General features: G+C 45.3%; 4 protein-coding genes, 1 long non-coding RNA gene and 2 pseudogenes across 12 annotated transcripts; 4 read left to right on the top strand and 3 right to left on the bottom strand.

Annotated features, from left to right (window-relative positions):
• Nucleotides 1-61184: 61184 nt before the first annotated feature.
• On the bottom strand, nt 61185-62129 carry LOC148123376 (vomeronasal type-1 receptor 4-like; annotated as a pseudogene).
• A 67826-nt stretch (nt 62130-129955) lies between these two features.
• LOC146896006 (uncharacterized) lies at nt 129956-135774 on the bottom strand. Of its 3 annotated transcripts, none has more exons than XR_015738218.1 (3): nt 134208-135774; nt 133545-133666; nt 129956-132432 (listed from the first exon to the last, which is right to left on the bottom strand). It is a non-coding gene; the product is annotated as an uncharacterized LOC146896006 (long non-coding RNA). The 3 variants fall into 3 exon arrangements; XR_015738220.1 differs by having other exon boundaries at nt 129956-131627; nt 132312-133666; XR_015003323.2 differs by having other exon boundaries at nt 129956-133666.
• Nucleotides 135775-135899: 125 nt separating this feature from the next.
• Cyp2s1 (cytochrome P450 family 2 subfamily S member 1) lies at nt 135900-149922 on the top strand. Its single transcript, XM_048440824.3, has 9 exons — nt 135900-136258; nt 137420-137585; nt 140605-140754; nt 142451-142611; nt 142690-142869; nt 143778-143919; nt 145535-145722; nt 147856-147997; nt 148165-149922. Exons 1-9 carry the CDS (start codon nt 136082-136084, stop codon nt 148359-148361), a joined length of 1503 nt encoding a protein of 500 aa, XP_048296781.1. The 5' UTR covers nt 135900-136081; the 3' UTR covers nt 148362-149922.
• On the bottom strand, nt 141853-142284 carry LOC125404714 (cytochrome c, somatic pseudogene; annotated as a pseudogene).
• A 10335-nt stretch (nt 149923-160257) lies between the features above and the next one.
• Nucleotides 160258-191004, top strand: Axl (AXL receptor tyrosine kinase). Of its 2 annotated transcripts, XM_048440840.3 has the most exons (20): nt 160258-160533; nt 161466-161691; nt 161974-162074; nt 163014-163190; nt 169084-169164; nt 169305-169420; nt 172554-172764; nt 173050-173189; nt 173766-173916; nt 174121-174156; nt 176287-176419; nt 176720-176811; nt 181364-181459; nt 181592-181669; nt 182633-182725; nt 183101-183222; nt 183770-183879; nt 186883-187042; nt 187538-187674; nt 189251-191004. In XM_048440840.3, exons 1-20 carry the CDS (start codon nt 160470-160472, stop codon nt 189600-189602), a joined length of 2676 nt encoding a protein of 891 aa, XP_048296797.3. In that variant the 5' UTR covers nt 160258-160469; the 3' UTR covers nt 189603-191004. The 2 variants fall into 2 exon arrangements, with proteins under 2 accessions (XP_048296797.3, XP_048296804.1); XM_048440847.3 differs by lacking the exon at nt 161466-161691 and having other exon boundaries at nt 160259-160533.
• A 2133-nt stretch (nt 191005-193137) lies between these two features.
• Hnrnpul1 (heterogeneous nuclear ribonucleoprotein U like 1) lies at nt 193138-227657 on the top strand. Of its 4 annotated transcripts, none has more exons than XM_048440858.3 (15): nt 193138-193933; nt 197119-197244; nt 199651-199807; nt 202022-202095; nt 203137-203276; nt 205260-205359; nt 207442-207554; nt 213827-214093; nt 215603-215725; nt 215821-215949; nt 221343-221511; nt 222055-222342; nt 223543-223832; nt 225873-226064; nt 226514-227657. In XM_048440858.3, exons 1-15 carry the CDS (start codon nt 193639-193641, stop codon nt 226628-226630), a joined length of 2580 nt encoding a protein of 859 aa, XP_048296815.1. In that variant the 5' UTR covers nt 193138-193638; the 3' UTR covers nt 226631-227657. The 4 variants fall into 4 exon arrangements, with proteins under 4 accessions (XP_048296815.1, XP_048296817.1, XP_048296823.1 ...); XM_048440860.3 differs by having other exon boundaries at nt 199654-199807; XM_048440866.3 differs by having other exon boundaries at nt 193687-193827.
• A 1927-nt stretch (nt 227658-229584) lies between these two features.
• Nucleotides 229585-241230, top strand: Ccdc97 (coiled-coil domain containing 97). Of its 2 annotated transcripts, XM_048440875.3 has the most exons (5): nt 229588-229758; nt 235827-236279; nt 237045-237314; nt 237567-237696; nt 239162-241230. In XM_048440875.3, the coding sequence occupies exons 1-5, from the start codon at nt 229695-229697 to the stop codon at nt 239280-239282; spliced, it is 1038 nt and encodes a 345-aa protein (XP_048296832.1). In that variant the 5' UTR covers nt 229588-229694; the 3' UTR covers nt 239283-241230. The 2 variants fall into 2 exon arrangements, with proteins under 2 accessions (XP_048296840.3, XP_048296832.1); XM_048440883.3 differs by lacking the exon at nt 237567-237696 and having other exon boundaries at nt 229585-229758.
• Nucleotides 241231-243793: the final 2563 nt, after the last annotated feature.

The following is a 243793-nucleotide window of genomic DNA, read 5'->3' on the forward strand; positions in this document are numbered from 1 at the left end:
GTAAGTACAATATACTAAATCATATTTCTAAATTTATAGAGCTGGTTTTGGAGTTGGACTCTGGCTCAGTCCCTCTCTAATTCCAAGCCTGTTGTTAAGAGAAAAACCCAGAGTTTCTGGAGTTTCATGTCAAGAGCCATGATATGGGACAGAAAGAAATATGAGTTTAGAAAACATCTTTGCTTTTCTTCATATCTATCATACCTTTCATTAAATATATTTATCATGCCTTTCATTGAATATATGTATGTCTGTATATGTCTATATGATTAATGTTTAAGTTTTCCACAATGAGCAATGAGTTTTTCCTGCAGTGACACTTGAAGTTTCCAGGAAGAAGATGGGGCCCCATAACAACAACTCCACCTGGTTGATATGATGTCATGATACTGATAGCGCTACTACAAGACCTGTTTTGGGTACCAGCTGCACAAGATGGTTCCAACTTGGTTAGCTGAAATGGTGCACATCTTGTACAACATTCTGGCCAGACCACCACAAAACACTCATAGACTATTTGCAATTTTAAAAGACATTGATCTTGAAATTTAACCATCATTTTACTTTCACAGGATCCCCCAGAAAGAACGTCGCCCCCATGACAGATGGAAGTAATTCTAGAGAACGATGTCCCCTCTCCCAGTAAAGTTTGTCCTTGGGTTTAGGGACATCATTTAGGGGTTGGTTATAATTAGTATAAGGTTGAGGGCTGGGGGAGGAATTTTATAAGTGCAGGAATCTTTTAAAAAAAAAGAAGGATAATTGGATGATGGGATAATAGATTTGTACTTGTGAGTTATTGTTTTTAGACAAATATATTGGTATCAATTCTTGTATATTGATACAAAGTTAAATTATATTGGCTATTGTATGCATGCATGCTTCTACCTCTGTTTAAAACATTTTTATGTAGTGATATATATAGTATTGATATATGTATATTTACCATATTGCATTGTACATTTCTACCTCTGATTAAGATACTTATATATTGTTTATGTATTGATATATATTTATATTTACCATATTACAATGTATACTTGTACATTGTTACATTTGGAGGTCATATTTTCTTCATTTATTGCACAGTTGTTTATTGTCTTAATCTTTAAGTTAGATAGGTATTGAGAATTATATAGATCAATAGTCACCTAAGTTTGTCATTTATAATTAGACTAATCAGGTTCTTTAGATACATAGAGATTATATTCAGTATAGATAGATAATCTTCAACATTTTCAAAGAGCTGTAGAAAATGGCCTTTAATCTAACTCAGAGTTCTGTGGTAGTGAGACAAAATCGCTCCTGGCAACACCAATCTATTCCTGAGAGAATGTTGAACACCAAAGACACTCCACCTGGAGCCTTTCTTCTTGGCAAAACTGACCTTTGGGTAAAGAAATGCCCATACCTCAACTACTGACAGAGTTACAGAGTATCTGTAAATGGATAAAACAGGACTGTCATATGCTGCCAAGACAGGATAAGATAGTTTTGAAAAGTATCTTGCCTTTGAAAATGGCAAGTCAGTCAGTTATGTTAGGTCTTAGCCAAAGTTGGTTGCTCCAACGCTGCAAACGTGACTTTGGGTGTTTGCCCAGGTAGCCAGTTGTCTCTGTGATTTGTTACATGTTCTGGAAGTTGTTTGATTGCACTTTCTAATTACTCAGGTAACATTATTTCCCTTCTTAGATCTTCGATGGGGTTGAAGATTATATAAATGTAGTTACTTTCCTCTCATGACTTGGCCAAGTTATTTATTATACAAGACTTAAGCTAGTTAGAATAGGATATTTGTGCTTATTGTATATAATTTCGAAGGTTTGTACTTATTGTATATAATTTCATAGTAGGCTTAGAACTCTCTTACTTAAATAAAAGGGGGAGATGCTGCGGGAACTCCTTCTGCTCCTTCAGCCAATAGCCGCTGAGATACCAGCCCATTGGGGCATGGTCTCTCTCTCTTTAAAAAAGCAGTGACTGTCCTCCATTCTTTCTCTGGATTCCGGCTCTGCTTCTGGCTCCTAGACTCCTTTCCTGATCACGCAGAGGGGCTGTTGTCTGGGACGGTAATCTGTAAGTTTTTTCCCCTTTGAATAAATAACCATTCTATTAATCATAATTCCAAACTGGTGTGGGATTGTTTATGAATTACGCCTTCATACCTGCATTCATGTGAGCAAGCATACATGCACACACATACACACACACACACACACACACACACACACAAATAATTTTAAAAGCGGATTGATTGCGTAACAATAATTAAAGACGAGGTAATAATTTCAAGATGGAGTGGGGAGATGGGAGGAATTGGAGCAGGAGAGAGGCAGGGTGATGCAGAGGCAGTGCTCATGTTTTAAGTGCTAAAGCTTTTTTGAGGCATAGATAGAGGCATGCCTATATGATCTATATGAGTTCAAGGCCAAACTGATCTACATAACAAGTTCCAAGCAAGCCAAGGCTACAAAGCAAGATCTTGTCCCAAAAGCCAACAGTGGGGGGGGCTGGTGAGATGGCTCAGTGGTTAAGAACACTGACTGCTCCTCCAGAGGACCCGGGTTCAATTCCCAGCACCCACATGGCAGCTCACAACAGTCTGTAGCTCCAGTTCAAGAGAATCTGACATCATTATACCAATGCGCATAAAATCAAGTTAAATAAAATTTTTAAAAAAGCCAACAATGAAAGAACAACAATAAAAAATTAATAGGTGCTGTATAGATAGTTCAGTGGTTAGTACACTTTGTATTATTATTCATGCAAAGGAACCAGGATTGGTCCCTAATATCAACATCAGCTCACTCAAACAACCTTCAACTCTGGTTTCAGGGGATCTGATGCCCTCTTCTGGCCTCTATGAGTACTGCATGCATGTGGTATGCATAAGCACACATGTACATAAATAAAAATAAATATAACAATGATGACTTTTTATGATAGGCCTTCATTATGTAGCTAAAGCTGGCTCTGAACTCAGTTGTCCTATCTTAGGCTCCTGAATACTGAAACTAAAGCCATGTGTCACCACAACCTGCCCTGTGGTGTTTGTGGTTGTCAGTCAGGCTTCAGGAACAAAGGATCACAAACTGAGTACCTTCAACAACTGAAATCACTGTCTCATGATTATGGAGAACAGAGGGCCCAAGATTAAAATATTGACAGGGAGGCTGAGGACCTAGCTCAGTCAGCAACGTGCTTGGTATATATACATGGAGACCTGAGTTTGATCCCCAGCACTCATGCAACCAACCAAGTGTGGTGGGGCCCACTTGTGATTTTGGCACAGGGAGGACAGAGATGGGCAGATCCTTTGGACTTACTACCCAGCCAGGTTAGCGTAATTAGTCTCAAGTGCCAGGGAGAGGCCCTGTCTCAAAAGCAAAGTGGGTAGCTCCTAGGAAGCAATGCCAAGGTGGTTCTCTGGCTTTCTCAAGCATGCATATGGGCACATATGTGCACGCACACACACACACATACACATACACACATATACACATGCACACACCCACACACATACCATATGCACATACATGTGCATGCACACACACCACAAACTCCAGAAGGCTGATTGGCAAGTGCTATGCTCTTTCCAGGTGTGGCTGGAGAACATGCTAAACTCCAGAGTGTCCTCATTTGTGGAGATGCCAGCAAGACCCATTGTTGCACCTGGCAAGATGGAAGCTGCAGGAGGCACCTCCGTTGCAGATGGAGCCTTGCAAGCTCCCAAAGGATTGCTTCATGTTATGGTATTTGGTGTTTCCAAGACAAGGTGTCACTCTGTAGCCCAGGCTAACCTCGAACTCACTGCTTAACCCAGGACATTCTCCTGCCTCAGCATCCTGAATGTAGAGATTACAGGTGTGCACCACCATTTTAATTTTAAAACTGTGATCTTGACTGTCAACTTGGCAGAATCTAGAATCACATAGGAGACATGCCTCTGGTGTAGAGGACCGCAACCACATACTCCATTACAAGATGGTGCTGGCATCCGGTTCACCGCCAGGTGAACTAGGTAATGCACATGTGTTTGGTAACTTTCCACTACTGCGTCCCCGCCTACTCCCGAGGCATCATCTGGGATTTTGGGCAGCGGACCAATCCAAGAGTGACACATCCGAAGCGAGGACTGTTTCCTTTATAAGGGCTGTGTTCACCTCGTCCTGGGTCTCCGCCATGTTAGCTTATGCTCTCTCTCTCAAGATGCATTAAAGCTTCTCTGCAGAAGGATCCTAGTGTCCCGCGTGGTTCTTGCTGGCGAGACGGTAGCGTGGGACATCTGGTGCTGAAGCCCGGGATGCCGGGAGACCCTGACCACCACTCACACCGCCGGAGACCCCTTGGATACAGGGAGGATTCAGAACTGCAGGTCTGCATGCTCAGAGAGGTATGACTATTCCTGGATTTTTCGGTTTTAGGCCTGACTTGTTTCCGCATTGGGAAGGTTTCGTAGAGGCCTTGGTACTTATTTTAGCAGTTCTCTTATTTTTCGCCAGAAATTGCTTAAAAGATGAATCCTGCCAGGCGGTTGTTGCAAAAGCGGAGGAAGTCCAGGATAGCATATCAGAAACTGGGTGCAGTGAGAGGTTAGGCGCGCATAAGAAAAGGACAGTCCCAAATAAGGAAAAAAGACCCCCCGGTGATTCTAAGAAAATACAAATGGGGGAGAAGATGAAGATTGACCTACAAGGTCAAAAGCTTTCTGATACCAACAGTAAGAAAAAAGGAAAGAACAGTAGTTTATATCCTCTGCAGGGGCTCAAAGCTCTGCAAATTGAAAGTGACCATGAAAGCGAACACGAAAGTTCTGGCTCAGGAGAAGAGATAGAAGAACTAGATACAGAGGAGGAGGCAAAACTAGCCAGTGGTAGGGCCATGAGGTCATCCCAAACGGCCCATCCGCCTCCTTATGAGCTGCGCCCTCCCCCAACTGCCCCTTCGGCGCCTCCTTATGAGGAACGCCTTGGGCCAAAGACCTTTTCATTTATCCCTGACAAGGTCAAGAGAAAGTTGCACTTGGCCTTCCCCGTTTACAAAGGGGAAAACGGGCGGGTGCATGTTAGAAGATGCAAATAAAAGAGTTAGCAGAGTCAGTCAGAAAATATGGAGTGACTGCTAATTTTACCTTAGCCCAGTTCGACAGATTGGCCTCGATTGCCATGACTCCGGCGGACTGGGAGACAGTTGCAAAAGCGTCGCTCATCAGCATGGGTCAATATTTGGAGTAGAAAGCCCTGTGGCACGAGGCAGCCCAGGAACAGGCCAGAGCTAACGCTCAGGCCTTAACTCCAGAACAATAGCAATGGACCTTTGACCTCCTGACCGGGCGAGGGCACTTCGCCACTGCCCAGACTAACTATCCTTATGGCGCCTTCCGCCAGGTAGCCGATACATCTATAAGAGCATGGAAAGCCTTGTCAAAAAAGGGAGAAGGGAGCACTCCGCTCACCAAGATTATACAAGGGACTCAGGAGCCTTTTTCAGATTTCGTGGCAAGAATGACTGAGGCAGCAGAACGCATTTTTGGCAATACTGATATGGCCACGCCATTCATTGAGCAGCTCATTTTTGAGCAAGCCATGCAAGAGTGCCGTGCCGCCATAGCCCCTAGGATAAATAAAGGGCTACAGGACTGGCTCAGGGTCTGTAGAGAACTAGGAGGACCCCTGACGAATGCAGGTTTGGCTGCAGCCATCATGCAGTCACAAAAATGCCCTTTTAAAGGACCAGACAAAAGAGTTTGCTTTAAATGTGGGAAGCCAGGACACTTAAAAAAGGATTGTAAGTCATCAGAAAAGGAGAGAGCACCTCCCAGCCTTTGCTCACGCTGTGGCAAAGGTTATCATAGGGCTGAGCTCTGTCGCTCCGTTAGGGATGTCCATGGCAAAATCCTCCCACCATTAGGAAACCCACAGACTGATGATCCAAAAAATGGGATGACGGGCCCTCAGTCCCAGGGCCCCCAAAAATATGGGAACAAGTTCGTCAGGGCAACGACCGAGGGACCCTCGGAGGCAGAACAAGAATGGACTTGTGTGCCTCCACCGACTTCCTATTGATGCCCCAAATGGGGGTACAGCTCATCCCCATGCAGCTGCCTGAGCCCCTGACCCCTGGAAGCGTGGGCCTGCTTTTAGGGCATGGCTCGCTTACCCTATAGGGACTGATTGTCCACCCAGGCCTTGTTGATAATCAGCACAATGCTGAAATACAAGCCCTATGCTCTTACCCTAGTGGAGTTTTTTCCATCAGTAAAGGAGACAGGATAGCTCAATTACTGCTTCACCTGGCAGACATCCACCAGAGGCCGGAGAATAAATTAATGGGGTCAACAGGACAGGATTCGGCCTACTTGGTTGTTAGCCTTCAGGATCGACCCAAACTGCCCCTTTGGGTCAATGGTAAATGCTTCAAAGGCATTTTGGACACTGGCGCAGACAAAAGTATTATCTCATCGCGCTGGTGGCCACAGTCCTGGACCGTTACCGAGTCGTCTCATGCCCTACAGGGCTTGGGCTACAGTGCAAACCCCACCATTAGCTCTGCCAGATTAACCTGGGAAACAGATGAAGGGCAGTCAGGATATTTTACACCATATGTCCTCCCCCTGCCAGTCAACTTATGGGGAAGAGACATGATGCAGGGTATGGGATTGACCTTATCTAATGCATATTCATCTCAGCCCCAAGATATAATGATAAGAATGGGTCATAGGCCAGGAAACGGCTTGGGTCGCTCCAAGCAAGGAATACGGGAGCCAATAAATCCTAAACCTAATATCAACAAACAGGGCCTGGGTTTTTCCTAGGTGCCACTGGGGTAGCACGGCCCATACCATGGAAAACAGAGACCCCAGTATGGGTTCCTCAGTGGCCACTTACCTCTGAAAAACTGGAAGCAGTGAATCAGCTAGTTAATGAGCAATTGGTTCTAGGACACATAGAACCATCCACCTCTCCGTGGAATACACCCATTTTTGTCATTAGAAAGAAATCAGGAAGATGGCGCTTGCTGCATGACTTGAGAGCCATTAATGAACAAATGCACCTCTTTGGGCCTGTGCAGCAAGGACTCCCAGTGCTTTCAGCTTTGCCCAAAAGTTGGAGTCTGGTAATAATAGATATTAAGGATTTTTTTTCTATTCCATTGCATCCTGCTGATAGGCCTCGCTTTGCTTTTACTGTTCCTTCAATTAATCATATAGAGCCTGATAAACACTTTCAATGGAAAACTTTGCCTCAGGGTATGGCAAATAGTCCAACAATCTGTCAGATGTTTGTGCAGGAGGCTCTTAAACCGCTTTGTGAATGTTTTCCACGTTTGCTTGTGGTTCATTACATGGATGATGTACTTATGTGTCATGAGGACTTACAGGTCCTAAAGGAAGCCTACCCATTGCTTGTTAAAAGTTTACAGCTATGGGGTCTTCAAATAGCCGCTGAAAAGGTCCAGATTGCAGATACTGGCCAATTTTTAGGTTCTGTTATTCTTCCTGAAAAGATCCTACCTCAAAAAATAAAAATTTATAGGGACGATTTGCGAACGTTAAATGATTTCCAAAAGTTGTTAGGACATATTAATTGGCTGCGACCATTTTTAAAAATCCCCTCTGCTGATTTGAAGCCATTGTTTGATATCTTGGAAGGGGATACTCATATTACCTCCCCTCGGGACTTGACACCGGCAGCAGAAGCAGCCTTATTACTAGTGGAAGAGTCCATTAAGGAGGCACAGCTGTGCCATATTGATGAAACTCAATCATTTGTTCTATGTGTGTTTAAAACAAGAAAGCTACCCACTGCTGTGTAATGGCAGGATGGACCGTTACTGTGGATCCATCCGCATGCTTCTCCTAACAAAAGTATTGATTGGTATCCAGCCGCTATAGCTCAAATTGCCCTTAATAAAGGCCTTAAAATGTCTGTTAGTCATTTTGGTAAGCATCCAGCGGTTATGATAGTTCCCTATACCTCCTTTCAGATACAAACTTTGGCCGCCGCCTCTGACGATTGGGCCATTTTGGTTACCACCTTTTCAAGAAAAATTGATAATCATTATCCCAAACACCCTCTGCTGCAGTTTGCTGCATGTCATCCCATTGTGTTTCCCTGAGTTACGTCTTCTGCCACGCTAAAAGACGGGATGACGGTATATACAGATGGCTCCAAAAATGGTGTGGGAGCCTATGTTGTGGGTTCTAAAATATATACAAAGAACTTTTCTGCCACCTCACCCCAGGTGGTGGAATGTATGGTGGTTTTAGAGGTTTTTCAAAGATTTCATTGTCCCCTTAATATTGTTTCTGATTCTGCCTATGTGGTTAACGCTGTTAAATTATTAGAGGCCGCTGGAATTATAAAACCTACTAGTACAGTGGCAGCTCTTTTCCAGAGGATACAGGACTGTTTACTAAATAGGAGAGCTACATTTTTTATCACACACATAAGAGCACATTCAGGGCTCCCAGGCCCCATGGGCTTGGGTAATGACCTGGCTGATCGCGCTACGCAGCTTGCTGCGGTAGCTCTTGCCTCCCCATTGCAGACCGCTAAAACCTTTCATGATAATTTTCATGTTACAGCTGAAACCCTGCGCAAACGTTTTTCACTTACCAGAAAAGAGGCTCGCAATATTGTAACCCAATGTCACAATTGTTGCCAGTTTCTTCCTATCAGACACACTGGCGTGAACCCTAGAGGGATTACGCCTTTGCAAATATGGCAGATGGACATGACTCATATCACTGCCTTTGGAAAACTTCAGTATGTGCATGTGTCAATTGACACATGCTCTGGCATTATTCATGCCACACCACTTACAGGAGCAAAAACCTCTTATGTCATTCAACATTGCCTTGAGGCATGGAGTGCTTGGGGCAAGCCCACATCTTTAAAAACGGATAATGGGCCTGCCTATACTTCTCAAAAGTTTAAACAATTTTGTGTACAGATGCAGGTCACCCACATTACAGGCCTGCCTTATAACCCCCAGGGGCAAGGTATCGTAGAACGAGCACATCGCACACTCAAATCTTATCTACTTAAACAGAAAGGGGGAATATTGAAAGAGTTGTCCCCGACGCCAAGAGTGGCCATTGTCATGGCTCTGTTCACTATAAATTTTTTAAATCTGGATGATAATGGCCAAAATGCTACAACACGACATTGTTTGGATCCGCAGCGGCCCAAGGATTTGGTTAAATGGAAAGATGTGCTTTCTAATGAATGGAAAGGCCCAGATCCCATTCTATTGAGATCCAGGGGAGCTGTTTGTGTGTACCCACAGGATCAAGAAAGCCCATTCTGGGTGCCAGAGAGACTGACCCGAACAGTGAAGAGTGACCCACAACACACGGACTCGCCTGAGGATTTGGCTGCTGTTCCTCCTGCCATTTTGCAGATGGATGACAGCAGTTGTGATGGAGCACCGATGGGGGATACTCTCAGCCTTCCCGAAGCCGATACCAGTCAGCCATAGAGTGGCAGTGTTTCCTCGGTTTTTTACAACCAATAAGACTCTGGGGCTCCCCTACCTTCCTAGAGATGATTTATAAGCTTGGCCGAAGGATTCCAGTCCTGGGTCGTGTCCTTCATCTCCTACTTCAAAGAATGGGTGGGGGTGGGAATGTTTGGAGCAGCCCTATGCTGTGGAATAGTGTTTCTCCTCTGGATGATCTGCTGACTCAAATCCCAAAGTCGTAGGGACAAAGTGGTTATTTGCACAAGCGCTGGCTGCCCTGGAACAGGGAACCTCTACTGATGTGTGGCTATCTATGTTGAAGCAGTAAGGTTTATGCCAACCAGCTCCTGCACCCCTAGGACAGTGGTCCATCACACAGGGTGGAGTGCTTGACTTAGCTAGCCCTGAAGGTTGTCGAGCTGAAGAGCATCGCACAGAGAATGGCCCTCTCTGAGAGATATGTCGCCTTGCATAAGGGTTTCCTGCCACATATTCCCTTTCCCAGAAAAATGGCAGAGGGCAGGCCGGATAAGTTCCAGGTGTCATGAACCTAGGGGCAGATTCCATGCAAGCCCATTATAATGTTTCCACTTTGGGAAGTGCGACTTCTGTCTTTGCCTTCTGAGGGAGTTGCCTTTCTGCAAAGAAGTAAAGAAAGGGGGAGATGTAGAGGACCGCAACCACATACTCCATTACAAGATGGTGCTGGCATCCGGTTCCACCGCCAGGTGAACCAGGTAACGCACACGTGTTTGGTAACTTTCCACTACTGCGTCCCCGCCTACTCCCGAGGCATCATCTGGGATTTTGGACAGCGGACCAATCCAAGAGTGACACATCCGAAGCAAGGACTGTCTCCTTTATAAGGGCTGGGTTCACCTCATCCTGGGTCTCCGCCATGTTAGTTTATGCTCTCTCTCTCAAGATGCATTAAAGCTTCTCTGCAGAAGGATCCTAGTGTCCCGTGTGGTTCTTGCTGGCGAGACGGTAGCGTGGGACACTCTGGGTGTGCCTGTGAGGGGTTGCACAGATTATGTTGGTTAACTTAGAAGGACCCACCTTGAATATGGGCATCAGCATTTCAGGAGCTGAAGTTCCATGTCAAATTAAAAAGAGGAAAATTGAGGCTTGAGAGATGGCTAGCAGCAAGACATTGGTCAGGTGTGGTGATCTGAGTAAGAAATGTGCCCCACAGGCTCACGTATTTGAACACTTGGTCTCCAGATGGTCCTGTTTGGAGAGGTGAGGGAACCTTTAGCAGGTGGAGCCTTCCTGGAGGAAGTACATCTCTAGGGTGGGCTTGGAGAGTGTGTGTGCTTCCCCATACTTCCAGTTCTCTCTGCTTTCTGCGTGTTATTGAAGATATGGTCTCAGCTTAGCTGCTCCAGCCACCTGCTGTCACTCTCCACTTCCACCATGAAGTCTCCCTCTGGAAACATGACAGAATAAACTCTCTTTTTTCTGCATCACTACTGGTTGTGGTGTTTTATCACAGCCACAGAAAATCAGCTACTTCCTTTAGCAAGTGTTTACACCACAATTCAAATCCCCAGTAGCTACATAAAATGCCGGGGGGAGGTGGGGGGCACTGGATTACAATCTGGTCTCAGAAAGCAAAGATAGAGGATCCCAGAGCAAGCAGATTAAAGAGATATCAGTCATATCATCAAGTTCTGGGTTTGATTGAGAGACTTGCCTCAGTGAATAAGATGGGAAGATGATGGAGGATGACTCCTGACATCAACCTCACAGTTGCATGCACACGTGCCCACACAAGGCAGACATACACACGTGCAAACATGCATGTACATACATGTACAACACACACACACACACTGGAAAATGGAACAAAACTTGTTTTTTTAAGAGGGAGAGGGAGACCAGCTGAGCACCAGCATCCAGCACCCTCTGCTTCCTGACTTTGAAGGACACATGCCCTCAAGCTCCAGCTGCCATCCCTACCCTGACTTCATAGTGGACTGCACCTGTGAACTGTGAGCCAAGATAAACCAACCTTCCTTCCTTCCTTACTTCCTTTTTTCCTTCCTTCCTTCCTTCAGTGGCTCTGATCAAGAATTTTTGTTATAGCAACAAGACAAGTACTAATACATCGCCAATTCTAAAGTGTCAAGTTTTGTTTTGGTTTGGTTTGGTTTCTTTGGTGTTATGTTCTCACATGTGTTATGATATAGCACAAGACGGACCTTGGCAGATTGTAGCCAAGGGGCCCCACGGCAGGTGAGAGACAGCTGGTGAGACAGACACGCCAGGTAGACTGCACTCACAGAGAGGGTCCTTATTTGGAGAGAAGGAATGGAAAAGGGGGCTAGCCTGGTCTCTGGGGACAGAAGTGGCAGAAGAGAAGAAAGAGGCAAAGAGAAAGAAAGACAGGGAGACAGGCAAAGAGAAAGAGAGAGACAGAGAGAGGTAGAGAGAGAAGGGGCACAAAAATCTACCTGCCTTTTCAGAGGAGCAGCAGGAAAGAGAGAGCAGGAATAGGCAGAGTTTGTCTCTTAAAGGAGTCTTTTGTGCCTGCATACAGACAACAGTAGTGGCATAGCAGCCATAGGACCCTGGGCTGGCCAAGCTACTGACTGAGTGCATCCTGCCAGATGACAGGGGGCAGGCCAGCACAACGCCTGAATCCTAACATTCTCATCTGTTGCTTATAAAAATGAGGGGCAATTAAAGGGAATAACATGTGGGACAGAGATGGGGAGCTGGATTCTCAAGACTGCTTCCTGATGATCTGTGGGCATCGAAATCTGAGACCTGAGAAATCTGGGGTGCTGGCCATGTCCTGGGATATCTGGTTGGCTCACTTCTGACCAGGCTCTGTGGAACTGTTTGTTGCCTCTTGGACCTGGTATGGTACTAGCAGAGCAGAGGACAAGGTTAAGTTTAAGAAAAAAATTTTTCTTTGGTCCTGGTAATTGTGGGAGGGGAGGTTCACAAGACAAAGGAAAGGTGGGGAGGCTTGGACTGTCGATTGGCAGTATTTATCTGGTGTGCATCTACCTGTTTGAGGTAAATCCAAATTGACTTCCTGGAACTTACAAGAATTCTTTGAGTGTGTGAAAAGATAACCTTTAGACACATTCGCATCCCCACTCTATATGATCTCTACTGAAATTTACATTGTAGAAATGGCAGTATACTCATGTCAGAAGTGATTTTGGTTGAAAGCATTACCCCTCTTTCTTCTATCCAAAAAAACTGTGACAGATTGTTTTCGGTTTTGGTTTTCATCTGCCTCTGCCTCTGCCTCTGCCTCTGCCTCTGCCTCTGCCTCTGCCTCTGCCTCTGCCTCTGCCTCTGCCTCTGCTTCCTGACTGCTGGGTTTAAAGGTGTGCACCACCACCATCCAGACAGATATTTTTAGGACAATGAAAAGCAGCCTTAAAGTCTATAGTTAGGAAACAACCAAAGACAATCTTGAGCTTGTGGCTATGATGACAGTGACAGTACTCTGCCAGAGGTAGATTAATGGCTTATCAGAATTTTATTAATTAATATTAAGACTATGAACTTTTGGAGCTTAGTATAACAGTAGCATAATGAGAGAAATCTGGATCATGTTTTATTCTTTTAAAGGTCTCAAATTACTTGCCTTTGTCATCACTTAAGCTTTTTCATCCTTAGACCTTTATAACTTGCATTTGCATACCTTCATAATTTGCATTTGCACACCTTCATAATGTGCATTTGCACATCTTCATAACGTGTGTTTGCACACCTTCATAACGTGTGCTTGCACATCTTCATAATGTGCATTTGAACACCTTTAAACACCTTCTTAGACCCTAAAATGTTCTTAGATGCTCATATCTTAAGCTTTTCTATCTTTACATACATGACCCTCAAAGCACCTGTTCCTTCCCATCATCATGGGAGTCACCTTAACACTCAGGCGATACAAGTGGTTGATTGCTGAGGGTAGTCACTGCAAAGTCAGTTCCTTTAAATGAAGGAATAGTAAGAGCTGCACTGAAATTTGTGAGCTTATCTCTCTTTGCTGATCTGGTAATGAGGTAGATGTGTCTGGACTCAGTATTAGCTCTAGGAGATTTAAGTCTGTGATCTTAATTTTACACAAAGATCTGAGAAGGCCGCTGAGGCCCTGGTTGCAGCTGCCAAATTGTCAAAGCTACCACTAGCCAAGTTCATCAAACACCATCAGAGTTCTGAGATGGATAAATTTTACCTGACTTAGCAACTGAAAGACTTGCTTGGCAACCTAGATATTGAGGTTTATGGTGGGGTTAATGTAGTGGTTTAAATAAAGTGGCAGAGGTCCCCAAGGGGTGGCAGTGCACCACAAGGGATGACAGATCATAGTGGGCCACTGTGGGTGACCCGAGGTCCTAGCGGTGGCCCTCGGTGGGTGAGAGACAGATAGACATGCCATGCAGAGAAAGTGGGTATAGTTTATTTAGTGGGTTATGGAAGGGAAGGGGAAGGGAGGGAGAGAGAGAGAGAGAGAGAGAGAGAGAGAGAGAGAGAGAGAGAGAGAGAGAGAGAAACAGAGAGAAACAGAGAGAAAGGGAGAGAGAAACAGAGAGAGAGGGGGAAAGAAGAGGAGGGGGAGGAAAAGAGGCAGCAGTCACCTCTTCCAAAGAGAGATGGAGAGAGAGAGAAAGCCCACTCAGATGGAAGATCTGCTTGTCTCTTAAAGGAACAGGACAGACCATGTAGTCCCACTGGCCCTCGGGGAACTGTACTGTTTTATCTAAACCATTACATTGGTGTTCAGCCAGATTCTCTCCACGTTCCCTCCCTCCCATGGGTGGGCTGACTGAGGACATGTGGAACCCTGGGCTCGGAACCAGATTTCTCCACAACAGGACCACATTCCATCTGCCGGACCACTGACCCACACACACACCAGCTGCTTCAACTGGTGAGTTTTCACCTTCTAACTATTTCTCCAAACCCAAAGTCTTGACCGTTGAGCTCCTGGCAACAGTCTGGTGTTCCTAGAAACAAGGTAAAGGCCCAACCACAGCCATCACGACTACAGTTGAGCCCTTTGCTGACATTCATCTCTGGTTGTTTCCCATAGCTAAAATTGTGACAGGACCACCTGGGGGGTTATCCCGCACTAGCACTGCATACACAGAGTGGTACCTTTGCTTTGGGACTCAGGGTCCCTCAGATGTTTTGTTTGTTTGTTTTTGTTTTTCTTTTGGACCGCTCATAAGTGGTCCCTGCTGTGAGAGACCACTTGGGGTGGCCTCTAACCTCTGACTTCCGAGTTGCCCAGATCCGAGCCAGCCAGGCTTCATTAACACCCTGCATATAGAGAGATATTCTTCTACAGGCCTTGAGGTGTTTGCTGTTTTCACGGGTTTCCATGTTTTCAGCTATGGAAAATAAACCCTCAAACTATAAGCCACCCACCTGTAAATGCTCTGCCAGTGTCCTGCTGACTCCGCTTTTCCTTATTCAGGGCAGCCCCTTCCCCATCCATCTAAAGATGTTCTTTTTCTCTCACTCCCATTCCTTCTATTCTATCCCTGCCACCACTACTGCTGGTCCTGCAGAAAACAACAAGATTAGTCGGATGCATGAGGCAACTGATTTTAGGTCTAGTCTTTGTTCCCCACTGCGGCTTGTGGTGTGGCGGCTTGTGGTGTGGCGGCTTGTGGCGTGGCGGCTTGTGGCGTGGCGGCTTGTGACCAGGCGGCTTGTAGTGTGGCAGCTCGGTGACAGGGCAGATCACAGTACTGAGTAATTTTCTTCTCTATTTCATGTATAAAAGAATGTGTGAATGGTGTGGTCACACGGGTGTAATTCTGTTTTAAATATGTGGTCTACACAGCCTCTATGTCTCTCTTGTCATTATATAAAATGCCCACAGCTCAAAAAAACATATCTTCTCCATACAACACGTGATCACCACCATTTTAACTGAGGCCAGTTGACCTCATCGCCATCTTAACTGAGAGCCAGGTCAGGTGACCAAGCCCCACCATCTTTACTGAGGTATTTCCTGCCTGGTCCCCCAGTGCTGACTCTGTTACATGCATGTTTTGTACAGTGGCATGCCTTTGGTAGGGCCCACCAAGAACATCCACGTCACCCAATTCCTGTTTAATGTGTTTGTGTGTATATGTGTGTGTGTGTGCATACATGTGACTTAAATGCATGTGTGTTTACTGTTAGATGTTATAATTGTCTGCCAATTCTATCTCATTCCACACTACAAAGCAATAAGTCTCATGTTTTAAATTGATATGTACTTTTAAGTCTCTTACAAAAATACTATATATTTAATCTAACCCTGATTTAAAATATATTAAGCTGTTCTCTACTATTGTCAGACCTACTGTTAAACTTCTATCACAGTCCTTCTAATATAAATATGCTGCTGTTTAAAGCTTATATTTTCACAAACCCAAAACATTCTTGTGAGTTCAGGGAGCCGAATTAAAGGATCCACCTTAAACAGGTCAGATACAGATATATCCCTCTCAATTCCCTGGTCCTAAAATTTTTTTTTTCTTCCTGAACTTAACTTTGTCCTCTGTTCTGCCAATAACTTAAACAGGTGTAAGAGACACCAGACATTTCCATAACACAAACACCAGAGTAAAGAGACCAGGTACCCCAGGATGTGACCAGCACCCAGCTTTCTCAGGTTCCCCCCAAGACACAAATAAGCAGGAAGCAGCCTTGAGAATCTGCCGTCCTTTAGCCTGTTGTGCCTAACTTCCTGTCTTCTTATTATATATAAAAAAAAAAGATGGGAAAGTAATGGTCTGTCCTGTCCCTTTAAGAGACAAGCCCTGTTCACTCCTCCCTTCTTCTGCTTGAGTGGGTTTTCTACCTCTCTCTTCAGAAGAGGTGGCTTCTGCCTCTTCTCCTCTCCCCCTCCTCTCGTTCTCCTCTCTCTCTGTGTCTTTCTCCTTCTATCTCTCTGTTTCTCTCTCCCCCACCCTTCCCCTTCCCTTCCATAACCCACTAAATAAACTATACCCGCTTTCTCTGCACGGGGTGTCTATCCATCTCTCACCTGCTGAGGGCCACTGCCTTGACCTCAGCTCCCTGACAGTGGCCTGTTGTGTGCTGCGGCTCCTGCCTGGGACCCGTTACCCGTGGGGAACTGTGCCACTTTATCTAAATCATTACAGTTAAGCCCACTAAACCTCTCAGGGTTCAGAAAGAGCACTATAGCAGGTGAAAACTGGCTAAGATATCTGAGGGTAAATAAAATAAATTTGCTCATATAAGTCTTTTTATCGTGGCTCATTTATTCTTCCTATGCTTTCTCTAATTCACTCTTCCGCTTCACTATTCTTTCTCTGTTCTATTGCCGGTTCCTCTTCATTATTGTCTGTTCTGTCCATCACACATGGTTTCCCGTTTATAGACCCACACAGATCGTTAACAAGCATGCTTTTCACAGGATCACACAACACGGGTGAATCTGGCAAGGAGGGGCCTTGCATCTCAGAGCGGGCAGGACTAGTTAAGAATCAGTACAATATTCTAAGAAGTTTCCGTGCACTAACTACATGTCTTAAGTGTAACTAGTTAGGCTAGAAGTTTGTGATTAATAATTGTAGAAAAATGCAGCAGTGGTAACCATGGTAACCCTCGGACCTAGGAGGAAGCTAAAAGTGTTTGATTTGCATCAGGTCTAGCTAGCAGCTGAGTTAAGGGGAATTTCTTTGGAGACTTTGCTTGCAGCTCCATCATTGCCAAGGCTCGCTCTGTACCCTTGACTCAAGCAATCCTCATACTTCAGTCTCCCAAACAGCTGGGCATACAAGCATGATCCACCATTCACACAGCCTAATATGGATGCCCAAACCCCCTTCTTGGGGTTTGAAATGTGGTCTCATTATGAAGTTCTGACTTTCCTAGAACTCATTATGTAGAGCAGGCTGACTTCAAATCTGTGGTGATACTCCAGCCTCTGCCTCCCGAGTGTTGGAATTTCAAGGATGAATTACCATATCTGACCCAATATTGACATCTTTAATAACAGTCATACCAAAAATGGCCTTACTGTGGCACTGTGAGTCACTGCTGCCTAGATGGTTGCCAAGGCATAGTGTAAACCGGATCCCATTCCAAAGACAAAGACTCTGTTAGCAAGAGAAGCTAAGCCTTTGTACAAGGCCACCAGCAAGCAGGTAGCAGAAGCAAAGCTGTCTTCCTGCTTCACAGAGGAATGGTAGATAGGACTCTTCCTTCACTCTGGCACTTGTCGGGACTGTAGGAAGAGAAGGACCTTGTGCACTGCCCCTGTACAGGCTATGGGTGATGGAACATGGAAGAGGGAGCAGTCTTGGCTTGCAGCCACAACTGTTCGCATTCTTTTATGCATTGCTTTCATGCCTGCCTTTGGAGACACAAACACTGGACAAAGCAGGTGTGAACCTGAAAGCGCCTAAGGAATTTTAAAACTATGATTAACATCTACTCCCTCCTCCAGGCAGTCTGCTTCAGGGTCAGGAGGCTGTAACTGTCAGGCCAGATTACCACCTCCACCCACTCTCTCACTCTCTGCCTTTCAGTATTTTGCCCCTGTGCCCAATCCACTGCCCCATGCATCCTCAAACAGTAGCCCTTATTAAAAGCAGGAGGACACTCACAAAGCAAAAAGATAAGGTCAGAGATGTGAGAAGAAGAAGGGACTCCGTGGGATAGGAATAAGGTGAAGAGAGAAGATTATACTGAGTATGAAAAAATTTCATATGTAGACCAGGAGATTTCACATAGCAGGGATAATGTATAACCCAGAAGTCATATATCTATTTCCTAAAAGTTGACTCAGCTTGTATCCGTAGGCTAGCTCTCATCTTGCAGAGAGATGCTTTGGCCTTGTGAATAGAGGTGTGGGTTATAAAGCGGAGTAACCCACTGTTAATAGTTAATCCTTAAGCTACTGAGAAAGCTGCTGACAGTCTGTTCTCATTTTCCTAGGCTAATATCGTTATATTTATTTCTACATTCCTATTTCTGAAATCTACATTTTTATATTCTTATTCTTGGAAACTTCACTGAAAACCAAACCTGGATCCTCTGGAAAATCAGCAAGTGGCTTTAACCACTGTGATACTCTCCAGCACCATAAAATGAAATATTTCAAAATAACAAACAAACAAGCCCCAGCAGGTCAGCACTCCTCTGCTGACTGGAGTGTCTTTGAGTGCAAGTCACTTCAGACCCCAGGAAGTCTCTCCTTTATGTAGTCATATGTCTTGAGGTTTCTCAAACCACGTTTCATAAACCACTGAATATTCAAAAGAACTGAATTGGAAATCTGTACAAAAGTTAGTCTATAACATGTGCCATGACATGCAATCTTCTGCTTGCCAGTCCTTGACATCTACCTCTCAGAATTTCCATATTCTGTTTCACAAGAATTAAGTATTTTGTTTTATGGCTGGTTGTGTCATGCAGTAAAGAGCATACACAAGAAAAGACATGGTTCAGCAATCCCACTCCTGGTACATATCCAAAGAAAATCAAATCTATCCACTGAAGGTGCCTCTACCCTCCTGTGTTCAGTACAGCACCATGTACAATAAATAAGAAATTGAAATAATCTTCATGACCACCAGCCAATGAACTCATAAGGAAACGTGATTGCTATGCACTATAGAGTACTATTCAGCCACCACCACCAAGAACGAAACCCTGCCAATTGTGGTAGTGATGAAGGCCAGGGCACTCTCTGTCTAAATCATAACAAGCAATTACTACAGATCTGCTCACCCTGACACCTCTGCCTGACACCTACTTTACAGCTGACAAACTGAGACATGGGATATGGTAAGACTTGCTGAGGACCGCGCCGCGTAGGCACAGTGAGGGTCCAAACACAGTGTTCCACAAGCTCACAGTCACATTGACATTTTGTTTGTTTGTTTTTGTTTGTTTGCAAGACAGGGTCTCCCTATGTAGCCCTGGCTGTTTTGGAACTCACTATGTAGAGCAGGCTTGACTCAAACTCACAGAGATCTGCCTACCTCTGCCTCCCTAGTGCTGGGATTAAAGGTGTGTGCCACTATGACTTGGCTAAGCATTTATATGTTTAATTAGATTTAACTATCTATCTATTTATATATTTATTTATTTATTTATTATTTATTTATTTGTGTGTGCGCGTACATGTTAGGATTTACATGGAAAATGCCCTTACCTCACAAAAGAAGTGTGTGATGGTGGCGGGGGAGGACAAAGCTTGCTAGTAGGGGAGCTTGGCTTCCAGCTAGTGGCACTATTTTGGAAGGTCCTAGAAACTTAAGCAAACATAGTGCACAGATGCAGATTCAGGCAAATACACAGTTTCATACACATGCAATAGAAACATATAGATATTTAAAGAGCAAGATAAGGTGCAGGGGCTCCTGGGTGAGATGCTGCCCACAGAAGGCACTAGATACAACTCGAGTCTCAAGATGTCTTCTTGGCACAGCTAAAGAGGATATGCCTGGGGAACTATCCAAAGGGCTACAGGCTGCTAGAACATTCAAGGCTGTTTCAACCAACATGGACATGTGTGCTCCATAGCTAAAGTCGCTTAAAAGGAGCTCCCCTCTCTTGCTCTTCCTTCTTACAAATCAAGTGTATTCATGGTACAAGGCAGCCTGAGATAGAGCCTCATTGTAGTGGTTTAGATAAAAGCTGTGGTACAGTTCCTGGGGGGTGCAGCAGGCAGCCGGCCACAAGGGACAGCCGGCAAGCGATGGGTGAGAGACAGACCTGGATAGGCACACCATGCAGAGTGAGGTTGGATATAGTTTATTCAGTAAAAAGTAAGGGGGAGAGAGGGGGAGGGATGGGGATAGAAGAAATCATGGCCACCTTTTCCGAAGAGAGACTGGGCAAAGAGAGTGCAGGCTGTAAATGGGAAGAAGATTCACAGCTGGGCTTGTCTCTTAAAGGGATGGGACACTCATGACCTACTGTGATGTCAAGTCCTCCCCTGGATTTGCTCATGTTTTGATTGTTCTGATCTTATGGAGTTTTTTTTGGGGGGGGGGTTGGTTTTTTTTTTTTTAGATTATTCATTTATTTTCATTTAAGGTGTACCTGAATATATACATGTATTCTACTTGCATCACTGCCCTTGGAGGCCAGCAGAGGGCATTGGATCCCCTGGGACTAGGATTATAGATGATTTTGAGCCACCACATGGATGCTGGAAATTGAACCTAGGTGTGGTCTCATGGCCCGCTGCCCGCTGTAGCCACTCGGGGACCTGCAGCATTTTACTTAATCCATTACAGCCTTTATTCAAGTTTAAGCTTGGACTCTCTGTCTCTCCGTCTCTCCAAGAGCAGAGAGTGTCTGGAATATTTGGGATAGGGTTTCTTTTTAATCGTAGTAGAAATTGGGGTGAGAGGATTTCCAGGGTTCAGGACTTGCATTGGCTTACATTTGTCTAGGAATTTTGGCAAAAGGGGAAGAGGTAAGTCCTGGGCTCAGGGATATCTGGTGATCTTATCTAATGGTTGGAATGTCAGGTACTTCCCTTTAGATGCTGGCCCTCCCTGGGTGGGCTATTTTGAAGAATATGAAGCCATTAGGCATAGGATTTTGGCCCTAGTTGTTATGCCTAGAATGCAGAGTCCCCCAAAAATCAAAAAGGAGACCAAATCCCGTATGTAAAGCAAAGAGTCTTTATTCAAGTTCAAACTAGGATTCACCATGTGTCCAATGCATTGTGGCACAATCAGAGAGCTTTGAGCTCAATTTGGATAGAGTTTTTGATCATAGCAGAGGTTGGAATAGGGATTTCTAGGGTTCAGGACACCTGATTAACTAATATTTGTCTGGGGTGTCCTGATGAAAGAGATGGATGTGTGCTGGGCTAAGAGACATCAGGTGATCATATCTACAATGGTTGAAATGTTAGGAATTTACTTTGGAATATTAGGTACATCTTCTTGGATGGTCCATTCCTGGGTGATGCCTGGGTGGTCTTAGTTTGTGGTCCTTCCTGAACCCAAGTATTACCTTAGGGTAATCTGAAACTCAAGCCTCTATTGAGTTTGTCATGGCTGGTCCCTATACTAGCATACTATCTTTGCTCCTTGATTTGCCAGCATGTGAACAGTTCTACCACACAACCCCACCACCACAAACAAAGTCATTCCTCCCATCATACCTTTCTACTGGATCGACCAAAATCAAGATCTAAAACTTTCTTCCCATAAGCTGTTTCTGGAAGGTCAGAGTCATACCAAAGTAACTCACAACTGAAAAAAAAAAAAAAGAATTAAAAAAGGAAAAGACAAGACGGGTGCCCGGATTTTGGCACCAGAGGAATGAGAGAAATACAAACAGGAAGGACATGCCTGCTTCTAGGCATGGTGGAGGAGAAAGTTTATTGTAGATAAAAGGGAGAGCACAGCCAGAGGCAGGGACATCCAGGAGAGTCCTGACTGAGCCGGGTCATGTGAGGAGAAGGGGGAGGGGAAAGGGGAAGAGCCAGACAAAGAGACCAGGAGGATAAAGGGTAAAGGGTTGACAAAAGGGGGCAGGTAACCAAAATGGCTGGATTATCTAGGGAAGGGCAGCCCAGCCCTGGGCTAGAGAACTTTAGGGGAGGGGGAAGAGTATGCCAGTCATATCGATGACAGGTGTAGGGCCTAGGGCAGCCTAGCCACACATGGGGCCCAGGCCACACAGCCGCCATGGCAGGTAGCACTGGGTTCCAGGAAAAACCATAAATTGACACCATCCAGGGAGGGCTGGCATCTAAAGGGAAGTACCTGATATTCCAACCATTAGACAAGATTAGATAAGATCACCAGATATCCCTGAGCCCAGGACTCACCTATTCCCCTTTTGCCAACATCCCTAGACAAATGTAAGCCAATCAGGGTCCTAAACCCTGGAAATCCCCTCACTCCAACCTCTACTATGATTAAAAAAAAAAACCCATCCCAAATATTCCAGACACTCTCTGCTTTCGGAGAGACGGAGAGACAGAGAGTACAAGCTTAAACTTGAATAAAGGCTGTAATGGACTAAGTAAAATGCTGAAGGTCCCCAAGGGGCTGGAGCGGCCAACCGGCCATGAGACCACACCGCAAGTCCCTGAAGTGCAGACAGCGGGAAGTGGGTCCTGAGACCACAGCAGGCCATGAAGGCAGCTGGGTCCCAGGCAGGAAGGCACATGGTGGGTGAGAGACCGAGACAGATAGGCACATCATGCAGAGTGAAGTTGGATATTTATTTAGTGGGTTATGGAAGGGAAGGCAAGAAGGGGGGAAGAGCAGAAGCAGAGAGAGAGAGAGAGAGAGAAACGGGGGAAAGGAAGAAGTGGGGAGAAGGGAGAAACAGAAGCTGCCTCTTCTGTTGGAAAGGAAGGGAAAGCCGGAAAGGAAAGGAAGCTTGCCTCAGTAGATGGGGATGTGGGGGAGTGGGCATGGCTTTTCTCTTAAAGGGAGGACAGATCATTACAAAGGCTCTTTGCTTTTACATACAAGAGCAGACTCCATGGTGGACTGAGGGATATTGGAAGAACCTGGTAGCCAGGTCCACTCTGATATGTTACATGGGCACCTCAGCTGTTGTCCCAGATTTGAGACCCAGCAATAGCCATTTAGTACTAAAGCGAGCCAAGCAACTGGTATCTCAGTAGCAACTGGCAACAATGTAGGAAATATCCTGAGAAAATGAGCAGTTGTTATTTAGAAATGAAGCCTTCCTTTGGCCAGAGCAATGACCATAGGTCATGGTTGTTTGCCCAGATCAGGAGTTCTCCCCAAAACCAACTAGGAGACCGAGTCCTGTACATAAAAGCAAAGAGCCTTGGTTCTTACACAAGTCTGCAAAGTTGGTCTCTCTGTGCACCCAACATATTGGAATGATCAGAGAGCCCCAAGCTCAGCTAGGGTTGGGTTTTTATAGTAATAAAAGTGGGGGTGAGGGATTTCTAAGGTTCAGGACCCCTGATTGGCTGACATTTGTCTAGGGGTGTCCTGGTGAAAAGTAATGGGTGTGTGCTGGCAGGTGATCATATCTACAATGGTTAGGAATGTTAGGAATTTTCTTTGAATGGTTGGTTCCTGGGAGGTGCCTGGGTAGTCTCAGTTTGTGGTCTTTATCAGAACCACAGGGTAAAGTACAGAGACTCGGGCCTCTGTTGAGCTTGTCAGGGCTGGGTCCTACAATGCTCACATGCTAGGACCAGGTCCTGGTCACTCAATGGACACTGAGCCTAGTCAAAAAAACTAGACCGAGAGCCACACAGGTCATTTATAGCACAATGATGCCAGATACATCATAAACTACAAAAGGGTCATGGACTTGGCATGGTGGCACATACCATTAACACCATCACTTAGAAGGCAAAAGCAAACAAGCAGATCTCTGTGAGTTCAAGGCCATCCTGGTCTACTTACCAAGTTCCAGGCTAGCCAAGGCTCTATATCAAGAACTGTCTCAACATTGTTTGTCATAGGCAGAACCTGGAAACAACCTAAATGCCCCTCAACCCAAGAATGGATAAGGAAAAGGTGGCACATTTACACAATGGAGTACTACACAGCAGAAAAAATAACTACAGCCTGAATTTTGGAGGAAAATGGATGGAACTAGAAAACAGCATTTTGAGTGAGGTAACCCAGGCACAGAAAGACAATTATCATATATACTCACTCAAAAGTGGTTTTTAAACATAAAACAAAGAAAACCAGCCTACAAATCACAATCCCAGAGAACCTAGACAACAATGCGGACTCTAAGAGAGACATACATGGATCTAATCTACATGGGAAGTAGAAAAAGGCAAGATCTCCTGAGTAAATTGGGAGCATGGGAACCTTGGGAGAGGGTTGAAGGGGAGGGGAGAAACAGGGAGGGAGCAGGAAAAAATGTAGAGCTCAATAAATATCAATAAAAAATGGGAAACACCATTCTATCAAAGGGATTTGGGTCTCTGTATGATAATACTCTGCACAGTTTGAAAATGGAACAATTAAATGAGAGGGTAACTAATTTAGATGGGATTTATGTAATGTCAATTGTAAACATTATCAGCATTACCATTATCATTTTTGTTTTATCACTAAAAATGTTGCTTAATCTGAGTATTAAGATACAAGTTTTAGAAAAACTTTAAAAAAAAAAAAGAACCTGTCTCAAAAAAAAATTTTAAAGGAAGAGGGAAAGGACCAGCAAAAACAAAGAATAGACTAGGTATGAAAGCACGCATTTTTAATCCCAGCACTCAGGAGAGAAGCCAACAGAGTATCAAGAGATCAGAGTATCAAGAATATCAGAGAGGTCAAGGCCAGCCTGCTCTACCTAAAAGTTCCAGGACAGCTAGAGCTACATAGAGACCCTGTCAAAAAAAAAAAATACCATGAGATGAGAACTGTGTTGTGTAATTGGTTAAAAATGAAAGAGAAAATCATTTGTTTTGTTTTGATTTGAGTTAATTTTTACCAGAGTGCACATCAGGAAAATATTGGAAATTTAACCCAAAGAGCTTCCTTAGAAAAATCTTTTGGACTGGAGGGATAGCTCAGCAGTTAAGAGCACCTCCTGTTCTTCCAGAGGTCGTGAGTTCAATTCCCCATCACTATATGATGGCTCATAACTATCTGTACTGAGATCTGGTGCCCTCTTCTGGCCTGCAGGCATACGTGCAGAGAGAACACTGTATACATAATAATAAGTAAAATAAATCTGAGGGGTTATCTAAGGCCTTAAGGAATCAGGAAGAACTTTAAGCAAAGCAGCATCACAGTCAGGTTTTGCTTAGGGAAAATCACTCCAGTTTGGAGAATTAGAGAAGACAAGGTAGATTGTGGTGGTGTGGGAGAGGAAGGAGGCTCTCAGAGCTCCTGGAGTAACTGTCATGATTCCAGCCACACAGCAAGGCTGGCACTTCCCGGTTCCAGGGCCACGCATGTGTGGACAAGCCCTCAGGCAAAATACCTAGCCACCCCGGGGACCTTAAAAGGCCATGCGTGACCTACATGCTGCACAGTTGCATCACCTACGTATGACGCAGCTAGGTAAGCCCTTGCGCACATGCATGAGCTCCCTCATCTGTGTATGACGTAGCTATGTCAACCCCCTGTGTGCATGCACTAGGCAGCCTTTAAAAGCTGGACACGCCATCTTCAGCCCTCTCTGCACACCAACTTCACCAGGCCTGTACACATCTCCTCTAATAAACTCCTAAGTGGGCTTGTTGTGTGTTTTGTGCTTCCTTCTCACTCGTGCCAAGTAATTTCAGTAACATTTAAGACAAGCTAACTTTTTTAACAAAGAACCCCAAAGCTCCACAGCTTAAAGCAACTGAAGCTTAATTCTTATTTGAATTTCATCTGAATGAGAATCTGGTGGGTCACCTCTGGTAGTGACCTCCCACTACAAAGATACAGGTGGACAATTTCACCACGGATATAAAATCACTTTGTCACAGGAGTAATATATACCACTCCTTTTGCTGAGGGTTAATCACCCAGTCCGATTCCATCCACATGCAGGAGGACTTGAGAGTGTCATATCACTGTGTAAACACTGCCCCATAACAGCTCTAAATTAAGGAAGGCAGAGTTCAGGTTTTGGTTGTCATAGAGCTTCACTAACCATCACTTCCTAACTCATCAAATACTTGTGGAGCCTCTAATATGTACTAAGAATTATCCTTGGGGCTGGAGAGATGGCTCAGTGGTTAAGAGCAATGGCTGTTCTTCCAGAGGTCCTGAGTTCAAATCCCAGCAACCACATGGTAGCTCACAACTATCTGAATGAGATCTGGTACCATTTTCTAGTCAGTGAAATTATCTGGACGCAAGTGAGAAGGAAACACAGAACACACAATAAACCCACTTTGGAGTTTATTAGAGGGGGTGCATATAGGCCTAGAAATTGGTGTGCAGAGTGAGAGAGAAAGATGGCGCTTCCAGCTTTGTAAAAGCTGCCTAGCGCATGTGCACAGGGGGCTGGCGTGACTATGTCATAAGCAGATGATGCAGATGACGAGCTCACACATGTGTGCAAGGACTTAGCTAAATCATACATGGATGAAACCACGTATGCAGGCACGTGGGTCACACAGGGGCCCTTTAACATTCAGACATCTCCGTCTGCACATGCATTGCTCTAGAACCTTGAAGTGCAGTCTTAGTGTGGCTGAATAATTACATTCTACCCTTTTGTTTATTATAAAAATTTGGGGGTTTGGGGGTCTTAATGGATGGGAATGGGGCATTGTAAGGTCTCTCATGACTGCTTCACGCTTACTTTGTGGGCGTTGTTGCTGATTTTGTGGGCATTGGGGAGTTGAGATACTTGACCACGTCCTGGGATGGCTGATTACTGTTGTTTTTCCAGGCTCTATGGAACTGGCTAGCTGGCAGCTTGGAACTCGCAAGATGCTGGAAAGGCAGAAAATTATGTCAGGAAAAAATTTAGATCCCGGTGATTGAGAGAGGAGAGTCGCAAGATGGAAGATAGAGAGGGGTTCTTTTGGAGGATGAAGGAAGGAATTTCCCAGGGCTTCCTAAGACCAGGAATGGTAAGAGAAGTATTAAATGATACTTATTCTGGGTGAGTCTGGTCTGTTTAGGTAGGTCCAATTGACTCCCTGGAGCTTATGAAAAAAATGTTTGAAAAGAAATAAATTTTAGGGCTGGAGAGATGGCTCAGAGGTTAAGAGCACTGACTGTTCTTTCAAAGGTCCTGAGTTCAATTCCCAGCAACCACATGATGGTTCACACCCATCTGTAATGAGATCTGGTGCCCTCTTCTGGCCTGCAGGGACACATGCAAGTAGAATGCTGTATACATAATTAATAAATAAATCTTTAAAAACAAAAAAATAAATTTTAGACATGTTAAAAGTTTATGATTACAATGATATATTGTTGGAATGGGAGATGGTGGGGGGAAGAAGGGAGAAATTATTGAAAAGGACAATTATTAGACCATTTAATGCTTTACCTGAAGTAAATCTTAAGGCACTTGTTTTCCTTTAGCATCGTGGTATTATCTTAACACCCAGGAAACATTGCTGCAGTCAGTGATAAACCTGTTATGTAAAAGCCTGTTTTGTGAGTTTTTTGAAATTTGGGACTGCAAACTCATTATTGTTTCTTACCACCTGAGCTTTTGACAGTCTTTGTACCTCTGGCTCTATGTTTAATCATGGTCCCTGTAATAATAGCTGAGTGGTTAACTAGAAATTTAAGCATGACATTAGAGATATAGAGAAGTTGGTAAAGCATATAGGAGAAAGAGGAAGAGGGAGAGTATATGGAGTTGTTGGCACAGGAGAGTTGAGTAATGATGAGACTTTTATTTTTCTGGAATTGGAGAAAAAGTGGCTGATCTTGGTGTCCTCTAGAACTTAAGGGAACAGGACCCTGTTTGAATCACCATATACAAGGGAGTATCTTAAGCTGGGAGAGTAAAAAGTTTAAGATGGGACAGGTGAATCCAATGAGGAAGTTCCTCAAGCTTGGCTGCTGTGAGAGTTACAAGAATTACTTTAAAGGGGCCCTGCAATTTAGGGAAAAGGGGTGAGGGGCATTGGTCTGGGGGAGAGAATAGTACCTGATCCCCTATTTTAATCAGCAGTGGGCATAAATTAGCACATGATTGAGGTAATTAGTAATTGATAAAATCCCATAATAGGGAGCATAAATGGGATAACAGTGGAGTAAGCAGATGAGCAGGAAGTGGAGAGGTGAGAGGCTGGGGGTTAAAACTGGCTGCCTATACTTGAGTTCAAAGGGTGAGATTAAAAGGGGGCTTTGGGGGAGAGTTCTAAGCCTTAGAAGGGCCAGAGGCAAAGTTTTACACAGTCAAGCTCCTGTGACATTTTAACAAGAACATTTTTAAAAGAACGGTTAGTTTGTTCTACTTTCCCCGAAGACTGAGGGTAGTATGGGATATGGAAATGCCAGGGAATGTTAAAAGCCTTAGACAATTTTTGAGAAATCTGGGAAGTAAACTCTGGGCCATTATCTGATTGAAGAGAGGTTGGGATTCCAAACCAGTGGGTGATTTCTCAGAGAAGACCATCAGAAACTGTCTGGGCCCTCTTATTAGTGGTGGGAAATGATTCAATCCACCCAGACATTGTATCCACCAAAACCAGGAGATATTTAACTCTTCTGACCATGGGCATATGAGTAAAATCCAGCTGCCAGTCAGTTCCTGGAAGGGAGCCCTTGGCCTGGTGGGTGGGAAAAAGAAAGTTACAATATTTGGTCTTGGGATCTGACTTGTGACAGATTTTACATGAAGCAGTGATAGCTTTTAAGAACTTTAAGTCCTCAGGGGTAAGTTGGAGGTGAGCCTTAACAAAATGAAATGGAGCTTTGCTATTAGGATGAAAGAGCTGATATAGGTAGGACAGAATTTGCTGGGTGTCAGGGGGTATATGCGAGAATGCGGGCTGTACTGTCTGAACCCCCTGAGGTGACTGAGGTAGATTTGGGCTCTGGAATGCTGCTGTTCTAGCTGCTTTGTCAGCCCATGTAGTGTGAACGGCAGGCTGCTTCCCACCGCCTGCCCAGCTAGCTTTACCTGAAATAATTACACGGAAACTGTATTCATTTAAACACTGCCTGGCCCATTATCTTCAGCCCCTTATTAGCTAACTCTCACATATTAATTAACCCATTTCTAATAATCTGTATATCACCATGAAGTCGTGGCTTACTGGGAAGATTCTAACCTGGGTCTGTCTCGGAGAGGAGAGTCATGGCGACTGCCTCACTGCCATCTTCCTCCCAGCATTCTGTTCTGTCTTCCCCACCTACCTATGTTCTAACCTATCAGGCCAAGCAGTCTCTTTATTAACCAATGAAAGTAACACATAGAAACACACACCTACATCAAGCCCGGTTATTTCCCTTGGAAATAATGGAACTGTCAGTTCAATGAGACCAACAGTGAGTAATTCCTATAGCTTGGGGTAGATGGGAGGCTTTTAACAGGTCCATAATGTAACCTGAGTTAGTTATGGATTCTCCTTTTGTCATAAGAAGCCCACACTCCCTCCAAATAGCTGCAGGGAACAGGATATGAAAGACATATTTGGAGTCTGTGTAAACATTTAAAGATTGTCCATTTGCTAACTGGAAGGCATGGGTAAGGTCTATTAACTCAGTCTGCTGATTAGTGGTATGGGCAGGGAGTGCCTGTGCCTCCACTACCCCAGTATATGGTACTATGGTATAGCGTGCTCTATAGGTCCCATCACATAAAAAGGAGCTGCCATTTATGTACCAGGTATAAGTGGCCTGGGACAGTTTGCCCTCCTGTATATGTGAGGAGTGGGGCAGTAGATCCTCTAAGGTCGCTATGCAGGAGTGAGATGGAGATTAATTAATGTTAGTTGAGGTAGGAGATTTGAGATATTAAGAGGTGAGCAGCATTGGAAAGTGAGTGTGGCATCTTCTACTTGTGCCATCTGGAGGCATCTGGAGTATTATAATACTCTGGGTGGGATTTTATCTAGGGACCGGTTTTTGACTTGCCTCCTGGCAGGTCTCCATAAGGCCCTCATCCAATTCTTTAAGAGAGTTATTCATATCCTGTTTAAGGAACTCTATTGCTTTCATAATGGCATTTTTTCCCACTTCTTCTGGATTAAGGTGTTCAAGTCCTTCTATTGTAGGGTCATTGGGATCTGGTGTTTTCATGTTGTTTTTCAGATTGTTGGAGGAGTTCTTGCCTTGGCGTCTGCCCATCTCTTCCTTCAAATGCTCTCTATTGGATCTTCTGATACCAGGTCAGGTTCTCTTGTTGGGAAGGGATTTCACTGACAGAAGGCCTACCTTTCCTCAGGCAGGCTATAGAAACACAAGCACTCCCTCCTGCAGCATGCTCACAGCCCAGGCCTAGTGCACAAGGCAGCTGAGCTGGGGAGATCTTATGGCCCCAGAGGGAATGGAGGAAGAGAGGAAGGTGTACCTGGATGAAAGCTGGGATGGGAGGCAGGAGAGCTCCGCAGGGTGGAGCCACCACTGCATGGTGACCAGGGAGTCAAGGGGTCCGATGGATGTCTGCTAGAAGATCATTGCCCCTTGCTGGCCAGGAATGTCACTGAGCTGATACAGGGCCCACCTCTCCTTGGACAGGCTATCAAAACACAGGAACTGCCTCCTGCAGCGTTGCACCCACAGCCCAGGCCCAGCGCACAAGGCAGCCAAGCTGGGCTGGAACTAGCTCTTAAAGACCAGGCTAGCCTCGAACTCATTGAGATCCGCCCACCTCTGAGTGCTGGGATTAAAGGCGTGCACCACCACAGCTAAAAATATTGTTCTTAAGAATGATTTTACAGCATTTTGTTGAGATTTAATTGATCATAAACATGGGAGTTTGTTTTGGGTCCTGCATGCCAGGACAAAATCACGTCGATTTCTCAGGTGAGAACTCTTTTCAGGAGTGAGTGGCTTATTGCCAGCTGTCTTCTGTAGCAAGTTGATGGGGTGGAAGCGATAACTTCATTCCAGTGTAGATCTTCTCCTTCTTTTTTTATTAATATTTTTTGAACTCTACAATTATCTCTGCTCCCCTCCCTGCCTCACCCCTCTCCTCTTCAACCCTCCCACAAAGTCCCCATGCTCCCAGTTTACTCAGGCGATCTTGTCTTTTTCTACTTTCTACTTCCCATGTAGATTAGATCTATGTAAGTCTCTCTTAGTGTCCTCATTGTTGTCTAAGTTCTCTGGGATTGTGGTTGTAGGCTGGCTTTCTCTGCTTTATGTTTAAAAACCACCTATGAGTGAGTACATGTGATAATTGTCTTTCTGTGTCTGGGTTACCTCACTCAAAATAATGTTTTCTAGTTCCATCCATTTTCCTCCAAAATTCAGGCTGTAGTTATTTTTTCTGCTGTGTAGTACTCCATTGTGTAAATGTACCACCTTTTCCTTATCCATTCTTTGGTTGAGGGGCATTTAGGTTGTTTCCAGGTTCTGGTTATGCCAAACAATGCTGCTATGAACAGAGTTCCGCACATGTCCTTGTGGCACGATTGAGCATCCTTTGTATATATACCCAAAAGTGGTATTACTGGGTCTTGAGGAAAGTTGTTTCCTACTTTTCTGAGAAATCACCACACTGACATCCAAAGGAGTTGTACCAGCTTGCATTTCCACCAGCAATGAAGAAGTGTTCCCTTTTCCCCACAACCTCTCCAGCACAGGTTGTCATCAGTGTTTTTGATCTTGGCAATTCTTACAGGTGTAAGATGGAATCTCAGAGTTATTTTGATTTGCATTTCTCCGATGACTAAGGATGTTGGATATTGGAATCTCAGAGTTGTTTTGATTTGCATTTCTCTGATGACTAAGGATGTTGGATGTTTAACATTTCTTTAAGTGTCTTTCAGCCATTTTAGATTCTTCTGTTGAGAGTTCTTTGTTTAGGTCTGTACTCCATTTTTTTTTATTGGATTATGTGATCTTTTAGAGTCCAATTTCTTGAGTTCTGTGTATATTTTGGAGATCAGACCTCTGTCTGATGTGGTGTTAGTGAAGATCTTTTCCCATTCTGTAGGCTGTTGTTTTGTCTTGTTGGCCGTGTCCTTTGCTTTACAGAAGCTTTTCAGTTTCTGGAGGTCCCATTTATTAACTGTTTCTCTCAGAGTCTTGGTGCTGGGGTTATATTTAGGAAGTGGTTCCCTGTGCCAATGCATTCAAGTGTACTTCCCACTTTCTCTTCTGTAAGGTTCACTGTGGTTAGCTTTATGTTGAGGTCCTTGATCCATTTGGACTTGAGTTCTGTGCATGGTGATATATATGGGTCTATTTTCATTCTTCTACATGTTGATATCCAGTTATGTCAGCACCACTTGTTAAATATGCTTTCTTTTTTCCATTTGATATTTTTTGCTTCTTTATCAAAAGATCAGGTGTTCGAAGATGTGTGGATTGATATCTGGGTCTTCTATTTAGTTCCATTAGTCCTCCTGTCTGCTCTTATGCCAGTACCAGGCTGTTTTCAGTACTGTAGCTCTGTAGTAGAGTTTTAAGTCAGGGATTATGATGCCTCCAGAAGTTCTTTTATTGTACAGGATTGTTTTGGCTATCCTGGGTTATTTTGCTTTTCCATGTGAAGTTGAGTACCATTCTTTTGAGGTCTTTGAAGAATTTTGCTGGGATTTTGATGGGCATTATGTTGAATCTGTAGATTGATTTTGGTAAGATTGCCATTTTTACTATGTTAATTCTGCCTACCCAAGATGTTGGAATATCTTTCCCCTTTCTGGTGTCTTCTTCAATTTCTTTCTTCAAATATTTAAAGTTCTTGTCATACAAGTCTTCCACTTGTTTGGTTAGAGTTACTCAGAAATATTTTATGCTATTTGTGGCTATTGTGAAGGGTGTTGATTCTCTGATTTCTTCTCCAGCCCTTTTATCATCTGTGTACAGCAGGGCTACTGATTTTTTTGAGTTAATCTTGTATACTGCTTCATTGCTGAAGTGTTTATGAGTTGTAGAAGTTCCTTGGTAGAATTTTTGGGATCACTTATGTAAACTATCATATCATCATCAAACAGTGAGAGTTTGACTTCTTCTTTTCCAATTTGTATTCCCTTGATCTCCCTTTGGTGTCTTATTGCTCTAGCTAGGATCTCAAGGACTATATTGAAGAGGTATGGAGAGAGTGGACAACCTTATCTTGTTTCTGATTTCAGTGGAATAGCTGGGAGTTTCTTTCCATTTAGTTTGATGCTGGCTGTTGGCTTGCTGTATATTGCCTTAATTATGTTTAGATATGTTCCTTGTATCTCTGCTCTCTCTAAGACCTTTATCATGAAGGGATGTTGTATTTTGTCAAATGCTTTTTTGGCATCTAATGAGATGATCATGTGGTTTTTATTTTTCAGCTTGTTTATATGGTGAATTACGTTGACAGATTTTTGTATGTTGAACCATTCCTGCATCTGTATAATGAAGCCAACTTGGTCCTGGTGGATGATGGTTCTGATGTGTTCTTGGATTCAATTTGCCAGTATTTTATTGAGTATTTTTTGCATTAATGTTCATGAATGAGATTGGTCTGCAATTGTCTTTCTTAGTAATGTCTTTCTGTGGTTTGGGTATTAGGGTGATCGTAGCCTCATAAAAAGAGTTTGGCAATGTACCCTCTGTTTCTATTGTGTGGAATAATTTGAGGAGTATTGGTTTTAGTTATTCTTTGAAAGTCTTGTAGAATTCTTAGTTGAAACCATGTGATCCTGGGATTTTTTTTTTTTTTGGTTGGGAGACTTTTGATGACATTTCTATTTCTTCAGCAGTTATAGGTCTGTTTAATTTGCTTATCTGGTCTTGATTTAATTTGGGGAAGTGATATTTATCAAGAAAGTTGTCCATTTCCTTTAAGTTTTCCAATTTTGTGGAGTACAGGTTTTCAAAATATGACCTGATGATCCTCTGTATTTCTTCCATATCTGTTGTTATGTCATTTCTGATTTTGTTAATTTGAATATTCTCTTTCTGCCTTTTGGTTAGTTTTGTTAAAGGTTTGTCTATTTTGTTGATTTTCTTGAAGAACCAACTCTTGTCTCATTGATTCTTTGTATTGTTTTCTTTGTTTCTATTTTGTTGATTTCAGCTCTCAATTTGATTGTTTCCTGCTGTCTAGTTCTCTTGTGTGAGTTTGATTCTTTTTGTTCTAAAGTTTTCAAATGTTCTGTTAATTCACTAGTGTGGGATTTTCCAGCTTCTTATGTAGGCATTTAGTGCTATGAACTTGCCTCTTAACACTGCTTTCATTGTGTCCCATAAATTTGGGTATGTTGTATGGTCATTTTCATTGAATTTTGGGAAGTCTTTAATTTCTTCCTTCACCCATTGATGATTCATATGAGCATTGTTCAATTTCCATTCTATAGAAGAATGGTTAAAGAAGGTGTGGAACATATATACATTAGAGTTTTACTCAGCGGTTAAAAACAATGACATCTTGAATTTTGCATGCAAATGGATGGAAATAGAAAACGCTTTACTGAGTGAGGTAACCCAGACCCAAAAAGAGGAATATGGTATGTACTCACTCATAAGTGGATTCTAGCCATAATTAAAGGTCTTTGCGCCTATTATTCATGATCCTAGAGAAGCTAAGTAAGAAGATGAACCTGAAGAAAATCATGTAGTTTTCCTCCTGGATATTGGAAGTAGACAAGAGTGCCAGGAAACATTGGGTGCACGGGGGCGGGAGTGGGTGGAAGGGGAGAGGGTTAGAGAGAAGGGAGTAGGGGAGGATTGGGGAAAGCTTGGGGAATTGGGATGGAGGGGAGGGAGGAAGGATGGATATGGGATCAGGGAAGTATATATCTCAACTAAGGGAGCCATTTTAGGGTTTACAAGAGACTTGATTCTAGAGGGATTCCCAGGTCCAAGGAGAGATCCCCAGATTGTTCCCTAGACAGCAGAGGAGAGGGTGCCTGAACTGGACTTGGCCCATAACCATACTGATGAATATTTTGCATATCACCATAGAACCTTCATCTGGCGATGGATGGAGACAGAGACAGAGACCCACATTGGAACACTGGACTTAACTCCCTAGGTCCAAAGGAGAAGCAGAAGAAGGGAGAATGTGAGCAAGGAAGGCAGGATCAGAGGAAACCTTCACCCAATGATGAATGGAGATCGAGACAGAGACCAACATTGGAGCACTGGACTGAGTCCCCCAATGTCTAAATGAGGAGCAGAAGGAGGGAGAACATGAACAAGAAAGGCAGGACCGTGAGGAGTGCGTTCACCCACTGATACAAGGGGACTAATCTAATGAGAGTTCACCAAGGCCAGCTGGACTGGGACTGAACGAGCATGTGATCAAACCGGATTCTCTGAATGTGGCCAGATTCTCTGAATGTGGCTGGCACGGGGACTGTCTGAGAAGCCATTGATAATGGCACTGGGACTTGTTTCCTTTGCATGTTCTGGATTTTTGGGATCCTAGTCAGTTTGGATGCTCACCTTCCTAGACCTGGAGGGAGGGGGGAGGAACTTGAACTTCCCACAGGGCAGGAAACACTGACTGCTCTTAGGGCTGGAGAGGGAGGAGGAGAGGGAGTGGGGAGAATGGGAGGGTATTGGGAGGAGGGGCGGAAGTGGAAACTTTTATAAATTAATTTTTAAAAAAAGAGCTAGTTCCAGGACAATTTTTTTCCAACAAGAAATGATTCTGGGGCAATTTGGTATCCACACGTGAAAAAAACAAGTGCTGGTGACTATGAAAAACCACCAATAAAATTTACTCAGAATGCAACACTAAAAGTATGAAATGAGATGCGCAAATTCTAAGAAAAGGACATGGGCACACGCCGTTGTGACTGGATCAGGCAAAACTTAGTGTTAGGACATTAAAGCCTAAACAGCTGAGCAGACTCCATCACCATGGGCAGCGTGCTTCAGACACCACCAAGGAGAGCAAGGCAAGATGGCTAGAAGAAGAAAATACTGGCGCGTTCATGTGCCTGATGAAAACTCACATCCAAGACATACAAGGGACTACAAACACCAGCAAAGGGTTAATCCAATTTAAATCCGGAGAAACAATCTATCTAGACCTCCTCTATGAGGTACACTAACGGCCAATAGGCCCATGGAGACCCCTGGGCTCCACCTGTTAGGGGAATGCAGATGTGCCCCACACACCACGTCGAGGAAACCTGGTTTAGTTAAAAAGGTGGAAAAAGGGCTAGAGAGATGGCTCAGTGGTTACGAGCATCGCCTGCTCTTCCAAAGGTCCTGAGTTCAATTACTGGCAACCACATACTGGCTCACAACCATCTGTAATGAGATCTGGTGCCCTCTTCTGGCAATAGAAAAAAAGGAGCTGGAGAGATGGCTCAGTTGTTAAGAGCATTGTCTGCTCTTCCAAAGGTCCCAAGTTAAAATCCAGGCAACCACATAATGGCTCACAACCATCTGTAATGGAGCCATGGGGCCATAGTGCACATTTGCTACTTTTGATCTCTGAACCTTTCTCTGTCCTCTTTTCTGCCCCTTCTCTCTCTTCTTCCAATAAACCTCCCAGTAGAGCCCTGTTGTGTGGTATTTTAAAACTTTTAACAGGTTCAGAAATACATGTAATTCTATACAGAATATTAAACATCAAAAATTACAAACGAAAAGCATATAATGAGATATTTCAAGAAGTCTTACAATAATCAACAAAACTAACACACATGAGAGAAAGAGCATTTAAGTGGTCTGAGTGAGACCATTTATATAGCACACACACACACACACACACACACACACACATATAGGACACACACATATAGGACAGCGTCTCCCCAAGTATCTCTGGCTGTCCAGACTATGTATATCAGACTGGCCTCGTACTGGCCTGCCTTTGCCTCCTGCGTGCTATGGTTAAAGGCATGTTCCACTATCCCTGGTCTTGAGACTATTTATATCTTTAAGATATGTAACTCTCATAGTACAATCACCACAAATATAGATCTGTCTCTATCAGACATACAGGGTGCAGATGATAAACAACACTGAAAGTCATAGCTCATTTTGTGGAAAATTATCCATTTTCTGCAGTAATTATGAATTTTAGAGAAATTACACAAGTATTTCTCAGTACAATGAAAACAGAAATCACATATTAGTAATTATGGAATGAATAACTCCATCATGAAAATTAATTACAGGGCTGGGGAAATGGCTCATCAGTTAAGAGCACTGGCTGATCTTCCAGAGAATCTGGGTTCAATTCCCAGCACCCACAGGGCAGCTCATAGCTGTCTGTGACTCCAGGTTCAGGGATATGACACCTTCACACAGATGTATGCACAGGCAAATCATGAATGCACATGAAATAAAAGTAAATTAATTATTTTAAAAGAATTTTTTAAAAGGAAAGGAATTATAGAGTCTTTGTGACAGGATTTTGTGTGGATAATGGATGAGAGGTTTGAAGATGCAATGACATTAAGAGGAAAATTTAAAACGGACCCTTAAATAGGGCATTGAATCCAAAGTCAAAAGCATAGTAATAGGAAACAACTGAGAATGAGACATGAATCTAAAGTCAACCAGTCCTTGTAGAGACAGCATCAGGATTCAAATGCTGTTGTTGTGTGTGGTGTGCCATACCTTTAATCACAGCACTCAGGAGGCTGTTGGTTCTCGGCAAGTTTGAAGTCAGCCTGGTCTACAAAGTCAGTTGTAGGACAGCTAGGGCTACACAGAGAAACTCTGTCTTGAAAAGCAAAAAGAGACTGACTTCTAGCAGACATCCATCGGAGAGGTGAGTTTGCTTCTGGCCCGTGGCAGAAGCCCGGCGAGGAAGAGTTCAGACTTTCCCCGACCCCCTTGACTCCCAGGTCACCCTGCAGTGGTGGCTCCACCCTGCTAAGCTCTCCCGCCTCCCATTCCAGCTTCCATCCAGGTACACCTTCCTATATTTTTCCCGTCCCCCTGGGGCCATAAAATTTCCCCAGCTCAGCTGCCTTGCATGCTGGGCCTGGACTGTAGGCACATCCCAGCAGGAGGCAGTTCCTGTGTTTTAAAAGCCTTCCTGAGGACAGGTGGGCCCTGTGTCAGCTCAGCGACATTCCTGACCACAAGGGGCACTGACTCCTAGCAGACATCCATCAGAGGGGTGAGTTTGCTTCTGGCCAGTGGCAAAAGCCCAGCGAGGAAGAGTTCAGACTTTCCCCGACCCCCTTGACTCCCAGGTCACCCTGCAGTGGTGGCTCTACCGTGCTAAGCTCTCCCGCCTCCCATCTCAGCTTCCATCCAGGTACACCTTCCTATATTTCTCCCTTCCCCCTGGGGCCGTAAAATTTCCCCAGCTCAGCTGCCTTGCACACTGGGCCGGGGCTGTAGGTGCAACCCGGAAGGAGGGAGTGCCTATATTTCAATAACCTGCCTGAGGAAAGGTAGGCCTTCTGTCAGTGAAGTCCCTGCCCAACAAAGGAACCTGGCTTGGTACCAGAAAATCCAATAGAGAGCATTTGAAGGAAGAGATGGGCAGATGCCAAGGCAAGAAATCCTCCAACAATCTGAAAAACAACAAGAAAACACCAGATCTCAATGACCCTACAATAGAAGGATTTGAACACCTTAATCCAGAAGAAGTGGGAAAAAGTGCCAATATGAAAGAATTGGATGAGAAGTATAACAAAAAGTTTGAAGAAATGAGTAAAGAAATGGATGGGAAGTGTAACAAAAAGTTTAAAGAAATGAGTGAATCCGTGAATGATACCCTGGGAAACCAAGAAAAAACAATCAAACAGTTAAAGGAAACAGTTCAAGAATTGAAAACTGAAATGGTGGCAATGAAGAAAACACAAACTGAGAACTGGCTGGATATGGAAAACCTAGGTAAACGAACGGATATTACAGAATCAAGCATAACCAATAGAATACAAGAGATAGAAGAACGAATCTCAGATGCTGAAGATACCATAGAGAAAATAAACGCACTGATCAAAGAAAACAGCAAATCCAATAAATTCTCATCACAAAACATTCAAGAAATCTGGAACACAATAAAAAAACCAAATCTAAGAATAATAGGGATTGAAGAAGGGGAAGAATTGCAAATCAAAGGCCCAGAAAATATATTCAACAAAATTATAGAAGAAAACTTTCCCAACCTAAAGAACGATATTCCTATGAAGGTTCAAGAAGCATACAGAACACCGAATAGACTGGATCAAAAAAATCCCCACACCATATAATAATCAAAACACAAAACATACAGATTAAAGAAAGAATATTAAGAGCTGCAAAGGAAAAAGGTCAAGTAACTTATAAATGTAAACCTATCAGGCTTACACCGGACTTCTCTATGGAAACCATGAAAGCCAGAAGGTCCTGGATAGAGGTACTGCAGAAACTAAGAGACCATGGATGCAAACCCAGACTACTATACCCAGCCAAGCTATCATTCACTATCAATGGAGAAAACAAAATATTTCAGGATAAAAGTAAATTTAAACAATTCGTAGCCACAAACCCAGCCTTACAGAAAGTAATAGAAGGAAAATCACAACCCAAGGAATCCAACATTGCCAACACTGCATACAATAACTCAGACATCTAGCGACACTTCACAACCACAACTCAAAGAAGAGAAACACACAAACTCTACTAAACAAAAAAAAATTAAAAAAATAGTAACCGGACTCAACAACCACTGGTCATTAATATCACTTAATATTAATGGACTCAACTCACCTATAAAAAGGCAAAGACTAAGAGATTGGATATGAGAGCAGGATCCAACATTCTGCTGTTTACAAGAAACACACCTCAACCACAAAGACAGACATCTACTCAGAGTAAAGGGTTGGGAAAAGGTTTTCCAAGCAAACGGACCTAAGAAACAAGCAGGTGTGGCCATTCTAATTTCCAACAAAATTGACTTCAAACTAAAATCAATCAGAAGAGATGGAGATGGACATTGCATACTCATAACAGGAACAATTCATCAGGAGGAAGTCTCAATCCTGAATATCTATGTCCCTAATATAAAAGCACCCACTTATGTAAAAGAAAGACTTTTAGAACTCAAGGCAGTCATCAAACCAAACACACTAATAGTAGGAGACTTCAACACACCTCTCTCACCAATGGACAGATCAATCAGACAGAAACTCAACAGAGAAATAAGAGAATTACTAGAGGTAATGAATCAAATGGACTTAACAGATATCTATAGAACATTCCACCCAAATAGGAAACAATATACCTTCTCTGCAGCTCATGGAACCTTCTCGAAAATTGACCACACGGTAACAAAACAAACTTCCACAGATACAAAAAAATATTAGTAACCACCTGTGTCTTGTTGGATCACCATGGAATAAAGTTAGAATTCAATAACAATTCAATTGAGGGGTACCTAGGTTGTTTCCAGGTTCTGGCTATTACAAATAGTGCTGCTATGAACATAGTAGAACAAATGTTTTTGTGGTATGATAGGGCATCTCTTGGGTATATTCCCAAGAGTGGAATTGCTGGGTCCTGAGGGAGGTTGACTCCCAGTTTCCTGAGAAGCCGCCACACTGATTTCCACAGTGGCTGCACAAGTTTGCATTCCCACCAACAATGGATGAGTGTTCCCCTCACTCCACATACTCTCCAGCATAGGCTATCATTGGTGTTTTTGAGTTTAGCTAATCTGACCGGTGTAAAATGGCATCTCATAGTTGTTTTGGTTTGCATTTCCCTGATCACTAAGGAGGTTGAGCATGACCTTAAGTGTCTTTTGGCCATTCGAAGTTCTTCTGTTGAGAATTCTCTGTTCAGATCAGTACCTCATTTTTTAATTGGGTTAATTAGAGTTTTAGTGTCTAGTTTCTTGAGTTCTTTGTATATTTTGGAGATCAGACCTTTGTCTGATGAGGGGTTAGTGAAGATCTTCTCCCAGTCAGAAGGTAGCCTTTTTGTCTTAGTGACAGTGTCATTTGCTTTACAGAAGCTTCTCAGTTTCAGGAGGTCCCATTTATTCATTGATTCTCTTATTGTCTGTGCTACTGGGGTTTTACCTAGGAAGTGGTCTCCTGTGCCCATGTCTTGTAGACTACTTCCCACTTTCTCTTCTATCAGGTTCAATGTGGTCAGATTAATATTGAGGTCTTTAATCCATTTGGACTTGATTTTGTGCATGGTGATAGATATGGATCTACTTTCATTTTTCTACAGGTTGACATCCAGTTATGCTAGCACCATTTGTTAAAGATGCTTTCCTTCTTCCATTGTATACCTTTAGCTCCCTTGTCGAAAATCAGGTGTTCATAGGTTTGTGGGTTAATATCCGGGTCTTCTATTCGATTCCATAGGTCGACTTCTCTGTTGTTATGCCAATACCAAGCTGTTTTCAATACTGTAGCTCTGTAATAGAGTTTGAAGTCAGGGATGGTTATACCTCCAGAAGTTCCTTTATTATAGAAGATTGTTTTGGCTATCCTGGTTTTTTTGTTTTGCCATATAAACTTGATTATCATTCTCTCAAGGTCTGTGAAGAATTTTGATGGGATTTTGATGGGGATTGCATTGAATCTATAGATTGCTTTTGGTAGAATTGCCATTTTTACTATGTTGATTCTCCCAATCCAAGAGCAAGGGAGGTCTTTCCATTTTCTGGTATCCTCTTCAATTTCTTTCTTCAAAGACTTAAAGTTCTTGTCAAATAGGTCTTTCACTTCCTTGGTTAGAGTTATCCCAAGATATTTTATGCTATTTGTGGCTATCGTGAAAGGTGAAGATTCTCTGATTTCCCTCCCTGCTTCTTTATCGAAAGGTGAACATTCTCTGATTTCCCTCCCTGCTTCTTTATCCTTTGTGTATAGGAGGGCCACTGATTTTTTGGAGTTGATCTTGTACCCTGCCACATTACTAAAGGTGTTTATCAGCTGTAGGAGTTCTTTGGTAGAGTTTTTGGGGTCGCTTATGTACACTATCATATCATCTGCAAATAACAAAAGTTAAACTTCTTCCTTTCCAAATTAAATCCCCATGATTCCCTTATGTTGTCTTATTGCTATTGCTAGAACTTCAAGCACTATATTGAAGAGGTATGAGGAGAGTGGACAGCCTTGTCGTGTTCCTGATTTCAATGGAATGGCTTTGAGTTTCTCTCCATTCAGTTTGATGTTAGCTGTCAGCTTGCTGTAAATAGCTTTTATTATATTTAGGTTTGATCCTTGTATCCCCAATCGCTCCAAAACCTTTATCATAAAGGGGTGTTGAATTTTGTCAAATGCTTTTTCAGCATCTAATGAAATGATCATATGGTTTTTTTCTTTCAGTTTATTTATATGATGGATTACATTGATAGATTTGTTTATGTTGAACCAGCCCTGCATCTCTGGGATGAAGCCTACTTGATCATAATGGATAATTTTTTTAATGTGTTCTTGGATTTGGTTTGCCAGGATTTTGTTGAGAATTTTTTGCGTCGATGTTCATGAATGAGATTGGCCTGTAATTATCTTTCTTGGTTGTGTCTTTATGTGGTTTTGGGATCAGGGTAACTGTAGCTTCACAAAAAAAAATTGGCAATGACTCTTCTGTTTCTATATTGTGAAATACATTAAGGAGTATAGGTATTAGCTCTTCCTGGAAGTTCTGGTAGAATTCTGCATTGAAACCATCTGGTCCTGGGCTTTTTTTGTCGGGAGATTTTTGATAACAGCTTCTAATTCTTCGTGGCTAACAGGTCTATTTAGATTATTCACCTGGTCTTGGTTCAACTTTGGTATATGGTACTTATCTTAAAAAATGTCCATTTCTTTTACATTTTCCGATTTTGTGGCATACAGGCTTTTGTTGTAAGATCTAATGATTCTCTGAATTTCCTCTGTGTCTGTGGTTATGTCCCCCTTTTCATTTCTTTTTTTTTAAAGATTTATTTATTTATTATGTATAGAGCATTCTGCCTGCATGTGCACCTGCACACCAGAAGAGGGCACCAGATTTCATCATAGATGGTTGTGAGCCACCATGTGGTTGCTGAGAATTGAACTCAGGACCTCTGGAAGAGCAGCCAGTGCTCTTAGCCTCTGAGCCATCTCTCCAGCCCCCTTCATTTCTGATCTTATTAATTTGCATGTTCTCTCTCTGCCGTTTGATTAGTGTAGATAGGGTTTTGTCGATCTTGTTGTTGATTTTCTCCAAGAACCAGCTTTTTGTTCCATTGATTCTTTGAATTGTTTTCTGTGTTTCTATTTTGTTGATTTCAGCCCTCAGTTTGATTATTTCCAATCTTCTACTCCTCCTGGGTGAATCTGCTTCTTTTTTTTCTAGAGCTTTCAGGGGTGCTGTTAAGTCTCTTTAGGTTGGGTAAGTTTTCTTCTATAATTTTGTTGAATATATTTTCTGGGCCTTTGATCTGCGATTCTTCTCCTTCTTCTACCCCTATTACTCTTAGATTTGGTTTTTTTATTGTGGCACAGATTTCCTGAATGTTTTGTGATGAGGATTTGTTGGATTTGCTGTTTTCTTTGGTCAGAGCGTTTATTTTCTCTATGGTGTCTTCAGAATCTGAGATTCGTTCTTCTATCTCTTGTATTCTATTGGTTATGCTTGTTTCTGAAGTCTCCGTTCCTTTACCTAGATTTTCCATAGCCAGCCGGCCCTCAGTTTGTGTTTTCTTCATTGCCTCCATTTCAGTTTTCAATTCTTGAACTGTTTCCATTACCTGTTTGATTGTTTTTTTCTTGGTTTCCCAGGGTTTCATTTGCGGATTTACTCATTTCTTCAAACTTTTGTTATACTTCTCTTCCATTTCTTTACTCATTTCTTCGATCTTTTTGTTATACTTCTCTTCCATTTCTTTATGACAGATTTTCACCTCCTGTTTAAGTTCCTCTATTATTTTCATATAGTTCCGCTTAGAGTCGATTTCTTCTATTTCTTCTGGAGTAGGGTGTTCAATTCTTCTAGTTTCGTGATCCCTGGATTCTGGTGATGTCATGTTGCCTTTTGGGGTGTTGGAGGAATTCTTGCATTGGCACCTGCCCATCTCTTCCTTCAAATGGAGCCAGGAGAGTCTTGGTGTCTTGGTTCAGTATTTGCTGTTACTGACTCTCTGGGTGGATCTCTTCAGTGCAGGAGCAGAAACTGTTCCTGTCCCTCTAGATGGTACTTCTCAGCACTCTCTGGATGGAACTCCTCAGCACATACAGAGAAATAGCCCTCTGGATGGAGTTCCTCAGCACCCTCTGGGTGGAACTCCTCAGCACTGAAATAGGGGTAGCTGGTATTCCAAGGACACAGGAGACAAAAGGGTGACAGTGGGGGCAGGGTAGAGTCCAGTGGAACACAGAAGACCCTGCCTCCGAAGCTGGGGGGGCTGTGCTCTCTTCTGGGACAGTCCACCCCAGCTAGCACACACTCACCTCTCTGGTTGGAACTCCTCAGCACTGAAATAGGGATAGTTGGTATTCCAAGGACACAGGAGACAAAAGGGCGGCAGTGGGGGCAGGGTAGGGTCGAGTGGAACACAGCAGACCCTGCAGCATAAGCTGGGGGGGTTGTGCTCTCTTCCGGGACAGTCCACCCCGGATAGCCCAGACTCACCCCTCTGGTTGGAACTCCTCAGCACTCTGATGGTCTTTTTTTTCTTGGTAGGATCTCTCTAGAGAGTCCTGACTGCCCTGAAACTTACTACGCAGACCAGGCTGACCTCGAACTAACTAACAGCTCTCTGTCTGTGTCTCCAAATGCTGGATTAAAGATGTATATCACCATGCTTGGCTGTATCATTAAATTTAACAAATCTCTCAAAATATTTTTGATCAAAAATGATGTCATTTATTGTAGAAACCATGTTGGAAAAAGCCCACTCAGGCAGGTATGCTGGAGTGGAGCTTGCAGGGTCCCCGTCCCCAGTTTCCCTTGTGTCATCATCTGGGCCAGCTTTTCACACCCTATATTGGAGTCTTCTTTAAGAAATCACACCCCATCAAGGACAACAGCCCTTTGATTTAAGACAAGGGCCATTATTACTCTCAGCAGCATCCCAACACTCATCCTGATCCATGCAGATCTCTGCTGAGGTCAGGGACCACAGAAATGCCTTGCTGGGTGAGGCAGAGGTTGCAGGACACTGGGAGATTAGGTGAAGGCGTCTTGTGCCTGATATCTATAGGCCCACATTTCTGTATGGTGTGGCAGCCAAGTTCTAAAGCTATAGTCAATATCTGAGGATGGTCACGTAGCCTACCAGACAGGCCTTCACTATCTAAGAAAAGGTAGGATGTTGTTGCTCCTTTCTTTGTAATTTAGAGGATGCCTGATAGGGATGCTAATTCAGCCTACTGACAGGTAGCATACGGAGCCTACAGGTAGTTGTGGATGTGACAAAAGCCATTCACCTGGTTACATAGGAGACAGAATGCTGGTGCATTTCCAACTCAGTTTATGCTTTGATATAAAAGCTGATTGGAGAATAAAGCAAGAGAAATTCTTCAGGATGTGAACTCAGGACTTCATGATGGACCACTGAAAATCTCCCTTCTGATAAAGCCATGTGAGTTGTGTCTTTATTTCCACATCTCCATGCTGGTCCAGAGAGAGAGATAGTTTATGTTGGGGTCTGGTCAAGAGAAATAATGGAGGGTCCGAGCTAGCACCGGACTCCAACTGGTGTCCCACAGCTTCATACAGTGCTCCATCCCCTTGATCTGCTGCAAAGTCAGTGCTGAAAGCTGCACTCAGGTCATAAGAACCTGTTGACAATTGAGGCAGACTGAGGGGCCAATGACAATAGCACTGGGATTTGTCTCTACTTCATGACTTCATGTATTGGCTTTTTGGGATCCTATTCTCTTTGGATGCATACCTTGCTCAGCCTGGATGTAGGGGGGTGGGCCTTGGACTTCCCACAGGGCAGAGTACCTTGCCCTCTCTTAGGACTGGAGGATGGTGGGGAGGAGGGTGTGTAGGGGAGTGGGAGGGAAGTGGGAGGAGGGAAGGAAGTGGAACTTAGGATTGGTATTATTTATAAAATAATAATAATAATAATAAAAAGAACCTGCTTCTCCACTTCATCTGTCTTTTCTCTCTCCAGAGCCACTGAGAGCACCTTCCCTAGCAACTTGACTTTGTTCACAGCGATGTTAACACTTTCAGAAATTTCTTCAAAAGAGTTGTCCCTGTTCATCCATTCACCAGCAGGTTTCTTAAGTTTCTTTTTCTTTTCATTTTCACTTCTCTTCTCTTCTTTCCTCCCTCCTTTCTTCCCTCCCTTTCTCCCTCCCTCCCTTCCTCCTTCCTTCCCAGTTAGGTCATATTATACTGTGTAAATGTACTACATTGTCTTTTATCCATTTATCAGTGGATGGAGATCTGGTTTGATTCTATTTCACAACTTCTGTGAGTGTCATTAAATTGGTACTAATCTCTCCAATCTTGGACTTTTCTCAGGTGTGTAAAATCAATAAATAGTGACAAAGTTGTTCAATCATTAAAAGAACATAGCAACAAGGTGCTGGGCACGACTAGTGTGCAGGAGACTGCGGGGAGGAAAGGCTTGAGGTGTGGAGATGCTGGTTCTCTTGTGTAAATACAGGAGAGTCATCATGCAGAGGCTGGTTCACATCATGACAGTCACAAAGAGACCTCTAATCAGCATATTAAGAGATTCCTGGGCTGAGAAGTTCTATCCAGAGAGATCCTTCATCTGGCAATGGATGGAAATGGAGACGGAGACCCACATTGGAACACTGGACTTAACTCCCTAGGTCCAAACGAGAAGCAGAAGGAAAGAGAACGTGAGCAAGGAAGGCAAGATCAGCTTCTGCCTCTCCCCCACTTCTCCTCTTCCCCCTTCTCTCTCTCTCTCTCTCTCTCTCTCTCTCTCTCTCTCTCTCTCTCTCTCTTTCTCTCTCTCTCTGTCTCTCTCTCTCTCCCCGTTTCCATCCCCTCCATAACCCACCTAATAAATGTCTAACTTCACTCTGAAAAAAAGAAAATCAGTACACTTGCACTCAGGAGAAATAGGTAGGTGGATTTCTCGTGGCTACCCTGGTCTATAGAGCTAGTTCCAGGGCAGCTAGTGCTGTTATACAGAGACACCCTGTCTCAAAAAAACAAAACAAACAAAGAGAGATAATTCTGGGGCTCACAGGTTAAGAGCACTTGCTGCTCTCGCACCGGATCCTGGTTCAAAACCCAGCACCCACAGGGTGGCTCACAACCATCCACAGTTACAGGGGATCCCATGCCCCTTTTTGACCTGGGATGCACAGCACACATGTGGTGCAGGCAAAACTCCAAAACACATTAAATAAAATAAGTCTAAAAGAAGAGAGAGACCCTGGACTGCTGCGAACAAATCCTCCTGGTTTCCCTATAAGCAGGAGTATATCCATGACTAGCTTCAGTGCAATCAGTTCTGGGTCTGTGCGGAACATTCGTTTACGCTGTGTGAATGTATGTCACTATGATAGCTTTAATAGACAGGCTCCATAGCTGAACCGGGTAAAGTTAGGCGGGAGAGTCAAACAGGAAATGCTGGGAGGAAGTAGGGTGAAATCTGAGTTCTGAGGAGATGCACAGAAAAGCAAGATGGGCATGCTGTGCTGAGAAAAGGTACCAAGCCACATGGCAAAGCATAGATAAGAAATATGGGTTAATTTAAATGTAACAGTTAGCTAGTAACAAACCTAGCCATTGGCTGAGTATTTACAGTTAATATTAAGTTTCTGACTGATGATTTGGGAGCAGCTGCTGGGCAGGAAACCCCCACCTACAGGTCTTCCTGTCATGTGCACACTTGTACATGTCATGTGGGAGCCAGGTACCAGCCTTGGTGTCTTTCCTCATTAGCCTGTTTTTGATATTCGCTGATTTTTGAAATAACATTTTGTTTATTTTTTTGAAAATTGTATACAACATATCTTGATCATTCTCTCTTAGCATTCTCCAAACACCTCTCTCCTAACTTCATATGCTTTTAAAAAAACTTAAGTCATTTCATCCACTCAGTGCTGCCCCTATACTCACAGGTCTGAGGCCATTCACTGGGGCCTGGGCAGTCTGCTAATGGCCACTCTCCTATAGAGAACCCTCTCTCGTGATCCAGTAACCATCGGCAGTTCATAGTCCCACGTGTACACCTGGGGCTTTAGGAGCCTCTCTCTCATCCCTGCTGGGATTTTAAAAATTATTTTCCTCATACAATATAATTGGTTATGTTTTTTCCTCTCTGCCAACTTCTCCAAGATCCTCCTCACATCCCTACTCACCCAACTTCATGTTCTTTCTCTGCTGCCTCTTTCCAAAAACAAAAACAAAGAATCAAAACAAAACTTTTGGCAGTGTTCTGGAAACTACACCTGAATCCTCTGGAAGGACAGCAAGGGGTCTTAACTGATAAACCATCTATTGAGCCCTTCAAACATAATTTCTTTTTGTTAATTTTATATATTTGAATGTTTTGCCTGAATGAATGTATGTGTCCCACATGCCTGCCTGGTACTGGTGGAGGTCAGAAGAGAGGGTCAGACCCCTGGAACTGGAGTTACAGATAGTTGTGAGCCACCTCGTAGGTGCTGGAACTGAAAATGGATCCTCTGCAAGAGCAATAAGTGCCCTTAACCACTAAGCCATCTCTCAAGGGTCTCAGAATATTTTTATTAATTCTTTTTAATTTAATTTATTTCTGTTTTAAAATTTCATTTTATATTCCAACCACAATTCTCCCTCCCATCATTTCTCCTACCCCTCCTCACCTCTCTCCCCCAGCCGACTTCCCATCCACTGCTCCCAAAGGGTAAGGCCTCCCTTAGGAGAGTCAACAAGGCTTGGTACGTAACTTGAGGCTGGACCAAGCCTCCCTCCTGCCCCCCTTAGGGCTGAGCATGGCATCCCACCATAGGGAGTGGATTCTAAAAGGCCAGCTTGTATGCCAGGGATAGACCCTGGTCCCACTGTCTGGGGCCCCTCAGAACGACCAAGCTATACAACTGTCTCCTACATGCAGAGGATCTAGTTCCATCCCATGGAGGCTCCACAGCTGTCTGTATAGAGTTTGTGAGTTCCCATGAGTTTGGATCAGCTGTTTCTGTGGATTTCCCCATCATGATCTTGACCTTCCTTGCTCATGTATTCCATCATCCCTCTCTTTGATATGATTCATAGAGCTCGGCCTTATGTTTGGTTGTGGATCTCTGCATTTGGTCCCATCAGTTACTCAATGAAAGATCTGTGATGAAAAATTCATATATTGTGTTTTGATTATCTCCATTCTTCACTCTTTTTTTAAAAAAAAGTTATTTACTTGTATTTTATGCACATTGGTGTTTAGCCTGCATCTATGTCTGTGTGAGGGTGTGGGGTTTTCTGGAACAGGAGTTAGAGACAGTTGTGAGCGCCCATGTAGGTGCTGGGAATTGAACCTAGGTCCTCTGGAAGAATAGCCAGCACTCTTAACCACTGAGCCATGGCTCCAGCCCCTCATTCCTCAATCTTCCCCTAACTCCTCCCAGATCTTTCACTCACTCCTTACAAGTTCTCGTTCTCTTAAAATATTGAAGGGTTCCAATTTGTGTTGTTTATAAACTCCTGGGTGTGCGGTCATCCACTGGAGAATGGTCAACTCACTAGGGCCACAACCATAAAGAATAATGTTTGTCTATCTCTATTAGAAGCCACCAACTATCAATAGCTTATTATTAAAGGGTAGGACTCATGATTGACCCTATGCTAGATTTTTTCCCCAAGATTTCTTTATCACATATACAATATTCTGCCTGCATGTACGGCTGCAGGCCAGAAGAGGGCACCAGATCTCATTATAGATGGCAGTGAGCTACCATGGTGGCTGGGAATTGAAAGAGCAGGCAGCGCTCTTAACCCCTGGGTCATCTCTCCAGCCTCCCATGCTGGAATTTTTAATTATTTTGTTTTTGTGACGGTCATCACAGCTGCTGTGAGTTTATATTTTCAACAGCCATTTCACTTCTCGGGTCAGCACCACAGTGTTCTTCCTTATTATTCAGCTTTACATCCTTAATGAGCCTTCTTCACTCTTCCCTTTAGAGACAAGGTCTCCCATGGGACATGGGTATCATCAGTGAGGCTCTGCTGAGACTGCCTGGGAGGATCAGAAATCCTGATGTCTTCACATTCCTATTGCCGCAGCCACAAACACATGACCCTGTACCTTGGTCTTTACTTGGGAGCTATGGATCCCACTCAGGGCCTCATGCTTCTGCAGAAAGCACTATCTGTCTGTCTGTCTGTCTGTCTGTCTATCTATCTTTCTATCTATCTATCTATCTATCTATCTATCTATCTATCTATCTATCTATCTATCTATCTATCTATGCTTTTCTAGACAGGGTTTCACTGTGTACCTTTGGTTGTCCTGGAACTCATTCTCTAGACCAGGCGGCCTTGAACTCACAGAGATCTGTATGTCTCAGCCTCCAGAATTCCTGAATTAAAGGGGTGTGCCGCCATGCCCAGCTTCAGAAAGCATTTTATGATCTATATTTATGTGTAGCCCTTTGAATAAATATCAAATAATGTTACAGCTGGGTCACAAAGTAGGTAGTTTTTCTTTTTTTAGTTTTTAGTTTTTATTTAAAGGGTTGTTTATTATTTCTGTGTACGGTTTCAGAACTGACCATTCTTCATTGAACAACCCATTATGGGGGAGGGGCTTCATACCTGGGAGAAGCTAGCTATCCTTTTCCAAGCTGTCATTAGCTTCTGTAGTTTTTTTTTTTCTGGGGTTGGGCAGTCTGCATGTTGTGTGTGTGTGTGTATATTCCCATATACAAGTACTGATGTCACACACACTTGTGTATTTGTGCATACATACACACGTATTTATGTAATAATAATAAAGAAAAAGAAACTATAAAAGAAAACTTTTATAAACTATAAAAAGAAACTTGAGAGTTGGAGATCACGGGAGGGGTTTGAGGAAGAGCAGCTGGGTGGGTATGGGAGGAGGAAAGGGAGGAGGAAAGTGATGTCATTCTGACTGGGGTAAGATGGAATTTCACTGTAGCTTTGGTTTGCATTTATTTGATGGCTATGCATCTAAATACACATATACATGTAAAGAGTATACAATAAACAGGCCTTTTAATTCAGTTTATTCATCCACTATATTTTGATTATGTTTTCTCTTCCCTCAACTCATCTCAGATTCTCCCCTCGTCTCTGCCTAGAATTTCCTACTGAGTGTTGTATTTACATCATTTCTCCCCTTCCTCTTTCCCCTCCAACGCTTCTTATGTTCCTCTCCAGCTCCATCTCACATTCATGATCTTCTCTTCTTCAGTTATTATTGTTACATGTGCTCATTGACTCATTATTTTGATTTTTTTGAGACAGGCTTTCTTTGTGTACCACTGGATGCTCTGAAACTCACTCTGTAGACCAGGCTGGCCTCAAACTCACAGAACTCTGTGTTCATCTGCCTGTAGAGTACTGGGATTAAAGGTGTGCGCCACCACTGCCCTGCTGCTCATTGACCTTTCCTTTTCTGTGTTTTGAGATCTGTCTGTTCATTTCAGTAGCTCATTCCTTGGTCGGGTTGTTTGATTTCTTTAATTCTTAAGAGTTCTTCTAACTCGGTTTATTCTTTATACATCCTCTATCAGTTGTATAGCTGGCAAAGGTTATGTCCCATTCTGTGTGCTGCCTCTTCACTTCATTTGCTTTCCTTTGTTCTCAAGAAGGTTTTTAGTTATATGAGATCACGTTTGTCAATGGCTGACATTGGATCTCGAGGGACTGCAGTCTTATTCAGAAATCGTTTCCTGTGTCTACATCCTTCAGTGCTTTCCCTTATTTTTCCTATAATGGTTTCAGAATACGAGGTCCTGTATCAAGCTTTAAAATCTAATTTGGGGTGATTTTTGGATGCAACATTTTTTTCTCTACCCATGGATCATCAGTCTTTATTTAATCATTGGCAAAGAGGTTGTTTCTTTCTACACTGCATTTCTGACTTCTTGTGAGCCAAGTGGTTGTTTCTTTGTGGGTTTATATTCAGGATGTCTGTTCTGGTGACCTGTGTGCTTTTGTCCCTATGGTTCTGTAGTATGATTTGAAGTCAGGGATGGCCATACTTGATCATTATATTTTTAAAATCTGGAAATTTTGCTATTCAGGGGCTTTTGTGTTTCCATACGCTTTGAGATTTCAAAAGCACATACCATTTCTCAGTTAGCTCTTTCTGTTTCTGCTTCCTGAATCAGTTGTGAGCTTCATGTTCATGTCTCAGCTACTGCTCCAGCACCACATTTGCCTGCCTGCTGCCATGTTCTTCACCATGATGGTGATGACCTCTGATCCTCTGTAACTGTGAGCCCTGAATGAAATGCTCTCTTTTAAAAGTTGCCTTGGTCATGGAATCCATTCACAGCAATAGAAAAGCAACTAATGAGGGGAGGTACCACTGAGTGAGTGAGCCAGAGTCAGAGACTGTTGAGGGTCCAGACTTGAATCTGGGCCCTCCGAAGAACTAGGCCTGAGCCAGGTCTTCTGGGGGTCTGGGTGCACCCAAGCCTGAGAGCTCTTAGGGACTAGACCAGAGTCAGAGTCCTTTGCAGGACCAACCCCAAGCCAGGGACCTCTGCAGGAGCAGAATCAGACCAGAAACATTTACAGAAACAGGTTTGAGCCAACAACCTAGGCTAGAGCAGGCCTGAGACAGCAAACTCCAAGGGAGTGGAGCAAAGTGCGGGATTGTTGAGTGATCTCCAGGAACAAGGAGTGACCAACTGGGTAATTAGAACCATGGCATTGATTGTACCACAAGGAACAACCATCTGAGACTTGGATTCACTGGCACCTAGAAGATTAATCAACAGAATCTCAGACAGCCCCAACCATACCTATTAGAGGAAACAATGAGTAGAAAAGGTAAGAACACATGCAACACCACAAAGAGCAACACGACACCAGTACAACATAAGGATCCTACAACAGCAAGACTTGAACAACCAAATATAGATGAAGCAGAAGAAAATGACATAAAAGATAACTTCAGGAGAATGTTTGAAATTCTTAAAGAGAAAATGAGAATTCCCTCAAAGAAATGGAGGAAAAGACAAACAAAAAATTGGAAGACATCAGCAAATCCTTAAAAGAAATACAAATAAAAGCAATCAAACATATGAGAGAAACTATTCAAGACTTGAAAACTGAATTAGAGACAATAAAGAAAACACAAGCCGATGGAATTATAGAAACAGAAATCATGAGAAAACAATCAGAAACCAGAAACACAAACATGAACAGCAGAATACAAGAGATGGAAGAGAGAATCTCAAGCACTGAAGATACAAATAGAGGAAATAGACTCAGCAGTTAAAGAAAACATTAAATCTAACAAAAGATTAACTCAAAATATCCGGAAATAGGGGACACCATGAAAAAGTCAATCCTAAGAATAACAGGTATAGAAGAAGGAGAAGTTCAACTCAAAAGCACAGAAAATATATTTAACAAATTCATAGAAGAAAACTTTCCCAACCTAAAAAAAGATACGCCTATGAAGATATAAGAAACTTACAGAACACTAAATAGATTGGCTCCAAAAAAGAGTCCCCTCACTACATTAAAATTAAAACACTAAACATACAGAGTAAAGAAAGAATATTAAGAGCTGCAAAGGACAAAGTCAAGTAACATATAAAGGCAGACCTATCAGAATTACACCTGACTTCTCATTGGAGACAATGAAAGCCAGAAGGTTGTGGTCAAACATTATACAGACATTAAGAGACCATGGATGCCAGCCCAGACTACTATACCCAGCAAAACTTTCAATCACCATAAAAAGACAAAACAAGATATTCAATGACCAAACAATATTTAACCAATACCTAGCCACAAACCCAGCCCTACACAAAATACTAGAAGGAAAACTCCAACCCAACCCAAGGAAGTTGGATACACCAAGAAAAACACAGACAATTGATGGTCTTATAGCCACAAATCCCAAAGAAGGACAAAATATACAAATTAACATTACCAACAATGAAAAGTAAATTAACAAGAGATAGCAATCACTGGTCATTAATATCCCTTAATATAAATGGACTCAACTCACCTATAAAAGGGCATTGGCTAACAGATTGGTTATGAAAACAGAATTCATCCTTCTTCTGCATACAAGAAACACATCTCAACTTCAAATATAGTTATTGTCTCAGAGTAAAGGGTTGGGAAAATATTCCAATCAAATGGATCTCAGAAACAAGTAAAACTAAAAAATAACTAACAAAATAGACTTCAAACTAAGATCAATCAAAGAAGACAAAGAAGGACATTTCATATTAGTCACAGGAAAAATTCATTAAGAGGAAATCTCAATACTGAACATCTATGCCCCAAATGCAAGGGCAGCCTCATATGTCAAAGAAATACTTCTAAAGTTTAAATCATACATTAAACCCCACACACTAATAGTGGGAGACTTCAATACTCCCCTCTCACCACTGGACAGGTCAGTCACACAAAAAAATCAACAGAGAAATAAGGGAACTAACAGATGTCATGACTCAAATGGACTTAACAGACATCTGCAGAATATTCCATCCAAATAGAAAAGAATATACCTCCTTCTCAGCACCTCATGGAATCTTCTCAAAAATTGACCACCTACTCGGTAACAAAACAAACCTCAACAAATACAAAAAATTGGAATAACCCAATTTACCTTATCAGATCACCATGTTTTAAAACTAGAAGTCAACAGCAATACCAATTCCAGAAAACCAACAAGCACATGGAAATTAAACAATGCTCACCTGAATCATCAATGGGCCAAGGAAGAAATAAAAGGAGAAATGACAGACTTCCTAAAATTCAATGAAAATGACCACACAGCATACCCAAATTTATGGGATATTGTGAAAGAAGTATTAAGAGGAAAGTTTATAGCACAAAACAATGACATAAAGAAGTTGGAAAAATTCCACACTAGTGAATTAACAGAACATTTGAAAACTTTAGAACAAAAGAAGCAAACTCACCTAAGAGAACTAGATGGAGGAAAATAATTAAATTGAGAGCTGAAACCAACAAAATAGAAACAAACAGAGCAATACAAAGAATCAACGAGACAAAGAGTTGGATCTTCGAGAAAACCAACAGAATAGACAAACATTTATCCAAACTAACCAAAAGGCAGAGAGAGAATATCCAAATTAATAAAATCAGAAATGAAAGGGGGACATAACAACAGACATGGAGGAAATACAGAGAATCATCAGGTCATATTTCAAAAACCTGTACTCCACAAAATTTGAAAAACTTAAAGGAATTGGACAACGTTCTGGATAAATATCACTTACCAAAATTAAATCAAGACCAGATAAGCAAACTAAACAGACCTATAACTGCTGAAGAAATAGAAACAGTCATCAAAAGTCTCACAACCAAAAAAGCCCAGGACCAGATGGTTTCAGCTCAGAATTCTACAAGACATTCAAAGAAGAACTAATACCAATCCCCCTCAAATTATTTCACACAATAAAAAAAGAAAGAATATTGCCAAACTGCTTTTTCTTTTTTTTAATTAATTTTTATTGAGCTCTACATTTTTCTCAGCTCCCCTCCCTGCCTCTGGTATTGTGGTTTGTAGGCTGGATTTCTTCGCTTTATGTTTAAAACCACCTATGAGTGAGTACATGTGATAATTGTCTTTCTGTGTCTGGGTTACCTCACTCAAAATAATGTTTTCAGGCTCCATTCATTTTCCTCAAGATTCAAGATGTCGTTATTTTTTTTCTACTGTGTAGTACTCATTGTGTAAATGAACCATATTTTCCTTATCCATTCTTTGGTTGAGGGGCATTTAGGTTGTTTCCAGGTTCTGTCTATGACAAACAATGCTGCTATGACCATAGTTGAGCACATGTCCTTGTAGCACAATTGAGCATCCTTTGGATATATACCCAAAAGTGGTATTACTGGGTCTTGAGGAAGGTTGTTTCCTAATTTTCTGAGAAATTGCTACTCTGTCTTCCAAAGGGGTTGTACAAACTTGCCAAGATCATAAACGCTGATGACAACTTATGCTGGAGAAATTGTGGAGTAAAGGAAACACTACTGCATTGCTGGTGGGAATACAACCTGACTAGTCTAACTATAAGTATTACAAACATGAATTAATACTGATGTATAATTATATTAACTATATAACTTAAAGGCTAATACTTAATATTAAAAAATTAAAGTCTTTAAACAAATATGCAGCAAATGAGGACAATGACCTCAAAATGTAAACAATATATATGTGTGTGTATGTGTGTGTGTATGTATGTATGTATGTATCTTGATCAGAGGTAGAAACGTATAGTGAAATATGATAAATATATCCTAAATTTGTCTCAATATACAAGATATCTTAAGCAGAAGTAGAAACGTGCATGCATTCAATATGTCAAAAATAACTTCGCAAAGGTACACAAATATGGTAAACAGAAATAGGAATATATTCAATATAACATCTATAATTTGAATTTGTTTCTATATACAAGAATCTATACCAATGTAAATTGTCTCTAAATAATAGCTCACAAGTAACATACTAACCTACCTATTATCCCATCCAATCCTTTTTTTTAAATCAAAAAACATCCCTAATCTGCTTCATTTCCAACCTCAACCCTATACCACTTATAACCAACCCTTAGCAGATGTCCCTAATCCTGAAGATGAACTTTGTTGGGAGAGGGGAATGTCGTTTTCTGAAATTACTTCCAACTCTCATGGGGAATGATGTTATTTCTATGGGAACCTGTAAGAACCAAAATGATGGTTAAGTTTCAATTACTATTTGGTGTAATTGCAGATAGTCTCTGAGTAATCCATAGGGTTTTTCTGAAATTCTTATTTGAAGTTCTGACCAGAATGTTGTAAGAAGGTACACCATCTCAGCTAGCCATGTTGGATTCATTTTGAGTAGTTTGTAATATAATACATATTTTAATGTGGTGCCATCTTCATAATGACATCATATCAACCAGGTGGAATAGTTGTTATGGGGTCCCATCTTCTTCCTGGAGACTTCAAAGATTACAGCAGGAAAATTTATTGTTGATTGTGGAAAACTTAAGCATTATTCGTATCAAAACAGAAAGGTTGAATTTCTATAGACATATATTCACCAAAAGACTTCCCACACCAGAATGTTACCGTAGAGACAAAAACAGGTATGGGGAGAAGTTAAATTTTGAAAACAGAGTTTTGATAAGAGCAATCTCTGGATTTTTATCTTTCTTCTGTTTCATATCAGGTGACTCCTGATATGAGACAGAAACTTCGAAATTTTCTTTTAACAACAAGCTTGGATTTAGAGTATAGCCACATCCATCTCCAAAGCCAGTTTATTGTTTTAATAATTGGTGACTACCATTATATGTATGTAAATAAGATCTTACCCTGCAGAGGATCTTGGTCTTACAAGTCAGATTTCTCCTTGCTTGATGACTCTTTCTGGAAAGCTATCTTTTTTTCATTAAGTATCTAGATGTTCAAAGTTTCTTGACTTAGAAGATGGGTATTTTCCCGCAAAGACAAGAACAGAGAACCCTGTTCCAACTTATGAGGTTTCCTTATCACCTCTGGATTGTTGATTATGTTGATAACTGTCACTTCTCTTTATCAAGAGGTTTCTTTTTTTTTCCAAACTGAATCTTGATTAATATTGATGGTATCTATAGCTTTTCTTCTCCTGTGGAAACAAGAGGGAAACCCCTTCCCCAACACAGCACATCTCTTGGTTTTCATTCTGAGGTCAACACATGCATGAAATACACTGGCTGATTTAATTTAGAATTTTTTTCCCATTATCCAATGTCTCTCTGCAGCCACTGTTCCTTTCTCATTAGTGTTAAGAAAATTCAGGGTTTCCTGAGAGGGAGGAGGAGAGGGAGTGGGGGGAGTGGGAGGGTACTGGGAGGAGGGGCGGAAGTGGAAATTTTTATAAATTAATATTAAGTTTATAAAATAAAAAAATTTAAAAAAAAGAAAATTTGAGGTTAATAAAGCATTAAGCAATCTATTTCTGGGAGTATTTTTCATCCCTTTCTGTTTGTTTAAATTATCCTTTATCATTTGATTTGAGCTTTCTATAACTTCCTGACCTGAAGAATTGTGTGGTATACCTGTACTATGCTTTATATTATAATAAGCAAAATAGTTTCATTTCACTAAAAACATATGCCGGACCATTCTCTGTCTTTATTTGTGCAGGTATCCCCATGATGGCTATAACATCAGGTAAGTGTGTAATTACCAATTCATTCTTTTCTGAACACAAAGCAGTGGCCATTGCAAACCTGAATAAGTATAAATTATGTGGTGTACATATTTTAATTTTGCAAATTCTACAAATTGGAACATATCCATCTAACAGATTTCAATCATTTGAGTACCCTTTGGGATACTTTTTGCAGATAATGGTGTTTGGTTATATAAAGAACAAGTAAGATATCTCCTTTTATCTCCATGGCTTGTTGCCATTTAATAGAAGAGACCTTTTTAAACCTTTGCTATTGACTGGGGTTTTTATGAAATTCTGTGGCCTTCAGCACACTTCCAATCAGTAATTGACCAATTTCTACATCACCTTGAGGTAGAGGACCATATGGATCGCATGTGTGTTATGTATATGTGGCAAAGCCTATTCCTTATTATATCCTGATTATATATTATTCTTGACCTTGAATAAATAATGAAGTCAATTCTGCATCATCTGGTCTCAATTCAGTGGTTTTATATACAAAACAACTTTTCTGCATATTGCAAATCAGTAACTATGTTGAGAGGTTCTTTAAAATCCCTTAGCACCATGAGAATAGCATGCACTTTTCACTTGTGGACAGAATTATAAGGGCTTTGTTCCACTTTACCTAAGTTTTCTGATTTGTAACCTGCATGTCCTGATTTATTTGCATCAGTATAGAATGTAGGGGCTGCAGGTATTGGTGTGTCATGTACAAAGCCAGGAAAGAACCAATTTGTTCTCTTTATACGTCTAATTCTATCACTTTTAGAATAATTGCTCTTAATCTCTCCCCCCAAAAAAATTAGTACAAGCTCTTAGCCAGGATTTATTGTCTTTCCATAATTTTTCAGTCACAAGAGCATGAGACTCTTAATCTCAGGGTTGTGGGTTCAGGCCCCATGTTGGGTGCCAATTTTAATAGTTCCCAGAGTTTCACAATAGACCAGAATCATGATAACAAAGCATTAATTATTTGGGTATAAACTCACAGTGAGGGTAATGATTCACATTCCTCTGCATGCACTGGAAACTGAAACTGAATCCAGCAGAAAAGAGGACCATGTATGCTTTTGTTTGCACTTCTAGTAGATGAGATCATGACCAAAGTGGACCAGGATCTTGAAGGCCATTGGCTGACGGAGTTCTCACAACAGGATTCTGCTTTTGTTTGCACTTGTAGTAGGATGCATGTTCTCTTTCATCTTTGTTTCTTAGCTCCTAATCCTCAGATCAAATGGAGGTGATCACAGAAAACCACCACTGGTCACAATGCAGAAATCAGCAGATTGTGGGGAGCGCAGCTCCAAGGGTTACATCTACATCACAGATCCTGTATCTGTGGCTAAGGGGACATTTCAGAAGAGGAGTGGAAATGATTGTAAGAGCTAGGATATCAGCAAGTCTGTTTTAAAAGGGTTTATCCTAGAAATGACTGTATAATCAATGGCAGCATCAATGGGTATGTCAACATGGAAGGGAGAAAATTTCATGGAGTCTCACTCCTAGATAAAGAATTAGAGGCAATTAATGACTGTTGGGAGAAGGAGAATTAGTCTCACCTAGGGATGAACCCCCTTATTTGTTGTCCAATATAGATTGATCAACACTGAAATATTATAGAAACCACAAACAGCCCTATCAGATTGTATCTATATCTATTTGTGTGTGTATATATATGTGTGTGTGTGTGTGTGTATGTAACAATGATAAAAAGAGAAAAAGTGATTATCAATTTGAGAGTGTATGGGGAGATGTGAGAGGAAAGGGTTTGAGAGAACGTAGTTGGGAGGGGCTGGAGGGAGAAAAGGAAGTGAGAAGTGATGTAATTCTATTTCAATCAAATTTTTTAAAAAAAGAAAACAATAAAACAAATATTAAACAGCTAGGCTGGTGATACTCCATGGGTGCAACTTCTGATATTACCAGGTGCTACAATCCCACAACCGATTCCCTCATCCTTTTGCTCTCTAAACTTTCTGTCCTGCCTTCATCAATGTTCCCTGAGCCTTAGGTGCAGAAGCTGTTTTGCACATACAGCCACTGGGACTGAGCTTCACAATTCTGCATTTCGATTGGTTGTGGTTTTCTGTAATGATCTCCATTGTTACAAAGAGTAATTTCATCAATGCTGTGTGAGGACTACACTTAGAGGCCTGCATCCTACATAAAGAACTGTACACTACTAAGAAAAGTCGAGAGTGGGAGAAATAGTCATCCCCAGGAAAGAGCACACCAATTGATTATCCAATACCAAGTGGTCAGCCCCGACCACATACATACATACATGTAACATTATAGTGACTGAGCAGGTAGCATTTATGTATTTAGGTACACACACACACACACACACACACAAACATACACACACACGTATGTAACAATAATTAATGAAAAAAGAGGCCTTGAATTTGAGAGAGAAAAAGAAGAGGCATATACAGGAGGGTTTGAAGGACAGAAAAGAAGGGGAAGAAATGCTGTTGTTATATCATAATTTCAAAAATAAAAGAAATAATTAAAAACATATTGAAACAGTAAATTAAGACAGCTATGGTACTAGGACATCCATTGTATACCTGTCCGTTATAACACTAAAGAGTCCCACCCACAGCAGTATCTGAGGTAGGGAACAGTTAAGATAGGGAAATTTATTTGTTCAATGGTTAAAAGACGTTACTTAGGACAGAACACTCCACAAAAAACAACCCAAGCTCCAAAGGGCATTTTAAAATTTTGATTAGAAGTATTTTAATAGAGAAAAAATAGAGTAGACTATTGTTCAAAATACTTAAAATGAATTCATTTTTCCCAAAGTGTCATAACTTGAGTCAGTAGTAAATGTTGAAATTATTAAAATTATGAATGCAGAGTTGTATTCAAGAAAATGTTAGCTCCTTGAATTTTAATAGCATATAGAATGCCTGAGTTATAACTAGGTCATACCAGGTATTTGAGGTTCACATTCAAATTCTTCATCTCATGGGAATCATTAAGAAGTGTTCAGGCTATGAGAAAGTGTGAGTTTCAGTTCAGCCACGAAGTGCACGTTGAAAACAGGTCATTCTCGGCACTGAAAAGGAAGTGAAGTGCAAAATAAGTTTATTATTCTTCATTATTAAAAAAGGGCAGATGGTTGGATAGCATGTTGCTCAAATTGCATTAATTCCCTCCAATCTTGGAATTTTTGTTTGTGCATAAAACCCATAAAGGGTGGTGAAATTGTTCAACCAATACAAGCTCACAAAACAGCTCACCAGCAGGAAGATGCTGTGAGTGGCTCTGAGCTCGGGAGATTGCTGGCTGGAGAGGCTTGGGCTGCGGAGATACTGGGCTCTCTTGCAGTGTCTGTAGAGGAGAATTACCATGTACAGGCTGGTCCACATCATGATGCCCACATAAAAGAGATCGTGCATGAATATGATACTCAAAAATGATCCTGAATTTTGGTTCCCAAAATTCCTGTTTTGATAGTAAGCGTGTAAATATGCACATCCAACTTGAGTAGAATCGGTTTTGGCTATTACTATTTCAACCATATATGCATAGATGGCCAGGTTAATGAGCCAGGAGCAGAGTAAGGAAGAAAACGTCCACGTTGAGAGTTTGTGCTTAAGCCAAGCCCACTGGGAATTACTGGGAGTCACGGTGATGGCTTGAAATGTGCTTAGAATACAGGTGGTACTGATGGACAGACCCCGGGAAATTCTGTATATACATGAAACAACCTTACAACCGACATCATCCAGAAAACTGGGTACTCCAAAGGATGAGACGATATCCGGTATCAACTTGAATATGATCGTCACCATATTAGCTATTGTCAGGTGCATGAAAAACGTATCTATCAACTTCTTAAAATGAGGTTTAAAGAAGAAAGTGTAAATGTATAAAATGAACAGCGATGTGTTCCCTATGACACCAACACATAGCTGAGATATGAGAAAGACCCCCAAGATGGCATTACTTGTAAGCATGATGTTAGCCAGATTTGTTAGGCCTGGAGTGATAGATAAATGGACTGTATCATAAATCTATTTTTGAAACGGCAATTGTGGGAAAATATAAAGATTGTCAGCTCAGGAGCAGGGCTAATAAGTGATGAAATGTCCAACTCCTTTCTTTTCTTTTTTTCTTTTTTCTTTGTTTTCTCTCTCTCTCTCTCTCTCTCTCTCTCTCTCTCTCTCTCTCTCTTTATTTATTTTTTTTTTTTTTGGACAGGGTTTTTACAAGTATCACTGGCTGTTCTGGAACTTGCTCTTTATCCCAGATTGGTCTTGACCTCACAGATTCACCTACCTCTGGCTTTTCAGTACTGGAATTAGAAGCATGTGCCCCCACCACGTGGAGAAATGTCCAAAGCCTTTCAAGATTAGGTCCACAGATGACCTCTTAGCAACTGCATTCCAGGTATTCTTGACCATCTTAGAGGACAGAATAAAATGTTGGAAAGTAGGCAGTTGAATCCACCGATACCCTGAACACTGGTATGTCAGACAGAAGGATGTGTTGACCTAGGTGAAAGCCAAATTTGCATGTTATAAAAATTTTTTAAAGTTATGTATTTTTGTGTATGGGCACTTTGCCTGCTTGTCTGTGCACTATATGCCTGCCTGGGAATCGAACCCTGGCACTCTGGAAGAGCAACCAATGGTCTTTAACTGTGACACCATCCCTCCAGCCCCCAGGAATTTTCATTCATCAATTGATATTGTTTCCATGTTTATAACAATATTAGTATCTAACGCATAAATAGTAACATGTGTACTTGAAGGTCAGTGTTTTGGCCGCAGATCCGTTTCTGTAGCTTAGTGAGAAGTAAATACTCAGACTTTCCATGTGGGACTTGGCCTCTCTTTCACCTAACAGGGTAACCAGCACATCCTGAAGCATCTCATTTCATTTTGTCTGTTTTGCTGACAGCTTAGAGCCGAGCTGCTGATGTGAGACAGCGACGGCAAGGGTGAGACTGCGTACCCCACAGTGCTGAGCATCGGCACAGAAGTGTGTTTCCTGTGACGCTTGGTCATTAAAACAATCAGGCTGATCCTGGCTGACAACCCCACGGTAACAAAGAGTTATATATTTTGCAACACCTGAATTACATTTCCATTAGAAGATTCTTCTGTTTTGCTGTTGCAGAAGCAGAGATCTCAGGTCCACAGTTACACAGAGAATGGCAAAGACATGATACGCATGAAGTTCGACCTTGAATTTTATAGCATTGTAATATCACCCATGTTCAATGGATTTGGGGAAGTTTTACTGGATATTAATTTTAGACCCATTCCTCCACTGATCTAATTTTTTCTGTCACCTGAAATACAAACCTTTTTTCTTTGCAGATATCTATGAATTCCTCAGCGGTCTCTTTTATTCTGATAAGGTCTATTAGACTTTTTTCAATGTGCCTGTCTGAATTTCTCCATGCTCCACAAATCTCTGCCTTGACACGAGTCCCTAGCATAGTCAAGGTATTCTATTATGAGTGATCAACATTTAAATTACTTAGTGAATTCCACTACACTGAGATGTTGTTCTTCCACAATCCCAGTTATGCCTTATATCAGTGTACAACTTGTTTCATGACTTGTCATTGTTTGCCACCGTCACAGATTATATAGCTAGACCGCACCCACCCTCCTCTAAGCTTTGAAAACACATCTCCTCCCTACTGTGCCACATGGCTTCTGCTGACCCACATTTGTTTCTTATCATTCACATCTTCCCAAGTGTTATCCTGGATTGATTGTCCTCCTCCTCGCTGTTCACCAGAAATTTGTTTTCTGCTCATCTTTTCTCCTTGCTCTGTATATCTACCCTTTAAATGCCCTAACTTTTTATAATTTTGTTACTCAGCACGGTCCTGAAAATTCCCTCCAGCGGCTATGTTATTACTATTTCTTTCTGCAAAGAATAAGAGGTCTGGGATAAAATGCCAGGCTGTCATCTGAACCCAGATGAAACAGACTCACATTATGACTTGCACAGGAAGATGTTGTCAATGGGAAATGGAATCTAAAAAGATTATCATGCACTATTTTTGACATTCAAAAAAAAAGAAACTTGCCAGATTGTGGTGGCACACTCATTTATTCCTAGTCTTGGGAGGCAGACACAGGTGGGTGTCATTGAGGTTGAGGTCAGCTTGGTCTACAAAGCGAGTTTCAGGACAGTTAGTGATACACAGAGAAACCCTGTCTCAAAAAACAAGGAAAAAAAACAAAAAAGAAAAGAAAATTTGAATACTGAGGAATAGACATATCCCTAAACAGCAGAGCAACTGCTATGTGTATGTAAAAAGATGTGACGAATTTAAAACAAGTGTTATCATACTTAATTGTATACATGCATCACATCTTCAAAAATAAAAGTATAATAAAAATGAACCTTAGCAAAGATGTAGATGTATTAAAAACAGAGAAATAAACTATCCAGTTGTATAAAAATTTTTGTAAGTGATCAAACATAACAGCGATAATCTTAATGCAATCACATCCACAGTCCACAAATTATAGACGACACATAGTATTTGGAATAGGCTATCTGAATTTTACTGAGAGCCAAACTGGAAGTGTTCTCTTTTCCCTTTCTGTGAATGAAACCATCAGGATGTTGGCACATTGAGGGAGAATGAAAAAAATCCACATTCTGTCTGAGTGTAAAAGATTCACCATTTTACATCAATTCAAATATATCAAGCACAATGGACAGGAGAAAGGTGCCTTGTGCAAGTGATGATCAGCCCACAGCTAGAGTATCACAATGAAAATGGGAAACATTAGTTTTCACAGCATTGCATACATTGTATGTGGATTCGATTCTAATTAAGAAAGATGCAAAATTTTAAAAAATGGAAGAACATTTTCAAACTAGAAAAAATTTTTCACCTTAAGTATATTTTATTTCACAAAAGAAATGCTAAGGGGGCACAATTATACATGCAATCAACCAACTTTTGCAGCAACATTAAACTTAAATTTGAGGATAAAAATACACAAATCTCATCTGTACATATTCAAGCTTAGCACATGAAATGAGGCATAACGATCAGAAGCAATATGATGGAATTTTTTTTCAAGACAGGGTTTCTCTGTGTAGCCCTGACTGTCGTGGAGCTCACTCTGTAGACAGGACTGGTTTTGAACTCACTGAGATTGCTTGCCTCTCTCTGCCTTCCAGTGCTGGAAGTCAAAGTGTTTGTCACCATCCCCACATAGCAACTCATAACTGACTGTACCTGCATTTCCAGGGGATCTGACAATATCATCCAGACATGAACGCATGCAAAGCCCCAATGGACATAACAGAAAAATTAAATAAATTATATAAAAAGGAAAATCTTAAAAAGTTAAGCTGGAGAACTGATAGCTTCATTGTAACAAAACTGCACAGTTACGGGAAAGCAGCAATTGTTTGCCATGTGGCACATAGGAATTGGGAAGCAAATGTGACTATATAACCAATATCAAAGAAAGGATCATCAATGGTCTAGTTTGCTGTTAGACTAAATTTTATGTCTATAATGCTGTATTATGGAGAAACTTAGTAGGGCTAGAGAGATGACTCTGAGATCAGTGTTTGTCATGCGAGCACTGGAAAGTGAGCTCAAACACCCAGCCGATGCAAAGGCTGAGTGTGGTGGGTTAGACAGGCTGGTGACAGGTGGATCCCCGGAGTCCATCGAGCAGCTGATTGAGCCAACTGATGTGCTCCAGGCTGAATGAGAGATCCTGTCTCAAAAACTTGGGAGGAGGTAGAGGAAGGTACATGACGTCAGTGCCTGTCCTGTACACACACGAACAAGAGATCACACAGTCACATAAGGGCATATACCTAACACAAAAGAAAGTGTAAAACTCCCAATTCCCATCATGCTAAAAACAAATGAATATCTTGGCAATGACAGAATGAAAAAAGTCCATTATGAAAATGAACTGTAGAGTGTCTCTTGTGGAAATGTGTGTGTGAAATAGATAAAAGATGTTAGGAAACAATGGAGTTATATTGAAGAGGATTTCAAATGAAATCTAAAATAAAGGAGCTGAATAAATAAAAGCAGAACAATAGCAAGCAACAGAAATATACAGGAAAAATAAAGCCAAGGCCACCACCTTGAAGGGAATACTGCAACACTCCTCTGTGAGACTGCACTGTTGTCTGGGAGGAAAGACAGAGACTAGGACAGAATGCTGCATACAGCGTCTGGAAAGCGGCAAATGCATCTTCAAAGATTATGTTATGACTACCTAGGCCGATATGGGGCTTAAGGGGAATGTGCAAAATCCTCTAAGATGTAACACCCCTCCAAAGATTTTTAGATTCTAAAATGTCATAGATGGGCAATATTCTCATGAGATTGAATCATTGGCTAGATCAGATGAAAAAGTCTTAATGAAGAAGGAAAATGGGGGCTTGAGATGTCTCAGTGGTTAAGAGTTCTGGCTGGTCTATCTGAGAGCGTGGCTTTAATTACCAACACCACACAGATGCCCTTAATTGTCTGTCATACCAGTTCTAGGGCATCTGACATCTCTGACTGTTTTCCTGGGGCATTGTACTCATGTGGGGCACTGACATACATACAGGAAAACCATCACACAATAATATACATGAATAAAAATTAAAAACAAAAAATGGCAAAAGTATATGAAGATGAAGAGAAGTATTGTACAGAAAAATAATAAAGGAGATAGACTAAACTGACAGAAAAGTAGGGGAAATATAAATCTAAAACCAAACCAAAACACCCAAAGTGTAGGGATGATAGACGGGGAGGGAGGCGAAGAGACCAACGGTGGAAAGGTTGCTATACCTCCCTCCCACTCTGAGTCCTGAGGGCTGGGAAGTCTTATTCAGGGCAGTGTGAACCCCACAGGCACGAAGCATCATAGGCAAGAAGCGTCTTGGAAAGACTGCCTAGCAGGAGCCATGACTAAATAAGGGGTAAGATAAGATGACTCTTCTTCCCAGTGGACACAGACCAGCTTGTCACCATTGGCGCCAGTGTCCTTGTTAACTGTGCATCATTCTGATGCACTCCAAGGAAAATTTCACTCTCCCAATACAATGTGAATCCCATGGTAATTGGCTAAGCCAACTAAATAAGAATGCAGTCTCTGTCTGAAGATGTGTGTGCATTTTCCCAAGTTGAACTACATCAGAAAGGAAACTTTACAATCTAGGAAATCATTAAAAGTTTTCACGCATCTGTGGAAATTATCGCAACCATTATTATCTGATGCCAGGAATATCTACACTTCCCTGTTGGTTTCTCCAAAGGCCCTTGTTCATTCAAAACTGTATTGTTCAAACTTCACATCTTTGTTCAATTTCTCTTGCTACTGATTTCTGGTTTTATTGTACTATTATCTGAGAAGGTACAAGTAATTACACTGGTTCTATTGTCTTCCTTAATATTTTATTTCATTTCATTTTGTTTTGTTTTGTTTTTAGAGACAAGATATCTCTGTGGAACATCCCTGTTCCACAAGCCATCCTGGAACTTGTTCTGTAGATTAGGCTGTCCTCAAACTCACAAATATCCTCCTGTCTCTCCCTCTTGAGTCCTGGTATTAAAGGCGTGCATCACCACTGCCCGGCTCTTTTGTATTTCTTTAAAATATTATTTTATTTTATGTGTTTAAAAGTTTTTAGCATGTAAGTCTTTGCCGCACATGCATGCAGTGCTCACAGAGGCCAGAAGAGGACAGTGGAACCCCAGGAACTGGAGTTACAGATGGTTGTGAACCACCCTGTAGGTCCTGGGAATCCATCAAGCCAGGGTCCTCTGGAATAGCAGCAGTGCTCTTAAACTTTGGGCAATCTCTCCAGCCCTAGCCCCTCATCTCCAATTTTGTTAATTCGGTTCTTTTCTCTCCATCATTTCAATACTTTGGCTACAAGTTTGTCAGTCTTGTTGATTGTTCTCAAAGAACCAATTCTTTTTTAAAAATTGTTTTTAGTTAGTTGTAAATTTTCTCCACTTCCCTTCCTTCTTCCCCTTTCCTATTCTACCCTCTCCTTTGACCCCATGCTCCCAATTTCCTCAGGAGATCTTGTCTTTTTCACCATCCTATGTAGATCCATGTGTGTCTCTCTTAGGGTCCTCTCTGTTGTCTAGGTTCTCTGAGGTTGTGGCCTGTAGGCTGGTTTTCCTTGCTTTATGTCTAAACATCATTTATGAGTAAGTACATATTATATTTGTCTTTCTTGGTCTGGGTTACCTCCGTCAACATTTTTTTTTCTAGATTCATGCATTTTCCTGCAAATTTCAAGATGTCTTTTTTTTACTGCTGTGTAGTACTCCACTGTGTAAATGTGTCACATTTTCTTTACCCATTCTTTGGTTGAGGGACATCTAGGTTGTTTCCAGGTTCTTGCTGTTACAATTCTGCTGTGAATGTAGTTGAGCACGTGTCTGTCTTTCTGGTATGACTGAGTGTCTTTGGGGTATATACCCAACAGCGGTATTACTAGGTCTTAAGGTAGATTGTTTTCTAATTTTCTGAGAAATCGCCATAGTGATTTCCAAAATGGATATACAAGTTTGCACTCCCACCAGCAATGGAGAAGCATTCCCCTTAACACCACATCATCTCCAGTATAAGCTGTCATCAGTGTTTTTGATCTTGGTCCTTCTGACAGGAGTAATATGGAATCTCAGAGTTTTTTGTTTGCATGTCTCTGATGGCTAAAGATGTTGAGCATTTCCTTAAGTGTCTTTCAGTCCGTTATGACTTGTCTGTTGAGAGTCTCTGTTTAGGTCTGTACCCCATTTTTTAAAAATTAGATTATTTGTTCTTTTGTTGTCAAGTTTTTTGAGTTCTTTGCATGTTTTGGAGATCAGTCCTCTGTTCAATGTGGTAAAACTCTTTTCCCAATTTGTAGGCTGCTGTTTTGTCTTATTGACCATGTCCTTGTTTTACAGAAGTGTCTCAGTTTCAGGAGGTCCCATTTATTAATTAAATAAAGGTTGCTGTTCTTCCACCCGAAAAGAAGCCTCCATGTATCAATCCCGGCACCACCCCCTCCCACTGCCAGTCTAGGCATCCAGGCCACGCTGGGCGGCAAAAGTCTTACTAACTCAAACTGAAATGTGTCCCTGGAGGGGCCAGAGACAGGACCTTATACCCTATTCCTGCCTGTGTGTCCCAAAATTGCCAATAATTTTCGGGTCTAGGCTCAGTCTTTGCTGTGGGCCGTGGTTAGAGCCCCTCCATTTCTAATGCCAGTCTCCTGGGACTCTAGTTTGCTGATGATATACAATGACAACCCTAAAATACATGACCCTCCCACCCCAGAAAATTCATACACGCTTTCTCCCTTTTATACTTCTACTGCTTCTGTGGAAAACCACCAGCCAGAAAGAACACAAACTTTCTTGTCAATTACAGACCACAAGGAAGTTCCACTGTCAGTCTGGGGGAGTGAGGGCAGGTAGATCACAACTTTAAGGGCTCCCCAGGTTATGGGGGAAGCTGGTGCAGGTCATCCACTCTGTTGATGATTCTGCCTCTGGGGTTCTCCTTCTGGTTCTGCACATTTTGTGTTCATGAGCAAGTATTATCTCTGTGAACCAGATCCTCTTCTCCCTTGTCCAGGAACAGGTTGTTCATCGTGGATATCAGTCTCTCCATTCTTCATAAATGGCTTGACGGCTCGCCCAGGTACTCAAATGGGTTTTCCTGCTTCTTCTGGGAAAATACAAGCAAAATCTTGACCTGTTGTTAGTAGTGGGCAGACCCCCCGACTGATCATCTATGGCATCGCACCAGAGGATTGGTGGCAATGGTGTAGCTCAAGGGAGCATGGCTCCCCAGTGCATTTAATTTTTTTTTACTCATTCTACATAGCAACCACTGTTCTCCCTACCTCCCCCAACCCTACTACCCCATCCACTCCACAGAGAGGGCAAGGTCTCCCATAGGGAATCAACAAAGCCTGACACATCAAGTTGAGGCAGGACCAGGCCCCTCCTTCCTGCATCGATGGTGTGTATCCCACCACAGAGAATGGGCTCAAAAAATGCCCGCTTATGCACCAGGGATAGATCCTGGTCCCAGTGCCAGGAGCCCCACAAAAATTCAAGCCACACAGCTGTCACCCATATCTAGAGGGCCGAGTTTGATCCCAAGCAGGCTCTACAGCTGTCAGTCCAGAGTCTGTGAACCCCCAGTAGCTAGAGTCAGCTGTCTCTGTGGGTTTCCTGTCATGATCTGGATCCTTCACCTTTCCTAATATAATCCTTCCTCCCTCTCTTCGACTAGACTCCCAGAGCTTGACTGTGAATCTCTACATCTGCTTCAATCAGTTACTGGATGGAGGTTCTATGATGACAATTAGGGTAGTCACCAATCTGATGGCAGGGAAAGGCCAGTTCAGGTACCCTCTCCTCTATTGCTTAGGGTCTTAGCTGGGGTCATCCTTGTGGATTCCTGTGGGTCATCCCTAGTGTAGTAGGTGACTGCTTGTTCCTTTCCTGGCTTCCCAGACTCCTGAAATAACCACACAGAAACTGTATTAATTATATCACTTCTTGGCCCATTAACTCTAGCTTCTTATTGGCTAACTCTTACATCTTAATTTTTTTATAGTCTATTAAAAGTCTTTATTCCAGTCTGGTGGGACTGCACTCAGGTATTTGGGACCTAAGTATAGACCTGAGAATTTATAACAAGAGACATTATTTTTATAAATTAATAATAATAAAAAAGAAAAAATATGAAACTTGGTAAAGAGATAAATAAATAAATGTCTCTTGTTCTTACATCTTAATTTAACCTATTTCTATTCACCTGTGTATTGGCATGTGGCTGTGGCTTACCGGCAAGGTTTGGCATTTGTCACCATGAGGGTTACACACTTCTCTTGACTCTGCATTCTTTCTCTCAGCATTCAGTTTAGTTTTCCCCGCTTACTTCTATTCTGCCCTGCATAGGCCCAGGACAGTTTCTTTATTAACCAAAGGTATTCACAGCATATGGAGGGGAATCCCCCATCCCCTCCCATTTTCTGTTTAAACAAAAAGGAAAGTTTTAACTTTAACATAGTAAAATTGCATAAAACAAAACAGGTATCAAGTAAGAATTACAGTTACAACATTTATATCTACTTTATCTTTCATCATAACCAAGAAAAACTATAACTATCTGTTTTTCAATTCCATCAAATTGGCACCCAATGTGGGGACACCCTAGTTTGTCTGCCATTTTTAAAGAATGTGTAGCTCTTCAAAAATTCTTTCTATGGTAAGAAGTTTTATATCTGCAAGGAGAAGTTAAGTAACAGCCTGTGTGGGGCACAACGACTGTTTGACTGTTGTCAGATGTAACTGAGAGGGAAATGATTTTGGGACACTGCAGGGTATTAAACACCAGGTTTCACTAGTTTATATGGAACACTAGGGAAAGAAAGTCATTAGAAATGCAGTGGTTCTCAACCTTCTAATGCTGAGACCTTTAATACAGTTCCTCCTGCTGTGGTGATCCCCAACCATGAAGTTATTTGCATTGATACTTCATAATCATAATTTTGCTACTGTCATGAATCTTAATGTAAATATTTGATATGCAGGATATCTGATAAGCAACCCCTGTGAAAGGGTCATTTGACTCTCAAAGGGGCTGTGACCCACAGTTTGAGAACCACTGATTTAGAGATAGGAGTGTGTCATCATTTGAGTGGGATGATTCAGTAGTGTAAAGGTCTTGCTGCCAAGTCAAGAGATCTGAATTCTATCCTTGAGACCCACATGGTGCAAATGAAAACTGACTTCTGGAAGTTTTGTCTGACTTCCACACCACGGCATGAGTGCAAAGACACACACACACACATACATACATACACACATGCACACCAAACAAGATACACACACTAACACACACAAGCTGATGTAGACAGACACAGACATACTACACTCACACTCACACATTAACACACAAAAATGAATAAGTGCAATTAAAATATAACAACATGGCCATCCTATCATGTCCTGTGCTTGGGCTGATGCTTTTGCCTATGTAAACAGAAGCTTTTTTTGTATGTGATGACCTACTGCTTGCACATAGGCGGAATGTAACTTTGTGTTCTTTGCCTTATAAAGCTCTTGACTGAGGTGTCTGGTGGCTGCAGTTTAGAATTCCAAGTCCCAGGTGTAGACCTCCACCTATATATAGATAAAAGCCTCTTTGTTTAAATTTATTCATGATCAGACTGGGAAATCTCTGAACTACCCCAGAGCACGTTGCAACATGAGGACCTGAGATCAAGTCCCAGAAATTCTTAGAAAAATGTGATCAGGACAATCTGTATTGGTAATCTCAGTAGAAGGTAGGAGGCAGAAGGTAAGTCCCTAAGACTCTCTGAACAACCACTAGCCTGCTTAGAGAGTCCCAGCTAATGAGAATGTCTGTTTCAAAATGCGAGGTTACTTGAGGATTAACACCTGAAGCTTACATTCCTCTTCCAGATAAATGCAAACACATTTACATGAGCACCCCATACATACCTGCACCAATGCATAAATGTTCACACACACATACACACACAAACACACAATAGTTTTATCAAGATGAGGAATTACAGTAAATCACTATTTAGAAAACAGGCCTGCTCTGCAATAGCACAATTTTTTTCAAGATAGCAGATCGACTCAGAGTATCCAAAATAAAAAATAAGACTCAGATGAGCTAAATTGGGAAAGAAATAAATAATTTAAAATATTCAGTTAGTTTAGGCAAAATAACACAAGGGAAGGACATAAAATAGTTAAGATTTATTGTTCGTTCATGTTCTAGAAACATTTTATCTTCATGGCACTCTTGTGATGTAGCATACAACAGAACTTCTGTTTGACGTGTGAAGAAACTACCCAGATTGTTAGGTCAATTATCTGAACTCCACACATTATCAGGGAATCCACTGTATTACCTGTCTGGAACTGTATTGCTACTACCATGGTAATGAAAATGCAAAAGGAGTTCAGATTCATCAGGAGAGAAGTAATTGTTTTTGCTCTGGCAATAATCATCAGCAGTAAAATTCACAGTGACAAAGTCTATTATTACAATATGTTAAAAAGCAGCAAGTACATAAAATAAAGCTTTAAGTTGTAATGTTATGTGTTTACACCCTATTCATTAGGATCATAAAGTTATTTGTAACAATTTTATTGAATCAGAATTTCCACACTCTGATGTGAGGTGTTAGGAGGTCCATACACAGTAAAAAGAAAGGCTGGTGATGGTTTTATTCTCATGATCTGAAGAGTGAATTAACTTCTTTCCTGGTAGGAACTCAAGAGACTTGTTTTCCTGTTAATAAAGGCCACATGAAGAGAAATAACTGCTAATTAGGAATAGGGTAAATACAGTTATTTTCTGTTAACTCCACGGGGTACAAGTTTTCAGGTAGAAATTCCAAGGGATTTAAGTGGCTAGAATCACATGAGGGAATGATTGCATATCAAAAGGGAAGCAGATACTGAATTCTTGAGAATCTTCAGCATTGTAAATATTTTGTTGCTTTAAATGAAACTGGTTCGAAACACTACAACAAAGTAAATGTTCTAATAAACAAATTGATATCATCTAGCTTAAATTGCAATATAAAGACCCTAGAGAATCTCTACACCAGAAAAGAAACTGCTGTGAATGGTAATGACCTCAGACCTTGGGGAATACATTTGAGATGAGACTCAATTTTATTTACAGACTTTCACTATGTACCCCAAACTAGAACCCACTGTACCACTCAGGCTGGTTTCAAACTTACACCAATCCTCTATCACTCACTCTTCTTAGTGCTGGGATTATCCAAATGTACCATGATGCCTGAAAAATAGCTAGTTTTGAAGATTCCTTTTGACACCATGTTCTCTTGCCAAAAGTCTAGCTAAAGAGACAGAGGTAGACATGCTGTGTGATAACACCACATTCTAATTTCCTTTTTTATTCAGTATTCTGCTTGAAGCATCATTGACAATGCTTGAGTGTCTGTTTGGGCTAGAATAAAGGCTACATTTTCAATGATAATGCATGTGACAGGAAAGAGCTTGCTTCTCCAGAAACATTATTTTACAAATCTCCCACACCCATGCCAGATTGCTTCCCTTGAGAAGTATACATGAAGGACAAGTGAACATTCGTATCTCTTGTGTGTTTGCATTTGCACAAATATATATTCCTGTATTTAAAGGAGAGATACGGACACATGGTGCTTTCTCAGTTATTCTCCTCCTTTCTTTCCTTTTTTCTTTTTGAGAAAGCATCTCACTGACTCCCATGGATGCCAACTAGCCACAGGATATATACTCTCACTGCATGCCCAGCACGGAGATTATAACTACCTGTTGGGTACATAACATAGGTGCTCGTGTTATGCGCCCAAAGTACTTTACAGACTGAGCAATCTCCCAACACACACATTCATTTCAACCAGTTAGTCTGAGGTTTGTTTGCATTTTTAACATATAACTTAGTACTAATAGATATACTTATACATTGTGAATGTCTTTAACCATTATTACAAAGAGATTTGATTGTCAATTATATGTGTCTAGAATGTAGTCCATGAAAATAAACAGAAAAATAAAAAAGCAATTAATATTTAAGAGTTAACATGGATGGTCAGGTCAAGGGGCCATTATAATACAGGACTAATTGCCTGACCATTTGAACTAAAGAAATTAAATTTAAAGAACATAACTTTTGCAACCCTTAAGTCAATATAATATATATATATATACACCATTTCACTATGATCACACACAGCGGTTTTATAAACAATATTAGCAGATTATTCAAAACTGTATAAATGGTTTGAACATGATTATCAATTTAATTTATAGGATATAAGATTGGTTTTGCTGTGGGACAATGGTCTGTACCCTCTCACTTGTATTATTTTTAATAAAATGCTGATTGGCCAGTAGCCAGGCAGGATGTAGAGGCAGGGCAACCAAGCAGGAATTAGAGGCAGGGCAATTAGAACAGAAGAACTTCGGGAAAAGGGAAGCTCAGTCTCCAGTCGTGACCCAGATACAGGGGACACAAGATGTGATTGCCTTGCCAAAAAAGGTACCAAGCCACGTGGCTAACAGACAAGAATTGTGGGCTAAAATAAGTTATAAGAATTAGTAAGAAGGCTGAGATACTAGGCCCATCAGTTTATAATTAATGTAGACCTCTGTGTGACTTCTTTGGGACTAATGACTGCTGGAACCAGGCAGTACAAAAGCCTCAGTCAACATGGTTTGTTACCAACAAATCATTAAATATATTCACCTATATTAACACAAGGAATTACAAAACTTTCAGGCCATCTTGATCAATGTAAAAAGGGTAATTGGCTAAATGAAGCCTCTTCCTATAATAAAGACACGCAACAAATTAGTTATAAATGAAAATTTTCGGGCTGGAGAGATGGCTCAGCAGTTAAGAGCATTGCCTGCTCTTCTAAAGGTCCTGAGTTCAATTCCCAGCAACCACATGGTGGCTCACAACCATCTGAAATGTGATCTGGTGCCCTCTTCTGGCCTGCGGCAGACACACAGACAGAATATTGTATACATAATAAATAAATAAATATTAAAAAAAGGAAAATTTTCTCATCCTAATAAAGATCATATACAGGAAGCCTGGAAGCCGTGGTTGTGGAGAGGTAGAGGGAACAAGAAAAGGATTCTCACTCCCAAACTTCTGTTCCTGACAAAACTGGGAGTTCTAGCCCTGACATGTATCTCAGGAAAGTAAATTAAAGGCATCAATCATGAGCACTAATTAAATTGAAGGGAACAAAAAGTTAAATTGTCTCTGCAAATAAAATGATATTAAGTCTACACAGTCTTAAAGGCAGAACTGAAAAAAAATGCTAAAAATGGCAAAGAAATTCAGTGACATTTCAGAACACAAAATCAAACAGCAAAAAAAGAATTGCACTTAGACATTATCAACACATACATCTTGGATATGGTTTCTAATGCTGTGAAGAGACAGCATGATCACAGGAACACTTAGGAAGGGAAAATACTTAATGGTGCGCTTCACATTTTCAGAGGTTTAGTCCATTTCAACACAGCAGAGCATGGTGCACGCAGGCAAACATGGTGCTGGTGAGGTAACTGAGAGTTCTATCATCCAGTACTGGTCATAGAAAGTAATTGCAGATACTGAACAGTATTTTGAGCATATGTGAGATGTCAAAGCCCATCTCCACAGTGGCACACTTCCTCCAACAAGACCACACATACTCCTACGAGGCCACCCCTCCTAACAGTGCCACTCCCTTTGGGGACCATTTATTTCAAACCACGACAACATATAAAAATTAAAACTAAAAATTTCTTTATAATAACATTTAAAATAGAAATAAATTTAACAAAAGAAATAAAAGACTCTAATCATTATTGAAAGTAGATGAAGGCGACTTACAAACAATTGCAAGGTAATCCATGTTTATAGTTCAAAAAAGTATTAATAAAATGAGTGCTTAAAACACTTTACATATTTAATTAATTCCTATTGAAGTCTCAGTGGCACTTCTTACAAACTACAAATTACTAAATTGACTTAATAAAACACTGATTGGTCAGTAGACAGGCAGGATGTATCAGTGGAACAACCAGACTAGAAGAATCTGGGAGGAGGAAAGGCAGAGAGAGATACAGTCATCAGCCAGACTCAGAGGAAGTAAGATGAGAATGCCATACTGAGAAAAGGTACCAAACCACATAGCTAAATATAGATAAAACTTTTGGGTTAATTTAAGTTGTAAGAGCTAGTTAGTAACCAGTCTGAACAATAGGTCAAACAGTTTATAGTTAACATAAACCTTTGTGTGTTTCTTTGGGACTGAATGAGTGTGGGACCAGGTAGGACAGAAACTTCTGGATAAAAAGTTGAGACAGCATATTCCTAGGTTTAATATTCATTTAAGAAACATAATACTACAAAGATTTCCATATGTTAATAAATCAAGGTAGAGTCCTGAAATAAACCCACACATCTACAAAGAACTCACAGTTTTTACAAATCAAGAACAATCAAGAACAAAATAAGGATGTTTGTTTTACTCTATAACATATAACAGGGTAGAAATTACTGAATATTTATATGTGGAAGTTAGAAATGCTGTTATATGGTTTTTATATAAAAATCAGTTCAAGGTGTAGGGCTATGTGATTGTTGTCCCAAAACATGGGATGCTTATGGCAAGAATATTTGAGCCAGATTATTGGAGAGTGGCCTATGTAACAAAGCAGCACAAGACATCAAAAATGGGCAGTGGATGAAATGTCAAGAGACTACAGAAGATAAACCAACAAAACTTTAGTTTACCCAGATACGTGGTGAACACCATCAGTCCTAGGTATGGTGTTATTAAGATTTCCATGTATGACAAATGGTGTCTGTTAAGCCATTCCAGGAAATAAAAGAAGCCGGAAGCTGGGAACTCTTGAACACTGGTCAGAGGATGTAAATTGAATGGATGTTTAAGACATGCTCAGTTTGACGTGTGCATGAAATATTCAGAAGAAACTGTGTAATCGACAGACAGACATATGAATATAAAAATGGAAAAATGTGTCCTGGGAATATAAAGTATGGTGATTTAAATGTACCAGTGTTCTTTTTCCTGGATTTTAATGACTTTAGCCTCACTGAGACTTTCTTCACAAACCCAGACTTCCTCACATTATTGTGTAATTTTGTTCCACTTTCTACTTCTTAAATACCAGCGTGATTTAATATTTTACCTCCAAATGGAGTGCCACTCCCCACTCTCTTCACACACTAAAGTATATTCGTCTTTTTAAAAGTAACATTAAAGGGGCATTATTAGGTTGATATTGTTCTTATTGGATGTTTTATCCAGGAAATGGTAGTATATCAGGTTATTTAATATATACATAAAATAATTTTAAAGCATTTAAAAATACATAAAATAGACAAAATTATGCATAATTCTACATATTTCTAAATGACTAATATTTTCAAAGCTTTCTTATGTTAGTATACCCATTTTAAAAAGTGGTATAATTCTATACATACAACATGAGTTGATTTTATCACCCAGCATATTATAGTCATTTTCCTTTATTAGTAACTATCTTTGAATATTTATATACACATCTAAAATTTTGTTCTAAAATACAGAGAATTAATTGGATATATTTGTGATGTATATTTTTGGGCATATTATGCAGGTGTGTACTTGCCTAAATTTTCTCCACTGAAATAACTTACAGTGAGAAAACTCATCAAATCAACATACTAAATCCAACTAACATATGTGGTTGTTCCAAATATTCAATGTTTTTCTATTTCTTTCATTTAGTTTTTGAAAAGTTTTAATTTCATTGTGCATCAGATGGGCCTATTTTGCTTGTTTTTCTCATCACCCTATTTGTCAATATAGCTAAAAATTGCTCATTTCAAAATATAGTCCTTCATTATTTCATGACATTGGTATGTTCTGAGAAATTTAACTGGAAATGATGCTGTTGTGTGTCAGGGACCGTATGCCCCAACATAGAAACTATTTTCCCTAACTGGACCAGTATGGAGGTACGAGAAATAATGAGACACAGTTCACAATCGTAACGGAAGGGCATCTCAGGTTTCATCCATTTCTGAAGATCTACCCGCGTTTATTATACAAGACACCTTTTATCCCCCAGGTAAACCAAGGTGGATACTTATTAATATTCTCTTTCCGGGGATCGCGGGGCCAGCGAAAAACCTGCAACTTAAGTCGCTAGCTTTCAAAAACACCTCTCTCCCCAAGCGATCTAGCTTTTAACAAAGGCGAAGGAGCCATACATCCTGGCCTTTGTTAGGTGGCTATCTTGCTTGTTTGGCAGGATTGCAGCTGCCTAGTGGCCAGTGAGCCTTCCTGTAAATATTTTGTAATATGGGCCCCCAATTGTGTGACTCTATGTCTTAGCTATAGTTGTTGTTGCCGTGGAGAAACCCTATAACCAAAGCCAACTTTGGAAGGAAAGGGCTTATTTGGTTAATGTGTTCACATTACTGTCCATTGTCTTCATCACTGAAGGAAGCCAGGACAGGAACCTGAAAGCAAGAACTGATGTAGAAGTCATGGATGAGTGCTAATTATTGCCTTGTCCCTTAATGCTTGCTTAGGCTGCTTTCTTCTAGAACACAGGACCACTATCCCAGGGGAGTCCTCATGTAGGAAGGTTTAGGACCCCCCACATTGATCACCAATTAATAAAATGCTCTATAGGATTGTATGCTTACAGGTGGATCTCATGGAGAAATTCCTCACTTGATGTTATCTCCACTCAGGTGAAAATAACTTTCCTAAAGTTACCATGAAACTAGCTAGCACAATATCAGATTGTAAGCATGTAAGTATTGTTTTTTCTTTTGCAGTTTCATATTAACTGTACCTCACTATTCTATTCTCAATTCTGATTTGTTCTTTCCCAATTCTGTTCTGTTCTTCCACAAAACTTCAGCTTTGTTCTCTTTGTACTTTCTTGGTTCTGTGTTTGCTCCTCATTAGCACAGGTGGCAGAGAATATGCAGTGTTGGTCATTCTGAGTCTGAGTTCAGGTTACCTAGACCTGTATAATTTTTTTGGTTGTTATTTTATTTATTTATTTATTTATTTATTTATTTATTTATTTATATTTGCCCATTCATCCATTCATTTACCTATAATTTTAGGCCCAAACTCAGGAGGTGCTCTTTAGTTTTGAGACAGGGTCTTTCTAAACAACACCAACTAACCTCAATATGTATCCTAAATTGGTCTCAAACTCACAGAACTCTATCTGCCCCTGCCTCTTAATTGCTGGGATTAAAAGCATGTGCCACCAAAGGCAGCCCAGAAGTACATTTCTAATAATATTTTTATTTATAACAAAATGAAGTTTTTTATTACCATTAAAGTAAAAGACTCAAAAATGCCTAAGTATTCACTGATTTTATAAGCTTATTGAAATCTATAAAATTTAAAAAATGTCTGATAGTCTGATTGTTTGGTTTGGTTTTGTTTTTTGTTTGTTGAGACAGGGTTTCTCTACAGCTTTGGGAGCCTTTTCTGGAACTCGCTGTGTAGTCCAGGCTGACCTCAAGTTCACAGAGATCCACCTGTCTCTGCATCCCGAGTACTGGGATTAAAGACGTGCACCACCTCTGCCTGCTGATTTATTATATAAAAGTAGCAACCAGCATGTCTGGTATGTAAAAAATACTATTATACTGAAAAGAGGCATTGTTACTATGAAACACATTTGTGGTGATTATAAGGTCTCTTTTTGCTTAAAGTATAATAATCTGACAGCCAATCAGACTTGTCCTTTCTATCTGGAATGAGCTTAGAAATGCTTCACTTGAAACAGGTGTGTGAAATATATATGTAGATGATGAACTATTTTCTTTCCTCTTAGTTTTATGATCTCATATGTAAGTTTATATCATTTTTTATACTCAGTGACTTTCAGTCATTTTAATAGAAAGATCAAAATTTTTAGGAATTAAAATATAATAAAGTGTTATGTACTGTATATGATTGTTAGTGCTGTAGACAGTTGTGAACTAAAGCGGTAATAGAATTGTTTATACCAGCATCCCACATCCACATAAATAATGCCTTATGTTACAGTGTGATAATAGTTTAATCATCAATATGTGGTAGAAGTTGTTCAAATAGAAGGTCATCTCTTGAAAATGTCATTGTCTATTTAGTGTGTATTGATCAAAGTATTATTTTAACAATGTGTTACTGAAACTATAAATAAGATATAACCACCTAAGGAATCATCTTAGAATATTCTATTTTTGTTAATCACCTTACCTCCAAACTAAGTCCATGCTTTACTCTTTTGGAATTTCATTGCTTGTTCCCTGACCTTTCTGTATTCTATGATCTTTCATTATCACTCATTTGCCACCAGATCACTCTTTTTCAGTTTTTATCAAAGCAATGTTTATAAAATCAAAATAATTGTTTATATTTAATGTTTCCAAGTCTTACATTCAACCATTTATTCCCTTGTTATAGACATTGACTACCTTTCCTTACTATCATTTGCTTCATGACTCTATTCTTCCACTTTTCTTATGGGTAATAAGAATACTTTCTTTCATATTGTTTGTCTATTCCACATTTGTTTTTGCAAAACCAACATCCCATTTTGGACATCTAATTTTCCTATGTAGATATCATTCACAATCAAGCATGATTTTTTTCTGAATCTAATCATTATTCACTTGTGTTTCCTTGAAAAAAAATCACTTCTTTCTTACTAACATTAATTCTCTCCACTATTTTCTCCAATTATTTCATAAATACTGACTATAACTCTACTCTTGTTAATTTTGTCTCTTTAATTGTGAATGAACTACATCATGTACTACTTGTAGATGGACAACATAGAGTAGTCCCACATAGCTCAGAATTGAGTATAATAAAGGGTTCTTTACTTAGAGATAGACTCACACATCCCAGTCCTCTGCACAAGCAGGGAACAGGAACCGAATCCAGCAGCCGAGAAAGAGAGAGGCTATACAAGCTTTACATCTGTATTTATAGTACGAGAGTCCATGTCCTAGTGGACTGATATCTTAAAGGCTATTGGCTGAAGGAGTTCCCAAAGCAACTACTGATATCCAGCATATTCCATGATACACAGTAGATCCTGGATAATTCTAATCAGTAGCTAATAGACAGAGGAAAAAATTGTGGAAGATGAAAAAGAAAATGATGAGAAGTGTGTGGAGAGTACCTCGAAAAGTGGAAGAGCAAATGTGTTGAAACTCAACATTTGCAAAAATATAAAGGAGAAAAATCAAACAAAAATACTATATTATAGAAAGGAGAAAGATACTTTTAAAGGGTAAAATCATCACCATTTATATTGTTTCATAAAGTCAATAAGGATAAAAAATAAACTTTTCTAAGAGATCTAAAAAATTAATTAGACATTCATGATGAACGCATATTCTATGATTAGTCAATGACTAATTTAACACAGAGTAGCCTATTAAAATTTACAATTGTGGTTTGAGGAACACATTACCAGGTATGTTCATATTTTTAAGTCTATGTATCCTAATTAAAATAATGATTAAATTTTGACTCTTATGGACTTTGCTAGCATCTACAAAAACAAAAACTAAACAACTCAAATGAGGGCATATACATGGGGAGGATCAATCTTAGTCGAAATTATTTATTATACTTTATTTTCAATTTTGCTATGAAATAAAAGTGATCTAAAACTAGTGTGTGTGTGCGTGTGTGTGTGTGTGCATTGAAATGACACTTACGTATTGCATATTTTTAAAATCTCCAGACCATTTTATAATAAGGTAACTTCCAATTTAGTTAAAATTAACTACAAGTTCCTCAAATATTGCAGTATTGGGGTCTACTTGTTAGATGATAAAAAATGTGTTATTTTTGTATTTGCCTTCATGTTCTTAAGAAACATAGCATTTCATTAGTCAAGTTTGTTGCTAACAATATTGCATAGAATAGGTAGTTTTGGTGTAGCTTATGCTTAATTGCCTACACAATAAACAATAAATCCCATCAAATTAAACTTTATACAATAAACAAGATTGCTCCCACTGCCAAATGCACCTAGGTACTAGTATTATGCTGTTCGAAAGAAAGCATCACTGTCACATAGGAGACATGACTGTTCATAGCTGAAAATTAGACTCAGGACAGTGGGGCTTATTTATTCCTGCCTGTTACCTAAACTATCAAACCCCAATGAATTATTCCACAAAGCAGTACTGCATAATAAATCAAGGAATGAACATTATTAATTCAGGAATTTAACGGACAGAAATGAAACAATGCATTCAGTTACCATGTCTATAATGCCCACATGATATGGAAATTGACAGTGGTCTGCAGCAGGGTGTGTGTTCAGGTTCCAGTTTTAGTTTCTGTGGTGCCAGACATCATCAACTTCCTTGAGACAGATGTAATTGATATCAAAGGTTGTTATGATGTTATTGACTGGGCTAATGCCTCATTGATAATCCCCTTGGCAAAATGAAGATCAAGATTAATTTGATATCACTTGTAGCATTCTACAGTCTATTTTTCCCATGCTTCTTCAGAAATTAGTCGGTTGCCCTGCATTTTGCCACTAGTATCTAGGGCCTGACCTTGAATAACCCCATGTTCCCACAATACCTTTGGTTATCTGTTACATGAACAACTTTATGCAGTAGAGCATACTGAAAAACTAAGTTTAGTTGCTATGGGACAATGGTCTTTTGTCCTGTCACTTGTATTATTGTAATAAAATGCTGATTGGCCAGTAGCCAGACAGGAAGTAGCGGCTGGGCATCCAGGCAGAAAGTAGAGGTGGGGTGATGAGGAGAACATGAGAATTCTGGGAGGAAGAATGGTCAATCTGTAGTTGTCACTCAGCTACAGAGGAAGCAAAATGAGAATCCCTCACTGACAAAGGTACCAAGCTAAATGACTAACACAGACAAGAATAATGGGTTAATGTAAGATGTAAGAATTAGTTAATAAGAAGCCTGAGTTAATAGACCAACCAGTTTATAATTAATGTAGTATTTCTTTGTGCATTTCTTTTTTATTTTTTATTTTTCCATTCAATTATTTACACTTCCTTCCCTCCTCCCAATCCCCTCCCGCTCCCCCATACCCCCATCTCCCTCTCCCACTCTGCTTGAGAGAGGGCAGGGAACCCTGCCCTGTGAGAAGTCCATGGCCCTCCCCCTACATCCAGGTCTAGGGAGCTGTGCATCCATATAGACTAGTGTCCCAAAAAGCCAGAACTTGCCATAAAAACAAGTCCCAGGGGCTTTATCAATGACTTCTCAGTCAGCCCCCATTGTCAGCCACAATCAGAGAGTCTGGTTTGATCACATGCTCATTCAGACCTGGTCCAGCTGGATTTGGTGAGCTCCCATTAGAACAGGCACACTGCCTCAGTTGGTGGACCAACCACCTCTGTGTATTTCTTTGGGACTGAACAGCTATGGAACAGGGTAGGACAGAAACCCCTGTCAACATTTAGTTATTGAAATTATAACTAGTTCTCATCTTATGAAGTGAAATCTGTTCAATGATAAAGTGGTCAATATGGCTGCCTTCTAGGAGAAGTTGCACTCATGGGAGTAGTAAAAACACGAGAGTACTAGAGATCCACTTGTGAAATTAGAAGTATGTGATCTTTATATTTATGTAGATAGCATTATCATATCATACACATCAAGCTATTATAAAATGTGGCTTCTTAAATTGGGTTGGATAACCACAGTGGTTCTGGATCACTCAACAAAGATAACAGTTGATCATCAAGGTATGAACTCAGAAACAGAGCAAACATTCCAGTATCATATAGCTAATACCACAACTAGTAGAAAAAAAACCCTGAAACTACAGAATTACAGTAAGCAAGCAAAGTTGGATAATGTTTTCCTCTCTTGATCCTTAGAATGTGCAGTGTGAATTGGTTACAGATTGATGAGAACATAAGAATAACATAGACAAGAGTCCCAGATCCTTCATCTGGCGAAGGACGGCGATACAGACGGAGACCCACATTGGAGCACCGGACTGCGCCCCCCCAAGGTCCAAATGAGGAGCAGAAGGAGGAAGAACATGAAAAAGGAAATCAGGACTGCGAGGGATGCTATCACCCACTGATACAAGGGAACGGATCTAATGAGAGTTTACCAAGGCCAGTTGGACTGGGACTGAACGAGGACGTGATCTAACCAGATTCTCGGAATTTGGCCGGACTCTCTGAATGTGGCTGGCCCGAAGTCTTTCTGAAAAGCCATTGACTATGATACTGGGACTTGTTTCCTCTGCATATACTGGATTTTGGGGATCCAGTCTGTTTGGATACTCACCTTCCTGGACCTGGAGGGAGGGGGGAGGAACTTGAACTTCCCACAGGGCAGGAAACCCTGACTGCCCTAAGGGACGAAGAGGGAGGAGGAGAGGGAGTGGGGGGAGTGGGAGGGTGTTGGGAAGAGGGGCGGAAATGGAAACTTTTATAATTTAATAAAATTTACTTTCAAAAAAAAAAGAATAACATCAGTTAATGTTTCAGAGTGTTACTTCATTCACAACGTTTTCTCCCAAACAAGAAGAGTCTTTGTGTAGTTGATGTCAATTCCAAGAGTCATTCATTGATCTTAGGAAAATGATACCTTCAGTGCATATTCACATAAATAATTACCTAATACATTACATACAAAGAACACAAAATCTAGGTAAGACTTTAAAACTGACTGATGGTACATAAAAGTTGTACTATACAACTTAAGCCTGCCACCTGGTTCATAGCTAAACCAGATATTAGTTTCATAAAATTGTTCTACAGATTTTTAGTTACTGCTTCCTGGCCAGAATGACAATATAATGTTTCTGTATTCGTTGTAGCATATAATGGGCTGTGGATCACCTGCCACTTAGATGAGGAATCCTGTCTGTGATAAAGAGACACTCTGCTGTTAGTGTTCTGACAGTCAAGATAAGTGCACATGCCCTGGAAAAAGATGACAAGCAGCTTCTCATTGGCTTTGGCAGAGGAAGCCCACAGTCCTATCTTAGTCATTCAGAGCCACTGAGATATGGCTCTTATTAGCCAAAAGATGTATACTTCAGATCTTTTGGATAAAACAGTGAAAAAGATTTATGAGCAGTTCCATTTGCTGCATGAATTGGAAGGAGTTCAGTTATTTCTACATTACAGAAACAAAGGATAAGACTCTTTTCCAGGAAAGTTTGTAGTAGTAGACATCTAGATATAATGAAATACATTTTGATTATGGCTCAAGGAAGTCACACAGGCACATCTCATGCCAATTAATTATATATATATATATATATATATATATGTGTGTGTGTGTGTGTGTGTGATTAAATAGATCTCTTAATGTGTATCTGAGGAGATGGATGAGCATCTTAAATCCAATCACTTTGATAATTGATACTGCATTAGTCACTTTTATATTGCTTTGATAAAATGTGGACAAAGGCAGTTTATGGAAGGAATAGTTTGCACTTATATATTTTCATATAGATAAGAGATGGAGAGGGATGCTAGCAGGTAGCAAATATGACAAAAGGAGCAGAAAGCTGAGATATTGTTTCTCAAACACAAGCATGAGAAAGAATAAATTGGAAGTGCTTGGGGCTTAAATTTTCAATGCCCTTCCCTAGTAACATATTCCTTCCTTCAAAGTCACCCTTAAGCCTCTTCAAACAATATTACCTAGTTAGGACCAAGTATTCAGTTACCTTAGCCTATGGAAAACATTCTCATAATGTTTTGCTACCTGTATTTCATAAGCTTCATGTCCAACTCACAGTTCAAATATCACATAATTCCACTTTTCAAGTTCCACAATATTTTATGAGCTTAACACTTCAAACCAGAACATCTCTTGTGAGACTCAAAGCAACGTCTTCATTGTAACCTCCAGAAAATAAAAGAAAAGTAAATTCTTCTAAAATACAGTGACACAAAACAGACCTTACACCTTAAAAGTCATTGGTGAGAAAATACCGAATAAAGGGAAAGCTGAAACTTGGCAGGACAAGTATCAAATTCTGTAGAGCCATGTCTCCTATCAAAAGACTTAGAAGACTCCCCTTCTCCAGTTTTACTACACACTTCGTACATCTCCTTTGTGGGCTTGCTCTACTCCTTGTCTGTAGCTCTCCTTGGCGGGTATCTCATGGACTTTGGCATTCACAACAATTAGAGTCTTCACTGAAATTTAGGCTTTACTCTCACAGCTTCACACAATGGCCTCTCACAGACTCCTGTCATATCTTATCATTCGCATCCCCTTCTCCAGCTGTCTCTCTGTCTCTCTTCTTTCTGTCTCTTTCTCTCTCTCTGTGTGTGTGTCTTTCTCTTCTGCTGTTCCTGTCTCCAGAAACCAGTCTCTTCTCTCCTCTCCTCGTTTTCCCATTAAAAGAAAGAAAAAAATAATATAAGCAGTTACTTTATAAGAAGGAGTGACTTAGGCTCTGGTTCTCTTTCAGAAGTTGGAAGCTTAGCAGGTAGTATCTTGCCTCGAATTTACTCGTCCCTTTGACCCACTGCAGAGAGGGTTTCTTCTTAATGGTTCTGATCTCCAAGCAATGACAAAAAGGCACAGGCTGTGACTGTAGAGTTAAGGTTCCTGGTGCTATTTTTCTCTCCAAACTCATAAACATTTCCTAATTCTTTCTGTTCTATTTGCACTTTATATAGCATATCTAAGAATGATAAGTATTATCAATAATCATCATGCCAAAGACTCAATTATACGTACTTTAACATTTTCTCTAACAAAAATTTAGACATTATTTTTCAAAATTCAAATGCAGGCAAGTTCTAGGGACACAGGCATTGAACATCAAGATTCTTCATGAAAATTTTAGATAGATGCCTCTACTCCACTTGCTTATATTATTCTCAGAAACCTCAAGACCTGAAACTCCACTTTCCATGTTGCTCTCACCACTACATCCTCAGGCTCCAACTGAAATGGCTCATGAATTTCTGCTTACACTTTTCAACAACTATTATAGTTCAGAGACTTCAAAATTCTTCCAAAAATTTTCGTGGTTGGGTTCTTCACAACAACTTCTTGATATCAAACACACTACTGGTACCACAATCTTTACTACTCAGTGTCTCTAAAGGAACAGAAGTGATAGAATAAATATGTATATTGAAAAGCAATTTATTCGGTTGACTTACAGGATGTGGTCTGGGTTAGTCTTTCCTGCGTGTCCTGTTCTCTGACACAACAATAAAATATGCTATCCAAATTTAGGGTGGGACTTCCTGTTTCAATAGTCTCTATAAAAAACTGTAAATTTGGCAAAACACAATACACTGAGATAAGGATAAGTCCAGAACATCCCAGACCATGTCTTCTTTTGTCACGGAACAAGGTAATCAACAATGCTTTAACACAGCACTCCAAGAGACATCAAGCATGTAAAGCAGTAATGGGTGCCTTGGGATCCCTAAGATGCAGTGGTTCTTGGACACATGGAGATGATTCCATTCACTGTGGATGAGTTCCTTAACTTTTCGGGGACAATTGGCCATGGATCCCTTGTTTTCTGCTTTTTCTTGCTGTCTTTCTGTGAGTAATAAACCAGATTTGTCTGATTTATTAGTTGGTTCAATTTTATAGGTTTGTTTCAAAATATAAGAGACCATAAAATAACAACTCAGTTTTTGAAAATGCAGTATTTATACCATAATTTTCATTAGTGTGTGTGTGTGTGTGTGTGTGTGTGTGTGTGTACCTACTATTCTCAGTACCTTAGCTTTCTATTGAATAATCACTGAGTTTCTGGTATCTATCAATATTTTGGAAAAAGTATTACATTATTTATTACACAAGCTTTGGTGTATTCTGGGGAAACCTTGTCTTACCAGAACATCTTATATTATTTTGAATCCACTGATTCTCAACACTACATAATTGTATTTACACTATGACAACTTTGAGGTCTTTATTGATGGAAATTCTCTCCTTTTAATGTCTATAGATGTTCAAACCAGAGAAATATATATTCAAATAATGCATGTAAATTCATCAGAATTTTGTCTTCATATGTAAATATGTTGCTAAAGATTTTCAAATTAAGTTGAAGGGAAATGACATTTATAATTGCAAATATAGCTTTTTGACAATACATTATATTATACAGCTAATTATTAAGTTGTTTTTATTTTAGAAACTAACCAAAATTCCTAAAGAAAAATATACAGAGTATCTTTGCTGGTAACACTTTACAGAAGTATAATTTCATAGAAGAGCCACTGCCTTACTCGGTTCATAAAAATTTTTGGATTTGTAAACTCATGCTTTACATATAATTTCACTCAACTAAGTGTTATAAAGTACTTACAGAGTATGTATGTAATATGATAATAGACGTGGTGTTATAAAGTACTTACAGAGTCTATATGTAATGTGATAATAGATGTGGTGTTCTAAAGTACTTACAGAGTCTATATGTAATGTGATAATAGACGTGGTGTTATAAAGTACTTACAAAGTATATATGTAATGTGATAATAGACGTGGTGTTCTAAAGTACTTACAGAGTCTATATGTAATATGATAATAGACGTGGTGTTATAAAGTACTTACAGAATCTATATGTAATATGATAATAGACGTGGTGTTATAGAGTACTTACAGAGTCTATATGTAATATGATAATAGACGTGGTGTTATAAAGTACTTACAAAGTATATATGTAATATGATAATAGACGTGGTGTTAAAAAGTACTTACAAAGTATATATGTAATATGATAATAGACGTGGTATTATAAAGTACTTACAAAGTATATATGTAATATGATAACAGACGTGTTATATTTGGAGATAGGGAGGGAGAGATAAAGAAAGCTTTAGAGTCAGAAAAAGTGAGAAAGAGAACACTGAAAATGTTGCTTGACTGTATGCACAAGACAATTAAGAATTCCTTTTCCTAGGGTTCCAAATTAGACTTTTTCTAGGGTTCATCTTTAGGCTTTTAAAGTGAACTTCAATGAAATTTATCTCTGTTTCTATAGCAAGTTTATTCACAGAGGCACAGCATCATAACGCCAAAGAAAGCAAAGCAAACTCATCATTTCCCTTTGCTTGTTTTCTCTGAAACAGGTTAACTCTTCACTCTGATATTCCTAAATGGCCTCAGTTCAGCAACTGTGCTCATGCTGAGGGGATAAAGGGATTCATAAGCATTGCTCTACTTTATGCTCACCTGTGGACTTATACACCATTGTCATTCTGATTACAAGATCTCAGAGAATTTATCTCAGCTGCCTCTGAGTTTCCATCTTTCATCTTATCTGTCTTTCCTGACCTATAAACAAACGGGTATTAGAAAAATATTAGAATAGATATTTCCTCGAGGCTTCAATAAAGAAGGAGCATAACATATTTTCACATAGTTTTTTGACTTTCCAAATATGAAGTTTTATACATACAGCTTCAAGAACGACATAACAATGGGACATATTCTGAGACTCCCAGTGTTTGGTGACTTCATAATTCTATGAGCCACCATACAATCATTTTTCATAACTATGGATGATATAGTCTATCACTCAAAACAGTTCATTTATGCAATCAAGGAACATGTTAAACAAAAGAAAAAAGGGGCTTCTGACAGCCAGCACAACTTGACACACTATTGGGTACTTATTTTATATATAGAAGGAATACATCACAAAATAGCAAAAATGTATAGTAAGGAAAATACATAAACCAATAACATTGATTGTCATGACAAGTTATTATGTACTATATACCATGTGTGTATATTATACTTGTATATGGATAGCAAAGCAGTAAGTTGGTTTATTTTGGGATTACAAGAAAAATCAATACTTCCTTACGCTGTGATTTTATGCTGGCTATATAACAAAACAAAAATATTTTAGGTATATTTATATAACTACTATTGTGTGCCAATTTTACTGCAGCAGATAAGTCTCCAAGAAGCCCAACAAACATCTTAAGCCTTGGTACATAAATTTTTATAAGGAGACATTTTTTTAACATATAGATAGATAGACAGACAGACAGACAGATAGATAAATAGAATTTATTAGACATCTTATGATCACAGATATTCAGGAAAGAATTCTTACAAGTGTTTTTACTATTTAACACACAGCACTTCACTCAGAGGCTTTCTAATAATTATATTTCAAATTAACAAAGCAACCCTACCCAGCATGCCACAATTCCTTCCACACACCACTTGCTTCCTGCATGGCCAGCTGCATCGATTCCATCTGCCAAAATCTGCGCCCCTTGACAGGTAATTCCATTTTCACAGAGCTTCCCTCTGATGTTAGGTGATGAGAAGCCCAGCCTCACCCATTTAATGGTAAAGCAACATCAAGGAGAGCAAGGCCACGGCTCTTTCCTCACCCCTGAACAAAGGCAAATGGCAGTTCCTCTTCTGTGAGTTTTCTAAAACAGTGATCCCCATTGGCTTTCGTGGACTTATGGACTCAGGCTCATGGGCTCCAGTACAGCCTGGTGTAACATGAGGGACGACTTGTTGGGGTATCTGTCCTGCCCAGCACCCCACAACCGGCAATTCCCAAGGAAAAATCACACACAGGACTCCATAAGATTATAAACTGATTGACCCATTAGGTCAGGCTACTTATTAGCTCTTATAACTTATGTTACCCCATTATCCTTATCTACATTAGCCACATGGCTCCATACCGTTCTCAGCTGGGCAAGTTACATCCTGTCTCTTCGGTGGTCTGCGCAGGAGTGGCGGAGGGAGCTTCCTGCTTCCCAGAATACTCCCAGTCTCTTTGCTCCACCCCTACTTCCTGTCTGGCTTTCCCGCCTATACTGCCTGCCTGGCCAATCAGCGTTTTATTAAAATATGATTGACAGAATACAGACAATTCTCCCACACCAGCCTGGGTCTGGCCTCCCAGGTGCTCTAGCAACCGATGTCTTCAAAGTCAGTCTGCTTACACCTGTGCTGCACCAACGAAGAGGCTGGCCTATGCTGAGGGTGGCTGAGAAGTCCCCAGGCTGCAAGTCTGGGCCTTTCCTTTACATTCTATTTGCAGATCGAGGATCCTTCTAGCTTTGTGGTATGGTTGTGTTCTCTCCTAGGTGGGGCAAGTCTTTGTTCCCCAGAGGTGACCCTTAGAGTTCCACTCTGCTCCAGTGGGGAAGTTCAGTCATGGATGGTTTTAGACCAGAAAATGTAACTGACACATCGAAGGGGGATTTTAGAGATTTTATCAAAGGTCTCACCCAAGTTCTCACCTGAGAAATCGACTTGATTTGGTCCTGGCTTGCGGGACCCAAAGCAAACTCCCGTGTTTATAATCAATTGAATCTCAACAAAATGCTGCAAAATCATTCTTAAGAACAATATTTTTAGTTATGGTGGTGCACGCCTTTAATCCCAGCACTCAGAGGCGGGCGGATCTCAGTGAGTTCGAGGCTAGCCTGGTCTTTAAGAGCTAGTTCCAGGACAATTTTTTTTCCAACAAGAAATGATTCTGGAGTAATTTGGTATCCACATGTGAAAAAAACAAGTGCTGGTGACTATGAAACACAACCAATAGAATTCATTCAGAATGCAACACTAAAAGTATGAAATGAGATGCGCAAATTCTAAGAAAAGGACATGGGCACACGCCGTTGTGACTGGATCAGGCAAAACTTAGTGTTAGGACATTAAAGCCTAAACAGCTGAGCAGACTCCATCACCATGCGCAGCGTGCTTCAGACACCACCAAGGAGAGCAAGGCAAGATGGCTAGAAGAAGAAAATACTGGCGCGTTCATGTGCCTGATGAAAACTCACATCCAAGACATACAAGGGACTACAAACAGCAGCAAAGGGTTAATCCAATTTAAAGCCGGAGAAACAATCTATCTAGACCTCCTCTATGAGGTACACTAATGGCCAATAGGCCCATGGAGACCCCTGGGCTCCACCTGTTAGAGGAATGCAGATGTGCCCCACACACCACGTCGAGGAAACCTGGTTTAGTTAAAAAGATGGAAAAAGGGCTGGAGAGATGGCTCAGTGATTAAGAGCATCGCCTGCTCTTCCAAAGGTCCTGAGTTAATTACTGGCAACCACATACTGGCTCACAACCATCTGTAATGAGGTCTGGTGCCCTCTTCTGGCAACAGAAAGAAGGAGCTGGAGAGATGGCTCAGTGGTTAAGAGCATTGCCTGTTCTTACAAAGGTCCTGTAGTTCAAATCCAGACAACCACATAGTGGCTCACAACCATCTCAATCATCTGTAATGACCATAGGGCCATAGGGAGGGGCCATAGGGCCATAAACAAATACCGCGCCTGCCTTTGGCAGTTTGTGGGTTGTTCCGTGATCCTGGTGGCTTTTTCCTTTCTTGGCAGCTCCAGGACTTGGCAGCCATCTTACAAACCGAGAGCCCTGCAACGAGGCCTTCCTTTGATTTGGGGAGAAGGAAATACCTGAAACAGAGCGCCCAGAGTTCCTCGTCTGTGGCTTGCTCAGTAGAGAGCTCAAAGAGAAAATCCTTCTAGTCTTATTTGTGAAGTACGGGCAAATAGTGGAACTCATTCTGAGGAAAGCCCGGGAAACCAACAAATCCCAACGAGGTAACCGAACTCATTCTGAGGAAAGCCCGGGAAACCAACAAATCCCAACGAGGTAACCGTGTGGCTGTGAAAACCCCGGGTGTGTGAAGAGTGGAGGAAAAGGAGGCTTCCCCCACACGTGGCAGATGGTGACATCTCCATGAAATTTTAAGATTAGTTCTTCCAAGGGGTTGATTTCCAGCAAAATGAGCCACCACCATGAGGGTCATCCTTCTATATCGTATTCCATATTGTATTGGAAGACACAGTTATGGAAGCTATCTTCTGCTACCCAAGGATTAGTAAAAGAAGTGTTGACTTATAAGTTTCCCAACTAGGTTCTCTGTAGCTGTATGTTTTGTGAAAGAAATAGTAAAATGCATAATTTTGATAATAGGATTGTTCCTGCAGGAAAACGTTAAGTGTGTTCAGCCCTGACTTGGCCAATATAGGTTTCCAAATAAAAATATTTCTAAAAGCCAGTTCTGGTCTGATTTTTTTTTTCAAAAAAGAAGTCAATTCTCAGATCATCTCTGTGTGTCTCCTCATCCAAAAGTCATTTGATTTCTGTCAAGAAATGTTCAAATAAGCCAGCTATTAGAGGGTAGCTGGGGTAGGCTTCATTAGGACTTCAGGGTGTCTTTCATCAAAACTCAGTTCTTGTATAAAACATCTGGTCCTAATACGTAGGAAATTGCCATTTACCTAGTAAACCCAGAGAAGGCTAACCATATCCCCTGCCCTCTGCAGCTCTTTGAGAATATGGGGTAAAAAGTTCTCCTTAACTCCTCCCACAATAAAATCATTAAGTATTTTAAAACATCTGCAGAATGCTAATTAAAATATTTGGTCAAAGCAAGAAAGAAAAATAGTCTCCTTGTACCACAGCAAACAATGCAAAATGTTGGGCTAGAGAAATGGCTCAGTGGCTGCCCTTCCAGAGGACCAGGGTTTGATTCCCAGCACCCACGTGTCTATTCACAGTGGTCTGCAATTCCAGTTCCAGGGAATCCAGTGCCCTCTTCTGGCCTCTGAGGGGTCAGCCACATAAGTGCTACACAGACTTAAATGCAGACAAGACATTCATACACATACAAAAAAGACAAGTTGGTGTTTAAAATATATTGCACCATCGGCCAGCCTGGGCCCTCAAGGACTGGGCTGTCAAGAAGACATCCACAGGCGAAGCCCAGTGCCAGGCAAGTGGGTCCCCATTATGATGAGGAGCAAACTGAGGTAGGAGGTCTTGCGACCTGGAGTCATGGTGAAGGCCTCCCATATCAACCTACTCCTCACTGCCTTCACTTCTTCTATTCCACCTCTTTCCATAGCACATGAACCATTCTGCATTTTTCCCATTTCTCCACCACATAATTGCTCATCATAAAGATGTCTGGTGTTTCACCTTGCCTGCCTAAGGCACCTGGTTGGTCTAATAAAAAAGCTGAATGGTCAGTGGCTATGCAGGAGAGGGACAAGAGGGGCTGGTGGGCAGAGAAGTAGGAGGAGAAACCTAGGCTTGAGGAACAAGAGAAAAGGAGGGAGAAAGGGAGACGCCTGGGGCCAGAAGCCAGGCAGTCGCCAGCCAGCAGACACAGAGGAAACAGGAGAGTAAGATATATGTAATTAAATATAAATAAATAAAAACCTCTTTGCTCCTGCATCTTTCCTGCCTCTCTAACACCTCTTCATTAGTCCTGGTGGTTCTGTGAGCCATGTGTGTCAATCAGCTTTATTAACAAATGTTCATTGCACTGGTCTGGTTCAAGGCCTCTGGTTTCCGGTACACCATCATCATTGAGTCCTCACCGGAACTCCTCTCAGATATTCCCAGGCTGCCCTGAGTCATAGAGATCCTGTGGGTGTTGTTCACAAGCTCTAGCAGGTCCTAGTGTAGGGGCCAGCCATGATAAGCTAAGTATGGGCAGGTCACCCAAAAGAAGTTCTTTACTTCCAACCATTATCACCTGCCAGAGTAGAACTCGGTCATCCATAAATTTAATAAGAGGCCTGAGTAGTTTGCCCTGAGGCAATACCTGGTTGCAGGAGGAACCACAAGCTGAGATTACCGGACCACCATCCAAGAACAGACCATTCAAAGAAAATGCCTAACATTCCAACTGCTGTAGATAGGATCACCTGCCAGTGCACATTCACCAGGACACCCCTAGACAAATGTCAGCCAATCAGGGGTCCTGAACCTCAGAAACACCTCACCCCTACCTTTACTACTATAAAAACCCAATTCTAATTGAGCGTGGGGCTCTCCGTTATTCCAATATGTTGGACATGTGAAGAGACCGAGTTTGCAAACTTGATTAAAATAAAGGCTCTTTGCTTTTATGTATGGGATTCGGTCTCCTTGTTGGCTTTTGTGGGGACTTCATGGATTTGGGCATAACACTAGATGAGGTAGATGTTAAGGTGGGCCAACCCAAGACCAGGCTGTGGCCCTAGGTAGCAGCTGAGCTGGTCAGTCTGGAATGGCCCCACTCAGGCAAGGGGGCAGAACCAGCTGCCACAGGCCCATGCCATCAGGGTCAGTTTTCCCTCGCCTGTGTGAGTTAATTCTTTCAATCTGCCAGTTCCTCTACATCTGCTTCGGGAGCTTAAGTAGCTGCATCTCCTGCCTGAGCCTCGGTCTATTATGAAGGGGAGAACCTTAAGCACACTCTACTCAGGACTTTTTTTTTTTAAGAACAGTTTTATGGGTATGTGGGGGGTGTGGTTTGCAAGTGAGTATGGGTACCCACAGAACCAATAAGGCAGCTGATCCCCTTGGAGGGGGAACCACAGGCAGTTGTGAGACCTCTGGTATGGGTGCTTGGAACCAAACACAGTTCTCTTCGAAAGCAGTACACGTTCTTCACCCCAGGGCCATCCTTCCAGCCCCTCCTTAGCACTCTTTTAATTAATTAATTTATTTGTTTATAAAAATTTCCACTTCCTCCCCTTCTCCCCATACCCTCCCATTCCCCCCACTCCCTCTCCTCCTCCTCCTCTCCAGTCCTAAGAGCAGTCAGGGTTTCCTGCCCTGTGGGAAGTTCAAGTTCCTCCCCTCTCCCTCCAGGTCTAGGAAGGTGAGCATCCAAACAGACTAGGATCCCAAAAAGCCAGTACATGGAGACAAAACAAGACCCAGTGCCATTATCAATGGCTTCTCAGTCAGTCCCCATGTCAACCACATTCAGAGACTCTGGTTTGATCACATACTCGTTCAGTCCCAGTCCAGCTGGCCTTGGTGAGCTCTCATTAGATCAGTCCCCTTGTATCAGAGGGTGAACGCACCCCTCGCGGTCCTGATTTCCTTTTTCATGTTCTCCCTCCTTCTGCTCCTCATTTGGACCTTGGGGGCTCAGTCCAGTGCTCCAATGTGGGTCTCTGTCTCTATCTCCATCCATTGCCAGATGAAGGTTCTGTGGTGATATGCAAAATATTCATCAGTATGGTTATGGGCCAAGGCCAGTTCAGGCACCCTCTACTCTGCTGCCCAGGGCACAATCTGGGGACCTCTCCTTGGGCCTGGGAACCCCTCCAGAATCAAGTCTCTTGCAAACCCTAAAATGGCTCCCTTAGTTGAGATATATACTTCCATGCTCCCATATCCATCCTTCCTCCCTCCCCCTCATCCCAATCCCCCAAGCTATCCCCAATCCTCCCCCTCTCCCTTCTCTCTAACCATCTCCCCTTACTTCCACCCCACCCCCCCGTGCACCCAAGTTTGCCTGACAATCTTATCTACTTCCAATATCCAGGAGGATAACTATATGATTTTCTTCAGGTTCACCTTATTTAGCTTCTCTCGGATCACGAATTATAGGCTCAAAGCCCTTTAACTATGGCTAGAATCCACTTATGAGTGAGTACATTACCATATTCCTCTTTTTGGGTCTGGGTTACCTCACTCAGTAAAGCGTTTTCTATTTACATCCATTTGCATGCAAAATTCAAGATGTCATTGTTTTTTATCGCTGAGTAAAACTCTAATGTGTATATGTTCCACACCTTTTTTAACCATTCTTCTATTGAGGGGCACCTAGATTGTTTCCAGGTTCTGGCTATTACAAATAGTGCTGCTATGAACATAGTTGAACAAATGCTTTTGTAGTATGATAGGGCATCTCTTGGGTATATTCCCAAGAGTGGAATTGCTGGGTCCTGAGGGAGGTTGACTCCCAGTTTCCTGAGAAACCGCCACACTGATTTCCACAGTGGCTGCACAAGTTTGCATTCCCACCAACAATGGATGAGTGTTCCCCTCTCTCCACATTCTCTCCAGCATAGGCTATCATTGGTGGTTTTGAGTTTGGCTATTCTGACAAGTGTAAGATGATATCTCAAAGTTGTTTTGATTTGTATTTCCCTGACCGCTAAGGAGGTTGAGCATTACCTTAAGTGCCTTTTGGCCATTCGAAGTTCATCTGTTGTGAATTCTCTGTTCAGTTCTGTTGTGGGAGTAACTTCCGCTGCCTCAACCAATAGTCGCTGAAATACGAGCCCACAGTGCAGCGGGGAGCAACTTCCGCTCCGTCAGCCAATAGCTGCTGAAATACCAGCCCACTGGGGCGTGGCATATTTCTCTTTTAAAAAGAGAAGCATATCCGGAATAGCCCCTCTTGGTTTCGGCTCTTGGTTCCGGCTCTTGGTTCCGGTGCTTGCTCCTGGCTCCTGCTCCCGGCTCCTGCGACTAGGCTCCCTTCCTGACGGTTTATGGTGTATGTAAGTTTTACCCCCCAAAATAAATAACCCCTTAAAACATAACTGGTGTGGGATTGATTCGCCGATAATTGACGCCCAACGTTTGGTTTAAGAACCGCCCCACCCCCCCACCCCCAGCTCGGCCTCCCAGGATACACAGGTCCAGACAGTCTCTGCCGGCTTACTTTGCCCTGTTCGGCATGGATTTTTAAATTTCTCCTTGCAACATGAGTCAAAGAGCTCACTTCTACCTCTGATTAAGATACTTATATATTGTTTATGTATTGATATATATATTTACCATATTGCAATGTATACTTGCACATTGTTTATATTTGGAGGTCATATTGTCCCCATTTATTGCACAGTTGTTTACTATTTCAGTCTTTAAGTTAGATAGATATTGAGAATAATATAGATCAATAGTCATCTAAGTTTGTCATTTATAATTAGACTAATCAGGTTCTTTAGATACATAGACATTATATTCAGTATAGATAGATAATCTTCAACCTCTTCAAAGAGCTGTAGAAAATGGCCTTTAATCTAACTCAGAGTTCTGTGGTAGGGAGACACAATCACTCCTGGCAACACTGATCTATTCCCGAGAGAATGTTGAGCACCAAAGACACTCCACCTGGAGCCTTTCTTCTTGGCAGAACTGGCCTTTGGGTAAAGAAATGCCCATACCTCAACTACTGACAGAGTTACAGAGTATCCGTAAATGAATAAAACAGGACTGTCATATCCTGCCAAGACAGGATAAGATAGTTTTAAAAAGTTCCTTGCCTTTGAAAATGGTATGTCAGTTACGTTAGGCCTTAGCCAAAGTTGGTTGCTTCAACGCTGCAAACGTGATTTTGGGTGTTTGCCCAGGTAGCCAATTGTCTATGTGATTTGTTACATGTTCTGGAAGTTTGATTGCACTTCCTAATTACTCAGGTAACATTATTTCCCTTCTCAGATCTTTGATGGGATTGAAGATTATATAAACATAGTTACTTTCTTTTCATGACGTGGCCAAGTTATTTCTTATACAAGACTTAAGCTAGTTAGAATAGGATATTTGTATTTATTGTATATAATTGTGTAGGTTTGTACTTACTGTATATAATTTCGTAGTAGGCTTAGAACTCTCTTACTTAAACAAAAGGGGGAGGTGTTGTGGGAGTAACTTCCGCTGCCTCAACCAATAGTCGCTGAAATACGAGCCCACAGTGCAGCGGGGAGCAACTTCCGCTCCGTCAGCCAATAGCTGCTGAAATACCAGCCCACTGGGGCGTGGTATATTTCTCTTTTAAAAAGAGAAGCATATCTGGAATAGCCCCTCTTGGTTCCGGCTCTTGGTTCCGGCTCTTGGTTCCGGTGCTTGCTCCTGGCTCCTGCTCCCGGCTCCTGCGACTAGGCTCCCTTCCTGACGGTTTATGGTGTATGTAAGTTTTACCCCCCAAAATAAATAACCCCTTAAAACATAACTGGTGTGGGATTGATTCGCCGATACAGTTCAGTACCACATTTTTTAATTGGGTTAATTAGAGTTTTAGTGTCTAGTTTCTTGAGTTCTTTGTATATTTTGGAGATCAGACCTTTGTCTGATGAGGAGTTGGTGAAGATCTTCTCCCAGTCGGAAGGTAGCCTTTTTGTCTTACTGACAGTGTCCTTTGCTTTACAGAAGCTTCTCAGTTTCAGGAGGTCCCATTTATTCATTGATTCTCTTATTGTCTGTGCTACTGGGGTTCTACTTAGGAAGTGGTCTCCTGTGCCTATATCTTGTAGACTACTTCCCACTTTCTCTTCTATAACGTTCAAAGTGGTCAGGTTAATGTTGATCCACTTGGACTTGAGTTTTGTGGATGGTGATAGATATGGATCTACTTTCATTCTTCTACATGTTGACATCCAGTTATGCCAGCATCATTTGTTAAAGATGCTTTCCTTCTTCCATTGTATACCTTTAGCTCCCTTGTCGAAAATCAGGTGTTCATAGGTTTGTGGGTTAATATCCGGGTCTTCTATTCGATTCCATAGGTCGACTTCTCTGTTGTTATGCCAATACCAAGCTGTTTTCAATACTGTAGCTCTGTAATAGATTTTGAAGTCAGGGATGGTAATGCCTCCTGAAGTTCCTTTAATGTATAAAATTGTTTTGGCTATCCTGGGTTTTTTGTTTTGCCATATAAACTTGATTATTGTTCTCTCAAGGTCTGTGAAGAAGTTTGATGGGATTTTGATAGGGATTGCATTGAATCTATAGATTGCTTTTGGTAGAATTGCCATTTTTACTATGTTGATTTTCCCAATTCAAGAGCAGGGGAGGTCTTTCCATTTTCTGGTATCCTCCTCAGTTTCTTTCTTCAAAGACTTAAAGTTCTTGTCAAATAGGTCTTTCACTTCCTTGGTTAGAGTTACCCCAAGATATTTTATGGTATTTGTGGCTATCGTGAAAGGTGATGTTTCTCTGATTTCCCTCTCTGCTTCTTTATCCTTTGTGTATAGGAGGGCAACCGATTTTTTGGAGTTGATCATGTATCCTGCCACATTACTAAAGGTGTTTATCAGCTGTAGGAGTTCTTTGGTAGAGTTTTTGGGGTCGCTTATGTACACTATCATAGCGTCTGCAAATAACAAAAGTTTAACTTCATCCTTTCCAATTCGAATCCCCTTGATCCCCTTATGTTGTCTTATTGCTATTGCTAGAACTTCAAGCACTATATTGAAGAGATATGGAGAGAGTGGACAGCCTTGTCGTGTGATAAAATTCAACACCCCTTTATGATAAAGGAGTTGGAGAGATTGGGGATACGAGGATCATACCTAAATATAATAAAAGCAATATATAGCAAACTGACAGCTAACATCAAATTGAATGGAGAGAAACTCAAAGCCATTCCACTAAAATCAGGAACACGACAAGGCTCTCCTTAGCACTTTTGAGAACTGAATGAGCCCTGTTGTTCTCTCACCCCTTAATCTCCCACTGAACCGAGGTTTAGTTTCTCCTAGGGATTTGTGTACCAACATCACCACCTGGTGGTAGAGACACGAAACTGGCTGGTGGACTAGAGGACAGGACAGAGAAGGATGATAGAGCCGTTATTCCCTGGATGAGGCATAAGGAATGTTTAGTCTTGTTCGTGGGTGTCATAGATAGAAAAATGTGGCCTGTCTGTTCTGTCTGAGCCTGGCTGGGTTTGGATCTCATGATGCATGGATCTATCAGTGAAACACTGTAGGAAAAGAGCCAGGAAAGTCTGAAGTTAATAGAATCTAACGTCAAGTCAGAAAGGCCTACATGTGCTCGCATCTCCCTGAGCAGTATCAAGGATTGTTCTGGACCCCATTTTGGAAATGGGTACTCGTGTGGTTGGGATAACGTCTATGAACATACGTGAATAAAGTATTAGACTTTAGGTGTTTATAGTCAAAAGCCAAAATGAATCTAGCTTTAAAAGAGTCTTACAGTAAATATGTTGTAATAATATTAATGTTATTCTGAATATAACACATAAATACAAGATGAGCACAAGAATGATACGTATAGGTATATATAAGCAAACGATATCAACAATAGGTGTAGTATAAAATGATCTAGATAAATATGAGAGATAATAAGATATTGTAAAGACATAAATGACATATAGATTATTCAGATACAAGACAGCAAGCTGGAGAGTGGGTCAAGTGCTCACATAGCGTACACAACTGGCTTCAATTCCCAGCACCGCATGAGCTCACATTGTGGCACACTCCTATAATTTCAGCACTTGCAAAATGAAGACAAGAGGACCAGGACAGGAGTTCAAGGTCATCCTTAAAGTGGGGGGAACACACACGTGCACATGTGTGTATGTGTGCACAATGGAGGCATGTAATATGGATATGAGATTGTTGTAAGAAGGAGTTCGTTCAGCCATCCAGAACCAAAATAACCACACAGAAACTATATTAATTAACTATATTAATTAAATCACTGCTTGGCCCATTAGCTCTCAGTTCTTATTGGCTAACTCTTACATCTTAATTTAACCCATCTCCATTAATCTGTGCATCACCATGAGGTCATGGCCTACCAGGAAAGTTTCAACACGTCTACCTCTGGCCATGGTTCCATGGCATCTCCCCGACTCCACCCTTCCTGCTACCAGCATTCAGACTAGTCCTCCCCGCCTACCTAAGTTCTGCCCTATCAACAGGCCAAAGCACTTTCTTTATTCATTAACGGTAACCACAGCACAGAGGAGACTCCCACACCACGAGATAGATATGGATTGGCATAGTGAGGCACGCATATAATCCAAACATTGTGATTTTTGTAACTTCAAGAGGAGCTATGAGCAAGATTTCCTCTCAAGAAAAAGAAAATTTAGGCCAAGCATGTTGCCACAGCTTTTAATCTCAGCACTCAATAAGCAGAGACAGGAGGTTGCCACAAAGTAAGGGAAAAACCAGCCAGGATACACAAGTAAACCAAGGGGGCATGGAGGGACAGAGGGACCGATGAAGGAAAGATACAGGTCACACAGAGAAGGCAAATGTCACTGAATATTATGCTAATACCTTTGAGAACCAAAATCCTCCTGAGGGTGGTGGTTCTGCTGCACCAGCACTTGAGAACCTAAACCAGGAGGATGATGAGTTCCTGGGCTACTTAATGCAAGAACAGTAAAAAAGGGGGGGCTTAACCTTCAGATTAGGAGAAAGGGAATCCTGGTGTACAGTTTATGTAGAAAAAACTAAAGAGGACTGGCTGGCAGAGATGACTTGGAGGCCAAAGTCACTTAACACCAATGATGACAACCGAAGTTCAGTTGCTGGGATGTACATGGTGGAAGAAGAGAAACTATTTCCGCAAGTTGTCCTCTGACTTCCGTGTGTGCGTGTGTGTTCGTGCGTGTGTGTGTGTGTGTGTGTGTGTGTGCGCGCGCACATAAATGTATGTATATGTAGGTAAATGTAATTTAACTTGTGTTTGTTTTGATAGTAATGAACACAAGACCTTGAGCTTGCTAGGCACAAGCTCTAAGTACATGCTAGTCCCAGCATTTTACTTTTATTTTGAAACAAAATCTCTTAGAATAGCCCAGGTTAGCCTTGAACCTGAGATCCTCCTGCCTCAGCCTCCCAACTGGCTAGGATTACAGGCCTCTGCCATCAGCCTTGGCTGTAGGCAAAGTTTTTCTGTCCCACCACTCAGCTCTGTCCCACCAGCTGGCTCCCAAACAACCACAAGAGACTTATTATTCATTAATAATTTAATTATATTATAAATGCTCAGTCAATAGCTTAGGCTTGTTACTAACTAGCTCTAACATCTTAACCAATATTTCTTATCTACACTCTGCCACATGGTACCTTTTTTCAGCACCGCATATTCATCTCCTGCTTCTTCTGTATCTGGCTGGTGATCTCACATGACTTCTTCCCAGTGTTCTCTCAGTTTGGCTCTTCTGCCTAACATCTTCCTGCCTAGCTATTGGCCACTTAGCCCTTTCTTAAACAAATCCGAGTGACAGATTTTCACTATGTACAAAAGGGTTCTGCCACAGCCCTTGGCTTCTTTTCTTTTATGAATCTTCAAAATAATATTTTATGTCCTGCCCTGGCTAGGTTTCTGTTATTGTGTTAAACATCTGTCAGGGTTCGGTGCTAGCCCGGACCATAAATTATTTCTCTGGACCAGACCCCAACATAAACTATCTCTTGACTGGCATGGAGGCGTGGGAATAAAGACACAGCTCACATGACTTCATTGGGAGGGAGATTCTCACAGATCCCTCATGATATCTTGAGTTCACATCCTGAAGAATTCCCCTTGCTTTATTCTCCAAACAGCCTTATATATTCAAACATAAACTGAGGGGTAAATACATTAGCATTCTGTCTCCTAAGTAACCAGGCGAATGGCTTTTAGTCACATCCACGTCTACCTGACTGCTCTGTATGCTAGCTGGCATACATACGTAGGCTTGAATCAGCATCTCTATCAGGAATCCTCCAAATGACAAAGAAAAGAGCAAAACAACATCCTGATCTTTTGTTAGGTTAGAGACAGCCTGTCTGGAAGGTTACGTGACTGTTCTGGATACTAGCCATGGCCCAAGAACTTGGCTGTCACACCATGTAGAAATATGGGCCTTCAAACATCACAACCCAAAGCAACTTGGAAGGAAAGGGTTTATTTCAGCTTACACTTTACAGCCCATCAATGAGGGAAGCCAAAGCAGGAAGTCAAGGCAGGAACCTGGAGGCAGGTACTGAGGTAGAACCATGGAGCACTGCTTACTGGCCTGCTTTCCAAGGCTTCTCAGCTTGCTTTTTATACAACCCAGACCGCTTGTCCAGGAGTGGTTACATCCACAGTGGGCTGGTCCTTCCCAGTTCAACATTAATCAAGAAAATGACCCCAAAGACTTGCCCACAGGCCAATCAAGGTTCCCTCTTCCCAAATAACTCTAGTTGTGTCACACCAACTAAAGCTAACCAGCATGGGTCTCTCCTGCTGGTACAGGCCTATAATGCTCTTGGGAGGGGGAGGCTAGAGGATCAGCAGTTCAAGGTCACCCCCAGCTCCACTGCAAACTGGAAGCAGGCTTGCTACTTAATCCTTTAATCCCTGCACTCAGGAGGCAGAGGTAGGTGGGTCTCTATGAGTTAGAAGCCATCATGGATTATATATAGTTCCAGGACAGTCAGAACAACATAGTAAGACTTCCATCTCAAAGAGAAAGAAAAAGAAAAAAGGTTGAACTCCTTTAACATCTAATAAAAGAGACTCATGGAGTTCTTTGAAGTGTCATTGACAGCGCTGGTCACAGAGTTTTACAGCTGTCGGTATCTAGGAATGAAATATTAACAAGCACTTCAAAAGCTAAACAAATAAAAAAAACATGGCAGTTATTAATTTAAAGAAAAATATGCTTTGGGAGAAATGTAAGCACAGGTCACTTCATGGACTAGGCGAGGACTCACTTAAATAAACATAACAATGTAAACATTCAATATTGATTTAGTTAGAAACAGATAACCCCAACTAAGGCACTGTAGGGAGGGAAAGAGAAGGTGTGCTGAAGGAGTCTCCCCCAGGCCTGCCAGCATTTGGTTTCTGGAGGAATTCTATAGAAGACTGAGACACTCAACCTCCTCCATCCTACTATGTCAGACTGTAAATGTGGCCCCTGGATCTGTTACCTTTCTTATTGCTGAGACAACAGCAAAAGCATTTGAAGGAAGTAAAGGTTTCTGGCTTGCGAGAAAGCAAGTTTTGGGATGCAGTCTGTTGTGATGGAGAAATCATGGTGACAGACGTGTAAGGTGGCTGGCCATATCATGTCCCCCAGTCAGGAAGCACAGAGGGAATGCTAGTATTCAGTTAATGTCCTTGTTTTTGTTCAGTCCAGGACCTCTTAGGTTCTGGTGTGTCTCCCCACTTCAGGTGAGCCTCTCTGGAAACACCCTCACACACACACACATACACACACACACACACACACACACACACACACACACACACACTCAGGGCTTTGTCTCCTGGGTGATTAGTTGAGTGAAGTTGATTAACTGTCTTAGTACTAAAGAATCTGGAATCTGTGACTGGGTTCCAGGGTGTGGCAAAGGAGACTTTGCCGAGGCGATTGTGTCTTGAGATGGGGAGGTTCATCTAGAGCAGTTCTTCTCAATCTTTTGCTACTGTTATGAATCACAATATAAATATCTGTGTTTCCCAATGATCTTAGCCAACCCCTATAAAAGGGTCATTCGACCCCGCGACCCACAGGTTGAGAACCACAGTCTTAGACCTTTTTTCCAATGGCCAAATATGATCACCAGGAAACCAGAAATTGATGTGATTGTATCCGGGAACCAACAGCAGGAAATAAATCAGCATCCCCCAGATGTCTGCAGAGGGAGAAAAGGAAAAGAGCCAGCCTGCAGGTTTTTGTGATTCAGATCATACGCACCTCCTCAGAGCATAAGAAAACAAACTTGTGCCGGCATATGTCTCCGAGCTCAGAGCAGTCTGTTCCAGTGGCCACAGAAAACAAATACTGGCATACTGAATGTTAGGAATATTTTCCTAACCAAGCTTCTCTGCCGACGCAAAATAATCCCAATCAAGCCAAATCAGACCAGATTAAAAGATACTCAGGTTTAATTAGACACCTGATCTCTTCGGGAAAAAAGGAAGTCACCAACATGACCACCAAGAGGAAGAGGGAAAAGCATGTGTTTATTTTCTGGGGAGCAATTTAAATAGCCTGTGGGAGTGGTCTTGACCTTTCCTGGGATTGGGTCAAGGTTTGGCAGGCTATCTTGACCCTTCTTGGGGAGGGGTCAAGGATCAAAGGGCACAGGGGAGGGGCCTCCAAAGATGGAGGCCAAGGCTGGAATTACATTCCAGACTGTAGAGTAAGGGGTGACAGGATGCTGAGGTGATACTTATGACCAACATTTTAGGCTCTCTTTGAAAAAAGGGGCATCCACTCAAATCTGGCTGCTTCCTGCGGACATGGAGTGACATGGGGGAGGGAAGAGCTGGATGTTGGTGGGTTCATGCTCAACAAGAGGTGTGACTGGAGAGGCATCCTGTTTACTGTGATTCCGGAGACGTCAGGCATCTGTTTCTTGGGGGAGGTAAGAAGACAGATGTCTAGGAGAGAAAATATTGTTATTACCCATCTTGTTTGTATCACCAGAGTTGAGTGTGCCAGGCTGAGGAGCAGGTAGGCCCTTCATTGTGGCATCTTGGAAAACCGGAGGGTGGAAGGTCCTGTCTGCTGGACAAACTAAGTGTCCTGAGTAGGTGCCTACTTGAGCCTGGAGAGATAGTACCAGCATGGATGTCCAAGGAGCTTGGCAGCCAAGGGGGTGGTGAGGATTACCATGTGAGGTCCTGTCCATCAAGGTTCAAGAGACCTAGGAGTCAACTGAGGAGTACTGGGCAGGTTTAGGGGCATTAGGGTCCACTGGTGTGGTGGCAGGGAGACAACTGTCAGCGTGTGAACAGAGAAAGGACCTTAAAAGGGAGAGGTAGAGTAGGGACCCTGCCAGTGGAGGAGTTTGAACTGGGAGGTGATGGTTAAGGAGAAAGGACCTGCCATAAAGCAGCTCAAAAGGGCTCAGGCTCGTAGGAGAACGTGGGCTGGCCTTGAGGTAAGTGAGGGCAATGGGGAGAAGGGAGGGCCAAGATAACCTGAGTCCAATGGAGAGCCTGATTAGCTGTTGTTTGATGAGTTCACTGGCCTTCCCCACCTTTCCTAAGAATTGTGGATGGTAGGGAGTGTGGAATTACCAGGAGATGTTGAGAGCTTCTGACACAAGCTCTATGACCCTGGAAGTGAGTCCTGGTCCATTGTCTGTCTGGATGGTCTGTGGGATGCCAAACCGAGGAATGATGTCGTCCAGGAGTACCTGAGCCACCACATCTGCCATTTCCCTGGAGGCTGGAAACACTTCTATCCATTCTGTAAAAGTGTCCACAAGTGTTAAGAGATAATGAAGTTTTTTACGAGTAGGCATATGGGTGAAATCAACCTTCCTACTTTGCCTGGTTGGTGTCCACAAAGCTGGTGTAGAGACTGACGTATGTGGAGAGTCCCCTGTGGGTTCGCCTGGGCACACTTCTGGCAGGAGGAGTGAACCTGGAAATACGATCTTGGAGATGGGTGAGGCCAAAGAGGATCCCCAAGAAGCAGAACAAAGCTTTGGGGCCTATGTGTAAGGTCTGGTGGATGTCTGAAATGATTGACAATGCCTGGTCTTGAGAAAGGATGAGATGGTTATTTAAATAGAACTATCCACCCTTTGTTTTTGTGGCCCCCCTTTTTATACGCTAGTCTATTTTGGTTGGTAACAGGGTTGATAGGAAGGAGTTAAGAACAACATATGTTCTGTGGAATCTGAGAAGCTGGAGGCCAGCCCCAGGCCACTGAGTCAGCCTTGGCATTGCCTAAGGCCACTAGGTCCTTGGAGGACTGGTGTCCCTAACAGTGAATAATGGCTACTTCTGCAGGGAGCTGGAGGGCCTCCAAAAGGTTAGCTATAAGAGATCCATTAACTGTGGGCATGCCCTTGGTAGTAAGGAAGCCCCTTTCCTTCCAGAGTGCAGAATGAGTATGGCCTATTAAGAAGACATATTTAGAGTCAGTATAGATATTAGCCCATTGGCCCCTGGCTATTTGGAGTGACCTAATCAAGGCAATTAATTCAGCCTTTTGTGAGGAGGTTCCTATTGGTAGGCAGGTCGTTTCAACTGTGTTAGTGGAAGTGACCACTGCATACGCTGCCTGGCGGTTTCCTTATTTATCTATAAGGGAACTTCCATCAACAAACAGGGTGAGTTGGGGATCTGTAAGTGGCTGGTCTAGAAGACCCGGCCAAGGTGAAGTTAAAGCTTCTACAGAGGAGGTACCAGAAAGGGAGGGAACAGAAAAGAGAGGAGAGTTGCAGGGTTTAGGGCAGGACTGGAAGCCAAAGTAATCTAAGGGTTTTCTAGAAATAATAAGTGAAAAACCTGTACTTGTGAAGGCCCAAGCAGAGAGAGAGAGAGAGAGAGAGAGAGAGAGAGAGAGAGAGGAGTATCTCAGAAGGTCTGAGAAGCGGTGGGTGGAATATACCATGATTGGCCTGAACAAGGTGATCTTGAGAGCCTCCCAAGTGAGTTCAGCTGCTGCTGCCAGGGCTCTCAGGCATGATTGCCACCCACAGATGGTGAGGTCCAGCTGTTTGGATAAAAAGGTAACAGCCTGATTCGAAGGCCCTGTTGGGTTAGAACCCCTGTGGCCACTCCTGATCTCGTATCTGTGTAGAGATGGTAAGGCTTTGTGGGGTCTGGAAGAACAAGAGCAGGTGCTGTCAGAATGACATCTCGCAGTAGAGAGAAGTGGTGGTGGATGATGGTCAGGTGGGTGAGAGGCCCTGTGGGGGTCTCTCTGGCTGCCTGACACAGAGGCTTGGCTGTAATGGCAAAGTTAGGGATCCAATGGCAAAAACCCTAGCAGGCCCAAAAATGAGAGGATTTGGAGGCTGTAAATCCCGCAGTGCCTGGACCCTGCCAGAGGTGAGGGTCTTAGACCCCGGGCTAAGTTGAACACCCAGATATACCACTGTAGGAGAGCACAGCTGAGCCTTGGTTGGTGAGAGTTGATATCCCAAGGATCCAAGGAAGTTCAGGAGTGCAGAGGTGGCCTTTTGGGACAAACACAATGTAGGACTACAAGAAGGAGATCATCCACGTACTGAAGGAGTGTGCTAGAACCTGTGTCAAAGTTTGAGAGATCCTGAGCCAGAGCTTGGCCAAAGAAAGGGGGTTGTGCCAAAAACCCTGTGGGAGAACAGTCTATGTAAGTTGTCTGGAGGACCAGGAGTCAGGGTCCTCCCAGGTGAAGGCAAAGAGGAAGTATGAGTAGGGGTGTAAAAGGACAGTAAAGAAGGCATCTTTTAGGTCCAGAACAGTAAAGTAGGAGGTGGTAGGAGGGACATTAGACAGGAGTTAACTGGGTTGTTAACCAGTGGGTGAACTGGAACAACTGCCTCATCTATGAGGCTGAGGTCTTGAACCAAGTGGTGAGTGCAGGGATCAGAAGTCCTTGAGATAAGAGATGGGTGACAATAGACTTAAGGCCTCAGCGGTGGGTTTCAGAAATAGGAGACTGGGGTCTGGAAGGGAAGGACGAAGGGTCTTTAGGGTGAACTAGGACTGGCTGGTAGTGAGTAGCAACTGCAGTAGTGGAAGTGCCCCATACTTGGGGATCCACTGGATCAGGGAGAGTAGGGATAGAACAGTCTGGGGTAGGAACCTGTGAGGCCATTAAAGTGAGAAGAAAGTGTGACTCAGAAGAGTGGGGGGGGGCAAAGTGAGTGTGGCCCCGAAATGGCTGAGAATATCTCAACCAAGTAGAGGTGCAGGGCAAGCAGGTATGACTAGGAAAGAATGAGAGAAGAATCACCCTGCAAGAATGCAGGGCAGTGGCAAAGTTTTAAGTGGGAAGGAATGGGTCCTGTCTCCCCCATAACTGAAATTGGTGAGAGGGACGTAAGGCCTGAGTGAAATGTTAAAACAGAGTAGGTAGCTCCTGTGTCCAAAAGAAGGCAATGGACTTACCCTCTACCTGTAGCATTACCCTGGGCTCTGATTGGATTATGGGAGCCACCAAGTCTGAACTGTGTCAATCCTCTGCAAGGCTGAGAAGTTCAAAGGCTGGCACAGTCTCACTTGCCAATGCCGGTGAGGCTGGACCTCTGTGGCATGGCATAGAGAACAAGCCCGCATGGGGGCATTGTGATTTTCAGTGTCCAGATTGCTCGTAGGAGGCCCAGGGCAATATCGTGCCAAATGGCCATTTAGGCTACATTTGAAGCAGCCTGCTGGTGAGGTTTACTGAGGCTAAGGTTCATCGTGGTTGACTTCCCTTGTCCCCCTTCTGGGAGTCCTGGTGGCCTTAGGGCAGCTGCTAGGGCTTGGGCCTAGAACATTGCCGCCTGGTGCAGCCTCATCTGTCAGGAGGACTTTAAAAGCCATTTTCACCAATTCCTGTATGGGGGTTTGGGGACCTTCCTCGGCCTTTTTTAACTTTTTTATAATATCTGGTGCTGACTGAGAAATAAAATGGGTAGCGAGGACCGTGGCTCCCACTGGGGAGGCTGGATCCAGCCTGGTATATTGGACCATGGTCTCTTGTAACTGATTTTAAATAATGACTGGGTTTTTGTCAGCTGTGTGATCTCTTGAAATGTGTCAAAATGAACTACTTTTTCTGAGGCCATCTCCATACCCTGAAGGAGGCAACAAACCATGATGTCCCACCTCTGTTGGATGCTTTGGTCAGGTTGGTAGTCCCAGTGTCGTTCTGTGGCGGGCATGGCCACTTCCTCCACAGGGACCGTACTGTCTACCAGATGAGTCTGGTCTGCATACTGTCTAGCTGCTGCCTGAATTCTACTTTGCTCCACAGGAGTGAGAGTAGAAGCCTGGATGACATAGTAGTCATGCCAGGTTAGATGGTAGGCCTTGGACCGATAGAGAAAATCCTTAATATAAACAGAAGGATTAGCGGAGAAGGAACCCAGCTGCTTTTCTATCTGAGAGAGATATGGAAGAGAAAAGGGAACATGAACTTTAATAATGCCATCGGCTCCCGCTACTTCCCAGAGAGGGCAGAGAAGGGCCAGGTTATGGTGGGATCTGGTATGGGAGGAGATAGGAGAGGGTTAGGAGGGGCTAACCCACTGTGTAGAGGGGGTCCAAGGGTAGGAAGATGTGGTGGTGGGGGAGGAAGATGGGTAAGGGGAAAATTTGGCTCGGGTGGGAGTAGTTGAGGGTGGGTGCAGAAAGGAATGTGGAGAATGTTAGCCACTTCAGGACTCATTATCTCCTGCTGTAGTCTTTATCCCAATAGCGTGGTATTGTCCCCTTTATGTTCTTACCTGGGTTATGGACACGAGGTCTCCATCAGTCTGCCCCCAAATAGTGATGGTCGTGTCACACCCAAAGGACCAATTTCCCCATGAGGTCCAATGCCTGAATGCCCCCCTCCTCCCATCTCTCTGCCCCTTTGATGCTTTTTTTTTCCTGCTGACAAAGATTTGGGGAGCCCCTCCAGCTGAAACTCTCAGCCCTCTCATCCCAACACATAGCCTCTTCCCCTTGGTCTCTGCATGAACTTGCCCCGCCCCTCTCCTGTGGCTGGATTTAGGGTTTGGTAAGGTCAAGCATTAGGATGGGGCTGTCAAGATGAATTAACAGATAAGAAGGGTGCCTGTTGCCGAGCCTGACAAGTTAGGTTTATAACATGAGGGCCTGCTTGTTGGGTTTTCTGTCCTGCCCAGTTCCCACAGCCAGTAAGCCCCAAAGAAAATCACACAGAGGTCTATATAAGTTATAAACAGATTGGCCCATTAGCTCAGGCTTCTTATTAACTCTTATAACTTATATTAACTCATTATTCTTATCTGTGTTAGCCACATGGCTCAGTACCTTTTTCAGCGGGGCAGGTCACATCCTGCTTCTTCGGTGTCTGGACAAGATTGCAGAGGAATGGGTTTCCTCCTTCCCAGAATACTCCTGTTCTCATTGACTCGCCTCTATTTCCTGTCTGACTGTCACACTTATATTTTCTGCATGGCTACTGACCAATCAGCATTTGTTTAAAACATAATTGACAGAATACAGAATTGTCCCACACCAAGGTTCAATCCCCAGGACTCCTGTAGTTGGAAACAACTGACTAACAAGTTGTCCTCTGACCTCCACACTTGCCTGTCATCACACCTGAGTGCACACACGCTTTCACACAAACACACAGAGAGAGAGAGAGAGAGAGAGAGAGAGAGAGAGAGAGAGAGAGCACATGCATACATGTACACACAAAATACCACAAATTTTTTAAAAGTTAATATGAATTCCAAGGCCTGGGTGAGCAGTCAGTCTGTACCTCTGTACCCAGGGGCAGAATTGTGTTTGTTTTTCCCCCACCTTCACCCTTGTTTGTTTTGAGACAGAATCTGACTTTCTAGCTCAGGTTTGCCTCACATTAATTATGTCTAACTTCAGGTGCCCAGTTCCTGGGGTTACAAACAGGAGCCACCACATTTGGCCAGCATGCTGATGTTTTACTTTCTTGGATTATCTGTGTGTAGTGAGATTGCCCAGCCTGGCTCAATAAGGCCATGGCAGAGAATCCAGGTTTGTAAGGGCATCTGGTTTGGGTTACCCCAAGGAGGTAATCAGCTCAGCTGATTCTCCGTGTCTCTGTCTTCTAGAAAATCTTCAGGGGAAGTGGGAGGTGTTTGTGGAGAGTGACTGGCATACTGGCCAGCCTAGCCAGTTCAAGGTCACCCTGGGCAATTTAGCAAGGTACCCTCTCAAGATGAGAACACAGTACCCACAAGATGACCCGAGTTTGATCTCCAGAACCCACTTGTAGGGAGAGGGCTGACCCCCAACCCCCAGGTAGCCTCTTGACTTACACACATGCAACATGGTATGTGCTCACCCACCCATCCACACACATACAAAGGAGGCTAGAACTGGAGCTCAGTAGTAGAGCCCGTTGCCAAGCACCTGTGAAGCCAAAGAAGGAGTGTAGTGGGGGAGCTCAGAAACTTTCGACTTGTTACCCTGGGTATTTATTAACTTCAAACGAATGTGTGCCCAACTCCCAAGTATCAGAGTTCTCACTCACAAGTCCAACTTCTCCTGTACACCTTATACCTGCTACAACTGAAATAGATGGATCTTGCACAAGCCACTTCCTGACTCTGGCCAAGCATGAGTCTTTGCAAAAACTGAAGAGTGGATGGGAAGGGTCTCTGGATTAAGATTCTGCCATTTTGCTGGGTGGTAGTGGCACATGCCTTTAATTCCAGCACCTAGGAGGCAGAGGCAGGCAGATCTCTGAGTTCGAGGCCAGCCTAGTCTATAGAGCGATTTCCAGGACAGCCAAGACTACACAGAGAAACCCTGTCTCAAAACAAGCAAACACTAACCGATTCTGCAGTTCTGAGAGTAGTCTCCAGGCAGCATGGCACGTGTTTGTATTCAAATGGGCCTGGATTCAAGTCCTAGTTTGAGAGCTATTCATTGAAAAGCCTTAGGGAGAGGTTTCCAAGCCTCCGTTTCCTTGCCTGTAAAATGGGAATTAAATAAGGCAATGCTTCTTGTGTGCTCAGCACGGTTCCTGGTGACACAAGCCGTCACTGTCGGATGGCAATGGTTATGAACCTTTAAGCAGGTCCATGCTGACAATGTACATTAGAATTAAGATTCTGGCCGTATACAAACCTCCACACACACAAGGATGTGCAGTCACTACTATGAAGATGTAGATGAATTATTATAGGCAGTAACAACCCAGACAGTAGAAACACAGAAACCATGACCCTTCAAAGTCATGACTAGACATTAGCCTGGCATATGATTACCAGAGATCTGTGAAGATTTTCCTGGGACAGACAGATGCAGGAACAAAATAAAGGGAGTGAGCACCCAGATCCTCATTTCTAAATAGATAATCCCAAATGAGGTTGTTCTGGTTCACACTTATACTCCCAGCTATTCAGGAGGCTGAGGCAGGGGACCACATGTTCAGAGCTGGGATACATAGCTAGATCTCCCTCTCAATAATGATAATGATAACAATAATAATATGCAGCACCATAAGCTGAGAATTCTCTAGAAAGAACTAATTGAGAATGGCTTGCTCATTTACTCTCTCTCTCTCTCTCTCTCTCTCTCTCTCTCTGTGTGTGTGTGTGTGTGTGTGTGTGTGTGTGTGTGTGTGTGTGTGTGTGTGTGTTGCTGATTAAACCCAGGGCTTTGAATGTGCTAAAAATGTATCATTCTACCATTGAACTATACTCCCATCTTTTCATGATTTATTTTTTGGAAAAAAAATAGCTGGGAATCTATCACAGTGATAAAATCCTACTCTAACAAGTATGAAACCTTGGGTTCAACCCCTAGTACCACAAAAAGAAAAGAAAATCAACATTACCTCTCTGCTCTCTTCAATTCATGCTGTCATTGCAGAAAAATGGAAACCAGATAAAGAGATGGTTAACATTAAAAGCACACAGAGCTGGACTGGAAAGATGGCTCAGGAGGGTGCAATGTTTGCTGACACCCTGAATTTGATTCCTAAAACCCACGTGGTAGAAATAGAGACCAGACTCCCAAAAGTTGTCCTGCAGCCTTCACACACACCCACACATGGGCATGCAGAGTAAATACTGGAATTTCTGAAGTGGCAAGTATCTTTGGTGTGCTAAATTGATGGCTGGTGGCTGATGCCCAGAGGTAGCTTTGAGATGGGGGTTGGCCACTGCAAAGACCAAGGGATGGGTTAGAAGGCTGAGGCTTATAGCCAATTGCCTGGCCTATAGTGCACACAGAGGCTGAATGTCAAGCTCTTCATCGTGGTCCATGATGTATTCAAACACGGCTCCATCAAAATGAAAACAGACAAGGGCTGAGAGTGCAGTTGTGTTAGTAGAAGGCTGCCTAGCACATACAAAGTCCTGGCTCCATCCTCAGTTGCCACATAATCTGAGCATAGTGGCGCTCGACCATGATCCAGGAAGATCAGATTATTCTTGACTGTGTAGTGGTTTCCAGGCCAGCCTGGGCTGCATGACTTTACTTCCAAAGACAAAGGAAAAAGAAAAGAGTGGGACTGAAGCGCTTTCAGATAGCTGAATATGTGCTACCACACCTGCTAAGACATGATGGACCATGCCTGTGTGTTCCCAGCACGTGGAACACTAAAGCTGGGAGCGGAATCCCTCCTCCCACACTTGACCACATCTCTTCCATCTGGCCTTTATAATAAACCAGGAAATATAAATTCTGCTCCCCTGAGTTCCCCTCTGGCAAATTAATTGAGCCCTGGGGGCAGGGGTGGGTGGGTCATGAGAACCAGACTCATAGTCGTAGATCAGAAGCATAGAGCGTACAATCAGACAGACGCTTTGCAGCGCTCTTCTGTATGGGTGGAGTCGGGGGGTGGGGGGGAGCCTTGCCAGAGAGACTCTCAACTTGGAAGATCTGGTACTGTCTCCAAGTAGATGTCAGGAACTTCATAGAATTGCAGGGTACCAAGCTGCTGCCTGATACAGAATTGCTTGTTGTGTGGAAAAAAAAAAAACAATACTTAAAGAGACCTGTGTTGGAAGAACACAAAATAGAGGGGCCCACAAGATAGCTCAGCTAGTAAAGGCACTTGCTGCCCAGCATGGCAACCTGAGTTCAGTGCTCGGGACCCACATGATGGCTTGAGAGAGCTGGGTCCTGAAAGTTGCCCTCTGACCAACATACGCTCCCACTCACACATAGTACATAAAAATATGACTTTTTAAAAAAGAATACAAGACATGCAGCTGGATGAGTCCTTATCTCAAAAATAATTAATTTTTTTAACAGGAAAAACATTTTTTTTTGTTTTCCTGGGTCTCACATGATTTTCTTGAAAGTCTTTGCTTTTTAGTTTTAAAAGAAATAAAAATGGTTTTTAATTGCAAGCCTTTAATGAGGAGAGGAAGACAGAGGCAAGCAGATCTCTGTGAGTTTGAGGCTAGCCTGGCCTAACATAGCAAGTTCCAGGCTAGCCAGGACTATGTAGTATAAGACCTTGTCTAGAAATAAATACATAAAACAGTTTTTGGAGGGGGTGGTAGTTATAGAAAATAGTTGGTTTAAGGCAAGCCTGAGCTATATAGAGAAACCTTCCTTATCTCAAGAACAACTCCACCCCCAACACCAAAAAAAAAAAGGATGAAAAATGTGCTATTATATTAATAGGCTTTGAATTCCTGGTAAGTTATGTGAATGCCATTTGTCCATGTTTGCAGCAGCAAGAGTAAAAGGAGGGAATTTTTTGAGGGTTTTGTCTTAGTTTTGTATTTTGTTTATATGTATATGTGTGTGCCTACATGAATTTATGTGCAACTTTTGTACAGGTGTCCTTGAAGACCAGAAGAGGGTATCAGATTCCTTGAAACTGGAATTCCAGATGGTTGTGAGCTACCCAACATGGATGCTGAGAACTGAACCTGGGACCCTTAAAAGAATACTTGCTCTTAACCAACAAGCCATCTCTTCAGCCCCAGGGATGAAAATTCTTAAGACAGGGCTAGAGAGACAGCTCTGTTGTTAAGAGAACATACCGCTCTTTCACAGGACCCAAGTTCAGTTTCCAGCACCAAGTCTGGTGGCCCGCAGCTGCTGGAACTTCACCACCAGGGGATCCAATGCTGTTGGCCTCCCTGGGCATCTGCATTCATGTGTGCATATCCACATGCAGATACACACAAACATATAATTAAAATAATAAAAATATTCTTTTAAAAAAATTAGGGACTGGAGAGATGGCTTGATGGTTAAGGGCACTTGTTCTTGCAAAGTACCTAGAATTTATTCCTAGCACCTACAAAGTGGCTCACAGCCATCCACAACTCCAGTTCCAGATCTAAGAACCTCTTCTGACCTTGGAGGGTACCAAGCACACACGTGGTCCACAGACATACATGTAAGTAAAGCAATCATACACATAAAATAAGTAAATCTTGGGCTGGAAAGACGGCTCAGTGGTTAAGAGCACTGACTGCTCTGGGTTCAGTCTCCATTACCCATACAGCAGCTCACAACTGTCTGTAACTCCAAAACTTGACAGCGTCACACAGACACACATGCAGGCAAAACACCAGTGCACATGGAATAAAATAATAAGTATATCTTTTTTTAAGAAATGTAACTGAAGGGGTGATGCTGTAGCTCAGTTGAGAGAGTGCATGTCTAGCAGGCATGAAACTCTAGGTTTAACCCACAGTACTAAACACTGAGTGCAGTGTTTCATGTCTGTAACCCCAGCACTCAGGTTGGGGTCAGAGATTCAGAAGTTCAAGGTCCTCCTCAATTACTGCGTGAGTTTGAAACCAATCTAGGCTACATGAGACCCTGACAGAACAAAAGAAACAGAAAAACATGAAGAGATGAGAGCTGAGAAGAGAGAGCCAAGGCTTTCTGGGCCTTCCTGGCCAGGCACCCTAGTTTAATTGGTGAGCCCTAGGCCAGTGAAAGACTGTATCTAAAAGTAGACAGACAAATAGATAAACAGACAGACGAATGTGTGTATGTGTGTATGTATGTGCAATGATCTGTCTTGTCCCTTTAAGAGGCAAACCACACCCACCACCCCCCTTCTGCTGAGGCAGGCAGATCTTCCTGCTGGCAGCCTGAGTCTCTTCCTTTTCCATCTCCCTCTCAAAGAGCTAATTTCTGCCTCTCCCCACTTCTCCCCTTCCCCACTGTCTCTCCCTTCTCTCTCTCTACCTTTCTTCTCTTCTCCCCTTCTCCCTTTTCCCTCCATAACCCACTAAATAAATACCCAACCTCACACTGCATGGTATGCCTATCCATGTCTCTGTCTCTCGCCCGCCGTGTGGTTCCCTGCCCGGGATCAGCCATGTTCAGAGACCTGTGGCATGGCCACATGACCACATGCCGCTGCTCCAGGACTGCAGCATTTCTGCCACTGCAGTTGCTGAGGATCCTGCAGTATTTTTATTAATCCATTACTACATATACATATATATATACATATACATATATATATATTAAAGTGAAACATCTAAAATTTGTCCTTTAACCTCTATATGCACCTACCTGCACTTTCTCTGTCTCTCTCTCTCTCTCTCTCTCTCTCTCACACACACACATACACGCATACACACACAAACACACATACACACACACACACACTCCCCACACTCACACAATTGAAGTCTGTAATTACTAAATGCCTTCCCTAAAGTTTCTGATAACTCTTTAAGGGAGAAATATACAGCAATCATTACACACACTCCCATGGGATGTGGAGCTTGAAGACTCTGAGTTTATTTTTTTTATACATGTCGAGTTGGGAACCTAATTAGACTGTAGGTTGATCTGTCTCCCTGGTCTCTGCTGGTCTGTGAGAGTCACGAGTCATGGCTGTCTATTTCCAAGTCCCCAGAGTGTGACCTGGGCATGAAGCTGATTCCTGAGACTGAGGTGGGGTTCTTTAGACCTTTGATATCAAGAACGGCTGGAGGCATCTTCTGCACCACCTTCTCCAGCCGCTCCTTATTCTAGAAGCCAAGGCATGTTAACATTTTTTAAAAAAGAGATGGGATTTATGTTCTCTTCAGAGGTGTGGGTGTGTCAGGAGGATCATAACTCCCAGCAAGGAATGTTCAGGAGCCTATAACCTTCTCCCTACTCTGTGAGGGTGAGGTTTTTTTCTTCTGGAAGGGCAGAACAGGCGAGCCCAGGCCAGTTCAAACAAAGAAAGTTAAACATTAGTAACTGGCAGAGGTGCCTGGATTGGAAATGGGGTGTGGCTGAGATGGCCAGTAGCCTGGGAGGGAGTATACAAAGAAAAAAATTCTTTTCCCAGGCTTTTGAAATTTGTAACAAACCTGTTTTCACAAGTTACTACAGTTGGAGGAACGAAATTTCTGTCAGAGGTTATCCTGGAGAAAATAATGGTATCTACTCTCGGGTGGCTGTAAGACTTGGGGCAGAAGGGCAGTAGGGTTTTTTCCCCAGTGTCTGGGTTTCTAGATCACTCCTCCCCCATCTCCCTGCTTATATTCTGCTTCTCCTGGACAGTGATGAATAAATGCGTGAGTGGGTTTCATTTTGACATTCCATCTTTTTTTTTTCTTTTTTTTTCTTTTTCTTTTTTTTTTTTTTTTTTTGGTATTTCGAGACGGGGTTTCTCTGTAGCTTTGGAACCTGTCCTTGTAGATCAGGCTGGCTTTGAACTCACAGAGATCCACCTGCCTCTGCCTCCTGAGTGCTGGGATTAAAGGCCTGAGCCACCACTGCCTGGCTCTGATATCCCATCTTTTTGTATCCTCTGGGACCCTCTGCCCAACTGTACTGTACCCCTCTTGTGAGCTGACTGGCTTCTTGCTGGCTCACTCCAAAGCAAACACCCAGAACTTCAGTTGCCACACACTGGCTGACTGCACCAGGATTTGCTAGAAATGTGATGCAAGTATTAATCCTAGGATTCCCTAAATCCTCTGGAAGATGGATTGATGCAGTGCCTGGACTTGCTGGGTGAGATCACTGGGGAAGGACGCCTGCCCAGGACCACACACAAGGCCAGCACAGGGTCTGATTGCAGCAGGGAAACATGAAGGGAGAAAGGGAAAGGATTATGGTGTCTCTCTCTGATTCCAGAGTATTTCAGTCCCTCTAGGGACCACCTTCCTCCTGGTCTGATCTAGCCCTCCAACCCCAGGGGCTCCTTAAAGTAGTGGCTCTAGGCCTGGAACATGCTCTGGTGGACACTATGTGCATGCAATGGAGGGAGCCAGCCAGGAGCTAGTCTGCTCACAAGAGACGGTCCCAGAGGATACAAAAAGATGGGAAGTCAGAATGGAACCTACTCATCCATTTCTTCACCACCACCCAGGTGCTGTTCTGTACTAAACCAGGGGAAGCAGAGCAAAAGAAGGGAGATGAGGGGTGGAGTGTCGTAGAAAACCAGACACTGGGAAAACAACCTATCGTCCTTCAGCCCCAAGGGCCTCAGTACAAGACGGAAAGGAGAGAATGGTACCTAATTTAAAGAACAAATGGGGGTGGACTGGAGAGATGACTCCACGGTTTGGAACACTGACTGCTCTTCCAGAGAACCTGGATTCAGGTACTAGCACCCACATGGTGACTCACAACTATCTGTAACTCCAGTTCTAGGGGACCCAACACCCTCTTCTGTCCTCTGTAGGACACTATGTAACACTTCACAAGTGGTACATAGACACACATGCAAGCAAAACACTCATACATATAAAACAAAAACAAATCTCTAAAAAAGTAACAGGGAATAGATGCAGATCTGAATTGCACGTACAGAGAGAAGAAAAACTAGGAGTTGGACACCTTTGCCAAAGCCACACAAAAGACAGTGGCTGCAGCAGGGTTAATTCAGACAGTTCCCCTCACCTAAAATGTCCAAAAAAACTAAGTGTCCTTCCTCCCCCCTCCCATCCCCCAAACATTGTCTGATCTTTTTCCAAGAAAACTCATTCTCCTCCTGGCTTCTCCCACTACCCAATCTGCTCACACCAGACCCCTGATCACATGGTTTTATCCCCGCAACAGTTGTTTTTGTGGTTTGGTATTTGTTGTTGCTGTTGTTATTTCGAGGCTTTGAGACAGGGTCTCACTATGTAGTCCACGCTGACCTAGAACTTGCAATCCTCCTTTGCCAGCCTCCCAAGGACAGGGATTACAGATGCAAGCCACCAAGCCTTGGTCGGAATCCAGTTGTTGAGATTTGTAGGATACCCAGGGGTGAGACAGATGGGACCTGTCTCTTCTCTGGTCTAGGCAGAGAAATCAGAGCCAAACCCAGTGCAGCCTTCTGGGAATAGAGGAGCTGCAGGAGAGGTCTGGAAGGAAGTCAAGAGGGAACTGGACCCATGGAGAAGGGCATAGAGGGCAGTTCAAAGAGAGGGAATGCAGAAGGAAACAGGCTTCCTTTGACTCTGGCTTCTGAAATTCAATTCTCAACCCAGAAAAAGATGCAGAACTGATTTCAAAGGAAAGGCCTGGGAACAATCAGCAATCAGCAATGTCTCTAGGGGGAGCAGATGGAGACATATGTCAAAGTCATTTTGTGAAATACCTCCCAGGAGTTAAAAACAAATGAACCAGAGCCACACGCACATAAGGAGAGCTGCAAAAGACAAAGTGAGCCTCCAGTTGCAAAAGAACTAGGCGTTGGAGGTGGGGAGATGCCACACCCCTGGGTAAAGCCCTTGTCTTGCAAGTGTAAGGTCAGCGTTCAAATCCACAGAACCCACACAAAGCTCTGTAAGTGTATCTATAATCCCCACGCTATGACAAGACAGAGACATATGACAAGATGGAGACAGGAGGATATCTGGAAGGGTACAAGGCAAGAACAACAGAGAAAGACCCAGTCTCAAATACTATGGAAGGCAAGGATCAGTACCTAAGGTTGTCCTTTGATCACACATCCACACATTTGCCATGGCAGGCATTAAACACACACACACACACACACACAGAATCAGTGCCAATTGTGTGCCAAGCTGTTACACCTGCAAAAGTAGACTTGTGTAGCCCAAGCTGTCCCAGAACTTGTGTTCTCCTTTGCCAGCTTCCCAAGTACCCATACCATCCCCCCAGATTCTTTTCTTCTTTTTTTTAACAATTTATTGTTTTTAGATATATGTGTGTTTTGCCTACGTGAGTTTGTGTGCACCACGTGCATGTGGAGGCTAGAAAAAGACATTAACTCTCCTGGAGCTGGAATTGAAGGCCATTATGAGCAGCCATGTAGGGTCTGGAAATGGAACGTGGGTCCTCTGCAAGAGCAGCCAGTGTATTAACCTCTCAGCCAGATTTCCAGCCTCCCCGGCTTCCTTCTTTTCTTCCCCTTTCCCTGGCAGTATGTATAAGGAATCCAACCCAGGGATTTTGTCTGCTACACTTCCAGCCTCCCATATAAAGATCTTAATTAAAAGTAGACATAGTGGTGCACACCTTTAATCTCAGCACTTGTGAGACAGAGGCAGGCGGATCTCTGTGAGTTTGAGGTCAGCCTGGTCTACATGTGAATTTGAGACTAGCCAAGGCTCTTCAGTGAGACTCTGTCTCAAAAATAAAAAAAAATAGTATTAGCTGGGTGGTGGTGGCGCATGCCTTTAATCCCAGCACTTGGGAGACAGAGGCAGGTGGATCTTTGTGAGTTCGGGGCCAGCCTGGTCTACAAGAGCGAGTTCCAGGACAGGCTCCAAAGTTACCAAGAAACCCTGTCTCGAAAAACAAAAAACAAAAACAAACAAACAAACAAAAGTATTAACTAGCTTTATAGGTAATTCTAAAACCATGCAGCGTTTCATTCAACCAAACGGTTTACGTGTTTACGTCGTGTGTCAGTGAGCCGGTTGTGCGTTTCTGCTGTGCGGGGATTGAGCCCAGGCTCCGCACACACTAAGCAAGCTCTCTGCTGCAGAGCTACACCTCCAGCCTTCCTTTTACCTTTTACCCTGAGACAGGTCCTCATAATTTACACAGCCTGACCTTGAACTCACCGTGTAACCCAGGCAGGTTTTAACATGAGATCTTCCCACCACAGACTCACCCCCCAAAGAACACTGCAGCACCAAGTCCTGCTCACACCTCTTTCTTTGTAAGATAGAAACAGGGAGGTAGAATAGGAAAGTGACTGGTTAACATCATAATACCATAGCTATGTGAGAATTAAGGGCTGGAGACACAGCTCAGCGGTTAGGAGCCTTGACTGCTCTTCCAGAGGCCCTGGGCTTCAATTCCCAGCATGGAGGCTCACAACCCTTTGTTAATACAGCCCCAGAAGATCCAACATCCTCTGCTGGGCACCAGGCATGCACATGATATACAACCAAACATGCAAACCAAGCACCCAGACACGTAAAATCAACAAAAATTTAAAACACTCGAAACAAACCAAAAAGAGCTGACTGATACTCCATTATCTATCAACCTGTGTCTCTGACGAGCATTTTGGGCAGAAAGAAAAGCAGGAAGATTGCTACTCAGCACCCTACACTAGCTTAGCTAAGAAGGTTGGCTCCTATCTCCCTGTTTCCTGGAAGGTCACATGACAACTTAAGACACCGGCTAGCAACTCAGAACTTAGCACGAGCGATTCTGTTTTGATTTTGAGTCTGGTTTCTGATTACAGGAAGCTAGTTCAAAGTAATGGTGTGGGGGAAGCTCTGAGCACCATGCCCTACAGCCTGACATTCTGGCAGACTGGCTGGGCACTATCGGGCACTATCAGAGGCAAGGAGAGCTTTCCCCTAAGGCCCACTCATCTTCTAGGGACAGCTCTAATGTTAACATAGCTTGGCTGCCTGCACCTGCAATCTGAGCATTCCAGAGGCTGAGGCAGGAGGAGTTCATGGTCAGCTCTTGTCACACAGCAAGTTCCAAGACAGCCTGGGTTACATGAGGAGACCCTTTCTCAAGAAGCAAGAAAGGAAGGCAGAAAAGAAAGAAAGGAGGGAGGAAGGGAGGGAGGGAGGGAGGGAGGAAGAAAGGAAGGGCTTGCCAGATAGGTTGGAACAGTTCCAGAATTCAAGCTACTCAGGAGGCTGAGGCTAGAGGATCATAGCCTGGGCTACAGAATTCAAGGCTAGTCTGGCCAGTTTAGTGAGTGTCTGTCTTAAAGTAAAAAGAGAGCTGGAGAGACGACTCAGAGGTTAAGAGCATTGCCTGCTCTTCCAAAGGTCCTGAGTTCAATTCCCAACAACCACATGGTGGCTCACAACCATCTGTAATGGGGTCTGGTGCCTTCTTCTGGCATGCAGGCATACACACAGACAGAATATTGTACACATAATAAATAAATATTTTTTTTTTAAAAAAAAAGGGCTATGATGCTGGGCAGTGATGGCACACACCTTTAAACCCAGCACTTGGGAGGCAGAGGCAGGCAGATCTCTGTGAGTTCGAGGCCAGCCTGGTCTACAGAGTGAGTTCCAGAACAACCAGGACTGCTTCATAGAGAAACTCTGTCTCGAAAAACAAAAAACAAACAAAAAAAATAAAAAATAAAAAAATAAAAAGCAAGAGGACTATGGATACAGTCCATGGAGGTAAACTTGCCTAGCATGTGCAAAGGCTTAGGTTTGATCCCCATTATACAGAGAAGCAAAAAACACTAACAGGAGAAAAGCCATTTTTACTATATGCATGTATGTAGAAGACACGCAAAATAAGAGACCCTGAGAACGGGTGAATGAAGTTTATGTGACCATCCAGGAATCACAAAAGAACAGAAGTTTTGGAGAGGGAGAGAGGAAGACAGGGGAGGAGGGACAGAGGGAATGAAAGAGGGGGGTAGGGTCTAGAGAGACAGCTCAGAGGTTAAGAGCACCGACTGCTCTTCCAAAGGTCCTGAGTTCAATTCCCAGCACCCACATGGTGACTCACAACCATCTGGAATGCATTCTTGGGCTCTCTTCTGGTCTACATTGTAGGCATACCAGGCAGAACACTGTATACATAGAAGAAGAAAAAAAGAGTGTGGGAGAAAAAGAGGGAGGGAGGGGAGAAAAGACAGTGACTGTAGATTAGAATTGACTCATCGAGAAACTTGTACTTTGCCCCCCCATTCTTACCTTGCAACCTTTGTCCCATTCATTTCCTCCCCTCACTCACTCATAATGTGTGTTCCCTGTGCCATTCCACCCTCAAAAAGAGCTGACACCTGCTTCCGTCATTGCTTCACCTCAATACAAAGCTCACCCCACCCTTCTATACTTTCTGCATAAGGGTGTTTCGTCTGCATCTGTGCACACCAGAAGAGGGCATAGAACTATGATTACAGACAGTTGGGAGCCTCCCTGTAGGTGCTAGGAATTGAACTTAGGACCTCTGAAAGAGTAGCCAGTGTTCTTAAACACTGTGCCATCTCTACAGCTCCATCCGGCCCTTCTTAGAGTCTTTTATTTTGTGTGACTCAAATGCATGTATATATGATAAGAATAGATTTCTTTTGCTTTTGATTCTTTCCTTCCTTCCTTTCTTCCTTCCTTCCTTCCTTCATTCCTTCCTTCCTTCCTTCCTTCTTTCTTTTTTTAAACACCACATAGCCCAACTTGGTTTGAACAATCTGTGTAACTCAGACCGGCCTTGAACCCACAGTCTTCTGTGTGTCATTACCCCACACATAACTCTGCCTCATTTTAAATTTCATTTTTATAAATGGGGGTGGAGGGCACAAGCTGTGGCATCCATGTGGAGGTCCAAGGACAATTTGTAGGAGTCAGTTCTCCTACTACCACGTGGGTCCCGGGGTTCAACCTCAGATCCTCAGGCTTGGCATCGAGTTCCTTTGCTCTCCACAATGGTTTGAATGAGCTGCCCCCATCCCACCCCCATAAGTCTCCAAGTCTTGGTCCTCAGTTGGTAGTAGTGCTTGGGCAGGCTTAGGGAGTGTGGCTTTGCTGGAGAAAGTGTGTCGCTGGCGTGGTCCTCGTGGTCTCAGAAGCCATGCACATCAGGTGTGGGCTCTCAGCTGTTGTTTCAGCCTCTGTGGCTGCCGCACCACACCACGATGGTGAGGGACTCTCAAGCCCCTGGAGCCTAAGCCCAAAACAGCCCCTCCCTTCTTTATGTTACCTTGGGCGTGGTGTTTTATCATAGCAACAGAGAAGCGACAACCGCATCCACTGAGCCTTCTCACGGGCCCCTCTTTGGTTCTTTGAGCAGGGCCTCATGTGGTTGTCTTGGAACACAGCAGCAGTTGACTGTGACTCGGAGCTCCTCATGCTCCTGCCTCCAGCTCCCAGGCACTGGGGTGACAGATGTGTATATCAGGGCCAGCACACACCATTCGGGGACCTACAGCATTTCTGCTGCCTACTGCCGCCGGAGATCTTGCAGCATTTTTAAAAAATCATAACACACAGTGCTTTTCCTAGCTAGCAAACAAAACCATCCCCTGCTTCACTTCCTGGAGCAAATAATTAAATTAATTTGATAGGTCAGAAAACTGTTCAGTAATGTGACCTGAAATGCTTTAGCAAATCCCAAAGGATCCTTGCATGGATCAGGAAAGCTCACAACCAAAATTTCTGCGGGGCCCAGGGCAGCCTGGCCACATAGCGGGCCCAGGCCACACGGCTGCTATGGCAGGCAGCACCAAGCTCCAGAAAAAGCCATACGCTGACACCACCCAGGGACAGCCAGCATCTCAGGGGAAGTACCTGACATTCCAGCTAAAAGCCATACGCTGACACCACCCAGGGACAGCCAGCATCTAAGGTTTACCTGACATTCCAATCATTAGATATTATTAAGATCACCAGATATCTCTGAGCCCAGGATTCACCTATTCTCCTTTTGCCAACCCTGAGACAAATGTCAGTCAATCAGGGCCAGCCCTGAACCCTGAAAATCCCCTTACCTCAACCTCTACTATGAAAGACAAAAAAAAAAAAAAAAAAAAAAACCTGTCCCAATTGGGCTTGGGACTCTCTGCTCTCAACTGCTGTGTCGGACAAATGGAGAGTCCAAGCTTAAGCCTGAATAAAGGTTCTTTACTTTTCCATACAGAACTTGGTCTCCTAGTTGGTTTTTGGGAGACTTCATGATTTGGGCATAACATTTCCAACTCAATTTTTCAAAGATATTTTGTTTTGCTTGTGTGTGTGTGTGTTGTACGAGGCCGCTTGTTTGCTCCTGGCCACCTAGACTCAAAATAACCATACCAAAACTTGCAATACTGTTTGGCCAATAGCTTAAGCAGATTTCATATTTCTGGCTGGCTAACTCTTTTTTTTTTTTTTTTTTTTTTTTTTTTGGCTTTTCGAGACAGGGTTTCTCTGTAGCTTTGGAGCCTGTCCTGGAACTAGCTCTTGTAGACCAGGCTGACCTCACACTCACAGAGATCTGCCCGCCTCTGTTTCCTGAATGCTGGGATTAAAGGCATGAACCACACTGCTTGGCTCTGGCTAACTCTTATATCCTAAACTAACCCATCTCCACTAATCTGTGCATCACCACGAGGTCATGGACTACTGGCAAAGTTTTGGCTGGCAGCTCGCATCTTTCTCCTCTGACACCATGGCTTTTCACTGACTCTGCCTTCTTTCTCCCAGCATTCAGTTTAGTTTTCCAGCCTAGTTCTATTCTACTAAGCCACTGGCCGAAACAGCTTTATTCATTAACCAATAAAAACCAATAAAAACAGCTCATAAACAGAAGGACTTCCCACATTGTGTGTTTGTGTGTATGTGTGTGTGTGTGTGTGCACTAGAGTGCTTGAGGACAAGAGAGGAAGGGGTGCTTTGGGGAGTGTAGTGAGGGGCTGCGGGCAGGCCTGCTTTTCATCCTGCCCGGCTCCCGCTCGGCTAGCTTAGTCCCAGAAATAACAACACACAAATTGTATTCATTTAAGCACTGCCTGGCCCATTATCTCTAGAGAGTTAGTTACTGACTAACTCTCATATCTTGATATTAACCCATTTCTAATAATCTGTAGCACCACGAGGTGGTGGCTTACCGGAAAAGATTCAGCATGTCTGACCTGGTGGCTGGCTCCATGGCTTCTGCCTCATAGCCCTCTTCCCAGCATTCTGTTCTGTTTACTCCACCTACCTAATTTTCTGTCCTATCAAAGGGCCAAGGCAGTCTCTTTATTGACCAATGAAAATAACACAATAGACAGATAACCCTCCTCCATCAGGGGAGCAGGTTCTCCACATTCACCCTGAATTGCAGGCATCAAACCCAAGTGCCCAGGCTCATGTGGTAAGGGTTATCTTTGCTGAGTCATCCTGTCAGTCACCAGCTCAATCTTTGGCCCAGGAGATACAGATAGAGGCTACAACAATGCCTTCTTTTGACACAATATTGTTCCCAGGTAGTGGTGGCACACACCTTTAAGCCCAGTGCTCTGAAGACAGAGGCATGCGGATCTCTGTGAGTTTGAGGCCAGAGCGGTCTATAGAGTGAGAACCAGGACAGCCAGGGCTACATACAGAAATCCTGTCTCAAGCAAAACAAAACAAGAAGAAGGAAGAGGAGGATGGAGGAAGAAAAAGAAGGAGGAGGAGGAGGAGGAGGAGGTAGAGCACAATATGGAGGAGCAGCCTGACAGAGAAAGGTGAATGGCAGTAGGGAAGCAGAGGTTAACATCCTCAGAGTTCATCTTTAGTTCTGATGAAAGTTCTGAGATTTTCTCTTTTAAAGGATTTTTATTATTTTTTCATTATGTGTAGGTGTGTGTGCATGTGGATATGTGCCTGTGAGAGCAGGTGCCCTGGGCGGCCAGAGGTGTGAGCCACCTCGTATGGGTGCTGGGAATTGAACCTGGGTCCTCTGGTAGAGCCACAAGTGCTCAAAACCACTGAGCTAATCTCTCCAGGCACTGACATTTTCTCATCAATTTCCTGTCCTTCAACATCTTTCAAGTCTCATGATATTGGAGTATTGAAGTGTCTGAGAATGATGGGGCCTTTTTCTTCTTGGAGAGCTAGGAACCCCAGGAAACTCAGCAACCACTAAGGCTGCCCTGAGCCAATGGCTTTGGGGTTCTCATTTCTTAAATTAAGAGAATGAAATTCATGGACCAAAGAGAGTAAATTTTAGAGAGAAGTAGAAGGGAGGGAGGGAATGAGGGAGGGAAGGAGGAAGGAGGGAGGAAGCACAGGAGCTACAACAGGGTTCCTATAAAGCAGGAGGGGCCCCAGGAAATAAGTACCATCTAGTTGCTTCTTTGGGGCCATTTGAAATGCCATAGGCAGGTCAGACGTGGTGGTGCACCTTTCTTTTATCCTAGTGTTAATGAGGCAGAGGCAAGAGGATCTCTGAGTTCGAGGCAGCATGGCCTATCTAGTGAGTTCTAGGACAGCCAGGGCAACATAGAAAGACTGCCCCAATAAATAAATAAAATACAATAAAGTACTTATGCCCGGAACTGGGGTGTAGTATGGGGAGGATATGAGTTGGCATTCCTGGCCTCCAGGAAGGACAGTTGAGGAATATCTGCTCTGGGGTCCCAGCTCTATCTGACACGTTTCTGCCACCTAGTCCCACCATTTCCCATTTCTGAAGAAGTAACCCTAAAATCTTTAGGAACAAGACCAGGGAGCATAGCACCAGATACTTCCAGCCTCCAGCCAGGACAGGACCAAAGACATTTTGGGCTTATGACTGAGCACGTGACTGGAGGGCACCCCTGCCCTGAGTAACAAACAGTCTTCTATGTTCTGAACTCTTTCATCAGATTCTTGTACAATTTTATCATTTCATTTCTTAGCTGCTTCTAAATTCTAACTAAAGCAGGCCCCAACTCACTCTCTCCCTTTACTACCTACAACTCTGACTTGGCCACAGGGAAATCAAACACTCCCTCATCGAGGAAAGCAAAAAGTCCAGTGATCTTTAGTTCAGTCTCCACATTTTCCCAAATGTTTGCAAGTTACCCTAATTATCAAACAAAACCAGTTGGTATACCAGAGGGTGGTTTTTCTTGAATGCTTTCTCCTTCCTTAGATTTTTTTATTCTGTTCCATTTTGGTTTTTGAGACAGGGTCTCAAGCAGCCCTCAGACTGGCCCTGCACACCCTGTTCAAGAGTTTCCTGAACTTTGGTCTTCTTGCCTCCCAAGTGCTGTATGGTTGGTGGGCATCTTGTCCTTGTGCTTCTGTGTCCAATTTTGATGGCCTTTTCTCCTGAAAGTTACAACCTTGCTTGTCTGCTGGAGATATATGCTTTGGACTTATTTGTCGCTCACAGGTGTAGTTCATTCAGGTTTCACCCCAGGGTCAGTTCCACCCACAGGGTCTGATGTTCACACTGTGCATTTATGACAATGTGAAGGACCCCAGGCACTGGGTGTCACCTTTTATGTGTGCCTTTGTAGGTGAGTCAAAAGAGGAACTTCTGGCCCAGGAACAAGGTATTTTGTTTAGTTTTTTATTTTAATATTTTTACATTTATTTATATTGGGGACGGAGCACACACGTCAGGCCATTGTGTGGAGGTCAAAGAATAAATTGCAGGAGTCAGGTCTCTCTTCCACCTTGGCATTCCCAGGACTGAACTCAGGGCATCAGGCTTGGCAGCAAGCACCTTTACCCACTGAGCCATTTTGACAGCCCAAAGGTATGAGTTTTTGGGGGGGAGAGGGCTCAGAAAGAGGCTACCACATGTCCCAGGGAGTTTCTTCTGACATCTCCACCTGCTGGGTTAGAAGGAACTCAGGGCCTCTTATCGTCAGCATCTTTGCAACCAGCCCTCAGAATTTCCAAACTAAACGGGGCAAGGCTGCAATAAAGACGAGCAAGAGACAGGAAAGTTGTTGGAGGAATGGCAGGAGAAGAAAGGCCCAGTGCTAGCAACAAACATCTAAAAGAATGTTTTGAAGCCAGGTGGTGGTGCCGCACGCCTTTAAACCTAGCACTCGGGAGGCAGAGGCAGGCGGATCTCTATGAGTTCGAAGTCAGCCTGGTCTACAAAAGCTAGTTCCAGGACAGCTAGGGCTATGACACAGAGTAACCCTGTCTCGAGAAACCAAAAAAAAAAAAAAAAAAAAAAAAGAAAAGAAAAGAAAGAAAAAAGAATGTTTTGAAACAATAATAGAATGTCCAACATAACAGCCAGCTTAGAATAAACCAACAGACCATCAACCAAAAGAAAAGGTGGGGTGGGCGTGGGTCTGCACTGGAACGAATTACCATTATTCACTCAGAGAGGTAGCCATGGTTGGTAATAGCTCTTCCTGGTACCTGATGCCAATTCAGATGACCCCTTGAGTGAAAATGGATTGTCTCTGAGGTCCTGCATCACAGTTCTTGGTCCAAAGGGAATAAGAGATATTTCTTCTGAGCCAACTATTGTTGGGCCTCATGAGGCCTGGGCATGAGGCCCAGTGTAACTTCCTAAGCCTAACTTGAGTTTAGTGAGACCTACTGCAACTTCCTGAGCCTAGCTCAATTTTGGAGACCTGTCTCTGGCTACCTGACCTAGGCCCTCCTCGGCCCAGCCACCGCTAACATGGCAGAATATTATTGGCCTTTGTTCCTTACTCTGCCTCGACCCATCCCAGGCTTCCCACCCCCTATCTCAGCCTATATAAGTTCCTGCCTGATGCAATTAAACGAGATTCTGCTTCAACAGACTCCTGACTCAGTGGTTGTGTTTCCTCTGGTGGTCGGGGGGGGGGGGGGGGCGGTTGTTTGATACTCACCATCCTGCTCAGATGCTCCTGCTCAGAGAACCCGGCAGATTGGTGCCCCGTGTGAGGAACAGAACAGAAGAATCGCTGATGGGCCAATCAGTCTGCGGGTGAGTGTACCCCCGTTAAATATGGGGCAGTCCTCTTTTAAACAAAATCCTGCCTTCAACCAATGCTGTGAGAAGGCCAACACGCTCCCACCTGAATCTTGGCCTGCTGGCCTTTAGGAGGCAGGACCTAAGGGACCAGGTGGAACACAAGCTCATGGTGATATAACCTTGTACAAGGTGGCCGCATTTGGCCTGGTAGCGGGCATCATCCTTATACTTCTGTTGCTCTGCCTCTATTGAGTGCTCTGCCCACAGAACTACCGGCAGCCCGGTGGTGAGCCGCACCTGGGAAGAAAAGAACATGGCTCCTGTGTCCGAGGGCGCAGAGTGCAACCATAGCTGCCCAGGGATGCAAAGCGCTTGCTTGCCCCGAAGCAGGCTGGCTGTGGGAGGCGAGGCGGTGGGCGTCCTGGTAGTCCCGAGAGGCCTCAGGGAGCAGCGGAGCCTTGAGATCAAAATGGAGCTGCATTAAGCAGGCAGCTGCACGGAACCCCCGGCCGTCTCGGCTTCTCAATCCCCTTCACTCTCATCTTGCTCCGGGTAGGCGCGGAGCCACGATGACCTGGGCTTCGAGGCCGAGGAGGATGATGACGGGGAGGGGGAGGAAGGAGGAATTTGACTGTCCCTGTGGGCAGCCTCTTCAGGACCTCTGCTCTCTAGGGGGTTAAGTCCAGACTCCAAACCCGGGAGGGGGGAGGGGTGCCTCCTCTCTCCCCCGATGTCCTCTACTCAGTAGACCCAGCTGGGGGGGGGGGGGGATGTCCCAAACCTGAGGACCAGAAGGAAGGCAGAGTCCCAGACTCGTCCTCCCCGCATCCTGGCACCTGACCTGCAGCAGAAGGTCAAGGTGGTGCCTCCTCCACTACCTCCCAAGCTTTTCAAGACCGTGAAAACGTGAGGCTAGCTTGGAACAGGTGCTGGAGAAGTGAGCAGTACAAGACCAAGATGCTGGTGGATGGGCAAACTCACCCGGTGCTGATCAGAGAGGAAGCGGGAGCGCCTGATGCCAAGCTCTCAGGCTGGGTGGTTGCTGTGATCTCCATCTTCGGCCTGGAGGATGAGAGCAGCTCTCCATGGGCAACTGAGCTCCCTTCGTGGGGAAGGATGAGAAGGTTTGGTTCTGGCTCTGGTTGGGACCCAAGACAGGATCAGTGCTCCTTCTCCTCGAATGGAGGTGGTCCAGAAGGTGGTAACTTTGCACAAGCAGCAACAACTCTTGGCTGCCTGCAAGTCCCTGCCCAGCTCTCCAAGCCATTCAGCCCTTTCAACTCCTGCAGCCAGCCAGGCTAATAACGGGGGCCACACTAGCGACTGCTCTTCTTCACTTCCATCCTCACCCAGTGTTGGACACCAGGAGCTCCGAGCTGAGGCGGCCACTGTGGCTGGGTTAAGCACCCCAGGATCCCTACACCGAGCAGCCAAGTGAAGGATCAGCCTTTTTGCAAACCATTGGGACAGTGACTCTAAAAAGTGGAGCTTAGACAGTCGGGGAGAGACAACACGGAGTGGACAAGCCATCCCCATTACTCTTTCTAGTAATGGCTTTCTACTTTACCCTCCTGATTTTGCATTAGGAAGAGCATCTGGCCCAGTGATCATCCTGATAACTTTGTTTCCTCCTGTGCCCTTTGGCTGTTCTTAAGTGTAGACACTGGGGGAGAGAGGTACGATTCTTGGTGTTGACGGGGGACCAGGTGCTAACCATCACCTTTTGCTTAGAAAGCTCCAGGTGCTGCTGCTGGTCCATGTCAGATGCTCACAGATGAGGCCGTTGCAGCCTCTTCTATCTCGCCCTTGTCATCTATGCCCTGTTCTTCAGCTGCTCCCATAAGACAAATGTCCTAGAATTGGGTAGCTTTAGTTCAGTGTCTTAAGAACTTCTCTTCCATGGCTGGAAACAAGGATTCAGGCTGTCCCTAACGGCCTCTTCCACTGTGGAGGAGGAGACCGTGAATTTTTTATAGTCACAAAACAAAAGAAACCTATAAACCACGGCATTTACCAAATATCAGGCAGAACTTTATAGGCTTCAGATTCTATCTCCTAACACTAAGTGCTGGGGCTGGTGGGAGCCTGTGGTCTGCTGCCTTTAACACATTCCAAGAGTTATACCTAATAGGCACAAAGATTTGAACTCCGATGTAGAGCTAGTAAGCGGCTGTTAAGTGGAACTAAAGATAGCCCGGCATCATTCTGACTCACACCGCACAACATTCTGTCTCTTTCGCGTCTCTTCGCAATCTGAAATTGTAGTTCCGCCATCAGCCTGCAGGATCTTCACCCAGATATGGCTTCTTTGGGGAACATCAGTTCATAGTGCTTTCCTAGCACAGAAATAGAACACAGTGTTTTTTCTAAAACAAAGTCTTGCCCTATGAGAGGCACCCCACACCCCTCGAGCCCAGGTCCTATCTCCTACTCATCTTTGGTGCGGCAGGTGTGTGTGTGTGTGTGTGTTTGTGTGTGTGTGCACACATGCGACAGGCAGGACTAGGGATTCTGCAGCAAACCAACCCAGCAGCTGTCTAACTCTGATACTGCCTTAACCCTCTCAAGCCTTTGTACTTTCAAATTCTCTGATCTCATCCTCATTTGCACATGGAAATGAAGAACCCAGCCCTCCTCTAGGTTGCTTACAGTACATCCTCAAATGGAGAGTGAAATCTTGTTTATAGTAAGAGCTTTGTTGTAGGAGGCCTGTGTGTTCGTTTCCCGGCCACCCAGACTCCAGAAGTAATCACACAGACACTATAATATTTGCAATACTGTTTGGTCTATTAGCTCTAGCTTCTTATTGGCTAGCTCTTACATGTAAATTTAACCCATTTCTATTAATCTGTGTATTGCCACATGGCTGTGGCTTACCAGGTAAAGTTCCCGTGTCTGTCTTTGGTGGGACTTCATGGCTTCTCTTCCAGCATTCAGCTTAGTTTTTCCCACCTACCTAAGCTCTGCCTTGCTATAGGCTGAAGCAGTTTCTTTATTAACCAATGGTATTCACAGCACACAGAGGGCAATCCCACATCAGAGCTTTCTCACAGAGAGGGGCTGGGTTTGTGGCTCAGTGGTAGAGCACTTGCCTAGCTCACACAAGACCCTGTATTCTATTCCCAGCACTGAAAAAAAAAAAAAGGTACTTATTAAACACCCTGTTTCAGATTGTATGCAAATATATAGTCGCTGTTAAATCCGGGCAAGCAGCTCTACTACGGGCACAGCGCAGCAAGAGCTGTGGATTCCAGACGTCTGTTGGACACCGACAGGTATGCAAGCTGATGCTAAGTCGGTGGGTCTCAACCCGGGGGGCGCCACCCCCTCGGCCGCCTATCAGATATTTACATTCTGATTCACAGTAGCCATGAAAATAATCTTGAACTTGGAGTCACCACAACATGAGGAATTGAACTAAAGGGTTGCAGCATGAGGAAGGTTGTGAACCATTGCTCTAAGTGAATCAATGAGAGAATAGAGTTAGGAGAGAAGGGCTCCCTACGATGGTCCCTGGAAGAGGGAGAGAGTCTCTGCAATGGTGTGGCCTCCGAATCAGGAGTCTGTGCTCCCGTACACAACCTCTCAGCTAAGACCCTGTAAGCAACCCTGATGGAGCTCATGAGGTCACCCAAATCCACCAACTAAAAGCAGAAGAGGGGACTAAGTAGAAAGAGGAAGGGGATTCCGAGGGAGTGGAACAAGAGAGGGTGACAGGTTGAATAGGATAAAAATACATCGTGTGTGTAGGAAAATGCCAGGACGAAACTCATTATAGGGTCATTAGCATATGATAATAAAAACGAAATTAGGGCCAGGAGGTGGCAGAGTAGATAAATACTTCCACAGAGAACTGGAGTTTATAGGCTCAGAACTTTTGAAAGGAAGTCAGGAGACCCCTGGAGCAAGTTGGTCAACTAGAGGAGGGATTTCAGAGAACCTGCCTAAAGAAATACAGTTGAGAGGACTCGTGGGATGTCAATGCCTGCGAATGCCCATGTAGGAAGAAGCACTAGCATACACATGAACACACAGATACACATTCAAAAACTAATTTTAAAAAAACCAACAAACCAGGCTTGATGGAGCACGCCGTTAATCCCTCCTGTGAGCTGTGGAGGCGGGAGGATTAAGTCAAGGTCATCCTTAGTTACTGAGTTCTAGGGCAGCCTGGGTAACCTACGACCGGGTTTCAAAATAAAAAAAATAAAAAAAATGGTTCAACAAATCCAGACTGACCTAGGTCGAATAACTATGCCATGGAACCTTGTAATCTAGGGACAACAGAACGTCAAATCCCTCCTAGTTAGTGAAGGTAGGATGCGGGAGGAAGCTGCCTCCAAGACACCACACTTGCACGCAAGCACGCACACCAAGATAAGCAGGAGGAGGCAGGAGCCAGGAAGAACCAAGCAGGGTCACCGCCCCGTGAGGTGTGGCCCCTGCGTGCAGCCAAAGTCTCCTGCTCCCAGGTTCCTCTTGTTTGCTTACTACGCCCTACCTGGAACCCAAGTCATTGTCTCCGCCCTCTGAACCCCAGGAAAATCTAGATGACCTGGGAGATCCATTCGTGCGTTGGTGTGGGACTTCTAGGGTCTGCGGGCCAGAGAAATTCGGGTGCGGGGAGTGACGCCTTGCAGGATCCTGCCCCGCCCCCCTCCGCCTGATTTCGTTGAGGAGGGAGCCGCCCCGTTCCCGCCCCTAACTGGCCCGGCGGATCTAGGAGGTGGAGACCGAGTCGACCTGCAGAGATGGAGGCAACCAGCACCTGGGCACTACTGCTGGTGCTGCTGCTGCTGTTGCTACTGGCGTTGGCACTTCCCAGGACACCAGCCCGAGGTTATCTACCTCCGGGGCCCACCCCGCTGCCGCTGCTGGGGAACCTCCTGCAGCTGCGTCCCGGGGCGCTGTACTCCGGACTCTTGCGGGTGAGGGGACGTGGGAACATCCTAACCGGAGAGGGGGGAGCGCGGAGGTGGTGTGGGGGGGAGAGATCTCCTGAGTGCCTGGGCTCTACAAGAGTCTTGGGCTTTTTTAGGAAGAAGGTAGAGGCAACGGTCTTCGGAGCAAAGGCACTATGAATGAGCGAACTGGAGGGTGAGCCGGGGAGGGTGCCCAGGTTGAGAAGGGCAGAGCTCACGCAGTCCTGGAGGCAGGACCAAGGGGGAAAGTGATCCCTGAAGGGGCAGAGGCAGGTAGTCCTGTGCTATAAAAAAAAAAGGGGGGGGGGACGGAATGCCCTGGGAAGGAGACTAGAGGTGGGAGGAACACAGCTCATAGAGGTCTAGAAAGAAATGGGACCCGGGCCCAGAGGGGCAGGGGTCCCAGGTCTCGAGGACCCACAGAATGCTGGGAAGATAGTGAACTGGAACCAAAATTGTAAAGCAGGCACTCCCAAAGACAAGGATGATAGTGGACAAGTTTGTCCCCAGTACCCCTGTTGGGAGGGAAACATCTGGAAGCTTGTGGAGGCTGGAGGGGGCTGAGCAGAGAGCATCCTGGGCTAAAGGAATCTGCCTCAGAGACTCCCCGAGTGGGAGGATGGGTGTAGCTCAGCTAGGAGGGAGCTGGGAGTTCCTGCCACCGGGTGGGAGGATGGGGAGGCAGTCCCAACCTGCCTGGGGTGGTGGGGGATGAAGCATTCCATTCAAAAATATTCTGAGGGACATTTAAGGACAGAAAAAGAGGGTGGGCGTCTAAGGGAGAGATGGGACGCGTGTTCCACTGAAACTGCTGTGGGATTTAGGGTTTAGAAGAGGTTGAACTGGGTAGCTGTATACTGGGGAAAGGGGTGGAAACGGAAGCTGATTGTGGATGGCCCCAAGATCAGAGGTTAGAGCCTGGAAGTGAGAGGGAAGGCATAGGATGTGTTTAAGAAGAACCTATTCTACACTCCCATGCAAGAAAACGAACAACTTCCCAAACAGGTATTTTTGCTTGGGGTGGCAAGGGAACCAATTCCTGGTATAGGGGGCAAAAGCCAGACCACATGACTTACCCGAGGACAGGGCTTGGAACTAATGCAGCCTGCCTGGCAGAGGCAGCTCCCTGGGGCCAGTCACCACCCTCCTCTCCCTTTCTGCCCCCAGCTAAGTAAGAAGTATGGGCCTGTGTTCACTGTACACCTGGGCCCCTGGCGCCGCGTGGTGGTCCTGGTTGGCTATGATGCTGTAAGAGAGGCCCTGGGAGGTCAGGCTGAGGAATTCAGCGGGCGGGGAACGTTGGCAACGCTGGACAAGACTTTTGATGGTCATGGTGAGTCGTGAGAGCAAATGGGGGCTGCTGGGTCCTGCCCCACCTACAGGTGTGGAGGTTATTTTTGCAGGTGACTTGGTGCCTCTTTCTTTCTCTATGAAAGGGGTTGATAATGGTGACTGTCATTTAGGGTTGCACTAAGGATCAAGTGGGAACTGGGCTTGCAGCCTATAGTGATGATAATTACTGATTGCCGGCCTACAGTGACAGTAATTATTACTCCGTGGTCTGTGAATTGATAGACAAGCCAACCTGGGATATTAGTGAGTTCAAGGCCAGCTTGGGCTACATAGTACAAGACAGTGTGACCCCGTCTTCTAAAAACCAGGACTAAAGGTATATAGTTTGGTGGCAGGACATGCACAGAACCCACCAGTGATGGTCACAGGTCTTGTTCCATAGAGACTGCTTGCCTAGAATCCCTAAGGGACTGGGGTGAGGCTCAGTGGTAGAGCCCCTGCCTAGAATCCCCTAGTGAGGGACTGGCAGAGGGGCTCAGCAGTGTTTGCCTAGACTTCACCAATGAAGGGGGGGGCATGTTCTCCACCTAGCTTGTATAAGGCCACAACTTTCATGCCCAAGCCAAAAGAGAAAGAAGAGGCTGGGGGCCCAAAACGTAGAAATAATCCTCCATGTTAAGACAGAATATGTAGCATGTGCACAGCCCTGAGTACAAAAAAGCCTGATAGCATGGTGGTGACTAAGATAGCGCTGCCTACTTCCCCTAGAGCATCCAGACAGACCTGTCATCAGACAGTAACCATGTGGAGGAACTGGTCAGTATGGGAGGGACAAACTAGCATGGGGGGAAAGCTAGGGTTCTAGGAACCCATCGGCGGGCTCTGATCCAGCCTGTTCGCTGTGGGATGCCCACGCTGAGGAGAAGGGAAGTTGTGTCCCATGCAGGACATGCCTGTGCTCACGCATGGAGGAGGACACATTCCTTCAGCCCACGGGCTCCCTGTGCATGTCCCTATCCCAGGTACTGAGAACACAGAGCTGACCAAGGCGGACGCACTGTGAGGGCTTTGAGAGCAGGGTGGAGTGGGTGGGGGCAGGCCTCTCAGAGAGGTTTAAACACAAAGGATGGAGTTCATCAAGCACGGTGAAGCAGCTGAGCGTAGTTACTCTTTAATTCAAGTCCTTGACAGGCTGAGTCAGGAGAGTTGCTAGAAATTCAGGCCATAGAAAGACCCTCTCAAAAAAAATCATAAACAATTGAAAAATAAAAGAATGGGGTCTGGAGAGATGGCTCAGCAGTTAAGAACACTTGCTGCTCTTAGAGAGTTTTGTTCCCAGCACCCATATTAGGCAGCTCGCAATAGCCTGTATTTCAACTTCAGAGGCTCTGACAGCCTCTTCTCCAGCCTCTCCAGGCGCTTGAACACACATGAACATACACAGAAATAAAGAATAAAGTTAAGTAAATGTTTTTTTGAGACCGGATTTTACTTGACTGTCCAGGAACTAGCTCTGCAGACCAGGCTGACCTTGAACTACAGAGATCCACCTACCTCTGCCCCCCTAGTGCTGGGATTAAAGATGTGCACCACCACCACCACCACCACCACCTGACAAAGTAAATCTTTTAAAATAAATAAAAGGATAAGTTGCAGCTAGAGATGTATTTAAGTGGTAAGTTCCTCTCAGAGTCCCCCAGTGAGGGGCTGGGTGGGGCTCAGCAGTAGAGTCCCTGCCTAGAGTCCCCCAGTGAGGGGCTGGGTGGGGCTCAGCAGTAGAGTCCCTACCTAGAGTCCCCCAGTAAGGGGCTGGGTGTGGCTCAGCAGTAGAGTCCCTGCCTAGAGTCCCCCGGTAAGGGGCTGGGTGTGGCTCAGTGGTAGAGCCCCTGCCTAGAATCCCCCAGTGAGGGGCATGACTCATTGGTAGAGAGATTATCATGTGTAATGCCCTAGGTTAATGGTCAAGAGCCCCTAAAATGTTGGAGGCCTGTGAGCATGATACAGAGAAAACAGCCAGGGCCCAGGTCGAGGTGAGGGATCATGATGCCTTTGAGGAAATGAGAGATGTTGTAGTAGATGATTAATAAAGCTAAAAGTCAGCGTGACTCTGGCCACCTTGCAAGCCTGTGAGTCACACCAGAGCGGCTGGGCTTCTGGTTTTCTGAGAGCTGAGCCTTTTCAACAGGAAAAGACTGCAAAGTGAGTAGAACTGAAGGCTGGAAGCCCAGGGAGGAGACGAACTGGACCAGGGAAAGGCTAAGCGTGGGGAGAGATGCTATTTGGAAGAAACAAGAGCCGGAGAGGCCTAGGGCTCTGTTCACTGGGTGGATGGTGAGGTTGAGGTGGGGAGGGGAATAGTCGGCAAGCTCGTTTCAGACCTGAGGGGGCCAAGGACAGCTTCCAACCACCACTACCAGCCAGCCTTCAACAAGAGTCGCAGCACTGAGCTCCGAAGGGGAGGTCTGTGCCTAATGGGTGACGGGGGTAAAGGAGAAGACAGCGTAATTCCAACCTTCTTTTCTCACCATGGCCTCATCTGCCCCCTGTGCTGGGAAGGGCAGATGGGACAAGGAGAGATGAAAAGGTGATGGGGGAGGGCTAGTCACCCATTCAAGAGACTGTCTCCTCTGGCTTAAGGGGGGAGGGCTAGTCACCCATTCAAGAGACTGTCTCCTCTGGCTTAAGGGGGGAGGGCTAGTCACCCATTCAAGAGACTGTCTCCTCTGGCTTAAGGGGGGAGGGCTAGTCACCCATTCAAGAGACTGTCTCCTCTGGCTTAAGGGGGGAGGGCTAGTCACCCATTCAAGAGACTGTCTCCTCTGGCTTAAGGGGGAGGGCTAGTCACCCATTCAAGAGACTGTCTCCTCTGGCTTAAGCTCAAAGGATAAAAAGCTAATTCAGTTATGCACTTATGGAGCTCCTATTGAGTTCTCCGCACACACACAGACACACATGCATACACACACCTGCCAGACTGGTACAGATTCAGGGCAGAGCCCTGGAAGCATCTCACCGGGAGGAAGGAGCCAGTTCCTTCTTGAATCTAGCCTTCTGTGCAGGGGTTTTCTTTGCCAATGGGGAGCGGTGGAAACAGCTGAGGAAGTTCACCCTACTCGCACTACGGGACCTGGGCATGGGCAAGAGAGAAGGCGAGGAGCTGATCCAAGCAGAGGTGCAGAACCTGGTGGAGGCCTTCCAGAAGACAGAAGGTCAGCAGGGAGGGGCCAGCAAATGCTTCCAGCCAAGAGGAAGAGGAGCCATCTCCATTGCTCCCTGGGTGGGGGGGGGGGGGTGAACCTGTGGGGGAGGCCTGGGCGGGAGGGGGTTGCTCACCTCCACACTGACTGAATCCTTCCATACCTGGGGGTACCACAACAGCTCTTTTTGTCCCTGGGACACTGGCAGCCTTCAGCAGCCTCTCTCTCGTTCCTTCCCCCTAGCTCTCTTCTTCCATGTTTACCCGCTACCTGCTTTGTCTTGTTTAAGATGGAGGAATTACATACACTAGTTGGACCAGGCTGGCCTGGAGCTGGTGACTAATCCTTCTACCTCAACCCCCAAGTGCTGGGATTACAGGTGCCAGCTACCACACCTGGCTCCTTTTGTTCTTTGTCTTGTTTTGGGGGGTCTTGGGGGTGTGTGTGTTAAATACTCTTTATTTGGCAATATGCATAAGCCACAGTAAGTGCCTCTTAGCAAGAAAAGACAGCACCCAGAGCTGGAGAGACCGCTCAGTAGTTAAGAGCACTGGTTGTTCTTCTAGAGGCCCCGATTCAATTCCCAGCACCCACATGGCAGCTCACAACTATCTGTAACTTCAGTTTCAGGGGATCCGACACCCTCACACAGACAGCATACATACAAAACACCAGTGCACATAAAATAAGAAAAAGCAGCACCTTCAACATAGGAGATTCTAATTAAATTGGTGTTGTCAAGTTGCTTCCAGACGGTTAGCCATTGCCCATCACGGGCCAGTGAACACGAACTGAAACTTGTTTCTGAGACAGTGACAGAATTTTCCCCGTGTTTAAACACATTCATATGCCCAGTTACATAAATCAAAATACAAAACCCATCAGACAGCCCCATCTTTGTGAAGAATGGAAGATTACTAATTTAGTCCAATCTCATCTTGAGAAAGGGAGAGCATGCTAGTATTGATGCAGAAAGATCAAATCCCCCTTTCCATGTACAAGCCAGCTTTACTTGGATCAGGACTGCCCAACAAAAAGCGCTGTTGCCATTCATGATCTGAATGTTGGTGTCTGAGTTAACTCACAGTACATATTAAAAGCCATGAGACATTTGCTATGAAATAAATAAGGCAGTGGTGTTACTTGTTAGTGGCCTTTTTAAGATAAGCTATTAGGTCTGCCCTTTCTCCCTTCTCCATTCCATCGTTTTTGTTTCCGGGATGTACTTTTTTGGCATTCCCCACATGCTCGCTCAGGTACCCTCCCCGGGTGGTACCTTTGCTCATGTTAGCATCTGTGTAAGAGAATCCAGTGGCCTGTCTTTGTTCAAACAGACCGTGGAGATTTGGCCCAGTCTTGTGATAGCCTACCTTTTCCACAGTGTGGCACCAGGCACACTTCTGAACAAAACTGCTGCCTTTCTCAACATCACCCATTCTTAACTTGCTCCTGGCTGGTCAAGACCACAAATGTATGACCCGGAAACGGGCATCAACTTTTGTTGTTTTTGTTTTTGAAGCACAACTCACTCTGTAGCCCTGGCTGTCTTTGAACTCCCAGCAATTCTCGTGCCTCATGTTTCAAGGGCTAGGATTATAGATGTGAGTCACCACACCTAGCTCTAACTCTCTTTCTGTCCCATGTCTTCATATAATCCAGTCTTCTCTCTCCCTCTCTCTCCCCCCACCCCACCATCCATGCCTCCCAGGACGACCATTCAATCCTTCCACGCTGCTGGCCCAGGCCACCTCTAATGTCGTCTGTTCTCTCATCTTTGGCATCCGTTTGCCCTATGAAGATAAAGAGTTCCAGGCTGTGATCCAGGCAGCAAGTGGTACCTTGTTGGCGATCAGCTCCCCATGGGGCCAGGTAAATGGTCGAAGCCCTCTCCAGCCTCAGTGATTCCTACCGAGCACGCTGAGAACAAACTGCCTTCTGCACCCACAGGCTTACGAGATGTTCTCCTGGCTACTGCAGCCCTTGCCGGGCCCACATACACAGCTGCAGCGCCACTTGGGCACCCTGGCTGCCTTCGCTGTCCAGCAGGTACAGCAACACCAGGGAAGCACCCACACTTCAGGTCCTGCACGTGACGTCGTTGATGCCTTCCTGCTGAAGATGTCACAGGTGTGGAACTTGACTATGGCCTGCCTGATCGTCTGTTTACTTAGCGTTTGCTGAGTCCTCATCCCTGGGCTGAACTCAGAGTGGGACCAGGAATGGCTAACTTTGCTGGGGGAAGAGACTGTCCCTTCTTTGGTCTAACCTGCTTTACAGCCCTTTCTTCAGGAAATCCTGAGGCTTTCCATCGATCTCTTCTCTTTTTAGTTTTGGCGAGATGAGGTCTTACTCTATAGGCCAGGCTGGCCCAGAACTCATGCTGTAGCCCAGGCCGGCCTGAAACTTGCAGAGACCCCTCTGCTTCTGCCTCCCAAGGGCTAAACCTTCAGGTCTCTTTCTCTACCCTGATGTCTCTACCTAGCATGCAGGAAGCCCTGGGTTCTACTCCTGGTGTCACGTGACCTAGGAATGATAATTCACACCTGTTATACCAGCACCTGGGAAGTAGAGGCAGAAAGTCATCTTCAGCTATTTAACAGGCTTAAGGCCAACCTGGGCTACATATTTCAAAGCAGGGGGAATGGACAATGGCATGTCTCGGTGGGTAAAGGTGTTGGACACCAAGCCTGACTACCTTGGAGCCACACAATGGAAGGACAGAACTGATTCCTGCAAGTTGTCCTCTGACCTCCACGTGCATGCCATGGCGCACACAAACCCACACACAAAATAAAAAAAAAATTGTCAGGCAGTGGTGGCACATGCCTTTAATCCCAGCACACCGGAGGCAGAAGCAGGAGGATCTCTGAGTTCAAGGCCAACCTGGTCTACAAAAGATAGTTCCAGGACAGGCTCCAAAGCTATACCGAGAAACCCTGTCCCGAAAAAAAAAAATTAAATACTGAATCTCTATCTGACTCAAATAACAATTCCTCATTTCTCAACTAGTCCCAAACATTTCTTTTACTGCTCAGGAGAAAGAGGAGCCAGGCACAGAATTCACCGAGAAGAACTTGCTGATGACGGTCACCTACCTGCTGTTTGCTGGGACAATGACCGTCGGTGCCACCGTCCGCTATGCCCTCCTGCTCCTGATGAAATACCCTCAGGTGCAAAGTAAGAAATCGTTCCCCCCGGGCAGTGGTGGCACACGCTTTTAATCCTAGCACTCGGGAGGCAGAGGCAGGCGGATATCTGAGTTTGTGGCCAACCTGCTCTACAGAGCGAGTTCCAGGACAGGCTCCAAAGCTACAGACAAACCCTGTCTTGAAAAACCAAAAGAGAAGCTGTTCCCACCAGCCGGGTTTCAGACACCCAAGTGATGAACAGATTGTGCAGGGAAATGAAAATGAGCACAGAGTTTAGGGTTCCCCAAGCGGGGATGGAGCTTCTGAGCGTGGTCCGAGCGACAGTGGGAGGCGGGACACGACACGACATGCCTGTGACACCTTGTCAGCTTCATCACGTGCCTTGTCCCCAGTTGTGGGGAGCCACAGAAGGACCTTGAGCAGGGAAAACGTAATTACATTTGCATTTATTCATTGATTAATTTTTATTTGAGATAAGGTCTTACTCCATAGTCCAAGCTGGCCTGCTACTCACTGTTATAACCCAGGATGGCCTCTGACTCAGCGTCCTGGCTCGACTGAGTTTATTAGATGTGAAAGACCACACTCAGCTTAAACCCGCATTGTAGAAAATCATCCAGCTGCCATGACGGGATGGACTGTAGGAGATGTCGCTCAGTGCAGATCTCTTGCTTAGCGTTTCAGGGGAGCCCTTGCTTCAAATCCACTGGTGAATAGGGACAAGGGCAGAAGAGGCAGGGCATGGAGAATAAGGAAGGACGGACTTGTCCAGGGGCAGACTTGAGTTTCTAGCTGGGAAGCCAAGGACAGTGGATTCAGCCTGAGCTCGGCACAGGAAGAAGGAAGACGGAGTTGATTTCAAAGGGGATGTTGAGCAGGGACAGTGCCGCATGCCTGTAATCCCAGCACATAGAAGGCCTGAAGCAAGATGATTGCCGCAAGTTCACGGCTAGCCTTTTCTATGCAGTAAATGCCAGCCTTGGCTACATGCATAGCCTGTCTCAAGAGAGAGAAGGGGGGGAAGGGAGGGTGGATACTAAAGTCACCATGGAAGGGCCTAAGATCACAAAAACAGATGGATCCAAGCTCCACAAGACACTGGATCAGGACTGGAGGTTAATTAATTAATTAATTGTAATTCGGGCTGCTGAGATGGCTCAGGGGGTAAGAACGCTTGCTGCACAAGCATGAGGACCTGAGTTCAAGTCCCCACCACCGGTAAAAAGCATGGCATGTCTGTACTTAACTATAACTCCAGCACGAAGGGATGAGGACCTAGGAGAATCTCTAGGACTTGCTGGCTGCCAGCTGAGCTCCAGGTTCAGTGAGAGACGCTGTCTCAAGGGAATAAGGTGGAGAGTGCTACAGCAGGAACCAGACACCTTCCTTGGGTCTCCACCCAAGCATACGTGTGCACATACGCCCCCAACCCCACCACCACACACAGTTGGAGTCATCATCCAGGTGTGGCAGTGCACAGCAGTAATCCCAGCATTTAGTAAGGAGAACAAGACCCCAGGCCCAACTCTGCTCCTCACATGCTGCCAGCATCACCCCCAAACCACCGTTGCACAAGATGAGGCTTCCAGGAGAATCAGGGAGTCCATCCCACCCTTGACCTGCAACCTTCCTCTTGCATGCAGAGCGAGTTCGGGAAGAGTTGATCCAGGAGCTGGGACCTGGCAGGGCTCCGAGTCTGAGCGATCGCGCTCGCCTCCCTTACACCGATGCAGTTTTACACGAGGCGCAGCGGCTGCTGGCGCTGGTGCCCATGGGAATGCCCCATGCCCTCACGAGGACCACTTCCTTCCGCGGATACACTCTGCCGCAGGTGGGTAAATGGCACGGCCAGAGCAGTTATCTCTGCCCTGGGGACAGACCCAGGGGCCAGAGCTGCAGCTGGAAGTCTGGGGCGATGCTGAAAAGTCCCCTGATGGTGATTTCTCTGTCTGGATCCTCCCCACCACCACCCCTTTCTCTCTGGCCCCAACTGAAAAACACTTCAAACATACAGCCACCAGGAGGCGACATATCCTCAGTCCTGAGATAACAGTGGCAGCGGCTCCTTCTAGAATCAAATCTTTATGTTTTTAGCCCTGCTATTTCCTTAGCTGAAACTTGAACAGATTACTTTATCCACTGAGCCTCAAGATACCCCTTTTGTGAATTTGGATAATATTAATATCCATTTGGACTTGAAAGATAATGCTTGTGGAATACCTACCCAGCTTTTGATGGGTGGGTGCCCTGTGGACTTACAAAAGGCCGCCACAATGTCATAGTAACATGAATCAAACATATCCTTTATGGTGTGCCAGCTGTCGCTTTGGACACTTTCTTTTAGTTATTTTGTTTCCAAAACAATCCTGTGTAATTATCACACCCGTTTTACACATGAAAAAACTAAGATCTGTATGAACATACCAAGCCCTCAAGTAGGAAGACAGGATTTGAACACAGGACCTAAACTTTAACCACTTCTACCGCCTATCTGTTATTTAACAACAGTCCAACGACAGTTTTCGCTTCAGCTTCCCAGCCCACAACCCATGGACCAGACTGCTTAGCCAAGAACTCCTCCGGCCTGCCTTCACCCTCTAAGGCAGCGGTTCTCAACCTGGGAGTCCAATGACTCTTTCACAGGGGCCACATATCAGATACTCTGCATATCAGATACTTGCATTAAGTATGATTCATCGCAGCAGCAGCATTACAGTTATGAAGCAGCAACGAAATAATTTTACGGTTGGGGGGTCACCACAACATGAGGAACCGCATTAAAGGGCTGCAGTGTTAGAGAGGTTGAGAACCACAGCTCCAAGGATACATAAGCTCTAGTCTGGCCCGAGAGGCTGCAGCCCTCCCACACACACCCTTGCCTTTGCCTCTCGGAGACATTCCCCGGAGAGGTGACTTCAGATAGCACAGCTTAATCTCAGAATCACAACATACTCCCAAGTTTTCAGAACAGTGTAAAAATAACACGCGCTGCTAGGCTTGACCCGGGCTTTCCTTCAGCTCCTGCTGTTTTCAGCTCCAGGCCTTAGCTTCCTCATCTTTTGCCATCCATGCCGTGAGGTAGCAGGGGCTGAACCCAGCACCTCTCCCATGTTCGGCAAGTGTTTCACTGCTTACATCCCTAGGCGCATGCCTTTTTTTTTCTTTCTTTTTATTTTGAAATAAGATCTTATGAAGTAGGCCAGCCTTGAACTTGCAGACTTGCCATCTTCCTGTCTCAGCCTCCCAAGTGTTGAGATTACAGACATGTGCTGCCACATCCAGATTCCCTGTCTTTAAATTGGGGATATTATTATCTCCTTCCTGGGCTTATTCCAGAGATTCAAGGAAAGTGGACAGGAGCGAGGACATCATGTGCAACTGTCACACACACGGCAGTGTGGATGAGTGTCCAAAGAAAGATTTGGCTATCCCAATGTGGTGGCAGATGCCTGTTATACCAGCATTCTGAAACTAGGGCAGGAGAATTGCTAAAAGTTGAAGGCTAGCCTGGCCTACATAGTGATCCCCTGTCTTTAGAGAAAGTAAAAGTAAATGGGAGGAAAGAGAGAGTGAGAGACACAGAGGCATTTACTCAACACTGACAGCGTGTTTGGGTTTGATTGTTTGCTTTTTTGTTTGAGACAGGGTCTCACTAAGTAGACCAGGCTGACCTTGTCTACCACTTACCACCTCTGCCCAACTCAAATATATATATGATCTGGCAGTGGTGACACACACCTTTAATCCTAGCATGGGAGGCAGAGGCAGGTGGATCTCTGAGAGTTCGAGGCCAGCCTGGTCTACAAGAGCTAGTTCCAGAACAGTCAGGGCTCTTAGAGAAATCCTGTCACAAAAAAATAAATAAATAAATCTTGTTTTAAATTTTTAATTTTTTAAAGTAAGTTATATTAAAAGTATCAATATAGGAAACCCAAGTGTGTGAACTTTCATTTTGTTCCCCCAGGGCACTGAGGTCTTCCCCCTGATCGGCTCTGTACTGCATGACCCCAAGGTTTTCCAGAACCCAGAAGAATTCCACCCAGACCGCTTCCTGGACACCGATGGCCATTTGAGGAAACATGAAGCCTTCCTGCCCTTCTCCTTAGGTATCTACTGGGCCTTAGGGGTAACCAATGGGTGCTGATTGCTTATAACCAGTGGGTGTCAGTGCCAGTAGGGGCAGCGCTTTCCTGCACCCCAGGGTCCCTGTTGACTCCCCCCCTCCGTGGGCCCAGATGTGAGCACAGCTGACTCAGGTCCCCCTCCACACCAGGTAAACGAGTCTGCCTGGGAGAAGGCCTAGCTCGGGCGGAGCTCTGGCTTTTCTTCACCGCTATCCTCCAAGCCTTCTCCCTGGCGACGCCGTGCCCACTAGGGGACCTGAGCCTGCAGCCAGCCGTCAGTGGACTTTTCAACATCCCCCCAGACTTCCAACTGCAGCTCCGGCCCACGGGTGACCAGTCCAGATGAAGAAGGGTGGGAGCCACCTGGAATGGCTGCCTCAAGGGGGTGTGTGAACCAGGTGTCTCAGGAGCTACACCACACCGCACACCATGTGACCAAGCACCACACTCCCCTACACAACAAGGCAACTGATGTATATGCTTTTTTGGAGAAGGCTATGTGAACCAGGGTCTCGCTATGTAGCACAGGCAGGTCTCAAACTTGTGATCCTCCTGCCTCAGATTCCTGAGCTCTGGAATTACAGGGATACACCACTAAGGGGCTGCATAGGCTTTCAGACTACACAAATGTCATACACGCCATCTGAACTCACAAGCATCCTACCAGATTCCCCACCAAGCCCATCCACGACACGGCTCCCTGTGCTCCCAATCTCAATCCCAGCTACCACCTACACAGCCACACAGACAGCCCAACCATGTTCAGGATTCATACGTCCTCCATGTCTGTCACCGCTGTCGCTGGGTCCCTGCCATAGAAAACAGCATGCTCCAGCTGGGGTCACGTCTCAGCCAGAGCAATGTCCCTGTCTACTCCCATGATGACCTCACCACCATCCAGGCACATGAGTACCTCCACCTATGGCCACCAGCCAGTCATCCACACAGCCGGACCATATGTGACAATGTCTCGGCTCTTCCGAATTTCTTCCTACTGAAATACACCATGATGGCAAAACTGTTCCCGGCTACCTCCACACCCTTGTTCATTGAACATACTCCCTCCAACAAGTTTTCCCAAATATAAATGTTTCCTGGCCTGTAATTGTGCACCAGACCTTGTACAAATGAGGACCAGCTACCCCAAGGAGAAACTTGCCCAGCCATGTTTATGTACTCAAGTTTAATCAGGGCTCTGCTCTTAAACACATCCTGACTTTATTTGGCATCAAAGTCCCCATCAGGCTGGAGATGTAGCTCAGGATCAGGGCACTTGCCTACGATTCAATCCCCAGCACTGCTCAAAAAACAAAAAGTTTTAACTCTCCATCCAACCATTTCCTAGCCGGTTCTGCCCCTCCGTAACAGGACAGAGGCCATACCTGACCTCTTTGTGGCTTCAAAGTCCCCGTTTTGCAATAAAAGTTTGTTTCTGGCCCAGGACTGGACCCCCTCTGCTTGTGTCCTGAGTAAGGGGTGGAGGTGGGGGAGTCGCCCTCCCCTGAGGCTGGGAGGGAGCTGAAAAACACGGTCACCGCCCACCTCACTGTTGACGTCAGTACCAGATGTGAAGCTGAGGGGGAGGGGAAGGGAGGGACAGGGCTGAGGCTGTCTGCTTGTCCTGCTTTGGGATTGCTGGAAAGTCTTCAGCCAATGACAGATCTAGCCTCTGGAAGCTCTCCAGATCTGAAAGCAGATGTGGACACACAGGCACTAAGGACACGACTGTTGCCCTGCTCTTGGCTGTTTTACCCTCCTTCCCCTCCTGTTTTCCCCATTACTTCATTAAAAAAAAAAATCAGCTCTGCCTGGAAGTGTAGCCTAATGGTAGACACCTACTTAACATATATGTGGCCATGAGTTCTTTATCACCGACAGAATTAGAAATAAAATAATCACTAATTTCCTGCTGTGTCTATTCTACTTATTGCTCTTGTTCAGGGTTATTTTAAGGCAAATATTAGAAAATAATTGAGCGTGCCTTTTATTTTTTTTTTTATTTTAATTTTTCGTTTTTCAAGACAGAATTTCTCTGTGTAACAACTCTGGCTGTCCTGGAATTCTCTTTGTAGACCAGGCTGGCCTCAAATAAGCCTGGTTTGATTTCTTTCTTTTTAAGACAGGGTACACTCAGGCAGTAGTGGCTCACACTTTAATCCCAGCACTCAGGAGACAAAGGCAGGTAGATCTCTGTAAGTTCGAAGTCAGCCTGGTCTACAGAATGAGTTCCAGGACAACCAGGGCTACACATAAAAGCCCTGTCTCGAAAAACAAAACAAACAAGACAGTATCAAATGTGTCCCAAGCTGACCTCAAATTCTCTGTAAAGCCAAAACTGCCCTGACCTTCTGATCCTCTCTTCCTCTACCTCCAAGTGCTAGAAACACAGGTGTACTCCACCACACCCAGTTTTTTGTTTGTTTTGTGTTTTGAGACAAGGTCTTTCTGTGTAGTCCTGACTGTCCTGGAACTCACTCTGTATACCAAACTGGGTTCGAACTCAGAGATCTGCCTGCCTCTGTCTCCTTAGTACTGGGATTAAAGGCGTGTGCCACCATGCCTGGCCTGGGTTTCCTATTGTTATTACACTCCAAGTGATTTGAAAAGGAATAAGATCTAAGGCTTTTCCCTTTCTATTACATTTGTTTGTTTGTTTATATTCTGGATGCGTGTCAGTGAACACAAGCACATTCCCCGCGGAGGGTGGAGAAAAACTCGGGAACCATGTGAGATGGAATCAGAGGGCCATGCTGGGCCAGTCCCACCCTCCGAGGGCCCTGGGAATGCGGGCCCTGCTGCTTAGTGAATGCTGCAGCAAGGGAGCTTCCCCTACCCACACTCTGGAGAGATGGCCCCACCTCTCACCACCAACAGCGGTGACCCTGGTAGCAGGGGCATAGGGAAGCTGACTCTGCCCCCTCCTGATGGGATGGGCATGGTGGTCTGGTCTGACCAACTCAACTACCACCCAGGTCCACAGCTGGGCCTGGGATTGGGCTAACATCTACCCCATCTAGGAGCTGCTGGAGCTAGTGAAGGATCTGGTCCTATGGAAAAATACCTGAAGGATCTCCATGACTTGGGGATATCCCAGAAGAGTTCCAGTGAGGATCCAGTGATGATGTATGGACTAGAAACCAGACTCCTTGCCATGAACACTGGCAAGCAAAGCTGACTGGACAAAAGGGTACACTGTGTGACACACTGCAGATCCCAAAGCCACCAGGATGAATGAAGAGGTGTAAGAGAGGCAAGAAAGACGGAGGAACGAAAATGTTTCTTTTCTTTCTTTTTGTTTGTTTATTTGTTTTGTTTATTTTATTGGTCTAGTTTGATTTTTTTTAGTTTTCACTTGGTGGGGGCTGGTGCAGGGGGAAGGCATGGAGAGACTGGAAGGTAAGCAGAATTGGGATGCATGATGTGAAATTCTCTGTGAGTTTGAGGCCAGTCTGGTCTATAGAGCAGGGTCCAGGACAATTGAGGCTACACAGAGAAACCCTGTCTCAAAAGAAAAAAAAAAAAAAGCAATGACCTGCCTTTGCTTTGTATTCAAAATTCACATTTAAGGAAATCTAGAATCCTCAAAGTAATGTATTTAAAGAGTTGTGGAGCTAAATATGGTAGTGTATGCCTCTAATCTCCATACCCAAGAGGCTCAGGCAGGGGAATTACCAAGAGTTTGAGGCCAGCATGGAGTACACCAAGAGTTTCAGGTAGCCTAAGCTAAATCTCAAGGTTGTCTCAAAGATAAGTAGGTAAATAACCATGGACCTTGCACTATGTCAATGTAACAGTTGACATTATGACAATTCCAGTAGAAAAAAGAAAAAGAAAAAAAAGACAAATTCATTCATGGCTTCATTCACAGAGAAGAACCGCTGGGCACCGAGGTAAAACCTACTAGATCAGTGAATGTGGTCACTGAGCACTGAGTTGGAGATAGAGTTCACTGGTACAGTCTTTGCTTAGTAAGCACCACAGAAATACTGATGCAGCCCAACTGGTAAGTGCTTGCCTTGCAAACATAAGGTCCTAAGGTCAAAGCTTAGAAACATACATGTGTGCAAGCGCGCGTGCACGCGCGCACACACACACACACACACACACACACACACTACACATTCTCTCCTTTCACCATGTGTGGGCTCCAGAGATCAAAATTCATCAACTTTTTCAGCCAAAAGTATATAATTGAATGATATTAAATAGATTCATATTTATTATTACTACCATTATTGTATTGTATGTTCATGTGTGTGCAGTACCTGCAGAGGCCAGCAGAGGGCGTCAGATCCCTTGAAGCCGAAGTTACTGGGGGTTTGTGAACTGCCCAACTTGGACGCTTGGTGTTGAAATCCATCCCTCTGCAAGAGAAGCAAGTGCTCAAACACCGAGCCATCTTTCAAACCCCTAATTTTGTTTGTTCTGAAACAGGGTCTCAGTCTACAGCCCAGGCTAACCTGAAACTCACTATGTAGTCCAGGCTGCCTTTGACTACAGTAAGTGTCCTACCTCAACCTCGTGGATGTTGGAATTACAAGCATGAACTGCCACGCCCGGCTAAGGTTTATTTCTGAAAAGTAGAACCCTCACCATGACAGACAGGTCAGGCTGGCCTCACAGAGGCATTCTGCTTTCACTCTTACTTTTATTTATTTTGTGCTGGAAGGGTGTGTGGGTATTCACATGCCATGACGCTAATGTGCAGGTCAGGGGACAACTTGCAGAAGTTGGTTCTCTCCTTTCACTACGTGGATTCCAAGTATCAAACTCAGTGTGCCAGCCTTAGAGGCAAGCATCTTTACCCAGTGAGCCATGTCACTGGCCTTATAGTAAACATACCAGGGATATATTGATTCTTGAGTTTGTCTACAGATTTAAAATTTTGGGGTGCATGTGTTTACCTGTACGCATATATGTGTACCATATGTGTGCCTGGTGCTTGTGGGGTCCAAAGGAGGGCACTGGATCCCATGACACTGGAGATAAAGGCGGTGAGTGCTGGGGACTCAACCCCAGTCCTCTGGAAGAGCAGCAAGTGCTCGTAAGGCCCAAGAGATCACTCTAGTCCAGTGGTCCTCAACCTGCGGGTCACATAGCAGGCGTTTACATCACCATTCACAGCGGTAGCAAAAACGCAGCTACGACGCATTAAAGGGCTGCAGTGTTAGAAAGGTTGAGAAGCGTTGTTCTGGTCCCACTCTGTTTTGAGACAAAGCCTCATGTAGCTCAGGCTGGCCTCAAATTTACAGTGCAAGTGGGGCTGGCCGTGAACTCTTGATCTTTCTGCTTCCACATTCCAAGTGCCGAGATTGTGTCACCGTGCCTCTCTTAGACTTGTTGAAATTAAAACTCAAGGACTGGAGAAACAGCTCAGCAGTTAAGTGCACTAGCTGCTCTTCTAGAGGACTCAGGTTCAGTTCTCAGAACCCAGCTCACAACCATCTATACTTCTAGACACCCTCTCTGGTTTCTGTGGGCACTACATACACATGGTGCACAGACATATGTGCAGGCAAAAATTTTTTGTTTGGTTTGGTTCTTCAAACAGGGTTTTTCTGTAGCCCTGGCTGTCCTGGAACTTACTCTGTAGACTAGGCTGGTCTCGAACTTACAGAGATCCACCTGCTTCTGTCTCCTGAGTTCTGGGGTTAAAGGCATGCGCTACCACACCAGGCAATAGAAAGAAACTGTTTAAAAAATAGAATCTCAATCTCATTTGATATGTGTCTCAGGTTTTTAAAATCTGCAGCCGTTCTCCATCGTTTTGCTTATTATCCTGCCACTTCATTTAATTTAGTTTTTACTTTTTATTACATTTGTTTCTTGTGTGTGTGTGTGTGTGTGTGTGTGTGTGTGTGTGTGTGTGTGTGTGTGTGTGTTGCTTCTCTCCTTCTATCATGTGAGTCCCAGGGATTGAACTCGGGCTGGGAGTAGTCGCCTATACATGCTGAAACATCTCACGGACCCTATTTTACTTCATTTTACATTTTAACAGTCTTGCTAAAGCCCAAGCTGGCCTCAAATGCAACATCCTCCTGCCTCCATCTTCTGAGTGTTGGGATTCTAGGCATGCGCCACGACCCTTCACTTATAATTTATATTTTAAATAAACTGGGTCACTTGCCCTGTGTAATGGCTTATATTCTGGTTTTGGCTGAGGGTATCTTTGTGCTGTCAATCAATGTCCTTTTCTTCCAAGAATCCCCAGAAACTGGAAACTGGACTAGATGCAAGCTCATTCCAGCAAAGAACTCCTTGTTGGAGGTGCTACACCTGTGATAGGCTACTAGACCTTAGTACAACTGATGCCAAGATGGAAGTCCCTTTCAGGCTGTAAAACTCAGCAATAGACCGCACCACCTGCTGAAATGGAAACAAAGACCTAATCCATCGAAGTCCATGGTTCTGGGAAGGTTTCTAAATGTACTAACCTTGCCTTTTGGCTTCTACAGTTCCACTTCTGGCTAGCTGTTCTTGCCGACTGAAGTCAACCCAGGACATGATTTTTGTGCTTAGAAGCTCACCCTGAGAAAGGCTCAGGGCTGCACTGTGGTTCTGAACACCCAGTGTAGTAGCCAACCGGCTAGTAAAGACTTTCCATTGACTTAAGCCCATGTTCAGTAGTATTCTCTAATGGATACCCCACAACATACCCTCTCATTGCATCACGTGTCATAAGAGTAAAGACTGGTATGTGTGGGTCCTGGTGTCACCTGTCAGGAAGTCTCCCACCAATGGAGGAACAGGGAGACAGATCATGGGGAAAAAGGGCCTGCCACCAAACCTAACAACCTGAGTTGTTCAATCCCAGGGACCCACATGGAAGGAGACAAGTGACTCCTGTAAACTGTCCTCTGACTTCCATGAAGATGCAGTGACATGCCCCATACACACAAAATAAATAGAGAAAATGATGAAAAAAATTAAACACAATCAAAGCAAGACCCAAGGAAGACTGAGCGTGGAGACCAGTGAGAGAGCACTTGTGTGGAGTGGATGAGACCATTCGTTTTATTTCTTGATTGATTAAACCTATCAGCTAAGCACGGTGCCCTATCCCCTGTAATCCCGACACCTGGGAGGCTTAATAGAAAGATCAATAAAAATAGTTTAAGGTCAACCTGAGCTATAATGTGAAATATTGTCTCAAAAACAAAACAAAACAAAACAACAACAACAACAAAACAACAACAAGGCTTGGGGATGTAGCTCAGTGTTATAGGTCCATGGTAGAGTGCCTAGAATCCCCCAGTGAGGGGCTGGGGTGTGGCTCAGTGGTAGAGCCCTTGCCTAGAATCCCCCAGTGAGGGGCTGGGGTGTGGCTCAGTGGTAGAGCCCCTGCCTAGAATCCCCCAGTGAGGGGCTGGGGTGTGGCTCAGTGGTAGAGCCCTTGCCTAGAATCCCCCAGTGAGGGGCTGGGGTGTGGCTCAGTGGTAGAGCCCCTGCCTAGAATCCCCCAGTGAGGGGCTGGGGTGTGGCTCAGTGGTAGAGCCCCTGCCTAGAATCCCCCAGTGAGGGGCTGGGGTGTGGCTCAGTGGTAGAGCCCCTGCCTAGAATCCCCCAGTGAGGGGCTGGGGTGTGGCTCAGTGGTAGAGCCCCTGCCTAGAATCCCCCAGTGAGGGGCTGGGGTGTGGCTCAGTGGTAGAGCCCCTGCCTAGAATCCCCCAGTGAGGGGCTGGGGTGTGGCTCAGTGGTAGAGCCCCTGCCTAGAATCCCCCAGTGAGGGGCTGGGGTGTGGCTCAGTGGTAGAGCCCCTGCCTAGAATCCCCCAGTGGGGGGCTGGGCTGTGGCTCATCCACTCAGTCCACATATTGCCTAATATGGGCTTAAACTAGCACAATTGCATTTAGGCCCCAGGTTCAGTTCCCAGCACCAAAGAAATAGTGATCAACAAAACCAGATCACATCCTGTCTTTCCTGCCCAAAACCTACTCTGACCTTCAGAAGAATGAGTAAGGTCTTCTCTGGGCTGAGACTCTTCCTGACCTTCCTTGGGCCTGCCCCAGTCTGCATTCGCTCCAGTCCTCAATGTGTCTCTCTGAGTTCCTCACGCCTGCCTCTGAGTCTCTGCACTGGCTGTTTCCCCTTGCTGGAATACTCTTGCCACGTGGCTTATTGATGAGTCTTTCACTCCCCAGGATAGCCTCAAGGAGGCCTTCCTTAGCCACGGGCTCTAGACGCCGGCTCCTCCCTCCCCTAAGCTCTTTCCTCAAGGTCCAAGCTACTTCCTCATAAATACTTTTACAATTGCTTAAGAATGGGAGACCCTGGGCTGGAGAGGAAGCTCGACGACTGACAGCACTTGCTGACCTTGCACAGGACCAGGGCTCCATCCTCAGCGCCCACAAGGGGGCTCACAACCATCTGTAACTCAGGTTCCAGGGGTTCCGATGCCCTCTTCCGACCTCTGCAGCTTCTGCACCCACATGGCGCACAGAGATACTGAAGTCAGGCACACACGCACACAAATACATGAATAAATATTTTTAATAAAAGCAAGAATAGGCACTCATTACAAAAACTGACTTGTCACGCTCTCAGCTCCTAGTGTGAAGGGCATTTCTGTCCATCTGTCTCTACTTTTTGAAGCTTTTCTACTAAATTTATTTTATTTCATGTATTTGAGTGTTTTGCTCGCATGTTTGTCAGCACATGGCTGGGGCCTTTGGAGTTCAGAAGAAAGGATCAGATCCTTGGGACTGGGGTCACAGACAGTTGTCAGCTGCCATGTGGGTGCTGAACCTGGGTCTTCTGCAAGAGCAACAAGTCATCCTAACTGCTTGGCCAACTCTCTAGCACCCATCTTCATTTTCTAAAACTCAGTTCAAGGCAAATGAAAGCTACATCCGAGGCACAAATACTTTGTTGTTGAAACAGGGTTTCGTATAGCCCAGGCTAACCCCAAACGTTTGATGTTGCTGAGGATGACCTTGAACTCCTGATCCTTCTGCCTCTGCTTCCCAGGTGCTGTAGATTGTGGGTGTATACCACAACAGTACACCACACCTGGCTAATAGTTTTGGTCCTGTTTGCTTTTGTGTGCTGGTCTCCCAATATAGCAAAGGCTGGCCTTGAATTTGCCAGCTTCTCTTCTGCACAGCCTCTCAGGTCCTTCAGCGTGTGGCTTCACAGGTTTAAATTAGACATGAATCCCCACTGTCGTTAATGAATCTATACAAGGATGTGATCTCCTTTTAAAAAATTTGTGTGGGGTGTGTGTGATGTGTACACATGTATGTGTATCTGTGCCTGCCTCCATATACACAGGATACACATGCCCCTGCATGTGTATGAGGTCAGAGGTAAGGATCAAGCATCTTCCTCTTTCTCCACTTTATTTTATTTATTTAATTTTTGCTAAGGGTTGTTGTGTTTTAAATGTGGGTATGTGTTTTGTCTGCTTGTAGGGCTACACACCAAGTGTGTGCCTGGTACCTGCAGAGGCCAGCAGAGGGCGCCAGATCCCTCTGGACCAGATGGTAGTGTGTGCTGGGAACTGAACCCCCACGTCCTCCAGAACGAGGTCAGTGCTCTGAACTGCTGAGCCACCTCCTCAGCCCCTCCACCTTATTCTCTGAAGTAAGATCTCTCGTGAAACCTGAGGCTCACAGTTTCTGCTAGAATTGCTCACCAGTGAGCCCCAGGGTTTCACCCATATGCATCCCCACTAGGGTTACAGGCAATCACAGCCACACCAGGTTTGTGCATAGTGCTTGCCACACCCCAGTCATCTCCCCAGTGCAGCAAGCACTTCCCCACTGAGCCATCTCCCCAGCCCTGGAATGGACTTCTGTACCCTATAGATGCCATCTTTATTAGCAATGCTGTGTGGCGCGCCTTTTCCATGGGTTACAGTGACATCTGAGCTATCCCCAACCTGTCCTCCCAGAGCCCACAGGTAAGAGAGAAGAGACAAAATGGAGAGTCATTCGAGGAACCCATAGTGACAACCCACGGGAAATGCTGCCAAAGAAAACACAGGGTGAACTGGGCGTGGCAGCGCACACCTATCAACCCAGTACGCTGGAGGCTGAAGTGAGGGGGACCGGGCATTTGAGACCAGCCTTGGCAATATAGGGAGACCATCTCAAAAGAGGAAAAAGAAAAGCGCTGAGCGTGAACAGCGTATTGTGAGAGTGGAGAGTGAAAGGGTTGGAACTGATGCAGCAGGGAGGGGAGAAGACAGATGGGGTTGTAGAGACTCAGGACAAAGTGCTTACAGAAGGATGCTCAAGGCCTGTGAAGCGAGGGTCTGGGGTGGGAAGAGGAAATCTCACCAGGGAGGGGAGGACAGGGTCAGGTGGGTAGTGGGGGTCTTGGTAAAGCAGCAGGTGGGGATGTGGCTAGGCGGGGGGGGGGGGGGGGATGGGAGAAGGAAAGGGTCAGATGTGGGATTGGGAAACAGCCTGTGACTGCTAAGTGGGAAACATGGTGGAAGGACTCATTGACTTAGGCCACCCAAGGAGGAAAGCACAGCTGGGATCCAGGTGGCAGAGGACGAGGGTGACGGGGAAAGGGAGCCAAGTAGGAGAGAGGCTTGTAAACTGAGTTCTTCATGGGACCTTATGATGCCAACTCCACATAACCCAGCCCAGACAGGTGGGTGGGTCTGAGGCTGGGGCAGTCACTAAAGTGAGACACAAACAGAACGATGGTTAGGGTTAGGGCCCTGAGTGGGCAGTTGGGGAGCTTGGGGTTCATCCTCAGGGCACTGGGGAATCATGGCTAGAGGTCAGACAGGGATAGCCATGGCTAAGGGGTGGGGTCTGTCTCCGAAACATCCTTCTAGATCCTAAGCAAGAGATGGATTGCAGGGAGGGAGAACAGGAGGAGAAAGTAGCGGATGTGGAGAAAGGTCAAGGAGGAGAGAGATACCAGGAGGCAACACAGCATTTTGAGGTCATCAAAACCAGTTCCTGATCTGGAGAGATGGCTCAGTGGTTAAGAACACTGACTGCTCTTCCAGAGGACTTGAGTTCAATTCCCAGTACCTACATGGTGGCTAAGGACTGTCTGTTACTCCAAGATCTGACACCCTCACACAGACATACATGCAGGCAGAACACCAATACATATAAAATAAGAATAAATAAATCATGTATGTATGTATATATAAATAGCTCCAATCAAGCAGCAACCTGGTTAACGGAGAAGAGAGTTAGGTGTGTTAGAGGCCTTCTGAACACACACACACCCACTATGGCAAACACCTAGAGACACAGTAGACATTGCATGGGAGACAGAGAACAGGCCCCAGATCTGCAAGGACTGGATGCAAGGTTCCCCCAAGAAGGAAGGAGCAAACAGCGCAAGTGCAGAGAGAGACAATGGGATGCCAAAAATCCTGGGCACCTTGTCAGCTGGGCTACCCACGTGCAAGGAACTGCACTGCACTTTGACCTAGATCATTCTCGCTGGCCTGCTAGTTAGCAGGGGCTGTCCTCATTCCCATCTTACAGCTAGACACACTGAGACACGGGAAGATGGGCGTTTGCCCACTGTCCATAGTCTCGTGGCTGGGACAGAGCTGGAATTCCCACTCCAGTCTGCAGCCACCTCTGGATTCCTGTTTCTGTGTTCAAGTGGGCTTCGGTGGGTGAGAGCGTTGATGTCTCCTTAGATGCGTGCCCCCACCTAGAGTTCGCCCATCCCGCAGTGACCCTTCCATTTGTCGGACTTCTCCAGCACGCAAACGCCTGACCCAGCTCATCTGAGGGCATATGTGGGTAGGCAGCATGCCACTGCGTGTCTCTACCTGTCCCAGCTTCTGTGTCGATTCCGAGAGAGAGAGAGAGAGAGAGAGAGAGAGAGAGAGAGAGAGAGAGAGAGAGAGAGAGAATGTGTATGTCCTTGTTTAAGCTGCTGTGAGTGTGAGGGGAGTGAAGGGAGGCCTGGGAGGCTGGGCTGAGGGTGGAGGCCCGAAAGGGGGGGCGTCTTGGCCTGAGAGGAGTGGAAATTCTGCAGGAATGTTTACCAGACCCTGTGAGAATCCAGGGGGACAGCGCCCATTCTCCTAACTCACTAGCCCAGGATCGGCCCTCAGCCACCATCAACCACAAAGGTCTCCTTCCACCTCCCCAGCCCCTCTCCAAGGAGCCAAGGCCCCTTTAAGACGAGGCCGACCCAGTACTCTCCTCTTTTAGTTAACCCCTCCGAGTCCCAACGGCCCCAGGGCTGGGGCCCTAGTGGGCGGAGGCGGAGGGGGAGCCAGGGGCGGGGAAAGAAGTCTGGGAGGGAGAGAATGAGGCTGGGTAGCCGGGAAGGCAGCTAGCTGCGGAGGAGTTGAGCCAGCCGAGGGGCTCCCGCTGTGCCAGGCGGGCAGTGCCAAATCCCAGCAGCCCAGAGCTGGGGGGAGGGCCGGGGACAACCCGGCCCTGCCCCCTTCCCGAGAGAGGTGCCCATCAACTTCGGAAGAAAGTTTGGCATCGATTGTAGTAGTGGTGTCCTGAGGATGGGCAGGGTCCCGCTGGCCTGGTGCTTGGCGCTGTGGTGCTGGGGGTACGCGGCTCCTAAGGGTGAGTGATGGGAACTCACTGAGGCAGTGACACCCGCTGATGGGACACAGGGCAGGGGGAGTGAGGGGGTGGGGGCTGGCTGGCAGGTGTTTGGAGTGCTGGGCTCGTTTATGGAGTTTCCTTGGGACGACAGAGAGCCAACTTGCGGGAGATTTGGTGGGGGGGGGGTGGTGACGGGGACAGAAAGAAACAGAGCAGGGTGGAGGAGTAAGGAAAGCAACTGAGAGAGGAGCAGAAGGATAAGTAACAGAAACTGGGAGGGTCAGGACCAGAAGATGGACGGGGCAGAAAGACAGATGGAAGAAGCTAAGGGAGGGCTGGGGACTGATGAATCTGGGTCCTGAGGAGAGAGACAGAACTGGGATGGTGGAGGACAGATGGCAGGAAAGGGTCATTCCCTAACAAACATAGAGATAGGCTGGAGAAGAGGGGCTTGGGAGTCCTGGGGCCCCCTTGTCACTGCCGGCCCCCTCCACCACTTGTTCTTGCCCTGCTGGAGTGTTCTCTCTCTCTCTCTCTCTCTCTCTCTCTCTCTCTCTCTCTCTCTCTCTTTTCCATTCCCTTCCTCTCTCCCTCCCTCCCCCCTTCCCTTCCCTTCTCTGCTCCGTTTTCTTTCCCTCTATCTCCCAGTTCAGACTGTGAAGTCCCTGGAGACCGGAATGGCAGGGACCGGCCTTGCCAGGCAGTCCAGGGCGTGGGAGGCTGCCAGATCCCAGGCCTTCCTCCCAGCAGACTGGACATGGGATGGAAGCCGGACCTCAGTCCCCTGGGAAGACTCCCATCCTCCCCCAATGCCTCTACTCCCACCCCTCCCCTGAGATCATTCTACAACTATGTAGGGTCCTGGCAGCGGTGGGCAGACAGAAAGAGTAGAAGAGAGGAGCAACGGACTGTGGGGTTCCTAAACACACTCCTTACCATCTCCCCGACAGACACACAGAGCGAGGCTGGCAGCCCATTTGTGGGGAACCCAGGGAATATCACCGGTGCCAGAGGACTCACAGGCACCCTTCGATGTGAGCTCCAGGTTCAGGGGGAGCCCCCTGAGGTGATGTGGCTTCAAGACGAACAGATCTTAGAGCTGGCTGATAACACCCAGACCCAGGTGCCCCTGGGGGAAGACTGGCAGGATGAATGGAAAGTCGTCAGTCAGCTCAGGTGTGGCACCTGTCCCTGACCAGCGGCCTCCGTGCACAGAGCCACTGGGCAGCCACTCTACCTGGACCGAGAATCTCTGCTTGACAGCTTACTGACCATGTGGCCCTGAGCTTGTGATATGATCTCCGGGTTTCGTTTTCCTCTTCTGTAAAAATGAGTTAAAAATAGTGCCTACTTCAGTCCTCTATGGGCTTCTGTCCAGACCCTCTCTTTCAGTTCTGCTGACCCTCCTGGTATCGAGTCCTGACCCTGAAACTCTCTGTCCCTTCTCTTCCCTTCCAGAATCTCATCCCTGCAGCTTGAAGATGCAGGAAAGTACCAGTGTATGGTGCACCTGGGAGGACGGACCTTCGTGTCTCAGCCTGGCTATGTAGGGCTGGAAGGTGAGTTCTCGGGTCAGAGCTTCTGACGGCATGGCGGGTGATAGAAAACTCAGAGTTTTTTCCATCAGGACATAAAGCCTAGAGATATAGGGAATCGTGGGGGTTGAGGAGGCTTGTGGGGTATAAACTATGTTGGGAACAGATCTAAGGGAGATCCTATGTTCCAGAGGGAAAGACATTTGGGGAGATTTTGGATGTCCTGGGAGAGCAGATATACCTGAAGCAGAATATGCTAGGGGTCAGAGACATGTGACTTAATTCTCTCATCTCACCAAGGACATCATTTCTTTATTAGCAAAATGATACAAGGAAAGCCAGGCATGGTGATACACACTTAAAGCACCACCTTCAGGAGGCTGAGGCAGGAGGATCTGCAGTTTGAGGCCAATCTGTGGTACATAGCAAGACCCCGTCTCAAAAAGAGAAGAGACAGGCATGGTGGCGCACACCTTTAATTCCAGCACTGAGGAGGCAGAGGCAGGAGGATCTCTGTTAGTTTAAGGCCAGCCTGGTCTACAGAGTGAGTTACAAGACAGCAAGGGCTGTGTAGAGAAACCCTGTCTCAAAAAAAAAAAAACACCCATAAGCAGCAACAACAATAATAATAACAACAACAACAACAGCAAAACAGAGAGAGAGAAAAAAGGAAGGGGGAGGAGGAGGAAGAGAAAAAAACAGGAGAAGAGGTAAGACTCTCACATGCCCTGCCCTGGATATTGCCTAAGGTGGTCAGGCAGACATTGGAAGCATGATCCTAGGCATAGAAGCATAAAGGATCAGACATCTGAAGGTGATTTAGGTGTCCTGAGGGACCAGATATAAGGGAAAAGTCAAAGACCCTGCAGGGTGCGGCTAGTGTTTAGCACTTCCAATATCCTAATGACAGTTTGGTCCCTGAGAAGTTCAGGAGGAACTCAGTTTCTACCACCAACTGCCCAGGTCTCCCATACTTTCTGGAGGAGCCCGAGGACAAAGCTGTACCGGCCAACACCCCCTTCAACCTAAGCTGCCAAGCCCAGGGACCGCCTGAACCCGTGAACCTATTCTGGCTTCAAGATGCTGTTCCCCTGGTCCCCGTCATAGGCCACAGCTCTCAGCACAGGCTGCAAGCTCCAGGTGAGTCCAAGAGTAACCAAGGGCCCACCAATCACTGTGGCTGTTCACTTGTCCCTGTTTCTGACTCTCTGTGACTTTTCCATCTGTCTTTCTCCATCCCTCTGTTTCTCAAACACGTTCTCACTGCTTCTCTGTGTGTTTCTGTTCACCCCAGCCTCTCTTTCTCTCTGAATAGCATTCTTTGTCCCAAACTTCCTCTAAGCTGTTCAGTGGCCCAAGTGTGTAGGCCTACTGCTCCTTTGTTAGCCCTGAACCCAAGCAGGGCATCAGAACTAACTAACCAACAACCTCCTCCATTCACTTCCTCCTTCGACCTGCCCACCTCCCGCCCTGAAGTGTCCCCTGGACCTCAACCAAGGGGAGAAGGTCTCTGCTCAGCTGGGGTTTCCTGGGAAAACAGAGCCCAGAGTAGAACGAGGGAGAGAAAGTGAGCCACAGAGAAGGAAAATTAGAGAAGACGAGATGAAGGATCATACCTATAATCCCAGAACTTGGGAAGCTGAGGCAGAAGGATTTTCACCAGTTTGAGGTCTGTCTAGATGACATAGTGCGTTCTAGGGCAGCCTGGGTTACAGTGTGAGACCCTGTGGATAAGGAAAAATCAAAGGGCAGAGGATGTTGATCAGTTGGTGGATGCTTGCCTAGCATGCACGAAGCCCTTGCCTGAGTCCATTCAAAGCACTCCATACTTGGTGGTGTATGCCTACAACATTAGCACTTGGGTGACAGAGGCAGCAGTACCAGAAGGTCCAGACCACCTTCAACTATATATCAAGTTCAAAGCTAGCTCTGGCTACATTCTGAGTTCGAAGCTAGCCTGGGCTATAGAAAACCTTGCCTCAAGAGAGGGAAAACAAAAGCAGGGTCAAGGGGGAAGGAAAACTATTAGAAGAGGCCACCAAAGTGACCCAGCATGGAGAGACACACGACAGTGTGATCTGAATGATGGGACCCCTATTTCAGAGTGACCCTCCCTTTCTGTACTACACAGATAGGGCGTTTTGCTTAGGACCACATGCTCATCAGAGACATGGCTAGGGGACCTTGCACATAGAGTGCAAAGAAGATGAGTTACACATGGGGGTAGCACATCAGGGGAGGCAGCCAAACCCTAAGAGTAACACCTTCCTAAAAACCTCACCTGCTGCCTCTCAGGAGATGAGAAGGGGTCTTTCAGTGTGGAGGGAAGGGCTCACATTCTTAGCATTCTGGGAGTCCTGAGTGTGCAAGGAAGTGTGATGAGTGTGCTGGCCCCCAGAGGGGTGACTCAGGCCTGTGGCTTGAGTGGTCTGTAAGGAATAGGAATGGAGCCTGAGTCAGCCTGGCTGGACAGAAGAGGGGAGGGGAGCAATGGGGAACACAAGTATGAGAGGGTCTCGTGTGAACAACAGTACGTTATGACCAGATCGGAAGCACCTGCAGAGAGGTGAGGAACTCAGAACGCGTCTGTTTGGGAAGGGGGACATCTACACATGTAGCCTTGCCCACCTGAATTAGCGTATCCCATCAGCCTCGACTGTTTTGTAGGAGAGTATGTCTAACTGGGGACCAGCTTCTGTGGCTCTCTGAGTGTTTCTGTGGGTGTCACTAGATAGCAACACCGGCTACTGGTTTTCCCTCTGTGTTCTGTGTCCATGGCTGTTGACACTGGACACCATGTGGCTAGCTTGAACACTTCTGTGTATTAAGGCGACACATCGGCTCGCAGGAGTGCACCTGTGGGTGACTGTCCTGGCGTGGGGTCACATGGAGCATGGCAGCGTGTGCCTGGAATCCCTGCACTACGGGAGGATTACAAGTTTGGGGACAGCCTGGGGTACACAAGACCCTGTCTCCAAAGGGAGAGGGAAAATGGCCCGTGTGACTAAGTTGATGTGTTTCTTATTGACTGCCAAAGGGAAAGTATGACTGTCAGCGTGAATTCTGTGTGTTAGTATGTACCAAAGAGAGAGCGACAAAGAGACAGGCTGAGATTCACAGCAGAATATTATAACAGGCTTCTGCTCCCTCTGGGGTCTCCCTGTTACTGACTCCCCCTGATCCTTGCTGACTGAACCCCAGGCACTCACCTGTCGCCCATGCATCTGTGCCAACCCATACGTATGTGGCAACATCCCCGTCTTGCGGTCTCCACAGAGGGCCATCGTGGTTATGCAATACTTGTGTTTTCCCATCCGCCTGCGTCTGTGTTTTGGCACGGATAAAGACTTGGCATTCTCCACCCCGTCTCTCGGGGGTATGATGTGGTGGTGGTGGGGTTAACATTAACTTTTATTGCTTCCTAGTTTGTATTATTTGTCTGTCCTTGTCAATGTTGACATGTGTTGTTTGGTGCTCAGTGTTCAGTCTGCTGAGATTTGTTTGTCAATATGAACGTCTATGTATATTATTTGGCCAGGTGTTTACAGTGGATATGCGCAGGTTGGATTGTGTATTTTTGTGTTCCTCCCCACATTGATTGACTTATGTGTGTGTGTGGGGGGGAGCTATGCCTCATTGTCAGCCCCCAAGTGTTTACCAGTAAGTCCCAGGGCATTTATGTCACTGTGTTTGGGACAGCATCCGCCCTGTGGATGGTGTATAGCTTAGCCAGAGCTGCATTCCTGTGTTTATATTCGCGCTAATAACGGCCCCTGTGTATTTAAGAGTGATTCACTGTGGGGGGAGGGGAGGGTGCTTTGTGAAGGAATTTTGTCAGTTTGTGCGTGTGTGCCTGCCTCTGTCCCTCTCTATCTGAGTCAGGGTGTGTCCTCTTCTCTCTCCATCTCTCATTCCCCTGGGTGAGGGTGAGCGGATGGGGTGGGGGCGGGGCAGTATATCTGGAAAACACATCTGGAATCCACAGGCTCTTGTGAAGCAATGGAGTGCAGGAGGAGAGAGGGGTCCGAGACCCCTTGGTTCATCCTAGAGTCCTTATTTGAGATGCAGCCTCTAGGACATGAGAATGGGGAATCCCAGGCTGTGCCCCCAGGACAGGCCGGAAGTGGAGGGTGGGGGGCGCCCCGTGACTCAGGCGGGGGCAGGAATGCTGCGGTTGGAACAGAACCGAGCTCCAGAAACTCCCCCCCCCGCCCCCCCGCTTTGCCCCGGGGCTGCTCCGGCTGGCCTGTGGCGCCAGCTCCCGCGTAGTGGTCCCCACGTGCCAGGTGGCTGGACACGATCCAGCGCTCGCACCCTCCAGCCGCCCTTACTGGGCCACGCATCCTTTCTCAGGCCGCGGGGGCTGCGGCGCGGGTACCTGACCTTGGCGGGAACGCAGTCCTCCCGGGCAGCCGAGGCTAGGGCGCTTCCTTGCCCACCCCCTTCCGGCCTTCGAGACAGATTTTCCCCAGTTCCACTCCCTCTGCTGACCGAGAAAAGGAAACTTTGTGTCTGACTAGCGAGGCCACCCTCCAAAATACCAGGTGGAGGGAACGCCGCACTCGCACAAATGCAGATGCCAGAATCGCAGAAGTACACGATGTCCCCAGACTTACACGAGCCATGAAACACAGATGGGCAAACGCACGCACATCCTCATCCACCACGATCTGATTTGCAGGCCCAATACTAGGGCCTTCACTCATCTTTTACACTCACATAAGTGTGTCAGGGACCTTGCACAAATGTGCAATGCTTATCTGTGTGTTTGCATGCTTGTGTCTGGGGTGTTTGTATTTGTACTTTTGTGTGTGTGCATGGTGGTGACACAGGTGTACACACAGAAGGGGTGGGTACACAAACAGAGACAAAAACGAGGGAGGGACTCAGACAAACTTCTTGGCCCACAAATCTCTCCCAGAAAAACAAAGACGTTTATTTTTCAAAACATATTAACTGGCTTGCTGGCCTGTTACATTATACAATCTCCCCTTTCTTCCTTGCACACCCAAACACAGATGCACACACATGAGTTCATTTGCTTGTCAGGCTTAGTTTTGCCTGCCTATAATCCTAGCTACTCCAGATGCTGAGACAAGAGAATTACATGCTCAAAACCTTTCTGAGCTACAGGGTCTGCTCAAACCAGTCTGGGAAATTCAAAGAAAAAAATAAAAGGATGCCTGGGGTTGTAGTTTAGCAGTGGGCATCTATCTAGATTCATCAGAGAGGAGCTGGGGGTGTGGCTCCCGAGTAGAGCATTGAATTAACATGCACGAAGCCCTGGACTTAATCAAAAAGACTCAATCAAGCTGGAGAGATGGCTAAGCCAATAAGAGTGCCTGCTGTTCTTGCAGAGGACCCGAGTTCCCAGCACCTACAAGGGCCAACTCACAATCTCCTGTACTTCTAGCTCCTAGGAATCCCACGCCCTCTTCTGGCCTTTGAGATCATCTGAACACGTGTGGTAGACACACACACACACACTACTAAATCTTTTAAAAAATTCACTCACTCATTCAACAGACATTTGTGGAGCATCGACTGTGTGCCAGGCCATACTGCCACCATAGGGTTCCTTCCTTAAACAGATGATCCCTGCTCTCCTAGAATGAACAGTCTATTGAGGGAGAGTCCTTAGCAATATGATTCTTGGGCATCCTATGAAGCATGCTGGCAATGAGGAGGTGGGAACAGCAAAGCAGGGGAGAGGGCAGATACGGAGGCAGGTTTCACTTTTACATGGAGTAGTCAGTTGTCAGGGACGGGGTAATGAGCTTAGGGGTGTCATCTGAGAAGAAAACCTAAAGTAAGGAGGGAGAAGTCAGATAGGTACCCATGGGAAGACTGTGCGTGTGTGCATGTGTTTGTGGTTTGTGTGTGGTGTGTTTGCATGTGTGTGTAAGAGAGAGAGAGAGAGAGAGAGAGAGAGAGAGAGAGAAATCGAGAAACACAAGAAGGCCAGCGTATCAGTAGCAGACTGGAGAGAAAGCAAATGTAGGAGGCAAATTCATCAATGAGCAAACACTTGTACACACCACACATGTCCGTCCTTAAGTTTGTGTTCCTTGTATGTGTCTCTCTGAAAATCTGTGTAGGCCTCTGTGAGTGCTTTGATATGTTGCTTTGACGTGTGTGCAAGGGCCTGGCTCCCTTCCTCTGCAGTGATGGTGATTGAACCCAGGGCCTTCCACGCTGTGGGGAAGTACTCCACCACTGAGCCACATCCAGAATCTTGCTTTTGTTCCTCTATATATTTCTTTTATATGTATGTGTATGTGCCTGACTGTAGATGTGTGGACCACATGCAAGCTGTGATATTGGAGGTCAGAGAGGGCATTGGATCCCCTGGAACTGGAATTATAGGCAGTCGTGAGCTGCCCCGTGGGTGCTGGGAACTGAACCCAGGTTCTCTGCAAGAGCAGTCAGTGCTCTTAACCACTGAGCCACCTCTTCAACCCCTTTCAGTCTGGTTTTTTTTTACTATCTAATTTTGAGACTGAGTCATGTACTCACACTGCCAGGAGGGCTTGAATTTGAGATTCCCCCTGCCTCAGTTTGCTAATTATCTGGAATGACAGGTGTGTACCATATGGCTCGGCAGATGTGAATGCTTCATGTGTCTTAATGAGTCTGTGTGAGTTGAGTGTGTGTGTTTGTGTGTGTATGCAAGCATGCGTGTTTCTGTGTATACTCGTGTGTGTGTGTGTGTGTGTGTGTGTGTGTGTGTGTGTGTGTGTATTGGTTGTGCGGACCACTGTCTGGGCATGACATGTGAGCCTACATGGGCCATGTGTGTTCGTGCATTCATGTAGTGAGCCATAAGACTGGTGTCTGGGAAAGGAATCCGTGTTCCTAACATGTTGTTCTCTTTCCTCTGCACTCCCACTCCATGTGGAATAGGTGGGCTGGACTGACCTGGCCAGGTCAAGCAACGTGTGGAGGCTCAGCATAGCCTGGGGTCTCTCCTTCCCCCACATTCTTTCTCACATTTTTCTCCAGGCCTAAACTGCTTTCTCACATTCTTCCCCAGGCCTGAACAAGACGTCTTCTTTCTCCTGTGAAGCCCACAATGCCAAAGGCGTCACCACCTCCCGCACAGCCACTATCACAGGTGACAGCAAGAGGCTTTGGGGATCCTAGCAGTGGAGGTGGGCTGGGGAGGCTGGCCGAGAGGTCAGAGAAGGTGGAGGGAATGTGGCGAGCTTTGGGGGACGGTTCCCAAGAATCAGCCTTTCCCTCATCTGTTCACAGTGCTCCCCCAGAGGCCTCGCCATCTCCACGTGGTTTCAAGACAGCCCACGGAGCTAGAGGTAGCTTGGACCCCTGGCCTGAGTGGCATCTACCCTCTTACCCACTGCAACCTGCAGGTGAGACCCTCTGACTTTGATCACTTCCATCCACGCCCACAGGTCCACATCTTCCTTATGAAAAACCAGCCCTTCCACTCCACCAGAGTGTTGGGAGAGAACAAGGACACCAGTTAATTCAAGTGTCCTGGGTTTTAATCCCCACCTTTCCTGTTGGCTGTGTGGACCTGAGAAAGTCCCATAACCATTGTGGACCTCAGTTCTTCCATCTCTAAGATGGGCATGAGGGTAATAGTTATGGAATGGGAATGAGAGTTCAGTAAATGAAGGCAAGTAGCCAACTTAAAGCAGTGTCTGGAGATGTATTATGGACTATTAACTGGTGATTTTGACCTTGACCAGATGGGGAGCTCTGAGCCAGCAGGACTTGTCTTTGCCCTGACCACTCTAGGTTGTCACTGTCTACAGTAGGTCTGTCCCCCTCTGGCATTTGGGCTCTCTGAGGACAGTACTGTTAGTCACATGGTCACCTCAGTGTTGCCTAGTATATAAGTCAGACTGATGAGGCTGTTTGATGGAATGTATAACAGCCCAGATATAATGGTACAGGCCTCTCATACCAGCATTTGAGAGCAAGAGATGAAGAGTTTAGAGCTATCCTGGACAACATAGCAAGACTATCTCAAAATAAAAGATGTTAAAAACTAAAAGTATGGTTTAATGGTAGAGCACTTGCCTAGAATCCCCTAGTGAGGGTCTGGGGTGTGGCTTAGCAGTAGAGCCCTGCCTAGAATCCCCCAGTAAGGGGCTGGGGTGTGGCTCATTGGTAGAGCCCCTGCCTAGAATCCCCCAGTGAGGGGCTGGGGTGTGGCTCAGTGGTAGAGCCCCTGCCTAGAATCCCCCAGTGAGGGGCTGGGGTGTGGCCCAGTGGTAGAGCCCCTGCTTAGAATCCCAAGGGGCTGGAAGTGTAGCTCAGTGGTAGAGACCCTGCCTAGAATTTACCACAGAGGGGTTTTCCCTTTCAAGGTATAGAATTGAGAGGTCCAGGAAGGAAAATGGCCTGCCCCCTCTAGCTAGAAGACCAAAACTGAGATTCAATCCTGAAGTTTCTCCAACTTGAAAGACCTCCAATGTCGGTCAGGCTGCAGCTGCACTCCTACCCACATCCATGCAGTGCCCAAGAAAAGCAGAAGTGGGTGTTCTTCCCTCTCCAGGTCTCACTTCCTGCTGCCACGGGCTCAGGCTGGACAGTTCCTGAGGGAGGGTCATGGCTGTCCCAGGGAAAAGAGAAGTAGGAGTGGGTTTGAGCCCACTGTCTGCACCCATCTCCCCTTTGTCCTGGCAGAGGTTCCTCTTCCCGTCTGTCACTGTAGGTCAGAGAGCAGGCCTGTCCCCTCCTGCTTCCCATCACTGGCCTGCCTCCTCCTCAGATCTTGTAATACCGGTGTCACCCTCTCTCTGGGGACTGTGTCACTTTGGGAAAGCTACTGAAATTCTGGGCCTCAACCTTCTATAAAATTGGAAGGTGAAAAAGAATTGAGCCTGTAAGTGAAGAAGAGGAATTGGGTGTGCTTACCCACAAACAGGAGGCTTAACAAGGTCTGAGCACATAGTAGGCACTTGAAAAATATTCGGGGGGGGGGGGGCTGAGGCATAGTTTAGTGGTAAAATATTTGCGTGACGTGTATGAGACCTTCCGGTTTATCCCCAGTCACGCCAAGAAAGGGGGGTTGGGGGTATGTCTCAGTCAGCACAGTGCTTAGCATGCAAGCTGGAGGACCTGAGTTTGATCCCTCAGATCAACACCAAAGAGCAGAGCGTAGTGGAACACACTTGTAATACCAGCACTGGGATGATGGAGATGGCGGATCCCCAGAACTCACTGGCTGGCCATCTTAACCAGATCAGTGAGTTCCAGGTCCTGCTGAGAGACCCTGTCTCAAAAAAACAATGTGGGGGCCAGCAAGATGGCTCAGCAGGTAAAGGAAATCAATTCCCAGGACCCAAGTGTAGTAGGAAAGAACTGACTCACAGAAATTGTCCTGCAGTGCACGTACTCACACTCACAAATAAATAACCATAACAACAACAACAACAGGCATGGTGGAATATGCCTTTTGTCTCTGTCTCTGGAGCATAAGAGGCAGGTGGATCGCTTGAGTTTGAAGCCAGATTGGTCTATGTAGCAAGTTTCACACCAGCCAGGGATACATACTGACACCCTATTTCAGAAAAAAAGAAGTCAGGGAGAGAGCAAATTGAGATTATTCTGTATAGACAAACTAATCTACATCGTTTGACATACTATGAGTCCCCTTGTCACTCAATAAGGAGACAAGATCTGGAGGTTGTTTCTTTTTTTGTTTTTCAAGACAAGATTTCTCTGTGTAGCCCTAACTGTCCTGGAACTCATTCTATAGACCAGGCTGGCCTTGAACTCACAAGATCTCCCTACCTCTGCTTCCCTAGTACTGGGATTAAAGGCATGCACTACCCACTGCCTTGCCCTGGTTCATTTTTTTCAAGATAAGATTTTTCTTTTTTTTCTGAGACAAGGCTGTCCTCGAATTGGTGAGCCTCCCGCCTCACTGAGAGCTGGGATTATGGGTGTGTGTCACCACATCAGCTGCACAATTGAAGTTAATCTTTTTGTTTGTGTCTGCTCGGTCTGGTCTTTTTGTTGTTGCTTTGGGGTTTTGTTTATGGATGTTTGTGTGACACTAGGGACGCAGTGTGTGCATTGGGCAAGTGCTCTACCACTGAACCGCTCCTTCAGCTTGTACCTTTCTTTCAAGGTATCTCTGGTCCTCTAAATGAGGAAGTTGAGGCTCAGAAAGGGCAAAGAGAGTCTTGCCAGAGGTGGCTTTTGCAAATGGCAAGACATGGATGGTGAGACCATATGACTTCTTTGCAAATCTGAATGTCTGTCCATGTTGTCCTGTTGTGAAGTTACAATACACATGCATGCGGATGCAGAGAGATGTGTACACGCTCGGAGACAAATGCATACTCAGACACACACATGGAGAGAGACAGACACACACTCAGAGACCCACATATCTACTCTATAGATACTATGACAAAGTTATATAATATATATATATATAGTATAGTTATATTCTATGACTACACTGGGACCACAATCAAGAGTGGTAAGACTGTTCTCTGGTTCTCGTGTCTTCCCCATCCTCAGGCTGTACTGTCAGACGATGGGGTGGGCATCTGGCTGGGAGAGCCAGATCCTCCGGAAGAACCTCTCACGTTGCAAGTATCTGTGCCCCCTCACCAGCTTCGGCTGGAAAAGCTCCTTCCTCATACCCCATATCACATCCGGGTATCCTGCACTAGCAGCCAGGGCCCCTCGCCCTGGACCCATTGGCTTCCTGTGGAGACCACGGAAGGAGGTAAGAAGGTCTTGGGAGGAAGATGCCATTGTGCTTTGCTTTTTTATTGGTGCCACCCCAAGCTTCTCCTCTCACCCTGTTACCCCACATGGCCTTAGTCTTCTTGTCCAGCCCCTGACCCCTGCCTGCTGGCCTCTCCCCAGATCTCCCTGAGCTTCCGCTCGTGGAAGGCCTGCATGAATTGCCCACGCGTGTGCTCTTTGCAACCTGCCCCACTTCCTGGGAACAGGGGAGGGGGGTCAGGAAGAGGTGGGGGTACCAGCTTCCCTCTTCCATGTCCTCCAGTGCCCTTGGGCCCCCCTGAGAACGTTAGCGCCATGCGGAATGGGAGCCAGGCCCTCGTGCGTTGGCAGGAGCCAAGGGTGCCCCTGCAGGGAACCCTGTTAGGGTACCGGTTGGCATATCGAGGCCAGGACACCCCCGAGGTGGGTGCTGCTGGCTGGGTTAGGGTGGAATGGTTGTGGGAAGAGGGAAATGGGGAAGAGGTGACAAAGTAGACACAGGCAGCTGGGTAAGTCGGGTACTATACATTGCACCATGCCTACTAAGGCAATTCCGGGGATCCTAAATGGGTCCACAAGGCAGGGGCTAAGGAATGTCTTTTTGTGAGCGCTGTAAAAGCACCTTCTTACAGAAGCACCATCTTACAGAAGGGGTGCTTCCTTAATTTATACAAATGTTTTATCTGGGCTAGCTGTACCCCAAGGTGGAGAGAGGGGATGGAAGGTTAGAAGAGGTTGGATGAAAGTGAAAAAATGAGATTTCAGTTCTTCAGCAAATTCTGAGCTGTGCCTGGTGCCAAACACGGTTTGGAGCTAAAGATGTGGCCAGGAATGAGGTGGAGTCCCTGCTCTATGCAGTTGGCCTTCCAGAGTGCATGGGGCTAGAGATGTGGAGACGGGGGTGGAGATGAGGGGCTAAGGATGAGGAAGAGTTGAGGCTGTAGTCTTAGGAGTTTTGGACCTAAACATCCATCCTGATGTTGCCTCTGGACTTTCTAGGTACTTATGGACATAGGACTAAAGCAAGAGGTGACCCTGGAACTTCGGGAGGATAGGCCTGTGGCTAACCTGACTGTGTCTGTGGCAGCCTATACCTCTGCTGGGGATGGGCCCTGGAGCCTTCCTGTGCCCCTGGAGCCCTGGCGCCCAGGTAACTTCAAAGCCATGCCCAGGCCCCTTCCAGTTGCCCTTGGGATTGCCTCTTCCTGCCACCCTTGATTTGCTCCCCATGCCTCTGGATGCTCCCCCAACTTAGAGTCTGAGCCCGACACAGAGCCTCCCTCAAACTGTTCACTGTGTCACATCAGTCTTGCCCTCTCTGAGCACATCTCCCTTCTGTCCTTTCTCCTCACAGGGCAAGGACAGCCACTCCACCATCTTACTCCACTGGGTAAGGGCGTTTGTATCCCCTCTCTTTCCCTCCCTTCAACATGCAGTGAGGGTTACACGTACTTTCCACACTCCCTTCATGCCTCCTAAGCATGTTGCTCTAATCCTCCACTTCTTTGATGTCTGTGGTCCTTGATGGAGGTGTCTAGAATGGCCCAGTGAATGGTATGGTTGAGTGGCTAGATTCAGGGACACATGGGTATGTGAGGGATGAATTAATATACACTGAATGATTTGATGCATGCATGAATGGATGGGTATGCAGAAACAGGGTTGGTAGACACAAAGATGAATAGATGTATGTGTGGGGAAAAAAGACTGAAGGATAGCGAAGCACAGATCCCAGCACTTAGGACACAGAGGCAGATCTCTGTCCAGCCTGCTGTATGTGGTGAGTTCCAGGCCAGTCACATAGTGAGACCCTGTCAAAAAAAAAAAAAAAACAAAAAACGATTGAAGCATGGATAAGCGGATGTATGTTTGGGTGGGCATATGGAGTGTGAATTGGTGTACACATAGATGAATGCATATATAGACAGGCCAGTGGATAAATGGGTGGGTGGGTGGAAAGTATGATGGATGAATAGACAGAGCAATGGAAGGAAGGAAGGAAGGAAGGGAGGAAGGGAAGGAGGGAAGAAGGGAAGAAAAGAGAAGAAGGTAGGAGAAAAAAGGATAGAGGTTCTATCTTTCAAATATTTCTTCAGTCATTCTCAAATGTTCTACCCACTTCCATTGGACCCTCCTGGCATTGTTACAGCCTACACTCAGAAGACTTTCTTTAAATGCCCTTCGCAGACCCGCTCATACTTCTCCTTTTGTGAGACAGAGCTTCACTATGTAGCCCCTGGCTAGTATGGAACTCTATGTAGACCACGAAGGCCTGAAACTCCTAATACTGGGCCTAAAAGCAGGCACCACCAGGCCCAGCTATGTTCAGTGTCTATGTGAATACTCTGCGTGTGCCTTATATCCACACAATTGCACATGACACAATTGCAACCACTGACAAATGTACAGTCCACAACTGCCCCATACACTATAGCTGCCTTTCCAGGAATTTAGCCCAAATGCCCTCACCCGTAACAGTCCTGTTACCTTTCTGTCTCCTCCCTCTGTCCTCCTCCTCTACACACACACACACACACACACACACACACACACACACACACACCTGTGCTCGAGTCCTCCCATGCTCTGTTCTACGCCCATCCTTTCCCCGTGCTTTTCCTATACTCCTCATTTGCCAGTTCACACACTTTGCATGTTCACCACACACTCTTCTCATCACATTCTTAGAGATCATTGCTCATAGCCTGCTATGACGGTGCACGCTTGCAATCCCAGCACTTGGAAGACTGTGGAGGCAGAAGGATTAGGAGTTCAAGTCATCCTGAGCTACAACAAACCTAAAAGGAAAAGAAAAGAGGCGGGGCTGTAACGTAAAGTACTTGCCTAGTATGCACGAGGCCCTGGATCCCATACTCAGCACTGCATAAACCAGGCATGGTGATACATGCCTGTAATCCCATTGCTCGAGAGATGGAAGCAGGAGGATCAGAGGTTAAAGATCATCCTTGGTTACATACTAAGTTTGAGGCTAGCCTGTACCAAAACTCATACCCATTATATGCATATCTGCACTCATAACCACTGTATGTATACACATCTACATACTCATGACCACTGTGTGTATACACATCTGCACACTCATAGCACTATATGCATCTCTGCACACTCATACCCACTGTATGTATACACCTCTGCACACTCATAACCACTGTATGCACATCTGCACACTCATTCCACTGTATGCAGATCTACACATTCATACCCACTGTATACATATCTGCACACTCATACCCACTGTATATATGCACCTCTTCACACTTATACCTACTGTTTGTATACACCTCTGCACACTCATAACCACTGTATATATGTACCTCTGCACGCTCATATCCACTGTATATATACACATCGGCACACTCATACCCACAGTGTACACATCTGATCTTTTCTTTCCACTGATTTCACACTTCAGCCTCCCTTCCATGTCACTCCCTCTTGGGCCCCAGGGAACCAGTTCCAGGAACCTTAGCTATGATCTGTCCCCCATACCCCCTGACAGTGAGTGAACCCCCACCTCCTGCCTTCTCGTGGCCCTGGTGGTACGTGCTGCTGGGAGCAGTTGTGGCCGCTGCCTGCGTCCTCATCTTGGCCCTGTTCCTTGTCCATCGGAGAAAGAAGGAGACCCGCTATGGGTGAGTTGCAACTCCATGGGAGAGGCTCTGTGGATGGGGATGGAGAGGCTGGAGTCGTGGAAGACCAAGGAGGAGTGTGTGTGTGTGTGTGTGTGTGTGTGTGTGTGTGTGTGTGTGTGAAGGATCTGAATGAGGCTAAGGAGACCTGAGGAAAAATGGATGATGCTGGTCCAAGATGTGCTCAGCAAGCACCAGAGGAGAGAAGCTCAGCTTGGGAGTGCACTGGTGCTTGCTTTTGTCCCTACTGCAAGGCTTCCACGTCGTTCTGTTCATCTCTCATCTTCTCCCTTCTCCCTCCAGGGAGGTGTTTGAGCCAACAATGGAAAGAGGTGAATTAGTAGTTAGGTATCGTGTCCGAAAGTCCTACAGTCGCCGGACCACCGAAGCCACCTGTAAGTGAGCTCCATGTCTCCTTCCATGCACGGGTCAGTCGCTTAAATACAAAAAGAAAAGAAAAAGAAAAGGAAGGAAGGAAGGAAGGAAGGAAGGAAAGAGAGAGAGAGAGAGAGAGAGTTGGGTCTCTGTTGGCGGTCTCTGTTCATTCCCGGCCATCCAGACCCAAAATAATTACACAGAAAATTGCATTAATTAAATCACTGCATGACCAATAGCTCAAGCATCTTTCTAGCTAGCTCTTACATCTTAAATTAACCCGTTTCTATTAATGTGTGTATTACCACAAGGTTTGTGGTTTACTGGTAAAGTTCCCGGGCATCTGTCTCCTTTGGCAGTGGGTACTTGGCATCCCCTTGACTCCGCCTTCTTTTTCTCTAGATGTCTTCCAGCCTGACTATATTCTGTTAAGTCATTGGCCAAAAGCAGCTTCTTTATTAACCAATGGCAACAAAACATATTCACAGCATACAGAGGGGAATTCCACATCAGGTCTCTGTAGGTGGTCTGAGATTCTGTAGATGCATGAGACACACATTTCTGAAGGTATTTAGAACACAATGATATTAGAACCTCAGGGACAGTGAAGCCTGAATTGCACACAACTTTAGAACAGTAGACGGCAGGGTGTTGTGTGTTCTCATCCCTGCGACAAAAACAGCTTATAGAAGAAAGGGTTAATTTTGGCTCAGAATTTGAGGGTATGGCTTGGGTAGCTGGAGCATTAGGAAGCTGATCAATTTCTGTCTGCAGTCAGGAAGCACAGACTGATGAAGCCTTCGCTCTCAGTTTGATTTCTCCCCATTATTTGGTCCAGAACCCCACCCAGCCCAGGGAATGGTGCAGCCCAGGGAATGGTGCAGCCCACATTTAAGGTGGGTCCTTCCTACCTCAACTCCTAATTCAGAAACTCCCTCCAACGCATGCCCAGAGGCTTGTGGCCTAGGTAATTCGAGATCCTGCCAGTTTGACATTTATATATTTTGGGTTTTGTTTGTTTTGAGAAAAAGACCAGGCTAGACTTCAACTGCTTTTGCCTCCATCTTCCAAGTGCTGGGATTGTAGACATGAGCTGAGACAGCTGCCTCTTTCCTTTTCATTCATTCTCTCTTCCTTTCTTCTTCCTCCTTCCCCTCCTCTCCCTCATCCTCCCCCTCCCCCTCCTCCTCTTCTTCCAAATCAGTCTCACTCTGTAACTAAAGTTAGCCACAAACTTGCAACCTTCCTGTCCCCACCTCCTGAGCACTGGGACATGGGTCGCTACGCTAGGATCAGTGGCTCTCAGACACAGTAAATATTTGTTTTCTGGTTTTTTGAGACAGGGTTTTTCTGTGTAACTTTGGAGCCTGACCTGGAACTCATTCCTATAGACCAGGCTGGCCTCGAACTCAAGATCTGCCTGCCTCTTCCTTCCGAGTGCATGCACCACCACTGCCTGGTCGACACAGTAAATCTTAGGGACACCAAACTCTAAGAGCCACAAGTTCTTGGGGAAGTGTCCAGTGGTGATGGTGATAATGAAGGTGATGACAGATGATACTTACACGGGATGATGAAGACAGTGACAGTGGCACAGTAACCCCCCACCCCCACACGCTTTTCTAAGCATTCTATACACTTCACCTCATTTGATCCTCGAAACCCAAAGGCATGAGTGCCTGTTCTCACCCTTGCCTCAAAAATGAGGGAGCGATAGCATAGAGTAGCTAAGCAATTTGCTCAATGTCACACAGTTTGCTTAAATGTGTTCAAGGGAGATTTAAACCCAGCCAGTTTCCCTCTGACGTCATTTCTGTTTGGTTTTGTTTATTTTTGATAGGATCTCAGGCTTCTCATAAACTTTCTATGTAGCCAAGATCCTCATAAAGTTCTGATCCTACTGACCCCAACTTGTTCCAACGCTCACTCTCTCTCTCCTCCTCTTCCCTTCCTCCCTCCTTTCTTTCCTCCCTCCCTCTTTTACTCCTTCCCCCTCCCTATCCCTCTTTCCTGGGGCTGTAACTCAGGGCCTTGCATCTCCTAGGCAAGCAGGGTAGCACAGTGACATATACTATTGACGTCTTGAGGCAGTGTCTCACCATATAGCTCAGGCTAGCCTTGAACTTGCCATCCTCCTGCCTCAGCTTCCCGTACTCTGGGATTACATGCATGTGCCACCATATACAATTTGAAGTCAGTACTCCTAACCGCCATACCCAGAAATGGCCTCTTGGAATTATACACTGTTAGAAAAAAAAATTCAATAGAATTGATAAACTCAGTCTTGGTCTGAGGAACAACGTGCTCAGCACTGTAGCCTCTTATAGTTTTGAAAATCACAGGGTCTTAGAACCAAAGTCCCTGTAGATCGCAGAGTCACGGAAGGTCCCAGCTAAGGAGGACCTTCAAAGGCACCACTCGTGAAAGCGCCTCAGCTTTCCAGCTAGGGAAACTGAAATCCAGAACACAAAGAGACAGCACTAAGTCTAGATCTAGCACACAGACTGCCAGGGTCCCAGGGGATGCTGGGAAGGTCTGGGAAAGACATTTATTTACAAAGAGAGGCGACAGCAGTAGGAAGGCCACAGTGATTCGATGGGGTAATACACAGCCTCAGTTCTCGCAGCATGAGCCTGGTCCCGAGAGGTTCCTGAGACCTGGGCTGGACATCCATGAGGTCAAAGTGATTTTCACAGTAGCATCATCACCAAGATTCTGCTTGCTCTTTTGCACCCTCGTTCTTCATAAACTTTCAAGGGAGTTTCCCTTAGGCTCCCTGATCTGTAATAATATCATCAACAACCTGTAGTCAAAGAAACATATGCTTGTGTGTTATTGTGTTTTTAAAAATCTATTGTCAGGGGCTGGAGAGATGGCTCAGTAGTTAAGAGTGTTGGTTGTCCTTCCAGAGATCCTGGATTAGATTCCCAGTGACCACATGGTTGCTCACAAACAGCAATAATTCCTGTGCCAAGGTATCTAATGCCCTCTTCTGGCTTCCATGGGTACTGTATGCACATGGTGCACAGATACACATGCAGACAAAACACCCATATATACATATACATAAACAAAAATCAAAAAATAAAATAAACTATTACCTTAAACAGGACATGGTTGCAGATCGTGGAAGGCTAAAGTCGGGACATTGAGAGTTTAAGGCTTGCCTGGGCTAGGTTGAGTTCAAACCTAGCCCATGTAACTTAGTGAAGACTGTCTCAAAAGAAAAAGTAAAAAGAGGTCTGGAGATGTAGCCCAAAGCTCAGTGGTAGAGCCCCTGCCTAGAATTCCCCAGTGAGGGGCTGAGGACGTGGCTCAGTGGTAGATCTGCCTAGAATCTCCCAGTGAGGGGCTGGGGGTGTGGCTCAGTGGTAGAGCCCCTGCCTAGAATCCCCCAGTAAGGGGCTGGGAACATAGCTAGGCTGAACTGCATATTAAGACCTTTTTAAAAATAAACTGAATGCAATGTCTTCTGCACTACCTAATAATATTTTGTTTTGTTGTTGTTTTTGATTTTTTTTTCTCGAGACAGGGTTTCTTTGGAGGCTGTCCTGGCACTAGCTCTGTATACCAGGCTGGCCTCAAACTCACTGAGATTCACCTGCCTCTGCCTTCCAAGTGCTGGGATTAAAGGCGTGAACCACCACTACCTGGCACCTGGCCCTAATAATATTCTTTTTTTTAAAAAAAGATTTATTTATTATGCATGCAGTATTCTCAGTACTCTGCCTGCATGTTTGCCTGCAGGCTAGAAGAGGGCACCAGATCTCATTACAGATGGTTGTAAGTCACCATGTGGTTGCTGGGAATTGAACTCAGGACCTTTGGAAGATCAGGCAGTGCTCTTAACCTCTGAGCCATCTCTCCAGCCCCCTAATAATATTCTTATATGAAGATTATGGATTCTGTTTTGTTTTGTTGTTGGTAGTGGTTTATTGTTTGAGACAGGATCTCAGTATATAACCCCCACTGGCCTCAAATTCACTTTGTAAGCCAGACTGATTTTAAACTCACAGAGATATGCCTGCCTCTGCTTTTTGAGTGTTAAAAATGTATGTTCTTGAGACTGGTCCCTTATGTAGTTCAGGCTAGCCTCAAGCTCTCAGTAATTTGCCTATTTTTCCTCCCTGAGGAGGACTAGAAAAATATTATATCATACCTGATCTTACTTATTTTGTAATCACATAATTATAATATTTATGGGGTGCAGTTTCTGGAACACAGGGGACTAGCTAGTTACTTGTGTAGCATGTGTAATTATCAAGTCTGGGTGATTAGTTTACTAGGCTTTCCATCTCCTTGTTCTGGTGACTATGTTTAACAGCTGGTACAGAGGCTACTGACCAATTAGGGTGCTCACTGGAGCAAGACTGTGACCAGGTTTTCACCTGTGGCTGCTGCTACAGGGCAGATTTAGAGGCCACAGGAGCTGGGATAGAGTGACTGCTTGGGACAGGAGCTAATTTTGAAGCAATGTAGAAGTAGTTCAGTGACTCAACAATGGGTATGTCCCTCTGGGCACATACTGCCTGGACATCAACCCTGCCATGCTGCTCTGTCCACTCTTTTCAGTGAACAGCCTGGGCATCAGCGAGGAACTGAAGGAGAAACTACGAGATGTCATGGTAGATCGGCATAAGGTGGCCTTGGGGAAGACGCTGGGTGAAGGTGAGTCTCACACACACACACAGACACGATCCACCAGAACCCTGAGATTCATCTCTCCCCAGTTCTCAGCCAACTGGAGGGAACACTGTCCCCATGAGTCCTGCTGAGGTCAGTGTCTTCCTTCTGCCACAGGAGAGTTTGGTGCTGTGATGGAGGGCCAGCTCAACCAGGATGACTCCATCCTCAAGGTTGCTGTGAAGACAATGAAAAGTGAGTATGTGGACATGTGTGTGCGCATGTGGGGCCCAGTCCCTAACCCGAGCCTTTTCCCTATACCCTGGGAAAGCGTCAGTTAGAAAATGGAGCCCATGACAGGCCCTTGAATAGAAGGAACTGAATGCAGGGACACTGCTATCACGTTAAATGAAGGTCGGATTGACATACTAACCAAGGCTTCAAAACAAACAGATTAGCAACAACAGGAAGTCTCTTCCACCTCTAGGCTGAAGGGCAGAGGGAGGAAACTGTTGCCAGAGCCATGGCCAGCAAGAAGTTGAGAATACACTGAATCAAGTGTTTCCCTGAGGGAGTTAGAGACCTGATGGGCCCTCCTCGTCTTTAAAATTGGCTAATGAGGTGGCCTAAACCCATAACCCCAACATTTGACACCTTGTTTCAAAAAAAGAAAGCCAGGTGACTCAATGGTAGAGCCCCTGCCTAGAAACCTCCAATGAGGGGCTGGAGTGTGGCTCAGTGGTAGAGCCCCTGCCTAGAAACCTCCAATGAGGGGCTGGAGTGTGGCTCAGTGGTAGAGCCCCTGCCTAGAATCCCAGTGAGGGGCTGGGGTATGGCTCAGTGGTAGAGCCCCTGCCTAGAATCCCAGTGAGGGGATAGGGTATGGCTCAGTGGTAGAATAATGTTTGGTTAGAATTTGCTATGGAAGGACTAAGACCATGGCTCACCAAAAGAGTCCTTACCTAGACTCTTCCTCTAGGGCGATTGCCTTGCTTTTGTAAGACCCTGGGCTCTTCCCTTGGTACTATGTAAATAAGCAAATAAGCTCACAATGTGAGGATAATAAGCTCATACCTATTGAGGATAAAATCATTTAACATAGGAAAAACAGTGAGCCTGGCATCTTAAGATTCAGTAATAACATATGATGATGCTGGAGGAGGAGGGAAGAAGTCATCCTCTTTCTCCCTTGTCGCTCACCTCCCTTTCTCTCCTAAGTTGCCATCTGCACAAGATCAGAGCTGGAGGATTTTCTGAGTGAAGCTGTCTGCATGAAGGAATTCGACCACCCCAACGTCATGAGGCTCATTGGTGAGGGAGGGGCGTGTTCCCTTGAGGCCACCCCAGAGCACCAGACCACCCTATTCTATACTGGAAAGGTCAAACTTCCAGGCCCCCCACCCCCTCTCCTTCAAGATCAGCCAACTCCCCTTCTTCTGCTCCCTCAACTTGGAATGTGACCTCTGACCTCTTCCCAGAAATAGCTGAGGTCCCCAGGAGGGCTCCGGAAACATCCTTGGGAAAGGGCTTCTCTGAAGCTGGAGTCCTTATTACCCACCTCCCAAACAATGTAGAGATTAGATTTGAGGGGGTGGGAAAGGGGAAGGCCGAGTTTGTCTGGGAGCGGGGTTGGGTTCCCCTTTTCTGCATAGCCAGAATGATGGATCTCCCTCTGGGGGTGCTCAGGTGTCTGTTTCCAGGGTTCTGACCGAGAAGGTTTCCCAGAACCTGTGGTCATCTTGCCTTTCATGAAACATGGAGACCTACACAGTTTCCTCCTGTATTCCCGGCTCGGGGACCAGCCAGTGGTGAGGGGCATTTCTTTTTCCAGTCCATGCATATTCCCTGGCCACCTACCAGCTACTAAGAAGGAAGGAGACAGTGGACTCACTCTCGTGGATCCCACACTGCAGGGGTAGACAAAGCAATAAATAAGCTAACAGACATAAGCGAGAACATTAAGTGCTCCGGAGGAAATGCAGAAGGAAGAATGATAAGGAGGCCTGACTGAAGGGTGACACTGAAGGAAGCAATCCCAACCTACCACTTAACACGGCCCAGGGTCTGACGACCAGGAAGCCCCCCCCCCCCGCCCTGTCCATCCCCACCCCCGCTGACGTGTATGTCAAAGGCTAGAACAATAGCCCACCAAGTCAGAAAGAGGTAGATTTTTCTAGGATCCTATATCTATGGAAAAGCTACAGGAAAAGCTGATGTTCTCAAAGCCATGGAGAACCACAGCAGATCCAGCTAGGCTCACAAAAGGAGGGAAGGAGGGCTAAGGAGTGAGGCCCTTCTGTGACCCTTCTGACCACTCCTTCTCTCGGCCTTACCACCCCCACCCCCACCCCTTAGTTTCTGCCCACTCAGATGCTGGTGAAGTTCATGGCCGACATTGCCAGTGGAATGGAGTACCTGAGTACCAAGAGATTCATACACCGGGACCTGGCCGCCAGGAACTGCATGTGAGTGGCAAGTTTGCTGGAGGAGCTTCTTTCCCCTTCCCCAGGATGAACGAGGGACTAGAGCCAGTGAAGGTTGGAGCCCCAAACAGGTGTGGTAGTCAACTTTTCGTGTCTATGACAAAAACAAAACAGACAACCAAGTGAAAGAGGAAAGGTGGATTCCAGCTCAGGCTTTTTGAGATTCCAGGCCACAGTCACCCGGGACAACCCATTGGGAGGTGTGGGATCGTTAATAGGCAGCATGGTAAAGCAGAACTGCTAACCTTGAAGGAGCTGGAAACCAGAGAGACACAGAGCCCCATTAGAGGTACCTCCCTAGTGATCTACTGCCTCCAACTAGATACTGTCTCATGACACCCACTCAGCTGTGAACTAGTGGATGGATAGCAAGCATCCCATTGGGCAGCTCTCTGGAGCATAGCCATCTGGGAATCAAGCCTACAGCACATCATCATCATCCTTTTAGGGGTGACATGTCACATCCGAATCGTAAAAGGCCAGCAAGGAGGTCCTAAGCTGTGGTCTTTATTGTTGTTTATTTGTTTTGGTGGAACCTTAGTTGTCTTGAACCCTGAAATGTAAACCAGGCTGGCCTTAAACTCACAGCGATCCCCCTGCCTCTGCCTCCTGAATGCTGGGGTTAAAAGCATGCGCCACCACACCAGGCTAAACCGAGGTCTTGAAGGAGGGTTTGGATGTGGAGCGTGAAGAGATGGGAGGCAGGGGCAGCTCATTGCATAGCACAAGGTGAATGAAGGGACAGAGGTGACAGATGGGTGGTGACATTAGCCTCACATCTGGCTCTTCTCAGTGAGTAAGGAGACGCCAAAGAAAAGCACAAATAGGAAAATAGGCCTGAACTGAAGTCAAAAGGAGATGGGGTGGAGGGCGTGCCATCCTAGACTTAGAACAGTAATCTCATGATCATGTTAGACAGAGGCCTGCACCACCAGGCCTAGCCCGAACATCCTCTAGTCAAAGTTCACGAATTAACAATTAACTTGATTGTTAGATCCTCTTGGTCACTTTTAATCTGAAGTGGGCCCTGATATTACCCTATAAAAAATATTTTCAGCTGGGCAGTGATGGCGCATATCTTTAATACCAGCACTTGGGAGGCAGAAGCAGGCAGATCTCTGTGAGATCTCTGGTCTGCAGAGCGAGTTCCAGGATAGCCAAGGCTACACAGGAAAACATGTATTAATTAATTAGTTAATGGGATTTCTTTTGATCAAGCCAAGGCCAATTGCCTGATCTGATGTCCTCTATTTAAAACATGGTGTTCGCTGTATAGTATTCTCTGGCATGAAAGTCTTGGACTTTTTCTTTTTTAAATGTGGAATCTATGGATGTGTTTGTTTAGCTGCTGTTTGTGCCTATTCTGATCCTCACACACTGTGTGGGTTTTTTGTTTTGTTTCTTTGTTGGGTTTTTGGGGTCAGTGATTTTTTATTTTTGGTTTTTTTGTTTTGTTTGTTTTGCTTTTTTCCTCCTTTGGTTTCATTTGGCTTGCGTGTGTGTGTGTGTGTGTGTGTGTGTGTGTGTGTGTGTGTATTTATTTGTATTTTATGTGCATTGGTGTTTTACCTGCATGTATGTCCGTGTGAGGATATCAGATTATCAGATCCCCGGAACTGGAGTTACAGATAGTTGTGAGTTGCTAGGTAGGTGCTGGGAATTGAACTCAGGACCTCTGGAAGAGTAACTAGTGCTCTTAACCTTTGAGCCATCTCTCCAGCCCCATCACTTGCCTTTTAAAAAAGATTTATTTTATCTATTTGTGTGGTCTAAGTTTGGGTATTTTGACTACATGTATGTGCATTATGTGTGAGCAAGGAGGCCAGAAGAAGGCACCAGAGTTAGATAACTGTGAGCTGCTATGTGGGTGCTGGGAATCAAACCCAGGTCCTTGGTAAACACATGTGCTCTTAAACTGCTAAAATATCTCTCTAGGCTCATTTTTTAAAAGGTTTATTTATTTTATGTGTATGAATGTTTACCACATGAGTTATAATGGTTGTGAGCCACCACGTGGGTGCTGGGAATCAAGCCCAGGTCCTCTGCAAGAGTAACAAGTGCTCTTAACTGTCGAACCATCTCTGCATCCTCCATAATTTGCTTTCTTGAAACAGGGTCTCAAACATCTCAGGCTGGCCTTGAACTTACTGTGTAACCGAAGGTGACTTCTTCTTCCATCTCCCAAGTGCTGAGATTAGCGATTCCCACCATCATTTCTGACTTGTTTTTCATTTGCTTTGGTGTGTGTGTGTGTGTGTGTGTGTGTGTGTGTGTGTGTGTGTGTTGAGACTATACAACTATACTACTCAGGGTGGCTTGTAACTCATGATGTAGGCCAGGCTGACCTTCAACACATAATCCTCCTGCCTCAGCCTGTCAATTGCTGGTATTACAGGTACATAAGACCACCACTAATGATGTGCACATTTCTGTCGGGGAGGGCACTGGAGAAATGACTCAGAGGTGGAGTGCTTACTGCTCTTCCAGATAGGACCCAAGTTCACTTCCCAGTACCCACATCATTGCTTCACAACTGCCTCCTGTGACTCCAGCTCCAAAGAGATCCTGCACTTCCGGCCTCCCCAGGCACCAGCATTCACATGCACAAACCCACACACTGGCATTCACATACACGTAATTGAAATGACAAATATTTTTTAAAATTCCAAAAAACAAAACGGGACTCAGGAGTTTTGAAAGGATCTTGAGACTGAAAAAAAAAAAAAGAAAAGAAAAAGAAGAAAAAGAAAAAAAAACCCTAAAGCCGAAAAATCTTCTAGAAGCCCCTTTTGTCCAGACTCAGCCTGGCAGGAAGAAGGAAAGCAAGCACTTCCCTTTGGGACTAGGGTGAGTGCTCAGAAGTCAGACCCCCACCCCCACCAGGACAGTGGGGTCTGATGAGAGGTAAAGGCATATCTGAAACCCAGCAGGTTTCCTGGTAGCCATGACCCATGATGACCTTATTGCTTCCCCCAATCTGAACAGGCTGAATGAGAACATGTCTGTGTGTGTAGCAGACTTCGGGCTCTCCAAGAAGATATACAACGGGGACTACTACCGCCAAGGGCGCATCGCCAAGATGCCAGTCAAGTGGATTGCCATCGAGAGTCTGGCAGATCGAGTCTACACCAGCAAGAGTGATGTGGTAGGTGTGCCATGGCCAGGAGTGGGTGATCATGCAGGGCATGGGGTGGGTGACCAGACCTGAGAAACTCCAAGGCTCACAGGACCTGTCTGTGGGGCCTGGACATGTCTGGGGAATGTATGAAAAGTATGTGTGCAAGGCTGGAATATATAGAGATGTGCAGGTTCATCTCTGCATAGTGGCAGGGTGGGCAGTTTAGGTTAGGAAGCAGTAGTGACCAAGTGTGCCATATAGTGTTTGCAATGTGGACATGAAGGGTGACATGTGAATGTGTGTATGGGTGTGCACATCTCTACATCCTCCTAAGTCAGTCACCCGTGTGTGTGTGTGTGTGTGTGTACCTGTGCCAAAATCTTTCAGTGCATGCTTGTGATACACCCATAGATACCGTTGTCAACAAATGCCCATGTAAGTGTTGAGTGCGTGCCTGAACTCATGTGTTGGAGGTGTCTTTGTATAGGAAAGACCCTCTCACTCCCTTTCCTACTCTGACAGTGGTCCTTTGGTGTGACAATGTGGGAAATCGCCACCCGAGGCCAAACCCCCTATCCAGGAGTGGAGAACAGTGAGATTTATGACTACCTACGCCAAGGAAATCGCCTGAAACAGCCGGTGGACTGCCTGGATGGCCTGTGAGAACCTTTGGGACTCCCCAACCCCGCCTCAGAATTTACTCCGGCCCTTAGTTACCCACACAGAACACTCAACATCTCCAGGACTGGCTAAATGTGCATGGAATCCCATAGAATATTGAAACCCATTTGCCTCTTACCAATGCCCTGAGCCACTGTGCCACTCCTAGTCAGGCAGTGGGGTGCAAGTTTGGTAAAGGTGCCTTTTCCAGCTCTGCCTGTTGTGTGGAATGCAGACTGGGTCAACCCCTTTCTGCATCAGCCAGGTATTCTTAAAAACTGCATACAACCTTCCTGGGCAACCCTGGCCTTGGGATGCCAACCTCCCATGGTCCCTCACCTCCCGTGTGCCTCACTGCCCCGGGGGCCCTTTGCAAAGCCCTCTACTCTGACTATTGACCTTCTCCAGATTCTCAGATCTCGGAGCTGCTAGCAGGATCCTTTAGGATAGCTTATCAATCTTTGTGGCATCTCAGCGTGCAGAGAGGGGTGTGACATTAAGCCAGTGCTTTGAGGTTAAAGAGAGTATGTCGCTTGGGTCAGGAGGAGGTAGTATGAGACTCAGACTCCCCAGGCTTCCTTTGGGCACTCCTAGACCCAAAGAGGATGAGATTAATTGCTAGCCTTTTACAGAATTTACTGGAAGGCAATGATATAAGTGCTTTACTCGTATTGACTCCTTGGATCCCTTCCACGGTCAAAAGAAGTAAATAGGCATTGTTATCCCAGTTTTGAAGATGAGAAAATTCAAGTCTACGGGGGGGGGGGGCATATCATTTGCTGCTGTATGAGGTACTACACTTCAAAATCTAATAGTTTAAAACCAGCAACGTTTATTTCATAATATCTGAAGATCAGAGTCTGAAAGCAGCTTAGAAGGGTGATTCTGCAGATCTGTAACAAGGTTATGAAGGTGGCTACATATGAAACTCGGAAGCAGGAAAGCCATTTTCAAGATGGCACCTCACATGACCTGTTCCTTACCATGGGGACCTTCATAAGGCACTTGTGCTTCCTCACACAACAATCCAATGTACAAGAGACTGTACAAGGAGTAGTTGCCACAACGCCTTTTATGACTTACTGTTAGAAGTCAAACGTGTACCATCTCTTCTGCTGAGCCAGTAGCAAATCCCTACACTCAAGGGGAGGGGCCTTAGTCTCAAGCTTTTGAATGGTGGGGTGTCAAAGAATGTGAGGACATAGGTAGATCAGTCTAAAAGACTTCTAATCCACCCCAGACTCCCTTAGATTTCCTCCACCCACTTGGAGGTAAATGGCAGAGCCAGGCCTTATATGAGAGTCTGTTCTGGGTGGCCATACTGGGACAGTTTGCTCTCAAATCCTCACTAAAAACACTCAAGAGCCAGAGAGGTTTCCTAAGGTTTTTCCCAGTTTCAACATCTCCTGGCCCACTCCAGAAACTTGGGAATTTTCAACTTCCTGTAGATATCTCTAAGTTGCTGAGGTTTTCTGTAGTCCCCAGTCACCCGAGGGTCCTAAAGCCTCCCTTGAACTAGAGTGCTCCCCTTCAGAGTCCTTGCTCAGTTGGCCACCCTTTGCTTTACCATTGTAGATACGTCCTAATGTCCCGGTGCTGGGAGCTGAACCCACGGGACCGGCCAAGTTTTGCAGAGCTTCGGGAAGACCTGGAGAACACATTGAAGGCTCTGCCTCCTGCTCAGGCGCCTGATGAAATCCTCTATGTCAACATGGATGAAGGCGGAAGCCACCTTGAACCCCGCGGTGCTGCTGGAGGAGTTGATCCCTCAACCCACCCTGACCCGAAGGATTCCTGTAGCTGTCTCACTGCAGCTGAAGTCCACGCTGCTGGGCGCTACGTCCTCTGTCCTTCTACAGCTCCAGGACCTACTCTGTCTACTGACAGAGGCTCCCCAGCACCCCCAGGGCAGGAGGATGGGGCCTGAGACAATCTTCCACCTGGGGCGCCCTCTCAGGAGCCAAGCTAGGCACTGCCACTGGGGGAAACCTCCCCCCACTTTGCCACTCCAGGCCTTCTCCCCAACTGCAGTATGACCTTCCATCCCTTCTCAAATTCTGCACAGAGAGGTGTGTCCTGCTTTCTGTGCCATAGACATCCCATCCATAGAAAGAAGGGTTGGGTTGCAGTCTTGGAAGATCTTAAGTCCCAGCATTCTAAAGTCTAAGGTTAGAGACTAGATTTCAAGGTTCAAGGTCTCAAAGATGATTTAAGTCCTTGGGTCTAAGGAACCAAGATGCTGGTTTCTAGGTCTCAAGTGCTATTTGTTGTAAACATGGCCCACTGTTCAAAGGTTCTGAGATTCTGCGACTCTAGATTTTTCTGGTTCTAAAACACCATGCCCCCATAGTTTTCAGTTGCCCGACTCTGAGAGTCCTGGATCTAAGATCTTGTGGTTCTAGACTTTATTTTTCTGGAGCCCGAGATCCTAGAAGTGGAAGCTTCTAGATTTTAAAATTCTAAAGGTTCTAGGTAATGAAGGTTCTAATGCATACTGTTCTCAAATTTAACAGTTATTCATATTGTAATACTCCAGATCATGTTTCAAACTTTTATTTTCTTAATTTCTAAGATTCCAATGATAAATTACAGCTTCTGAGGCATTATGATCATAGGTTCTTTTATATAAGATCCCGCATCTCAAGGGAATAAGACTCTAGAATCTGAAATTCAAAAGCTTTAAGAGTCTCCAGCTGAGTTTCTAAGGTATGTGATGATAATCTAGAGTGTGGTCCAAGATTCCACATCATATGCTCCAAGATTACAGTCAGTAAACTCTAAAGCTCTGATGTTGACCTGCTTTTGATCTCAGGCACTATAAGATGCTGTGGGTCCAAGACTCTGGGTCCCAAGAGGCTCACAGTTAATTGTGACTAACTAGACACCAAAGTCCTAACCATTTCTAATGCTGAGCACCTCTTGGTTCTGTGTTGCCTTCCGCCTTTCTAGCACTTAATTAAAGGTTCAAGAATACAAATTTCTAAAAATATTAAGGATCTAAGCACAGTAATTTAGGAATTCAGTGTTCTGAGGGTCTAAGGTTCACAGGTCTAGAATATTAGGTACGATGCCAAGGTTGGAACCTTGTGGCATTCTTCTCTCTAAGCCCTTTCCCTCCTTAGCCACCTATGCTCCCTCCTCTCCTCGTGTGGGGTGTACCCACCTTAAGCCTGTGCAATGCATTGGGAATGCCTTTCCTCTAAGGAATGGACCATCCCCCTCCTTTTGGGCCATGTTGCCTCCTTGAGCCAGTCCCTCATCCCTGTCTAAAGTGTGGACTCTGGTGCTTCCAGAGAGGCTCCGATCACATAAAACTTTTGTCAATCACTGTTCTGTCTCCTGTCTCCATTCAGCTGTGCTATGGCCCCTTTCCCTGGAGATTCCATTTCCCCATTGTAGAAAGAAGGGCTGCTGTGTGCAGTAGAAGCTCAGGCCTGAGGATGGAGGACTGCTTGTAGGCTATCATGGCTTACATAGAGGATCTCTACCTCAAAAAGAAAAAAAGGGATAAGAATGGTTTGATGGACCTGGGAATGTTTTCTTCATTAGGAATGGTAGACATGAACCATGCACATAGACAAATATATACGACTGAGGAAAGGTAGGCTCTCAGAAAGCCATGAGGAATGCGTGAGCACACGTGCACACATGTGCACACACACTCAATATACATATATTAGAAAGTATATATATATATGCATACACACATATATAAGTATATATGGAAACACAAAGAGATTGTGGGTTTTATACATACACACCAAAGTAATAGATATGAACTACTAAACATGCACAGGTACACCTAATCACGAATACAAAGACACAGCTATTCAGCCATAGTAACAGAAACACATAAACCCACACTGGCAAATCTGCAAATGTCAACAGGCTGGTACTCACCAGCAATAGGAAAAAAATTGTTAGTAACCAAGACACAGAATGGCATTACACACATTCGAGAATCAGATGTGTGCCTGTATTCCCAGCACGCGTGAGGTGTAAGCAGGAAGCTCAAGGGTTCGAGATGTAAGTAGGAAGCTCGGGTTCAAACTCATTCCTGATTACACAGAGAGATCCAGGTCAGCCTGGGCTACGTGAGACCCTGTCTCAATAAAGAAGAAAACAAACACGCCCAGACCTGTGGTGTACTAGCACAACAGATTGTCACACAGCCAAGCATTCAGATTGACAAGGAAAAATGAATCAGAACACCTTAATCCATGGATGCACAAAAGAACTCCCCAGTCCACTTAGGTCTTCACTTGTTCCTGGGTGTGGTGGACTCGCGGATATAAAAATCATAGGCGGCGCCCGACCGCCCCCCGGTGGTGGCTCCTGAGAACTGGGTACAGTTCAATCTGGGCCACAAAGTGTTGCTCTTTTTTTTTTTTTTTTTTTTTTTGGGGGGGGGGAACAAATTATTGTGGGAGCTGGGAGGAGAGAGGAAGTCGGACGTGGGCGAGGGGCGGGGTGTCTGGACTGGAACCTCCAGGCCCACGTGAGTGTCTGTCCCGCTGCTGAGTGGGTGCTGTGTGTCTAGGTTGCTGTGGTATAAGTTTGTAGCGTGAACTGAAGCTTTGTCGTGCGATGCTGCATGTTTGTGGCACACCTACACTGCCGTTCGAAGTCTTATCCCGAATTGATGCTTTGACCTGTCAGGTCTATTCGTCTATTGCATGATGTTTGTCTTTATCTAAGTAGAGAGTGATTGTGGCTTTTGTTGGGTGTTAAGGCTAGGGATTGGTTAATAGTGGACGTTTTGCATTGTGCGTCTTCTGAACCAGGGGCGACAGGTGTACGGCTTAACACGAGGCATAATTACGGATCCTCGTGTTCGATGTGGTTAGTATGGACACCAAACAGCAACGCGGCGTGAGCAGTTAGAGGATTCAAGATAGAAAGCCGCGAACTTCAGCAGCCGTGTCCAGAGCGGGAAGGCTCTATGGTCGAATGCAGAGCGGCCTGTCCATGCAACCACAGAGAGACGTACTATCAAAGGGAGGGGTGCGATTTAACACCCAACTTTTCTCCTGCTGTTAGCCTAACCCCCGCTTTCTACCCTTCAGCGCTCTCCAGAACTCATTTTTTTGTTTCTCGTAAAAAGCAGCTGGGTACATAACATATCCTCATCCTCTTAATCGCTGTCGGTACTAAACATCCCTGTATTACGGAGAACTTTGCAAGCCAAGCCTCTCAAGAATGGCCAATCTAGTTAGCTTTTCCTAAAGCGCTCAAGCGACGGCTGTGAGGAAATGTAACCGGAGCTACGATTGGCGGAGAGGTTGTTTTGAAACCGCCCTAACGGCAAGGGGCGGTCCCTCCGCGACTGAATCTCCTTCCGGCTTCCGAATGGCGACAGGGAAGACCAGGGTTGGCCGGCCTCTTCTCCCCGCATTTGATTGGTTGTAGTGATTTTGCCCGCTTCTCTGCGAGGGGCGGGAGATCTAGACCAGTCAGAATGTGTTTTACAGAGCTTCTGAACGAAAGGCGGCTGCGAGCGACCGGGAGAGCATCCTGAGATCTCCTCACTCATTGCTCCACAGCGTTACTCCCTTCCCTCCTTTTGACCGTACCGGGGCCAGCGCGCGGACGTTACCCAATCAGTGCTTGCTCCGCCTCTTGCCTTTTCCCGCCCTCCGCTTTAGCCGCGACTTCGACGTAGGCTAACGCTTCCTCTACGGCAGCCCCTGAACCCGCTTATTGCCGTTCTATTGAAAGCCACACTGTGATTGGCCTAGTCTCCGGGCCCGCGCCCGTTGCCCGACGCGCTGACCAATTGACACCCGTGTTACATCGTACGGGTACGGGCCAGGGGGAGGAGGCGACGACGGCCATTTTGAGCCGCCGCCGCCATTGGAGTGCCCCCCCCCTTTCCCCCTTCGCCTCCTGACAGGCAAGGTTTAGGGGGGACAGAGCCCTGGGAGGCCGGGCCGGGCTCGGGGGCCGCCCCGGGGGCCCGGGCCATGGATGTGCGCCGTCTGAAGGTGAACGAACTTCGCGAGGAGCTGCAGCGCCGCGGTCTGGACACTCGAGGCCTCAAGGCCGAGCTTGCAGAGCGGCTGCTGGCGGCGTTGGAGGCCGAGGAGCCCGAAGAAGAGCGGGAGATCGAGGCTGACGACGAACCGGGCTTACCAGAGCACAACAACGAGGAGGTCGAGACCGAGGGGGGCTCCGAGCTGGAGGGGACAGCGCAGCCACCGCCGCCCGGGCTGCAGCCGCACCCGGAGCCCGGCGGCTACTCGGGGCCGGACGGACATTGTGAGAGTGCGCGGGGCGGGGGGTCGGGGAGCCTGGAGTCCGGGCCGAGGACGGGCTGTGGGGACGCGGGAACTCGGTTCCACAGAGAACGGGGAGATGGTCTGGGGAGCCTGGATCTCGCCACCTGCCGCTGCTGCACGGGATCTGCGGCAGGGCCCCAGGGCAGCCTGAGGGCGGATCCTGGCCTTCGGTGCAGGGAAAACCCTGGGGGTAGGGGCGGTAGATTTATATATGTTTTTTTATTTTTCTCTAAGGCGACTAGGGTACGAACGAACGGGTGGGGAGGACTTCACATCCTGAGATTGGGAGACCGGAAACTGGTTTTTTTGGGGGGCGGCGGGGAATCGGAAGAACTAGAAGCTTTAGGGCAAGGGGTGTCTCGGGGAGGGTCTTGGAAAATGGTGATTTGAGCTGACAGCTTGAGTGGCCGTGCCAGCCCCCACCGTTTGGGCAGGATCTCAAAAGCCGGATTTCCAGGTAGGGAGAAGAATTTAGGGTGCAGGGCAGGGAGAATTTTGAGGCCGGTTCTCCGATTTTGCGGTCGGATGGGTTACGGGAGATCTGCTTAGTGTTGGGGGTGGATTAGTGTTGTGGAGCTGCGGGTGTCCGAGGCTGGGGAAATGGGTCAGGCGCCTCTGTATTTGGCAGGTGAGCTTTTAAGGGATAGTGAAAAACCAGCCGAAGATTGGATCCGCGCCCCCCCCCCAACTCCTGCTTTTCAGGCACAGCTTGGATATATGGTACTGGGAGATCCGGGCTATCTAGTTGGCTTCTAGAGGAGGCTCAAGAACTTTGGTGGCAAGGAAAAGCAGTTTGTTTTAATGGACAAAAGACCTAGGGGGTCTAGAATTGGAAAGGCTCTTAAGACAATACCCCATGGCTCCTGCTGAATGGCCTTGCATTGTTATCTATAAATGGTTTTCGAAACACAGATAATGAGTTGGAGAAAATAAGTTGATAGCAATTGGATGAACTGTGTGGTGGGCTTAGGACCTTTGTGTCCAACAGGGTTTATGCAGCTAGCACATGTGGGGGAGGGAAGCATGGAGAATTTGAAGAAGAAAGAAAACCTGTTGATTTGGCTGGGGGCCTCATATTGAAACTGAGGGAATATTCCTTTCCAAGAGAGGGCTCCCAAGTCCCCAGAAACAGTGACTTGTGTGCTCAGGGAGTCTAGGGGGAATTTGATCAGCCAGGAAGTGTAACTCTTAAGAGCTAGGATTAGAGCAGCAGAGGAGACCCTGGTGTGAGAGGGAACCTGGCGTCCAAGGCTTAGAGTTTTTTTCTGAGATGAAGGTACTGTAGAACTTGGGACTAAACATTGCGAGAAAAAATGAGGCCTCAAAAGTAACTTGGGATTGGCATCCGGTATTCACTTGTTCATGAGACATGGGATCCTGTGGAGGGGGTACCCTGGGCGTAGAGTGGTCTAGGGATTATCCATGTACTGGCAAATGGTCAGTTCCCTGGGAAGGAGGGAGGCGTGGCCTGTGAATATGTCTGTAGCTGAGGAACCCTGGCAAGATGGCTTATGAAGGAGCAGCAAGGGCACAGTCCTAACGTTGCTACTGCCAGAAGGGTCTTGGGAAAGGGAGCTGATGCTTCGGGAGCCCAGTCTGTGGACTCAGGCAGACTGTGAAGTTAAGCAAATCATTTCCCCTCTGAGCCTCTTTGTAAAACAGGAATGGTAAGAGTCTCCTCCCAGAGTTGTCAGTCATGAGATTGCATGTCTAAGGGACTTCACACCAGGGTTGCCTGTTGTCAGGGGGATGTTGTAGAGAGTAGAAAAGGATCTCGCCATCATATCCTCCCTAGGCCAGCCTACCAGGGGAGAGAACATGAGCTTTCTGGGGAAAACGCTATCCTGAGGCTCTGGAGGAAGCAGAATGGTTTGAAGAGGCCTTGTATTCCAATTAAGGAGATACTCTGTCCCCTGTTGTGTTGTGCCCACAACACACATCTACAGTAAAATCCTCTAAGCCCTCTTCAGGTCCCTCCCCAGGACTTCTTCATCCTTGGTAAATAGACACTTGTGACTTTCCTCCCTTAGGACTGCTGCTGGTTTGTGCCCAGATGTATTTGTCCTCTGAGGAAGAGTTCAATCAGTTAACAAGTGGCAGCATATTCTATCCTCCCTGTGGTTCTGCCTCACTGCTCCTGGCACAGCTTCTAGCAGGGCTCTGGAGGCACCCATCAGCACACTTACCCCAGGGACAGAGAGCTGTGTGCTGCCCGTCCTAAGTCCATCAAGTTCTCTCTTCTTTGTTTCTGCTGTAGTTTCACATGAGATCCTATCCTTTCCCAAGAGTGCTCTCTGTTCTCATCACTGAGCCTTAGACTGGATCCCCTTCTCAACTCTTGGTGCTTCATATACTGTCAATATATAATTATGTAGTATAAGTGTCTGTCAATGTGTGTCTGTCTCCCTAAACTGGATGTTTCAGTGGGACAAGTTCGCCTGTATCGCAGGGTCCAGTGTACAGCTTGCATTCCTTAAGTAGCTACTATTGCTGTTCTTACCCCTCTTCCTCACCTGGATCCACAGAGCACTTTTCCTAAGCACTTTTAACTCCAGCTACTTGGGGACCTATTCCTAGCGAGCCTGGAGGCTATTGTGAGTTCAGAGGTTTGTACTCTTGTTGGCTGTGCTGGAGGTACATGTACAAGGCCCTCCATTTTATCATAAGTACAGCCAAAGGCAGAGGCAGGCAGGAGTGCTCAGGCCACTGATGGGACTGGTCAGAGGGCTGGATTGTGCCCTAAGTTTTGAAGATTGGGCCCTGAAGTAAACCTGAGTGATCCACCTTAAAGTAGAGACCAATGTTAACTGCTTAGTGAGGTGCCCGGCATATCTTAGAATGGCTCCCACCCTGGAGGCTAAACTTGGAGAAATCCAGCTGCACTCTTACTCTACCATCTCATTTTAACTGAAGAACTTCTTCCTCAGCTGGCTTAATGTATTCAGTTTCTATAGAGCACAGTTGCAGATCTGTATGTAGACTTTTGAGACAAAGAAGACATATACCATAGGCGTTTGGAGACGCCCATGTCTATATAGGTTTTCACCTGAAAATGTTATTCTTTGTCTTCTGGCAGTCTGACTCACCCAAGTAAGGATGCTGTCTTAGTTACAAGAGTCTTTCCAAATGTATTCATCTAACTACTTTTTCTTTTTTAATTTTAAGATGTAATGGACAATATTACCAGGCAGAACCAATTCTACGAGACACCGATCATCAAGCAGGAAAACGAGTCAGGCTATGACAGGAGGCCATTAGACATGGAGCCGCAGCAGCAGGCCTATCGCCCAGGTAGGAAGTCCCCACACTTTCTTTCCTAATGAAACAGAATCCAAGTAAGACCTTGCCGTCTTTCTCTTGGGCAATTCTTCTGGCCTTTGTCCCTCTGGCAAGGTTTTATTTGGATTGGGATTTTGGTTTTGTTCTCTTTGGGGTTGAAGATTTTATTCTTGTTTTGGTTTATTTTTGAGATAATATCCTTACTAGGTTGTTCAAGCTAGCCATAAACTGAAAAAGGAGCTGGGACTAACTTTGTACTCTGGGTCCTTCTGTCTTTTCCGGTGTTGTGCCAGCACCCTGGAAGGGTTAGACCTGGGGGCTACTGCTTGAGCCCTAGAGCCTTGCAATGTGGGAGCCAGAAACAGTGTTCTGAATTCAGTGTGGTGGTCCCTGTGTTCTGAAGAACACCTCTCCAGGAGACTACTCATTGGAAAGGGGTTCCTTAGCCAGACACAGCTATGTAGAAAAATGCAGCATAGCTGTCCCACCTTGTGGAGATTTATTGTGTTCATTAAAGGCTCTGAGAAGTCTTAGATTGAAATAAGCCTCATATTGTGTATTTAAACTCTGCACTTCTAAAACCTGCATTATTGCAGAACAGTGTTTTCCATAATCAGCAGGGAGACAGATAGGATCACCTAGCTCCCTTTTTGCGAGGAACTGACTGGTCTAATGGCAAAACTGATGCTAAAACCCCAGAAACTAGCTCAGACCAACGTTCTTGGTACATGAGGTATATTTCTGTCGTGTAAGTCTTTACTGTTTAGGGAAAAAAAAGTCCTGCTGTTGAAATGGGCTGAACAAGAACTGTGGCCACTCCACTCCTGGTGTTTTAGTATTTTAAAAGAAAAGTTTGTTTGTTCTGAGGCAGGGTCTCACTGTAAAGCCCAGCTGGTCTGGACCTCAGGAATCTTCTTACTTTAGTTTCTCAAATGCCTAGATTACTGGTGTGAATCACCACAGCCAGCCCCAGTGTCTTTTCTTGTGAATCTAGTTGATCCTATCTAATTCCATTCTGTTTCATCCATCTACTAAGTAAAATCCCCTGGTGGGTACTTGTGGGTGGGGGGCTGCTAGGGACATTAAAGAATGTAGGTTAAACTATAGGTTTCTGTTAGGCTCTGTCTTAGGGTTTGGTTTCTATTGCTGTGAAGAGACATGGCAACTCTTATAAAGGAAAACGTTTAATTGGGCTGGCTTATGGCTCAGAGGTCCATTATTGTCATGGTGGGACATGGTGATATACAGGTAGACATGGTGCTAGAGAAGGAGCTGAGAGTTCTGCATCCAGATAGACAGACCTAAGGGGGAAAAAAAACTGAGCCACTGAACCTGGGTTTGAGCATCTGAGACTTCAAAACCTGCCCCACAGTGACACACTCCAACAAGACCATACCTACTCCCCATAATAGGGCCACTTCCTCTGGGTCAAGCATTCAAACACACAACTGTGGGGACCATTCCCATTCAAACCACCACAGGCTCTATGAGACTTGTGGGTCATTTGGCCCAAGGAGATGGTTTTTCTGGGCTGTTAACAAACACCAGTGGTCTCTGAGTCTTGTCTGTGCTAAGCCATGGAAAAACTGAACCCAATTTCTGCCCTGGAGAACCAGAGACATTGACTCAGAGATTGGGTCCCTGTGCCAAAGCTAGGGAGTGACTTGAACAGAGTCATTGGATGAAAGGATGCGAGTGAATTGCATCAGCAGCAGGTGGAGATGGTGCCTCTCAGGACCCTCTCAAAGAGTAAGGCCCCATGAATCCATAGCTTGTTCTTTGTTAGCCATCAATTCATGGGATCTGTCTGAGATTGGGGCTTTCTTAGTTTCCAGATGTTATACTCCTTGACATCTTTAGTGTGATTTAGTGAGGCTTCAAGAAGAACTGAATGGCTGACCCTCCCACTCATCTGATTGGGCTTTGTAGGAAGTGACTAAGGCAATAGAGTTTGCTGTAGACCGATAGTACTCTGCTGAGTTCCTTCTCCCCTGCTTTTGTCAGAAAGAAGCTCTGTGAGAATGAGACAAGCTCTCTGGGAGTTTACAGGGTCTTCACAGTCTCTTAGGGCTCATTCCCTCTTGACGCAGGCCAAGATAGCATCTTTTGAGTCAGCGTTCATGAACCTTCAGAACATTAGCCAAAAGCTGTCGTTCTACTTTTGGGTCATTTGAGGAGTCTTGTCCTTCTTAGTGTTGAAGGCCTGCCTGTCTTGAGGCCTGAGTGTTTGTTACCTGGCTAGCAGACTGTCACCCATCCAAGTCATCCTGGCTTCCTTGGATCACTCAGGAGGCCTCTGGAGCTCAGCCCTTCATTGTAGTCACAAACCTGCCAGCATCATCTGGAGTAAAAGGAATTGGAGACCTAGTAATCCTAGGGTTTGCCGGGTGTCTTGACCATCCTGATTCATCCTGACAGTAGAACTGAAGACAGAAATGAAGCAGGAAGCACCACCCAGCTTCCTTCCTCCTGACACCTCACAGCTCAAACAAGACAGACAACAGTTCCAGAGTCGAAAGAGGCCTTTTGAAGAGAATCGGGGCCGTGGGTACTTCGAGCACCGGGAGGACCGAAGGTGGGTACGTGAGACACTCTTGTCGTCGGTCTCTACTCACTGAGTGGGGCTGAGCAGAGTTCTCTCTTCTCTGGTATTCCTCCCCTCACTGGCTGCCAGATTGAATTTACCTAAGCTTTGATCCTTCCTTCCGCTCCTCCCTGCTTATTACCTGCAGAGCAAATTCCAGGTACTTTAGATTTTTACCTTTAAGATGCCATTCTGCCTCTTCAACCCTTCCCCTTACTGCTTCTGTAGCTTTGCAGTGTCCTTTTGTTCTTTGCCTTTTTCCTTTCTTTTTAAGACAAGTTCTCATGTAAATTCTAACTGGCCTGAAACTTACTGTCTTCCAGGCTAGCCCCAAACTCACAAAGATGCTCTAGCCTCACAAGCCTCCATTCATGACTAGTGTCTGACTCTTATTGGCCACTCTGGATCCCTTAATTTGAAAGCTGTTTCCCCAACCTTACTTCCCAGCACAACCCCTCCTGCCCACCCCTCGTCCAGTCAGCATTCATGAGATGCCTCTTGGGGACTAGACACTGAGGATATAGAAGCTCTTTGGACAGTGGGCTTGCCTTCTGCTTACCCAGATAGGGCTGGGGATGGACTGTTACAAGTAAAGCACAAACTCAGGGTGAGCAGCCAGAGATGGGAGTTTTGGGAGCTCACAAAAAGGCGCGGCCTTTTCTCTGGCCATTTTCCTTTAGGACAAGCCCTCCCCTTCCCTTCCCTCCAGATCCTGTTCTACCCTTCCCTACTTCCCTCCTTTTGACTCCTGTCAGAAGCCTTTTCCAATTGTGGAATCTAGAATAGCTTCTTGTCTAGTCACATTTTATTTCCCGTCTGGGGAAGTCCACCTCTAACTAGTCTATTTAAGAGAAGGGGTGGGGCTAGGTGTAGCTCAGTAGTAGAGCTCTTACCTAGCACTTGTTAGGCTCTGGGTTCCACCCCCATCATGGCAGAAGAAAAGAAATGGAATGGATCTCCTGGATGGTAACTGAAATTAGGACAAAGAGCCTATGTCATGCGAATTTCTTCTTCCTCCCTCATAGCCAGGGTCAGGAGCTACATACTGATGAAGAGCAGAGGAAGGATATTAGCTCTAATTTGGAGCTGTTGGGGAAAGTATAGACTTAAGATTCCATGAGTCTGGCATAGTGGTGCAATTACTTTAATCCCAGAATTTGAATTTCTGTGAATTCAAGAAAGGTGGATTTCTGTGAGTTCCAGGGCTACGTTGAGAGACCCTGTACTTTTTTGTTTGTTTGTTTTTCAAAAAAGGGTTTCTCTGGGTAACTTTGGATCCTGTCCTGGAACTTGCTCTATAGACCAGGCTGACCTCAAAGTCACAGAGATCTGCCTGCCTCTGCCTCATGAGTGCTGGGATTAAAGCCATGCACCACCACAGCCCAGCCAGAGAACCTGTCTTTAATAAGTAAGTAAATAAAGTTGCTGACTTGAACCAGCAGGACTGGGTGGCTCTTCCCTAGAAGAGCTCCTGCTTTGAAGAGTGTCCCAGCAGAGATCACCAAGGTGTTAACAAAACACCTTTTTGTTGTTGTTGTTGTTATAGAAAGATGTCTTGTTCATAATTAAGGACACTTTAAATGAGTGAGAGGCAGGAAAAAGTGGATCATATCATAACCTTTCAAATGCAGGATTTTAACAAGCCTGTTATATAGGTACATTGCAATTACTGTACTATGTCCAGGCCTTTCCCTTTCTTTGCCCTTACGGTCCCAGCTTGAGTACTGTGGCCTCCTCTCAGCAATATTCAGTGAGGGCAGCAGTTTGCAACAAACCTGCAGAGAGTATTGGGTTAGAACCTTAGAGCGTGAGAGAAAGATCTGAAAAGATTCCATGAATGATTCTGATGACCTTTACAGAACAGTCTATTTGTCTTTGTTTGTTTTGTTTTGTTTTTGTTTTTTTTAGGATAGGGTTTCTCTGTGCAACAGCTCTGGCTGTCTTGGAACTAGTTTTGTAGACCCGGCTTGCCTCAAACTCCCAGAGTTCCACCTGCCTCTGCTTCCCTAGTGCTAGAATTAAAGGCTTGTGCCACCACTGCCCAGCCCATTTGTCTTTTTCTTAGGCTGGGAATTAATACTCACTACCCTCGTCAAGTATTTGGTACTCCCCTGAGAAAACAGTTGTGAGCTACTTGTAAATCTCAGCAAAAATTTTATTCCTATTCCTCCAACTATTGCATGACTTACCCTCTTTCCAACACAGGGGCCGTTCTCCTCAACCCCCTGCTGAAGAGGATGAAGACGACTTTGATGATACCCTTGTTGCCATTGACACATGTGAGTCCTGAAAGTGTCCTTCTGATTCTACCTTCTCCCCGTCTGTGTTGCAAGGCCATGCCCTGATCTCCATCATCCCTTTCTAGCACAGCTCCAGAGCCAGGGCACTAGTATGGAGTCAGGCCTACTCCTAAGTGTTTCTGTCAGGTCCCAGGCAAGCTGTTCTACTTCTCCCTACTGCTTTACAAAGAGGAGTGATACTCCCTTCCTACCTCAGGATGTCCAGTGAGACTTCCGAGATAAGGTCTAAAAAGGAATATGAAAACCCTGTACCACCCTGTGTGCAGAAGGGGGTTGTCTCTAGTCAGGGAAACCTGAGTGCTGCTAGGGAAACATAACTCTTTGACAACTGGCTTGCCAGTTTCCATCAGCTGCCCCCTCATGTTACACCTAGTGAAACCAATGCCACTTAGACTTTTGATACACTGGCCTTGTTCTTTGTTCTCCAGAGTATAAGTGGCTTTCACCCTGACTGCACATCTGACCACTCTGAGAAAAGATTATGGAGGGCCTGGGCCACCAAAGTCAGTCTAAGTGGTAAAGCTAGTGAGTGTTTTTACATACACCCAGAAGTCTACTCACCTTAAGAACGGTGTACTTTATCAGTGCAGCCGGTATTTATGTATTGACAATAGTGTTTCAGCCTGCCAAGAAATGAAAGCACTTTGTGGGCAAGGTGGTAAGGAAAGGCTTCTCTGAAGTTGTGACGGTTTCTTCCAGAGTCAGCAGTATGCATGGGACAGTAGGTGTCTGCCTGCTGTATTCCTGGACAGCAGGTGTAGTTCAGATCAGAAACTCACACCACAGCTGGCAAGAGAAATCTGCTCTTAAACAGTCGGCACTGGGAGGTGGTTAATGTATATGGTGCTGGGGGTGACCCTCAATATCCTGAAATCTCAGTTTGAATCTTTAAGGTTGTTGACCCTGTCCCAGGGTCATGACACATTCCCTTCAAAGGTATTTACTACTGTTTCTGAGGGACTTCCTGAAGCCTTTCCGGAACCCAAACATCAGCCAATTTCCTGGGGTTTTCCTCCACAGATAACTGCGACCTGCACTTCAAAGTGGCCCGAGATCGGAGTAGTGGCTATCCGCTGACAATCGAGGGCTTTGCATACCTGTGGTCGGGAGCCCGTGCCAGCTATGGGGTCAGAAGGGGGCGTGTGTGTTTTGAAATGAAGGTGAGTGGGAAAGATAGACAAGACAGGAAGCAGGTCTGTCCTTTGGAATAGCCTGCCACCAGCTACCTTGATAAGACTCGTGACTGTAAGATATTAGATTGAGTTTAGACAATGTCCAAGTAATCAAAAGTATTATGAACTATTACAACGTCACTGTCTCAGAAAAGTTGGACAATCATATTCTTTTCTGTGGTAGAATTTGTGTCAGGTAGTACAAAGTCACACAGTCTAATGGTGATGTTTGTAAAATGGGCAAAGGAATTATCTAAAGGAATGAATGGGCTCTTGGGCCAGGAAGATGGCTCAGCAGGTAAGGGCACTTGCAGCTGCACCTGACAACCTGCAGTCCATATCTTTACCCACCTGGTGGAAGGAGAGGATCAATGACCAAAAGTTGTCCTCTTGACCATGGTGTACACTCATACATAAAATACATAAGTGTAGTGTAAAAAAGAGAGTGGACTCAGATTCCACTTCTTTACAGGGAAGCTAGAGGGAGAGCAGAGCAGAGAGCTGCCTGCATTGTCCAGTACCAAAGTTCCATGTCAGCTGTACGACAGTAGTACATGTCGTGTGGAACAGGAGTTCAGCTTGTAGAATTAAAAGGTAAAAGTTACTAGCATGTCTTTTCTGTGTGCCCCTCCCCCCCAGGTCACGTAGATGTTAACAGTCTTGGGCAGGCGGTGTAATGCTTGGGAAGTGACTTCTACCCTTAGCATTGGGAAAAATTCTTGTGTATTCTTTGTATGTCCAAACTTATTTATGATAGTATCTGTAGAGCCCTTCACACATAAATAGTATCAGTGCTGAGCTCTTCGTGTGAATTATTCCATTAATCTCACAGTGTTACCATGAGTAAGTACTCTCACACCCCAGTCTAGAGTGCAGCTGAGACAGGACTATTCTACTGACTGACACACCATCGATTGAAGACACAGTATTTAATGGGCCACTTAAATTCTGTCAAGCTACATGGCTTTCTTCTGTGAGTTGAAAGATGAACTGTTCCCTCACAGGTAGATAGGGAAAATGTCTGAAAGTCAGTGAAATGTAGTATCTTTCTAAGGCTACAGACCAGTTCTGGTAGATAGGGAGACCAGGGAGCCATCATGATGTAATTGGGTAGCGCAGAGTATGGAATTAAAAAGCAGACATTCTCTTGTGCTCCCACCCTATCCTTTCCCTTTAAAGGGAGTTTAGAGGGAGAACAGGGCAACACAGATGTTAAGTGTGCTTATTGTGTCTTGGATTTTTTCATACTCTTACCTTAGCTCTGCCTCATCTTTTTAATTGGTTTTGTGACTTCGCTGTACCATAATGTACCTGGTTCCTTATGGATGTTTTTCTTACTGGCTTTTATAAAACAGTGTTACCTTGATATCCTTGCACACCCACACTACATCCTTGGCACCTAGTACCTAGGGATGATCTAGAGTACATGGTTACAAAGTGTGTGCACTTACTGTCTTGTTTTTATGGTGCTGAGGATCCAGCCTCATACATGCTGGGCAAGCGCCTTTTCCAGTGAAAGTTTATTTTCTCTGCAACAAATATTAAGACTGAAAAGGAGGGGTGGGGTGTTTGGAAACACTCTGTGGTGCCTTAGAGTCCCTGCCATCATAGTAGACTGTTGGGAGCTGCTTGAGTTCCTCTTCTGGTAACCAAGTCTTTTCTTTTTTTTTTTTTAACTTCTCTATCTTTTTGTCTGTCTGTCTGTCAGTCTTTCTGTCTATTTACTTTTCTACCTATACCTATCTAGCAGGATCTCTGGCCCACGCTGGCCTTACCCTCACTGTGTAACTCAAGCTGGTCTTGAATTTGTAGCCATTCTCCTGCCTCTGCCTCCTGAGTGCTGAGATACTGGCATGAACCACCATGAAGCACTGTTACTGTTTTTTTGCCTGATACTTACCTCCTACATTACCTCATAATCCATCAGCTTTGAGAGAATCAATGCTGAGTCTTGTTGTGTTCTGTCCTCAGATCAATGAGGAGATCTCCGTGAAGCACCTTCCATCTACAGAGCCCGACCCACACGTTGTCCGTATTGGCTGGTCCTTGGACTCTTGCAGCACTCAGCTAGGTAAGAAGTCAGCCAGGCAGTGCTCAGTATAGAATGATTACCTTTCCTCTGGATTCTCGGGGCTCCTAAGCTGCTCTTCCCATTAGCGGACTCAGAACACCTGCCCTGGGGTGGAAACAGGTGCAGCTGATGCTACTGTATCACTCACTGCCTGACTTGAGGACCTGCCACAGAACAATTCTTTCAGAGTTAATTCTTTCACTTCTTTTAGGAGAGGGTCCAAAGTTCTCTTCAGAGAGAGAACCGTTCCCCTTTATTTTAAACCATTTCTGCCCTTGCACAATACTGAAATAAATTCTTAAACCCTGTTAAATTCTTTATGGATTTTCTGTCCAGAGTAGGACATTTCTTTTGGTTTTTATACATACTCAACTGGGTCATGCTATGCAGTTTATGTAGTCTGATTTCTTTTAATATATAATGGGCTAAATTTTGGAAATAAATATGGTTTCTTAACCCAATGCATAATTTTCTCTTATATAGCTTTCTTTCTTTTTCTTTCTTTTCTGTAATGGGTGCTGAGAATCAAGCCTAAGATGTCACAAAAACCCTACCACTGAGCTACATCCCGACCCTATTGAATTTATTTAACAAGTTTCCTTTTGTTGCTCATTTAAATTAATTGCATCTTTTTGCTTGAATTCCTATTCTTGTAATTACTTGACAACTTTAGACAAATCTTTAAAAGTAGATATGTTAGGTTAATCCTCAGCACCACACACACAGAAAGATACATCAGGTTAAAAGGCCTGTAAGGACTGGTGAGGTGGCTCGGCCAGTAAAGAGCACTTGGTATATAAGCCTGAGGACCTGTGTTCAGTGCTTGGAACCCTTGTAAAAATGAAAGAGAACCGACTCTGCGAGGTTGTCACCTGACCTCTCTACATGCCCACTCACACACAATAATAATAGCTACTTTTTTTGCTTTTATATGTGACAGCATTCTTTATTTAAGACTCATAGGTTGAGGGACTGGAGAGGTAAGCTGTTAAGATCACCAGTTGCTCTTTCAGAGGACCAAGGTTCATTTGCCAGCATCAACGTGGCAGCTCACATTGTCTGTAACTCTCATTCAGGGGACCTGACACCCTCACATAGGCTACACAGAGAAACCCTGTCTTGAACTCCCACCCCCACCTCCAAAAAGACTTCTTTTTTTTTTTAAAGAATTATTTCATCTTTTAAAAGAAAAAGTACAAACTGGGTAGTGGTGGAGTATGCCTTTAATCCCAGCACTCGGGAGACAAAAGCAGGCAGATCTCTGAGTTTGAGGTCAGCCTGGTCTACAGATCTAGTTCCAGGACAGCCAGGGCTACAGAGAGAAACCCTGTGGGGGCTCTTACAGAGTAGCTAAGTTTGGTTCCCAGCCCCTCTATCAGGCAGCTCACAACCACCTATAAACAGCACCTCGAGGCACCTGGACCTGCATGGTCACATAAATTCAAACAGGTTGACACACACACATAAAAAATAATGTTTAGAAGTCTGTAAAAGAAGGGCTGCAGGAATGGCTTGGTGTTTGAGAAGCTCTTCCTGAGAACCCAGGTTCAATTTCCAGCACCCACATGGCAGCTCACAACTTTCTGTAACTCTTAAGATCTGACACCCTCACACAGATGTACATGCAGGCAAAACACCAATGCACTTAAAGATAAATTATTTTTTAAAAGAAGGAGTGGTGGCACACTTGGAATTCCAGCTTTTGGTGTGGAGGCAAAAGGATCAGAGTTTGAGGACAGACCTGGCTCTATAATGAGTTTGAGGCAAGCTGGGGCTACATGTTACCCAGTCTCAACAAAACATACAAAATCATAGGTGCAGTTATAAACTAAGTCCCAGCTAGCCAGGAGGAAACCGTCATCTCAGTTTATCTTTGTCTTCATTTTGAAGTGGCGGCAGTGACATGGTGTCACACACCCTTAATCCCAGCACTTGGGAGGCAGAGGCAGGTGGACTTTTGTGAGTTTTAGGACAGCCAGAGCTACACTGTGAGACTGTCTCAAAATAGTAAAGACAATGATTGTGGCAGCTGTAAAGATGTTGTGTCCATCAGAGATTTAACCTGCCTGTGCCTTCCTTCAGGTGAAGAGCCTTTTTCCTATGGTTATGGAGGCACAGGGAAGAAGTCTACCAATAGCCGCTTTGAAAACTACGGAGACAAATTTGCAGAGAACGATGTGATTGGCTGCTTTGCGGTGAGTGCTGGCAGCCTGTGGGAATTGGCAGGGCCAGGTGCCTGATGTAGACTTTTTCAGGGTACCTGTATTGTTGTCTATGCTTATCCAGCCACTCTTTCCATATGTTACTGTCTCTGGTGGTTTGATATTGTCTCCTCCAGGGTAGGGATTGCTGACTTGTGTGAGATTCTGCCATCCTTTCTCTTCTCGTCTTTATGCAGAGCTGATTATGGTACCATGAAGATTTGAGGACTTCAAGTGTACACAACTCCCTCTGTCTATGGTTACCACAGTGACATTTTCTAATCAAACTTGAGAATTTCTTCCCTCTGTTGGGAAATAGCCAGTCTGCTTTCAAAGGCATTGTATTAGTGTTGGGCCCCCATTGGCATCACTTTATCTTCCAAATTGTTTTTTGAACTAACCTTAGTTGAGCTGACCTCCTATTGAGCCCTGTCCTCTGGCAGAGCAAAAGCGTAAGATGGAAGGTGTGTGTGCTGCTGCATTAGTTCTGGAGAGTGGTGACCAACAGTCACTGATTGGGTGATAGCTTTTGGCTCTGCACCCAGACTTGCTGAGTTCAGCTGTTGTTCTAAGGCTCACAGCGCTGTACAACTTCCCTTTGAGTCTCCTCCAAATAAGAATCTTTATACTTACCTCTTTTGTGTTGAGTTTTAACCCATTACAACCACTTAGAATAATAGGAGGCACATAGTAAATGCTCAGTAGCACCCTTCCATACAGTCAGCATTGGTTATCACAAGCAGTCTTGTGAACTGTGTCATGAGGTCCCAGAGGAAGGGAATGCCCAGAGACTATGTCCCTGGAATCTTATCTTTTCCCTTATTTGTTCACATAACTTCTTTTAAAAGAAAGTTCCTCTCCTACTGTCTCCTTCTCTCTCTCTCTCTCTCTCTCTCTCTCTCTCTCTCTCAGCTTGGAAAATTATTTCAAACTTAGAGGCACGGGGGAAGCAGCTCAGTTGATAGAGTGCTTGTTGGGTATGTAGAGCCCTGGGTTCAGTCTTCTTCATTGCAGGAAACTGGGTGCAGTGATGTCTATTATCCTAGCTCTCAGAAGAGGTAGGAGGACCCTAAGTTCAAGGTCATACTCAGCTCTATAGTAAGTTTAAGACTAGCTTAGACTGCATGAGACTCAAAAAATCAATAAAATTTTTGATTTTGTTTTTCTCAAGACGGGGTTTCTCTCTATAGTTCTGTCTGTCCTGGAATTCATACTATAGACCAGGCTGGCCTTGAACTCAAAGATCTGCCTGTATCTGCCTCCTAAGTGTTGGAATTAAAGGCACGTGCCACCATCAGAATAAAAATAAGTATACACACACACACACACACACACACACACACACACACAAAGGACGCCATCACTCCCAAAACAAAAATTTTAGAAAGATAAGAATAAAGAATTTTCAGGGCCTTTTACCACTTTTGCTGTGTGTGTGTGTTTGCTTTTATATTTGACCCATTTGAGAATAGACTATATATCTCCTATCCTAGATATTTTATATATATTTAAGTCTACCATCTTAACAGTGTTTCCCAGATGTGAGATTGTTATACTACTATATATCAGTGATGGCAGGTGTAGCTGCCATCAGCCCACATTTGAATTATGTAAATTGTCCCATTGGCTTGGTTTAGTACAATTGAGTATTTTTGATTTGGGAGCTGACCAGAATGTGTTGCTTTTTGTTGCCCTGTCTTGGTTCTTTAAGTTTGAAACAGATTCCCAGTCTTCCCATGCATTGTATGATCTTTGTGTGTGTGTGAGAGAGAGACAGGCTTTCCTGGAACTCGTTTATGACCTTTGTTTTATTTTTTTAAGGTAGGCTCTAACTCTCTGGCCTGGAACTTGCTATGTAGACTAGGGTGGCCTTGAATTTTTAGATTCACCTGCCTCTCCATCCCAGTGCTGCGATTAAAAGTATCCAACCACCATACCATGCTTTTCTAATAAAATACTTTTTTTAGATGAAAATTAATGATGGTTATAATCTATAGTCTTGAGTATAGTTTTTCCAATTAATAGTATATCCCTATAATTTTCCAATGGCCACACAAGTGATACAGAGCTAACTAAGAAGCATTTTTAAAGTTAATTTGTGTGATTTAAAGAGAGAAACAAGGACTTTTTTAAGAGTATATAGCTCTTGTTTTTGTTTTTCAAGACAGGTTTTCTTTTTTAAAAATTTATTTATTAAGTATACAACATTCCTTCCATGTATGCTTGCATGCCAGAAGAGAGCACCAGATCTCATTATAGATGGGCATGAGCCACCATGTGGTTGCTGGGAATTGAACTCAGGACCTCTGGAAGAGCAGTCAGTGCTCTTAACCTCTGAGCCATCTCTCCAGCCCAAGACAGGTTTTCTCTGTAGCTTTGGAGCCTGTCCTGGAACTAGCTCTTGTAGACCAAGCTGGCCTCAAACTCACAGAGATCTGCCTGCCTCTGCCTCCTGAGTGCTGGGATTAAAGGTGTGTGCCTCCACCGCCTGCTGAGTAGATAGGTCTTGTCCCCACCCATTGTTTCATTTGTTACAGCTGCACCAGGAGCCACCTGTTCTAGGGTGAATCTGAATACAAGAGAAAGAACACTTGTTTTGCTTCTTTAACATATAGGGTAGTGTGTTTATTCTATCCTTTGCTTAACTATATTCCTTAAGATCTTTTTTTAGGACTATGGGAACCTGAAGGCCCTCTTTGGTTTTTGATTGGGCTCTTTTTGTTATGTCTGTAGTCATTGTTTTCACCACTATACTTGATGTAACCTTTCTCCTTCCAGTTTATTAGCTATGGTAGGTGCTGTTTTTGTAGGTACTGTTTTGCCACTTGCCAGGGTCCCTATACAGTTCACTCTTCCCACCTGGAGCAGTTTTCACATATATCTGTGTATTCTTTTTTTAAGATTTATGTATGCAGTGTTCTGGCTACATATATTTCTGCATACCAGAAGAGGACACCAGATCTCATTATAGATGATTATGAGCCACCATGTGGTTTCTGGGAATTGAACTCATGACCTCTGGAAGAGCAGCGAGTGCTCTTAACCTCTGAGCCTCTCTCCAGGCCACATCTGTGCATTATTATGGACTATATATGTAGTGTTTCTTCCTAAGTTAACTTTTGGTTATAGGTTGTGTGTAGTGGAGAGTAGGAATATGCATATATACATTTTAAGACAGGATTTCACTGTGTAGTCCAGGTTGGCCTCAAACTAAGAGATCCCCCTGCCTTTAACTCTCTGGTCCTGGAATTAAAAGCATATGACGCCAAACCTGGCACTTCTCTTTACTTTTTTGAGACAGGGTCAGTTTCATTGAACCTGGAGCTCGTCATTTTGGCCAGGCTAGCTGGCTGACAAGCTCGAGGCCAGTCTCCTGTTTCCTTCCTACTCTTAGAGATTACAGGTACATGCCGCCACACTTCCTTTCCACCTGGGGCCTGGGTATTCAAACTTGGTCTTCATGCTTCATTGGTAAGCACTTTACTTACCAACTCATTAGTTCTGTAATTTCAAATATTGACAGCCAGCCACCACTAAGACTGCACTTTGAAAAAGTTGAAGGCATTAATAATCTGTTTGTGACCATGTTTTTCAGACCCTTGTATCAGTATTATGTTCTGCGGGCAAGTGACAGTACAGAAAACTTCAGGCTTTTATCCTGTGTTGGCCAGACCATCTCTCTACCTAGTTTATTTTCAAGAGAGATTTTGTTTTGTTTTTGTGTGTATGAGTGTTTTACATACTGTGTATGTATCTAGTATCCCTGGAGCCTGGAAGAGGGTAACCAGGAACTAGAATCACAGGTGTTTGTAAGCTGCTGCCTGGGTGCTGGGAGTTGAACCTGTTTTGGCAAGAAAAGCAAGTGCTCTTAACTACTGAGCCATCTTTCTGGGCCCAGATTTATTTTATTTTGTATATATGCGTGTTTTGCCTGTATGTATAACTATGCACCATTTACATGCGGTGCCTGTGGAGGCCAGAAGAGGGCATCGGATCCTCTTGAACTGGAGCTACAGTCAGTTTGTAGCTGTCATGTAGGGTTGCCCATGTCGTCTTCTGCAAGAGCAGCCATGAGTACTTTTTTCGGGACAGGCTCACACTTTGTATGTAGCCCTAGCTAGTCTGGAACTCACTGAAGAGCAGGTTGGCCTCAAATTCATAGAGATCCACCAGCCTCTGCCTTCCAAGAGCTGAGATTAAAGGCTTGTACCACTACATCTAGTCTAGTTTTTGAGATATGATCTCAAGCTCACTTGAATTCCTGTTCCTCCCTCTACTTCCCAATTACGGGGATTGCAGATGTGAACCACCATACCAGCAAGGAGCCGTCTCTTAAAAAGTTCACACCCATTCTTTCCTTGAGCATCTTTCTCTCCCTTAACATTCATACTTAACCCTGTATTTAAAGTTTTTTTGTAAGATCCAACTCTGTTTAAGGAAACGTTCAACATACAATTCCCTTTTATTAAAAGATGTCATAACTTTAATGAGGGTTCATAACAGGGTGTTGAAAGGTAGTATAAAAATCAGAATCTGGGAAACAAAGGGAACATGCTTGTATCAGATCTCTTGACAGAGAGAAAGAACAAAGAAGTAAATTTCCAACTGAAGAACGAGCAGATGGTACATTTCAAGAGTACAGGGCAGAGGTGTGTCCTCAGCAGGTGCTATCAACAACCCTGCCTTGGACACGTGGCTATGTGGGTAGACCTGTTAGCTGTGGGTACTGGTTTCTTTGCACTGTGGTCATTCTTCTCATAAAGGTGGTACCCAAGATAGGCGACACTCAATTTATTCATTTGCATACTAGAGCAAAGGTGACTGGGACCATCTGTCTCTGTGTAGAAGATATGGCAGAGACTACTACAGACAGGATTCCCTTAGGCTTGTGTTGGCCTGTCTGCTCATCATGGTCATAACCTGTGGTGTGTAAGCAATTAGCAGACTTGGAGGATGCTGATAAAGAACTGGGAAACTCCTCAGAAAAGGATACTTCACTGGTCCTTGAAGGGGAACTTGAGGTGGTCTCCTAATCTCAGAAAGAATACTACATCTTGTACCATTTTGTCAGTAACTAGAACTTACACTTGGCTTTAGTCTGCTGACTCATCTGAGTTTTGAAGCTTAACTGTAACCTCCTCTCGATTAGCTACAGTGACCTTTCTGGAACAGCTTTGGCTAGGCCACTATACTTAAAGAAGTCAGTGCTCCTTTCCACCATCAGCAGTGGTTCTAACCTCTAGAGGTAACTTGGAAAGCCTTTCACATCCTAAGGACAACTCCTCCCCCACAATTCCAGCCCCAGCCCCTAACACCTACAATGCCATTGTGCATTAAATGCACTAGTTTACCATATTCTTAGGATGATTCTGTGTATTAAATACCACAGATATCCCTTTCCCCCATAGAGAAACAAGATAAAGTAATTAGCTTAAGGCCACGAAACAGGATCCACTGAGCTTCAGCAACTCAGTAGACAGTTGAATGAATGAGTCCTTCCCTGCATGTCTGAGATTACTTTTCTCTTGCCTTTTATGTGTCCCAGCACCAGGTCTGTATTCTTTTACCATGAGGTTTGTACTCATGGCTCGTTTCTGTCTATTGATCAAGAAAAACAAACAAACAAACAAAAAAAAACCCGTGAGTGGTTTTCTTGAATTACAATACTGAGTCTCTTTTTTTGAATCTTCATTGACCCCTGAATTCCATGGGATCCGGATCATGTACCAGGAAGAGTCTGTGAACTCTAGGAATGTATATTAAACAAAAGAGGGGATTCATCTTTAGAGCAGGACTGAGCTGTTAAAATGCCTGCTCTGGCTTCTCTCACCTCTATCTGTACAGACTGCCCTGTCAGTTTGGGGGACAAGGCAAGATAAACTTTGTCTTCATCTTTATCTTAGCCTAAGCATAAGTCTCAGATATGTTACCAGCTTCAAGATCTTTAGTTAGGAGACAGTAAAGTGTCTCTGAACTTTGCCTGGTGCTGCCTAATGTGTGTATATACCAAAGAAGAATGTACCGGGATCCAGAAAAAAAAAGGTTGTTTTACTCCCTGCATCGACTCTCCCACTTGTGATCTCCAGTGCCTTCAACTAAGAGTTTACAGTTAATATCCTAGATTTGTTAGTGGTTTTGTTCTTAAGACATGATATCATGTAGCCTAGACTGGTCTAAAATTCATGCTCCTCTTACCTCAGCCTTCAAGATACTGGGATTGCTGATGTCCACCATCACACTGGTTTACCCTTGGCTTTCTCTCCTAGGATTTTGAATGTGGAAATGATGTGGAGCTTTCTTTTACTAAGAATGGCAAGTGGATGGGCATTGCCTTCCGAATCCAGAAAGAAGCCTTAGGGGGTCAGGCCCTCTACCCTCATGTCCTGGTGAAGAACTGTGCTGTGGAGTTTAACTTTGGGCAGAGGGCAGAGCCCTACTGCTCCATTCTCCCAGGGTTCACATTCATCCAGCACCTTCCCCTCAGTGAGCGGATCCGGGGTACCATTGGACCAAAGAGCAAAGCAGAGTGTGAGGTAAGTAGGGCCAGAAGAGCCGTCCCAAGCAGAGGAGAAACACTGAGTAGCTTATATGTGCTGAAAGGCTCAGATATTTGAATAAACTTGGTCCTGTGACTTCTTTGTCCTTGCTCCTTGGGGTTGAGATTGGAGTTGAAAAGCAATTTCAAGGGTGAGGTCCAAAGGGAAGTGGCCTCACTACTCTTCAGCAAGACCTTAATCTGGGAAAAGAGACATCCTCATAGCAGAATGGCATAGGAGCATATTCTGCTACTAGTGTTCTTGGAGAGGGCTGAGCAATTCCACCCTCTCTCTCTGGGTTATGAACACCGCAAGTGGCTCAAGTAGCTGGACCGATGACCCTTGTTCCTTTTTGTTTATTTTTTCATGAGCTAGGGTCTCTGTAGCCATCCTACTCCAGCCCCCCAGATGGTGTAGTTGTGATTTTTTATATATATATATATATATATATATATATATATATATATATATATATATATATATATATAAGAGATATGTATCTTGGGACTGGAGAGATGGCTCAGCAGTTACGAGCACTGACTGTTCTTCCAGAGGACCCGAGTTCAATTCCCATCACCCACATGGCAGCTCACAGCTGTTTGTAATTCCAGTTCCAGGGTATCTGACACCTGCATGCAGGCAAAACACCAATGCACATTAGGAAAAAAAAAGATATATATTTCTCATAAACAACTTTAATTTGTTTTAGAAGATTAAAAAATGTATAGAAAGCTTAAAATTTCCCGTAATTCTACCACTTACAAATAAATTTATCTGAAGATTTTGGAGTCTATCCTGTTTTTGATATTCTTAATTTATAACAGATCTCGTGACAGGCAATTTGCTGTCCTGTCCTTTTATATACTTTTTGATCTATGTCCCATTGCATGAAAATTTCCCTTTATACATCTTTTTTTCTGACAGTCTTGCTGTGTTACCCAGGTTGATCTCAAACTCCTAGACTCTGTCGTCTTCCCTCTTCAGCCTCTCCGGTACCTGGGACTATAGGTGTGCACCACCACACCTGACTATTAACATTTTAGTGGTCCCAGAGAAGACTCATTCCCCTTATCCTGCATTTAGGTTACATATAGTGTTTTTTGAATTCAAAATATGATGATTAAATGGAATCCATGACCTATGGGCACAACTCAGTTCCCATTTTCAGACTCTTGAGATTATACAGTTTTCTCATACCTATCATAGTTCAAGGTCATGGTTTTCTCCTTTCAGAGACTGAGAAAAGTCATCATTCTATAACCTCTGTTGGTGGGATGTGACATAGTTCTTTCTTACCTATCCCAGACCCTAGACTCAGAAGCTAACAAGCCTTGTCTTTGACTCCCAACAGCAGCACTGAGATAGATGCTATTGCTTCCATTTTCCAGAGGCTACCAGGAGGTCAGAATCATCATCATGGGCACCATCAAGCCAGGGTGGCACTATGTCACCATGCTACATGCTGCTGCTGTTTCACAGCACCCCTTCCCTGTCCTATTCTTGTAGATTCTGATGATGGTGGGCCTGCCTGCTGCCGGTAAGACCACATGGGCCATCAAACATGCAGCCTCCAACCCTTCTAAGAAGTACAACATTCTGGGTACCAATGCCATCATGGATAAGATGCGGGTAAGGATGACCCATGGATCACTTTACTCACCTCCCAGCTTTTGGGAACTGTCAGTACCTCGGCTCACTCGCCTTTCATTACCTCTTGCCCACAGGTGATGGGCCTACGTCGGCAGCGAAACTATGCTGGCCGCTGGGATGTTCTGATCCAGCAGGCCACTCAGTGCCTCAACCGTCTCATTCAGATTGCTGCCCGAAAGAAACGCAACTACATCCTAGATCAGGTACTTGTGACCAGCAGTACTTGGAAGAGAAGGAGCATACTCACTGCATGGGAATTTCCCTCCAGCCCTTTTCTCCTTTCTTCATAATGTTCTCTAACAGCTGTGCTATTATGTATGTACCATACGTGAGAATGGCTATAGACCCTTCACATTGCTTTCTAAGCCCTGTCTGTGGTGGGGTTTAGTACCACAACCCAGACCTACAAGCTAACTGATTCATTCTTAGACAAGAGTCACATAGCCAAATGAAAGTGGCATAGACCTTTTTGTTTTTGTTGTTAAATGTATGTAGGTGTTTTGCCTGCATGTGTTTTAATATGCTACATGCATGCCTGGTTCCACAAAGGCCAGAAGAGGCATCAGACCCCTGGAACTGGAATTACAGACAATTGTGAGCTGTCATGTGGGTGCTGGGAGTCAACCCAGGTCTTCTGGAAAAGCAGACAGTGATCTTAACCACTGAGCCATTTCTTTAGCCATTTCCCCAAGAGGCAAAGATTCCTAAGCCTCACAGGCTGGACTTGAACCCCAACTCTGTTATTTGTTAGCTCTGCATTTGTGAGTAGCCAACCTTCTGTGAATCTTGGCGTTCTAGTTTGTAAAATGGAAAGCCTAATGGTTCCACACCTCCACAGCATCTGCTCAGCAACTCCTGTATATTACATGCTCTGCAGAATAGGGGTGATCTAGCTGCTGGGCAAGTTTTTATGAGTGGGGAGCACATATTTAACTCATTGTATTCTATCTACATTTCAATTAAGGGTAGGGTTTGGTCACTTTTGACTTGGATTTAAAGCATGCATGATTTTAGCATTGTCAAAAGAACGAGTAGCCTAAAATAGCTTCGAATCCCTATCTCTAATGAGTTTCATATGTTTGTTGCCTATGCAACATTGTGCTTGACATTTGTCATGTAGGCTTCATGGAGTAGCAGCAGAGAGTGTTTATTTGCTTTTCTCTGGATCTATAATTAAACCTTACATTCATGCTTTCTTAAGAACCTTTAAATGTACACTTTTAATCCCAGCACTTGGGAGGCAGAGGCAGGCAGATCTTTGTGAGTTCAAGGACAGCTAGGGCTGCACAGAGAAAGGGGAACTTAAAAATAAGCAAAGAGGTCACCCTGTAAAGGCCCACTGTGTACTCTAGCTAAAGTGCCTCTTCTTTGCACTGGGAATTGAATCTAGGACCTTACAAATGCTGGGCAAGTGTTCTCCAATCAAACTGTATCTTCATCCCTCCCCAGCTCGCTTTGCTCTATTCTACTTGTTAAAGTATTTTGGTATTTTTTAGTCTGTCTGTGCCCAATTGGACTTAATTGTTCTGAGAGACCACAGAGTGTGTTAATACCCTAAGGTTCCTCTTTTAGGGAAACCTAAAAAATTTTCCCCAGAAAAAATTCCTTGTCTGTCTTTTTCTTATTTCTCTGGTCATATTTGCATACTCACTACACTATATGCCATTTCTGTCCTGCAGTTCAGGGTACCAAGTAGAGCTGAGTATTCTGCCTTCCTACCTGTTGCTGGCTTATTTGGAGCTGGAGTCAGATCTAGGGCTGTGCCAGGTTGCCTGCAGTCTTCAGCCTGCTGACCTTGCAGAAGGAATGTAGATCAGGCCAACCATAAAGCAAAGTTCCTACCCTCCAAAGTAAAGAACACAGTTCTCTAGTTAACCCAAGGCTGGATCCAGGGGCTGAAGCTCTAGGTCAGTGAGGCCAAAAAAGAGTTTTAAAGCCAGTGGGTTTTTCTCCTGTTTTAGCTTAAACTCTAAAAGTATGTTCCAGAAAATTGAGATTATAAAAAAGGGAATGTTGTATGAATGTACGGTAAGGTTTAGGACAGATCCCAGCTTTGCCCATACCATTAGCTGTGGCTGTGAGGATTACGTTGATAATGCATAGCTGTTTTAAAGAAACCAGCACTGTATACTGAGTCCCTGTATTCCCAGATTCTCGGCCTAAGTCATACTCCCTGCATTTAACTCTTCAGTACCTATTATATGTGCCAGCTTCAGACGTGTTCATTCTTGGAAGAGAACTCAAACCTGTACAAGCCTGGTGAGAGTGGCCAAGATTCTACCTTTGCCAGGCCCCAACCTCTGCACTAGAAATGTATTTGATAGGCACAGCTCTCATCCCATAATGATCTCAGCAGCTTCTTGAGATTGTGTGGGTATCAGAGAGAAACAGCTAGAACATCAAAAATAGAGGTATTAATCCTAGCACCTAGGAGACAGAGGCATGCGGATCTCTGTAAGTTTGAGACCATCTTGGTCTATAGAGCGAGTTATGAGACCCTGATCCAAAATACAACAAAGAACTGTGGTTCTAGACCTGTTTTTGTCCCTATTGGCAGCTACATTTTTTCTTGACACAAACCTAGGGCTAGAGTGGAGCCCCAAAGTAAACTTTTTGTTAGCAGGCACTGAAGGGAAGTTTCTTTCCTCCACCCCCACTGTCTCTAGAGCCTCAAGCCTGCTCTATTCCTGGCACTCATATCAGTCCTCTTCCTATGTGTGTGCACTTCCGTCCACTGGGATTCACCTCACTCAACCCGAAACAAGCTTTCTTTGCCAAATGTGATCCTCTGGAAACCAGCCATGCTTCTGTTGCTGCCAGACTGGCCCTGTTGGCTATGACAAAGAGCAGACAGATCAGACAGTGGGCCTTTTGAAAGAACTCAGAAAGAATATCAGTAGAAGTCACCAGCTATGTCTGCTGTGTCCTCAGGCCCTCAGTCTGTCCCACATCAAAACTAACCAAGCACCCTGTCTCAGAACCCCATCTCCCTTCTGCCCATTTGCTGAGGTTAGCGTTAGTCTGCTCTGGCTGCTCTTTTGGAGCTAGCTGACATTCTCCAGCATTGTGGAACTGGAGGAGCAGGAGTTGGGTAGTGAATTTCAGTCTGGAAAAGCTGACTTTGCTGTTATTCTTGTCTCCTAGCAACAGCCACAGAGCCCCCCCCTCCCCCCCAGAGACCAGAGAGTGCAGGGCTCGCCCCAGGGCTCTGACCTCATTGTTTGCTTTGGTAACAGCCACCAGAAGTTCATTTTTGCGTGGCTCCTCTTCCCTTCCCAAAGCCCAGGAAGTACCAGGGGAGATAGTCTCTTAGACCTCGTCCAGAACAGGATCCTCAGTACTTGAGTGCCCAAGGAGATGCCTTAGAGTCACACCTCATCCCAGAGAAAGATCAGCCACTTGTGGGTCCAGTCTACTCTGCCCTTATCTCCTGTATTGTAAGCTACAGAGATTGGCTCTTTCATCAGGGTTACTTCTTTTGTCCCTTTGGAACTTTGACAGGACCTCTAGAATGTGTTTTTCTTTGCCTTCCCAGGTCACAGGAATAAGAGCAGGATCACTTGTGGGCACCAGCAAATATTCTGGGCCACATTCACCCTGATGCCCACCACCCATTTTGGCTTTTGAGTCAGGAGGAAACTTAATAGTTTTGCTGAAAGAAGCCAAATGTTTCACTTTTAGTATAGGTACTAAGGAATACAATAGCAAGGACCTACCTTTACCCCTGTAACTATAACCTGTGTCTTGAAATCATTTCTGACTGAAGGCTACAGTATGTAGGTGTCTGTCTTCCATCCATCACTGTGCTTCTTTCTCAGGAAGTTCTGGAAGTAGGGAAGAATGTTCAGCCTGGCATGTAGGTTGGTCCAGGGAGCTCATTGGTTTAAGACTGGACCAGCTGCACCCACAGCTTGTCATGGCACCCCAACCTTTGCCATCCTGAAAAAAGATCCCGTGTACCATTTCATCCTTAGGTTGAGTTTATCCAGGTGTTTGCATTGGGAAGCCTCTCAGATTACTGTTGGGCCCAATGGCATTGAGTTGAGATTCATCTTGTGTGCTGACTTCCTTCCCTGCCACATGCCACAGAATTTCACATCTGCAAATCCTTTCCAGAGCCAGCAGGAGGGCCATGTGATCCTCATCTCTCAGATGCAGTTTGAAGCTCAGGCTAATTAAGGGACTTGGCAACAGAACAAATTCTAAATGACACAGTTAAGATTTTGTCATGGAGCTTCTCCAAAGCCTGTGCTCTTTCTGTCTGCCTCACTGTTTTTCTACTTGGGAGACCACTACAGCTTACCCTTTCCCTTTGACCTGGGTTGTTTCAAGTCTGCATCATGAGATAAATATCCACAGCACCCCACCCAGTGATGACTATTATCATTGGTGGCGCATTATCTGTTGAGTGCTGGAAGTGACCAGGACCCAGAACTTTAGTTAACATAAACTTATTCTGTCTTCACAATAGTGAGTGTGAGGCTTTCATACTGTTTGCCCTTACAGAGCCAGAAATGGAGTAAATCCACAGCCATTGATTTTACAGAGTAGCAGGCTGAAGGCCTTGACATAGGGCCAGGCTCTGCCAAGTCACACCTCTCTTTGAGGAATTTCCTGCCTGATAGCTGCCACTCAGACTTTGTCATGTTCTCTCTTCATCTTCCCCAGCCTGACAGAGAGATTGACTGGCACATGGCAGGTGTTGGTCACTGGATGTTGTTATTGCTGCTCTCAGTCACTGCATGTAGTCTGCCAGTGTCTGCCCAGGAGCCAGCTGCACCTTGGAAAAGCACAGACTGTCATTCTGTCGGTCTTCTTGGGTAGACTTGTGGGTAAGACCAGTGGTTGAGAGGCCCAGAGGAGAAGATTTAAGGTGTTGAGAGAAACAGTTTTAGACAGTGTCAGAAAGTCTGGTGGGTTATATTCTTTCCATTGACGAACTGTTAAAAAGGAAAAAACACTGGACGGTATGGTGATGCACACCTTTAATCCTAGCACTTGGTAGGCAAAGACAGGTGGATCTCTTGTGAGTTCAAGGCTGGCCTGGTCTACATAACAAGTTCTAGGACAATCAGGGCTAAATGATAGACTCTGTCTCACAAAACCAAAAAAAAGAAAAAAAAGTTTCAAACTGTAATATTGTAATCTTGGCATGTAGGCTGAAGCAGGAGGATTATGAGTTCAGAAGAGTGTGCACAGTGGAATTCCTGTTGATAGTAAGCAAATAAAAGTAGTTCTACAAGTGTATATTTGAAATCCAGTGTTATCTCTGGGAAGCATGACCGATGTTGAGTGGTTGGAGAGGTTTTTCCCTTAAGCTTTGTACCTTGTATGGTGAATATTTTACCGCAAGGACATAATCCTTTGAGAACAAGGGAAGAATTTGTGACCTGCAGTGCCGGTAACGAGTAGTATCAACAAGGAAAGCCCCGATATTAGGCGTCAGCCTCTTTGTGTTTTCTAAGTCAGTTTATTTGGAACATGGGTCTGTTTCCTGTGTCTCAGCTGGGAAGGTCCCTAGTACACCTTTCTCAGCACTGCCCTACAGCATAGATGGCTCTGAAGATCCCATTTGTCACCTCTTACCTACCCTTAGACAAACGTTTATGGGTCAGCCCAGAGACGGAAAATGAGACCATTTGAAGGCTTCCAGCGGAAAGCTATTGTAATCTGTCCGACTGATGAGGACCTAAAAGACCGCACAATAAAGAGAACTGACGAAGAAGGGAAAGATGTCCCAGATCATGCGGTCTTAGAAATGAAAGGTAGGAAACAAGTGGCTCCTGACATCTCAAGAGAAGGGCCTCTTTATGGGCACCACCACAACTACCCCCCAGCTCCTGACGATTCCCTCTGTGGTCTCCTCTTTGTTTCTGTTTTGTCTTTCCCACCACCCACATATGAGGGAACAGGCTCCTGGTCTCAGTCTGGGGAAGAGCTTTCCGAATAGATGGGGATGGCTGTCATGAAGGAAAATATATGTAGAGCCCAAGCCGAAAGGCCTGCATCATCTCCCGCCTCTGGCAACCACCAATTTGCTCCACGGTGGGAGAAAGGGGTGTGGCTGCACTTGCCACCTCAGCTCCCTTAGGACTGGAGGAACCCAAAGTCCTCTTTGGTAAAGGGAGAAAAAGAGTCTAGGTTATCCCGACAGTGTTCACACCAAACAGTTGGGCGGGGCGAGGGGGGGGTCTCATCGTAACCCATCTGTTGAATACTGCATTCCTTCAGCCTTCCTGCTCCAGCAGAGCGTGAGGAGGGCCAGGTATCAGAAGGTGCTGACGTGCTCCCCATTTACTTCCTCCTAGCCAACTTCACTTTGCCTGATGTTGGGGACTTTCTGGATGAGGTTCTATTTATCGAACTCCAGCGAGAGGAAGCAGACAAGCTGGTGAGGCAGTACAATGAGGAAGGACGCAAGGCTGGCCCACCCCCAGAAAAGCGCTTTGACAACAGAGGTGGTGGCTTCCGAGGCCGTGGGGGCGGCGGAGGCTTCCAGCGTTATGACAACCGAGGTCCTCCTGGAGGCAACCGAGGAGGCTTTCAGAACCGGGGAGGAGGTGGAGGTGGTGGTGGAGGAGGCAACTACCGAGGAGGTGAGCCATTTACTTCGGCAGTCTTATATTCCAAGGCCAGGCTGTGGGGGGTGGGGGGCTGTCAGGAGTCAGTATTCTATAACCTCAGGAACCTTCCCACTGCCCAGCCTCCCAACCACACTGCTTCCGAAGCCCTTGGCCCATTTGCACACAACAGTGCTGTCTCTTTGTTGGTCTTCCCTGACTGACCATATGCTACTCTGAGGGATCTTGGGTTCCATCTCTAGATCTGACAAAGGACAAATATTAGGACTGATTTTTGGTTTAAAAACAGATAAAGAATAAGTAGTGTGGTGTCTGATATAAAGTGTTAACACTATAAGTTAGCAAACATGGGACAGCAAAGATGGCCCAGCAATTTCCAGAGGGCTCAAGTGTGCTTCTCAGCAACCACATTGAGCTGCTCACAACTGCCTATAACTCCAGCTTCAGGTACCCATTCCCCTCTTCTGACCTCTGTGTGTACCAGCCACATATGGCACATACACATAAAGTACAATGTGTCTTTGAAACAAACACACAAAAAAGCAAGCATGTCCTAGACCCTACTTCAGTGACCAGGCCCCAAATTAACCTTCATGTATATAAGGGAGTAGCTCAGAAAGGCCCTGCCAAGCCTGTTTTTTGTGTGTTTGGGGGTTCAGGTCCAAAAAACAGTTGTACAAAGGTTCAGGAGGGGCCACTTGACCCAACCTGTTGAGGACTCCTATTAGGACTCCATCTGGCTTGTGTAGCATCCTTCCTAAACATCTTTTCCAGTTTGCTGAACAGCTGTGTTGGAGTTGGACAAACCCAAAATAATCTGCCTTGTCAGCTACAGTCCAGTGCAAGATAGAGACCTGTCTGCAAATGACTCAGGGTGTTGTGTCAGGGCAAGGACAAGAAGTGTGCCAAGGCCTGGGGCAAGCTCAAATGGGTCACCTGTATTTGCTTGCTTTATTGAGCTCAACCTTGGGCATAGCCATGCTAAGGCCTCTTATTACATGCGATTTTTTTCTTCCTTTTTTAAAAAAATTATTTATATTTTATGCACATTAGCGTTTTGCCCACATGTATATCTGTGTGAGGATATCAGATTTTGGAGTTACAGACAGCTGTGAGCTGCCATATGGGTGCTGGGAATTGGGTCCTCTGGAAGAAGTCAATGCTCTTGTCCACTGAGCCACCTCTCCAGCCCCTACATGTGATTTTTCAATGCAGGTTTCAACCGCAGCGGAGGCGGTGGCTACAACCAAAGCCGCTGGGGTAATAACAACCGGGATAACAACAACTCCAACAACCGAGGCAGCTATAACCGGGCTCCCCAGCAACAGCCACCACCACAGCAGCCACCACCACCACAACCACCACCACAGCAGCCACCACCACCACCCAGCTACAGCCCTGCTCGGAACCCCCCAGGGGCCAGCAGCTACAACAAAAATAGCAACATCCCTGGCTCTAGTGCCAATACCAGCACCCCCACAGTGAGCAGCTACAGCCCTCCACAGGTGAGGTCGTGTGTGTGTGTGTGTGTGTGTTTGTACACATCACTGTGTAGATATGGGGCAGGCCTGCCACAGGTCTCACTGGGGCTGTAAGAAAACACTAAGTGAAGTCACCTCATGTCCATCATGGGAGGCCAGGGGCCCAAGATGGTTGAGAACCTTGTCCCTCAGCAGCTCCAGGTCCTGTTCCAGTTACTAGAAAGCCAGTGTTTGGGCTCTTTTGTGCACCAGTTCCCGTGAACCAGAGCAGTCTCTTTTATTTCACAGCCGTTTCATGAGGACATTTTACATGCAAGGGAATATCTGGTAGCAGCTGCCAGGAGACAGATGAGTGCTTCCTAGATGCCATCTAGCCAGAACATTTCCTAAGAGTTTGGCAAGGCTAAACTCAAAGCCTAGCCTCCCATGAGCCTGGCTTTGTGCTTGACCCCTCTGGTCCTTGTATTCCCCATAAAGGACCAGAAACATGACTAGAACTCACTTAAGAAGGTCCTGTGATTTGATCACTCCTACAGCTTAATTAAAGCTCTGGGACTGGGCATACCTGGGTTAGTCTGTCTATCTATCTATCTATCTATCTATCTATCTATCTATCTATCTATCTATTTTAAAGATTTATGTATTTATTAAGTATACAGTGGTCTGCCTGCATATGTCCCTGCAGACCAGAAGAGAGCAGCATACTTCACTACAAATGGTTGTGAGCCACCATGTGGTTGCTGGGAATTGAACTCAGAACCTTTAGAAAAGTGAGCCATCTCTCCAGCCCTAGGTTAGTCATTTTAAATTAACCTTGGCCCAACAACCTCACTGAGATTTACTTTTTAAGATTTATTATGCCGGGCAGTGGTGGCACATGCCTTTAATCCCAGCACTCGGGAAGCAGAGCCAGGCAGATATCTGTGTGTTTGAGGCCAACCTGATCTACAGAGTAAATTCCAGGACAGCCAGAACTGTTATATAGAGAAACCTTGTCTCAGAAAATAAAAACAAATTAACTATTATTTAAGTTAGTTGTATATACCTGAGTGTTTGTGTGTGTGTGTGTGTGTGTGTGTGTGTGTGTGTGTGTGTGTGTACATATATATATATATGTACACCTCAAGTGTGCTGTGTATGTGGAGGATAGAAAAGAATGTTTGGTTTCTTGAAACCTGAGTTACAGGTAGTTGTGAGTCACTGTATGGGTCCTGAAAACCAAACCTGGGTCATTGACAAGAACACCCACTGTTCTTAACCACTGAGCCATCTCTCCAGCCCCAACTCTTTATAATAGAGCTAATGGAAAGGATGCCAGAATTACTAAGGAGACTGAATGAGTTAATGATCCATCCATCCTGTACATGAGAAGTTCTTCGTCTTAGGGATTCTATTGCTGTGAAGAGACACTATGACCGCAGCAACTCTTATAAGGAAACATTTAACTGAAGTGGCAGCTTACTGTTTAAGAGATTCAGTCCATTATCATCTTGGTGGGGAACATGGCAGTGTGCAGGCAGATGTGGTCCTGGAGAAGATGAGGGTGCTATATCTTGCAAGCAACAGGAAGTAAACTCACACTGGGCTGGTATCCTCAGCATAGGAAACCTCCCCCACAGTGACACACTTCCGCCAACAAGGCCATTCCTACTGCTAGCAAGTCACACCTCCCAATAGTGCCACTTCTTTGAGATTATTGGGTACAATTACATTCAAACTGCCCCACTCTTGATAACTTGTCACTACTGCTCTTCTCAGCAAACCTCATGGAGGCCACTGCCACCATTCATCACTGAGTGCCTAACGCTTTGTGCATACAAACTTATTGAAAGTCCATGATGACAGCCCAGAGCGCAGTGGCTGTGCTGAGATGGTTTTGTAGAGTGTGAAACAGGTTTAGAAGTGTCACATGTCTTGCTGCCCTCAGGTCTTAGAGCTCAGGTCTAGGATCTGCTGCTTCCCAGACCATCCTGGCACATTAGGACAGTTGCCTCTGTCCGGGAAGCTGCCTCGGTACCTATGTGTGCTGTCTCTCATGGAACTTTTGTCTCTTTCTCTACTCAGCCTAGTTACAGTCAGCCACCCTACAACCAAGGAGGCTACACCCAGGGCTACACAGCCCCACCGCCTCCGCCTCCACCACCACCTGCCTACAACTATGGGAGCTATGGCCCCTACAATCCTGCCCCCTACACCCCACCACCACCCCCCACTGCCCAGACCTACCCTCAGCCCAGCTATAACCAGTATCAGCAGGTAAGTAACAAGATGGGCCTCCCGGTGAGGCTTCTGGGAGCACTCTTGGATGTGTATTCAGACACGATTTTCTGCCTGTTCCTGAAATATGGGTAGCTGCTTGCCTCAAGCTAGTGTTCAACAGCCTTTGGTAAACTGGTCTTTGCTGGCTAATAACTGGCCCCTAGTGCAGGAAGCTGACCTGACTGAGCAGAGACCGGCTTTGGCACCATGGCCAGGGGTGCCAAATGCTAATCCAAGTTGGTGCTGGGGCCACCACTTCTGCAAAGGACAGCCAGGAAACCAGGCCTGCATTCCCTGATTGTTTATGTGGCATCAACTCAACACTTATTTCCAAAGCACTTTGCTTTCTGTCAGAGGGCTCATGTGTTGAGGGTGGGCCATGAGAGGAACGAAGGGACAGTCTGGAATGGTGGGGAGATAACCTGGTATTCTTGCTCTCTCCCCAGTATGCCCAGCAGTGGAGCCAGTACTATCAGAACCAGAGCCAGTGGCCGCCGTACTACGGGAACTATGACTATGGAGGATACTCGGGCAGCACACAGGGGGGCACAAGCACACAGTAGCAGGTGCCGGAGCCTCCAGAGGCCCATGCCAGCTGCTTCTACTAGCACCTGCCTTGGCCCCTCCACCCCTCTGAGTCCTGTGGTGCTGGGGACACAGTTATCCCAGGGCTTGCCTCCCTCTAGCCCACTTCTTCCAGAGGGCCTCTCCCTTCAAACAGGAACAGTGGTCTTTTCTTTTATCTTTGTCCCCTCTACGTTCTCCTCTTCCTGCCTTTTTGACTACAGAAGCCTCCTCTCCTTTGATTACCCAGCGAGGCCGCAGTGACTGGGGGAGACCCTGCCCATCTGCCCCTCCCAACCCTGCTTTAGCCCCTTGGCTTCCCAGACTCATGCAGTTGGTTGTAAATTCTTCCAGGAGCTGTTTTACTGTCTACTTTTCAGGATTTAAAAAAAAAAAAATTCAAAAACTTTAATAAAAAAAAAGTTTAAGAAGCAAAATGTAGAGGGAGGAAGCAGTGACATATTTTTTGGTAATTATGCTTTTTTTTAATTTTTAGAATTTGTCTGTTTTTACTGTGGGTCAGCCATTGATACTTCATCAAATAACTATTTCTTTGCTGAGTTCAGGTAACCGAGGAAGAGCCACGCCCTCGAAACAAACAACAAAATCACCTTTAACCTAACTTTTTGTATGATGTCTCAGTTCCCCATAACTTTGCACATAAGCGTCTATGTTCTGTTGGATTGTAACTGCTTTTTGTATTTGGAGAGAGTGTGACTATTGAACTTGAAACCTTTTACTCCAGGAGTCTTGGTAGTTTCTGGTGGGCTTAAGTGGGTGAGAGGGTGAAGGGAAGGTGGGGGTGGGGCCGGCTTCCCTTTAACCCTAAAGTTTCTCCACCACCTCCTCCATTGCTCTTCCAGGTGCCAGACCTCCAAAATTTTACAGTGGTCCCTTTGATTATTCTCACCTTTACCCATATGTTTTAATCGGATTTTAACAAACTGCACTTATTAAGAAATGTTTTACCCTGTTTTGTTTTACTTTCTTTCAATAAATGACATGGCACCTCCTATCAGGAAAGAAGCAGGGTTGAAACCCTGACGTGTTTGCTGCAGTTTGGCCTTTAATTGGGATGGGAGGCTTTCGAAGGGGAATGCTTCACTCATTCATTTAAACAAAATGGTTCTGTACCTCACGACCCAGATGCTCTTTGGGCAGGGGACAGACAGGTGGGACCTGTAGGGAAGAGACCAGGTTGGTTTGGAGCCATCCCTAGGTTTGTTGCCCACCCACACCCCTTGAGACCTGGCCTGGGTGCTCCTCTTGGGGCAGCCTTGTACTGCCTCCCATTTAAGCATTGACTGCCTATTGTCGGCATCCTGGACAGCGCTAGGGACCTTGAGCAACTGCAGAGATGGTTCTAGTCCCTGTTCTCGAGGTTCCCCTCCAGGGGATACATGTTTGTAACTAGTGACAGCCCCAAAGGTTTAGCGAGAGAGACTCTGGAGTAATGGAAAGAGGGCTCTCTGGAGAAGAGGAAAATGTAACATGAGATTGGACTCTAGCCCACCTGCTTCATTGTGCAGCTTCCTAGCTTCTTGTGCAGGCTGTGTGATTCACATCTGATACAGTGTGCACAACTCCGTCCTGCTCCCTTGGAGGAACTGGGGACAGACATCCCAGTTCCCTTGAGGTTTGCAGTTAACTTCCTGGATAGTTTAGACCCTGTCTCCAAAAGTGAGGGTTAATGCATACTGTTCACCAACAGGGCCAAACATCAGGAGGGAGGCTGAGAAGTTGGAGGGACCATGTCTGTGCTTAAAAGGCACTTGTCAGCTTGGTCTAGAAAAAGGCAAGGAGGGGTGGGTCCTCACTGTCCCTAGTCTGAGAAGTCCTGCTCCTCCACTCAGCGCCCTCTGCTGACCACTACTGATAATGCAGACGAGTAGTCCCCACTCTGGGGGGATGCAAACTAGTTCTTCCTCTTCCAACTGTATGTGAATTGATCACCAGCTTCCTCACAGTGCTCTCCACTTCCTTTCCTTGGTTCCCTTCCTCAAACCCTGTAGGCTCCAACCGCTCGTTAGGGCTAGGAAGCCCTGCCTGACCTGGCACTGATGACCATGGCCTCACACACCCTCTTAACTTACTTTTACTTTCTTGAGACAAGGTCTTGCTATGTAGCCTGGGAGGCCTGAATCTCACTAATAATCAGGCTGGCTCAAACCTTAAGTGATTTCCCAGCCTCTGCCTCCTGAGTACTGTATGCCCTGACCATAGTAAGCCATTCCAACATCTAGTGCTACCCGTGCCAGCCAAACTGCCCCAAGTATTTCCTAACTCCTGATCATCCCTTCAGGTCTCATCTGGGGTCTGTATCTCTACCTACAAGCCTCCCACCTACCCTGTGGTGGGCAGGACCCTCTCCTTCCCACAGCAAATTCCCACAAGCCTCACACCTGCAGGGTTTCCTCCTTGTTTAGAAACACAAAGGTCCTTTCTCTGACTTCATCTCGTGCCAGCCACAGACTGAATGTGATGATGACAGAAGGGAGTCAAACCACGGAGGTGGGTGAGATGGCTCAGCAGTCAAAGATGCTTGCTGGGTAGCTGGGTGGTGCTGCACGCCTTTAATCCCAGCACTCCGGAGGCTGACTGGGAAACCCTGTCTCGAAAAATAAACAAAAAGTTTGCTGGCAATCTTGACTGAATTCTGTCCCCAGAACCCACTCCCATAAATTGTCCTCTGGTCACATATGCATGCATTATTTTTAAATTAAAAAGCATAGTCGAGTCTCCAGATCCTGGAGGATGCTTATGCAACAACTATTGTAAATATTAACTACGTGAGGGCCTGGAGTTACGGCAGCGATCAAATGACATACAGTACCCGATGGTTTTTAAATTTGCGAACGCTGAAGATTCATTCGGCCTACCGCCCTTTTCATACCTGGTTGCTGGGGACGGGGCCACGCATGCGCAGAGAGGCGGGCCACCTTTGACCCGGAACTTTAGTGACTGGGTGCAGTTTAAGCACTCGGTCAGTGACGCTTCCATAGCCGGAAATGGTTGCGGCTGCTTAAGGTCCGTGCTGGTTTCCGGACCTCGCTGCGGCGGTTAATGAGTCGGAGACTTGGGATGGAGGCCGTAGCAGTCGGGGCGGTAACGGACAAGTCCGATGATGGTGAGGCACTGACCAGGCGCAGGCGTCGGGAGAGGGCTCTTGTGGTGTGACCTGGAAACGGTTCCGGTAGACTGTCTAGGAAGTGTAACCTCAGCCTCCCGGCATTTTTAGCACTTGCTCCACTTTGAGGTCAGATTATTGCCTTGTGGCAGGTGGACAGTTTCCTCCATTTTCTTATAATCCCTTTCAGTGTCCCAGACTAACCCCTTGCTTGCCAATGTCTCAAGCAAATATAAACTTCTTCAACTGCACATTCTTCCAGTCTCAGGCCAACCTTTCTCAAGGTACTTTTTTCCTGTACCAACCTGAGCTTTTCTGTGCCCCAAGCTAGCTCTCCTCTTGTCCCATGCAAACTGACTTATGTAAGACCCACAACGCCCATTGCATTCTAACTCCCTTGTCCCCAAAGTCTGCAGTCCTTTCTGCCTCCTCAAGTCCTTTCTCCCTCGCGCCTGCAATGCCTTTTACTGTTCTACTGAATTCCCACAAGTACTGCCTCTGTGTGTGTGTCAGTCTTTTTCTATAGCAACTTCCCTTCCTCCTGTCTTAGCCTCCGAAGTGCTAGTGTTACAGCCCGGCGCTACCACACCTGTCTTTAAAATACTTTTTTGTCTTGCTCACCTTAAAAACTCATTGTTTCAAAGTAATCTGACATGGTGGTGTCGGGGGTATAATCAAAGCCATTTGACAAGAACTGGGAGTTACTTAAACTGAACAGCAGGATTATGAATGTTGAGCAGATGTCCTTGTATTCTTTATCTAGGTTTCAATCTTTGATGATCTCCAGGTATGATGGCACAAACCTATAATGCCAGCACTTGTGAGACTGAGGCAGGTTTGCCTTGAGTTTACAGCCAGCCTGAACTACATAGTTCCAGGCCACAAAGTGAGACCCTGTACAGTGAGGCCCTGCCTCAAAAATGTGTATATTAATATGTTCTATAGCTCTTAAACTTCTGATTGTTGGGGCCTAAGTCCTGGGCCTTATGAATACTAATTATACATGCTACCACTAAGCCATACCTTCAAACTAAAAGAGGATCTGGGCCAAGATATGGTGAGATAGGCGTATAATCAGGAGCCTGAGGCAGGAGGATGGAAAGTTCAAAGCCAGGGACTGAGGATCTGGCTTGCCTAGCATGCCTGACTCTGGGCTCAGTCCCCAGTGCCACATAAACTGTGGTGGAGCAGGCCTGAAGTCCTAGCACTCCAAACATTTATTAAAAGAAAGAAAAAGTGCCCTTGGTGATGCCTTCTGCAGTTGTTTTTTTTGGGGGGGGGGGGAGGGGTTGTTTGTTGCTTGCTTGTATTTGTTTTTACTCTTTGCACTTTGGAGGCTCACCACCCAGCTCCCAAATAAATACATGGAGACTTATTCTTACTTATGAATGCCTAACCTTATCTTGGCTTGTTTCTAGCCAGCTTTTCTTAACTTAATCATTCCTTTTCCCTCTGGGCTTTTCCCTTTCTCTATTCTGTATGTCTTCCTTTACATCTTACTCCATTGCTGTGTGTGTAGCTGTGTGACTGGCCCCCAGCATTCTCCTCCTCTCCTCCTTTTCTCACTCTTCCTTCTTCCCTTATTTATTCTCTCTGCAGGCAAGTCCTGCCCATCCTTTCTCCTGCCTCGCTATTGGCCATCTAGCTCTTTATTAGACAGACCATCAAGTGTTTTAGGCAGGCAAAGTAGCACAGCTTCACAGAGTTAAATAAATTCAACATAAAAGAATGCAACATTGGGGCTGGAGAGATGGCTCAGAGGTTAAGAGCACTGACTTAACCTCTAAAAGTCATTCTTTTTTTTTTTCTTTTTATTTTTCAAGACAGTGTTTCTCTGTAGCTTTTGGAGCCTGTCCTGGAACTAGCTCTTATAGACCAGGCTGGCCTCAAACTCACAGAGATCTGCCTGCCTCTGCCTCCCAAGTGCTGGGATTAAAAACATGCACCACCATTATCTGGTGTAAATAAGCAAATCTTAAAAAAAAAAAAAAAAGCAACACATCTTTGCATCATTAAACAAATATTCCATAGCATGAATGAATGTAATGAATGTAGCACATCTTCAAATAATACTCCACAACAGCCTCTCAAATACCTGACTTCTCCAGAGAGTCATACACACTGCTCGTCATTTTCTTTACCCACCACCCACTATAGCCTCTCCTTTACTCTGTACTTGTTCAATTAGGATCTCCAATGGCGTCCTTGCACGTGCAGTTAAACATGGCTACTCCATCTAGTTGTTTGGGTTTTGTTGTTTTGTTACATTTTCATTGCTATTCCTTTCTCTATAGCAACTTGCCTTTAGTTTGTTTATTTGAGATGGGTTTTGCTTTGTAACCCAGGCTTACCTAGAACCCACCATGTAGTCCAGCCTGGTCTCAAACTCGTGAATTGTTCTATCTCAGCCTCCCTAGTGGGCTACAGGTGGGTGCCACCCTGTCCAGCATCTGGACTGTTTACAGGAGTCAGTGCCATTGACCCCTCCATCCTGGCAAGTTTGCTTTATGAGACAGCATGCTCTGGCTTCTCCCTGCTTCTCAGGATGCTCCTTAGCCCTTTGTGTTATTTCTCACGACTGCGGTACTGAATGACCAGAAAATGGGTGTTTAAAATGAACAGAAATGAAATCTAGACTTAGAATTACCAGACAGAAATAATCAGGCCACATGGCCTGGCTCCCTCACAGGCTCTAGGCTGTTCCTCGTCTCTTCCAGTCAGAGATGGCACTGGTACTTGCTGGCTTGTGCCCATAGCACTCTGATCTCTGCCTCCACTGTAATAGCACCTGTGTGTCTGATCTTCCTCTGTCTTTCTTGATTTTATTATTATTTTATGTGTATGGGATTTGGCCTATATGCATGTCTGTGCATGGTGCCCACAGAGGCCAAGAGGGTGTCTGATCCCCTGGCACTGGAGTTATACATGATTGTGAGCTGCTGTGTGGGTGCTGGGAATCAAACCTGGGTTCCCTGGAAGAGCAGCTGGTGCCCTTAACCACTGAGCCATCTTTCCAGACCTCCCTCAGTCCCTTATTGCATTTAGGACATTTAACCCAAAATAATCTCTCAGGTTTTCTGTTTGTTTTTGTTTTCTGTGGGGTTTTTGTTTTGTTTTGTTTTGTTTTTTCTGAAACAGGGTTTCTCTGTGTACCTTTGGACCTGTCCTGAAACTAATTCTTGTAGATCAGGCTGGCCTCGAACTCACAGAGATCCACCTGCCTCCAACTCCCAAGTGCTGTGATTAAAGGCATGCGCCACCACCGCCCAGCTAATCTCTCAGTCTTTAAGAGCCACAATATAATTATGTCTGTGGAGACCCCACACACACTGTTAAAAGTTTCAGCAGTTAAGATGCGTCTGTCTTTGGAAGACCTAGTTTTTAGCTTTCACATGCATGTCCTCTGCCCATATGTCCAGTGTCATCTGCTTTGTGGTTTGTCTGTACACATTCCCCTCACCCCATGTGTCGCTTCCCTCTGCCTGGCTCTGTATATGTGTACAGCCGTGTCTCCAGCACTGTACCTCTCTGGGGGATCTGGGAGGCCTATGTCCCAGCATTCTCTTAGATACAGCCTCTCAAATGTCTCCCCATATCCATGGCTGCTTCCCTAGCCCAATCTGCTTCCTGCCTCTATCCCTGGGAGTAGTTTGTCTGTCCCTTAGGCTAGAGCCTTGGACCTACCCCTAACCCTCCTAGCCCTCCAATCCCATGGCTTGTCCATTTAAGAATCTGACCCTCCTTCAACTGCATGGCCCCAGCCTCTCTTACTTCAATTGCTGATACTCACAGTACTTTACAGTCTGTATCTGCCCCTCATCCCAGTCAGTTATCTAAAAGTGGCACATGGTTCTCCCATCTTTGCTTTTCTAGTACTTGCTTAAGTTCCTTCCTGCTTCCACTGACTTTGCCCGGCGCCTGTCTTTCCTGTTCTTTGCCTAGGTCATTAGGTCATCTTTGATCAGGACCTCCCATATCAGACTGGCTGCCCCCCCCCACGCGCACAAGAGTGGGGGCTATAGGAGTCCTCCCTAGGATATGCCATACTGGCCCAGGGCTTTACTTGGTAACAAATGGTTAGGGGATGTGGGAGTACCTAAGGGGAAGTGAATAAGGATGTAGGTCACTGTCCTCGTCACTATTCTGTTGCTGTGAAGAGACACTGGTGGTTTGAAAGAAAATGACCCCAAAGGAAGTGGCACTATTAGGAGTGTGACCTTGTTGGAGGGAGTGTGTCACTGTGGGGTGGGCTGTGAGGTCTTTTTCTCAAGTTTCGCTCGGTGTGACAGTCAGTTGACTTCCTGTTGCCTGTAAGATGCAGCACTCGGCTCCAGCATCACGTCTGCCTGCATGCTGCCATGCTCCCCACCATGATGATAATGAACTGAACCTATGAAACTGTAAGCGAGCCACCTCAATCAAGTGTTTTCTTTATAAGAGTTGCTGTGGTCATGGTGTCTGTTCACAGCAATAAAAACCAAGGCAGACACCATGACCACAGCAACTCTTTTAAAGGAATGCATTTAATTGGGCCTCACAGTTTCAGAGATTTAGTCCATTATCATTATGGCAGGGAGCATGGCGGAATGCCGGCAGGTGCTGGCACAGTAACTCATGGCCACATCCTCATCCGTAGACTGAGAAACTCTTGGCTTGGCACTGGCTTTTGGAACCTCAAAGCCTACCCCAGTAACACACTTCCTCCAACAAGTCCACACCTCCTGATCCTTCAAGTCCTTGCAATAATGCCCCTCCCTAATGACCAAGCATTCAAATGTAGGAGCCTATGGGGGCCGTTCTTATTCAAACCACCAGTCATTGAACAAGTCAGTGACTGTATCCTAATGTGATGGCTCAGGAAACCAGCAAAGCCTCAGTAGGTCAGGCATCAGGGCCTGTGCTGCTGCTCCCTAGTGAGAAGTTTTTAATCCCAAAAAGTACAGCGGTCAGTCTCTCAGCACTTTAGGTTTTTACTCAGATAAAAAACTTTCTTATTTTTATCCTGTATGTGTTGGTGGTTTTATCCACATTCATGTCTGCACACCACAAGCATATATTGCCGAGGAGGCCAGGAGAAGACGCCGCATCCTCGAGCACTGGAGTTACAGACAGTTGTGAGCTGCCACGTGGGTGGTGAGAATTGAGCCTGGTTATCTGGAAGAGCAGCCAGTGCTGAGCCATCTCTCCAGATGTCACTTCCTGGCAAGCTTTGTTACCCTCCATTTAATGCTGAGCTGCCCCCACATCCCTCCTGTCTTCTTGGGATTCTCCTTTGCATGCTCTTTCATCACCATCAGTGTGTTTTGGATTTTTATTGTTGGTTTGTTTTCATTTTTGAGATTCAGTCTCCTGTATAGTCCTGGCTGGCCTTGAACTACTCATAGAGCTCCACTTTCCTCTGAGATTAAAGGTGCTGGGATTAAAGGCGTGTGCTACTGTGCCAGGCTTGTCTGTTTTGGCTTTTCTACATACTCCATGTATTTTGTTAATTAATTAGTGATGTAGGTGGGCCTTCTGTCTATCTGTTATTTTCATTGGTTAATAAAGAGACGGCCTTGGCCCTTTGATAGGACAGAAAATTAGGTAGGCGGAGTAAACAGAACAGAATGCTAGGAAGAGGGCAATGAGGCAAACGCCATGGAGCCAGCCACCAGGTCAGACGTGCTGAATCTTTCCCGGTAAGCCACCACCTCATGGTGCTACACAGATTATTAGAAATGGGTTAATCAAGATGTGAGAGTTAGCCAGTAACTAACTCTCTAGAGATAATGGGCCAGGCAGTGTTTAAATGAATACAATTTGTGTGTTGTTATTTCTGGGGCTAAGCTAGCTGTGCGGGAGCTGGGCAGGCCTGCCCGCAGCTCCTTCTTCAAATTAGGGTATTGACTATGCCGCATCATGATGGAACCTCTCATTCACCATGCTCTGTCCAGGGCCTAACACATTCCCCAGGATGCCAGGGACACTCCATGAGTGCGAACTGTGTGTGCCAACACCCAACCACTTCCTACCTAATCCCTTCCCGATGCCCTCTTAGCCTTTAACTAAAGACTCCCCTTGACTTGCAGACAGTGTGGAGCCCAGATGTGTGCACTGGGGGGAGCTGAGCCAGGCTCCTGTTCCATCTGCACCCCAGGACAAGGAGACAAAAGAGAGTATACCAGGAGTCCCCGATGGTGACATCTCCCAGGCTGAGAGTCCGGCCGTGAGTGCCATGCTGCATGCCATTGCCGCAAGCCACCTGCCTGTGTGCAGCCAACAGCAGGGCGAGCCTGACCTGACAGAGCATGAGAAAGTGGCCATCCTGGGCCAGCTCTATCACGAGAAGCCACTGGTGTTCCTGGAGCGTTTTCGCACCGGTCTCCGGGAAGAGCACCTGGCCTGCTTTGGCCACCTGCGTGGGGACCACCGTGCTGACTTCTACTGTGCCGAGGTGGCCCGGCAAGGCACTGCCCGACCCCGAACCCTGCGCACCCGCCTGCGTAACCGACGTTATGCTGCCCTGCGAAAGCTCATCCAAGGTGTTGGGGGATGGTGGATGGTGGGGGACAGAGGTGGGGAGGAAAGGGAGACTGAGGCTGAGTGAGCGAGACAAGGCCCAAGTGTAGGAACCCCAAGATATCCTTGGAGTTAAGTTTTGAGACAAAGAGAGCGGAGACACAGACCCACAGTGAAGTAAGGGAGAGAAAGGTGAGCAGATAGGGCCAGAATTCAGTAGATGACAGGGTCACATTTGTTTGGCAGAGTCTCACTCTGTAGTGCCCAGGCTGTCTTTGAACCCAAATTCCTCCTGCCTCAGCCTTTCAAGTGTTGGCAGAAGTGACATCTTAGATGGCTGTGACTGAGGACACCATAGAGAGCACTGTGATAATCAGATGTCCCTAAGGACTGGGAGTTCTCATTGTCACACCGTGCACAAAAAGCACTGTTGGAAACCAAGGAGGGATATACGTATGGCCTTGGGCACAAGGCCAACCTGAACAAAACACAGGTGAAAAGCATGAAGGAAGAAGAGCCTGGTGTAGCGGTTCATGCCCCAACACTCAGGAGGCAGAGGCAGGAGGATCTCTGAGTTTGGTGCCAGCCTGGTCTAGAGTGGCTCAGGCCTGGGTACATAAACTGCTCAGCCCAGGCTGTATATTCAGTACCCCACAGAACCTCAGGCACCTGCGGGTGACTTTATCGTGTACCTCAATCGCATACAAATGTAAACATCTCATAAGCAGTTCACACACATACATGCCTGGACACGGGTGCTCACCCCTAACCCTGCCTCTTGTGCACAGGAGGCGAGTACTTCAGCGATGAGCAGATGCGGTTCCGGGCCCCGCTGCTGTATGAGCAGTACATAGGACAGTACCTCACACAGGAAGAGCTCAGTGCCCGCACACCAGCCCCCCAGGCCCCCAGACCCAGCTCCCCCAGCACACCTGCCTACCCACTCTCCGACCTGCTCTTCCAGTCCTACCAGGAACGGGAGCTGCAGCAGAAGCTGCTCCAGCAACAAGAAGAGGAGGATGCCTGCTTTGAAGAGGAAGAGGACAGTGATGAGGAAGGTGAGGGCCGACAGCAGGGCACCCTGCCCCAGGCCTGTTCCCCATGTTGTGGTACCTGTCTGAGCCCTAATCTGTGAGAGTAGACACGATGTCTGGCCTCATCCTCTGCCCTGCCATCTCCTCCTGACCACTGTGGTACACATGGCATCCCCATTTTATCCACTGTACACCCCAGGAGGGCAGGCATGGGGTTGGACATAGGACGGTAGCTTGTCAGACGCCTTCAGGTCACTGTCTTGGGTATCTCTACAGACCAGAGGTCAGACAAGGACTCGGAGTCCTGGGTGCCCGACTCAGAGGAGAGGCTGATCCTGAGGGAGGAGTTCACCAGCCGCATGCATCAGCGATTCCTGGATGGCAAAGATGGGGGCTTTGACTACAGGTGCCTCCCATTCCCAGCCCAGCACCCATGGCCCTGGGCCACAAGCAGGCCCCTGTCCTCACAGGCCCTCCCTTAGTGGGACTAGAGAGCCCTGGAGTAGTTCCCCACCATGGGTCCTAGTGATGTCAGTCACTCAGAGGTGTTACATCAACAAGAGTTGATAGCTGGGGTCTCGGGCTAACCTTGTCTCTCTCGGAGCCCTAATCCCTTCATTCATAGGTAGAGAGGTACACTGACATTTAGTTCAGTGTTGATAAAGCACTGAGATGAGGCCAGTAGTGCACACCCTCCATCCCAGCAGGTGGGAGGCAGAGGTGTTGGGTCTCTGAGCTCCAGCCAGGGTGATGTGATGAGACTTAGTCTCAAGAAGAAAGAAAAGAAAGATAAATGATAAGTGGCTGTCATCTGAGCCAGTCTCTCCGTTATGATCCCATCCATGGGCCTGGCAGTTCAGGATCCTGCCTGTTCACACCCAGCCCAAGTGACATGTGACCTGTGTCCATGAACAGCATCAGTGGAACAGGGAGCCTGATTACCATTGCTCTAGAGGCCATGCTGGGATCCCCACAGATCTGGAACCAGTGGGGTTCATCCACTGCTAAGCAGGGCTACCAAGACTATGCATAATGTTGGGCCATGGCACCTGTGAGCCAGCCCTGGTAACACTAGGTAACCCCAAGGATGTCAGGAGTGGGGACCTAACCCTGTGCTTTCAGGAGGGCTGCTGTAGGGCAGCAGAGGCCCAGATGTGTCACACAATCAATTTATGCTTCTATATGCCTTCTATGTCCAGAATCCAGAGTTAAAGCGAGGGGTAAGTGCAGCCAAGGATTCCCTGCCTGAAAGAGGCCCCCTTCTATTGACGGCAGTCTGCCCAACTTCATTAGTGGTGGAGCTCAGAAGGGGAGAGGACAGTGTGTTGTCAGAGCCTTAGTGGGTGGCATCTGAGCAGATCTGCCAAGAGTGAAGGCGAGGGACACAAAGGACACCGGTGCCAGGGTAGACCTGAGATTGCTAAGGGTCCATCTTGGATGAGTGACACCTCGGTGACTCAGATCCACATGGGACTGGGGTGCTATGGGAACAGTCAAAGTGCCACATTGCCCCTGCAGGCCCTGGTGTTCTCACATCTTCCAATCTGCAGAGTAGCCAGAGTTTTGGTTCATTTTTTTTTTTTTTAAGATTTACTTATCATATATACAGTGTTGTGCCTGCATGTATGCCTGCATGCCAGATCTTATTACAGATGGTTGTGAGCTGCTTATTACAGATGTGGTTGCTGGGAATTGAACTCAGGACCTCTGGAAGAGCAGGCAAGGCTCTTAACCCCTGAGTAATCTTTCCAACCCTCAAAGCCAGTGTTTTTTTATGTAGACTGATTGGGATTCCAAAAGGCCCAGCATCCCCAGGGAGTCAGCTCCCCTGACCTGGGCCCCATGACCACTGACAGCTTCCTTTTCTGCAGCGCGGTGGATGACAACCCTGACTTTGATAACCTGGACATTGTGGCACGCGACGAGGAGGAGCGATACTTTGATGAAGAAGAACCCGAGGATGTGCCCAGCCCAGAGCTAGATGGGGACTGATGGCTCCCACCCTTCCAGCCAGTGACACACCTTGCCCATCCCCCTACAGGCAGCTGATTACAGGCAGCTGATTACAGGCTGGCTTAGTGACTTGGGGGCCATCAGGGCAGGCCCCCAGGCCTGACACACTTCAGACAATGCCCACACTTCTGTTTATGGGGTTTCCACTCTTCTGGAAAGTCATTGCCCCTCTCTCCTTGGCCCTACCTCTCTGTCCTTTCTCTTTGAGATGGGGTCTCACCGAGGAGCTGGCTAGCCTGTTGCTTTGTAGCCCTGGCTGTCCTGAAACTCTGTCCTCTTGTCTCTGCCTCCCACATGCTGTGCATGCCCTGGCCTACCAGTCTTGTTCTTATCCCCTCTCCCCTCTTTTAGTTTCTTAGGTCTCCAACATCTGTGCATCCACCCTTCTGCCTTTCTCTGTGTTATGGGTGCTGTGCCCACACAGAGCCCTGAACGATTGTGGCTGCAGCTGTCACATGGATTCTAGTGTTTAGATCAGGCTGCGCCCAGTTCTGGGCTTTTCCATTTCTCTGTGCCCGTGTCCTACACTGGTCCCCTCTCTCCTGTACCTCAGTCTTCAGGCCTTCTCATCCCTTCTGTGTGTCCATTCCGTTTCTCTCCAGGCCTCTGCCTTACTGTCTGTCCCTGTCTCAGCCTTTATGTCTCTGCTCCTCTATGTCCCCGCCCCCAGGCCTGGCAGCTATGGGCAGCAGAAGCCTGGGTACCCAGTGAGACTTCCCTCTGGGTGGGGGTCAGGGGAACCCAGAGGGCACCAGGCTCTGCTGCTCCCTTTGGACCTTGGCTGGGAATGCTGGCAGAGAGAGGCAGAGCTGGGAACCACAGGGCCAGCTTGAGTGTAGGAGGCACTTGAAGAAGGGGACCGTCCCCTATTAGCCCCCCTTCCTAGCCACAATTTTCCTTTTCTTCACTTCTTCCACCTCCCTCCCCCTCTCCTGTTTACACTCTCCAAGTACACATAGGCTGTTATCATGTGTCTTGAGTCACCTCTCCCCCTCTCTCTCTCTGTCTCTCTCTCTCTCTGTCTCTCTGTCTCTCTCTCTCTCTCTCTCTCTCTCTCACACACACACACACACACACACACACACACAGAGAGCCTGCCCTAGTGTCCCTGCCCCCAGCAGGCCACAGGGCCCGCCCCACAGGGCCCTCCCCACAGAGCCCCCTGCTGCCTGGGACTAATGAGAGCCAGATGGCTGCCTGTGAGTCAGCCATGGCCTGTGGGAACCCAGACGTCCTACCTTCCCATGCCCCACACCCGGCTCCTGCTGCCCCAGCAGATAGAAGGGACCTGCTACTGTCCCTTCTGAGGATGGAGGCTAATGTGTCTGAGCCTGAAGAGGCAAGCTACTCTGAGACAATTGTGGCATTCTATTTGGCTATACCTGCAGGACCCTTAAAACTGCTTTCTTGAGCTAAAGTCCTGACCCCTGGGTCAACTAAACTCACCCAGAGAGCTACTCGGGACAGAGGGTGTTGGCATGAAAGCTTGAAATATGGAAACGACCTCAGTAGTTCCACCTGGGCCAGGCTGCCTGAGGCAGTGGTGACACCTCTTGACAACCTGATCCAGACTGTCAACTGCCACTTGTCACAAATGACGAAACAGCCCAGAAAAGCTGTTGAGATCACCTGGCCTTCCAGGCAGAGCAAGACTAGAACACACTCCTACATGCCACTCCTGCCAGCGTGTGACTGTGGGGGCCAGACAACAGAGGGGACAGAAGACAAACCGAGAGAGCCTGTGGGAGATGGAAGTGCCATGGCATGTGTACGAGTGATGTGCTGTTACAGCCCTGCCCTTGTCCCCCAGAGGCCTGCTGGGGGCTCCCAGCAGGAGCCAAGAGTGCTCTTTGGGGAGCTGGGTTAGCTTAAGTCTTTTCAGTTGACCAGTGTTCTGTCTGATTATTAAACTGATTGAAGACAGAAAGGCTGCCGTCCATCAGTTTGTTATGTAACTTTAAAGAGAGCTGAGCCACACAGCCACTGAGTCAGGATCTGGGCTTAGTCAGATGGTTGAGTCTGCAAATGAGAGAGAGGTGGAGCCCGCCACAAGGACAGGGATTAGATGAGGAGACAGGAAGAAAGGTGGAGACAGAGGAGGGGGCAGACAGCAAAGGCACACCCTGCTTGAGCAGACCCTCCCTCCCCCGTGGTGGCTGGCGCCTCAGCCTCTGATCTGGTTCCTGGGGATGAGGTGGGCGGGGAGGCTGAGTCAGGGAGGGGAGAGCCCCTCTGTGGGTATCCGGCCCCCACCTCCATGTCTCCTGTCTGTCCTGCCCTGGACTGGGCTCAGGTGGCCGTTGCCCCGTACCCTTGTCTACCGTCACCTCTCTGCCTCCTGCTCCCCAACCTTAGCTCTTTTTTGGAAAGGTCCCTGTCTGACCCACACCATCCCCATTTCCTTCCTCTCCCATCTGTGCCCCCATGTCTCCCATCCTTTCCTCTTTCTCCTGGGCTTCTGCCCTTGGTCCCTCAAACACACTTCTCTGCCCCTTGTTCACCAGGCTCTTAGCTCCTTTACTGTGAATGTAGCCTGCCCCCTTCTTCCCCCGCCGGCCTTCACCCTCACGTTTTTTCTCTCCCTCTCCCTGCTGTCTGCTGGTCCATATCCTTACCCCATTTGCCTCCCAGACCCTGGGAAATCCAGGTCAGAGCTCCACTGGTGGCCCCTAGGAACCTAAAACAAGGGGTCACCACCTTGTCCCCACCCACGAGAGGCCAGCAAGGCTGCCTGCCTGTCTGAGCAGAAGGAAATGTCTGTGCTGTAGCCGGGTCACCCCCCCCCCCCCCCCCGCCAGAACCTGTTGGGGCCGCCCCCAGGGCTCCGGCCGAGTAAACAGCAGCGGGCAGCCTGGGGATATTTATACCAAGGCTGGGCGTAAGGCCAGTGCCCACCACAGCCCCTGCCCTGCCCTGCCCTGCCCGTTGCCACAGCCAGCCCCAAGCCAGCGTGGCACCCGCCAGCAAGGGGACACCGCAGACAGGCTCCACTCAGCACAAAGGCCAACCAGCACTGATCACACAACAGCCAATGGCCTCACAAGATAGGAAGTTCCCTCCTTTGAAAACATCAGCACACAGTTTAGCCCACACACACACACACACCCGCCAATCCTAGTGTTGACACCTCTGAACACTCAAAAGTGACCCATACAGCTCACATACTGAAGTCACCAGCCCGATGCTAACCCCGCCAGCATACTGACACCCACCCTCGCTGATGCCAGTCTAAAACGGACATGCAGGCCTCAGAGCCCACTATGACCGCTCACACAGACACCAAGGGCCACAGTGTGTTGGAGATGTACCGCGAGTACAAACTGAAATATGTGTTGGACTATGAACAAAACACTCGCAAAATGCAGCCCTCTGGGCTGGGGCTGTGACTTGGTACAGTGCTTGCCTGGGGTTTCATCCTCAAAGCTGCATGAAACCCACACTGCCAGCTTTCTACAGAGAGAAGTGGGACAACTAGGAGTTCAAGTTCAAAGCCAGCAAACGCTACACGAGACCCTGAGGCTGCAGAGATTTCCCAGCACACCTAAAGCCTGAACTTCTGCACTCACAGTGGGCCAGAGAGATGGCTCACAGTTCTTCCAGAGGCCCTGGGTTCTGTCCTCAGCACCCATGTCAGGTAAAGCTCACTATTAACCTGTCGCTCCACCTTCAGGGGCCTCTGACGCCTCGGACCACCACCAGAAGCAGCACTCACATATACTTACCCCCCCCATATATTATAACTAACACACACACAGTTGTAACCTCCAAATCACCCTCCCACAAGGCACACACACTGGTGACCAGCATACAAGTACAGCATCAGAAACAGCACATGTAACAAAACACACACCTTTCCAAAAAATCCTCACAGAGCCACAAACATGCAGAAAACACCCTGATTTCAAGTAGAACTGACACTAACTGCAAAAATTTACACCCAGAGAACTGTGAAGCTGCTTGGGGTGAGGGGATCAGACTCGAAACTTGTTCCAGATAGGCAACCCACTGGTATACCCTCTCACCTACAAACAGTGCCAGCAGAGAACCCACAGAAAGTACCCCAGCTTGTCCAGCAGCAGACACTCAGCCACAAACGCCGAGCAGAATGCATGCTGGGATTAACACGCCAAATTGACAATGCCATGCTGTCCAAAAGCCCTCAGGAGAAAGACAGAAAGACAGACAGACAGAGAAAGGGGGGAAGGAAGAGGGTGCGTGTGTTCACACTCAGAACACTTATAAGGACACACTAGAAACAAACACATTGGTACAGCGCATGCCTGGAGACTAGGCTTCAAGGGGAATCCTGTTCCTGTCTCCCTTCCCCTCCCCCGTTCATCCAGACCCAGCAGGTCTAGGAGGGGGCAGGAAGGCCTGTGCAGGCCTCCTTGGCTGTTTCCTGCTCTAGAAGCTGGACAGGAAACTGGGGATCCAGCCGGAACCCAGGCTCTCTCCACAGCTTCCCCCATGCCCCAGCTGCCTAAGGGGCG

The sequence above is a fragment of the Myodes glareolus genome, chromosome 1, assembly GCF_982192425.1.
Source record: "Myodes glareolus chromosome 1, mMyoGla1.1, whole genome shotgun sequence".
NCBI lineage: Eukaryota > Metazoa > Chordata > Mammalia > Rodentia > Cricetidae > Myodes > Myodes glareolus.

Excerpts from the sequence above, each read along its gene's own strand:
- Axl (XM_048440840.3), top strand. The coding sequence starts at position 160,470 with ATGGGCAGGGTCCCGCTGGCCTGGTGCTTGGCGCTGTGGTGCTGGGGG. Across the intron at positions 169,421-172,553 it reads TTACCCACTGCAACCTGCAG|GCTGTACTGTCAGACGATGG; the intron begins GTGAGACCCTCT and ends CCCCATCCTCAG. Across the intron at positions 173,917-174,120 it reads CCTGGAGCCCTGGCGCCCAG|GGCAAGGACAGCCACTCCAC; the intron begins GTAACTTCAAAG and ends TTCTCCTCACAG.
- Ccdc97 (XM_048440875.3), top strand. The coding sequence starts at position 229,695 with ATGAGTCGGAGACTTGGGATGGAGGCCGTAGCAGTCGGGGCGGTAACG. Across the intron at positions 229,759-235,826 it reads AACGGACAAGTCCGATGATG|ACAGTGTGGAGCCCAGATGT; the intron begins GTGAGGCACTGA and ends CTTGACTTGCAG. Across the intron at positions 236,280-237,044 it reads CCTGCGAAAGCTCATCCAAG|GAGGCGAGTACTTCAGCGAT; the intron begins GTGTTGGGGGAT and ends TCTTGTGCACAG.
- Hnrnpul1 (XM_048440858.3), top strand. The coding sequence starts at position 193,639 with ATGGATGTGCGCCGTCTGAAGGTGAACGAACTTCGCGAGGAGCTGCAG. Across the intron at positions 193,934-197,118 it reads CTCGGGGCCGGACGGACATT|ATGTAATGGACAATATTACC; the intron begins GTGAGAGTGCGC and ends TTTAATTTTAAG. Across the intron at positions 223,833-225,872 it reads GCAGCTACAGCCCTCCACAG|CCTAGTTACAGTCAGCCACC; the intron begins GTGAGGTCGTGT and ends TTCTCTACTCAG.
- Cyp2s1 (XM_048440824.3), top strand. The coding sequence starts at position 136,082 with ATGGAGGCAACCAGCACCTGGGCACTACTGCTGGTGCTGCTGCTGCTG. Across the intron at positions 137,586-140,604 it reads CAAGACTTTTGATGGTCATG|GGGTTTTCTTTGCCAATGGG; the intron begins GTGAGTCGTGAG and ends CCTTCTGTGCAG. Across the intron at positions 145,723-147,855 it reads GCGGATACACTCTGCCGCAG|GGCACTGAGGTCTTCCCCCT; the intron begins GTGGGTAAATGG and ends TTGTTCCCCCAG.